General features: G+C 38.3%; 2 protein-coding genes and 1 non-coding gene across 10 annotated transcripts; 1 reads left to right on the top strand and 2 right to left on the bottom strand.

Moving 5' to 3' along the window:
* Positions 1-4,935: 4,935 nt before the first annotated feature.
* Positions 4,936-55,826, top strand: DHX36 (DEAH-box helicase 36). Of its 4 annotated transcripts, none has more exons than XM_005546154.4 (25): positions 4,936-5,249; positions 13,473-13,597; positions 14,334-14,568; positions 17,942-17,980; positions 19,737-19,907; positions 22,556-22,635; positions 23,728-23,802; positions 23,924-24,090; positions 25,492-25,573; positions 30,269-30,409; positions 30,703-30,805; positions 31,489-31,576; positions 35,913-35,968; positions 37,437-37,501; positions 38,853-38,996; positions 41,397-41,514; positions 42,215-42,313; positions 46,178-46,351; positions 46,496-46,582; positions 47,840-47,923; positions 50,264-50,363; positions 50,459-50,549; positions 53,777-53,897; positions 54,575-54,727; positions 55,112-55,826. In XM_005546154.4, exons 1-25 carry the CDS (start codon positions 5,007-5,009, stop codon positions 55,295-55,297), a joined length of 3,027 nt encoding a protein of 1,008 aa, XP_005546211.2. In that variant the 5' UTR covers positions 4,936-5,006; the 3' UTR covers positions 55,298-55,826. The 4 variants fall into 4 exon arrangements, 3 of the variants coding, with proteins under 3 accessions (XP_005546211.2, XP_045242687.2, XP_005546213.2); XM_045386752.3 differs by having other exon boundaries at positions 13,473-13,635; XR_012430807.1 differs by lacking the exon at positions 50,459-50,549.
* LOC123571957 (U6 spliceosomal RNA) lies at positions 34,928-35,031 on the bottom strand. Its single transcript, XR_006696315.2, has one exon. It is a non-coding gene; the product is annotated as a U6 spliceosomal RNA (small nuclear RNA).
* An 18,631-nt stretch (positions 55,827-74,457) lies between the features above and the next one.
* On the bottom strand, positions 74,458-211,556 carry ARHGEF26 (Rho guanine nucleotide exchange factor 26). 5 transcript variants are annotated; one of them, XR_012430809.1, is made up of 16 exons: positions 211,475-211,556; positions 209,925-211,052; positions 208,460-208,499; positions 203,099-203,244; positions 183,022-183,078; positions 179,551-179,711; positions 142,087-142,239; positions 138,514-138,643; positions 135,201-135,275; positions 117,586-117,655; positions 114,230-114,319; positions 106,472-106,626; positions 91,841-92,050; positions 79,025-79,092; positions 77,678-77,782; positions 76,464-76,927 (listed from the first exon to the last, which is right to left on the bottom strand). XR_012430809.1 is itself a non-coding variant. In XM_005546153.4 (15 exons), exons 2-15 carry the CDS (start codon positions 210,999-211,001, stop codon positions 76,785-76,787), a joined length of 2,610 nt encoding a protein of 869 aa, XP_005546210.3. In that variant the 5' UTR covers positions 211,002-211,052; positions 211,475-211,556; the 3' UTR covers positions 74,458-76,784. The 5 variants fall into 5 exon arrangements, 3 of the variants coding, with proteins under 3 accessions (XP_005546210.3, XP_073887395.1, XP_073887394.1); XR_012430808.1 differs by lacking the exon at positions 117,586-117,655 and adding an exon at positions 107,884-107,958; XM_005546153.4 differs by lacking the exon at positions 117,586-117,655 and having other exon boundaries at positions 74,458-76,927.
* Positions 211,557-242,720: the final 31,164 nt, after the last annotated feature.

Raw genomic sequence — 242,720 nt, 5'->3', positions numbered from 1 at the left:
GGTTTCCCAGAGAAACAAAACTAATAGGATAGCTATAGATACACAGAAACTGAGCTATATCATGAGATTGGATCACAGGATTATGGAGACTGAGAAGTCCCACAATATGCTTTCTATAAGCTGGAGACCTGGGAAAGCTGGTGGTATAGTTCTAATCCAAGCCTAAAGGCTTGAGAACAGAGTGCTGATGTCCAAGAACAGGAGATGGATATCGTAGCTCAAGAAGAGAGAATGAATTAGCCTTCCACCTTTTCGTTCCACTTGAGCCCTCAATGGATTGGATCAAGCACACTTACATTGATGAGGGTGATCTTCTTTACTTAGTCTATGAATTCAAACGCTAATCCCTTCCAGAAACACCCTCACAGACCCACCTAGAAATAATGTTTTACCGGCTCTCTGAGCATCCCTTAGCCCAATTAAGTTGACACATGAAATTAATTATCACATTAGCTGATTAGCAACCTTACTTTCCCCTGGCCGTGTAATATATTCACAGTTTCCAGGGAGTTTCCATGAACATCTCGGCCAGGCACAGTGGCTCACATCTGTAATCTCAGCACTTTGGGAGGTTGAGGTGGGAGGATCACTTGATCCCAGGAGTTCAAGACCAACCTGGGCAACAGCAACACCTCATCTCTACAGATAAAAAAAAAAAAAATAGCCAGGCATGGTGGTGTACACCTGCAGTCCTAGCTACTTGGAAGGCTGAGGTGAGAGGATTGCTTGAGTCTGGGAGGTCAAGGCTATAACGAGCCATGGTCATGCCACTGCCCTCCATCCTGGGCAACAGAGTGAGAGCCCCCCCCCAAAAAAAAAACACACAAGGACATCTTTGGGGCCATTATTCTGCCACAAATGCCTGTCACCTAGTCTAATACCTAGCAAATGCTAAGTGACAAATAAACACTAATTCTCTTCCAACCTTACTCTCTGTATTAGTCTGTTTGTGTTGTCATAACAAAATACCACAGCCTGGGCAGCTGAAACAACAGAAATGTGTTTCTTAAAGTCTGGAAACTAAGAAGTCCAAGATCAAGGTGCCAGCTAATACAATTCCTAATGAGAGCTGTCAACGAAGAGTGAAACTCTCAAACATTTGAAGAGATTTATTCTGTGCCAGATGCCAATGACCATGGCCCGTGACACAGTCCCAGGAGATACTGAGAACATGTGTCCAAGGTGGTCAGGCTACAGCTTTGTTCTATATATTTAGGGAGACACGAAACATCAATCAATACATGTAAGATGTACATTGATTCCATCTGAAAAGGTTGGACAACTCAAAGGAGGAGGGAGTTTTCCAGGTCATAGGTGAATTCAGAGATTTTCTGACTGATTGAAAGAGTTTATCTAAAGACCTGGAATCAACAGAAGGGACTGTCTGGGTTAAGATAAGTTAACCCAGTTGTGAGTTGTGGAGACCAAGGTTCTTATTATGCTGATAAGGCCTCCAAGGTAGCAGACTTCAGAAAGAAGAGATTGTAACTATTTCTTATTCAACTTAAAAAGGTTCCAGACTCTTAGTTAATCCTCTCCTGGATCATGGAGAAGATCTGGAAAGGGAAGGAGATTCTCTACAGAATGTAATTTTCCCCATGAGAGACAGCTTTGAAGGGCTGTTTCAAAATATGTCAAAGAAATATATTTTGGGGTAAAATGCTTTCTTTCAGGACCTACTGCTATGTTGACATCATATTGCTAGAAAGAGTCCGTTCTGTCAATCTTAAGGTCTCTACTTCAACGTTAATACAGGTCAGCCATACCTGATTCCAAAGGAAGGAAGGTATAACGAGGCATGTCCAACCTCCCATTCCCATCATGGCCTGAACAAATATTTCAGGTTTACTTTAGAATGCTCTTGGCTGAGAGAATGGATCCATTCAGTTGGTTGGGGGGGCTTCCAATTTTATTCTGGGGCAAGGTGTAGTGGCTCACATCTGTAATCCCAGCACTTTGGGAGGCCAAGGCACGAGGATTGCTTAAGCCCAGGAGTTCAAGGCCAGACCAGGCAACATAGGAAGACCTCATCTCTACCAATGTTTTTAATTAGGTGGGTGTGGCAGTACACGTCTATTGTCCCAGCTACTCTAGGGGGCTAAGATGGGAGGATAGCTTGAACCAGGGATTTCAGGGCTGCAGTGAGCCATGATCGTGCCACTGCAACAGAGTGAGGCTCCATCTCAAAAAATAAAATAAAATAAAATAAAATAGGAAGAATTTTAGTTTTGGTTTACGGAGCTATTCCTGGAGCATAGATGGCTGTTTTGTCCTCACATGTCCTTTCCTCTGAGAGGGAGGAACTAGCTCTCTGATGCCTCTTTTTGAAGGGCAGTAAACCTTTTATCAGGATCTCACCTTTACGACCTCATTTTGATTTAATTACATTTTTTTAGAGGCCTCTTCTACAGCCACACTGGGAGTTAGGGCTTCATGGTGAATTTTGCATGAACACAAAGATTTAGCCCATAGCACTCTCACCATTTTCTTCCCACTTGGCCCCTATCATCTTCAATATGCCTACTCAATCTCATCTCTTAGACAATTGACATACTTTTCATATTAGGAGTGTCCAATTGGGATGCTTTTGTAGAAATTATTTATTCCTATGACCTTAATCACATGTGCCAAGGACTCTCAAAACATATAATTTCAGTCTACTCTCTTTGTGCTTTTCACTTTTCTTTTTTTTTTTTTTTTGAGACGGAGTCTCACGCTGTTGCCCAGGCTGGAGTGCAGTGCCTCCACCTCCTGGGTTCAAGTGATTCTCCTGCCTCAGCCTCCCGAGTAGCTGGGATTGCAGGCATGCACCACCATGCACAGCTAATTTTTGTATTTTTGGTAGAGACAAGGCTTCACCATGTTGGCCAGGCTGGTCTCAAACTCCTGGCCTCAAGTGATCTGCCCACTTTGGCCTCCGAAAGTATTGGGATACAGGCATGAGCCACCACACCCGGCCTCTGTGCTTTTAACTCTTATAGCCAACTGCTTTCCAGATACTCTGTTTGTATGTTTCATAAGTTCCTCAAAGTTGAAATGTACAAATAAAACACATTAACTCACTCTGCCCCCCACCCCCAAAATGTTCCTTGTCCTATATTTCTCGTCTCAGGATATGTGTCTCCTCATGTGTTAATAATTCAAATCTTAAACTTGGAGTCATTTAACTCTTCTAATTCTCCACATTCAATGAATCATCAAATTAATTTTATCTTCTAATGTCCCCTGATTCCAATTATTTCCATATGTAATGCCCTGTCATCCCATTTTGCCTCCCCTACATCATAGCACATTAACTAGTTTCCCTGTATCCACTCTTGTCTCCGCTATTTATTTCTAATTGAAGCAGTCAAAATAACCACTCCTCTGCTTATAACATACCACTGTTCCTGAAGTGGCACATAAGGTTGTCCATAATCAGACCCCTATCTACCTCTTTGGCCTTCCCTATCAGTCTTTAAGATTCAGGGTAGTTGTCTAAGCTCTCCGATGTTTCACATCATCATCTGTCTTTACATATTGTTCTCTACACCTGTCATACTTTTCTTCTGCCCATTAGTCTGGCAAAAATCTACTTATGTCAAAAGTTGTTGCATAACTCACCTAACTCCAAAATTAAATTCTTTTGCTGTAATATCTCATGCCTCTTAGGGAGGAAAACTTTTTGTCTATCCTCTTAGATTCAGTGTTTGCAGGTCCCAGAGTTAAAGTGACAAAACAGATTAGCAAGAGAAAAGGCAGACTTAACCACATACATAATAGAGTTCACAGAAAAAGGTGATTCAGGGAGGCAGAATTCCGGCTTATCTACCATCTTAAAAGGGAAAGGGAAGGGGAAAACAGCACTTATGGAAAAAACAAATGACTTTTAGAAAAAATAAATGACACCTTAAAACAGATGCCAGATATGATAGCTTTGCGACAATGTCTATTCAAGCGTGTTGCCAGCTTCTAGCATCCAGTGATAAGAGTCAGTCTTCCCTGGTTTCCCTCCCAGGGAGGAGATTGATTTGAATTTTTCCGCGTGGTTCTGCGTTTAGACAGGTAGATTTCAGAAACTCAAATGTCTTTGCTCAAAATAATTTTTAAGTCACAGTGGTGTATCGTAGACCCCTTCCTGGCATACATTTCCCTTTCTTAATTCACTGCACAAAGATAGCCTTTGTCTTTCCCTTAAGACTGTAGGCAAATGAAAGTTAATGCCATACTTGCTTTGTTCAGTGAGTATTCCCAGCACCTTTACATCAGTTAACCATAACATGAGCTATATATCTCCTGGTGAACATCCAAGCCTGTGTGGCCCAATTACTTGATTATTCAAGAACAGCTTGCACAAAACACTCAAGTGTTCTGGTTAATAAACAGTATATGGTTTCAAATGAACATATGAATCTTCAAAGTAGTTTATTTACATTGCCTAAGAGCTCTGCACTGAATTTGGCTAGACACGCTCATCTTACACTATTGGATAAATGTAGTAAATAGTGACAATACTTTCAAGGAGGTTAAGGGTGTTTTAAATTATATGTTTGAAAGATTGTCAGGCTGTTTTCAAGACTTAAGAAGAACTCATTTTTTAGAGAGTTTTAGAAGACGGCGAACTGATACACGGGTTCTTTCGTTTCAATCAACGTTTACTACCCTAGGACCTAAGTGCAAGAAAATTGCGGATTTTACCAGGAGTAAGAAAGTAAAAACCAAAAGCCATTGGCTCACTTGCTGGGCCCAGCGAAAGAAAATCTACGGGCCTTTGGCTGGCTGTTGCTCCAGAGGTACAAAGGTAAACAACTCAGGGGTATCAGACAAAACCAGACCCCCGCCACCGTCCAGATCACCGGGGTCGTCACGCGGTGACGTCACCAGAAACCGCTGCTTGTGATGCTAAATGGCCCGCCCTCTTGCGCTGCGCTACGGAAGCAAAACGGAAGTGGGCGCACACTGCCTTCCGGGACCGGACGCCATTTCCAGCGGTTGCTGGTTCTGACGGGTTGCAGTCCGCCAGGACAATGAGTTATGACTACCATCAGAACTGGGGCCGTGATGGGGGGCCCCGCAGCTCCGGTGGGGGCTATGGAGGGGGGCCGGCAGGGGGTCATGGAGGGAACCGAGGCTCCGGAGGAGGCGGCGGCGGCGGAGGGGGTGGTCGAGGCGGCAGGGGCCGGCACCCTGGGCACCTGAAAGGCCGCGAAATCGGCATGTGGTACGCGAAAAAACAGGGACAGAAGAACAAGGAAGCGGAGAGACAAGAGGTAATCTCGGATTCGATAGTGGAGGGGATGAGGCAGCACAGGTTTTCTTCTCTCTCCCGCTGCCCCCTTTTTCCTGGTTTTGTGTCTTAAGTGATGCACGTGCTTTGTGAAATGCAAACGAGGCGCAAATGTATCGTGTGGGCGCTCCCAGTAGCGGGCGTACTGCTTAACATTAGCCATGCGCATCTGACGAAAAACAGGCAGGATTTATGCAGGCTGAATATATACTTTGCTTAGAGGACTTGAGAACTGTGACAAAGCAAATGTTAAGTTCACGTTCTAACCGAAATTAACTTTATTAGGAGTGTCGTTGTCGTATCTCTGGCTATCCTTTCACTTAGAATAATAATTGTCACTTTAAGGTCTTTGCCTGGTGGAGAAGCAAATAGCGATCTTTCTACATTTGAGATAGGTTTGCGCGGAACAAAAGCAGGCAGACACTACTTTGGCTGTGGATCGTTCAGGAAAATAGTCCATCTTTTATTATTAGTGTTAAAATTATCCGCAAACCTAGGTTTTGTTTTGTTTTGTTTTTTGTGTTGGGGTGGAGAAATTTCTATTGATTAGCAGATTCTCTTTGAAAAGGAAAATGAAAGGAATCTCCAGAGATGATTTGGCTTACTCTCCTCTCTTCAGGTGATTGTCAGGTTGATTTGTATCTTAAAGATCTGCAGTAAAGGAAACAAAGTTGTCGGAGTGACTAATAAATAAAATTCTAATAAAAATAATTTTTATCATTAAGCAGGAACTTAGTATATGCCTTTGGTGACTTCCTTTTAAAAACCACCTTATAAAATGTATTATAGAGTGTAATTAGATCATCATTTAGGCTACTTTTTTTTTTTTTTTTTTTAGACAGGATTTCACTCTGTCGCCCAGGCTGGAGTGCAGTGGCGATCTCAGCTCACTGCAACTTTGACTCCCAAGTTCAAGCGATTCTCCTGCGTCAGCCTCCCGAGTAGCTGGGATTACAGGCGTCCGCCACCCCTCCGGCTAATTTTTGTATTTTTAGTAGAGAGGGGTTTCACCATGTTGGCCAGGTTGGTCTCTAACTCCTGACCTCAGGTGATCCACCCGCCTCGGCCTCCCAAAGTGCTGGGATTACAGGCATGAGCCACCGCGCCCGGCCTAGACTACTATTTTAAAACCATTCTATTTCTTTTTATTTCTTTAACCATGTCATGTTCATTCAGGTGTTTCCGGGGGCCTTATCCATTTATCTTCATAACTTAAACTTCTTTAAAAAACAAACCCACTTCTTTTACAGCCCCAAATTAACTTTTTCGTTGGGCTAACTGGCTTTTGAAAATCAGGATAGGGACGTCTAAGTAACTTTACAACTTTTGTTTATTAAGGCTCTGTTTCAAACAAGGTTTTATGCATGTTGCTCCAGGTACTTGAAGAAATGTGGTATTCAAGGAGCTTACAGTCTAGCTGGGAAAATAATACCTAAACAGATGAAAAGTTAAATAAGTCAGGAAAAAATGTTCATTATTGTTTCCACATGAAGGATATAGCCAGTTGTGCAGTGGATGTTATGAATGGAACTTTTGATTTCTACTTGCGTTCCTATCCTCCTTTTAGTGGTGACCTAACCATTTATTCACTTGCCAAGGCCAAATGAGATTTATCTTTGCTTCTTCCCCTTCATTTCAGCAAATCTCTGCCTTCTTAATATATCCCAATCTAACTGTTCTTACCTTCTAACTAGTCATCTAGCTTCCATTCCTGCTCTGCATTGTCTGTGCTTTGCAGAGCCGCCTATGGTGATCTTTTAAAAGGAAAAATTAGATCATTTCATTCCCTAATTCACAACTTGAATTTGGAAGTCGGGTCACTTCTGTCTCAGTCTAATACATTTCAGTTGCATCTTGACATGTTTTCTGGAAATCTTGGTAATGTGGCTTCAACATAACAGGTTTACCACTTTGCACATTTCTCCGAGCCCATGTCCCCAGTCTGATATAATTATAGCTTTTGTAAACATAATTTATTTTTACTTTTTATTACAGTGTCATACTGTTCTCCTGTCTAAAATGTACCTTTCCGTCTTGTTTTAATGTGAGTATTTTTCAATGGGCTCATCCCAGTTCTTCTTTGACCACTTTTAGCTGATGTCATTGCTTCCCAGTCAGAATTTCGGTAACTTTTACTTTTAAAGTCATGTCATGTGTTTTCAAAATGAATAGTTTTTTTTTTTTTTGAGTCGGACTCTCAGTGTGTCACCCAGCCTGGAGTGCAGTGGTGTGATCTCGGCTCACTGCACCCTCTATCTCCTGAGTAACTGGGATTAGAGGTGGGCACCACCATACTCGGCTAATTTTTGTATTTTTAGAAGAGACAGGGTTTTGTTATGTTGGCCAGGCTGGTCTTGGGCTCCTAACCTCAGGTGATCCACCAGCCCCGGCCTCCCAAAATGCTGGCATTACAGGCGTGAGTCGTGTTGCCTGGCTGAAAATGAATGCATTCTAATGATGCATTCTTGAACAAATGTTCTTTCAACAAGTATTTATTGAGGACATTATTTTTGTGATGGTATCTTAAGCACTGTATTAATATAGGCTCTACAGAGATTGTGGTTTGTTTGGAGCGATAAATATAATACAATATTAAGGTATTAGAGAATATGTGCTATCACCTAACTCAGGTCAAGGTATTTTAGAAGATTTTTTAGGGATGGTAACCCTTAACCTGAAGTTGAAAGATGGCAAAGTGAATGTACGTGTGTGTGTTTGAAGTTTGGGGTTTGGAAAAGATTCCAGGCAAAGGCAGTAGCATGTGCGACAACACCGAGATCAAGGAAGCACATGTTCAGTTCAAGAAACTAAAAGATGAGAACCTGGATGTGGAGAGTAGTGAGATGAGGTTAGGGCAGTCAGTTTCAAACTTGTTGGCCGCTTTGCACAAAAAGGAATATATTTGAATTTACAACCCAGTACACACATATGTATAACTAGATGAAAAGTTTTGTAAAATAACATTTAATTACCTGCACATTGCTTTGAAGTTTTTTTGTTTTTGAACTTCTCTGTTCTCTTTTAATGCTGTTCATGATCCTTTAATATAATTTCAGAAACAGCAATTTGAAAATCTCTGGGCTAGAAAAATAAGCACGGCCTTGAGATACATTGAGTCTTTCTAAGGACTGTAGCAAGCTGGTAAAACATTGGGAGGCCGAGACGGGCAGATCACGAGGTCAGGAGATCGAGACCATCCTGGCTAACACGGTGAAACCCCGTCTCTACTAAAAAATACAAAAAACTAGCCGGGCGAGGTGGCGGGCGCCTGTAGTCCCAGCTACTCGGGAGGCTGAGGCAGGAGAATGGCGGAAACCCGGGAGGCGGAGCTTGCAGTGAGCCGAGATCGCCACTGCACTCCAGCCTGGGTGACAGAGCCAGACTCCGTCTCAAAAAAAAAAAAAAAAAAAAAAAGAGTGAAATGACTGGATTTTAAATGTTTAAATTCACTCTGGTAGCAGTATAAGGAATGGATTGAAGAGAGGCAATCCTGGTTCAGGGAGACCAGTTAAGTAGCCCTTGCAGTAACTAAGATGAGAAATGACAGCTTGAATTAGCATGTTGGCAGTGGAGATGGAGGGAAGTGGACAGATTAAAGTGATTTGGGAGGTAGTCTCAAAATGATTTTGTGATCTATTTTATCTGAAGGGGTAAGTACAGTGTTAATGATGACTCTTTTATGCCTGTCTGTAAGGATCAGGCTTGTTGGAGAAAGGTGATTGGCTCGGCTATGGAGACTATGAGTTTGATATTGTTATAGGGCATACAAATGAGGATTTGCAGGAGGGAGAGGGCTGTGTAGATCTGATGCCTAGAAAAATCTAGACTGGAGATAAGTATTTGACAGTTAATGGGCTCATGGGTAGTAGTTGGAGTGTGGGAGTGAATAGTCAGAAACGGAATGGGCCCAGCCTGAATTCTGTAGACCATTGCTTCTCAGACTTGAATGTGCATAGGAATCACCTGACATCTTGTTAAAATGTAGAACACTGGTGGGATCAGAGATTCGACTTTTGTTACAGGCTCCCAGGTGATGCCAGTGTTGCTGGTCTGTAGATCACTCAGGCTGTCAAATACAGAAAATGAAAATTTAAGGGACAGGCTGAGGAAAAGAAGGTTACAAAAGAATCTAGGAAGGATCAGCTAGAGAAGAGAAAAATAAGATGTGTGTTGTTTTGAAATCTAAGAGTAGTGTTTAAAGGAGAGAAGAGTGTATCATCAACAACGGGAAGTAATTGATAGTGGCAAGCATGCACAAATGACGTAAGAGCTGAGAATGTCTATTGGATTTATCAACAAGGTCGTTGATGATCTTAATGGGAGCCCTTTCTGTGGCATTGTAGAAGTAAAAGCCAGATTGCAGTAGGGTAGCAAGTGAAACAGAGATTAAGAAGTGAAACATTTTGCAGCAGTTTTGCTGTGAAGAGGTGGAAGAAAAATAGGGCAGTAGCTGATAGGGGTAAGGGAATTCAAGAGAGGGTTTTTTGTTTTTGTTGTTTCTAAGGTGAAGAGATTTGACCATGTTCATGCCCTGATGGGAAGCGCACGGTGAAGAGGAAATCAAAGTGGGCCAAATTATACTGCAGTAATAACTGACCCCCAAATCTTTATGGTTTACAACAAGCAAGGTTTGATTTTCTACCACATTACTAAAAGAGGCAAACTAGAATATCGATTGACTGCCTAATGTCTACTGGAGAGGTTAGAAATTTAGGAAAGCAAGGTAAATTTCAATGAAGGAGGTGGCCCTGAGGACAGGAAAGGAATTGAACTGCGGAGCTCAGGTTGAGGGGTTAGCCTTTAAAACACACTTCTTTTTTAACAGGAAAGAAAAAAGGATAAATTCTGATACAGGTGGGTTTAGGTTTGGTGATAACCAACTGAGGACCTTTTCTTCTTGGGGCTTTTGTTTTGTGAAAAACTGTGTGTGCATGCTGAGGGCAAACAGAAAGGTGGTGCTGGCCTGTTACAGAGAATGGGGAGATAGTTTGAAGTAGTTGCACATGATTAGGAAGCTGATACGATAAATTTGGTGGACATCATTTAGGGTCTGTTGCCAGGAACTGAAAACTAGAAGCAGGATATTTGAGAATATCCAAGAAAGCAGGAAATAATCAAAATTCTATGACAATAGAAAATAGTCATGAAACAAAATGTGTTTCTGAGATTCTCCAGGCAAGGAGTGAAATAAAGTGAAGTGTGGTAGAACTAGAAGAAGGTTGTTGAGTGGGAGAGAGGCATCCTACAATAAGGCAAGATCCAAGTTTGGAATTAAGGTATTTTCTCTGTTATCTGGTGCATCCAGAAACTCATTGTGGGGAGAACATCATTAAAAATACGAATCTTTTTATTTAGAGTGTAAATTATGTTTTCAAGGTCTAATCATACATGTTCATTGTAAAAGATAGATTCAACTGTTCATTCCTGGGGCATATACCATGGCCAGAGTTATATCTGGCAGAGGCACTGCAAAAAGTATAGGATATGGAGAGTGAATAGCCTCTTTTTAAATTAATAGTAATAAAAACAAGATCCTACTACACTACTGACTTTTTTGATTTAATACTTTGGTCATCTTTCCTGTTTGTATACTTGCAGAAAGATCTACCCACTCTTAACCATTGGGTGTACTACAATTCAACTAATTCCTTATTGATTAGCAGATGCTTACTTGGTATATATGCATTGTGTAAGGTATCTTAAAGACTACCAACTAATGTTGACTTTTTAATTAAAACTAATTTTGTTGTGATAGTTTGGACTGAAAGATTGTGTAGATCTGTTTATTTTCTGTAGACTGTTACGTTATCCAGTAATTCACCTTTCCCAAGGGACGTGAAATCTCATAAAATTAGAATAATCTTTTGTGCTGTTATGGGCAGGAGGTGGGCAATGTGTTGTGAAATGTCAATCTAGGAAATTGTTTACTAAACAAAATACAGAGTAATGAGTTAACATGGAAAAGTGAGAACTGTAGGAATCTTAACATAACAGGAATCATAACATACAGGTTATGTTCTAACTAAACAGATACATCAAGAAACCTTAAGAGGACTTTTAGTAGACACATTTTATATCCTGACAACTGAAATTAGCCACTTATTTTCACTTCAAAAAAGGAGGTAGCGTATAGTTCATTGGCTTTGCTTCCTCAGATTTGTTTTATTACTAACTTCTTATTTTTATCACATTAGGTTATCCTCCTACTCATGTAAACTTATTTGAGCTTTCACAAAGCATGTAATACTGAATTAGAATTAGAATGTCTCATAAAACCCTGTCTCTTGTCTTAAACATGTTTATGTCTTGTTCTCCTGGGACATATACTCCCCCACCCACCCTGGGTTTTCAAACTTTATGTTAAACTTTGTTATGACCAGCTATTTTCGTGTTTGTTTAATTGGGATAGAATACAGTGAAGAGAAGATAAGAGTTGCACTGTACAGAGTAAGGAAAGTATTTTGTGAAATTACCTAGTTGTATTTGTGTGTACTGAGTCATTAGTTTTACTGCAGATTGCTATGAAAAAAATAAAAAACAATTGAAATCTGTTGCTCTAGATTTTAGAATATTTTACAGATTTGCCATCTGCTTTCATCAGTCTCCTTACCTTAGCTCCTGCTTCCCTCTTTTCTCCCCAAAAATAACCAAACCTCAAAAACTAAAAACACCTTGAAGAACATTCCCAACTGCCTAGTTGTTGGATACAGTGGTAATTTTTTCAGTTCTCTGCCTTAGTTATGTCAATTTTATACTTCTGATTCCTTTTTTTAACACCTTTCTTCACTTCATAGGGGTGGTTTGTCACTGTGTGCTCCTAGTCTTTTGCTTGTTCTCTTGATTATTCCTCTGACTTATTTTCTTGCCTTGGCTCCCTGAATGCCAGACTTGGTCGACCGTCTGTCCACATCTTTGGAGGTGGTATTACTTGTAAATTAAAAGAATCCTGTGTCTGTGTGATTTCAACTTTACAGAACACTCCAAAATTTCTATCATAACTCTAAAAACAAAACCTTTCAGAGATCCATTTCCATATATTCATCTGGCTAATCATTATTACAAGTTGGGAACTTTCATCATTGTTCTTAATTGCCTAAAATCCAAACTTAGCATCCTGTTTTGACCTCCATCACCACTACATGTACACAAAAATGTACAGTAACACAGAGCAGCCTCCTCCTAATGATTCATCTTACTGCTGTTCTCTTGTGATCCACCCTCGAATTTGAAAACAATTGTCTTTGATTCTTCCTTTTTGTCTGTCTCCAACTTCCACCAAATAGTCATTAAGTCCTATGGTTTCTTTCTTTCGAGTTTTGACTGTTTTCTTTTCGTTTATACTTTTACCTTCCTCCTCCTTTGGTTCTTTAACCTAACACACTCTAATTTTCACCACTCCTCATGTGTTTCCTTTTGCCTGTGGATTTATATGCACATTAGAACCTAAAGTTTGTAGACCCGTAGATTTTGAAGAATCTGTTTTTCAACTTTGTCTAAATATAAAAGTCTCCAAAGAATTGGGTTTTGGCAATTTTTTTTTTTTTTTTTTTTTTTTTTTTTTTTTTTTACCTTGGACATTTCTTAAATGCGTAAAGTTTCTGAAAATTTTCATGGTTCACCATGGACCTTTATCTTTGTCCAATTTGTTGTGTTTTATTCTCATTCTTTGAAGCAACTGCGTCATTTGCCACATTGGATCACCTAATGAGCACTGATCAATTTTATTTACTCCTTCTGAGCTCAGCCTTACTTACCAATATATTCTTCTGTTTAGTGTTAAGAACTTTCAAATGTTCATTGCGACCAAACTATTTCCAGTTTTCAACTTTTTTCTTAAACCATTTGAGTTTTAATAACTTCGAAATTTTAAGATAAGGTGAAATTCATAATAATTAGTATGTGAGGATTGGGAGTAAGAGAACCAGAGTTGTAGGAAGAGACATAAATGAGCTTTCTTTGACAGTCATAATAGGGCTAATTTTTTAAATGCTTGTTGGAAAAGGTCTAGAAGGATATGTACCAAAATTTTAATATTAATTAATTAGGTCTAGGAAGGGGGATTGGGCTAGAGGACAAGTGTGAATACCTTTCTTTTATATGTATTTGTTGAACGTATATTACTTAGCTTTTATTTTCTTTAGTATCAAATAATTTTTGCATATGCTTTCTTATGGTGACAAGATGCTTTTTTCTTGGCACAAACTAGAGAGCTGTAGTACACATGGATGAACGACGAGAAGAACAAATTGTGCAGCTACTGAATTCTGTTCAAGCGAAGAATGATAAAGAGTCGGAAGCACAGATATCCTGGTTTGCTCCTGAAGATCATGGGTACAACAAGAAGTATTTTTTTAAAGAATAGGCAAAGAGTAAAAAATAACATCTTTATTTTCTTCAATAAGTGAAGTTTAACCTTGATGTACTTTTTTTTCTTATGTAGATTAAACAGATTTAGAGAATGACTTTTAAAAATTTAGATGGCATGTTTCCACAGGAAAGCTAAATGGTATGAATAATAGTGTATCTGGATATGAGGTGTATTAAGTTGTTATTTATTCTTCTCTCTACCTGTCCTCTTTGTATTTATGAAATTATTCTATCTGCGAGATCTGCAAGAAGTGAAATTGCTACTGTTTTAGAAAGGTTACAAGAACTGTATCATTTAGAGGAAAAATTAGTACAAGTATTTCATGGACTGTGTATTGTAGCATCCTATTTTTAGCTCAGAAAGGGTGGCAAGATAAAAAGATGTTGTGACATGAAACAAGTTCAAGAAAACCAGAAAAAGAGAAACACTGTAACTAACTGCAGTGAAGGAATGACTATTGTGTGGATTTTTTAACTACCACAAGGAATAACTTAATCTGGCAATATCTATTTAAAGGAAGGAAAAATTTGAATTTGTTATAAGAATCTAAGTATATTTTCATAATTACTGTACTAAGAAAAGCTTTAGATTTGGATGACTGTGAAATATTTCAACAATGTTTTGTTTTGTTTTGTTTTGTTCCAGGGTTCGAGTGGCTCTTCATCTGACCTTTCTTATTTTCTTATTTTGTCAAAACAGATATGGTACTGAAGTTTCCACTAAGAACACACCATGCTCAGAGAAGAAACTTGACATCCAGGAAAAGAAGTTGATAAACCAAGAAAAAAAAATGTTTAGAATCAGGAACAAATCATATATTGACCGAGATTCTGAGTATCTCTTGCAAGAAAATGAGCCAGATGGAACTTTAGACCAAAAATTATTGGAAGATTTACAAAAGAAAAAAAATGACCTTCGGTATATTGAAATGCAGGTAGTAGAAAGATGTCAAAAAATATTTTGTCATTTTTTTTCTTATACTTTCTAAAAATGTATATATGGTTAGAGGTAGCTGCATGGCATAGATCAGTGAGATCCTCAACAAGACATCCTCGGTGGGAATTACTTTATTTTCGAATGGTAGAGAAAAGCAGTGGGAATGGAAGTTACACATAACCTACAGTATCCTATCTCATCCACAGAAGCTTATGTGGTGAGGAGAAGAAATGTTTGAGAAATGCTGGTGCAAATGGAAAAAAAAAAAATTACTCTTCAGCTTTTCTAGGCCAGTTTAGTGAGGTGCCATGTGCAGTAAAGGCAGTTAAAATTGTAAAGCTTGTTCCAGGTTACTTAATACATCTCTTTTTTTGTAGATGATAAAATTAAATATTTCAGAAGTTATGTGATGTGCTATGTTCACTAACATTGTAAATACAGGACTATCACAAGACCTGAGAGTCTCCTGAATTCTGATATTTTCTTTCTATGCTAGGCAAGATATTTTAAGGTCCCTTTCAGTTAAAACATAAAATTGTATGATTTGTGGGTGTTCTAGAGGTGTAATAAAGTGGTTGCATGTATGTGTGTATATTTTTAAAAGAAATTACTGAGGGAACTCTGAGGGCCATATCTTAATATGTAAATACACATTGCTGTTTTTGATAAAGAAAGGATATAGCACCTCCTATAGGAAAGAAAGGATCCCTCAGCTAACTGATGAAAGCTGAATTTCCTTATTAGGAAAGAATGATCCACGGACTGTTACTGATGAAAGTTGGATTTCCTTATTAGAATAGATAAGCCGAGGTTGTCCAGGGCCAAATTGTGTAGCTCTTTGATGCCTGTTGGGTAAAACTGATTTGAAAATGGAGGAAATTTCAGGGTGAATTAATTCAGAATCTTCTGGTTGAGAAGAGCTGCTTGAACAGCCTTAAGAACAAGGAGAATTAGTGTCTTTCTCTTTGCTATATATGGTAGATAGAACTCATATACTAAAGATGGGTGATTGATCTAGTTCAGAGAAAGAAAAAAATGTGTAAAACATTTGAAAAGTTGATGGTCTTCCTATTTCTCATGTGTTGTCATAAATGCTTCATATATACTACATGATTTAAGCTTCTCAACAACCTTGAATATGAGACTACATGTCTGTTGTAGATGAGGAAAAAGATTTAGGTTAAGTGACCTACCTAAGGTTGCATAGCTCATAACAGAATCAGATCTAAAATTCAGCTGTGTTTAAGAACTCAGCTTTTTAATCATTTTTAGCCATGTGCAATATTTTTTCTTGATGTTCTTTAATAAACATTAATCTTCTGCTTCCTGAATACCAGTTATTGTGCTATATGTGTGTGTGTGTATGTGTATATATATTTGAGACAGGGTCTCAGTCTGTGACCCAGGCTAGAGTGCAGTGGTGCCATCATGGCTCACTGCAACCTCGACCTCCTGGGCTCAAGTGATCCTCCCACCTTAGCCTCCTGAGTAGCTGGGACTACAGGAATGTGCCAGTATGCCTGGTTAATTTTTGTAATTTTTGTGGAGATAGGGTTTTGCTTTGTTGCCCAGGCTGGTCTTGAACTCATGGGCTTGAGCGATCCTCCCACCTCAACCTCCCCAAATTCTGGAATTATGGGTGTGAGTCACCACGCCAGCCAATTGTGCTTATTACTCTTTTTTTAAGAGTAATAAGATATTTCCTGTCCTCAGAGAGCTTACAGTTGAACTATCTCACATCTTGGTGATGGTCAAAAGCACATAGAAACTTTGGCTGCCTTGGGAAAGAATATTGGACTATACTTCTCTTTCCAGTGGCATTTACATGTGTAAATCATATATGGTTAATGCCAGTTTGAAATGCAGTGGGATACCTTGTGTATAAGTATGTGTTAAGATGGTAACATTTGACTACCTGGGGTGTTAATACTTATGTCATTAAAAAATAGTTTTTAGATAATTTAAAAATTATTACAAGAGAAGTTATTATAAGGTAAAGTAAGTGTGGTAGCTTTTGTTATTTTAAAATTGCTAGAATTCATTTCAGTCATCACAGTGATTGTTATTTTTATGGTGCTGATAAGAATTACCTGACCATGACAAACATGACAATAATATAATACTAGATTACCAAAGACAATTCTAATTTTATTAATTTTATATATATATATATTTTAATTATTTCCTTTTTTTTTTTTTTTTTTATTTTGAGATGGAGTCTTGCTCTGTCACCCAGGCTGCAGTGCAATGGCACGATCTCGGCTCACTGCAACCTCCACCTGCCAGGTTCAAGCAATTCTCCTGCCTCACCCTCCCAAGTAGCTGGGACTACAGGCGTGCGCCACCATGCCCGGCTAATTTTGTGTAGTTTTAGTAGAGACAGGGTTTCACCATGCTGGCCAGGCTGGTCTCAAACTCCTGACCTCATGATCTGCCTGCCTCGGCCTCCCAAAGTGCTGGGATTACAGGTGTCAGCCACCACACCCGGTCAGTTTTTTCCATTTTAATAAAGGGCGTTTGTTAAAGCTGACTTTATTTTTATGCCACTGAAGATTCTTTTTTTACATTATATGTACTTAGTTGAATGTAAACTACAGTACTGCTTCTTAAGTATTTATGTAATATGGGTATAAAGTTCCATAAAAGTTTTCAGAATTAGGAAGAAATTGTCACATAAATACAGGAAAGAATAGTCATTCCTTTTGTAGTATTCTAATTGTAATTTAACACATTGGAAATCTGTTGAGTAGCTTATATGGCTTATATGTGTCAGAAACTGGTATTTGCTTTTTATATAAAGGTTTTTCATTTAGACATTGTGGCAACCCTGTGAGATAAAATCTTTTAGACGTTCACACTTTATGACTTAACTGAGATCACAGCTCTAAAATGGCAGTACCACATTTTCTGACTGTGCAGATACTACTTTTCTCTTACACTCAAAGACAAGTATCCTGAAATAATTTCTGAATCTGCTCCAGTGTGGCTAATGTATTAGTAAATAGTATACTGTTGGGTGGGAAAAGATAATACAGAAATCAAATCTAAGATGAATATATAAAACATATTGAAAAATAGTGAAAGTAATTTAGCAATCATTAGAATGCTGTTAGGACAGATCCGATTTCATTTTACTGCCACTGAGTTTAAAGCATTGTCTCCATTTTGCTGGGAATGGAGTTCTGGTTTTGAATGTTTCAGACATAAAAGGAATTGATAAATTATTCTTTATAATTTTTTTACACAAGCCATAAGATAATAAAAATACTTTTGGATTCTAGCGAATTTACCCTATGATATATCCTAATTACCATGATTATAATTTAATTACATATCTTTTGTGAAAATTTAAAACTTTTTTTAAATTTCAGCATTTCAGAGAAAAGCTGCCTTCATATGGAATGCAAAAGGTAAAGTGTTTTTTTTCCACTATTTAATTTGATTTACAAATTAAATACACAATTTTTTTTTTTTTAAAGAGCTCTGTATCAAGAAAAAAATGTAAATTAATGAACTTTCTTCTACAGGATAGTATTGGAAGTTAATTTTATTCTTTTGAATTAAGGACAGAAAGAAATAAAAGGATATAAACAATTTTCCTGATGTTTTCTCCTGTTTTTGTTCATAATTGAAATCTTTGAAATTTAAAAAGTAAAATTTCCTCTTATAAGTTACTTTGGATAAATAGCTTACACTTAAGTCAAGACCAGACACTTCAGTTAAGATTAATGTACAAATTAATATATTAATTAAAATCAAGGTGCGAAATAATTTATGTACTACTAAAAATACAGTTCTTTAATTTATTACGCTATATCTTAAAATATGATTACCCTATATAGAATAATATGATCGCTCATCCTTCTCTGTTTTCTCAACCTTATTTTATTTTACTTTATTTTTTGCTTTTCATAGCACTTATTACCACCTGACATTTGTGTGTCTTCCCTTCCCAGGCCAGTGTAAGTTCTTGAGGATAGGATTTGTTTTGTTCACTCTGTGTCTCTTGACTCAGAACAGTGCCTGGCATTCTAAAGACATCCAATAAACAAATACCTATTGAATGGGTGAATCACATTTCACTTCTCGGTATTTACCAGCTATAATTTCAATGTTCAAACTTAAAACTTTTTTCTGATATATATACATCTATATATATGTATAATGTGTTAGAATAAGTGGGGAATTTTTTTTCTTTTTTTTTTTTTGAAAGGGAGTCTTGCTCTGTCACCAGGTTGGAGTGCAGTGGCATGATCTCGGCTTACTGCAACCTCTGACTCCTGGATTCTAGCGATTCTCCTACCTCAGCTTCCTGAGTAGCTGAGGTTACAGGTGCCCACCACCATGCCCAGCTAATTTTTGTAGTTTTAGTAGAGATGGGGTTTCACCATGTTGGCCAGGATGGTCTCGATCTCCTGACCTCGAGATCCACCTGCCACTGCCTCCCAAAGTGCTGGGATTATAGGCGTGAGCCACTATGCCTGGCCTAAGTGGGGAATTTTTAAAAGGTAGGTTTTCAAATTAAATTGTTTTGTACATGAAAATAACCCCTAACATCCCTTTGAGATAGTAAGATGACTTTGTTTATACAGTGAATATTATTAAAAATACTAATACATACAATTTTGTAGAAGAACATCTTCCCCAAGTGTGAGGTTTTCTAGATAGCTTTGGTTTAGATATTTAATGACTTTATTTTAATTATTTGAAAGGAAGTCATTTTAAACTACAGTATTTTCTTCCTTGTTCCTAAAATGGCATACAAAACTTGTTCTGCAGACAAAGCCATATTTATGAATTATGATATAAATTCGTAATGTCATCAGTAGTTGTTTAGGCCGGGAGTTTGCTTCTGTAGTCAGTAGCCCCACATGTCAACATTATTTTAATTCTTCTGCGTGGAACTTATAAGCTATCTCTTCTTGTTTATGTCAGTATGTTTTTCTTTAACAGTGCTTTGGCTTTGTTCTTTATAGTTTGGTGTACTTATCTCTTGCAGATTGGTAGATCCAGATATCCAAACTGCCAGTATTGGATATGACAAAATTTAGAAAACATTAATATATTTTTTAAAAATAATTATCTTCAGTTTGGTCGAATTTTGATTAATATCTTTTTTCAAACTTAGACAACATGTGATTTTCTTTATTTTCCCTTTTGAAATAGGAATTGGTAAATTTAATTGATAAACATCAAGTAACAGTAATAAGTGGTGAAACTGGTTGTGGCAAAACCACTCAAGTTACTCAGTTCATTTTGGATAACTACATTGAAAGAGGAAAAGGATCTGCTTGTAGGATCGTTTGTACTCAGCCAAGAAGAATTAGTGCCATTTCAGTAAGTAATCTCTTAACTTATTACAAATGTCTTTTTTAAAGTAATCTTGCTAGAACCTACTGATTCTGAAGGTGTGGAGTGATTCCTAATTAGGCTTAGGATTTGTGACTGTGAAAGCAAATATTTGCTTAACATGTTTAATAATAAAGGCCAAAAAATTGAGTAACCACTGTCTTAACAGATAATAGATATTTATGAATTCAAGATAAACTTTATATCCAGGCAAATTTCAGTGTGTATTCACAAGAATGAAATAGATAAAATGTTTCCGGAATTGATTACAAGCTTCAAATAATCTCCATCATTTGATTCCTTTACATTTTACTACTTGGATTATTTAATTTTTTTTTTTTACTTCTGTCATTTTTTCAGTATATGAATGGTGGTGAAAGTGGGAAACCTTTTAAGCTGTATTTCTATAATCAGTGTTTTATTTAATTATTTTTTGAGATAGGGTCTTACTTTGTCACTTAAGGTGGAATGCAGTGGTGATAACACGGCCTCAGTGCAGCCTCAACCTCTAGAGTTCAAGTGATCCTCCTGCCTCAGCCCCCCAAGTAGGTGGTACTATAGGCATGTGCCACCATACCTGGCTAATATTTGTATTTTTTGTAGAGATGGGGTTTTGCCGTGTTGCCCATGCTGGTCTTGAATACTGGGCTCAAATGATCTGCCCACTTAAGCCTACTATAAAGAAAGAGCAGTAGACTTCACTGCTTTTAAAAAAAAATTGTGTAAATTTATGGGATACAAGTGCAATTTTGTTACATGCATAGATTCTGTAGTGGTTAAGTGAGGGCTTCTAGGGTATCCATCACCCACATCATATACATTGTACCCATTAAGTAATTTCTCATCATCTGTCCCCCTCCTACCTTCTCTTCTGAGTCTCCATTGTTTGTCATTCCATACTTTATGTCAACATATACCTGGTTTTTAGCACCCACTTATGTGAGATATGATATTTGTCTTTCTGTGTCTATTTCGACATGATTTCACTCTCACAGCTGAATAGTATTATTCCATTCCTTATCCAGTCATCCATTGATGGGCACTTAGATTGATTCCATATCTTGACTATTGTGAATGGTACTGTGATAAACATGCAAGGCAGGTGTTTTTTTGTTTGTTTGGTTGGTTGGTTGGTTTTTTTTGATACATTGATTTCTTTTCCTTTGGGTACAAACCCAGTAGTGGGATTGCTGGATCAAATGATAGCGCTATTCTTAGTTCTATCCATATTGTTATCTATAGAGGCTGTACTAATTTACATTCCCACTAACAGTATGTAAGAGTTCTCTTTTATCCATGTCCTGGCCAAGATCTATTATTTTTTGACTCTTTCATAGTAGCCATTTTGACTGGAGTAAGATGATTTCTCATTGTGGTTTTAATTTGCATTTCTCTGATGATGATGTTGTGCATTTTTCATATACCTGTTGGCCATTTGTATATCTTCTTTTGAAAAATGTCTGTTCCTGTCTTTTGCCCTCCTTCTAATGGGATGATTTGTCTTTTGTTGTTGTTGTTTGAGTTTCTTGTGTATACTGGATATTTGTCCGCTGCTGAATGAATAGTTTGTACATATTTTCTTCCATTCTGGAGATTATCTGTTTACTCTGTTGATTATTTCTTTTGTTGTGTAGAAATTTCTCAGTTGATTCCCATTTGTCTATTTTTATTTTTGTCGTCTGTGCTTTTGAGGTCTTAGTCATAAATTCTTGGCCTAGACCAATGTCTGAAAGAGTTTTTCCCTAGGTTTTCTTCTAGTAGTTTTAGTTTCAGGTGGTCTTCACCCTTTTATGGGGATGATATTCCAGGAAATAGCATAAAATTACGGAATGGTGAAAAATAAACCACTTTTGTTATAACACAGTTTTGTAGCTAGACTTAAATATTTTCACTAATATATAGCCGTTATTGTATATGCAGATAGTAGGAATAAATGCTAAGTAGGTAATTTTTTTCTTCTTTTTTCACCATCTGTTGGAATTTGAGTAGACAGGTTAATGTGGTCTGTCAGTGTGTACTAGGTATACTTTGGAAAGTTTTACTTCCAAAATATTATTTCTTAGAAATTATGCCATTTTCTATTTCTGATCCCTTATTATCACTGTTCTGTCATGAAATAACTGTCAGTTACTTTTAGTTGTACAAATCAGTATTAGATTATAACATTTCATCTTTCCAAAGCTTATTTTTGGCAGTTGTAACTTTCAAAGCATGACCAAGAACTAGAAATTCAACACCAGTCCCTACCACAAACAAAAACACAAGGGAAGAGTATCAATATGTAATTACTTTCGAATTACACATAACTTCTGCAAGTTTAGATCTTGATTTGCAGCTCTTAGAAAAGACCAAAAATGTATAAATTAATGAGAGGATGCTATAGAAAGGCGCTTTGAAACTAGTGATGAGAGAACTTGGCCTTACAAGATTTTATAAGAGGAAATGAAAAATAAGCATGAACAGCTCTTGAGAGAGGCACACACTGTATTAGATACCTCAGATTTTAATATCTGTTTTTTTTTAACTCATTGAGAAATCTGAAGAGCAATTTTTCAACTGTCCGAGATTTTCATGGATATTCAGGATATTTGTTCTAAAGGAAATTATATTCTCTTTATATTTTATTTGAATTAAAGGTTGCGGAAAGAGTGGCTGCAGAAAGGGCAGAATCTTGTGGCAATGGTAATAGTACTGGATATCAAATTCGTCTCCAGAGGTAAGAAATGTTCACTTCTTATATGCAAGCAGATTTTATGAAACTTTGAAGCTGGAGATTCAAAAGAAAGGATATTTTCCCCATTTTTATGATGGTTATTACTATTACAATTACCATTTAAAATAATTGCAGCATAGATGGCTTGCTGCCACAAATTTATCTTTTAACCCAATCGGACTTCGATTGCCTTTTTAAAATGGTGCTTTTATATTTGGAATGATTAGAAAAATAAACATTTTTCCTGGACATAGATTAGTAGACCATTACTCTCTCTGAAAAGATTGTGTTCTATACCTTTCAGTACCACCTCCACACACTTCTGACTAACTTTTTAAATTGATTTTGGTATCTTAACCCCCTATCCAACTCCACTGTGCAGTACATATCTGGTCCTTTTCTGGAGCTTCGGACTCCATTTGCCTTTTTATGTTTTAATTTACTTAACGTTTTTTAGAGATAGGTTCTCATTCTGTCGCTCTGGCCAGAGATAGGTTCTCATTCTGTCGCTCTGGCCGAAGTGCAGTGGTGCAGTCAGCTCACTGCAGCCTAAGACTCCTGTGTTCAAGCAATCCTCCCACCTCAACCTCTCAAGTAGGTGGGGCTATCAGTGCACACCACTATGACTGGCTAATTTTTTTTACTTTTCAAGACTGAATCTCCCTATGTTGTCCGGGTTGATCTTGAACTCCTAGGCTCAAGCAACCCTCCCATCTCAGCCTCAAAGTGTTGGGATTACAGGCGTGAGCCACCATGCCTGACACGCTTGCCTTTTCAAATGAGTGAACTTTCCAATTATGAACCAAATATTTAGGCCCTGTAAGTAAGTCAGTTGTTATCTCAATGTCAATGGTCTTATCTTTTAAAAGAAATTAACATTGTATCAATGACAACAATGATAATGTATAATGAATTTGAATGAAGTATTTCCCATTACCCTATTGTGGTGGGTGTTCTTATAACTAAAAAAAAAAAATGAAGATTTTCATTAAAACTGAAAGCATTTCTAAAATTGAAGATATAAACCTTTGTGGTAGTTAGCTAATTACTAGGAAAGAAAACCAAGAATTATTAGTTCATGTCTTTCATTCACAGTCGGTTGCCAAGGAAACAGGGTTCTATCTTATACTGTACAACAGGAATCATCCTTCAGTGGCTCCAGTCAGACCCGTGAGTATGTTTCAATTAAGGAAATATAAGTATTATGAAAAGATGTAATTATTAAATTGGATTTTACTAGTCATTAAAGAAAAATGGTTTTAAAATTTTGTACTTCACACTTCTGCCTTAGGTGTTTGTCCAGCGTTAGTCATATCGTACTTGATGAAATCCATGAAAGAAACCTGCAGTCAGATGTTTTAATGACTGTTGTTAAAGATCTTCTCAATTTTCGATCTGACTTGAAAGTAATACTGATGAGTGCAACATTGAATGCAGAAAAGTTTTCAGAATATTTTGGTGAGTAAAATGTGTAGTTACTACATTAGAAAAGGTACTAGAAAACCACTTAATTAAAAAAAAATTAATATGGTACTAGGTAAAGAGTAGTCAAAATGAATGTTTAGCTATTAATTTTATTTTAATATTATTCTACCCTACAGTTTCATGGATTAGACAGTTGGGTCTATTTTTAAATGATGGCATCATCTCTGATAGTGAGGACAGGTAGCTTCTTGTTGCTACCGCCACACAATTAAGATGGCATCGTTGAAGTCAAACCACAGATTTGCGTTATTTTATAAACTTCTTTCTGTAATTTTTCTGTGGCTTTTATCTACTATCACAGGTTAGGGTGGCAGTTTTCTGCTAATACTGCTAGTGACCACTTAACGAAACACCTTCAGTGTTCCAGGTAGTATATTTACCACTTTGTCTTCCTTAGTCTTTATAATACTTTATGAGGTACGTACTATTATTCACATTTTTACAGATGAGAAAGCAGACTCAGAGCAGTTAAGTAGCTTTCCCAAGCTGAACGTAGATTGGACCAGCTGCAAAGCACATTCTTTTAAAATCAGTCCTAACTGTCTTTCCTGCTTATACTTGTGAAGGAAAGAAGGGGAAAGGGAGGGAATTACAATGTAATATAGTTATGTTTAATAAATGTTCTTGTCATCAGCATTATAAAAGTCCTTTAAAATACATCCCAGTTAAACTGAAAACCGTGTAAGGTTAGTTGGGGTAGGTGTTATTGTTGTTTTTTTAAAATGAGGCTTCTAGAACTAACATTGAGTACCTTGCTCAAATGTATGCACGTCATATGTAGAGCAGTGATACCTGCTCAGATATTTTGACCTCCCATGTGATGTTTGATTTTTCAGTGTGTACTGCTTGTTTTCCTTGTTATGAAATGTAAAGAGCATTTAAATAACAATGCTGAAGTGATTTTTTTATTAGTAATTTTGAAATTGTAGCAATTTATTTGTTTAGGTCTTGTTTTGATTACTTTTCTCCACTAATTCTGGGTGCTACAAGTAGTAATGCTTATCTGGAATTCAGTAAAACTTCGATATTCTGGATATTCTGTTATGATACCATCTGGGTTAATGATGAAGAGAAAATAGACTTCTAACTAATGGATTTTGAGTTCAACTTAAAACTCTATTCTTTGGTATTCTGTGTTATTTTGTAGAACTGAGATGTGTGTACAGTTTGGTAGCAGTAAAGTGGTATTGAGTGAAGACTAGACTGCTGCTTTTTATTAAAGTAGATATGGAAAAATAGGGTAGAACTGTAAAAGCTACAGGACCATTTTCTGGAATTAATAGTAAGTAATAGAGTCATTGTCCTATTTACAGTATATTAATTTTTTTAACATTTGAGTACAAATTTATGCTTATATTTTGTCTGCCGTGATAGGTAACTGTCCAATGATACATATACCTGGTTTTACCTTTCCGGTTGTGGAATATCTTTTGGAAGATATAATTGAAAAAATAAGGTAAGTAAACATTAGAAAATAAAAAACATTAAAAAGTACTAATATATCACTTTTCTTATGTCAAACTTTAGTCTCAGAAACCCACCATTGACTACCGCCTTGTAAAAAATTTGCTGGGAATTAGCTATACTTGGCTGCACATTAAAATTACCTGGAGCTTTTTAAACTCCAGATGCCTAATTTATACTCCTACCTAAATTACATTACAATGTCTGAGGTAGTAGCCAGGCATCAGTGGGTTTTTTTTTTTTTTTTTTTTTTTTTTTGAGACAGAGTCTCTCTCTGTCACCCAGCCTATAGTGCAGTGTAGCCATCTCCACTCACGGCGACCTCCGCCTTCCAGGTTGAAGTGATTCTCGCACCTCAGCCTCCCAAGTAACTGGGATTACAGGCACACACCACTGTGCACAGCTAATTTTTGTATTTTTAGTAGAAACACAGTTTCACCTTGTTGGCCAGGCTGGTCTCAAACTCCTGACCTCACGTGATCTGCCCGCTTCAGCATCCCAAAGTAGTGGGATTACAGGCATGAGCTACCACGCCTGGCTGGCATCAGTGTTTTTTGAAGATCCCGGGCAGCAAAGTTTGGGAACCTTTGTCTTAAGTGTTTGAGCCGTTTTGATGGTTCTGTTACCTGATTTTTACTTTCCTTTGTTGGCTTCCATTGCCTAACATTTAAATATAATTTCCCCCAGGCTTCTCAATCATTTATGTTTTCACTGTGCAAACCTGTTTATATCCCTGACTGTAGTTGTATATTTTCACAGCTTTCAGTAGTATAGCTTCAGAACTGAAGCTTCTCCTGATCTTTGAACTGGCTTTCTACTCAGTAGTAGTCTAGCACCACAGATGCCTTGAACCTAACATTTCTCAAGCCTAAATTGTTATCTTATATTCTCCCACCAAAAAAATAAAACAATGTTTTATATTTTATACTTTACTATATAATGGTTAATGATTATCCTCCACTCAGTTTTCTAACCTATAAATCAAAAGCTAGTGTGTATCAGGCAGTTATATACCAGGGTATGGCAACTGTTTTACACGCTGAGTAACCAAGTTAATCCAAGTCATTTTGTATTTGCCTTCAAACAGACACAAACCGTGGGAACTTTCTTCTTGAACATGCCTTTTCATTTTTATTTGTTTGCCAAGGTCCTTATTGTCTCTCCTGTGCTATATAATAGTTACTCTTTTGGTACTATATTCTTCACTCTTAGGATTGCTGCCATGTATTTTCCTAAAAACAATTTGTTCATGTGAGCTTTCTTCTCCTGGGCAAGCTCCTTGCATATGTGATATCTCTTTAAGAAACTGTTAAGAGCCTTTTTTGGTTTGCCATGGCTATAATAGAACACATCAGCTGGTATGCCTAAGTTACTGATTCCCTCAGCATTCTGACCACTGGCCTTTTGCTGCTAGCAGACTTCTCCAGGAGCTTGTGTAGAATTGTATTTGTATTATTTGATGGGAAAAAGACTGAGAAGCACAGCCCCATAGGATCAGGTTCAAATTCCTTAGCTGGTCATTCCAAGGCCCTTTACAGTGTGTCCCCATCCTCTTTTCTAGCCTCATTTCCCAGTCACGTGTCCTATGGCCTGCTTGTGCTAAGTATACCATTCCATAATGGTATATTTAGCATGCCACGCCCTCTCATTCATGAATTTGTGCTGTTATGTTTTCCTTCCTCTTAGACCTTTATATGCCATCTTCTCCATCCTTTCATTTGTAAGCTATTGATTATATAAGAAAAATCCCAGCTTCATTGCTTGTTAAGCCTTCCGTAATACCTCTCACAGACTTGAATTCTTCTTTTTTTTTTTTTTTTTTGGAGACAGAGTTTCACTCCATCGCCAGGCTGGAGTGCAGTGGTGTGATCTCCACTCACTGCAACCTCCACCTCCCAGGTTCAAGCAATTCTTCTGCCTCAGCCTCCTGAGTACCTGGGACTATAGGTGCACGCCACCATGCCCAGCTGATTTTTGCATTTTTAGTAGAGATGGGGTTTCACCATGTTTGCCAGGATGGTCTCAATCTCTTGACCTTGTGATCTGCCCCCCTCGGCCTCCCAAACTGCTGGGATTACAGATGTGAGCCACCACACCCGGGCGGCCTTTAATTCTTTCTCATCTGTATTCCTGCAACATTTGTATCATATCTCTTATAACACTTATGTTATTTGTTGTATAGTGTATCTCTTTGTATTTGCCTCTTGCACTAGATTTCAGACTTTTTGGGGTTCAGGATTTGTCTTGTTTATTTTAGTAACTAGTACATAGCACAGTGCCTAACCTATGGTAAATCTGAATGAAAAAAAGGACAGCCAGGCATGGTGGCTCATGTCTGTAATCCCAATGCTTTGGTAGGCAGAGGTGGGGCAGATCGCTTGAGCCCAGCAGTTCAAGACCAGTCTGGGCAACGTGGTGAAACCCCGTCTCTACAAAAAATACAAAAGTAAGCTGCATGAGGTGCCATGCGCTTATAGACCCAGCTACTCAGGACGCTGAGGTGGGAGGATTTCTTGAGCCTGGGAGGCGGAGATTGCAGTGAATAGAGATCACACCACTGCACTGCAGCCCAGGTGACAAAGGGAGACCGTGTTTCAAAAAGGGATTGGGGACTAGATGTAGAAACACTTGGGATGAGATTTTTCAAGACTCTAAAGTTATCTTAAGAAAACCAGGAAGTGAGAGTGGAAGGTGAGAGCAAAGTTCCTAGAACCATTTTTATATGAAGAAAAATCTGCTGAGTTTTGACCATTTATTTCACAAGTATTTACTCAATGCTTTGCACTGTGCTAGGGTCTGAACATTAAGCAAGGGGAGACTTGGTATATTCTCTCAGAATTTATTTGTAGACAGGGAGACACATAAGCTGTTATATATGAAGTCTGAGGGAAGTGAAGAGTATATTAGAAATTAGATTTGATATGTTAGGTAGAGACTGGTCAAGTTAGGAAAGCAGTTGAAGTCAAAGTAGGAAAGAGGGAAATGTATATGTCAGAGAAGATAGAACATACTAAAAGCCTCAGAGAGACAGCATGTAATGGTCTTCCATGTCCTGATTTTATCATCAGCGGCCATAAATTTTCTGTATCCTCCCTCTTCGTTTCCACTTTTTACCATGTGTCCCACATCCTATCATGGCACATTTAGCAATTGCTTGCCAGGAAAATAATAGGCAACTGCTTGGCAACAATGAAAACAAAGTTTTGAGGATCAATAATCTGAAGGCACCTGATGGAAACTTGCTTTCTGAAGCTCCCTGGATGTTAGGGAATGCATATGGAATTGTAGCCAAGCAGTCTCTTGAAACGAAAAGATGGTATCTGTGCTTTTGTCATCTGCTGATCAACTCTAAGAGGAGAGTTGAATGAGGGTGTTCCTTGATTAGAGATTTTCATCAGAAGCTCCTGGCTGTCCCCTTCCCAGAAGAGCTGCACAGCAGGGAGGTAGCAAAGAAAATACAATGACCAGAACAAGAGCAGGGCAAGATGATATGGAGGGTTGTGATTGGAGGTGGGAGGATTGAAGGTTACCTCTGTTTTGCAATTTCTGGAAAGGGAGCCGACTGTGGGTCCATCCTGCTGACTAGAACCAATCTGTCTCAGTTTGCCCTACCTCAAGTTGGTGCCTCTGTATGTATCTAAGACTTAGGGGAATTCTGGGTCACAGGTACTGAATAGGGAAGGGGATTAACATTTTCTGGGTATCTGCTATACATGAGGCTTTATCACTTTTTTTTTTAACTTTATCACATTTTTAAAAATCTCATGCCAGTACTGTTATAAACATATTAATCTCTCAAATAATATAACTAAAGACCAGATATTTAATGCCTTATATAAGGTCACGCAGCTAGTCAGTAGCTGAGCAAGGACATCAATTCTGACTTGGGAGTCCATGCTCCAACCCCTCCCCCATTCCATCTAGAGGCTGTCCTCTAGTTGAACTCAGAGACGCCTTGGGGTTAAAGTGTGGGTTCATTTTTATCTTTTCCCACCCCATGCCTCGCAGGACTGACAGTGATAGGTAGAATTATTGTCCAGATGTGCCCTCTGTGGTTTTAGCAGTCACTATAGGATGGTAGTGGAATCATAGTACAGCACTCGATTGACATATGAGAGACTTGAATGCTGATTCTGGATCTGCCATTAGCTACAACTGTGTGACTGAGCAGAATTAAATAGTTCTCTAGCATGGGTCTCTAGATCTGGATATACTATCTGAATCTCCTGCGGGCACTAATTAAAATCCTTAGATTAATAGACCCAAGGCATACCTACCAAATCCAAATCATCAGGGATGGGATTTAGGAGTCTGTATTTTACAAACTCTCTGAGGGATTCAGTTCTTATGTGCAGTCAGGTTTGGACTTACATTAATGTTAACTATTGTTCTAAAGCAAACTTAAAATTTAAGGTAAAAGTTACTCTAGTGTTTTTTAAGAATTTTAAGTACTAAAAATGGTCTATAGGTTTCTATACTTCAATAGAGAAGAATGATTTTTATCTAAAATATCAGGTTTTATAAGTTAGTGAACACAAACTGATATTTTAGCTAGCATTCACTCGAAAGCATAATGAAAATATTCTGTAGAATTCTTTTTGAAAATCCTAAATATAAAATATCACAGATTTTAGCTAAAACTAGAGTTTCAAAAAAGTGAAGATACTCAAGAATGTTTTTATTTTAGGTATGTTCCAGAACAAAAAGAACACAGATCCCAGTTTAAGAGGGGTTTCATGCAAGGGCATGTAAACAGACAAGAAAAAGAAGAAAAAGAAGCAATATATAAAGAACGTTGGCCAGATTATGTAAGGGAACTGCGAAGAAGGTGAGTTTATTTTGTTTGAAGGTGAGAAATCAGTGGCTCAATAACTAAAACAGAAAGCCAGGGACTGGGAGCATCTTCTTGAATCTGTACATACTTAAAGGAGAGGACTGTGAATCTCTTACTCCAGCTAAATATTGTGCTGATTTGACTTTTAAGCATTATTAGCCCAGTAATTCTCTGCGATGTGTAGATTATGTTCCTCCATTTGCAGATTGAGTTAATTTTAAACTTTTATAGCAAGTTACTAGAAAACTTGATTAAGTATTTTGTAACTTTGTGTTTAACTTTGATAGGTATTCTGCAAGTACTGTAGATGTTATAGAAATGATGGATGATGATAAAGTTGATCTCAATTTGATTGTTGCCCTTATCCGATACATTGTTTTGGAAGAAGAGGTTAGTTTTGTTTATTTTTCTTTCTTCAGTTAACATAATTTTAATTTTATTAATGTATCAAGGCCATGAAAAATACAATTTTCTTAAATGTTTATAAAATAGCTTGGAAAAATTACTTTTGATACTAGAAATCATCTCATAGTAGCAGAAGATTTAGGCATTTGACCTGTTTGAAGAAAAAACTAAACAAATATCTGGATTATAAATCTCATTTTTTAATAGTGAGCTTAGCCGGGTGCAGTGGCTCACGCCTGTAATCCCAGCACTCTGGGAGGCCAAAGCAGGTGGATCACTAGAGGCCAGGAGTTTGAGGCCAGCCTGGCCAACATGGCAAAACCCTGTCTCTACTAAAAATACAAAAATTAGCTGAGCGTGATGGCGCAGGCCTGTAATCCCAGCTACTTGGGAGGCTGAGCATGAGAATCGCTTGAACCCAGGAGGCAGATGTTGCAGTGATCCGAGATCATGCCGTTGTACTCCAGCCTGGGTGACAGAGCAAGACTCTGGCTCAAAACCAATAATTAAAAAAAAAAAAACAAAGTGGGCTTATATACTTTTAATTATTAATGAAAATTATCCTGAGCTAGTGTAATTTTAATGGAGACTTAAGTGTGCACACAATTTTACTGTTACTGCATTTTGTTGATACGATCCTTTGTAATGGTTATTTCCCCTTCATATAGGATGGTGCGATACTGGTCTTTCTACCAGGCTGGGACAATATCAGCACTTTACATGATCTCTTGATGTCACAAGTAATGTTTAAATCAGGTATTATGTAAATATATTTTACTATAATTCAAAGAGTGGTATTTGAATTATATGTGGGATGTGTATATTTTTCTTTTATTTGAAGAAGTGTTGCTTCTACTAGGTCACAGATGAAGGGAAAGCTTTTTATTTAGTATTTTGAAGAGAATATTTTCTTTCTTTTTCGCAATTTGCCTAATAAAATTGGCTCTTAAAGCATAGGTATGTGGGGTTTTTCATTTTTTCACTCACTGCTGCAAAAAAGAAATCCCTTAGCCCAGTATTTCTGAATTCTGACTATGCAACAGAGTCACCCATGGAGCTTCTTTAAGGTTCAGATACGTAGACCCCATCATCACCCCAAATCTAAGAATGTGATCTGAACATCTGAAGTTTTAAAAATTCCTCAAGTGATTTTGATCCTGTATGAGCAGCATATTTTGAAACATATAAACGTCAGAGGAATGAATGAGAACATTTTTTTCTATAAAATTTAGAGTATTTTCAGCAATCATTAACTTCAAATATAAAAACAACAAAACAAATTCTATTTAATTTTTACGGTTCTGAATATAATTTTTTTATTTTGAGATGAAGTCTCACTCTGTTGGCAGTCTGGAGTGTGTTGGTGCCATCTCGGCTCACTGCAACCTCTGCCTCCTGGGTTCAAGCAGTTCTCCTGCCTCAGCCTCTGGGGTAGCTGGGATTACAGGCATGTGCCACCATGCCAGCCGACTTTTTGCATTTTTAGTAGAGATGGGGTTTCACTATGTTGGCCAGGCTGGTCTCGAACTCCAGACCTGAAGTGATCCTCCCACCTCAGCCTTCCAGAGTGCTGGGATTACAGGCTTGAGCCACCACGCGTGGCCTCCAAATATAATTTCTAACCTCACTCTGTTGAAGTGCTTTTGACAAAATTTATTTATTTATTTATTTTTGAGGCAGTCTAACTCTGTTGCCCAGGCTGGAGCGCAGTGGTGCGATCTCGACTCACTGCAATCTCTGCCTTCCAGGTTCATGAGATTCTCCTGCCTCAGCCTCCTGAGTAGCTGGGACTACAGGCATCCACCACCACGCCCGGCTAATTTTTTTGTATTTTTAGTAGAGACGGGGTTTCACCGTGTTAGCCAGGATGGTCTCGAACTCCTGACCTCGTGATCCGCTTGCCTCAGCCTCCCAAAGTGCTGGGATTACAGGCATGAGCCACCGCGCCCAGCCAGACAAAATTTACAGGCACCAGAAAATATTTTGATCTAATTGTATTGACTAAAATAATAAATGCGTATTTTTATTATTTGTTAAATCCCGTTGTCATGCTCTGAAAGCATTCTCTGTAATTAAAATTATTTACTATCTAGCTGGTGAAGTATTTTGATCTAATTGACTTCTCTATAAAGAAACACTGTTTTCTGTTTTCTTTTTGTGTGACAACTTTTCTCTGTAGAAAAGTTTGTCATGATTAGACAGCTGAATTTTTTTTTTTCAAACAACTAAAATTTTTTATTGGCTAAATCTTCTAACTCTGTCCTTTCCTTCCCCCATTATAAACATTATTGCATAGTGTACTTATAATTTTTAAAAATATATGCATATATTTACCAATAAAGATAAGATATATACCAAAATATTATCATTTAGTGTATGTGGTGGGGAGTGGGAAAAGGGTGTGATATTACAGATTATTATAATTGACTTCATTAACTTTCTAGTTTGAATTAATTATTCTAAAGGAAAGAGTTACTGATGTATATACTTCCACTACCAGCTCAATTCCTTTTAAAGGAAATCTTTCCAGAACTTGAGTGTTTTTTCTCAAATTATGTTGAAAAAAGCTTAGCCTTGATAATCAGTTGTATAGTCAGTCACTGTCATGGGGAAAAAATTGGCCTAACTCTGTGCCGAGAAGTTAAGTTTTGAAACTCAGTTTATTAAATGCTTATCAATTTCTTGTTTCTTTCTTTTCATAAGAGTGTAGATTTTGTTCTCATTAACTCTGTTAGTTGTATGGTATCAGCAATATAAATTTTTTTTCCCCGATTATGTAGTCTTCAACAAAATTGTTTTTACTTTTATTATGCCTGGCTTTGAACTTTTTGTAAAGAAACATTTTAAACATACAAAAAACTAGAGAATCTTTTTTTTTTTTTTTTGAGCTGGAGTCTCTGTCTCTGTCAGACTGGAGTGCAGTGGTGCGATCTCAGCTCACTGCAATCTCTGCCTCCCAGGTTCAAGCAGTTCCCTGTTTCAGCCTTCTGAGTAGCTGGGATTATAGGTGCCCACCACCATGCCTGGGTAATTTTTGTATTTTTAGTAGAGACAGGGTTTCACCATCTTAGCTAGGCTGGTCTTGAACTCCTGACCTTGTGATCCATCTGCCTTGGCCTCTGAAAGTGCTGGGATTACATGTGTGAGCTACTGCACCCAGCCAAAACTAGAGAATTTTAATGAATACCATATATATATCCACGACTTCAGTGCCAACAATTATTTTTTCAGTCCTAGTTTTTTCCTAAAGTCAATTGCAGCTGTCACATTTTATTTCTAAATGTATAAGCAAGAATCTCTAAAGGCAATTTTCTATATAACCATCATGTCTTTATCATACCTAATCCTTAATACCATCTAATAATCCAGTCTGTAATCAGATTTTCCCATTTTTTTGAAGTGTCTTTCACAGCTAGTCTGTTCAAACTATAGAAAATGTCAAACTAAATACATCTTTTGATCTGGCTGTAGAACATTGCTCCCCTCCACTCCCTGCTTTTTTCCTCATGGTAATAAAGTCATGGAAAAGACCAGGCCAGTTGTTCTCTAATAAGTCCAACTGTCTGAATTTTTCTGACTCTTTATGCTATCATTTCATTTGATTCTCTCTTACCTGTATTTCCTGTAACTTGGAAGTTATATCTGAAGGCTTGATTCAATTCAAGTATTTTTGGCTCGAACATTATAGTTGAAATACTTCATACTGTCACGGAGACAAGTAATTCAGAGCATTCTTTTTAGCGACGTCAGTTGCTCGACAGCTGTTTACTACTTTTTATTTTTTAGGATTCGTAAAATCTTTTCACAGAATCCATGGGGATCATCATATCTCCTTTAGATAACAACAGTTCTTTTCCGGGGAAATATAGCTGACTTAAATCATTTGGGCATTTAAGTCAGATTGTATTTTTGTAAGCATACTTAAATGTGAAATTAACCCTTGTTTTCTTAATACTCTCCCTTTCACCCATCACTGTATTATATCAGGCTTTCTGTGTTCGCTAATAATCGTGAATGGGCTTGAGCTATTTTATTTGGAAACTTAAAAAGTAGGAATTTCTTATATTTTTAACAAAATGTGTTTATTTTTTATTTTTTTCTTTTTTTAAAAATATGGAACGCTTCAGAAATTTGCGTGTCATCCTTGCGCAGGGGCCATACTAATCTCTGTATTGTTCCAATTTTAGTATATGTGCTGCCGAAGCGAGCACCAAAATAGGTTTAAAATGTGGGTCACTCTTGGAATGTATTATTTTTAACAAGGACTATTTCATTATTTTCTAAGTAGGACATGGGTATTTAATAAGTAATTTGCTCTAAAATTTTAGATATTATTGTTATGATTAGAATAGTGAGGATTGCCAGGCGCCGGGCTCATGCCTGTAATCTGTAATCCCAGTACTTTGGAAGGCTGAGGCGGGTGGATTGCCTGAGCTCAGGAGTTCAAGACCAGCCTAGGCAACATGGCAAATCCCCATCTCTACAAAAAATACAAAAATTAGCTGGACGTGGTGGTGCATGCCTGTGGTCTCAGCTACTTGGGAGGCTGAGGTGGGAGGATCACTCGAGCCCAGGAGGCAGAGGTTGCAGTGAGCAGAGATCATACCACTGCACTCTCCTGGGCAACAGAATGAGACCCTGTCTCAACAACAAAAAAATAGGAGCACTCAAAGTGTACAAACATATTCATGTTAAACAGAATTTTCGGCTATTCAACTTTTATTGGTGTAATTTGAAAAAGTTACTCCCAACTTTTGAGCATTCTTTAAGAATTTGGGGAAAATACTTATCGATATGAAATAACAGAACAAAGTGTTAGCTTGAACTTGGAGCACTCAGAAAACAAGACTATAAAGAAATTAAGTTGGTCTGTTTGTATGTAGAAATATAAATTAAGAATTGTGTGGTTCTCTTAAACACATGGGCAATTTGTCAATAACTTAGATGGTTTAGCTCTTTTCATTAAACAATGTTCAATGTCTTATCAAAAAAAAGAATTATGTGGCTCAGCATCTGAATTCATTGTCTCATGTGTTTGATGGAGCTTTTCTGCAGCTCTTTATCTTAAAATTTAATTCTCTTTAATTTTCAGATAAATTTTTAATTATACCTTTACATTCATTGATGCCTACAGTTAACCAGACACAGGTATGTTAAATGGATACATTTGTTAAATGTATTTCAAACTGAGGCAAGCTTTAAGGACTGCTTGTTACATGTTTTCCTTTATTTTTTTTAAGGAGCATTTTCAAATAGTAATTCATGTAAAAAACACTTATTTGAGAACCTTTGCAAATGAGTCTTCAGGGAATGATTGCTCAGAAACTTGAATATTAGAGGATAACCCACAAATTAGATTAGTTGTGTCTACATTAGGGAAAAGTTTAAAGAATTGGTTTCACCAGTAACTTGGTTGGGTTTCCTGAATAAGAGAAAGAGGTATGTCAGTACTACCAACAGTAACCAAACGTGGAAATTAGTGATCTATGACGTACTACAGTTTGATGATGATTTGAGATTTAATTTCACAAAATTAGTATATTCACAGGTATAAAATTTCTTGTTTTAATAATGTATTATGAATGTTTTGACTCCATCAGATACAGGCACTTTCCTAATTAGAGTGAACACTGCATTCTCAGAGGCAGGATAATGTTATGATCTATAGTATTCGCAGGCTCTTGCAAAATGAAATTGATTAGAAAACCTGCTCCTTTCCCCGTTTCTAGTTTCTCCTTTTCTCTTTTTGTAAGAAAATATCACCATATTTTTCTCTGAGACCCTTTTAATATTTTTGTTGCTGTACCTCAGTCCCGAATTAGAGTACATACCTGAGAGAAGAGAAGGGGCAAGAAAGAAAACTCTTGATGTCAAAGACTGAAAGAGTTACCCAGCGTGAAAGTATTCATCTTCCACATCATAACCTAGTAAATTATGTATTCCTTTGCTGGAGAGTATGTGTGTAGCCTGGGAAGCATTTTCTCTATTGATTACCAGTTTTATAAATGAAAGGATAAGTTTATGCTTTTTTTTATTTGTTTGCATTATCGCCAGTGGTACTTAATTACCTATCTTCTTTCTACTTTAGTGACTTTGTCGGGGTTGTGGGCAGTATTTGTAGAATTCCCCATTTGAAGAGGATTTTTTTTTCACTCCAGTCTGATCTCAAGCTAGTAGACGGTGGTTGGTACAGCTGCACAGTTGACATTTATTCTGCTGGGTTGGGCATCTGCCTGATTGTTTATTGTTCTTACCCATGGAGATTTGACTTCATTATTCTTGTCCTTAACATAAATATCCCTCCCTCTACTTTATAACCTCCAGCTTTTGTTAAAAAACTGCTGTATATTTAAATAATGATACCTCATTGGAAATCTTGTTTGTGATAAGATTGTGACATCTGTGGGAGATTTAGTTTGGTTTACCAAAAGATAATTTTGTAATATTGAAAATGATCTATACTTTATAAATACGTCAATAAATATTAGATGTATATGTCAGTGACTGAACATAGAATGCTAAAAATGAACAGTATCTGAAGAAATTCCTCTAATTACAAAAATAATGTATTAGAAATTAGTGTTCTTTTGTGATTCTGATGTATTTATTTTTACAGGTGTTTAAAAGAACCCCTCCTGGTGTTCGGAAAATAGTAATTGCTACCAACATTGCGGAGACTAGGTAAAAGTTGTTTTAAATATAAAATACTGATTAAACACCATAAAGTATTTACATACGTTAATCTTTTTTCTCTACCACATGCCTTGTTATTTATTAAAAATAAAACCTTTTTTTTTTTTTTTTTTTTTTTTTTTTTTTTGAGACGGAGTCTCGCTGTGTCGCCCAGGCTGGAGTACAGTGGCCGGATCTCAGCTCACCGCAAGCCCCACCTCCTGGGTTTACGCCATTCTCCTGCCTCAGCCTCCCGAGTAGCTGGGACTACAGGCGCCCGCCACCTCGCCCGGCTAGTTTTTTGTATTTTTTAGTAGAGACGGGGTTTCACCGTGTTAGCCAGGATGGTCTCGATCTCCTGACCTCGTGATCCGCCCGTCTCGGCCTCCCAAAGTGCTGGGATTACAGGCTTGAGCCACCGCGCCCGGCCAAAAATAAAACCTTTTTTATGGCAGTGAGCATAGTTTTATTTTTTGTGGGCTTTTTCGAGACAAGGTCTCATTTTGTCACCCATGCTGGAGTGCAGTGGTACGATCATGACTCACTGCAGCCTTGACCTCCTCAGCTCAAGTGATCTTTCCACCTCAGCCTCCCAAGTAGCTTGTACCACAGGCATGTGCCACCACACCTGTCTGATTTTTAACATTTTTTGTAGAGATAGAGTCTCACTGTGTTGCCCAGGCTGATCTCTAACTCCTGGGCTCAAAACGATCCTATTGCCTCAGCCTCCCAAAGTGCTGGGATAACAGGCCTGAGCCACCATGCATGGCCAATTTTGTGGGGTTTTTTTAACCTATAATAATGCTTTAGCGCAGAAATAGCATTTTAGGTGTTAGATTTTGTTTTGTTTACCTAAAGAAGCATGGGAGCTGAGGTAAATTTTGTCCTTTCGCCTGTTTCTGGTTGGGGGTAGTATTTGGTAATTAGTTATATCCAGCCTTTAAATTTTCTTGTATTCTCTTGGGGTACTAAGACATAGTTTAGTCACTGAAACAGATTCCTTTATGGAAGCTGATATTAAACCATGCTGTTGGGGTTCCCATGGAGCTAGGTATGAGGCAACCTGTGATATTTGGCTGTAGGCAAGTAAGAATTTAGTATATGATCTGAAGAACTAATACTGTGTTGTCACTTACAGTGCCTGACACTGCCTACTATTAGGTACTCGATCCCTATAATATTGGTAAATGTGGGTGTGAAGAGTAGTGAACATCCTGAATGGCTAAAATCATGTGATCCAATAAAAAAAAATGCTCTGAAATCCCTGTCTATAGGTCTTTTATAGGTTAATAGTGCTTTTGATGTGTGTGTGTATGTGTTTTTTTTTTTTTAACATTTTATATATCTGTTTTCCAAACAGCATTACCATAGACGATGTCGTTTATGTGATAGATGGAGGAAAAATCAAAGAGACACATTTTGATACTCAGAACAATATCAGTACAATGTCCGCTGAGTGGGTTAGTAAAGCTAATGCCAAACAGAGAAAAGGTCGAGCTGGAAGGTAAGATGGGAACTCTGTCCAAAGCTTTTAGAACACACCAAAATTTTGTGTAACAAAATGTGAAGCTGGCATTTAAATATATTTATTAGAAGAGTTACCTTTCTTATTATTTTGAGCTTACTGCAAAACATTTTTAAATAGAAAGTTATTTTAATCATAGTTTGGAAAAGTATCTGCCAAGTTTTCTATTTTATGAAACCTTTGCCTTAAACTTCTGAGTTTGATTAATAAGTTATGTTATTTATAATAGTTGGTTTTCATTTCTTTTTTTAAAGCATATAATATGTGTAATAATAATAGCAACTAATACTTTTTGAGTGTCAGATCATCTCCTAAACACTTGATTCATATTAACTTTCTTAATCCTCACTACAGTACTATGAGGTAGGTTATTATATCCATTTTATGGATAAGGAAATTAAGGTACAAGGAAGTTAAATGACTTGTCCAAAGTGCCATAACTTTCGAAATTACAGACGCAGGATTTGAATCCAGGCATTCTGACTCTACAGTCTAGGCTCGTAATCACTGGATTTTATAGCAGTACTGATTTTTCACCAGTACTTTTCAATGAAAGCACAAGGAAAGTACTTTTCCTCATAATGGTACAATAACTTAAGAAGTAAAAATATCTCTGTCTTAATGGTAGGAAAAATGATTTGTCTTGAACTTTTACAAAAAATTGGACTTTAATACATATGTCACAGTATTTCTACACTTACATGAGTGATAGAATTATATCTGGACTTTCAGAAGAGGGTTTTTCTTTTACCTTTTATAGATAGAATAAGAGATTTCCATTAATCTTTCGATACAGACTTAAGAAAAGGAGAGTTGAAAGAAAGCTTTACAGACCATCTGTCAACCCCTTGTTTTAAGTTTGTACAATATCTATAAAGCTCTGACTTACTTGCTGTAATCTTTGCACATTATCCCAGTATAACTTGATTTCGAGACAGTTTATTAGAGAGTTGATGCTGTTGAACCAAAATCGTGGGTTAGTCAAAGAAGTATACCCTCCTGATAATCAGTTATTAGGGAATAACTTGATAAGGGACCCAGAAAGACTGAGGTTTTCCCATGTAGACCCATCACCACTAAATATTGATTCAAAAAGTATTCACCATAGTGAACAGGTTTTGGCACACCTTTATATATGAATAGTAAACACACTAAGCCTTAGATTTGTTCCATGAAACAATAATGGAACTAAACTTAATAGAGTATTGCATTTTAACTAATCCTGAAATTGGTGTTTTAATTTAAAAGGAAAATAGTCGTTTGTAGAGTCTATAGATTAAAATTCTTTTAGCAAAGCCTTATTTTGGAGATCAGAAAAAGCTATATACTATGTGGCTCTCAATGGAGGTACTCTTTATTTTAGTTTCTACTGGAGAGATATTCAGGTATATTATATAATAGACAATGGATCTATGTAGACTCATGGCAGAAATAGCTAAGATTTTTAGAATTCATTTTTGTTCCTATAGCAGCAAGAGCCTATAGAAATATTTATTCTGCTTGAAAATACTTGAATATGGTCACCACTTCACATCTAGTCTTTTTTTTTTTTTTTTTTTTTGAGACAGAGTCTCGTTCTGTCGCCAGGCTGGAGTACAGTGGCATGATCTCGGCTCACTGCAACCTCCGCCTCCTGGGTTCAAGTGATCCTCCTGCCTCAGCCTCCCAAGTAGCTGAGACTACAGGAGCATACCACCACAGCCAGCTAATTTTTTGTATTTTTTTTTAGTAGAGATGGGGTTTCACCATGTTGGCCAGGCTGATCTTGAACTCCTGACCTTATGTGATACACCCACCTTGGCCTCCCAGAGTGCTGGGATTACAGGTATGAGCCATCATGCCCAGTCTACATCTAGTCTTATCATTGTCCAAAAAATGGTATCATTTAAGGCTCTAGTTATAAATATAAAACAAAAACTTTTAATATCCCTCTGAAAACTCACTAAATAAAATATACAGTACTTAAAATATTTTTCAGTAATATAGACAGGTTAGCATAATGCCAGGATTCATTACATAATATAATTGATCACAAGGCATACTTGAGGTTACTATTCTTAGCCTTAACCTGAGTAGACTGCTGTTACTGAGCACAGTAATCTGGAATCTGTCAGAAATAGGGAAGCAAATTATTGGCGTGGGGAGGAATTATTGTGTATCTTTCTTAAAACTGTGACAAGAGTAGAGGGTGTAGGGTTTTTCTAAACAGAACAAATACATGATTCATAAAAAGGGAAAAATAACTATGTACATTAGCTATTATGTGGCTTATAAGAAATAGATATTGGCTACTTCCCTGCCTACTGTTTTCTCTGGAGTTCTAAAAAGTCATTGATGACTGTCCCTCTTTGTTTTGTTTTGTTTTGTTTTGTTTTTAAGAGTTCAACCTGGTCATTGCTATCATCTGTATAATGGTCTTAGAGCAAGTCTTCTAGATGACTATCAACTGCCAGAAATTTTGAGAACTCCTTTGGAAGAACTTTGTTTACAAATAAAGGTAAATTAGGTGGGAGAATGAAGAAACTAAATGGAAGTGATCTCATTTTCAACATCTTTTATAGAACAAATTACTGTATTAATCTCCAGGAAAGAATTATTAACTCACAATTTATTTTGTGTGTGTGTTAGTGAATTGTGTATTTAAACTTCCTTCAAATGTATATTAAGCAATTTTAAATTACATACTGCTCTAGAGGAGGCAGACTGCCTGTGTTTGAATCCTGCTTCCACCCCGGAAAAGCTAGTTCTGTTATATTGGGCAGGTTGTTTAAATTAACCTCCTAAAATTCTTAGAACAGTGCCTGGCAAATAGTAAGTGCTCAGTGAACATTCTACTGTTATTACATGTTAACATGTTATCCTTCATTATAAACTACTTATTTTTTCAGTGTCTTGTATCTTTTGATATAGTTAGCCTTATTTTGAAGATAGTGGATAATCAACTTGTTCATTAAGATTTTAGCCAACTACTTTTCCTATTAATAGAGTTGATGTTCGAAAGTAGTAATATATATATATGGGCCTTTAAACATGTTTTTATAGAAATACAAATATAATTTTAATTCATTTTGGTAAAATAGCTTGAAAATCATGTATAAATTTGATGCTTTGAGTCATCAGCCCAGGTAGGGCTAAGTTGTAATGCTAGTATATTAATATTGTATGTGTTTAATTATATTTGTCTTCCCCACCCCCAGATTTTAAGGCTAGGTGGAATTGCTTATTTTCTGAGTAGGTTAATGGATCCACCATCAACTGAGGCAGTGTTGCTCTCCATAAGACACCTGATGGAGCTGGTAAATTTGTTTACTTGTTTTTTTAATTCTAACTTACAATACTAGAGCATGTAAGCCAATTAATTATAATGTTTACTCTCATTACTGCAAGGAAGACCAGTGATGTCCAATGCCAAATTTGATTTGCTATTTGACTATCAATTTAGAACTATCAGGTTATGAGATAGGCATTAGAAAGTTATAAAGTGATATCTTTGTAATAATTCTTAAAAGACTAGGATCTTTCTGCACTTTTTTTTCTCATTGGAGGCCTGATTTAAGATTACATAAAATTTGAAATTTTAAAGTTACTGGTCTTTAATTACTGGCGAGTAAAACAAATGTGCAGCTAAATGATTCATCACAAAGGAAGGACTATGTAGTAATTACTTACGTCAAGAAGAACATTCTCAGTATGCTGAAAGCCCCCTTCCTTCCCTCTCCCAATCACTCCACTGTCCCTTTGTCCCAATCATGATAGATATCATCTATCATGACTTTAACTATAATGGCTTGCTTTTTTTTTTTTTTTTGATGGTTTTACCATACAGGTATGCATCTTCATAAAGAGTTCAGTTTTGCGTATTTCGTGAACTTTACCCATACAGAATGTGTGTGGGTTTTTTTGTTCTTTGAGGGAGCAGAGCTCTGGATTATTTCACTTAATATTATGAGATCCAAATGTATTGTTGCTTTTAGCTGTGGTTTTCTTGTGTTTTGTTTTTTTTTTTTTGTCTTTTTCCTTTTTTTTTTTTTTTTTGAGACAGACTCTCACTTTGTCACCCAAGCTGGAGTGCACTGGTGTGATCTCAGATCACTGCAACCTCCACCTCCTGGGTTATAAGGTACATGTATTATCAAGTTCGGTAGATAACGCCCAACAGTTTTCCATAGCTGCAAACCACTTAAACTCCTACCAGTGATGGGTGAGGGTTCCTGTTGCTTTGTAGCTTCCTTGGTATTAATCGGCCTTTTATTCTAAAGGTATGTAGTGGTTTTAATTTGCATTTCTATGACTATCATTGAATTTTTCAGCAGCTTTTATGTTTATTATCCATTTATGTAGTCTCTTTGATAAATTGCTAGTGTCTGTTTTTCTGTTAGATTGTAGATCATCATAACAGTTCTTGTGTACTCTTCATCTGCACCTTTTATTGGTTGTATATTGCATTATTGCATATCTGTTTTCAACTTACCTGTTTTTAATACCTTGATAAACAAATTCCCTTTTTTTTTTTTTTTTTTTTTTTTGAGAGAGTCTCACTCTGTCACGCAGGCTGGAGTGCAGTGGCGTGATCTTGGCTCACTGCAACCTGCAACCTCTGCCTCCAAGGTTCAAGCAATTCTCCTTCCTCAGCCTCCTGCTGGTATTACCGGCACGTGCCACCACGCCTGGCTAATTTTTGTATTTTTAGTAGAGATGGGGTTTCACCATGTTGGCCAGGCTGGTGTGGAACTCCTGTATGATCCGCACACCTTGGCCTCCCAAAGTGCTGGGATTACAGGCATGAGTCGCCACTCCCAGCCTAAATTCCTAATTTTAATGCTGCCAAATATATAATTCTCAAAGGTTATTGCTTTTTAGCCTTTAATAAGTCTTTTCCTGAGGTCATAAAGATACATTTAAAAAATTTTTATTGTTTTTGTTTATAATGCATCTGCAGTTGATACGTGTTGGGATTGAGGTAGAAATAAAAGGTTTTACATATGTAGAGCATTGACTGAGCACCATTTATAGAAAAGTTCATCTCTTTTTGTCCTTGTTCTGTGGTCTTTGATAGGTCAAGGTCTGTGGATTTGTTTGTCAGTTTCTAGGCTTATTTCTCGTCTGTTGGCCTGTATTTCTCTCCTGAGCTGGTATCACATTGCCTTAATTACTCTAGCTTTATGATAAGTCTTGCTTTCTAGTAGAACAGATCACTCCCTTTCATTCTTCTTCAAGAATGTCTTGACTCCAGAGACTGAGGTGGGAGGATTGCTTGAGCCCAGGAGTTTGAGGGTTGCAGTGAGCTGTGCTTGTGCCACTGCACTCCAAACCAGATGACAGAAAAAGACCTATCTCTAAAAAATAATAATAATAATAATAATAGTGAATTGTTTTAAAACAGGCGAGTGTCTTGGCCCTTCTTGGTGCTTTGTTTTTCCAGATACATTTGAGAATCTTGGGAGTTTGATTTTGATTGAATTCTGTCTATAAATCATTTTGGGGAGAACTGGTATCTTTACAGAATTGAGTTTCAGCAAAAAGATCATCATCTACTACTCTGTTTATTTGGGTATTCAGTCTCAGTGTTTTAGAGTTATCTTTGGGGTTTTATATGTCTTTATTTAGATTTTTAAAAATTTAGATTTTAAATATTTAAAAGCAGAATCCAAAATACCACTAACCTAGAAGATAAGTGGTATTTCATCATCTTTTGAGTGTGATAGTTTACAGAAATAAAGTTGCTTGAATGATTGACTTTGTATTCATTAATGCTGTAAAGTCCCCTAATTCAAATCACTTTACGTAGATTTTTGCTGCATATATAATCACATCTCTACATAATTACAATTTTGTTTATTCTTGTTCAAGTTTCTGGGACCCTTAATACAGTGTTGAGCAGAAGTGATGTGGTAGTGTAAAGGAACAGCCATCAGCAAGTCATTGAGAGTATAATGTTTGTTGATTTTTTTGTTTTGTTTTGTTTTGTTTGGTGTGTGGAAGCTCTTACTACGTTAAGTTTACTAAGACATTTTTATCCTGTATGAATAATCAGTTTTATCAAGTATCTTCTGCTTCTGATGAGATTATGGTATGACTTCTTTAGTTGGTTCATGTATTCAGATACACTGATATTTCAAATATTAAACAAATTTTTATTCTTAGAGTAAACCTAACTTGCCAGCATTCCATTTGCCATTATTTTGTTTTGTGATTTTTGTATGTGAGTTTATTCACTTTTCTTCAGATGTCCTTGTAAAATTTAGATATCAAGCTATTCTAGATTCAGAAAACAGGTTGAGGGTTTTTCTTTTTTTTTTTTCTTTCATTTGAAAGAGGTCTTAAAAAAAAAAATTAAGGGTATTTTCTCCAAAACTGTTGAGTAAAAATCTGTGTCTGATGGGATGCTTATGAGTTCTTTTATTATTATTTCTTGTTTACATCTGTATGCCTAGTTATTTTAATTGTGCACTGGAAATTCTGTTTACAAAATTCTTAATAGGTAAAAATTTGAAGCTTGGGATGAGGGTAGCTTTTTTTCAGCAAGGATATGTTCCTTTTCTGCCAGGAAAAGAGGCCCCAACCTCTACACTCACCTCCCTTAGATGTCTGTCATTCCCTAACCTCTTGACTTGTAATTCTTTGTTAACTCCTTGGTATCTTCAGGCTACTTTTCTAGCTGTCCACAGTGGGGTGGTTGGACCAGATGACCTAGGGAATCAGAGCAGAAGTCACTCCTATTTTTCTAAGGTTTTAGATAGTTCCTTTTTCTTTTGCTTTTCTGTCTCATGTCACCTAAACTACTAGAACCTAGAGAGTATGCATTATGCATTCCAAATGTATGATAGTGTATCTTTTGTTTTTGTTATTTGTTTCTACAACTTTTATACTTTATTAGGTGATTTTCTTTATTTAACAGAAAGTTTGTCATTTCTGGTATTTCTTCTTAACACAGAAAAGCCAAGATGCGCGTTAATTTTGGTTTCGTTTAAATAAGTTTGTAACCTTTGCTGACCTCACGAAACTTATGTTTTGGTAGGGAAAACTAAAGCTGAACAATTTTCGGGCATTTGGACTAGAAGAGAGAGTAGTGGCTTGTTACTCTTTTTAAAGCAACCTAAAATCATTTTAAATGTAATGCTTTACAGGATTGATTTTAAACACACACTCTTCCTTTACAGAACGCTTTGGATAAACAAGAAGAATTGACACCTCTTGGAGTCCACTTGGCACGATTACCCGTTGAGCCACATATTGGAAAAATGATTCTTTTTGGAGCTCTGTTCTGCTGCTTAGACCCAGTACTCACTATTGCTGCTAGTCTCAGTTTCAAAGATCCATTTGTCATTCCATTGGTAAGAAAAATTGAAACAAAATCAATTTATTTTAGATATGAACAGGAGTTGCTTAGATGTATTTTTCATTAGCATTTTATTAGAATGCTGTTCTCTGTTATAGCATCAGAGCAATTTAAATTGCCTATATCTGCTCTTTTTAAGGGAAAAGAAAAGATTGCAGATGCAAGAAGAAAGGAATTGGCAAAAGATACTAGAAGTGATCACTTAACAGTTGTGAATGCATTTGAGGTAAAAAAAAAAATCTTGTTCTGGATTATGACAGTTTATTCAAATGAAATGCTGATAATAGAATAAGGATCATATTTAACCTTTTGAAATCTGTGTTGTTATAAGGCCGGGCATGGTAGCTCATGCTTGTATTTATAGCACTTTGGAAGGCTGAGGCAGGCGGATCACCTGAGGTCAGGAGTTTGAAACCAGGCTGGCCAACATGGCAAAACCCTGTCTCTACTACAAATACAAAAATTAGCTGGGTGTGGTGGCGGGCACCTGTAATCCCAGCTACTCAGGAGGTTGAGGCAGGAGAATTGCTTGAACCCGGGGGCGCAGAGGTTGCAGTGGGCCGAAATCGTGCCACTGTACTTCAACCTGGGCGACAGAGTGACACTCCATCTCAATGAAAACAAAAAACCAAAATCTATATTATATAATCATAAATATCAGGAATAAATTGCTGAGAATGTTGAAATTTAGCTGAACATTTGAAAAAAGTTATAATTCATAGTAGTTTTTGGTAAGAATGAACAAGTGAATCGTTTATTTTAAAATTTTGTATTTAATAATTTCTTTGTATCTTTGGCTTATTAACATTCATGACAATCTCTTTCTATTCATTAATAAACTACCCTGTATTCAGATTTAACATGTAATAGAGAATCATAATCATGTGCATAATTCAGATTGGGAGACACCTCCCAAAAGCCAGGTGTATCTGAGGGTAAACATTTATCACCTATCTTGGTAAAATTTAAATGTAATTTGGTTTTTAGAGGCAGTATCTTTTTTCTGTAGCTCTACATTCTGTTTCGTATGGCATATTATGGGGAAATTCAAGTTTTTTTGTCTTTGAGCTTATTCAACTTGTCTTTCCTTTTTCCCCCATTTCCCTCCTCTAAAAAAAAGCAAGCCATAAAGAAAAGTTGTGAATTTGAAAATATGTAATAGCATTTAGGTCGGTTTAATAGTGTGCTCTGTTTGATTAGTGTATTATGTACAGTTTGGATGTCATTTTGTGTAAAATACATAATATATTACTGTATACTTAATTGTATAAAGGTCTGGAACTTCAGTGTTGGTTATCTCAAGGACTAGGATCATGGGGAGCGTATGTGTTTTTAGTTTGTCAGTTATAAAGTTCTTCGAATTTTTTACAAAGAAAATTAAATATTAGTAGAATATTAAAGTTTTACTAAAATAAAGAGGGAAATGAGTAGTAATCTTCGTTTGCAGGAAGAATATATATTTCTTCATTTCTTTGCCCCACAGGGTTGGGAAGAGGCTAGACGACGTGGTTTCAGATACGAAAAGGACTATTGCTGGGAATACTTTCTGTCTTCAAACACACTGCAGGTAATGGTGAATGTTTTGGAATAATTATCGTGTATGCTAGATTACAGAATATGTGTATCCATTTTGTACAATTAGATCTATAGCAAAAACGTCAAATATATGGAAATTGAGTATATTTGTATATATACCCAAAATAATGGGGGATCTTTCTTAAATCAACTGCAACAAAACAAGGAAAAGAAACACAGTTCCAGAGGATAAGAGCAAAGCACAGTAAGGTTCAATTTCTGTTCCTGTCCCCACACTCTAGTTGCCGTTTTGATGATTCAGACTGAGAATTTTTGCTAACACTTATAAAATCTGTTGAAAAGTATCAAATAGGATAGATACCTGTATGTTTTCTGGTTTAATACAGTGAAACACCGCAGACAAGCATTTGTAAAACAGAAGAAAACAGTAAAGAGTGCATATACCATTATATTTCAGACTACACTGAACTGGGGATTCGAAGCCAGTGGGAATAGAAATATCCTCATCTCTCAGTACACATACACCCCAGCTATGTGACGTGAGGCCTTATACTGGACGTTTAACAGATGTACAAAGTAGTAAACAAAAAAATCTAACGTACCGAGTCAGAAGTGCCCAGTCATTAGCAAAATGGAAAAAAAGGTTCACCACAAATCGAAAAGAAAGGAAAAGAAAAGACAAAAAAAAAGAATGGAATGCCATGTTTCAATAGAAAACACCTTACAGCTGTTTCATGATATGGAATAGCTAATAAGAATATGAATCCAGCAAAACAAAGGTTAGAAAATAAACAATAGAGTGAATGAAAAGACTCTTGAGCTGAGAAAACAAATTGAAGAACAAAAGAAATCACAAGGAATAGAATGGACACCCCTTAAAAACAAGTTATTGCCATAGGAAAAAAGCTTGAACTAATCACAGTTTATGGAGGTACCTGAAAAAGACAAAAATTAAAGCAATAAGTAAAATCTTAAAGACAGGAAGACAGAACTGATCCATCATGAGAACAGTAGATATTAGTATCTGCATAGAAATCCTGTGTAATTGAATATTTATTTTGAGCCACATATAAGAACATTTTTTTTGAAATGGAAAAAATGAACAGAAGTATGAAAAAATAACTGAATCCAAGTGTTTGAGAATGTCATGTCGTCAGGATACGAATTCAGGTGTAAAGAAAAACAACAGGTATTCAAGAAAATACTCAAGAAATACTATAACCCTGATCTCTTCTTGAAAAGCCCATTGACGGTGAAGTGCTGTCAATTAAAAGGGGAATCACAGTGGAGATTTCAGGATTGGAGAGTGCATGCTTTATCAGCTGGTAGTATACATTAGAAGTATTTAAATATAGAGCTAATAATAAAATGGTGTTAGGAATTATACATGAAAAATAGAATGTAAAGGTTATTATCCTGAATAGTATAAAATAATGGCAGTAAAAACCAGCAGGTGTCTAAGAAAGTCAGGTGTAAGGAAATTAGGTGGGGAAGTCACACCTTTCATAAAAGGGATATATACTTAAATATAACCAACTTTATATTTCATAATCTCTAAAAGGAATTCCTTAGGAAATACTTCTGTGCTTATGAAAATTTAAGATTCACTGGTCATTCACTTTCATTTCTATTTAACTTTTCTTTAAATTGAACTAAAGTTAATTGTTTAAAGAATTTCTATACTATGATTCTGTCATTAGGATACATTTCTTCTATCAATATATATGCTTAATAGGTGTCTGCAATCTTGTTTATTTAGAAAGACTGAGTATTGAGGCATGGGAAGTACTTTTCTATATTACTTGAATGCTTTATAATTACTTGAATGCTTTATAATAAGCCATGTATCGTTTTTTTCCAAAAAAAAAAAAAAAAACCTTAAGTTTACGTGCCATTGTTAATCATATTTAATTCTCAGTCATAGAAATGTGGATGTTGATTATTTTCTTTATGCTTTTCTATATTGTTTTTAAAATGGGGATGGAAAGTAATTTTAAAAATTCTATTAGTCTTTCACAAAATGGAGTAATCCTTAAACATCGGTGGCTGTTCCTTACAACATGCAAACTTTTTCAATGAAAAGTCAGGTAATATTTTAGGTTTACAGGTCATAAGCTCAGTTATAAGCATTGACCTCTACTATTGTAGTGCAAAAGCAACCAAATGTAGATGAATGGGTGTGGCTGTGTTCCAATAAAATTTTATTGACAAAAACAGCTTTTGTAGTTTGCCAGCCTTTGCTTTAAAACATGTTTGCAAAAGTTTTCATAAAGCAGAGAGAGCTTACAACTCAATTTATCTATTAGTGTATATTTTATAGTCTCAATGTGTGAAAGGTATTCTAGTTCTATTTGTTACCATTGCTCCCTAGATGCTGCATAACATGAAAGGACAGTTTGCTGAGCATCTTCTTGGAGCCGGATTTGTAAGCAGTAGAAATCCTAAAGATCCAGAATCTAATATAAATTCAGGTACAGCAGAAAACACAGTGTAAATAAGTATCTTTTTTCTATTGTATCAGTATTTTACTTGTTTTTCCCTCTACCTTCTCACCCCCCCCCCATAGATAATGAGAAGATAATTAAAGCTGTCATCTGTGCTGGTTTATATCCCAAAGTTGCTAAAATTCGACTAAATTTGGGTAAAAAAAGAAAAATGTAAGCATTGAAGATTATTATGAATTACTTGTAATTCTCTTCTTAAACTTTTGAAATCTCATGTAACAAGGCTTATATTATAAATTTGTTCTTACTCATATGTGGGTTATGTTCTTGTTCTTTTAATCATTTCAGAGAAGGTGAACTGTTTAGCATTGGTATCACTTTCCCTCACAACATATCCTGGAATCACCTCTCTGATAACCCATTATTCACAAAGAATGCTACCACGTGATGCCAGTGTAAATATTAGAAAAGCCAGCCTGCCAGTAAATACCAGTGCCTGGATTGAAATTGCTTAGAGTAGATTTTATTTCAGAAAATTTTTTTCCTCTTGTCTTATAAAATGGATAACTTAGCTCTTTGAATAAAATTGTTATATCACTATTTTGAGAAATAAAGTATAATAACATATGTGTAGATAGCCTCAGTAGTAATTGGAGATAGCAGTGAAGCATGAGCTAGAATGAGCTCATTCTAGCTAAAGGATACAGAGAAACTAAGAGTCACAGATGGCCAGTAGTGTGGTTGCTACTATTTTGGAAGGTACTCTGGGTTAGAATTATGTATTGAGTCATTAAAATAGTCACTGACCCAGTGCATGGATGAGTGAGTTTTTAATTTGATAGACATGTCTTAAGGAAGTAATTTCAAATGTTTTCTAATGGCTATATTGTAAATAATACAGATTTCTAGTAGCAAATGGAAAATTGTGGTTTTATAATACTATATAATGCATCTCCATAGGTGGGCATTAAAACAGTCATTGTGTAGTAACATGTAAAATATTTAAACTGATGTTAAATGAAAGTTGGATATTCTAGAATTACAAACATGAAAAAATATAGACTTTATAGATAGGCCAAAGTGCAGGCATTGTTCTTGGGCAATGGTTCTCAACCGGGGTGATTTTGCCCCCAAAGGGAACATTGGACAGTGTCTAGAGATACTTCTGGTTGTTGTAACATTGTGTCAGTAGTACTAAAGTCAAGAAACCTTATTCCAAGGTATGAAGGAATGGGTAACTGATGAATTTTAATCATTATGGTTGGATTATTTACATTTTACGTGATCTAAGTACTTTTTCAAAATCAATACTTGGACAATTTTTTTTTTTTTTTTTTTTTTAAATGTGTACCTAACTTTACAGGTAGCTTAACAGAGAGTTACTTTGAAATTCATTTTATTTTCCTCTCTGCCATCCTGGGAGGGCTTTATGAACAAACATAGTTTTTTCCTTGGACTGGTGCATTAGTTTTGTCCAGACTAGGGGTCAGCAAATTTTGACCTATAAGCCAAAAATTTGGTTTTGTACATTTTTTGTTGGAACACAGCCAGGCCCATTTGTTTTCATGTTATCTATTCTACACTAGCAGAGTTAAGTGGTTGTGACAGAAATTATAGACCCCCAAATATAGATCCTAAAATATTTACTATCTGGTCCTGTATAGAAATTTGCTGGACCAGGCACAGTGGCTCACACCTATAATCCTAGCACTTTGGTTGGCTGAGGCAGGCAGATTGCTTGAGCCCAGGAGGTGGAGGTTGCAGTGAGTCAAGATTACACCATTGCACAGTGAAAGGAGATCATGCTACTGCAGTCCAGCCTGGGTGACAGAACAAGACCCTGTCTCAAAAAAAAAAAAAAAAGAAATTTTCCAACTTCTACTGCTCTAGTTATGCAGGGTTGCAGGGTGGCATTGGTAAATTGACTTAAGTGAGAAAAAATACTTTTTGGTTTTATTCTCAGTATTTAGAGCTATGAATTCATGACTATGATTCATGATTTTGACTACAAGTATTATGAATTCTTAGAACTTCAGAAGTGGCTGGGTGCGGTGGCTCATACCTGTAATCCTAGCACTTTGGGAGGCCGAGGTGGGTGGACCACCTGAGGTCAGGAGTTTGAGACCGGCCTGGCCAACGTGGTGAAACCCCATCTCTACTAAGAATGCAAAAACTAGCTGGGCGTGGTGGTGGTACATGCCTGTAATCCCCGCTACCGGGGAGGCTGAGGCAGGAGAATCACCGAAACCCGGGAGGCGGAGGCTGCAGTGAGCTGAGATTGGGCCCCTCCACTCCAGTCTGAGTGACAGAGCAAGGCTCCGTCTCAAAAAAAAAAAAAAAAACTTCAGAAGAGACACTCGTAAAAACAAATAGGAAAGATTAGTGGATTATTAGCTTTTATGCTGTTAATTTAATACAGGTAATTAACATTAACTATTTAAAAATTATTAAACATCTCCCTGTTGAATAACATTAAAGATGTTTACAAATTGAGATAAAATGTATATGACTATAAAAAAAGTATATGACTATCAAATGTATATGACTGTGTATATGACTATCAAAAAAAAAGATTGAATTAGAATTGTCAACAGGAATTTAAATAGAATTCTTAACTTTTCATTTTTTGTTCATCTGGGTCATACTCTAAAATTTTTAAATTAATTTTACAGTTATTTTGTAAGTCAAGGGCTATTTATCAATACAATTGTCATAGTAAAATGTATAGACTCTTCTCTTGATACGAATCACTTAATTATTTTAGATATTTATTTTGTTCTTTATTCTTCAGTGGGATAGTGTGCATTAACATTAAGGAAAAGAATATTCTGTCATTTTTCTAAAATATTGAGTAATTATACCTGCAAGAAGATTAGTTACATGATTTAAATTATTCATACTGATAGCATTTTTTCATATATTGTTAAGGAAATTGTGCTCTGTCCTCAAATATAAATATATTTTTTGCAAAAATAAACTGAATTATTTTCTGGAGTGGTTTTTTTTTTTTTTGAGGCGGAGTCTCGCTCTGTCACCCAGGCTGGATTGCAATGGTGCGATCTCAGCTCACTGCAAGCTCCGCCTCCTGGGTTCAGGTCTTTCTCCTGCTTCAGTCTCTGGAGAAGCTGCAACTACAGGTTCCCGTCACCATGCCTGGCTAATTTTTTTGTATTTTTAGTAGAGACGGGGTTTTACCATGTTAGCCAGGATGGTCTTGATCACCTTGACCTCGTGATCCACCTGCCTCGGCCTCCCAAAGTGCTGGGATTACAGGCGTGAGCTACCGCACCCGGCCATTCTCTGGAGTTTTTTTAGATTCCGGAATTTGTTTGGTTTTTACCAAGCTCTTCTATCAGTTTTTCAAGTAGTGTTAAAGCAAACAAACATAAATCCTCTAGAAGACTTCTTTTTAACAAACTGCATTTTAACTTTTTTTAAAGGGTGAAAGTTTACACAAAAACTGATGGCCTGGTTGCTATTCATCCTAAATCTGTTAATGTGGAGCAAACAGACTTTCACTACAACTGGCTTATCTATCACCTGAAGATGAGAACAAGCAGTGTAAGTGAACACTTACAATAATTAAGGATCTGATTATCTGTCTCATTATATTTTTATGACAGTTTTAATAATTATATACAAACTTTTTTGTTGTTTCTTACTCCTGTGACATGAGTAACTTTGTCCCTCAAACAACCTATTCTTTTAATTTTCAGGTCTGTAATGATAGATCTTTGTAGTTTAGTTAGGACAGTTACTGGATTGCATAATTTTCTTTCAGAACTTGCTTTCAAGAAATATTGGCATATTTTATGGTATACAGGAGCTTACATTGTATAGAGAATTTTGTTAGCATGTCAATATATCTTATAAGTATCATTCAGCATATTAAATGAGATTCTGTTTATATTTTCTCTTTAGAACAGTAATTTGAGATGATTTATTAAAAAACTGGATAAAAATAACTTCAGCTATATTCGTGTTTTGGTTTCGTCACTCAAAATATTTTGTTCAAACAGTAGTGCTTAGTTTAAACTAAAAAATATTCCTGTGTTCTCTGAATAATGAAGATGGCTCATTTAAAATGGTATCTTACAAATTAATCTCTGTAATTACAATAGCAGGTTAATATTTTAGAAGGAAGGTACTCATTAATTAATACTGGTAATATTGTTGAATTTATGTAGTAATCTTTTCAGACTCCTGAATGTATTAATTCACTTTAATTTTCATTACAGATATATTTGTATGACTGCACAGAGGTTTCCCCATACTGTCTCTTGTTTTTTGGAGGTGATATTTCCATCCAGAAGGATAACGATCAGGAAACTATTGCTGTAGATGAGTGGATTGTATTTCAGTCTCCAGCAAGAATTGCCCATCTTGTTAAGGTAACTGACTTTATGTGATTATCTTTAATCTACATGTAAGTCAGCATGTGGTCAAGTGGTTTTGTTCAAAATGTTACATATATTAACATTTCTTGCTGTATTTCAGCAGAGCAAGTAATTTTGAAAAAATGGTTCCTGGTTTTTCTGAATTGTTTTTTGAGATGGTAGCAGACCAGCCATTCTAAATGGCTCAATGTGATTGCATGTGAATTTTAACTTTAGTTATTCGCTCATAACCACACTTTAGTTGATTGCTCACTAAATATTTTAGCTTTTGAGCCATCGCTTTTGTAACTCCTTGTATCAGGTAAATCAGTTTCATTTATTATGTTATTTGGCAATATATCTGCCTTTGTTGAATATGTATAATTTTTTCAACCTTAGGAATTAAGAAAGGAGCTAGATATTCTTCTGCAAGAGAAGATTGAAAGTCCTCATCCTGTAGACTGGAATGACACTAAATCCAGAGACTGTGCAGTGCTGTCAGCTATTATAGACTTGATCAAAACACAGGAAAAGGCAACTCCCAGGAACTTTCCGCCACGATTCCAGGATGGATATTACAGCTGACAGCTTTGCAGGGGTGGTCTGAAAAGTCTGTTTGACAGCCATTCTTCATCATTGTTTAAATTTTGGCTGGATGCCAAATCCTGGGACGTGACCAATTTTCATGTGTAAGGTAGAAACTTTCAGTAGGTAGTAAAGACTTAATGTGCATGACATGATGTTATATGGAACTATTTCATACATACATACACACACACACACACACACACACACACACACACACCCCGTAAAAACAATATGTTCTCTGATCATATACTCTGCTATGGTCATGCCCACTCTTTGGGAGTATATTCCCTTTATTTATATTGAGTATTGTCCACTTGAGAAATTCCTTTGTCCTGTTATACAAAATTAATCTTTCTTATAATGATTGATGATACCACCAGTAAAAATAGGATGTTTACCCAAAAAAACAGTGTCAATTAAGAATTTGAACACAACCACATTTTTGAAAATGAAACTTCTATCGGAAGTAAATTAATTTGTTGTAATAAAGTCCAGTATTTAATAAAATGTACAATGTTAAATCTCAGCCAACTTCTTGGATTGGTTTCTACATTTCCACCTATGGCTTGGTTCATTTGCTGTGTTTACTATTTTTAAAACATGTGCCTTTTTTACATCACCCTGTAGCAGCATAATATAGCAATTGAGAGCATGGTCTGAAGCCTGATTACCTTGGTTCCAGTCTCAGCTCTGTCACTTAGTCTTGGCTTCTCTCTCTTTTACCTTGTCTGTAAGATACAGTTGGCCCTCCATATCCATGTGTTCCACATCTGTGGATTCAAACAACTGTGGATAGAAGATATTTGAAAAAAGAAAAGGATGGTTGTGTCTGTACTGAACATGTGCAGACTTTTTTTCCTTGTCATTCCCTAAACAATACAGTTTAATAGCTATTTATATAGTATTTACATTGTATTAGGTATTGTAAATAATCTAGTGATGACTTAAAGTATATGGGAGGTTGTGCCTAGGTAACATGCAAATACATAGTATGCCATTTTATATAAAAGACTTGAGCATCCATGGATTTTGGTATTTGAGGGGTTGAGGTTGGAAACCAGTCCCCCACAGATACTGAGGGATGACTGTAAAGGTAACAGTTGTGAGGATGAAATACATTAATACATGTAAAGCACATAGGCTAGTGCCTGGCACATAGCCTAGTGCCTGTACTCTCTGAATCTTAGTTGTTAGTTGTCCCTGAAGTATTTTCGTAAATGTCTAACGATCTATTTTATTACACTTTTTATTTTATTGCTACTTACCTTCTTAGCCAAGGAATAGTGTAACAACACATGCTGTACATTTTCAGCCCTATCAGATAGTGATAAATACTGTTGGTTGCTGGCCAGCAACTATTTTGTCCCTCCCTTCTTTTTGCTTATTTGGGTTCCCCTCTGTGCAGCTTTGTGCCCAGGTATGTTGGACCCTTTCCCCAAGAGTGAATCTTGCTGTTCTAAATGAATCACATGTGGTCTTATCCCCCTTAGAAATAATTGATAAGGTGTGAGTACATAAACATGTCCCAGTGAATGGCAACTGAGAAGTGATCTTCAAGAGGGTGTCTGAAAAATGTTTTACTCACTAATAGAGGAGGAAATCCTGCGCTCTCTGGATGTTGTCTTGTCTGACTCTGATAGTTGGAACTGCTGCAGCCAACTAATGATCACAAGAGGACACAGACTCATAGACTGAGGCTGGCTTAGTGGAAAGATAGAACTCAGCAGAGCCTTTGATAATGCTGGTAAGCTACAGAATTAATCCATTCTAGAACTGTTCTACATGTGAACTTATTTTGATATGATAAAAACCCTTCAATTGTTTAAGCCACTTTTCATAGGATATTGTTAGTTTTTTGTTTGTTTTTTGGAGACAGTGTCTTGCCCTGTCACCCAGGCTGGAGTGCAGTGGTATGATCTCAGTTCACTGCAGCCTCGACTTCCTGGGTTCAAGTGATCCTCCTGCCTCAGCCTCCCAAGTAGCTGGGACTACAGGCTTACACCACCACACCTAGCTAATTTATGTATTTTTTGGTAGAGACACTGTTTCACCATGTTGCCCAGGCTGGTCTCAAACTCCTGTGCTCAAGTAATTTGCCCACCTTGGCTTCCAAAAGTGCTGGCATTACAGGTATCAGCCACTCCACCTGGTCCCTAGTAGGGTATTTTTAACTTGGCAAAAAGGATGTTAATCGGAAACATACACTATCCATCACTGAGTATTATTATTGATTTTGCAATATAAGAATTTCAACGTATTTGTCTGACAGAAGGTGTAAAAGTGCTGGACATGCTGCAGAGAGAAACAGGAAAAGTATCTTTCTGCACTCTAAAAAATGGAAATTTTAATGTGCCTTCCAACAAATACAAGGAAACCAAGAGAGTAAGGTATCATACAATGACTGGGATGTATTGATAATGCTACAATGATCCATTAACAGCTCTTGTTCAGGTACTGCTCGCAATCCTGGGAATGTGTGTTACCTGTTATGTCTTGAGTCCATTATCTTGGCTGTTCTTCTAAAAGTGATCCGTGTCTCATTGAATTCTGGCATTAGAGTCGTGTCACAATATTAGAGCATACTGGTTTTGCCTCTAAAGTCGAGGTGACCATCTGGTCTTTCTTGCTCTGTAAGAGTTTATGTCTGTGCTTTTTTTTTTTTTCCTTGCTTTTATTATCCAGTTTAAATCCAGTCAGTTGGCCAAAATGGTCTTGGAAGAAAGGATTTAGAGATTCTGTAAAAAAGATTGTTAGTTGGTTCTGTGTTTGCAAACCAATATTTAATTCCCATATGAATGGGAAAAATGTTCCTGAGGAATTATTTAATTGATGAGGTATTCGCAGAGATTAAAGCAGTTATTGTTACCTCCAATTTATGTCTTCTGTACAGCTGATCAGAATGGACGATTTGATCCAAGGTGCTACTTATGTTCTGTTTCTTTTCTTTACAAAATAGGGCATTACTGAGTAGAAAATACATTCCAGGTCTAAGAACTGTTTGTTCTTTAGGGATTTTTAAAGAATAAGACATTAAATTAAGAAGCAAAATCTGTTTGATTCATCATTTTGAGTAATGCAGAGAATAACTCTTGAAAAAAAAAAAATACCTGAAACAGAGACTTACCGGAAAAAACAAAAAGAAATTAAACTACTGAATAATCTTTCAAAAGCATCTTTGAAAAGTGAGCACATGTGATGCCTTCCCAATTAATTTGGGCAAAAGCTCTGGATAAACTTATACCAATTATTGCAGGGCATTCTCTATTACTGCATTTTTAAAACAAAGTTGTCCCCTAAAAGTTATGAATTATACAAAAGCTTTAGGAGGAATTTTAGTACTCCTTTACCCAAAGTAAATAGTGGTAAATTTCCTTCTATTCTTAGCTCTGAGTTTTTATTTATTTATAAGTCGTTGTGATCATGTATACTCATATATTTGTAATATGCTAATTGTTCTTAAATGGGATTTTTGTTCTTATTTTAAAATAATACATCCTCACGGGAAAAATTTGGAAATGTAGCAAAGTAAATCATGTTACCATTGTTCCATTTTGATACATATAAACTTTAGGTATTATTTTATATATAATAAATTTTAAGGTATGATATATAATAAAATTAACCAATTTAAGTATATAATTCAGTGAATTTTGTCAAATACGTAGTCATGTAATTACCACCACCACAGTCTTGATATAGAACATTTCTTTTTTCCCCCCCGAGACGGAGTTTCTCTCTGTCACCCAGGCTGGAATGCAATGGCACGATCCCAGCTCACTGCAACCTTCGCCTGCCTGGGTTCAAGCGATTCTCCGGCCTCAGCCTCCTGAGTAGCTGGGATTACAGGCACGTGCCACCACACCCGGCTAACTATTGTATTTTTAGTAGAGATGGGATTTCACCATGTTGACCAGGCTGGGTTCGAACTCCTGACCTCATGATCCGCCTGCCTCGGCCTCCCAAAGTGCTAGGAATACAGGCATGAACCACTGTGCCTGGCTGATATAGAACATTTCTGTCACCTAAAAGTTTCCCTTTTATTTTTTGTAGTCAATCCCTTGCCCCCACTTCTACCCCCTGGCAACCCATTGATCTGCTGTTTGTCACTTTTGTTTTGCCTTTTCTAGAATTTCAAATAACCAGAATCAGATACAGTCTTTTGTGTCCAGCTTCTTTCACTGAACATAATACTTTTGAGATACTGACACTGTTATATGTATTAGTAGTTAGTTCCTGTTTTATCTTCTATCATTCAGTAGTATTTGCATTGTATAGTCATACTAGTTTGTTAATTCATTTACCAGTTGATGGACATTTGAGTTATTTTCAGGTTTTTTTTTGCTGTTATGAATAAAGCTGCTATGAACATAAGTATATAAGTCTGTGTGTGGTTACATATTTTCATTTCTGTTGGGTAAATACCCAAGATTAAGGTTGTTGTATTTATAGTAAGTGTGTTTGTATAAGAAACTGCTAACTTTTCAGCATTTGCTGAAATTTTACATTCCCAACAGCAATATATGTTGGGAGGTTCAGAGTATTTATTCCACGTCCTTGCCAGTACTTGGTATTTTTAGCTGTCGTTTTAATTTTAACCTTTAGTGAATGAGGAGTCCTGTCTCATAGTGGGTTTAATTTGTGTTTCTAAAATGATTAATGATGAGCACCTTTTCACGTGGTGTTTGCTGTTTTCCTTAGTAATCTTATGTATTTCTGTTTGGGTTTTGATATTTCATCTCATGTCAAATGATTGGGGTTTTAAGGATATATCTGACCAGGGAGAAGGAGGATTACTAGTTAGTTTTAGAGATACAGAAAGTTATTATTTACATTCCTTGACATTTATAATGGCCAGATGTGCTACTCTTGACTTAGTTGGTAAAGTGTAAAGAGTTAAGCTGGTGTTATTAAGTGCCAGGAGAGACTAGCACCAGTTTTATATAGTTATGAAGGCAAGCGGTGTATTCATCATGAGGTGAAGAATGGGACATAAGAAAAAATATTTGAATTCCTGGGGGGCGGAGCAAGATGGCCAAATAGGAACAGCTCCAGTCTCCAACTCCCAGCGCGAGCGACACAGAAGACCTGTGATTTCTGCATTTTCAACTGAGGTACTGGGTTCATCTCACTAAGGAGTGCCAGACAATCGGTGCTGGTCAGCTGCTGCAGCCCGACCAGCGAGAGCTGAAGCAGGGCGAGGCATCGCCTCACCTGGGAAGCACAAGGGGAAAGGGAATCCTTTTTCCTAGCCAGGGGAACTGAGACACACAACACCTGGAAAATCGGGTAACTCCCACCCCAACTGTGCTTTAAGCAAACAGGCACACCAGGAGATTGTGCCACACCAGGAGATTGTGCCACACCTGGCCAGGAGGGTCCCCCCCACGGAGCCTCCCTCATTGCTAGCACAGCAGTCTGTGATCTCGCAGCAAGGCAGCAGCGAGGCTGGGGGAGGGGCGCCCGCCATTGCTGAGGCTTAAGTAGGTAAACAAAGCCTCTGGGAAGCTCGAACTGGGTGGAGCTCACAGCAGCTCAAGGAAACCTGCCTGTCTCTGTAGACTCCACCTCTGGGGACAGGGCACAGTAAACAACAAAAGCAGCAGAAACCTCTGCAGACGCAAACGACTCTGTCTGACAGCTTTGAAGAGAGCAGTGGATCTCCCAACACGGAGGTTGAGATCTGAGAAGGGACAAACTGCCTGTTCAAGTGGGTCCCTGACCCCTGAGTAGCCTAACTGGGAGACATCCCCCACTAGGGGCAGTCTGACACCCCACACCTAACAGGGTGGAGTACACCCCGGAGAGGAAGCCTCCAAAGCAAGAATCAGACAGGTACACTCGCTGTTCAGCAATATTCTATCTTCTGCAGCCTCTGCTGCTGACACCCAGGCAAACAGGGTCTGGAGTGGACCTCAAGTAATCTCCAACAGACCTACAGCTGAGGGTCCTGACAGTTAAAAGGAAAACTATCAAACAGGAAGGACACCTACACCAAAACCCCATCAGTACGTCACCATCATCATCAAAGACCAGAGGCAGATAAAACCACAAAGATGGGGAAAAAGCAGGGGAGAAAAGCTGGAAATTCAAAAAATAAGAGCGCATCTCCCCCGGCAAAGGAGCGCAGCTCATCGCCAGCAACGGATCAAAGCTGGATGGAGAATGACTTTGACAAGATGAGAGAAGAAGGCTTCAGTCCATCAAACTTCTCAGAGCTAAAGGAGGAATTACGTACCCAGCGCAAAGAAACCAAAAATCTTGAAAAAAAAATGGAAGAATTGGTGGCTAGAGTAATTAATGCAGAGAAGGTCATAAACGAAATGAAAGAGATGAAAACCATGACACGAGAAATACGTGACAAATGCACAAGCTTCAGTAACCAACTCGATCAACTGGAAGAAAGAGTATCAGCAATTGAGGATCAAATGAACGAAATGAAACGAGAAGAGAAACCAAAAGAAAAAAGAAGAAAAAGAAATGAACAAAGCCTGCAAGAAGTATGGGATTATGTAAAAAGACCAAATCTACGTCTGATTGGGGTGCCTGAAAGTGAGGGGGAAAATGGAACCAAGTTGGAAAACACTCTGAAGGATATCATCCAGGAGAACTTCCCCAACCTAGTAGGGCAGGCCAACATTCAAATCCAGGAAATACAGAGAAAGCCACAAAGGTACTCCTCGAGAAGAGCAACTCCAAGACACATAATTGCCAGATTCACCAAAGTTGAAATGAAGGAAAAAATCTTAAGGGCAGCCAGAGAGAAAGGTCGGGTTACCCACCAAGGGAAGCCCATCAGACTAACAGCAGATCTCTCGGCAGAAACTCTACAAGCCAGAAGAGAGTGGGGGTCAATATTCAACATTCTTAAAGAAAAGAATTTTAAACCCAGAATTTCATATCCAGCCAAACTAAGTTTCATAAGTGAAGGAGAAATAAAATCCTTTACAGATAAGCAAATGCTTAGAGATTTTGTCACCACTAGGCCTGCCTTACAAGAGACCCTGAAGGAAGCACTCAACATGGAAAGGAACAAGCGGTACCAGCCATTGCAAAAACATGCCAAAATGTAAAGACCATCGAGGCTAGGAAGAAACTGCATCAACTAACGAGCAAAATAACCAGTTAATATCAAAATGGCAGGATCAGGTTCACACATAACAATATTAACCTTAAATGTAAATGGACTAAATGCTCCAATTAAAAGACACAGACTGGCAAACTGGATAAAGAGTCAAGACCCATCAGTCTGCTGTATTCAGGAGACCCATCTCACATGCAGAGACATACATAGGCTCAAAATAAAGGGATGGAGGAAGATTTACCAAGCAAATGGAGAACAAAAAAAAGCAGGGGTTGCAATACTAGTCTCTGATAAAACAGACTTTAAACCATCAAAGATCAAAAGAGACAAAGAAGGCCATTACATAATGGTAAAAGGATCAATTCAACAGGAAGAGCTAACTATCCTAAATATATATGCACCCAATACAGGAGCACCCAGATTCATAAAGCAAGTCCTTAGAGACTTACAAAGAGACTTAGACTCCCATACAATAATAATGGGAGACTTCAACACTCCACTGTCAACATTAGACAGATCAATGAGACAGAAAGTTAACAAGGATATCCAGGAATTGAACTCATCTCTGCAGCAAGCAGACCTAATAGACATCTATAGAACTCTCCACCCCAAATCAACAGAATATACATTTGTCTCAGGACCACATCACACTTATTCCAAAATTGACCACATAGTTGGAAGTAAAGCATTCCTCAGCAAATGTACAAGAACAGAAATTATAACAAACTGTTTATCAGACCACAGTGCAATCAAACTAGAACTCAGGACTAAGAAACTCAATCAAAACCACTCAACTACATGGAAACTGAACAACCTGCTCCTGAATGACTACTGGGTACATAACGAAATGAAGGCAGAAATAAAGATGTTCTTTGAAACCAATGAGAACAAAGATACAACATACCAGAATCTCTGGGACACATTTAAAGCAATGTGTAAAGGGAAATTTATAGCACTAAATGCCCACAAGAGAAAGCAGGAAAGATCTAAAATTGACACTCTAACATCACAATTAAAAGAACGAGAGAAGCAAGAGCAAACGCATTCAAAAGCTAGCAGAAGGCAAGAAATAACTAAGATCAGAGCAGAACTGAAGGAGATAGAGACACAAAAAACCCTCCAAAAAAATCAATGAATCCAGGAGTTGGTTTTTTGAAAAGATCAACAAAATTGACAGACCGCTAGCAAGACTAATAAAGAAGAAAAGAGAGAAGAATCAAATAGATGCAATAAAAAATGATAAAGGGGTTATCACCACCAACCCCACAGAAATACAAACTACCATCAGAGAATACTATAAACACCTCTACACAAATAAACTAGAAAATCTAGAAGAAATGGATAATTTCCTGGACACTTACACTCTTCCAAGACTAAACTAGGAAGAAGTTGAATCCCTGAATACACCAATAACAGGCTCTGAAATTGAGGGCAATAATTAATAGCCTACCAACCAAAAAAAGTCCAGGACCAGATGGATTCACAGCTGAATTCTACCAGAGGTACAAGGAGGAGTGGTACCATTCCTTCTGAAACTATTCCAATCAATACAAAAAGAGGGAATCCTCCCTAACTCATTTTATGAGGCCAACATCATCCTGATACCAAAGCCTGGCAGAGACACAACAAAAAAATAGAATTTCAGACCAATATCCCTGATGAACATCAATGCAAAAATCTTCAATAAAATACTGGCAAACCGGATTCAGCAGCACATCAAAAAGCTTATCCACCATGATCAAGTGGGCTTCATCCCTGGGATGCAAGTCTGGTTCAACATTGGCAAATCAATAAACATAATCCAGCATATAAACAGAACCAAAGACAAGAACCACATGATTATCTCAATAGATGCAGAAAAGGCTTTTGACAAAATTCAACAGCCCTTCATGCTAAAAACGCTCAATAAATTTGGTATTGATGGAACGTACCTCAAAAAGAGCTATTTACGACAAACCCACAGCCAATATCATACTGAATGGGCAAAAACTGGAAAAATTCCCTTTGAAAACTGGCACAAGACAGGGATGCCCTCTCTCACCACTCCTATTCAACATAGTGTTGGAAGTTCTGGCTAGGGCAATCAGGCAAGAGAAAGAAATCAAGGGTATTCAGTTAGGAAAAGAAGAAGTCAAATGGTCCCTCTTTGCAGATGACATGATTGTATATTTAGAAAACCCCATTGTCTCAGCCCAAAATCTCCTTAAGCTGATAAGCAACTTCAGCAAAGTCTCAGGATACAAAATTAATGTGCAAAAATCACAAGCATTCTTATACACCAGTAACAGACAAACAGAGAGCCAAATCATGAATGAACTTCCATTCACAATTGCTTCAAAGAGAATAAAATATCTAGGAATCCAACTTACAAGGGATGTAAAGGACCTCTTCAAGGACAACTACAAACCACTGCTCAGTGAAATAAAAGAGGACACAAACAAATGGAAGAACATACCATGCTCATGGATAGGAAGAATCAATATGGTGAAAATGGCCATACTGCCCAAGGTAATTTATAGATTCAATGCCATCCCCATCAAGCTACCAATGAGTTTCTTCACAGAATTGGAAAAAACTGCTTTAAAGTTCATATGGAACCAAAAAAGAGCCTGCATCTCCAAGACAATCCTAAGTCAAAAGAACAAAGCTGGAGGCATCACGCTACCTGACTTCAAACTACACTACAAGGCTACAGTAACCAAAACAGCATGGTACTGGTACCAAAACAGAGATATAGACCAATGGAACAGAACAGAGTCCTCAGAAATAATACCACACATCTACAGCCATCTGATCTTTGACAAACCTGAGAGAAACAAGAAATGGGGAAAGGATTCCCTATTTAATAAATGGTGCTGGGAAAATTGCCTAGCCATAAGTAGAAAGCTGAAACTGGATCCTTTCCTTACTCCTTATACGAAAATTAATTCAAGATGGATTAGAGACTTAAATGTTAGGCCTAATATCAAAAACCCTAGAGGAAAACCTAGGTAGTACCATTCAGGACATAGGCATGGGCAAAGACTTCATGTCTAAAACACCAAAAGCAACGGCAGCAAAAGCCAAAATTGACAAATGGGATCTCATTAAACTAAAGAGCTTCTGCACAGCAAAAGAAACTACCATCAGAGTGAACAGGCAACCTACAGAATGGGAGAAAATTTTTGCAATCTACTCATCTGACAAAGGGCTAATATCCAGAACCTACAAAGAACTCAAACAAATTTACAAGAAAAAAACAACCCCATCAAAAAGTGGGCAAAGGATATGAACAGACATTTCTCAAAAGAAGACATTCATACAGCCAACAGACACATGAAAAAATGCTCATCATCACTGGCCATCAGAGAAATGCAAATCAAAACCACAATGAGATACCATCTCACACCAGTTAGAATGGCGATCATTAAAAAGTCAGGAAACAACAGGTGCTGGAGAGGATGTGGAGAAATAGGAACACTTTTACACTGTTGGTGGGATTGTAAACTAGTTCAACCATTATGGAAAAAAGTATGGCGATTCCTCAAGGATCTAGAACTAGATGTACCATATGACCCAGCCATCCCATTACTGAGTATATACCCAAAGGATTATAAATCATGCTGCTATAAAGACACATGCACACGTATGTTTATTGTGGCACTATTTACAATAGCAAAGACTTGGAATCAACCCAAATGTCCATCAGTGACAGACTGGATTAAGAAAATGTGGCACATATACACCATGGAATACTATGCAGCCATAAAAAAGGATGAGTTTGTGTCCTTTGTAGGGACATGGATGCAGCTGGAAACCATCATTCTTAGCAAACTATCACAAGAACAGAAAACCAAACACCACATGTTCTCACTCATAGGTGGGAACTGAACAATGAGATCACTTGGACTCGGGAAGGGGGACATCACACACTGGGGCCTATCATGGGGAGGGGGTAGGGGGGAGGGATTGCATTGGGAGTTATACCTGATGTAAATGACGAGTTGATGGGTGCTGACGAGTTGATGGGTGCAGCACAGCAACGTGGCACAAGTATACATATGTAACAAACCTGCACGTTATGCACATGTACCCTAGAACTTAAAGTATAATAATAATAAAAAATAAATTAAAAAAAAAAGAAAAAATATTTATTGGTATTGGGAAAGTCATGGGAAATAAGGAAAACAGCTGATGTGGAAGCACTGTAGAGGCAAGAATGACAGAGAACTTTTAAATTGTGACTACTTTTTTTTCTAGTTCTTAAATTTGATTCATATCTTAATGGCCTGGTATAAATTTTTGAGTTGTATTTTTCTATTGCTGAGTCCTTATATAGTATATTATGTTACCTTTATACAGTGAACATCATGGTTGGGAATAAAATTAATTTTAGCAAAGCTTTAATTTAATGAAAAAGGGATTCCTTGGTGACTTATCTTTTAGGCCCTTCTAGCTGTATATTTTAAATATTTCAATACTTAATAGTTTTCATTCACCTCACTTTCTCTTAATGGCTGTTTCTCTTGTTAAATGAGAGAGTTGATTATTTTTACTTGTTCTGGAAGCCAAATTTTTTTTCTTGTTTTTTTCAAGCAAAGGCAAAACAGACCTCTCTCTAACATTTTTGTGGTGTCTGAAGTAAGAATACAAATGGAAGCCAACATAGTAGATCTCTAAATATTTTAAAATTTTAAATTAGTTTAACAAACTTAAATAAAACGTCCTCTTGGCCAGGTGTGGTAGCTCATGCCTGTAATCCCAGTCCTTTGGAAGGTCATGGTGGGTGGATCATTTGAGCCCAGGAATTCAAGACCAGCCTGAGCAACATGGTGAAACCCTGTCTTTACAAAAGTTACAAAAATGAGCCAGGCATGCTGGCATGTGCCTATAGTCCCAGCTACCCAGGAAGCTGAGATAGAAGGATTGCTTGAGCCTGAGAGGTCAGGGCTGCAGTGAGCCACTGCACTCCAGTCTGGGCAATAGAGCAAGACCTGTCTACCATTTGCTTGGTAGATCTTCCTCCATCCCTTTATTTCGAGCCTATGTGTGTCTCTGCATGTGAGATGGGTCTCCTGAATACAGCACACTGATGGCTCTTGACTCTTTCTCCAATTTGCCAGTCTTTGTCTTTTAATTGGGGCATTTAGCCCATTTACATTTAAGGCTAATATTGTTATTGTGAATTTGATCCTATCATTATGATGTTAGCTAGTTATTTTGCTCATTAGTTGATGCAGTTTCATCCTAACATCAATGATCTTTACAATTTGGCATGTTTTTGCAGTGACTGGTACCAGCTGTTTCTATCCATGTTTAGTGCTTCCTTTAGGAGCTCTTTTAAGGCAGGCCTGGTGGCAACAAAATCTCTCAGCATTTGCTTGTCTCTAAAGAATTTTATTTCTCCTTCACTTATGAAGCTTAGTTTGGCTGGATATGAAATTCTGGGTTGAAACTTCTTTTCCTTAAGAATGTTGAATATTGACCCCCACTCTCTTCTGGCTTCTAGAGTTTCTGCTCAGAGATCTGCTGTTAATCTGTTGGGCTTCCCTTTGTGGGTAACCCGACCTTTCTCTCTGGCTGCTCTTAACATTTTTTCCTTCATTTCAACTTGGTGAATCTGACAATTATGTGTCTCGGGGTTGCTCTTATCGAGGAATTCTTTGTGGCTTTCTCTGTATTTCCTGAATTTGAATGTTGGCCTTCCCTGCTAGGTTGGGGAAGTTCTCCTGGATAATATCCTTCAGAGTGTTTTCCAACTTGGTTCCATTCTCCCTGTCACTTTCAGGTACACCAATCAAATGTAGATTTGGTCTTTTCACATAGTCCCATATTTCTCGGAGGCTTTGTTCATTTCTTTTTACTCTTTTTTTTCTCTAAACTTCTCTTCTTGCTTCATTTTATTCATTTGATCTTCAATCACTGATACTGTTTCTTCCACTTGATCAAATCAGCTACTGAAGCTTGTGTATGCATCATGTAGTTCTCGTGCCATGGTTTTTGGCTCTATCACGCCATTTAAGGTCTTCTCTATGCTGTTTATTGTAGTTAGCCATTCGTCTAATCTTTTTTAAGGTTTTTAGCTTCTTTTCGATGTGTTCAAACATCCTCCTTTAGCTCGGAGATGTTTGTTATTACTGATCTTCTGAAGCCTACTTCTGTCAACTCATCAAAGTCATTTTCCATCCAGGTTTGATACATTGCTGGTGAGGAGCTGTGATCCTTTGGAGGTGAAGAGGCACTCTGATTTTTAGAATTTTCAGCTTTTCTGCTCCGGTTTCTCCCCATCCTTGTGGTTTTATCTACCTTTGGTCTTTGAGGATGGTGACCTACAGGTGGGGTTTTGGCATGGATGTCCTTTTTGTTGATGTTGATGCTATTCCTTTCTCTTTGTTAGTTTTCCTTCTAACAGTTAGAACTCTCAGCTGCAGGTCTGTGGGAATTTGCTGAAGGTCCACTCCAGACCCTGTTTGCCTGGGTGTCAACAGCAGAGGCTGCAGAACAGCAAATATTGCAGAACAGAAAATGTTGCTGGCTGATCCTTCCTCTGGAAGCTTTGTCTCAGAGGGGCACCTGGCTGTATATGGTGTCAGTAGGCCCCTAGTGGGAGGTGTCACCCAGTTAGGCTACTCAGGGGTCAGGGACCCACTTGAGGAGGCAGTCTGTCCATTCTCAGATATCAAACTCTGTGCTGGTAGAACCACTACTCTCTTGAAAGCTATCAGACAAGGACCTTTAAGTCTGCAGAAGTTTCTACTGCCTTTTGTTCAGCTATGCCCTGCCCCCAGAGGTGGAGTCTACAGAGGCAGGCAGGCCTTGTTGAGCTGTGGTGGGCTCCACCCAGTTCAAGCTTCCTGGCCACTTTGTTTACCTAGTCAAGCCTCAGGAATGGTGGATGCCCCTCCCCCAGCCTTGCTGCCACCTCGCAGTTTGATTTCGGACTGCTGTGCTAGCAGTGAGCAAGGCTCCATGGGCATGGGACCTTCTGAGCCAGGCATGGGATATAATCTCCTGGTGTGCCATTTGCTAAGACTGTTGGAAAAGTGCAGTATTTGGGTGGGAGTGTCCCGATTGTCCAGGTACTGTCCAGTCACAGCTTCTCTTGGCTAGGAAATGGGATTCCCCGACCCCTTGTGCTTCCCCAGTACACCAATGCCCCACCCTGCTTTGGCTCACACTCCTTGGGCTGTACCCACTGTCCAACAAATCCCAATGAGATGAACCTGGTACCTCAGTTGGACGTGCAGAAATCACCCATCTTCTGCATTGTTCACGCTGGGAGCTGTAGACTGGAGCTGTTCCTATTTGGCCATCTTTGAAATCGTGTTCTATACTCTTAATGCTATATTATCATTTGTCTATGTTTTCCTTTTAGTTCTGTTTTGTACTTCATATATTTTAGTTCATGTATTCTGTCCTAGTTTGTACTTCATGTATTTTAAAGCTCTATTACTTGCTGCATACACATTTAAGATTTTTATGTCTTCTTGGCATACTGACCCTTGTATCATTATATAGTGTCCCCCTTTGTGCCTGATAATTCTCTTTGCTCTGAAGTCTTTGTCTGATATTAGTATAGCCATTCCAGCTTTTTTTTTTTGAATTGGTATTTGCTTGACATGTTTTTCCATTCATTTATTCTAAACCTACCTATATTAATTGTATTTGAAATGTGTTTTGAGTGGATAGCATATGGTCAGGTAATTTTTAAAGTTTCTGTGAATATCTGTCTTCTAATTACAATTGAGACACTTAAATTTTATATATTCATTCATATGTTAGGAGTGAAGTCTGCTGTTCTGTTTTTGCTTCCTTTATGTAGTTTTTTCATTCCTGTTTCCCTTTTCCTGCCTTCTTGTGGGTACCTGATTTTTTTTAACTTCTGTTTGCCTTGTCTATTGTGTTTTTAAATATATCACTTTGTATATACTTTTTGTTGCTCAATGGATTACAGTATACATATATAACTTATCAGTTGCCTAGTATCAACAGTTTGACACTTCTAGTGAAATATAAGAACTTTGCAACCACTTAGGTATTTAGCTTACTGCTTTATAATTTGTTTTCTTAAAGATTTCCTTTACATACATTGACAACCATGTCAGATAATACAATTTTGCTTTCAGCTATCTCACATTTTTAAAACTCCAGGATAGCCTATTATATTTACCCAAATGTTTACCCATTCTGTTCTTCATTCCTCGTCTTCCAAGTTTCATTCTGTTATTTCCTTTCTTTGAAATACTTTCTTCAGCAATTCTTTTTAAAAAATTAATACTTTACTTTTTAGAGCAGTTTTAGGTTTACAGAAAAATTGAGCAAAAGGTACAGAGGTCCCATAAACACCTTTACCCCCTCCCACCAGTTTTTTAAATTAACATCTTGTATTATGGATTATATTTGTTATAATTAATGAGCCAATTTTGATACTTCATTATCAAAGTCCGTAGTTTACATAGGGTTCACTCTTGGTGTTGTACATTTTGACACATGTATAATATGTATCCACTATCACCATATCAGAGAACACTTTCACTGCCCTAAAAAATCCTCTGTGCTCTACCTATTTTTCCCTCCCTACCCCCGACTCCCAGGCAACCACTCTACGTGGTTTGTCTTTCCAGAATGTCATATATTTGGAGTCATAAAGTGTGTAGGCTTTTCAGATTGGCTTCTTTCACCTGGCAGGTGCATTTAAGGTTACTTCATGTCTTTTTATGGCTTGATAACATTGATTTTATTGCTCATTAATATCCCATTGTATAGATGTAACAGTTTATCCATTCATCTATTGAAGGATATCTTAGTTGCTTTCAAGTTTTGACAATGATGAGTAAAGCTGCTATGAACAGGTTTTCCTGTAGGCATATTTTCAACTCATTTGGATAAATACCAAGGAGTCTAATTGCTGGATCATATGGTAGGTGTGTATTTCTGTAAGAAACTGCCCAACTGTCTTCCTAAGTTGTTTTTGCATTTCCATCAGCAGTGAATAAGAGTTCTGCTGCTCCACATTCTCATCAGTATCTAGTATTTTCAGGGTTTTAGACTTCAGCTATTCTAATGAGTATAGTAGTATCTCCTTTAGATTTATAATTCCCTAATGTATGATCTCAGATATCTTTTCATATATTTATATACTAATTGTGTATCTTTGGTGAGTTGCCTAGTGCCCCCACCCCCCAACCCCCGAATTTGAACACTGGGTTGTTTTCTGTTGAGTTTTAAGTTTTCTGTATGTTTTTGATTGCCAATCCTTTATCATTTATGTTTTGCAAATATTTCCTGTCTGTGGCTTTTTATTCTAACAATGCCTTTCACAGAACTGAGGTTTTACTGTAAAAGCTTAACTACCAATTTTTTTTCTTCATGGACTGTGCTCTTCATGTTGTAGATAAAAAGTCAGTACCAAACTCAAGGTCGCCTAGATTGTCTCCTATGTCATCTTCAAGGAATTTTATACTTTTGCATTTTATATTTAGGCCTAACTTTCCAAATAAATTGATAATTCTTCATTTTTATTGTTTTCTAACCTACTTATGTTGCAGTCAAAGAACTCACTCCACATAACTTCAGTTCTTTAAAATTTGTTGGAATTTGTCTTATGCCCCAGGGAATAGCCAAATGTTGTAAATATTTTATGTGCTTGAAAAGTATGCATATGCTGAAATTGTTTGCAGAGTGTCCTATATATGCCTGTTATGTTTAACTATTTCATTAAAATTTTCTATACTTTTCCTGATTTGTATCTGTTCTTCCTATCAAATTCTGAGAGATGTGTTGAAGTCTCATGCTATGATTTTTAAATTATTTTTTCTTATATTTCTGCCAACTTTAGTTTGAGGCCATATAATTTAAGGCCAGGTTATTGCTAGAATATATATTTAAATTACTCCATCTTCCTGATTAGATGAAACATTCATCACTATGTAGGCACTCACTTTATCCCTAGTGATACCTTTTACCCTAAAGACCATTTTATGTAACATTGATATAGCTCCATGTAGTGAATGTTGTGATGTTCTGCCCTGATCCCCCATCAGGACTGAAGGACTTTTTGACTTAGGTGCTGGGAGTACAACCAGATGACAGCCTTCACCCATCAGCCCTCTATGGGAATTGTCCTCAGCTGAAGGGAGCCACCTTACCCGAGACCACTCTCTTTTCCTGGGGACAGTCTGCCTCCTCTATCTGTTCAGAACAGGGTTATAAAGGTCCAGTCCCCTTGCCAATGCTGCTTTCTCTCTCCGCTCTCCTCTGGGATTCTGATTAAATCCCTACATTCTCCAGGTCTCCTCTCTCCATGCTTCCTTAGGGATAGAATCTTCTAGCCTCTCTTCCCATTCCCCAATATCTCTTTTAACTCTTACCTAATCTGGCATTAAACCCAGTTCCATAATTTCTAGGTTTTTTCCTTCTGTTATGCAACTTTATATAGTTCAGTTCTGGCTTTATCTCTGTAAACAGCAATGCTAAGTACTTTAATGTCTATATCTGATGATTCTATAGACATCATATATCTGATGATATAGAGTCCCTGTGTTTTTTTCTGGATCACAATGCCATGTCTCAGTGTTTACTGAAACTTTGACGATTTGCTTTTAGAAATAACAGAAGTCTTAGTTCTGACAATGCTGGTTTCTTTCAGAGACAGGATGTGTTTTCTTCTACCAGGACTTTAATATACTAGAAACCCAGAAAGCAAAGTTTTAGATCTTTCAGATTCATACTCCCACATCAGAATAAGCCCTTTAGGGACCGAATCCATGAGAAGTGTTATTAATGGTACTGAACACTGACCTGGATTATTTTTTAGCACTGCAAGACCACCAAGTAGCTCTGTCTCTCTGGTGCTTGCCAAAGCCTAGGAAAAATGCAGCAGTAATTTGGGATAGGGGATGGAGCGAAGAGGAGGATGCATCCTGCTACTTCCAGGGTTGTACTATCTCTTTCCTCTTCCATCACTAGCTCGAGTGAAAATCTAGGAAAGAAGCCTTTGATTGGTGTATTCTAAGATAGAGGTAGTTGATTGCTGTTTCCTATCACATAGCTAGCTGTATCTTAGCTGCAAGAGATGCTGGAAACTCTAAACCTCAAGCATCTTAAGGTTTTATAGGTGTTACAGGCAGAAATCTAAGATGTCCCCCAATCTCCCTCCCTGATACTACATCCGTGATTCTTTCATATTGCATGGCAAAGGAATTTAGCAGATGTAATTAAGGCCCCAAATCATTTGATTTTGAGTTAGTCATAAGGCACTTATGAGTCTAACCTAATTATGTAAGTTATTTAAAAGCAGAGTAGTTTTCTCCCACTGGTAGCCTAAGAGGGAGTCAAACAGATTCCAAGTGAGAAAAGGAGTTAACATGCCACTGCTGCCTTGAAGATGGAAGGAGCCTGTGGTGAGGATATGAAGGTCCTCTAGAAGCTGTGAGCAGCCCCTAGCTGTCAGCCAGCAAGCAAACAAGGACCTCAGCTCAGCAACAGCAAGGACGTAAATCCTGCCAGTAACAGAAATGAGCTTGAAAGAAGACACCAAGCTCCAGATGAGAAAGCAGCCAGTCAACACTTACAGCCTTGTGAAATTCTTAAGCAGAGAACCCACCCATGCTATTCTAGACTTCTGACCACAGAACTGTGAGATATTAAATGGGTATTGTTTTAGGCCACTAAGTGTGTGGTAATTTGCTGTTATGCAGCAATAAAAAACTAATGTCAAAGAGGTCATTTTTTCACTTCTACCAAGGCTCACAAGGTGGCAGAATTTCACAAACACAAAGGTTCAGATACGAGGTGACCAAAATGGTAGGATATGCTCCAGGGGATCAGGGAACTGTGCACTATGTAAGATAAGCGATTTAGTCCTGCAGGTTTATGCCAACTACGAGAAGAAACAGCATGACCCATCTCTTAAAAATGTTCTGGTCTTCTAGGGCAGCTGATGCCAGCACGCACCCAAAGAGAAAACCTTAGTCCCCTGAAATGTTAGCTACAGATACCTTTTAAATAGAGCTCTGACTTGGCCAAAAATCCAGGAAACTGTATACTTAACTGAAAACAACCTAGAGTAAAATAAATCACACCAGCACAAAAGGACAAGTATCTACAAAATCTTTATAAATTCACATTTTTTCTGAAAGTATACAAGCAGTCTCAATTTACTGGGACAAAAATGAACATTTTTGTTCTTTAGTAATGAAGTCAATGTACAATTCAGAGCAGGTGTTCATAGAAACAACTAGGTTTGTAAAAACTGTGTTAAGACAATTCACAGCTGAAATCAAACACTGAATGTGTTAAATACTTGCCATAAAACAACACTTTAATACACAGCATTGATCTTGCTAAATAAGGCTATGATTCATAAGATGCACGTATTTCCAAAGCTGTTTAACATTCTTATAAATTAACTCACAGGATTCATATAATTGCTTTTTAGCTTCAACTGGGTATTAGCAAAAATAATACAAAATGATCCCCATGCAAGCACAAATTTACCTTCCTTCCTAAATAAAACATGAGATTATATTACAACTTGTTAGCCTCTCCTTTAAAATGTCTGTGACATTATGAAAGAGGAGACGGAATTCTTGTTTTGAAAACCCCAACACATCTTTCACTGTGGCCCATTGCTGTTACTTCACTAACACAGTTGCTCAGATCTCAAGGTACTCACGGTCTAAAATTTTACAATTAGAATGTATGCACAGGTCAAAAAGAGCAATTCAAGGGTTAGAAGTCCCCAGTGCCCCACACTGGCTCATTGCCGAGGTGGCAGGGTGCAGGCTGTGTGAGTCAGGCACACTTATCCCTCAACTGGGTTTCTGTAGCTTTACAATTTGGATAACTAGTTAGCAGACAGTAGCTGGGACATGTCACATACAGATTTGAGTCCTCCAATAATGTATACTTTGCCAAGTTTTATCCCTTTGTTAAAGAAAATAGGGAATATATAGCTGCCAGTAAAAATCATTTCCCCAATCTTAGTCTCCCATTCTTCATCATCTCCATGAAACCGACTATTAAAATAACCTCTCTCTCTGCACTAGTGGACAAAGTTCTACAGAAACTCAACAGTTAAGAGCGACTCTGGATACTGCAAGTTAAGGCTTTTAGTGCAAATAGAATGAATTCTCACTAAGGTCAAAAGGTTTCAATTGGGTACCATGCTGACTTCTTGGTATCTTTTAAGGCCTAATTTTCCCTTCCTTGTACTATAGTGTGTTCCAGCTAATTTCTATTTGGAAACGAGTTGGAAAAGCTGAAAACCAGGTATTATTGAAGGCAAAGCAGCCTCACGTCAGTTTTTTTATCAGCTCATTCGGGAAGAATTTTTTTTTTTTTTTTTTTTTTTTTTAGAAAGTGGGTTGGGCACAGTGGCTCACGCCTGTAATCCCAGCACTTTGGGAGGCAGAGGCAGGTGGATCACTTCAGGGCAGGAGTTAGAGACCATCCTGGCCCACATGGTGAAACCCTGTCTCTACTAAAAATACAAAAATTAGCTGGGCGTGGTGGCATACTCTTACAATCCCAGCTACTTGGGAGGCTGAGGCAGGAGAATCACTTGAACCCAGAAAGCAGAGGTTGCAGTGGGCCAAGATCACACCACTACACTCTAGCCAGGGTGGCAGAGGTGGGGGAAAAAAAGCAGGACCCCTGTCCTATATTCAGGATTTTCTCACATATGTGAAACCATCTAAATTCTACATTGTTAAAGGTAGCTTAGGTTAATTAGTCTATACTTATTTAAGACTAACATGGGGTGAGATGGATTTTTTTAAAAAAATCCTAAAGTGAGGCTTTCTACTTTCCTTCTAGTGAGGAAAAAGGTGACAAAAATTCAAGTGTCAATGTCCCTTTCCTGGGAAGAGGTTTAGAAAAACAGAACAGCTCATCTTCTGAACTCTACCAGTTCCTTTTGAAGTTAACAAAGCATTAGAATCAGATGTAAAAAAAGAAAAAAAAAAAAAAAAGCAGGGAAATATTTACAAAACTGGACATTCTTTACAGATATAAAATCTTGCTAATACGGGGAGAACCATACAAGGATGTTTAAAGAGAGACAGTAACCTTAGTAAAGCAAGGACGGAGAAAACCAGGATATAATATGTGCTTTTTATTGCCAGAACATGGTGAAACCAGGAGGAGGAGAGATGACCTGATCCCTGAAGTGAACTGCTCAGCTAGTCTGTGTACCTCAGGAGGTCTGCAGGTGTGTGGTTAGGTAAAAACTGAGCTGTGCAAACTCACTGTATCCAAGTTCTTCTCATGAGAGAGCGGAACAACCTGGCCAGCTTAAAGGCAAGTGTTTTCATTCTTTTAATTAAATAGGCTGTGATAAAATTAACAATAAAACTAGCCCAGAATCAATCAGCCCGGTAAGTGTCGTGCAAATCTTGCAGTAACAAAAGACGATCTGAGAGACTACACGTTGGTCTCCAGTCCTAGCAAGCGTCCCATTCTCTCCACATTCTTATCAATTGTAGCTTGACACGTTATCTCCTTGGCACATTCCATAGGAAACCAGCCTCTTTCTCCATCTCGCAGTCGTTCCCCCTCATACCAGCCTGTCAGAAAGAACAGAGTTCACATCAAACAACAAGTATTTGGAGTGTGCCAGGCTCCAAGGAGGATATGAAAAAGCTGAGAGGCAGCATCCCTCCCCAGGCTAGATGCTATGGTGAGAAGAGAAAGTGGGACAGGGACAGGCTTCAAGGCGGAATGAATGACATGGCAGGGAAAGGACATGAGCAGAGGCCCTTATTAAGTGAGAAGGCTGGGAGTATTTGAACCTGGGCTGAGCTAGGAAACGAGAGGCTTTGGGTAAGGATAGCAGGAAGAACAATATTTTTGAAAGGATGAATATTTGGATATGAGAACTAGGTCACTGGGGGACTGGGGAAAAAAAAAAAAACCTCATGGTTTCCTTTTGAATAACAAACCATATGACTGCATCTACATTCAAAACCAAATTAGATCAATCGTGGAGTGTAGATAGCTGAGGCAGATGCACATGAGAAAGCTGAAGGGAAAGCACATAAGGGAAGAGACAAATGTTTCAAAGTCCCCAAAACACTTCTCCAAGTCATCTTTATGCCTCTGATTTAGGAAATAAAGTCTTGGGGAAGAGGAAAGGAGTAAGAACAGAGAAGCAGCAAAATTAGCCTTAGAGATGAGAAGACAGTACATGTATGCGATCTCAAACATTAACATGTCAAGATTTGGAATATGGGCAATGATGACAAAATGACACTCCTCGGGTCTATAGCACTCTGCATCCTGGACCACGAGTGCCCAGTAAGAATGCTCCCACTCACCATCGCTGACACGTTGGTAGATGAGGACGACGTCAGCCACCTGCAGGGAGAGTTCATCTGGCTGCTTGGCAGTAAATGACCTAATGATTTCCACCTGCGTCAGTGCTGCGGCACAAAGAGGACATAGTTTCAGTAGCAGAGAAAAAACGTGCAATCTAATGGCGTACACTTACTCATTTTTCTCTGCAATTCAGGCCCAGCATTGAGAGAAACAAGTTGGGCTTCAAACAAAAAGCAGAACGTCTTTTCTAGCAGCTCCCCTGCTTGGCTATATGCTTTAGAATTTTAGAAGCTCAGATTTGCGAGGCCTTTTATGATGCATGAATCCCCTCAATAACAGGTTGATCAGGAGTCATTAGTCATGTCACACAATGGAGAAGAAAACAGCCATTTTGCATTAGGGAAACTGAGGCATGAAAGAGCTGCTGATGTGCCAAGGCCATGCAAAATCTGCAACAGACACAGTTCTCCTGGCTGTCATCAGAGTGTCTCCCCATCTCAACAGCAGCACATGAAAGCTTCCACAAAAAAGTTTAGAAATAAAATGAGCTCCAACCAAAAGCTGAGAAGACATGTTAGAGCTCCTCAGAAATGCTGACATGTGACTTCTTAATTTGCTTTTTCATACAAAGCTTGATTTTAGGGAACTTTCAAACCAGTCATTTTGGCTTTTAATCTAAGCTTAAAGCTATAATTTTTGAGTGTTCCAAGATAGTGACGTTTTGCCCTAATTCTGTGGATTTGACCTTGCAACTGTAACAATCTAAGGAACCACAGCATCAGTTAGGAAGCTAATAGGCACACACCACCACCCTTTACTGCACCTCGGAAATTCTCTAAATAATGAAACACACTTTCTTAGAAGGTCGAAAATAATTGTTAAGTAATTTTCTTTTAGATTAAAAATACTTTCCAGCTTAAATCCAGACTGTCAGTATGGAGAAGGCTTAAACATTATCAACTATTGCCCATTTGATAACAGCTAAAGATTTAAGAGCTTTATAGTTCAAGTAGGGCTTTTAACATAGATTATTTAACTTAATCTTCATAATAACCCCATGTTTTATATAATGGTGTAACTGACTTGCAGATGGTGTTAAATAGGCTCTGTAATGCTAAGCAATGATTTGCCATGTTAACACAACAAAGAAATGCACCTCGGATTTGACTTCAGACCCCCTGACTTCCAAAACAAGGACCACACACTTCCGGTGTAAAGCAGAAGGAAGGAAGCCTTGGAAGAAACTTAGGCCTGAGTATTGAGTGTAACTCATTAGCAACCCAGCGTCCAGCAGGGGGCAGAGCCTGTCCATGTTCCCAAGTGGGCTTCCCCTTGAGAGAACTTACAGGTTCGGTCTGCAGGCGGCTTCCCGCTGCTGTGTCCCAGGGCAGTTATCCAGCGGGCTCGCTCGCTCCTAAAACAGAGGACAGATCCAACTGAGATTCAAGGTGTAAAAACACAGAATGGAGTGTGTTCTAGACAGTCAATGCAAAGCCATTCCCAGAACACGAGAGATTCTTCAGAGAGGTACGGTAAAACAGGGTGAGAGCTTAAAAGAGATAATCTGGAAAGTCTAAAATAAGTCGGAGACTAGTAATCATTGTCAAAAGAGTCTGAATGAACTTGGCTCATTATTGATTAAAAGGAACTTCTCCTGTGACAGTTTCAAAGTTAATAAGGAGCTGATTACACTAACACATTATAACCCCAAAAGGTATTTATCATACCTATAATTTGATGTTTAATGTTTCAAAAGCATTAATTTCATTTTTTAAAAATCCTACTAATTTCTCTGCTTGCTTCTCACTTCCCTTCCCACACACTCAAACCTTTCAGAAAAGATGAGAAACTTGACATACTTAGTTGTCTCATCCCTCATACAACTTTTGCCAAATATGAGCCTGACTAAAAGAGAAATTCTTTGGCTATTTTTACACTGTTCCCAAATGCTTACAATGGTTTAATGAGTACAGGAAAAATGATCAATACTTTTAATATAATATTAAGCTATAATTACATAAAAATCATTATTCAACTGAAGGATCAAAAGTTTCAGATAAGCAAGCACTTTTCTACATATTGAAGTCACCCTAGTTTTTTATTTTGAGCAAGTATTAAAATTACAATTAATAAAATACTGCCCCCACCACACACATACTTTTAACTCTGTTATGTATTTATTAAACACAGGTACAGGTCAGACACTGCACTCGACATCCACTATTCCACGTAATCCTCCCAAAAGCCCATCTGAAGGATGCTAAGATCAGACAGAAGTTCAGAGGCAAGCAATTCAAACCAAAGTCAGTTTCTACTGTGCCACTCTACATTCTTAAGAAAAAATGCTTCATGACCAACACCTGGGGAAAAAAAGTCTCTTCTCTCACAGCAGCCTGAATCTACAGACGCTTGTCGCTGTCACCCCACCTTCATCCCCATGTGCATCCTTCCAACCCAGCAGAGAGGACGACTTACCACACAGGAACACAGCACCCTTGCCCCAGCCTTTCCTATTCCTTCCCTCTGTTTTTACCTAGATAAGCCCATTCATTATTGCCATTAAAATTTCTTAACATACGTAACATAAACTGAGTTAATCATAAGCGAGTACAGCTGTGTTTACTTACCAAGACATAGATGCACCAGGCATTTCCATTCTGACTCTTTCCAATCAACAACCTCTGTCCAAAGGTAACTGCTCTTCTGTTTTTCATTACCATGGAATTTCTATCACCATGCTTCTTTTGTACTTTTTGCAAATGAAATCCTTTAGTATACATGCTTTTGTATTGGGCTCCTTTGGCTCAACATATATCCACTCAGTGTTGAAAACACAAGGCTCACTTCCTCCAGCGGGGGCTCCTCTGATACATAAATCAATCCTTCCATCCCCATCCCAGTCTGATAATCCTGTTTCCAGGGCACGTCTCTGCACAATTCTATTATACTGCTGGTCAACAGTAAGCCTCATAAAAGCAGGCAGCTTATCCATTTGGTTCACTGCATTATCTCTACAACACTGCCCGCCACATACCAGGGGCTCAGTATACGTCTGCTAATGAATGAATTATATAACTCATCACATATTGAGCCCAATCATTTACTGACTCATCTGCTTCTCTTACCAGGCTATAAACTCCAAAATGGCAGGAACTGGGCCTTGTTCTAAATAATATTCTGAAGCACGTATGTTTCAGGTATGGTACTAAACAATTCCAAGTATCATCTAACCTAATTTTTATAACAATCTTGAAAAGAAAACAGTACCAAAATTATTTCTATTTTTTCAGAGGACAAAGCAAGTCTGGTATGTTAAACACCTAACCCAGGCAGTCGGAAATCAAAGAGGTGGTGTTACCTAGCAAGTGTTTACAAAATAATGATGGAAGGCAGGAAGGGCGGAAACTGTGGGATCTTGAAAGACAGGCATTTTCAAAGATTAAGATGAGGCTAGGCCTTGGTCAAGATAGTGTGTCAAGTAGTAATATGCACAATTTATATAGAAGCCAAGGCTCCTGTCTTGCTTTTAAAACCTCTCTCTCTAATACAAGACAAAGGGCTGTAGCATAGTTCTATAAGAAATAAGCAAAGCACAACTTCATGTAAAATAATTCCCAGGCAAACATTTCTATCTTTGCTATCATGTCTTTATTGGGAATAAGATCATTTTTTACGCAGGCTTCAGTGGAATTTCCAAAGTACAAAGCCAATCGAAAACAAAATACCTTATGAAAGGAAGAGTTGCTCACCAAGAGAAATCGAAAATGATCCATTTGTGTCTCTCTATGCCATACCCAAACAAGTTATACACAGCCTATACTGCTGTCTTCCGGAGCAATTTAGAGCAACTTAGAGCCAGTGAGGCAGATCTTCCTGTACACAGACACCGTCTCTGGCACTGAGTGGCCAGGATCAGCAGTGGCTTTGCCCTGCTGCCAGTTTCCAGAAGTCCAGATGAAATCTTTCACTTCTGTGGCATGCTGCCTGGATGCTAATAGCATCTCTGAGACATGGCCGCCCCTCGCAGGGACTCCAGAGGATACAACAAGACACTCATTGTTGCTATCACTGAAAGCAGCAGCTTCTTGAAACTGCTTCAATTGAGTCAGTCTCACCCCCATCTCAGATGCTGTCAAATCCACAGGACTTTCCCTGGGGCTTCCAAAAGCCTGCCAAGAGACCAGGCACTGCGGCTCACGCTTGTAATCCCAGCACTCTGGGAGGCCGAAGTGGGCGGATCACCTGAGGTCGGGAGTTCAAGACCAGCCTGGCCAACATGGAGAAACCCCATCTCTGCTAAAAATACAAAATTAGCTGGGCGTGGTGGTGCATGCCTGTAATCCCAGCTACTCAGGAGGCTGAGGCAAGAGAATTGCTTGAACCTGGGAGGCGGAAGTTGCGGTGAGCTGAGAGTGCGCCATTATACTCCAGCCTGGGTGACAAGAGTGAAACTCTGTCTCAGGAAGAAAAAAAAAAAAAAAAAAAAAAAGCTCCCCAGCTATGAAGCAGAGAGCACTACATCTCTAAAGCAGGAACTAAGCTGTTGTAAGATGGATTTTAGGGACAGGAAAAACCAGGGCATAGACTTACCTACTATTTTTTTTTTTTTTTTTTTTGAGACGGAGTCTCGCTCTGCCGCCCAGGCTGGAGTGCAGTGGCCGGATCTCAGCTCACTGCAAGCTCCGCCTCCCGGGTTCACGCCATTCTCCTGCCTCAGCCTCCCGAGTAGCTGGGACTACAGGCGCCCGCCACCTCGCCCGGCTAGTTTTTTGTATTTCTTAGTAGAGACGGGGTTTCACCGTGTTAGCCAGGATGGTCTCGATCTCCTGACCTCGTGATCCGCCCATCTCGGCCTCCCAAAGTGCTGGGATTACAGGCTTGAGCCACCGCGCCCGGCCGACTTACCTACTATTAAATTTAGCTCTGAAGTCTAGGGCTCACTCACAGACATCTATTTTCTCCAGGGACATATTGATACAAAACAATCGAGATGAATTCACAATCTACCACACAGCCAGTTCACAGACTTTTCCCTTTGCCCAAAGGGACAGAGTAAGCAATGCTGCACTGAAGCCCATCTGCAGCATATCAACTTTCAAGACTCACCCGACCGCTCCTTCCTCCACCCACATTCACTTTGCACAGGCCCTGAGCTGGGCAGGGGTGCAGAGTGAATACGCTGGACTCCCTGGCTTTTCACCGCCCGCAATATGAAGGAACACACAGAGCAGAAAACACTCAACAAAACCCAACACAGCGTGCAGTGTGCTGAAATGGAACACTCTGCCAAAACGTTTGCCCTAGGCAGAGAGAGAAGACTAAATGGAGAAGAGACTCTTTGAACTTAAATATCTATAAATGCAGTCCTTTCATAACCTCAATCTCCATGCATGGCATGAAATGATGTTTCTACAGTTTTCTATCAGCTGTGGTAGCACCTTGTTCTCTCTCTCATATAATTAATTATGCACAGCAGGTTTAGAGTTAATTGCATGAAGGTCAAAGATACAGCAAAGTCTCACTTCTTATGGAATACCAGGCATCAGCTACAAAAGACAGATACATACTGAGAAAGTAGGAAGCAGGCTTTGAAATCACAGAGGCAGGGCTGCAGGTGAGGCTGCACAGAACAGAACACAGGCTGAGGACTCCATCACTTAACAGGGTTTTCCTGATTTCTCAATAGAAAAAAAGAACCCTCAGTTGCTCTTTAACCTTCCTCTTATCCCTCCCAAAATGGCATTTGACCAGTTACCTTTTGTGTTTCTTCTCACAGCCTACACATTTACCTTTGGTTCCTTTTGAATTTTCTATATCCGTGGCCTTTGAAAAAAGTCCTTCGAACCTTTGTAAAGAATAGCATTGTGAAGATAGCTGTTTTTGTTCATTCCCTTGCACATTCAATTCAACCAGATTAGTTCAGAAAACTGATCCATGAAAGAAAGCCCACAGCGTGAAAAAAAGTCATTAAAAATGCCTTAAACAACTAGATTATCAGCTCAATTTGCCAAATTTAAAAAAATCCAACTGAAGCAAAATAATATCCCTAGCCCACTAATTAAGAGTTCTAAAATTCTGATTTTTGTCACATGCTATATAGTTAAATCAATTATTTCTTGTTTATCATATTACGTTAGTTCAGACCTAAAAAATCTGGTCCAGAATCCTTCAGTTAACCTGAAGCAGGTCAATAATGTTTCCTTGTTGATAAAAGACCTGTCCTGTTGGGGTTGGTGATGAGGATTACATAAGATCAGATCCTTTGACAGGCACTAGATAAATGTAAGATTACGATTGGACTTAGAATTTAGATTTGACAAGGAAAAAATGCTGTACCCTGCAACAAATACAATGTTTCCATGTGTACTGTCTTTATGTTGTGATTTTTCTAAAAGGATGAAGTATATAACATGTCAGAGATACTATTTACAATTTTATTCCATTCCATGTACTTCCTGTTGTTAATTAAATCATTAACAGAAGCAGGAAAAGCTCAAAGACTGCCTGCAAACAATGCCCCTTTATCAGGAGGCCCAGGAATTGGTGTCTGGATGGTTGACAGCACCGACCACATTCATTATGCTTCTAGCTCTGTGAGGGAGAAATTTTGAGAAGGATATTTGATTATGGGCTAAGGTCATCATATCCTATAACTGTCATATAATGAGTGAAGAAAGTTTATGTTCATCACTGAACATGTCCTAGATGTTTCATGACGGTATACACTACACCCAAATGACATCTAAATTTTACTGCAAATGCAGGAAGCCAAGGATTCCACTTGCCACAGCCTGTTGTGTGTGCCAGCTGCAGCTGTCTGTGCTTCATTTTAATGAAGGCAGACAAAGGGGGCTCTCTGGCTCCCACATTCCTCTTGAAAGACCCAGAGGGAAAAAGGAATGACAGTGGTAAAACATTCTTCTTTTGTCCTTTTATAAAGGGTAGGCTTTTGTATTTTTCGCAGACTATTGTCTCATTAACAATACCATGACTTAGGGCCTGTCATGGACAAACAGATATAACACAGTATACATGACTTAGATGTACATCCCAAAAAACACTGACTGAATCCTTAATAGCAAACATTGAAAAACAAGTAAAATTTGGGAAAAACTTGCTCCAGCAGTAACAACAAGGGCAGTAAATAGAGACAGATAGGAAGCAGTTTTTCTCCACACCCGGTTACTCTTCTACCTTGTCTTGGATAGAGAAAAGCTAGTTATAATATTTACGAATCCCAAAAATATTTACTGGGAACTCACTCGCTATGTACAAAGCAAGGAAAGGAGAAGATTAGAGCTGAGCTGAGGGATTGGTGATAAAACAGTACTGTATTGATGGGAGAGGAGAATGGCTAGGAGGTCATCGGGGTAGTTCAAAAGTGATCTGGTTGACCTAGGAAGGAGGCAGTGGAATGGAAAGATGTGGAAAGATGAAATAGACTTTTACACAGGAAGAACTGGCAGATGATGGATCTGTTCTGACACAGAAGCATCAAAAACAGCACCAAGTCTCCAGACTGGATAACACAAAACAGTGTCAATGGTACCATTTACAGAAATGTGTGTGTCGGGGAAAGCCACGGGCAGTGTTGATGTTTGGTTCTGGACAGGCTGCATTTTTGAAGAGACAGAGAAGAGGAATGGCCATAGGTGTGAGAGGCAAACTAAGAGCATAGATAAGAGGCTGAGAAAAACATAATCTCAAAAAAAAGGGTTAGCGTGAAAGAGCTGGATGGTCAATAAAACTAAATACGAGAGGTAAAGAAAGAGGAAGATTGAACTGCTGAGTGTGAAACCAGGAAGCCTGTTAATCTGATGGAGAGGCCTCAACAGGGTGCCAGAGGAAGAAGCCACGCCAAGGTTGATTAGGAAACAACTCAACATATGGTGCTAGCAGCTCACGCCAAAAATCTTAGTATCATCGATTCCTCTCTTCAAGTTACTGCCACCTCAACTCATCCAATCCATCGGTTGGTCCTGTTGTTTTTGTCTCCAAAATACAACTTTTCTATCTCCTCTTATATATCATGGTCCAAGCCAACACTGGGACTCCCTCGACTACTCCAACAGGATTAGGGTTAGGGTTCTCATTGTTTGCCCCACTGAAACTTCTGTCCCTCACCCCAGGGCCCCTGCTGTTCCTGAAACTTCCTGCTATGACTTACGTGGCTCTAAATCAGTACTTCTCAAAATACCTCTGGTAGAGAACCAGTCTCCTCTCCTTGAATCCATTGCGGACCAAGCGTTTTTAGAAATACAATAAAAATCAATTGTTAAAATCATCACAAGTTTTGATGCCTCAGAAATGTCAAACTGCTTCCTACATACCAGGCTGGTAACTACCTGAGGACTGACGGCCCACAGAGAGCACTGGAGTAGCTCTGCTCTTACACAAACTGGCCTTTGCTGCCCACTGACCACCACCCTCTCCCTGGTTTATTCTGCTCCAGCCACATTCTCCAGGTTCAGGCCAAGTTTGAGAACACTAAACTCATTTCCTTAGAGGTTTTGCACTTGCTGTTCTCTTTGGGTGAAACATTCTGACTCTGCATTTTCCTAAGGGTTGACTCCCCCTTTTCACTCAAGGCTCAAATATCACCTCTTAAGAGAACTTTTTCTGCACCACCTAAGTTAGAGTACATATCCCTACCACCCCCCAATTAGCACTCACTCCAGATCATATCACCAGCTTTAGGTACTTACCACTACCTGAAATGATCCTATATTTTTAACTGGATCAAGAAGAAATGCTTTCCCAACATCCCAGTTCATTGCAGGCCATTTGCCCACGCAGACTGGCAAAAGCTTCCATCCATCCAGTCATCTTCCTAAAAGCAGGAAGCCCAAGGGGATCGGTTCTTCACTTGGATATAAGCCTAAGAGCAGAGATCTGATCTCTGTATGCTTCACTGCTACATCCCAGCACTGAGAATAGCACTTGACGGGAAGTAGGTGCCTGACAAAAATCCACTGAATTAATTAATCCGGAGAAACGAAGGCCACTCTCTTGAGAAGTTCTGTAAAGGGAAGGAAGGATGTAGGAGTAGGCTGGGGGTTTGGAGTCATACACTGGAGGGTGGGTGAGACAGAAAACATGAGGGGAAAGTGAACTGACAAGAGTGTCACACACAGCGAGCACTGGGCATTCTCAGGATGAGACTGCAGTGTGCGGTACTGAGAGGTTCCTCAGCAGAGGAAAGGCTTGACATGGGCCCTAATAGGACCTACCTGGCCACCTGAGGAGGCCTGAAGAGGGCACTCCAGGAAGTATGAAAAACACAGGCAAAGGAACAAAAAAGGAAGTTTAACATGGAAAATAATTTTGGGGATGCAATATCTATTTTGCATTTTATTATAAAATATTCCAACCCATATGATACCCTAAATTTAACATCTAGGTTTCCACAACCTTTTTCCTTTTTAAAGCCTATGTATTTTGGCCAGGCACAGTGGCTCATGCCTGTAATCCCAGCACGTTTGGAAGCTGAGGCGGGCTGATCAATTGAGGTCAGGAGTTTGAGACCAGCCTAGCCAACACGGTGAACCCCGTCTCTACTAACAATAAAAAAATTAGCCAAGCGTGGTGATAAGCACCTATAATCTCAGCTCTTTGGGATGCTGAGGCAGGAGAATCACTTGAACTCGTGAGGGGGAGGTTGCAGTGAGCTGAGATCATGCCACTGCACTCCAGCCCCGGTGACAGAGTGAACCTCTATCTTAATAAAATAAAAAATAACAAAGTCTTTGGGCTTAAAATATTATGTATTTTAGTAGTTTCTCACAGTTAATGGCAACTGACTTCCTGGAGTTTTCCTTCCAAATCCAGAACAAGCCAAACTGAGCAGCGAAGTGGGGGTGGAACAGCCTACTGGTTGGCAGCTTCTCCATAAAAAGATTAAAATTTGTTACTAGAGAGTGTGCTAGACTGTCAGGAAGGCCAGATTCTAGTTCCAGCTTTGGCAATAACTCACTTCCTGTATGGCCTTTGTGAGTCTCACTTCACATGGGGGAAGAAAATGAGGGAGCTGGACCATGTATATAATTATAAATATGTGTATATATTTATAATTTGTTATTGATAATATTTTATTTTATATACTATTATAATTATACATAATTAGGGTCATTATATATTTCATTGTGTAAACAAGGACCTTTTGAGAGTCAAAAAGAGAATCATTCATAATTTCACCAGGACAACAGACCTAAACTTGAATCACTGATTCTGGGAAAACCAAGATGTCTGATCACCTTACGTATATGCTTTCTTCAGCTCAAAATTCTATCCTCCTCTAGAAACACCCATGGGTCCCTTCATCATGCTCTACAGCTGGCTCAGTGCCTGGCACATCCCAGATGCTCACTATTTGCCTCATCTCCTTTCGGTGAGCATTTCTGCATTCTTTATGTAATCAAAGCCATTGATTTTTCTTCCACAATTTCATTGTCTTCTGAAGTCAAACTGTCCTTGTGCCAAACAGCTGCACCCCTCCTACTGCTGATTTTACATGTGGTATATCCTCTGGTGGCCTTTAGTGACAACAGGTTTTCAAAGAAGATAAATATTTAGGTGTAAAATTCATTATTTTTCAGGTCAAAGAGTAAGTAGTGAAAAGATATACCTGACTGGTCTGAAGTTCTTCAATTACTTAAGGCTAGAGCGGTGGTCAAAACCTTGTTTCTTCAGCTAGATTGACAATGAACCATATTAACCACACAGACATAAAAGAAAGAAAACCTAAACAATATATACTTACTGATGCATTTCACAAATTTTGGAACACATTCTATGCACGTCAAAGCTCTAATTGCTCAAAACTAGGTATCCAGAGCTAACCTGCATATTTGCAAACATGGCATGTAACAATTTGCCAGGTTTTTTAATAGTCTTTTTTTTTTTTTTAAAGAAAGTGAGTCTTTAGTTGTTAAATATATTTTTCAACACCAATACTATTCTATGTCTTAAAAGCATGTCCATTTATTTACTTCTCAACTGTAATTGAGGGTGGGGGCAGGGAGAGCAAAGAGAACGAGAGAGTCACTCCTTCTGTACCCAAGGAGACCTCTGTCCCATGCCCCTTCTGGAATGTCCTCTTGCTATTAATTAAAGAACTACAAATATGAGTCAGACCCATGGGTTTCCAAGTGACATGACTAAATATTCTGAGAACATGTCTGATTGAGGAAACGAACAACCATTCAGTCTTTGGCAAGATTAAAAGGCAAAAGGATGGAACAAATGCTACAGAATGTCCCAGGAAAGGATTTAGCCTTGGCGTGAAAATAAACTGGACGTGTCAGTTCACCTCCTACTCTCTTGGAATCATCTCAGAAACGAGTGGTGGAGATTACATAAATTATGAATGAGACAGTCAGGAAAATCTCTGTTGAGATGTTGGCAAAGTCTGAATAAAGAACAAACAAGCCTTGTAAACTGAAAGAAAAGGAAAACACAAGGCAAAACCAGCAACACTTTCACCATTACTAACTATATGGGGAAAGGGAAGTCACTAGTTTCTGAGAATTCTCTAGAACACTGGAAAAGTACTAATTTCCAAAGTGTTTAAGTCGTTCTCATCCTTAAAGTCATATAAAATTGAAAGCACAGGCATACTAAAAATTCTGTTTTGAGGAAAAGTTTCCCCAGACAAAGGAAGTCTAGGTTTGTCCTCACTGGCGAAGGGGTTTAAACCACTTTTGGAATTCAAGTAATGCCTCCCCTTGGCCCTGGTCTTGGGTATGTCACTTGCTGGTTACCTCACAGACAAGCAAGCACACGCCCACCCAAGCTCACCTCCCCAGAGCTGCAAGCTTGAAATGCCATCAGCGCTTTCCAGCACCTTTAGGGGAAGAACTCTGAGACCTCAGAGAAAGGCATTTGTTTGTTTTGTAAACAAACACATGAAGATGAAGTTCCTTTTCTTTTTTTTTTATGGTTGCTACCTAGGGTGATTGTTGCTGAAGGTTTGTGTGGCTGTGGCCATTTCTTAAATTAAGACCACAATGAAATTTGTTGCATCAATTGACTCTTTCACTCATGAAAGATTTCTGTATAGCATGCAATGCTGTTTGATAGTATTTTATCCTCTGTAGAACTTCTTGCAAAATTGGAGTCAATCCTCTCAAACTTTGCTACTGCTTTATCAATTCAGTTTACACAATATTCTAAATCCTCTGTTGTCATTTCAACAATGCTCGCAGCAACTTCACTTTCTTTGCTCATCCTGAAGAAGCAACTCCTCATTTGTTCAAGTTGTATTATAAGATTGCAGCAATTCAGTTGCATCTTCAGTCTCCATTTCTAAATCTAGTTCTCTCACTGTTTCCATTGCATCTGCAGTTGCTTCCTCCACTGAAGTCTTGAACCCCTCATAAGTCATCCATGAGAGTTGCAATCAACTTTTCCCAACTCCTGTTCATGTTGACATGCTGATCTCCTCCCATGAATTATGAATGTTTTTAATGACATTTACGACGGTGAATCTTTTCCAGAAGACTTTGCCCAGATCCATCAGAGGAATCACTCTCTACGGTTAGCCGTAGCCTTATGAAATACATTGCTTTTTTCATTACCTCGGTGAACTCTCCAGTTCATTTGGAATATTCTATAGCTTTCACCAACCTGTCTTTGTTTTTCTCCAGCCTGTGAAATGTTACTTCTAGTGCCAAAAGATATGCAATAACTTGACATTTTATGCGGATGCCTTGTAATTTTCACATTTTTCTTATGTCTCTTGACAAAGATTCTTTGCTTGGCCAAACTTTAGTTAGATTTCTGTACCTTCTCCTAGGCTCATCTGTACACTTCTTCATAAAATCCAGTTTCAGCAAAGAACCCTACTAAGTCAGCTTGGCAAGAATATCCCCTACTCCATCCTCAATATCTGATAATCAGATTCATTATTCTCCATCATCCCAGAGGTTATGATGTCTAATTACTCTGGCCTGTCTTCAGCAAGAATCCTGTTTGGTTAGTTTAGCCAGAATCGCCCTTATCCCTGATATTTCCTCTTAGTGAGTTTCCATCCACTGACCTCCATCCTGCTCCATGGCTGTAAATTCCCACTGGCCCATGCTGGATTCGAAGTTGAGCCCAATCTGTCTCCCCCACTGAAGACCTTGCTGCAATGGTCCTTCCACCTATTAAGATGATCTTGAATAAAGCCAGCCTTACTGTGCTTTAGCAAGTGTCCTTGAATAATTTTTCTTTAATATTTTCTTTAATCATCTAGGAACACTGATAAAATCTGTCTTAAGGCGAAGATACCTCTCTGGGATCACTTTCTCTAAGATCTTCCTACAGTTTTAGGGTTGTTACTCATTAGGTGCCGATCCATTTGAACCACATCATTTAGGAACTTTGGCAGACATGGAGTGGGAGGCAGGAATCTGACAGGACAAAGAATTAGGGAACTTCTCCTTTCCCTCCACTGCTCCACTCTCTGACCCAATATAACATCTGCCCATGATGATTATTGCAAGAGTAAGTTTCCAGTTTCTAAACAAATAAATTGGTCAGTTAGCTTTAAAATCACCACCAAAAAATCACGAAGGTGAACTTGAAAGTTAACCCTCACTGCTACTCATCCAATGCGAGAACTAACTGCACACTAACTGCTGGCGAAACTGCAGGCACAAACAGGATGCCTGTTTTGGTCTTGCATAAGCTCTAGATTAGAAAGAGGATTTATCAGTATATTTCCATAAACTGGGTAGCTCTTTTGACAGAAATCATTGGGCTTTCTGCTCTCTGGTTGAAGGTAGGTGACTGAGAAATGACCTCAATTCCATTACCTAAGAGGGCTTATGGCCTAGACTCAAACTACCAGTTGAGTCATATTCCCTAAGGATAGTGTATCATATTCTTTGTCAATAAAAAAAGTAAAATGATTTTTAAATCACTCTATAAAAACACCTAAAGCACAGTGCATCTATCAGGACTTATAGGGACAAAAATAACAACATCCATCTCCTATAAGACGATTACAATGAAAAGAAGAACATCTGTAAAAAGCACCCAGTCGTAGCGCTTAGCGAACAGTCGGTGCTCAACAAAAACATGAATAGTAGCTGCTGTTTTTTAGGGAGTCTGTAAACCAAAGGAAATCAGGTCAGGGAGATACCATCAGATATTCCGATCCTTTCCCCACATATACTTACTGCGTCTCAGCTCCTAGCAGCATTTCCACTTTCTCATTCGCATGGTTACTAAGGACTGTCAGAGTAAAGAGGTGACTGGCAGAGCTCTGTCTTGAATAGAGCATTGTGGAACTGTTCTTCCCTGGAGAAGAATTAAGCTCTTCATTGTCACAAGATTCCACCAAGAGCTGATCTCTTAAGGAATAATCATTGACGTTATAACTTTCTTCACTATAAAGGAAAGGGAAAAGAACATGTCAATTATTCAGCCAGATAAGACTGTGACATTGTCAGTTTTCAAGGCACATTTTGGTGGAAACAGCAAGGAGTAGGCAGGAAGGAGAGGGAGAGAATGACTTATTTTAAACTATGAATTGGAATTCAAATTCTATCTACTGATTATGAATCAATGTAACCCCCTCCAATTAAACCTAATTACTATTTTTATGTATGTAACATACTAAATTGCATCTCAAGTATAAAAGTAATACAAAAAAAAAAAAAAAATGAAACCCTCTAGGTTTCATTTGACCTCATCCTGGAACTGTTATAATAAGTGGTCCTTGCATCCTTGCATGCATCTTGGTAATGCTCCAGCAGGTATACCTCCCCAGCTTCCACATCTCTATTTGTAGAATGAAGGAGGAGCCCCAAATCTACTCATGCTCTGGGAAACAAGACCTCACCCCCCAAACTCCCCATCTCCAAATGACCATGCATTGGAGAGAAGAGTCCCAGAGGTCTGCTTGTTTCTGGCAAGACACCCAACCCATCCTTTTGTCCCACACTCAGAGCCTCACCACCTGTTTCAGAAACCACTAGGACTAATCTCATTATGCCCTCTACTCCTGATTAGGCTCAGGACCCCCAATATCCTTCTTTCTCCTGCACTCCCATTCCCATCGCACTGTGAACATGCCCAGTCTGGCCCCAACTTTTTCCACTCCTCAGCTGGTTCCTGAACCCTTTCCACTGTACCCTCTGGGAATGCAATTCCTTCATTTAGGGAATCTAGTAAAGTCTTCTAAATACTTGGCCTCATCTCTGAACCCTCCCTTCACGTTCTTGCTTTAAAAGAAACATGTCTCTCCCTAGAGAACAAGGCATCTCCTGAGAGCTCTCTGCCTGCTTGCTTTTTATTCTTGCTTCTAGACAATGATCGCTTCCTCCTCCTGAAACATCATCAGCTTTGAAGCTCATGCCATCAGTCTCTAACTCACAACCACAGTCATTATAGACCCCTGGATCATTCCCGATCCTCTCCCTTGAGTTTCACTGCTGGCTCTCTGTCTTTCTCCAATTATACTTCACACACACACACACACACACACACACACACACTCTCTCTCTCTCTCTCTCTCTCTCTCTCTCTCTCCTTCTCTCTCTCTCGGTCATTTACATCAAGTCCCCAACACGACTTCTTTCTTGAACTCTCCTGTAAAGGATCTTTCCACTACCCCGTACCCTCAATTCCCTGACTTTACTCTCCTTCAATGATCTTGTTCTCTGCCCTACTTCAGCCACAAATCCATGGTTACACCTTAGTCCTTGTCATTACCATCAACTACAATCTCTCTGTAATCGCAGTGTCAAACGTACCTCTCTCTAACCAGCACAGCCTTTCTTTCCAACTCTCCTCCTCTAATCCTCAACACCAACCATTATTTAACCCACCAGTTCTTACAACCCATTGACTCTACAACTTTTCCCCCTGTCCTTAATTCCCTCGTGTCCTCTTGTTCATGCATATTAAATTACCTAGCTTGGATTTCTTGGTACCTAGTTAAATCACGTCTTGCATACATGTTCATCTCCTTGACTGTACTTGCCTGGCAAATCCTGAACTTGGTTACACACAGCTTTTCCTCTATTCTGCACCCGCACCCTTGCGGGTAAACAAGAGAGTGCTCAATAAATAATTGTCACAAAAGTGGATGAATATGCAATAAATTCTAATATACGCTAGGAATATCGAATAATTGCCTTATTTAATAATAAATGCAAATGAATGATGTCCGGGGAGCTTAGAGAAAAGAAAAATCCTTGTGCAAAGTCAAGTACACTAGGAATTTCAGAACAGGTCACTTTGCTCAAGATTTCTTGGAATTTATTTTCCTCAGAATGGACATCTACCTGTCAACCACTCCCTTGTAATGCTCCTTGAAAAACTTCATTTTTTTTTTCTAAAATTTAGTTTGATAGATTCTCCCCTCAAAAAACAGCAAATGCAGTTATCTATAAAAGCAAAATATTGCCTTCTGATCAAGCCTAATTGTTCCCAAGATAGCAATCTGTATTAATTAAAAGATTGTGTAGCACGATTATCTCCAACGCTCTCCTGAGACTGCCTGCAGACCAGCACACCCACACCTGGATATGTCAAATATTTCTCACATCCAGAATGAGACTTATCAAAGTAGACATGATGTTTATAAAAAGAGAAAGGTGAATAACACGCTTTACAAACAAATATGGTTATTTTTTAAAAGACTATGTTTACTAGAAACAAAGCAGTCAATTTTTAGCAGCATAGAACAAGTTTATCATGTTGTATAGATACTATATCAGATATGCATTTAACAGCATAGGACTCAAGATAAAAACCAAAAACCAGGATAAAACATAACAAAACCTCAACAACAGCAGCATCAAAACAAAGAGAAAAAGAGGATGAACTGAGGCTTTCTTGTTACTATTTTCTCTCTGACCCTTTTGATTACTCTTTTGGTCCAATTTACAAGTTAAAAAACACAACCTGTTAGTCAAAGGCACCTGTTTCTGCTTAAAAAGTTCTGCTTCAGAAAGATAAATGGAAGCAACCTAATATTGTGAATGTGGGGTAAGGCCCTAAACAATGACATGTGCGTAGGTATCGTAGGTATTTCCCAAGAAATGAAAGCCAAAGAAATGGATATGCTATAAAGTCATCATTTGAGATGACTCAAATTCTAAAAAGTTGTCAACATAAAGTGGTTTCACCTATCAAGTTATCCCAATAGAATTCAAGACCAAGCATTCATAGAAAATGAATATAAGTTAATATGAATAAACCAGTTAAGTGTGTGTGTGTGTGTGTGTGTGTGTGAGAGTGAGTGAGAGAGAGAGAGATAGAGAGAGAGAATGACGGAGTCTCGCTCTGTTGCCCAGGCTGGAATGCAATGGTGCACTCTCAGCTCACTGCAACCTCCGCCTCCCGGGTTTAAGTGATTCTCCTGCCTCAGCCTCCTGTGTAGCTGAGATTACAGGCGTGCGCCACCATGCCTGGCTATTTTTGTATTTTTAGTAGAGACAGGGTTTCACCATGTTGGCCATGCTGGTCTGGAACTCCTGATCTCAAGTAATCGGCCTCCCGAAGTACTGGGATTACAGGCCCGATTCACCACACCCAGCCAGCTTTTTTCCCTTTCAATTTTCAGAGTCATCAATGCTTTATTTTTTTGTCTTTGGGAGATAAAGACACAAGTAGATACTTTTAAAAAATGTTTATTAATTGTTCTCTCAAGCAATGACAACTACAATGCCACTGATTAAGACCCAGGATGGCTGCTGGGCTCAGACTATGCCTGTAGTCCTCTCAAATGTCCAGTTTGAATGATAAACTGTGGCTGCCCTAATCATAGCTATATGATTTCACCTCAATTATTTATTTCCACACATCTGCACAGGTGTGCCATTGAATATGCCTGAACAAGGAACTTGGCCCACTGGACTTCCGGGTCCAAAATAAAATGCAGGAAACATGTTGGCCTTTTTGTTTGTTTGTTTTTAAAGTGATTTACTATCATCCAATATCCAACATCATTATTTAGTCTAGGCTAGTAAACTTCTGCATTATGTAATAAATAATGTAGGTGTTTATACCTTCTTTACTGCTCTCCTAGGGAATCTAATATAAAAAGAAATGATTCCATTTAATAGTAGTGAAGTAAACAGATTATTTATCCTTGTTGGCTACCTAATTCAAACCCAGTGAGACAAAAACTGAAAGAAAAAAAGGACTGAAAAAAAAAGAACAAAAACTGAAAAGCAGCTCACTCTTGCTTGTTAGCTCTTGAGTGTTCTCACACACGCACATACGCATTCACACACTTGATCTCATGAAGGTTTGAATGAATACTGAAACACTGAATGAAATTCATTCTCTTACTGTCAGCCAGCACCTACTATCTCTCCTCTTAATAGAGAGTAACTATTAAAACATGTGCTTCAGTAGAAAGAGGAGTGGCAACTCTACAGCCAGGTGCAGCTGTTTAAAGCCCATTTCCCATGCCTGCTTACTTATCCCATGTCCAATAAGTATGGAGCAGGCTAAACAGGGTTGGGAAAGAAACTCCCTTCCTGAGGGAAGCTGACGCTAATCAGACTTCCCCATGTTTGTCTCTATCACTTCACAAACATATGGTTTACATAGTCTCTGAAACAATTTGGAACATATAATGAGGAAGTTAAAGTGCTCAGAAAAGGGCAAATGGAAAAACCATCTTTCCTTGCATGGAGAAGTTTATATGGAGACTTCCTTTGATTGTCTTATATGTGCTCCAAGTTTACCAGCTGCTCATCAAGGCGTCTGCTTTGTGCAAGCAGCAGCTCCTATCAGGTGCTTCAACTGAATCAAATCTATAGAAGTCTGTTGCTTGGAGTGTAAACAGTGATGGGTTTCTCTGTTGAAATCCACTTAAGGTCCTAGTAACCTTTGTTGAGATTTCTTTCTTTTCTTGTTTTTAACAACATAAAGAACTACTAGCAGATAACAGGATATGATGGTAAACACATATTCTAATTATTTTTTTCTCTGGAGGGCATTCTTTGTTAAGCAAGTCAGACAGTGTTTGGTTCTACTATACGCAACGCAACATCAAAGGCAGAAAAATGATACACCTTATTGTAAACACTGGCTTTCTTAAGGAGATTATTATGAAGCCCTTTAAGTTTCTGTCCCATAATTTCTATAAAGGTTAGAATTTTCAGACTGAGCATATATTTATTACTTTGAAATCAGGAAAACATTTAAAACTTTGCGTACAACTTGCATACATTTTTAAAATACCAAAGCTACACATATGTATATGCAGTAGTTAGCACAGGAATAAGAGACGCCAACTTCAGCCAAGTAGGTGCCCTGGGGAAGAGGAGGAAGAAAGGCTGAGGGTGGAAGGACTTTGGGTAATCTCAAGTGTTTTATATAGTTTTTTTGTTTAAAAGGAGGGATCTGACACTAATATGGCAAAAAGTATCTGTTAAATATGGATGATAGGTATATTCATGTTTGATAATTTTCTGCAAGGTTGAACCATTTTACAAGTAAAAGTAAAAATCAAGAATTTAATCAAAAATACATAGAGTGATGGCTATCATCACTCTAGGTGTCTGTGGCTGCTTAAGGATGCAACTGAAGTGACTACCTGATAATGGAATGTCTTTTCTGCCCTCTAACAACTAACTCTTTGCAGACGACACCATTGACTGAAAATATACTACCAAGTGACAGTGAATTCAGTAAAGCAATTAGGTGTTAAAAAAAAATGGCTTTTCTATATATGAGTAACACCCAGTTAGAATACAAAATGAAGATGTCATTTTATTTATGATTGCCACAAAACACATAATATATTTAGGATTAAACTTAACAGGTTTCTTCTATATGTGGATAACCTTAAACAATTTTAGAAGAAGGCTCAAAGTAATAAATAGAAAAGCTTGATATTATCAAGATATCAATTCTTCCTCAGTTAATATATAATTTAAACACAACCCAGTGAAAACACAAGCAAGAGTTTTTTGAGAGATGGCGGGGAGTGGAAATAGTTGAGCTGACTGTAAAACACAGAAAAAATAAACATGCAGAAATATCCAGAAAGACTGAAAAAAAAAAGAATAAACTAGCCTTATGATGTATCAAAACATACTGTAAAGCTGCAGAAATTCAAAGACTGGGACAAGGGCATGAGTTGACTGATGGATTGTGAAGCAGAATAGTGGGTTCACGAGTTGACACAGACATGTCTGGGGATACAGAGGTGACATTTCAAATCTCTAAAAAATTAATGAGTTAATCAATAAATAATACTGGGACATTTGGGGAAACATCAAATATTTTTTAAAATGTGGATCCCAATCTCACTCCTTAAACCAGGATACTTCCTTGGACCCAAGCTCTGGGTACATAAGAGTTGTGAAGAAAAAGCAAGTGACAAGGCAGGTCTTTCTGCAGGATACAGACCTATAAGGGCTTGCCTTGTGGTCAGAGAGGTGCTGTTAAACATGTACATACCTTAGGGCGAGTTCTTATCTTAACCCTTATTAGCAAGCATTTTAGGTACTTAATACGGATGAACAGGAATGGAAAATAGGCTAGTTTACCAAGATGCACCCAGGAGAGTGAAAGGAAGGATGGTGATGGGGAGGCAAGGGAAAGGGTTAGACTGCACAAGCCAGCTTTCCCACAATCCACATCTCTCAGCCCCAGCTGTGGGTATAACTCTCACATACCCGCTTACATTGTTTTAGAACTCTCTTTTATAGCCCAAATCCAACAGAAGGAAACCCAAGCAGCATTTCCAGTTCTTCCTTTTGTAAAAAGGTTTAATTAAAAGAAAAGATGCTATTGAGACTTATCACAGCATTGATAGTCATATGATTTTTGGCATGTATTCTCAAGATAGAGACATTTATTTTTTTACTTATTCAGTAGTTCCCTTTCCATAGGCTTTAAAACATTCACACAGCTTCTCTGTCCTGAAAAAAATATTTACTAGAATATGCTGGTGCCACGACAATATGTTTCCTGAGTTAGCAGCTGCCTGCGGTTTTTCAGACCTTTGTGCTTACAGGCCAGTGAAATGGCTTCCAAAGGCCACCATAGCCCATCACCCCACAAAATTAAACACCTGGATTTTGCCATTATTTCTCTTTGCATGTATACAGAATCTAGTGACACTGAGCAACTGTGAATCCTGAAACTCCCTGTCTTCTAACGCCTTTTGTGACATTTCTAAGTCATCCTTCTTTGGGGACACTCTCCAAGATCCTCTTCTAGACTGTCATGCATTAAATCCCTCTGAGGAATTTAATGGTTCTAACATTCCGCCCAGTAGCACTGATACACAGGAGTTAATGGGGTTTATGAGATCAAAGGAAATTCTTCCTACTTTCCTCCAATATATGTATGAGAAAAAGTGTTCTGTAGATTTCAACTTGTTTCCCTTCTCCTTCTAAAAAACATGATTCCTAAACCCTCACACTTAATCGTGTGCTTAAATGGAATAGAAACACTCTAGTCAAACTTTGCTGGGATGAAGGACATTGAATTTATGCTAAAATTTATTTTCAGTCAAGGAGTTAAAAATTTTTTTCACTTGATTGAGGTTGATTTCCATTTCAAAGCTTGGTTTTAGAATTATACTACTAACATGTTGTTAGTGGAACAATATACAATTTTAAAGGAATGAAGTACGGCACAGCAGGTAAGAGTTAAGCCACGATTTGGAATGTCTGGTAAGAAACCCAATTTTAGGCCGGGCACAGTGGCTTACACCCGTAATCCTAGCACTTCGGGAGGCCAAGGCAGGTGGATCACAAGGTTAGGAGATCCAGACCATCCTGGCTAACTCGGTAAAACCCCGTCTTTACTAACAGTAGAAAAAATAAAAATTAGCCAGGCGTGGTGGCAAGCACCTGTAGTCCCAACTAGTCGGGAGGCTGAGGCAGGAGAATTGCTTGAACCCAGGAGGTGAAGGTTGCAGTGAGCCGAGATTGTGCCACTGCACTCCAGCCTGGGCGACTCCGTCTCAAAAAATACAAAAACAAAAACAAAAAGAAACCCAATTACTCACTGGCTTTGTGAACCCAAGCAAGTTACTGATCCTCTCTGTGTTTCAGTTTTCTCATCTGTAAAGTGGGAGTAACAGTACCAACTTCACTGGATTGTTGAGAGGATTAAATGAGGTAACACATGTATTACCTCATTGTGTGTAAGGCTCTTACAATCATGCCTAACTTACAGTAAATGTCAGCTATTATTTTTTTTACTCTCCTAACAGAACGCCATCCATTAAACTGCCTGACGTTTTGTTAAAAGCCTGATAATTATATGTTTTGCAAATGTGCAAGTGGACCAAGCATAATTAGAGCTAAATGCCCATGTCAAGAAATCCACAATTTGGCAAGTGCTCAGACCAGCAAAACAAGGCACAATATTTATCCAGAAACTGATTTCAAATAGCCTTACTTGCTCAGTTCCTCAAGATAATTCTGAAGTCTAACAAACATGCCACATACATCCTATTTCATTGTTAATAACATAGCCAATAGTAGAGATGAGGATCCCCGTTCATTAGTATGATAAGCATCTGCTATGATTCACTGCCACAAAAAAGATGGCCAGTGACCCAGAAAAGGGCCGGGAAGCCCCATCCCTGTCACCAAGGACTACCAGATGCCACAGCCCAGCACTTTTGCGGTTGCCCATGGGATGCTCTGAACCCATAGTCCTTGAAAAAGAGGAGATGCACAGTTCTGAGAGGCTGTCAGTACCTTTCTGAAGCTCTCTCCCTGGGATAAGCTGAAATAAGCAAGCCCTGAAGGGCAGGCAGGCAGCTTCTTAAGTGGGTAACAAGGTTATCCAAATTATACAGCCACCCCACTCCAAGTCAGGAGTACCATACCACTGACTTACATCAATATAAAGGATAAATATACTATTTATTGCACATTTTTCAGCAGCAATGTTACAGTGTCTCCTAATCACTGAGGAACAGTGCAAAAAATAAAAACAAAACTGCTACTACAACGTGTACACATGATTTACACCAATTTATAAAAGAATAAAAATAGACCAATAGTTTTTCCTCACTCACTTGCCGCCTGACATGGGTTTCCTGAGGAGGCAAAGGCACAGAGTTAAAGTCATTTATCCCTAAACTGCTCGTGCTCTGGAGGCCATACATTCAGGTCTGGTCCTAGAGTGAGCCATAACTTCAGCTATGTAGCAATTACATAAAGGTTGAAAATCATTTTTTAAAACAATAAAATATTCTAGAAGTAGAAGAGCAATAATTTGATTTATGGCAAAATCTTTAGAGAGAGAAACATAATACCAAAAATAATCTTAATGATAGTATGTATCAGTTACTTAGCAGGACTATTCATATCCACTCTAGTAAGAGCTTTATGTGCATTATCTCATTAATTCTCACAGAAACTCCATGATGAAGATGTTATTATCCCCATATTACAGATGGAACACTGAGGCTCTGACAGATGAGAAGTAATTTACCCAGGATTTGAGCTCAGTTCTTTCTGACCCCAGACATCGATATTGTGCTTCTCAGTAGTGGCAGATTTCAACACTTAACAGCAATGCCAACTCTCCTTATAGACGCAGAGGAAACAACACCTCGTAACATCAGAGGAATCAAGGGTGCATAGGACAGTGGAAGAAAAAAGAAAAGCAAAAAGGAAACAGGGCCCTCATTTCTTTTCCACCCCATCTTGCTATCTTGAATTTAGAACTCAATTCCAAAATGGTCAGAAATAACCAAGCTTCATGTGTTCCAGGAACAAAGGAGCTTTCAATCATTCTTACTGCCCGTCCTTTAGCCAAGATACTCTTAACTTCCCCAGAAGAAGACAGGTATCAGGTGGTTTCCAGCTTTCTATAATAGGAAAGAGCATTCTCATGGAAAAAGCAAAAAAAAAAAAAAGGAACCAAACCAGGCCATGAACCTTTCAAGGGAGCCTGCACAGTTTTAAGCCACTGGGTGTTCAAACTATTTGGGAAAATCCAAGTTTGAACTTAAGTCCTTGCCCTTATGATAATGACCTAGTAGTTTGCTATTACAGAAAATTTTATAAAACCTGAAAAATAATTTAAAATTTTGAAAACCTTTTTATAAAACTTAGAAAGTTGTAACATGGGGCTCACACTATGTCAATATACACAGTATTTATGGAACCAGAAATCAGGAAGTAGAAATCTCCTGTCTTAAATGTCTGCAGGAAGGAAATGTTATCAAAGGGAAACTCTTCCCCAGATTCTGATGCTAGATTAGCTAATAATGGTAGAGGAAAACTCACAAATATGATTTGGTACTGGTTCTAGTTTTCTCCTACAACCAATAGAACTATAAAAATACTCAAAAGCTTACTTTGGAAAAGATGTTTCTCCAAAAAACAAAAAAAGATGTAAGTTTCTATGCTTTTTTTTTCCCCCAATAACTTTATAGGATGAGGGAAAAAGTGAAATATTCTAGAAAAATAAAATGAAGAAGTAATGAACATAAAGAAATTGAGCCCATGGAAACAAAGACTCAGATTAGAATCCTGGCTCTGCTGAAAGACCTTGAAAAGACATTTCATCTCTCTTTTCCTCAGCATCTTCATCTGTGAAATGGAAATAATCCTGGCCTCCAGAACTGTGAGACAATAAATTCTGACTGTTTTAAGCCACTCGCTTTGCTTGTGGCACTTTGATGCAGCAGCTGTAGGAAACTAACACAGCAAGGAAACTAATAAAGGAAGGAAAATGTTGCTTTTAGCTTCAGGTGAAATTGGTAGAGAAGACCTAAGCCATATAGAAGGGACTATATCTTACAAAATAAACCTTTTAGGAGTTTGAACCTAGTTAGGTCTTGGATTCAGTTTTGTATTTCAAAACTAGGGACAACAGTACTTAGACCATAAGGTTATACATGAAGGTATAGTCTGTAATTAGTCTTTATTATAATAAGTTATTATTAGGTACATATTGGATATTATAATGTTATTTGTTAATCTATAAGTATAACTTGACAATAAATTACTTTTATAATACAATATTACTATTCTTGCTGTGCCAGTCTGATAGATTTACACAGCTTCACTACTCCAAAGGCAAAGCTAGTTTTGTTTACTACGATGCTAGTATAGTGGTTGTCAACTAGCAGGGATTTGCCCCATGGGGACATTAGGCAAAAACGTCCAGAGACATTTTTGATTGTCGCAACTAGGGTGCAAGGGGGCTGCTACTAGCAAACAGTGGATAGAGACGAGGAATGCTGCTAAAACATCCTACATTGCACAGGACAGCCCTCTACAACAAAGAAACATCAGGCCCCAAAATGTCAATCGTGCTGAGGTTGAGAAGTCTGCTTTTGCTGTACCCAGATAACTTCCAGTCAAAGCTTCAAATACCAAAGTGTTCATGTTCTCATCCCTCATCCAGAGTAGTCGATCATGTATCCTTTTGAAATTTGGTAGAACCAGGCTATTAGTAGAGTGACTCACTAGCAGCCAGTGCTAATGAAAACTTTAAACTTACTTTTAAAGACCAAGGCATGTGTCCACAGCCCCAGCTACTCAGGAGGCTGAGGTGGAAGGACTGCTTGAGTCCAGGAGTGTGAGGCTGCAGTGCACTATGATCTTGCCTGTGAATAGCCACTGAACTGTAGCCTGGACAACATACCAACGTCCTGTCTCTAAAAAAAATAATAAAAATAAAAATAAACTATCTTTTCTAAAAAAGTGAAAATTCCTGTTAACGAAGACAACGTCATGGCCACTCATCAAGCCAGCTTTACAAGCACTAGCAGTGATACATGCACTGTGAAGCTGAGGGGGCCACACACCTCAGCAATCTATGGAATGCGCTCAGCATAAAACTTCTGCCAGTCTGGATCGGAGGAGGACGAGTAACTGTCCTCCCGAGCAGCCTTTCCCAGTAGCTGAAAAACCTCCCTGAAGAGGAAAACCACTGGAACCCCAGCGGCTAAGTTCCTTGACTGAAACCTGGAATTAGAATTAGGCAGTGGGTGGATAGATCAGTCCTCAAGCACTGGCACAGGTGATTTTCCTTATCTGTAACTTGTGGCCGAGCCTAAATTGTTGCCTGGTTCAGGGTTGTTGTATCTCCTTTACTGTTGCCTCTGGCATGCAGAGCATTTGCAGTCACCTCCTTGACGCTATAATGTAAATACGGTCAGGCATACTGTACATTTTTAACCAAGTCTGTTAATCAAGCTTCTGTGGTCTGCATGTCACCTCACCATATATTCAGGTCATAAACAATTAGGTCTCCAATATTATTACCTAAGAACACCCTAGAAATACAATGAACTAATTGGTAAGGCAAGAAAATTCTAGTTTTGGTAAAGGTCAAGTTAGGTACTCAGGTTGTCCTCTCCACTGGAGCTGTATATCTTGCTCTTAAAAAAAAAAAAAAAAAAAAAAAGAAAGAAAGAAAAGAAAAGAAAAGAAAAAGGCCAGGTGAGGTGGCTCACGTCTCTAATCCCAGCACTTTGGGAGGCCAAAGCGGGCGGATCACCTGAGGTCAGGAGTTCTAGACCAGCCTGACCAACATGAAGAAACCCCGTCTCTACTAAAAATACAAAATTAGCCAGGCGTAGTCACATGCCTGTAAACCCAGCTACTCAGGAGGCTGAGACAGGAGAATCACTTGAACCTGGGAGACAGAGGTTACAGTGAGCCAGAGATCACGCCATTGCACCCCAGCCTGGGCAACAACAGCGAAACTCTGTCTCCAAAAAAAAAAAAAAAAATTCTCAAAGACTCCCAGTGGCATTGCTCTATGTTTGACTAATAATGCAAGTTCAAATTTACCTGAGAAAATAAATATGGAATAGCTAGGAGAGCAATGTTAAATACAATGGCAAAACCATCTGTGAAGGGCAAAGTATACTGCTAAGTAGAAGAGCATCTACCATAATTCTGACTTTCAACAGTCTATATTTACCGAGTAGTTCTGTGCAAATTCAAGAACAAAAGTTGCACTGTACTGGTTTAAATACCTTTAATATTTTCATTAAGTCGCCAAAGTCATCATAATCGAAATTACATTTATGTTTAAACTTGGCTTGGTACTGTCAGTGTACATTTTATCATTTAAATCAAAAGTTTAGTTAAAGCTCTAGGTCCACTGAGACAGAACAAATATTTCAACAGCTGGAAGATGTTAAAAGTCAAGAGTTCTGGCATTTGAAGAGACATATATAATTACTCTCCTCTACAAACAAAACATCCTGGAGAAAGCCAAGGAAAAATGCTATCTCATAGGAAACCAACAAAACACAGAAACATAAAAATTGTAATTCTTCTCCCATCTTTATAAAATTTACAGCTGGGCGCGGTGGCTCATGCCTGTAATCAAAACACTTTGGGAGGCTGAGGCAGGCAGATCACGAGGTCAGGACATCGAGACCATCCTGGCTGACATGGTGAAACCCCATCTGCACTAAAAATACAAAAAAATTAGCTGGCCGTGGTGGCGGGCGCCTGTAGTCCCAGCTACTCCAGGAGGCTGAGGCAGGAGAATGGCTTGAACTTGGGAGGCGGAGCTTGCAGTGAGCGGAGATCATGCCACTGCACTCCAGCCCAGGTGACAGAGCAAGACTCCGTCTCAAAAAAAAGAAAAAAACAATTACTTAGCTACTAGAAGTATTTAGACTACTCCAGGTAAGAGAAATAATTTCTCCTTGGAGATATGGAAACAGTATTTTCCTAAGTATGAAAAATAATTATCAGAATTTTAATGTATGTATCATTGTCATATTATGGTTTTTCAGGGAAGAACATACTAACATCTCATTTCAGCTGGACAGCCACTCAACTGAAATAATTCATAATATGGTCTGGAGCAAAAAGAAAAACTCAATCTGTTTTAATTTAGTTTGAATTTTCAAGCTACAAAGTCAGCAGCTCAGAACTAGCATTTAATTATTTCTGATACATCTGGACATTTATTTTGTATTTTCATAGGAATGTGTTTCTATAATTCTCTTCACCTTGCCTAAATTGCACTCCAGGACCACCCCTGCTCCCACCACGTGACATCAATTCAGCCCACCATCGTTTCCCTCATATGTGGAAATCACAGCCCACAGATTTATGTTTTCACTCTAAGTTCATATTCTAGAAAAGACGGAATATTTACGTAGGACTTTACATGTATTCAGTGCATTTAATAAAGTATGTTCCCTAGAGAAAGGCAGAGCTGACGGGGGGTGTGTGTGTAGAACAGGAACAGTTTGACAGAAGAAATACTGGAAAGAAAAGGTTTCTACAATATTCTTCATGGACATCTCACTAGAGCTGGACACAAACACACAACTAGAAGCCTGGAGTAAGAAGAACAAACACTCTGCCAATCAAATGATTTACTTTATTCCCTTCAGAAGGGAGTATGGCTAACACCTTCCCAGTCACAGGGGAATATTTTAGAATAAGAATCATGAAAAGCAGTGCATTTTAAATTAAGTTAAAAGGAGCACTAGAGTTGCTCCCCAGCCTGTTCTCAACTGGACCAACTTTTCTGTTTTACACAAAAATTTTATGGTAGAAGGAATCTGAAAAACACTGAATGAGAATAAAAACAGTGCTACCTTCTCAGAGATATCATAAGAATTATGTGATGTAAATGTGTAAAATGCTTAGAACAGTGGCTCAGTAGAGGTTGGCAAGAATTATGATGCAGATAATGATTCAAGTCTGAACTATATAAGCAATTCAAAGAAAATGAAGCACAGATGCAATACGATTCAGTATGTAGAAACTATACTTTCAACATCTCTAGCTTTTAAAGAATGATCACCCTAACAGGCATCTGAATTACAGAACTTTAAAACTGGAGTGTCTAGTCAGCAACACCAGATAAAGACTTACCTCTTCTTCTTGGTGATAATGAGCACGTCATTAAAGAGAAAGAAGTAGACTTGCTGTTTGGATGTCCTTCTTGAGAAAAGCACAGTGTCTTCTACATAGGCTGTCAATTCACCTCTTTTTACCAACCACCGGGAAGAGGAGACTAAAGGAAAAGGCTACAAAAGGAGAAAAACTCAGTGACCAAAGCCAAATTGAAATCCTTTTAAGATTACTGAAAGGAAAATCTAAAACGTGCATTCAAACAAATGATACTTATCATAGTATGCATCATTGTTTCATAGGCATATAAAACTGAACTATAAATATAGAAGTACAGAAAATTCAAGAAAAAATGAAAAAGAACAATATATCTTCTACTATAAAAAACTACTAACTTCCCAATATGAAACTAAAACTCAATGAGAAAATGTTACTGGATCAATAAAAAACCATGACTCTTCTATTAACTCTCAACTGAAAAAGAAAGTAAGGAGTTACTTAAAATTGAAAAGCCTAGTAATAAAATCTATCAGAATCAACTGGTTATTTTAAATATCTCAAATCAGAATCTAAACATACAGAAAAACACAACTGTAGGTTAATGAGACAAATATAAAAGTCTACATTTACTTTATGAACTAAAAAGGTTTCTTTCAAGAGAAAAACCTACATGCTTTTTTGTCTACAAATTATCTATTTAGCCATATTCTTGAGAACACCTATTCTTAAGATCATGGTAGCTTTCTTCATGGAAGTCTGTCCCTGAAAGCATCATACTACTTTCTGGCTGTGAAAATGAGGTTCTTCCAAAATAATCCATCATAATCATTATATCATAGAAAAGGCTGTATCCAAACAATTAGCATACTGCTTTTTTATTTTCTTTATTGTCTTGTACAAGCCAACTGGAAAACTCTCAAAACTACAGAACAATCCTTACCCTTGAAAGCTTTTTTTTTTTTTTTTTTAAGTTACCAGAAATGTTTACTGCCAAAAATCTGATTTAAAAGACTACATCCATAAAATAAGCAAAAGTTCTTGGACACAAAATATAATGCAGAAATGTGGTGCAATCAAACATCACCCTTTTCAGGAAATAATAATTATAAATAGCTAAAGGAAATTGAGGATATTAGAGAGGAAATGAGAAGTCTAAGAAAGGATTTCAAATTTATTTTAAACTTTATAAAGAGCTTTTAAAAGAAGATTGCTTATCATTTATATACTATTTTCCTGAAGGTCCAAAAAATGAAGATAAAAGATCATGGCTAACCCCAAACTTTTCAAAACTGGCTGCTAAGGGAATTCATGAAGTTCCCAACCCCCAAAATCTCGAAAACAGACAATTACCCTACAGAGACAGCTGAGACCTTAAAGGTCAACAGATTGCTTAGATAACTCCGGCAGACTAGGCAGCACATACAAGAGGTCACCTTGTGTCAGGGTAGGTCCGGCTGAAGGGCCGTAATTACAGGAAACACAGGACTATCTTGCTATTGCGTGTAACCCTACAAGATGAACCAAGGACAGTATTATGGTTAAGTTTCAGTGTACATGCTGCCCTGTGACTGTTCTGATTTAGGGGGTGGAGAAACAGAGATTTTTCAATTGTTTTATTGTTTTTAAAACAGATTAGTTTTTATGGAGTCCTCATACTCCACTAGGGGCAAAACTGAATTTCTATCTATAAACACCTAAAATTGACAATAGTTTTCAATACATCTATATTTCTTTTGAAACCAAAAATCCAATATTATATATAGTTTATGTTTCAAATTTATTGTTAGAAGACTGAACTCATTCAGATAGGTTTAATTAAAGAAGAGACATTAAAATGATCAAAATAAAGGAAATCAGAACAGCCCAAAGTGAGCATGAGTGAATTCCCCTAGTACAGAAGTGCTGAGACTAGAATCAAGGTGTGAACCAGAAACTAGAAAAGAAATTCATGAACAAAGATATATCCTAAACAGTACTGATGCAATGCCTACAGAGCACAGACTTTTCATTCTTTTTTTCTATTACCTAGCATCCTAGAAAACGAGCCTTGGCATAAAATGTAATTAATTTTATGGGGCAGCAAGAAAAGAAAGAGCTGCTGAACAGCAAATTTTTTTTTTATGTTGAGATAAAATTTACATAACATGAAATTGACATATTGATCATTTCACCACTTCAGAGGGTATAGAATACAGTGGTTTCCAGTATGTTCACAGTGTTGTTCAATAATCACCATTATTCCAGAACATTTTCATTACCTCAAAAGGAAACCCCATATTCACTGAGCAGTCATCCCCCACTCTTCCTCCCCCAAGCATCTGGCAACCACTAATCTACTTTCTAACTCTATGGATTTGTCTATACTTGATGTGTCATATAAATGGAATTATACAACATGTGATCTTTGAATTTGGTTTCTCTCACCTAGCATAATATTTCCAAGGTTCATCCACATAGTAAATATCAGAACTTTATTCCTTTCTGTGCCTAAATATTTTACTATATACCTATATCACATTTTGTTTATCAATTCTTCCACTGATTTGAGCTATTTCCACTTTATTGGCTATTATGAATAATGCTGCCATGAAGATTCGTGTATATGCTTTTGAACATCTCTTTTCAGTTCTCTTGGGTATATACCTAGGAGTGGAACTGCTGGGTCATATAGTAGTAACTCTTATGTTTAGATTTTTGGGAAATCACCAAACTGTCCGCTATTACACAAAGATTTTTCTTGTATTTCCACTGGGGGGCCATCAGCAAGGCCCCCAAATGGCAACTAGCAAAGCCTTCTGTCAACTAACATCCCACCACTCCACTCAACCACACTGAATGTATGTCTCCTAATGCAGCCTGAGAACCCTCAACTTCTCCATGTGCTTATTCATAAGGTCAAACCCATCGCAGGACAAAAAAAAAAAAAAAAAAAAAAAATTCTTCCCAACTCTGTAGAAGCAACTTTTAAAGAAAGCTGTTCTCTAGTGGAGAAAAAACACTGGATTTGAGACACAAACTAATCTCTGGTTTTTGATCTTGGTTGAGCAACCAGCTTTTTCTCTACAACCATCATTTTCTTTCCTCCCATCTCAGAGGATAAGCTCTACTGTCTTCAACACCCTGCTTTCAGCTCTAAGGCCTTATTCCCTTGATTTATTCCCCTCTCATTAGTATTCTCTCCCTCCTGGCTCCCTTTCTGCAAACTATCCTGAACACTATCACTAAAATGGTCCCTTGACTTTGTGTATCCTCTAGTTATCATCACTACCCTATCCTCTTGATAGTCAAGCTTCTGGAATGAAAAGTCTAACCTGCTTCAAATGCTTCACATCCCATTCACTCTTCAATGCATCCACATCTATTTAAATATTCTGATAAAACATCTCAATAATGTTTTCTGCTTGTTTGCTACAAATCAGGTCTGTTTCAATCCTTTATATCTCTTAAAGAATTTAATTTTCAAAATCATTCCATGAGGAAAAGTACTGTCATCAGCTTTATTTTAGGGTTCAGAAAACCAAGACATGAAAAGGTAAGTGATGCCCAAGGTTATACAGCTAGTATACTACAGCAACTCAGGCAGGCCAGCTCTGGAGCCTGTGCTCTAACTTTATACTAGCTTCCAAAGTGCCAATCCAGCGATGCTTTCTACCTCCTCTCATATTACTGCAGTTAAGCACTTGACAGTCTTCCAGGAAATCACAAGCAAAATTAAAAATGAAAAACGTGTGAAATGAAAATGAAACACACACACACACACACACGCTCTACAAAATTTACTTTCCTCCAAATTAGAAAAATATCCATATTATTATACAGTCATTGTTAAGAATGTGGACTCCAGAGTCAAAGATTTGAATCTAGACTTTATAACGTCTTCGTGTATAACCTTGAGCAAAGTATTTAATCTCTCTAGCTTCAGGTTCTTCATCTATAAAATGAAGTTAATAATAGGGTACTTTACAGGGTTCTTGTGAGAATTAAATCAGATAAATATGAAAATGGCACTACTTAGTAAATTTGCAACCAATATTCTCATAGTAGTAGCACCTATAGCCATACCATAAAACAAATATGGCCAAAATAGAACTCATTACCTTCCCCTGAAACTTGTTCCTCCTCCTGAATTTCCTATCTGAGTGAGTGGGTGGCTCTCCACCCAGTCAACCCGACAAGACCCACTCCCTGACCACCGCCCCTCACAGGTAATGACCAATAACTAGTTTCGTCTGCATCTGTCCAAAGATTTCATCTGCAAAAGCAAATTGTATTTTTTTATATCTAAACCTTACTTTTTTCATTTAATAATGTATAAGAAAGATTTCCATATAGGTATCTAAAATTCTCCTTTATTCTTTTGAGTGGTATCACATTATTTGGGTATACTATAATTTATTTAATCAGTCCTCTTTGATAGATATTTAGATGTTTTTCCTCATCTTTCACTATTACAAACAATGCTCAGTGTGTGTATAATTTTATACATTGATGAGTACATCTGTAGAATAAATTCTTAGAAGTAAAATTGCTGAGTTGTAGTCACTTGCATTTGTAGTTTTGATAGTTATTGCCAAATTGCACACCATTGGAGTGGAACAATCTTTCCCACCGGCAACATATAAAAATGTCTTTCTCTCCAATTCCATCAATAAAATGTGTTATCAAACTTTTGAATTATTTATAAATCCAAAAGATGAGGTTCATTATCTTTATTTGCTAGTCTTCAAATAGCAATTTTCTTCTGAGTGAAATAAAGCATCTTCAAAACTTTAATCATCATTTGGGTTTCCTTTTCTGGTAGCAGTTTTCTAATTTGCAACTTTCTAGTGGTATTTTTTTTTCTTTGTTTTACACAACAGGAATTTATGTCTCACAGTTTTGGAAGACAGCCTAAGATGAAAGTGTCAGCAAGGCCAGGCTCTCAGAAGGTGCTAGAGAATAATCTGTTCCAGGTCTCTCCCCCAGCTTCTGGTAGTTTGCCGGCAATCTTTGGTGCTCCTTGGCTTGTAGACTAGTGGGTCTTCTCTTATCACTTTGATTTTATACATTGGGGATATTTACCCTTTGTCTATATGTGAGTTGCAACTATTTTTGTCTCCAGTTTGCTATTTGCCTTTGCACTTTTTTCATGGTCTTTTTCCCCCTATAGAGAAAATTTTTAAAAAGTTATATAGATAAATTGGACTTTTTTCTTTTAATGACTTCTGGCTTTGGAGTAAGTTGGAAAAGCCTTTCCCCACTGCTGAAGTTGTCTTTACTAAACACACATCTGATTGTGTCACTTCCCTAATGAGAACTTTTTAGTGGCTCCCAAATGACCTCACTCAGCTCCTCCTCTTGGTGCACAGGGATGTCCATATGAGCGTTTGCCTGCTACCGCAGCTCCGCCCTGCTCCTCTTGCACCCCAAGTCTACCCACAGTTCCTGAATTGCTTACAATTCCTGGGCCACAGCAGTGGAAACTGTGCGTTTGTTTCTGCTCTGAGACCCTTCCTAACTCACCTTTCAAGATTCAGGTCAAACACACCTCTGGCATGAAGCCTTGCCAGACTGCTCCAAGACCCACAGCCTGTCTCTTGCTCTTAGAGCTGTCCATCTCCTTTCCATTTCCAGTACTTTCCATAGTCTTCTAGCTACTGTGATAGCTGTAGACTTTGCTGACTCCTTTGATTTTCAGCAGTCTTCTACTAGACTATGAGGGGAGGGATGACCATGTTTTTGTTTATCTACTGCCTTCCACATGGAAGATGCTCAGTAAATCTGTTGTATTCTTACAATACTTGCCATTGTATACTTGGATAAATCATTTAACCTCACTGAACCTCTATTTTATCATCATTAAAATAAATTAAATAGGAACGTCCACTGTTATTCATATAGTGTTATAAGGTCCTAAGATTTTACGTGTATTTCCAATTAGTACTAATTAGTAATTCTAAGTGTTCTAAATTAAGTGCTCCACTGTAAATCTATACTTTAGGCTTGCAAATATTTTAATCATTGAATGAAAAAGAAAACAACCAACCGAAATTCATGAACTCAATTGATGTTAATCACTTACTTTTAATGATCCTTGGGGTTAGTATTTTTCAGTTACAAATTAATTTTGGGTTCTGGACCGAGTTTTTTTTTTTTTTTTTTTTTTTTTTTGAGTCTTGCTCTGTTGCCCAGGCTGGAGTGCAGTGGTGAGATATCGACACATTGCAACCTCTGCCTCCAGAGTTCAAGCGATTCTCCTGCCTCAGCTTCCCAAATAGCTGGGATTACAGGTGCCCGCCACTACATCCAGCTAATTTTTGTATTTTTAGTAGAGACAGGGTTTCATCATGTTGGTCAGGCTGGTCTCAAACTCCTGACCCCAGGTGATCCCTACCTCGGCCTCCCAAAGTGCTGGGATTACAGGCATGAGCCACCTTGCCCGGCCTGGACAGAGTTTCTTAATGTAATCTTATACCAACTGAGTTTCAGTGAAGAAGGGAAAAGAAAAATGGTTAGGGATTTTTTTCATCTTTCAAAAGGAGGAAATTAAAAAACAAAAAACAAACTTGTCAGATATATTTTCCAAAATATTTAGAAACAAATTAGAGAGAACGAGATATTGAGAACTAGGAGAAAGATGGGTTTTTTAATTGCTGTAAACTTCTGTACAAGAATATTAAAACTATTTAAAGTGTGCGTGCATGCATGTGTGTGCGTGTGTGTCTGGTTTTTGGCAAATACCCATCTTCTTCCCTTTTACAGTTTGTGTTTCTGCATCTAAACCCTTACCGTCAGAATGTTACAGTAGAAGAGTTTACACTGACCTGCAAGTCAGGACGTCTGGACCTTAGTCCTGATTTTATCACCACTAGCCAAGTGACTCTGCAGACAATTATTCTCTGGGTTTCTTTTCCTTATTCTTAAAACAAAAGGGTGTAGCTGTACTGTATCAGTGATCCTCAATTTTAGTATATATGCTGCCAAAGCAAGCATGCAATAATCCTCAAACTACATGACACGGCAGAGAATCTGCTCTTCACAGAATACCATGAAATGCTGATCACTATAATTTGACTGCACGAAATAGAAACACTTTTACTAGGGAAAAACATGACCAGTCATTTAAAATGGTTTAATGACATTTACAAGTTATAAAACTAAATAGAGTCACAATTGTGAGCACTCACTTCCCATTAAAAACTCAGCCGGTGAGCCAACAAAAGAATGGCCATGACCTAGATTTGCCATTAACTGTCATTTTCTTCCTCTTTGTTCATCTTGTCATCTGCTCCAGAGCAGTATCAGACAAGGAATAACAAGCAGCACATATTCAAAAAAATTATGGGAGAAAAACAATCTTGAAAAAAATTACCTATTAACGATCTGTTTTGCAAACAAGAAAAGGAGTGTCCTTATTTAATTTAGGAGAACACTGGTCCAGGGCATGGAATATTACTGTTTTTCAGAACATTTTGAGAATAATGAAGGAATCTCCTTTCAATTCTAAAATTCTATTATTTTAACTACACTATTCTATTATTTTGTTTATTCCCCTAAGCTTGGTGTCTTCCTGGAAAAAAACAAAAAAGTCTTCTTAGATAATGCCTGGCTTCAGGGCCTGGAGAAAGGTCACTCTGGTACAAGCAAAACCAAATTGCCTGAAGCATCTGCTACTCCTTCTTATCAATTTATGACCCTTCTTTGAAAAGCAAATTCCCATCTACTTTGTTGCCCTCAACTGTCTCTCTCTATTTAGAGAAAACTTAGGCAAGAACAGTAATGAACAAGGTACGAGAATACCTTAATTTTAAATTCCAGCTGGGAGTTAATTGTGTACATCATCTCAGTCCTTTCCATCTTCCGGGCGCCCTCATTGCACAGTCGAACCAACTGGGAACACAGAAGAGTAATGAGGGTTAAAGGTCAAGGAGAGAAACCTCACTTTCAAATCAGAACTCTAACAGGAAATAATTAACACTTGGGAAGCCCTAGAGACTTATTTCTGGCAGAGAACTCGCAGTTTTTCACAGTTAAGATATTCACATCCAGTTAGAAGTAGTGTGATTAGGATGTGAAGACAGAAGGGAAAAAAAGGTCGCCCTATCTCAGGGAAAGCTGCACTCCTTGCCCCTCTTCCAAATCAGAGCAGCTGAAGGGAGATGGCCATCCTCAAAGGCAAAATCTAAGCAGAGTGCTATGTAAAGCATGTGGCCAGTAAACGGAGTGCTGAAGAGGGAAGTCTTACAGGGGAGCCTGACAGTCAAGGATTCTTCAAAAATAGCCAAGCTAAGGCCATCAGTTACATTTCAGTTTCACTGGAAGCACTAAATTATCTATAAAGCAAAATTATCTACAAAGAACTTTCACAGTTGTTTAATGAGTACCTAATCTTCATTCACTGGTCTAAATCAAAAAGAATTTTGCATCTCAAATTTCTCATTAACTGGAAAACCTGAAAAAAAAAATGCCCATGTAAGAGTCATTGGCCATAAAAACAAACGTGATTGTTAAAAGGAGTGGAAATTTTAATTGGATTTATTTTTAATATTTCTGCTTTGTTAGGTAATGCCCACTATAAAAATATAGTTACAAAAATATAAACATGCCCACTATAGAAATAAATAAATGATTATTATAATATAGAAGTAAATAAAATAGGCCATAAAAGGTCCTGACCGACTCCCACTGAACAGATGTAGTTGGAAACAGACTGGGCCACATACTTTCTCTTTTTTTCCTATGTTTATATGAACATATAAACACACACATATATGTATAGAAATTTTTCTTTCATTTTTGGAAATGATTATTCTATGCTGTGTGTCTTTTTTTTTCACTTATCAATTATTACAAACTAAATGTTTGTGCCTCCCCCAAATTCATGTTCACAACCTTCAATGTGATAATATTAGGAGGCAGAGCCTTTGGAGGTAATTAGGTCACGAGAGTAGAGTCCTCATGAATGGCATTAGTGCCCTTATAAGAAGAGACAGAATAGCTTTCTTCTTCTCTCCACTCTCTCCCCACCATGTGAGGATACAGGGAGAAAGTAGCCATCTGCAAACCAGGAAACCAGCCTTTGGCAAGCACTGGATCTGCCTATACCTTGATCTTGGACTGCCCAGCCTCCAGAACTGTGAGCAATAAATACTTGTTCCTTAAACCACCCAGTTTATGGTACTCTGTTACAGCAGCTTGAATTAAGACAAAAATATTTCCCCTGCTAAAATATCATTCATTGAAAAAAAAAAAGTTTATTTAGTACCTACTATGTTTCAGGTACTAGTGTTATAATATTCACAATCCCTAACCTTACGGAAGGGCAGACAAAAGGCAAAAAAAAAAAAGAAAAAAAATCATAGACTGAGACCACAATGTAAAAACACAGAGGAGTAGGGGAGTGGCAAGTGGGGAGGGATCCAAGGGACCCTCTCCTGAGAGGTAATTTAAGCTGCAAGCTGAAGGACAAGTAGTTACTACTAAATGATAAGATGGTTCACAGAGAGGGGACACCATGAGCAAAGGATGAGATGAGAAAGTGTGTGACTGTTTGAGTGAGTCAAAGAAGATCCTGGCATGAAGGAAGGTGGCATGGGATGAAGCCAAAACAGGCCAAGGTCAGATCACGCAAGGTCTTAAACTGTCTGGATTGTATTCTAGGTGCAAAAAAAAGTCACTAGCAGGCTTTCAGTGGGGGAAATGATATGATCCAATTTATGTTATAATAATTATATGGACTTTCCACAATATATTTATTCTATTTCCTATTGATGGGCACTTAAACAATTTCTAATTGCTCACTTGGTATTTAGTTTTGGAGGACAAACCTGTCTTCAATGACAGCATATCTTTAGCTATGGCCTATGAGTTCACTGATGCAGGAATTGATAGCCATATCAGATCAAAGCTGAGAGCCAAAATATCTAGGTGTGAGACAGGGGCAACCTGAAAATGCAATACCCTGAAAGGAACAGGGCATATCAGAGTGAAACGCAAGCACCGTATCAGGCTCCTGCTGCTTGGCACATTTTTGTGACTTCTCTTGGGGAATGTGTTCATAGCTCCCAAATCTATGTTCCCAGACTTTGTCTACATCCTAGGCTCTGGATCCAACTATTTACATGACATCTCTTCTTAAAAGTCCCAGAGCCATTTCAAATTCAGCACGACCAAACCTAAGCATATCCTTCATCACACTCTTGCCCCTGGCTCCACATTGTCTATCTTCGTGACTCACCTCAGCATCATCCACTTTCCCCCAAAATTTGGCCACGACCACTCAGACCTCTCCCTCTGCTTTGCCCTCCACATATAATCCAAGTCTCCTTAATGATGCTGTCCTGCTGTCCACTTCTCTCTACCTGCCCTGGCCACTGAACTCAGGCTCAGACCACTTGCTGCCTGGATTACTGGTCTCTCAATTATTTTCCTCACTTCTGCCCTACCCTTATGCATCCTCCAAAAATAAGATGTCAGTTTTTCTAAGTTCAGATCTGATCATGAAACAACTCCACTAGAAATCCTTAAAAGGCTTCCTGAAGCTTTCAGAATAAAGTCTTAGCAAGACCCTTCATGATCCGGTGCCTACTTCCTTGATCCCTAACCTCTCACTGCTCCCATGTGGGGCCTCACCCTACCAAATGTTGGATGCATATGCTGTGTCCTGCCTTCCCTCTTTTGCATGTGTGTTTCCCTGTCTGAACATCCTTCACCACACTCCATCCGACTGACTCCTTCTTATCTGGATTTATATCCCCCTACTTGTCTTTCAGTGCTCAACGTGGGCATTACCTCTCCAAAAAGACCGGAGAGTGGAGAGTATAAAATTTCCGTAATTGTAAGCCCAGAGCCCAACATAGCATCTAACACCCAATGGGATATTCTGCAAATGTTTCTGCATAAACAAACCACCTTCAGAGCCAGTTTATAAGTCATTTTTTAAAAAAGAAATAATTTATTTATAGTTACCCTCCCTTTTATGTGGAGATGGGGTCTCATTACATTGCCCAGGCTGGTCTTGAACTCCTGACATCAAGTGATCACCCCACCTTAGCATCCCAAACTGCTAGGATTACATACATGGGCCAGCACACCAGGCCAATAGTTATCCCTTCATAAAATGAAAGGAAAAAGTGGCATTATTAAGTTTGGGTTACCTTATTTCTTAAACTTCCAAATTCTGAGCCCATTGGCAAAAGTTGGAGTCATGCCACCACTAGGGAAATCCTAAAGAAACCAAAAGTGCTTCAGAAGTCAGACCAAAACCAAGATCCTAAAATGTCTTCAGCAAAGGTGTCATCAATGGAGTTTATTTTAATCAGTATTTTGAAGGGACAAGCATTAATTTGGATATATGTGTTCTGCTGTTTTTATTGAAAGCAGCCTCAGTATATTACTGGACCTTCCTTCAATTTATGCCCAAGCTTTATTAAGTTTGGTTCACTACAATTTTTGTCCCAGGCCTAATAAATATATATTAGGCTTGGAACAGAAGCATATATATATGTATATGTATATACATATACACACACACATATATACACACACACTCTCTCTCAATGTTACTAGTAAAGAAACATAAATTAAATACAAATAAAGTCTTTTTGATCTGTCAAATTCACAAAGATTAATAGAATATCTGATCCTGGCAGTATGCAGTGAGAGAGACACTTTGAAATACTACTGGCAGATGTGGACAGGAACTTTTCTGGAAGGCACTTTGGCATTATATACCTTTAAATATTCTTTAAAATATTCTTGTATTTTTCTTCCCATAAACCCACTTCTGAAAATTTATCTTTAGAAATGGTTAGATGTGCACAATCATTTACGTAAGACAATGTTCAACGGAGCACAACTTAGAATGCCAAATGAAACAGGTACCATATATACCATGGATCCCCCACCCCAGGGCCATGGATTGGTTACAAGAACCCAGCGCACAGCAGGAGGTGAGCAGTGGGCAAGTGAGCATTACTGCCTGAGCTCTGCCTCCTCCTCTTGTCAGATTAGTCAAAGCATTAGATTCTCATAGGAATGTGAACCTTATTGTAAACTGCGCATGTGAAGGATCTAGGTTGTGCGCTCCTTATGAGAATCTAATGCCTGATGATCTGAGGTGAAATGGTTTCATCCCGAAACCACCTACCACCTACCCCCCACACCCCACCCATGTCTGTGGAAAAATCGTCTTCCATGAAACCAGTCTGGGGTGCCAAAAAGGTTGGGGGACCTGTTTTAAGTGTTCCTTTATAGCCATACACTAATATTGGAATAAATTGAAAGCCAACCAGAAGGATACAAAATAGAATGACAACAGTTATCTTTAAGTGATAAAATTACTGCTACATTTTCCTTTCTGTCTCCTAAGTTTTCCAAATACTCTGCAATATACATTTATTATTGTACTCAATTTTCCTTTTTTTTTTTTTTTTTTTTTTGGAGACAGGGTCTTGCTCTGTCACCCAGCTTGCAGTGCAGTGGTGTGATCATGGTCACATGGTCTATCATGGCATGATCAACATCCTGGGCTCAAGCAATCCTCCCACCTCAGCCTCCCGAGTAGCTGGAATGATAGCTGTGTGCCAGGCTAATTTTTTGATTTACTGTAGAAAAGAGGTCTCACTATGTTGCCCAGGCTGGTCTCGAACTCCTGGGCTCAAGCAATACACCTACCTCAGTCTTCCAAAATGCTGGGATTATAGGTGTGAGCCACTGCACTTGGCCACTTTATCCACTGTTAAAATATACCAATGTCAACTTAAATACATTCTTACGGAGCTGTACTTAGCCTTAGTACTTCCTCCCCTCCAAACTCTTCTCCCTTTACCATAGCTAACAATAGTTGAAAGTGTGATGTGGATGATTCTGGGACTACTTCTGCATATCAATAAAATATATACATATATAAAAAAACACACTTTATTATCTAGGTGTCATTAAACTATTTATATTGTTCTGCAACTTAGTTTTCTGCACTGAACAACACAGTTTAGACACGTTTGTATGTTTTTATATAAATATATATTTATATATTGGCCCAAAGCCAACTAAGATAATGGAATAGAAGGCTCCACCGATCATCCTCCCTGCTACCCTCTTCAAGGACACCAATTTAACAACTATCTACACAGAAAAAACACTTTCATGAGAACCAAAAATTAGGTGAGCTCTCAATACCTGGTTTTATCTTCATATTGCTGAAAGAGGCACTAAAGAGATAGAAAAAACAGTTTTGAACCCCCGATGCCACCCCCCACCGCCCCCACCTCCTACAGCAGCAGCATGTTGCAGAGAGCATCTCTGGGCATTGCAGGAGAGAGAACACAGCAGCTGTGACGCACTAAACTCAGTGCTGCCCTGTTAGAGCAGAAAGAAAAATCCGACCAAACTCAGCTGATGCCCATCTACACAGATGGAGTATTTATATCAGCCCTACTCAGAAGGGAATCACCTATCCCAGCAGTTTGAACTTGAGCTTGGACCTCGCCACCAAGGCCTACAGCACTCTGTCTCTCTCAGAGAACTTGAAAGGCAGTTTAGGCCATAAGGACTGTGACACTTAAGACAAGTCCTAGTGCTGAACTAGGCCCAGAGACAATGGAATGGGGCTCACATGACATACTGAGACACCAGTTGTGGCAGCCAAGTGAGTGCTGAAATCACCCCTCCCCTAACCCCAGGCTACACAGCTGGAGCTCCAAAAGAAACCCCTTCCTTCTGCTTAAGAAGAGGAGAGGGAAAAATGGGCAGGGCTTTGTCTTACATCTTAGATACCAGCTCAGCCACAACAGGACAGGGTAATGTTCAGAGTTGTTAGGCCCCCGTTCCAGGCCCTACCTCCCAGACAACATTTCTTTGTTTTTTTTTTTTGTTTTGTTTTGTTGTTTTTATTTGTGGGCGGGGGGCAGGGGGCAGGGACAGAGTCTTGCTCTGTCGCCCAGGCTAGAGTGCAATGGTGCAATCTTGGCTCACTGCAACCTCCACCTCTCGGGTTCAAGTAATTCTCCTGCCTCAGTCTCCCAAGTAGCTGAGATTACAGTTGCCCGCCACCACGCCCAGCTAATTTTTTGTATTTTCAGTAGAGACAGGGTTTCGCCATATTGGCCAGGCTGGTCTCAAACTCCTGCCCTCAGGTGATCCACTTACCTCGGCCTCCCAAAGTGCTGGGATTAAAGGCGTGAGCCACTGTGCCCGGCCCCAGACAACATTTCTACACACACCCTGGGCCAGAAGGGAACCTGCTGCCTTGAAGAAAAGAATCCAGTCCTGGCAGTATTCATCACCGGCTAACTGAAGAGCCCTTGGGCCCTGAATAAACAGCATGGATACCCAGGTACTATGCTGAGGGCCTTGAGTCAGCCTCTGAGACTTCCTGGATTCAGGTACCAGCACGGCCACAGGAAGGCAGAGCACCAAGCAGGCTTCTGGGGTCCCCTACTCCAGGACTTGACTTTTGGATGCCATTTCTGGACCTGCCCTGGGTCAGAGGGGAGCCCACTGCCCTGAAGGGTGAGTCCCAGGCCAGGCAGCATTCACCACAAGCTGACTTAAGAACCCTCGGACCTTAAGGGAACATCAACAGTAGTCTGGCAGTACTCCCTGTGGCCTGGGGTGGTGGCGGCTAAAAAGTGAGGTTCCCCTGTCTTTGGAAAAGGAAGAAATGCATCTTGTGGTTTGAGTGGCAGCTCAGCCTCAGACAGAACACCAGCTAGACTTCTAAGGTTTTTGACTCTAGTCCCTGACTCACAAACAGTACCCCTAGACCCACCTGGGACCTGGGGGACCTCCCTGGCCTGAAGGGAAGGACACAGGCCTGGCTGGCGTTGCCATCACCTGACTGTAGAGCCTAAGGGCCTTGAATAAACAGACGGTAGCTAGGGAGTGGTTAGAGCAGACCTTGAGCAAGATCCAGCACTGTGCTGGCTTCAGGTCTGACCCGGCACAATCAGAGTGAGGGTGGCCACAGGGGTGCTTGTGTCACTCCACCCCCATCTTTAGGTGACTCTGAACAAAGACAGAGGCTATGTATCTGGGAGAAAGTAAGGGAAGAGAACAAGAGTCTCTACCTGGTAATCCAGAGAATTCTTCTAGATCTTAGACCATCAAGGTGGTACCTATATGAATCTGCCTGGGGTGCCCCTAATGCAGATACAGCTTAGATCACAACACCCAAGTTCTTTCACATGTCTGGAAAGCCTTCCCAAGAAGGATGGGTAAAAATAAGCCCAGACAGTGAAGACAACAATAAATATCTAACTCTTCCATGCCCAGATACCAAAGGACATCTCACTAGCATCAACACCATCCAGGAAAACATGATTTCACCAAATGAACTAAATAAGGCACCAGGGACCAATCCTGGAGAAACACACATATGTGACGTTTCAGGCAAAGAGTTCAAAATAGCTGTGTTGATGAAACTCAAGAAATTCAAGATAATACAGAGAAGGAATTCAGAATTATATCAGCTAAATTTAATAAAGAGACTGAAATAATTAAAAGCAATCAAGCAGAAATTCTGGAGCCAAAAAATGCAATTGGCGGCCAGGCATAGTGGCTCATGCCTGTAATCCCAGCATTTTGGGAGGCCAAGGTGGGCGGATCACTTGAGGCCAGGAGTTTGAGACCAGCCTGGCCAGCATGGTGAAACCCTGTCTCTACTAAAAATACAAAAAATTAGCCGGGCATGGTGGTGCGTGCCTGTAATCCCAGCTACTTGGGAGACTGAGGCATGAGAATCGCTTGAACCCAGTAGGTGGAAGTTCCAGTGAGCCAAGATTGCACCAATGCACTCCAGTCTGGGTGATGGAGTGAGACTCCATCTCGAAAAACAAAAAACAAAAAACAAAAAAAGGCAATTGGCATACTGAATACTGCACCAGAGTCCTTTAATAGCAGAAATGATCAAGCAGAAGAAAAAAACAGTGAGCTTGAAGCTTGAAGACAGGCTATTTGAAAATACACAGTCAGAGGAGATAACAGAAAAAAGAATATAAAATGATTAAGCATGGCTACAGGATCTAGAAAACAGCCTCAAAAGGACAAATCTAAGAGTTATTGGGCTTAAAGAAGATGTAGAGAAAGACAGGGTAGAAATTTTATTCAAAAGGATATAACAGGGAACTTCCCAAACCTAGAGAAAGATATCAATATCCAAGTACAAGAAGGTTACAGAACACCAAGCAAATTTAACCCAAAAAGGACTACCTCAAGGCATTTAATAATTAAATACCCAAAGGTCACAGATAAAGAAAGGCTCCTAAAAGCAGCAAGAGGCTGAGGATGGTGGTTCACACCTGTAATCCCAGCACTTTGAGGGACCAAGGCAAGAGCATCACTTGAGCCCAGGAGTTTTTGTTTGTTTCCAACTTTTATTTTAGCTTCAGGGGTACATATGCCCAATATGCAGGTTTGTTACATAGGTAAACATGTGACGTGGTGGTTTGCTGCACAGTTCATCCCATCACCCAAGTATTGCCCAGAATCCACTAACTATTCTCCCTAATTCTCTCCCTCCTCCCACCCACTATCCTCCACTAGGCCCCAGTGTATGATGTTCCCCCCTTGTGTCCATGTATTCTTATCATTTAGCTCTCACTTATAAGTGAGAACACGTGGTATTTGTTTTTCTGTTCCTGCATTACTTTGCTAAGGATAATGGCCTCTAGTTCCATCCATGTCCCTGCAAGGACATGATCTTATTCTCTTTTATGGATACATAGTTATACCATGATGTATATGTACCACATTTTGTTTATCCAGTCTATCACTGATAGGTATCTAACTGGATTCCATGTCTTTGTTATTGTAAATAGTGCTGCAATGAACATACATGTGCATGTGTCTTTATAACAGAACAATTTCTATTCCTTTGGGTACATACCCAGTAATGGGATTGCTGCATCAAATGGCATTTCTGTTTCTAGGTCTTTGAGGAATCACCACATTCTCTTCAATAATGGTTGAACTAATATATACTCCCACCAATACTGTAAAAGCATTCTTTTTTCTCCACAACCTCACCAGCATCTGTTATTTTTTGAATTTTTAATAATAGCAATTCTGACTGGTGTGCGATGCTATCTCCTAGTGGTTTTGATTTGCATTTCTCTAATCAGTGATGTTGAGTTTTTTTAAAATATGTTTGTTGGCTGCATGTATGCCTTCTTTTGAGAAGTGTCTGTTCATGTCCTTTGCCCACTTTTTAAGAGTTTTTTTTTTTCCTTGTAAATTTGTTTAAGTTTCTTATAGATGCTGGATATTAGAACTTTGTCAGATGCATAGATTACAGAAATTTTCTCCCATTCTGTATGATGTCTGTTTACTCTGTTGATAGTTCCCTTGGCTGTGCAGAAGCTCTTCAGTTTAATTAGATCTCACTTGTCAATTTTTGCTTTTGTCACGACTGTTTTTGGCATCTTCATCATGAAATCTTTGCCCATGCCTATGTACTGAATGGTACTGACCAGGTTTCCTTTCAGGGTTTTACAGTTTTAGGGTTTACGTTTAAGTCTTTAATCTATCTTGATTTTTGTATATGGTATAAGAAAGGAATCCAGTTTCAATTTTCTGCATACAGTTAGCCAGTTCTTCCAGTACCATTTATTAAATGGGAAATCCTTTCTCCACAGTCTGTTTTGGTCAGATTTGTTGAAGATCAGATGATTGTAGGTGTACGGTCTTATTTCTGGGTTCTCTATTCTATTCCATTGGTCTATGTGTCTGTTTTTGTACCAGTACCATGCTGTTTTGGATACTATAGCCCTGTAGTATAGTTTGAAGTCACGCAGTGTGACGCCTCCAGCTTTGTTCTTTTTGCTTAGGATTACCTTGGCTATTTAGGCTCGTGTGCTCCATATGAATTTTAAAATACTTTTTTTATAATTCTGTGAAGAATGTCAATGGTAGTTTAATAATAATAGCATTGAGTCTATAAATTCCTTTGGGCAGTATTGCCATTTTAATGATACTAATTCTTCCTATCCATGAGCACGGAATGTTTCTCCATCTGTTTACATCATCTCTGATTTCTCTGGGCAGTGGTTTGTAGTTCTCCTTGAAAAGGTCCTTACTTCCCTTATTAGCTGTATTCTTAGGTATTTTATTCTTTTTGTGTTAATTGTGAATGGAAGTTCACTCATGATTTAGCTCTTGGATCATCCATTGTTGGTGTATAGGAATGCTGGCGATTTCTGCAAATTAATTTTGTATACTGAGACTCTGCTGAAGTTGTTAATCAGTTTAAGAAGCTTTTGGAGCCCAGGAGTTTGAGAACAAGCTGGATAATATAGTGAGACCCCATCTCTACAAAAAATAAATAAACAAAAGCAGCAAGAGAAAAGAAACAAATAACATAAAATGGAGCTGCAATATATCTGGCAACAGACTTTTCAGTGGAAACCTTACAGGCCATGAGAGAGAGGCATGACATATTTCAAGTGCTGAAGGCAAAAAACTTTTACCCTAAAATAGTATATCCAGGGAAAATATCCTTCAAACATGAAGGAGAAATAAAGACATTCCCAGACAAACAAAAGCTGAGGCATTTCATCAACACTAGACCTTTCCTGCAAGAAATGCTAAAGGAAGTACTGTAATCAGAAAGAAAACGATGTTAATCAACAATAAGTAATCACCTGAGGGTACAAAACTCCCTGGTAATAGTAAGTACATAGAAAAACACAGAATATTATAACACTGTAACTATGGTGTGTAAACTACCCCTACCCTAAATAGAAGAGTAAATGATTAACCAATCAAAAATAGTAACTACAACAACTTTTCAAGACATAGTCAGTACAATAAGATAAAAACAGAAACAACAAAATGATTAAAAGTGGGGGTATGAAGTTAAGACATAGAGTTCTTATTAGTTTTCTATTTGCTTGTTTCCTTGCTTATGCAAATAGTGCTGTTATTGTGTTAAAATAATGGATTATAATATTTGCAAGCCTCATGATAACCTTAAACCAAAAAATATACAATGGACACATGCAAAATAAAATGCAAAAAACTAAACCATATCATCAGAGAAAATAACCTTTGCTAGAGGAAAATGAAAAAGAAAGAAAGAAGGAATAGAAGACCACAAAACAACTAGAAAACAAATAATAAAAGGGCAGAAGTATTACCACTGAATGTAAATGGACTAAACTCTCCAATCAAAAGACAAAGACTGGCTGAATGGATTAAAAAAAAAAAAAAAAGACTGATTGATCTGTTGCCTACAAGAAACACTTTACCTATAAAGACACACATAGGCTAAAAACAAAGGGATGGAGAAAGATACTACATGTCAATGGAAACCCACCTCCCCCCCTCCAAAAAAAAACAAGAGATACTATATTTGTATCAAACACAATGGATTTCAAAAAAAAACTATAAGAAGACACAAAGAAAGTCAGTATATAATGATAATAGGGTCAATTCAGCAAGAGAATATAATAATTTTAAATATATATGAACTCAACACTGGAGCGCGTAGATATATAAAGCAAATATTATTATAGATAAGGAGATAGACCACAGTACAATAAGAGCTAGAGACTTCAACACCCCACATTCAGGACTCGACAGTTCTTCCAGACAGAAAATCAACAAAGAAACACCAGACATAATCTGCACTATAGACCAAATGGATCTAATAGATATTTACAGAACATTTCATCCAGGAGCTACAGAATACACATTCTTTTCCTCAGCACATGGATCATTCTCAAGAATAGTCCATATTTAGGTCACAAAACAAGTCATAAAACATGCAAAAGTTCTGAAGTAATATCAAGTATATTCTTTGACCATAATGAAGTAAAACCAAAAATTAATAAGAGGAATTTTGGAATCTGTACAAATACATAGAAATTAAATAATATGCTCCTGAATGACCAGTAGGTTAAAGAAGAAATTAAGAAGGAAATTGAAAAATTTCTTGAAACAAATGATAATGGAAACACAACATATCAAAACCTATGTGATACCCTAAAAGCAGTACTAAGAGGGAATTTTACAGCTGGAAGTGCCTACATCAAAGAAGAGGAAAAGGCCGGGTGCAGTGGCTCACGTCTGTAATCCCAGCACTTTGGGAGGCCGAGGTGGGTGGATCACTTGAGACCAGGAGTTCAAGATCAGCTTGCCAACATGGTGAAAGAAACCCCATCTCTACTAAAAAATAATACATGGGCATATACCCAAAGGACTATAAATCATGCTGCTATAAAGACACATGCACGCGTATGTTTACTGCAGCACAATTCACAATAGCAAAGACTTGGAACCAACCCAGTGTCCATCAATGATAGACTGGATTAAGAAAATGTGGCACATATACACTATACACCATGGAATACTATGCAGCCATAAAAAAGGATGAGTTCATGCCCTTTGTAGGGACATGGATGAAGCTGGAAACCATCATTCTGAACAAACTCTCGCAAGGACAGAAAACCAAACACTGCATGTTCTCACTCATAGGTGGGAATTGAACAATGAGAACACTTGGACACAGGGTGGGGAACATCACACACCGGGGCCTGTCGTGGCGTGTGGGGAAAGGGGGATAGCATCAGGAGATATACCTAAGGTAAATAATGAGTTAACGGGTACAGCACACCAATATGGCACATGTATACATATGTAACAAACCTGCACATTGTGTACATGTACCATAGAACTTAAAGTATAATAATAAAAAAGCATAATAATAATAATAATAATATAAAAATTAGCCAGGCATGTGCCTGTAGTCCCAGTTACTTGGGAGGCTGAAGCATGAGAATTGCTTGAACTCAGAAGGTGGAGGCTGGTAGTGAACCAAGATCACGCCACTGCATGCCAGCCTGGGAGAAACAGCAAAACTCTGTTTAAAAAAAAAAAAAAAGGAAAAAGGAAAAATTTCAAATAAACTAACAATAAAACTCAAAGAACTAGAAAAGTAAGTGCAAACCAAACCCAAAATTGGTAGAAAATAAATAATTTTAAAAATCTAGAGGAAATGGACAAATACTTAGACACATATCACCTACCAAGATTGAACCAAGAAGAAATCCAAAAGCTGAATAGACCAATAACAAGTAATGAGATAGAAGCTGTAATAAAAAGTCTCCAGTAAAGGAAAACCTGAGACTCAATGGTTTTACTGCTGAATTCTACCAATCAGTTAAAGAAGAAGTAATGCCAACCCTACCCAACCTATTCCAGGAAATAGAGGAGGAGGGAATACTTCTAAACTAATTCTACAAGGCTAGTATTTCCGTGATACCAAAACCAGACAAAGACACATCAAAAATAAAACTACAGGACAATATCTCTGATTAATATTAATGCAAAAATCCTCAACAAAATACTAGCAAACTGAATTCAACAATGCATTAGAAAGATTATTTATCATGACCAAACGGGATTTATCCCTGGGATGCAAGGATGGTTCAACATAGGCAAATCAATCAGTGTAATACATTATATCAACCAAATGAAGGACAAAAATCATATGATCATTTCAATTGTGCAGAAAAAGCATTTGATAAAATTCAACATCCCTTCATGATAAAAACCCTCAAAAACTAGGTATAGAAGGAATATACCCCAACATGATAAAAAATCATGTATGACAGACCCATAGCTAGTATCATATTGAATGGGGAAAAATGGAGAGCCTTTCTTCTAATATCTGGAACATAACAAGGATATCCATTTTCACCACCGTTATTTAACATACTGGAAGTCCTAGCTAGCGCAATCAAACAAGAGAATGATATAAAGACCATCCAGATTTGGAAGGAAGAAATCAAATTATCCTGTTTGCAGATTATAAGATCTTATATTTGGAAAAACCTAAAGGCTCCACAAAATAAAAACTATCAGAACTGATAAACAAATTCAGTAAAGTTGCAGGATACAAAATCAACATACAAAAATCAGTAGCATTTCTATATGCCAACAGTGAACAATGTGTAAAAGAAATTAAAAAGTAATCTCATTTACAATAGCCACACATAAAATCAAATACTTAGGAATTAACCAAAGAAGTGAAAGATCTCCATAATAAAAACTATAAAACACTGATTAAAGAAATGGAAGAAGACACCAAAAAATTGAAAAATATTCCATGTTCATGGATTGGAAAAATCAATATTATTAAAATGTCCACACTACACAAAGAAATCTACAGATTAAATGTAAACCCTATCAAAGTACCAATGACATTCTTTACAAAAATATAAAAAATCCTAAAATTTATATGAAACCACAAAAGATCCACAACGGCCACAGCCATCCTAAGCAAAAAGAACAACATTGGAAGAATCACGTTACCTGACTTCAAATTATACTACAGAGTTATAATAACCAAGACAGCATGGCACTGGCATAAAAACAGACACATACGCCAGAAAAGCAGAAAAAAATAACTTAAAAACAAATCCACATACCTACAGTGAACTCATTTATGACATGAATGCCAAGAACATACACTGAGGAAAAGACAGTCTAATAAACGGTGCTGGGAAAACTGAAAATCCATACGTAGAAGAATAAAACTATACCCCTATCTCTTACCATATACAAAAATCAAATCAAAATGGAGTAAATACTTAAATCTAAGACCTCAAACTATGAAACTACTACAAGAAAATGTTGGGGAGAATCTATAGGACATTGGACTGGGCAAAAATTCCTTGAAAAATACCCTACAACCACAGGCAACCAAAGTAAAAATGGACAAAAGGGATGACATCAAGTTAAAAGTCTTCTGCAAAGTATAGAGTCAACAAAGTGAAGAGACAACCCCCAGAATATAAGGGAAATATGTGCAAGCTACCCATCTGACAAGGGATTAATAACCAGAACATATAAGGAGTTCAAACAACTCTATAGGAAAAAATCTAATAATCCAATCAAAAATGTGCAAAGATTTGAATAGACATTTTTCAAAAGAAGACACACAAATGGCAAACAGGCATATGAAAAGGTCCTCAACATCACTGATCATTAGCGAAATGCAAATCAAAACTACAATGAGATGTCATCTTATTCCAGTTAAAATGGCTTATATCCAAAAGACAGGCAATAACAAATGCTGGCAAGGATGTGGAGAAAAGGCAACCCTCATACACTGAGCGTGAGCATGTAAATTAGTACAACCACAATGGAGTACAGTTTGGAGGTTCCTTTAAAAACTAAAAATTGATTACTATATGATTCAGAAATCCTACTGCTGGGTATATACCCAAAAGAAAGGAAATCAGTATATCAAAGAGATATCTGGACTTCTATGTTTGCTGCAGCACTGTTTACAATAGCTAAGATCTTGAAGCAAACTAAGTGTCCATCAATAGATGAATGAATAAAGAAAATGTAGTACATATACACAACGGAGTATCATGCAACCATGAAAAAGAATGATGTCCAGTCATTTGCAACAACATGGCTATAACAGGAGATCATTATGTTAAATGAAGTAAGCCAGACACAGAAAGGCAAACATTACATGTTCTCATTTGTGGGATTAAAAAAACTTTTTAAATGAACTCATAGACACAGAGAGTAGAATGATGCTTACTGGAGGCTAGGAAGGGTAGTCGGGGGCTGGGGAGGAGGTGGGGATGGTTAATGGGTACAAAAAAAAATAGAATGAATAAGACCTACTATATGATCTATAAGATAGCACAACAGGGTGACAATAGTCACTAATAACTCCCTACATTTTAAAATAAAGAGTTTAATTGAATTATTTTTAATTCAAAAAATAAATGCTTGAGGGGATGGATACCCCATTCTCCATAATGTGTTTATTTTTTATTTTTCAAATACTTTAAGTTCTAGGGTGCATGTGCACAACGTGCAGATTTGTTACATATGTATACATGTGCCATGTTGGTGTGCTGCACCCATTAACTCGTCATTTACATTAGGTATATCTCCTGATGTTATCCCTCCCCCTTCCCCCCAACCCCACAACAGGCCCTGGTGTGTGATGTTCCCCACCCTGTGTCTAAGTGTTCTCGTTGTTCAATTCCCACCTATGAGTGAGAACATGCGGTGTTTGGTTTTCTGTCCTTGCGAAAGTTTGCTCAGAATGATGGTTTCCAGCTTCATCCATGTCCCTACAAAGGACATGAACTCATGATTTTTTATGGCTGCATAGTATTCCATGGTGTATATGTGCCACATTTTCTTAATCCAGTCTATCATTGATGGACATTTGGGTTGGTTCCAAGTCTTTGCTATTGTGAATTGTGCCGGAGTAAACATATGCGTGCATGTGTCTTTATAGCAGCATGATTTATAATCCTTTGGGTATATACCCAGTAATGGGATGGTGGGGTCAAATGGTATTTCTAGTTCCAGATCCTTGAGGAATTGCCACACTGTCTTCCCATGATGTACTTATTTCACACTGTATGCCTATATCAAAATATCTCATGTACCTCATAAATACATGTACCTACTATGTACCCACAAAATTAAATAATAAAATAATAAAAATACTTTCACATCTACTTATCTATAAAAAACTATTTCATTACTTTTCAGGGGACAGGTGGTTTTTGATTACATGAGAATTTCTTTAGTGGTGATTTATGAGATTTTGGTGTACCCTTCACCTAAGCAGTGTACACTATGCCCAATGTGTACTCTTTTATCCCATCCCCCTCTCCCCCCTTTCCCCCAAATCCCCAAAGTCCATTATATCATTCTTATGGCTTTGCATCTTCATAGTTTACCTCCCACTTATAAGTGAGAACACAAGATATTTGGTTTTCCATTCCTGAGTTACTTCACTTAGAATAATGGTCTTCAACTCCATCCAAGTTGCTGTAAATGTCATTATTTTGTTTCTTTTCACAGCTGAGTAGTATTCCATGGTGTATATATACCACATTTCCTTTACCCACTCATTGGTTGATGGACATTTGGATTAGTTCCATATTTTTGCAACTGCAAATTTTGCTACTATAAACATGAGTGTGCAAGTGTCTTTTTCATGTAATGACTTCTTTTCCTTTGGGTAGATACCCAGTAGTGGGACTGCTGGATTGAATGGTAGTTCTACTTTTAGTTCTTTAAGGAATCTCCATACTGTTTTCCATATTGGTTGTACTAGTTTACATTCCCACCATCAGGGTAAAGGTATTTCCTTTTCACCACATCCATGCCAACATCTATTATTTTTTTTATTTTTAAATTATGGCCATCTTTGCAGGAGTAAGGTGGTACCTCATTGTGGTTTTAATTTGCATTTATAGTTAGTGACATTGAACATTTTTTCACATGTTTGTTGGCCATTTGTCATACACATGTACTTCTTTGTAAATGTATGAAGCAATATGTTACAGTAAAAAATTAAATAGAGCTTGACTATTTTGCCTCTGGGACAAAAGCTCATAATGTAACACTATCACCAACTCCAAATAGAATTTTGATGAGGTCAGAGTTAAAGCAGACATTCTCTTTCCATGGGAGAGTAAACAGAAGGAAATAACAGGGATGATTCATTTGGCATAAGACCATCTCTCGATCACTATTCCTTACACAGTACATATCACTCTGGATGACATGAATTATCAGATTCCTATGGAAATTATCAGATTCCCTAAAATTTCTCCCCACCCCCCGCATGTTAACCAACAATCAGGAGGTAAGCACATTTTTCATTTTACAGAAATGTTGTTCTTGTTTTTAAGTTGTTTGATTAGGTCAGTAACTCTTTCCAAGGCCCTAAATTAAAGAAATTGTCACAGTTTTTTCAGCAACATGCATGAGCAATTTCAGCGAAGTATTATTTGCATCTTGTGAATAAACTGCATTATTTTAATTACCAAAAAGGTATGACTCTTTTTTTCCAAGAATGAGTAACTACTTAGAGATACTTACCCAAGAGATTAAGGCAGCATCTAGTTCTAAAAACTTGGGCCTCAACATACCAAATTTAACTCTTTAAAATAAAATATTGGGAACTCCCAATTTCTCTGATTTTAGATAAAGCAAACAAATGTAGTTCTACATTTTCATTCTGAACCATAAATGCTCTCTACGCATACTCTTTCTGCTGAAAGTATTCAATTGTTTTCCCAGAATCTATAAAACCTCATCAGTAACCTTTACAAATAAAAAAGAAGATTAATTCTTCAGCTGACTATATTGATTTCAGCCTCCCTATAACACTGGGAGACTGAAGGAATAATTCTAATATTCATGACTCATGTTCAATAGAGAGAAAGGTATGATTTGAGCTTCCCTATAACACTGGGAGACTGAAGGAATAATTGTAATATTCATGACTCATGCTCAATAGAGAGAAAGGTATGATGCCCTTCAGAGAAAGCACGTCACTGGAGTGACATCTCTTCACATGATAGCCTTTTGTATACTTATAGTATCAAGGTAAAGCAATTCACTGGTCTATTACATTTTTGCCAGCCTTTCCTGAAAGTATCAGTATGAAATCAAGTGAACAAGAGATGCCTGAAGGAATGTAGTCATCTACTGAAACTAAGATGTAAAATTCTTGAAAAAAAGTAAGTAACATTTCAGGTTTAATTCAATAACCAATTACAAGTACCTTCCTATTTTTTTCTCTGTGCAAATTCTTTTTTTTCGGTTTCTTAGTAACAATCAGGCAAAATTTGTCAAAATATCATTTATGTCCAAGACTAGAACTTCTCTAGTAGTTTCTCCTAAAAACCTTCCCCCGTTTCCCTCCCTCACTCCTCCCCTAGGAAGACAGCATAGGGCTTGAGGTCTTGCAGGAAGCGCCACTGGCAGTAATACCTTATGTAACTTCTCACTTGTCAGGCTTTCTTTACTTAGTGTTCCCAAAATAGGTGTGCAGACCACTGATGGGATGAAAAGCTTAATTTAAGCTCACAGATACACTTACTTTTAATACAAAAGTATATGTTAGAAAAATAAACAACTAGCTAATAAAACCAATGATTTTGTAATTATTATTGGCAAGGATAAGGATAAGTAAAATGGTGACTCGATGTAAAGTTGACTAAAAGAAACAGTACTTCATAGTTAAGTGGTACAAAGCCATACCCAATTCATATAGGGCTATGTAACTGGAAACATTTAGGAAGCTTCTGATGCTACCAGTATCTTTGCTCCTCTGTGCCAACCTCAGACAGCATCCTCAGTGATACTTATACCTTCTATTGCTTCCTCTCAGCTAGATATTTCTATGAGTAGCTAACCCTACCTACATTTTTCTAATCTTTAAACAAATACACTAACAAAGACCCTCTCTCACTTCCCTTTCAGCCACAGCTCTTTCTCTTCCCACTCCCCAAATCTTAGACAGTCAGCTACCACTGCTGGCTGACTGCACATTCACACCTCCCTCTCATTTCTCCACACACTCAGCTCAGGTTCCCTGCCCCCGTCCCCCAGCCCCAGTATATAACCGACCTGACGATAAACCCAAGTATAACTTCAATCATTATCTCACTTTATCTTTCAGCAGCATTCAACAGAGTTAACCACCAAATCATCTGCCATTTGCCAAGCTATTACGGTTTCCCTTCTTCTCTGGTAGGTTTTACTTTGTTTTGATCTTTTTCTTTTTTTAGTTTCCTCCGCTGGCTTCTTTTCCCTTTAAGACTGTGAACGGTAGCATTTCTCATGGTCATTCCTCAGGCTCACTACCCTTCTCATTCCATATAGGCTCCCTAAGTAACCTCATCCACTCTCCCAGCTTCAACTATTGTCCATATGCTGATGATTCCCAAATCCATGTCTCCAGTTCAGGTCTCCACTCTGAGCTTCTGACTTGTTTATTTGGCCAACTTGGATGTTCTATAGGAATCTCAATGACAATGCGACCCAAATGGAACTTATCCACTCTCTCTATGTTTCTACTGTAGATGAAGAAGAGCATTCACCTTGCCACCCAAGCCAGCGACCATAGTCCTTGACTTCTGTCCTGAAATGTGCTCATCCAATCAGTCCCCAAGCCTGCCTCCCCAGTATACAGGCAGACCTCTCACCACCTTACCATCATGTCAACAGAGGCCACTGCCATCCCTTGCCTCATCAACTACTACTGGCCTCGGAACTGGTCCCATCCTCACTATCATCTTCATAATACATGAATTTAGCCTCTACATCATCTTAGGATCAGGCCCCCAACAGCCTAGCATGTATAACAAGGCCCCACACAGCTGGTTCCCCAGTGCTGTCTCTCAGATTGCGTTCTAGCTACATGGAGAACATTCCAGCTCTTCAAAATCTCCAATATCTTCTTGCCTTTGGATCTCTACACATACCTGAACACTCTCTTCCCACAGTCCTGGGCTCACAGCCACTCCTGGGTTAGGTCTCAGCTTAGACACCACTGTGGACTTCCCTATCACGTCACCCACCACCCTTCATTGTAACTCTATTTTAATGTCTGCCTTCCTCTTTCCACTGCACATTGCACGAGCGCAGTGAGCACACGTGTCTCACTCATCACTGCATTTCCAAGAAGTGGCATCATTCTTGGCACAGTGGTTGATACTCAACAACCACTTACTGAACGAGAAATACAGCTATTCAGCCACCAAAAGAAAATGAGGTATCTGTAGGTCCTTAAAGCAAAACTGTCTGAAACAGCAAAAATACCAATTTCACTGAGTATAGTAAACATTATTTTGTTTTGCAACTACCTAAAGAATGCTGTGCAAATGGCCATGAGACTCTACCAGTTTTCAGCATCAAGCCAAGACACACTTTGTTCTGAGATAACTGAATGGTTTCCTGTCTCACAAATAAACTGTCACCCAACAGTTACCTTGCTTACTTCCTTCAAGGCTCTTTTGCAGACTTCATACTTCGGAGAGTCCTTAGGTGTTTTTTGACAGATAGTCTGTAATGAAATAAAGGTGAACAAAATTTATTGATTTATTTTATTCAGTAAAATAAAACCAATGTCCAGCCATATCCTCTTACTCATAGCAAACAATGCCAAACATGGTATTATGGATGAGTATGAGGATAATATTAAAACCCAATTTAAAAACCAGGAAATAATCTTTAAACACAGGATCCAAGTCCATCCAGGGAATGGTTAAGTAAGAAGATAGGTGGGCACCCTGGTTTCAAATCCCAGCTCTGCCCCTTACTAGTTATGCAACCTTGGGCAAGTCACGGACTCTGTCTTTATAAGCCTCTCTTTCCTCATCTGTAAAACTGGGGTGATGCCAAATACATCACAAGGTTGTTACAAGTGTTAATGATAATTTATGTAAAGTTCTTTATGAGTGCCTGGCATACGGTATGCCCTCAATAAATAAGAGTTACTTTGATTATCACCATTGTAATCATTGTTATTAGAGGCAATTATATTTGTAGATGATACATTTTGAATAAAAAGAACAGCCGGGCACAGTGGCAGCACTTTGGGAGGCCAAGACGGGCAGAATGCTTGAGTCCAGGAGTTCAAGACCAGCCAGGGCAATATGGAGAAACCCCATCTCTAGAAAAATACCAAAGAAAAGATTATCCAGGCATGGTGGTATGCACCTGTGGTCCCAGCTACTCAGGCGGCTAAGGTGGGAGGGTCACTTGAGCCCAGGAGGTGAAGGTCGGAGTGAGCCGAGATCGCACCATTGCACTCCTGGGTGACAGAGTCTCAAAGAAATAACAACCAACCAACCAAAAAAAAAAAAAAAAAAAAAAAAAAAGGAGCAAGGGAAAAAGAGCCTGCTAGATTTTCTGTGATATATTTATACTGAGAAATTTCATTTGTGAATTTCATTTGTGATAGTAAAATCAAGGTCAAACAGGGTCAATTCCCGGTAAATTTAATTACTTATAACTTTAAAGCTATACACACACATTCAAAGTCCAAGGAACCAATTTAATTATTGAAACTGTTTATTTCAATTAACAAGCTTAACTGAATTTTCAAATGAGGTAAAATTGAAGAGACACTACTTTAAGTACATTTATATTCTGTCTAACTGGCCAGATTTCCACACATGAGAAACAGTTTAGAGCAACAGGCATCAGGCAGAGGTAGAAAGTAGCTGGGGACTAGCAAGTCACTGGTCCCTTAAATATACAGAAGCACCAAGCCAAGCCATCTGAAAGTCAGGCATCAAGATTTTTAACTATGTGCTATGTGAGAAACACAGAACGCACCATCTGTGGAGGTTCTTATAGTTTTTGACTACGACCTACTGTAAGAAATACTTTTACACTGCAACCAGCACACATGCACACATAAATGAACCAGGATTTTATGAAACAGTATTTAACCACTTTATGAGCAATGTACATACGCTCATAATTCAAAAATCAGTTTTATGACCCACTAATGGGTATGAAAGCAGCATGAAAAATACTGGTTTATGTCTCTGAGAGCAGGCATTCGAAGCTGGACTCCATATATTGATATTTTATGTAAAATTCTGTGCATACACAAACTCTCTGGGAAGAAAAGCTATAGCTTTACTCAGAATCTTAATGGGGTCTGTGGCTTAAAAAAAGTTTAAAGCCTACTGAGCAATCAGCATGAATCTCCAACACTGTATAACATAATGTGTTAGATTTTGGAGTCCCATTCTATACAAGTAAATTTCTCAAATTTAAAAAGGCTATAAAAGGCTTGGCGATCATAGCATATATAAAATCTGGAAAACATGTTTAAAATGCATTTCATTTATTTTTATTCTTTTATTTCAATTCTCAAAGAGGAATAAAATGCATTTTCAGAAGAAGAAAAATAATCTGAAAATTCCAAAGTCTAACATTACAAGAAATGTTATATTTACAAAGCACTCACTTCTTGTTTAAAAAAAAATAGTCACATTTGAAATAGTATTTCCTTATATGGACCAAAGTTTCCTTCTTAAGCCAAAATTTGATTTTGATAACTTAGCAGCATTCTATCTTTAAACATGATAAATACTGATTTCAAAAAAAAAAAATCAGAAAGTGAAATGTTCAAAACTGCAAGCTTCCCAAAATGCACACAGGAGGGAAGTTCCCGAATTATAGGAGATGGGTGGAGAAGGTGTAAAGGCAGTAGAACGAGGTGAACTTGAGGAGCACAAGGTGCTGTGAATCCTGAAATATCTGACAAAACCTCTCCAAAACTGCAGCAGTCAGCTAAATGCTCATGATCCCAAGCTTTTACACATTTCAAAATTTCAGCATTTTTAAAGAATATATTTTAGAATTTACAATGGGAAACAGAAGGTGAAATTTACTTTGTAACCTTCATCATAATTTTTAATATATATTTTACTTTAATTAGTAAAAATCAGGTATGTAAAAAGTTGACCTTATATCAACATTATGATCCAATTTTAAAGTAGGATTGTAACAAAATATTTTCTAATTAGATCAAAAAGACACTCTGTGGTCCACTGCTGGGGTGGCCCCTATGTCGAGCCACCCTGTTTTCTCTTCTGCTGCTCTAGCAGCTCCAGTGCAGCCAGTGGCAGACTCTCCTGCCCATAGCCTACCTGTCTTTCCAGCTGCACGTACTACTAGGCAGATTCCACTCACTCTTCCCAGTCATGTCTTGCCATTATTCAAAGTCAAACACTTGCTTTCTTCATGAATGCTGCCTAACACAAGAAGGATGCTGGGCTTTTTCCTCATTCACTTTGCACAATGATAATACAGGCAATACTAAGCCTTGTCATGCTGAAGAGACACTCATTCCTGTATGAAATGGAAGCCCCAGGGCACCTTGGAACATTATAGATGAAGCGATCTCAGTGATCAGTCTGAGGAATCTTAGGCCCAAAGAGACTGAGTTGCTCAAGGTCACATGCCTAATGGCTTAGCTAGAATTGGAATCCAGGCCTCCTGACATAAAGAAGCCACAACTCTTCCTATTTCAAAAACTGCTGAGTAAGTGGGTGATGAGATCCAATTTCTTCAGAATGACCACAGACGCCTACATGAAAGATAATTTCCAGAGATACCAGACACAGGTGACACTTTCCGAACAAACAACACCTTCTCGCTTAATTGGGGGATTTTTAGACCTTTAAATATGCATCAATTTAAGTGGAAGAAGAATAATTTTCTTAATCAGATTTAGAGAAGCACAGCTCTCCACAGAGGAAAAAGCCACCATCATGTCTTACATCCATCAGCAGGGGAAGGCGGGTCACCCTCTGCATGGGGAGAATGAGAAAAGAGATCATGGGTAAGTTCCTACAGTCTTCATGGGACTCAATCCTTGACAATACTTCCTTAAAGGATGGATTGGTAGCTCTGAGGGAAAACAAAGAAAAGAGAAACTTCAAAATATGTCCTCCTCAAATTAAGCAGTAAGTAAAAATGTATTACACGATACTGTGATAAATCCATATAGCACCAACTATTTTAAACTATATGAAAACATCAAAAGCACATAATTACACAGGCAAATATGAATGGCTTGTCTGCCTTTTATATTCGAGGCTGAATATAATAAGATGTGGATTTTACGTAACAGTATTAACAACAAGGCAAAACATGTATGAGCTAGAAATTTATACAAGTGGAAGATAAGCAAATGAAGAACCCATGGTAACATAATGGTGAATATATGGGTCATAAATCAGTATACAGACTAGGTCTTATATCTGATCATATATAAACACATAAAATTAATAAGATCATAAATAATATGTTTTAAGCCACTTCTCCAGCCCTAGACAATGATATAAGAAATTAACAGTTAGACTGGACTTCAGAGGCTTTAGGCCACAAAGATCCTGTTTCTGAGACAGAAAATCTTTTGATCACATCAGTCAAAATATTCCTCTTTTTCTTCTGTTAATGTAAGAAAAGTATTCATGCTGCTATAACATTTTAATGAAACTTAGCAAGATACTGTGACATACATTCTTTCATGTGGAACCACCTACATAACTTTTAAGGAAGGCCAGATAGGGATTCCAGTAAGAAAATGGAATGCAGAAAGGTCCCTACCTCACCAAGTAAATATGACTTAGTAACTGGCAAAGACAGAAGTCAAACCCAGGTTTGTTTGGTTTTTTTTGAGATGGAGTCTTGCTCCGTCACCCAGGCTGGAGTGCAGTGGCACGATCTCGGCTCACTGCAGCCTCCCAGGTTCAAGCGATTCTATGCCTCAGCCTCACGAGTAGCTGGGATTACAGGTGTGCGCCATGACGCCCAGCTAATTTTTGTACCTTTAGTAGAGACAGGGTTTCGTCATGTTGGCCAGGGTAGTCTCGAACTCCTGGTTTCAAGTAATCCACCTGCATCGGCCTCTCAAAGTGGTGACATTACAGGCATGAGCCACTGTGCCCGGCCTCAAACCTAAGTTTTCTAATGTTAAATCTGACACTCTTGTCCCCCCCATCTCTCACTCTCTTACCTCACTTCATCCCATGAGGAGCTCTGTAGAGCGCCACTGCCACTTTCCAAGGCAGGGAGGGTAGGAGGTAGATGGATACTGTACTCCCATGAGGGGAGAAGGAAGCAGCATAGTGGCAATAGAGTCATTTTTTTAAAAATGTTATTTTGAAAATGAAATAATTTTGTTCAAGGCTGCTACTAAAAGCAGGGAGGGGGAGAATGCCAGAATAGCAAAAGAAATGATACATAACATTTCATTTCCATTTTCTCTAATTGAGAAGTTTTAAGTTTCCTTTTACTGACAGCTTTGACAAGATTTTTAGAAAGTTAAAAAAATATATTAAAAAAACTCTAAATTAGTTGTATATTTAAATAACTCAGGTCCCAGTCCCCTCCCTCACCTTCCAAAGGTTCTGATTAAATGGTCTGGGATGGACTCTGGACACTGTATATTTGCTCATTTCCAGGTCCCAAAGTATTTCTAACATACAGCTAGAATTGAAAGCCACTGTTCTAACCTTAAATTCACATCAACTGTGGGCCAGGCACGGTGGCTGATGCCTGTAATCCCAGAACTTTGGGAGGCAGAGACAGGTGGATCATGAGGTCAGGAGATCAAGATCATCCTGGCTAACACGATGAAACCTGGCCTCTACTAAAAATACAAAAAATTAGCCAGGTGTGGTGGCACGCACTTGTAGTCCCAGCTACTCGGGAGGCTGAGACAAGAGAATTGCTTGAACCTAGGATGTGGAAGTTGCAGTGACCCGAGATTGTGCCACTGCACTCCAGCCTGGGCGACAGAGAGAGACTCCATCTGGGTGGGGGGTGGGGCAGGGGGTTGGAATCACATCAACTCATCAACTACAACAAAGCCCCTGAAAACACAACTACTAATTGCCATGTGAAAGTGCAGATGATGTTATCATTAAGCTAATTTAGACAAAATCTTTAAGAGTCACGCGATGCATAGCAGTACCTAGTGACATTTTTTAAATTCTGCAAAACAAAATGAAACCCAAATTTATCTATAATTCAAGGCCTTGTTTTCAGACATGAACTTGCATTCTCTAACAGTTACAGAGCAACCTCTGTCCCTATAGCATCCGTTCCCACCAGGGGGTGGTGGAGTGAGGAAGTGATGGGTGTGGTTTTACCCTCAGGGGACCTTCTGCAATGTCTGGGGAGATTTTTGGCATCTAGCAGATGGAAGCCAGGGATGCCCTTAAGCATCTTACCATGCATAGGACAGCCCACCACAAAGACTTATCCAGTCCAAAATGTCAATTGTGCGAACAAACGCTGCTTTATATTAAAAACCTCATTTGGGGTTGGCAGAGTGTGTTTTCCACTCTGGCTATATGAAAATGTCATGAAGATGTGAAGCAAGGGAGCCATCATCAGCCCTTCTCACCAGCTTGGAGGCTTTGACTATTTCTCCAAGCAGCCATAAGTTAGTCATCCTCAACCCCTACTCCTCCATAGGGGTCTCACAGATTGCACAGAAGTTGACCAAAGCTCCATGCTATGGTCATAAATGCCACAGCTCACAGGAGGGGGTGAGAAGGATAACAGCCATTAAGCTCCCAAACTGGGTCTACAGCAGTGCACAACTGTGCTGGAAAACAGCTACTTGTGATAAACAGGACTCTTTAAAATACACATAGGCATTACTGAACAATTGGTGACTCTTTTAAGGATGCAGATGGCATTATGTATCACATCAAAACTCTCAGTAACCTAAAAAGGACAAAAAGAAGTGTCAGGAAATCTAATACTTGAGACTTCTGCTGCATAACTGAAATCTTCAAGAACATTATTTTTTTCTATTGCCTTCCTTCAGAACTTCTCTCCTCTCCTCAATCCTAACTACCCAAGGGGAGGAATAATCAGCAATTTTTGTAAACAATTCATTATCATTGTCAATTGAACGGAGGGAGATTAGAATAGTAGAGAAAACCCTGAATTTTAGCTTCTAGCTCAATCTACTCAAGAATCCCCTCTAGGCCTCAGGGAAACCACTTAATTGCCAGTTAAAAGCTCAGAAAACCGCAGGTTTGGAGTGAGGACCACCTCTGTGTCTTGCAGCAATTAAAAACAAAGAAACAACCAACAAGGACAACATCAAGAACAAACTAAAATTTCGTAAGACAGAAAATTCTCTACCCACTAGATTTTTCTACTTAAACACCCTCGCCCTAAAAGTAATGCTCTTAAACATTTCTCCTCAGGGAAATAGACTATCAGAAGGCATTCCTAAATACAATTCAAAAGATCAATTAATTTCAGTCAATGTAGACTAATTAAAACTAGGTTAGACTATTAAAACTGTAGCATTCAACATTGCTTACAACAATTTTTGTAGTGTTCGTTGTTGGTAGACTTCATTTGTGCAGTATTTCACATATGGGTCAAATGTGGATGCTGTGTGTTTTTCCACGATGTCACTTATATCATCTATGAAGATATTATTCTGATGTCTTGCTTCCAACTCTATAAAGAACCTGAAAAACCAAAGGGAAAAAAGTTTACACATCTTTCATACACTCTAACAGATAACAGGTTATCCTCATGTAATGTTATTACATGGGGTTTGAAAATTCAACAGTACACAGCACCAACTAAAAAATATTTTTAAAAACTACAAAAATTTTATCTAAGTTTAAATCTATCATATCAACACCTCCTTGAGGATGGGCATTGTGGCTCATGCCTATAATCTCAGCACTTTTGGAGGCTGAGGCAGGAAGATCACTTGAGGCCAGGAGTTCAAGACAAGACAAAACCAAAAAAAAAACCTTCTTATTGCTTCAAGTGTTTGGCTTCAAACACCGATAATCCGAGGCATTGCTCTGCCTTCAGGTACTTTAGGCTAAACGTATTTCACTATTTTTCAAGAATTCTTTATGGGAAGGGGAATGAATGCTTATATATTTTATTTATTGAAAAGTACATGAACAAAACACCTAAATAAATGCTTAAAAAATAAGTCTGAGGCCAGGCATGGTGGCCCACACCTGTAATCCCAGCACTTTCGGAGGCCGAGGCGGGTAGATCACGAGTTGGAGCGATCGAGACCATCCTGGCCAACATGGTGAAATGCCGTCTCCACTAAAAATACAAAAATTAGCCAGGTGTGGTGGCACGTGGCTGTAGTCCCAGCTACTCGGGAGGCTGAAGCAAGAGAATCGCTTGAACCCAGGAGGTGGAGGTTGCAGTGAGCCAAGATCGCGCTACTGCACTCCAGCCTGGCGACAGACTCCGTCTCAATAAAAATTAAAAAACAAAAAACAAAACAACAGTCTGAAATAAATCTAACACTATATGTTAGTCAAAATAAAAATAATCATATTATTTTAAACCTGATAATATACACGGTATTTAAATCCCTCCCTTCCTCCCTCCAATCCCTTCCTTTCTCCCTTCCTCCCTTCATCTCTCTTTCCTTTCTTCCTTTCTTCCTTCCTTCCTTCCTTCCTTCCTTCCTTCCTTCCTTCCTTCCTTCCTCTCTCCCTCCCTCCCTCTCTCTCTCTCTTTCTTGCTTTCCTTTCTTTCTTTTCTTTCTTTCTTTCTTCTGAGAAAGGGCCTCACTCTGTCACCGAGGCTGGAGTGCACTGGCATTATCTCTCACCTCACTGCAATCTTTGCTTTCCAGGATCAAGTGATTCTCCTGCCTCAGCCTCCTGAGTAGTTGGGATTACAGGCATGTGCCACCATGCCTGGCTAATTTTTGTATTTTTTAGTAGAGATGGGGTTTCACCATATTGACCGGGCTGGTCTCAAACTCCTGACCTCAACTGATCTACCCACCTTGGCCTCCCAAAGTGTTGGGATTACAGGTGGGAGCCACCACACCCGGCCAGTGTTACCAGATTTAGTGTATAAATAGATAGCAATTTAGGGTCACCTAAATATATACATACAAACAAATGTATGTATCTATAATATACATATATATGGTATATATAATTATATATGTCATATAGATAGCCATTGTTTATCCATTCATCTGCTGATGGGGACTTGGGTAGTTTCTAGTTTTTGGCTACCTGGAATAATGCTGCTATGAACATTTGCATACGAATATCTATTTGTGTGTCTGTTTTCAAGTCTCTGGGGTATATATCTATCGGTGGAATTTTAACCACACTGTGCAGTAGTATGTGTATGGGTGTGGGGGTGTGGGTATCTGTGTGTGTGTGTGTGTTTGAGAGTGTGTAGAGAAATGATAGCATAATACCTGAACCAAAACAGAAGAAGCTGAATTATATACCAAGGAGAGGTTAGTTCACTAAACAAAATTGAGTAAGAAATGATCCTTTCCCTCCCAACACTCGCAGTGGAGTGGTTGATGGGAGGCATGCAGCCAATTACAATAGAGGATCTATAACACGGGTGTGGCATAATAAAATAATAAGTATTTGGTCTTCATCCCTGGTTCTTGGAACACAGCTCCCAAAATACCTGGAATCTCCAGAGTGATAGCAGTGACTTTCGTATGCCAGCGAGATGACTGGTAGCTGGGGGCCCTTAGATAGCTTCGGCATGGCTCTCTGCATGCCAGAAAGACCAAGCAAGGATTGCAGGGTTGGAACTTTTAGCCATGCCTGCCTACCTCCAGTCATAAGAGTTTGAGTTCAATTGTCAAGGAACGATGATTTAATCAATTATGGCTACGTAATAGAGCCTCCATCATAACCCTTAACTGATGGGGTTAGGGAGGGACGATGAACACCTTGAGGTGCTGGGAGGGTAGCAGGCCCTGAGAGGGACTAGGTGGTCTGCAGTACCTACACCCCCTCCAGCCTTGCCCTGTAACAATCTTTGTATTTGGCTGTTCTTGAGTTGTACCCTATATAATAAACCAGAAATTGTAGAGTACCTTCCTGAGTTCTGTGAATCATTTTAGCAAAGCATCAGGGCCTGAAAGAGTGGTGGATTGTGGAAATCCCCCTGCAACTCCGTAGCCAAGTAGGAGAGAAGTGTGGGTAACCTGGGGACCCAATGTTTGCATCTGCCATCTTAAATGAGGGCAGTTTTGTGGGCTGAAACCTTAAACCTGTGGAGTCTGATGCAAACTCAGGGTGGTTAATGTCGGAACTGAAACTGTAGGACTGGAAATGTAGGACACACAATTGGAGTCTCGAGGGTTAGAGAATTGGTTGATATAAGAAAAAAAATCACACATTTGGTGTCAGAAGTATGGTGAGTAAAAATAAAGAGGCCTACAAAGAAAACTCCAGAGGGCAGAGTAACCACCCTCGCGGTAAGCACAGGTGAGGACACCTGTAAGCTGGATCATCACTGCCAAGGATGACATGACGGGAGCAGGGGAGAAGCACAATGGGCAGACGAAGCAACGTGGGTCTGGTTGGGGAAACTGGGAAGTTCAGTGGAGCTGAGGTATAGACTCTAGGAGGAACAAGGGCATAGAAAGAAGACTGCAGAGCAGGCTTGAGCTCAATTGCAAAGGTTAGACTGCGTGCTGGAAAGTTTGGGATTAATCTGCAGACTATAAGAAACCAGTGGAAGCCAATAAATCACTCAATCCGAGAAAACTGGAGCAGAGCAAGGATGGATTACTAGCAGGGAGGGACAGATGGCAAGCAGGCTGGTTAGGTGGCTAATCTGGGCAAGTCGACAATACAGCCTAGTAGTGGAAAATCAAGAGAGGACACAGCGTGGGGTAACAATCTGGAGATAAAATTAATAGACTCAAGAAATTCGTTAGATGGGAAGTCAAGGAAGATGCTGAGATTTCTGGTCAAGGTTTCCACCTGGGCAATAAAGTGGGTTCTTAAACTATTAATGAAGACAGAGATTCAGGAAGAGGGGGAAGAAGCAGGAAGAGCTCCATTTAATTTTGCCTTGGAGATGTCTAATGGACAGCTAAAAATACACATCTGTGAGAATTCAGAGCAACGTGAATTCTAGGTACTGTATAGTTGAGACTACTTGATTTCTAGCTGGTTTTCACATAAATATGAAATATTTGTACAATTGTTTTGTAATGCAAATGTATAGAAAATTGTTCAAAGAAAATTGAAAAAAGAAGAAACCATAAAGCCATTATCATGTAATTCTAGGATATAAATATCTTGAGGCAAGTATCTCTTACAATTTGTCTTTAGCTTACACTGTTACCAGCCTGAAGGAATGCAACTATATAACCAAAAACAACAGTAACTTGGCTTTTCTCAATTAAAAGGAAAATTTCATTTATCACTGTAAAAGTTTTGCCAAAGCACAATATTAAAAATAAGGTACTAATTAAATATCTGTTTATGCTACTTACTTCAATATAAACCAAACCACCCATCTTGTATTTTTACAATGACATAATTAAGACATATTTTAAAGCTTTCTATGTTAAATGATCTACTGGTTATTCTGGGAAATTTGCATACTTTACTAAGTGACCTAGCTACAAAAAGACGAAGAAAGTATTTCTAAAACATGAGGTATGATTTCGGGAACCAAGACTGCTGGTGAATCAAATCAAATCTGAAGCAAAAGTAAAAGTATTCTGGTTCCCCGGATGAAACTTGAATGAAATAATTTGGGCCTACTGGGAGGACAACTTTTTAATGGAAATACGTATTTAAGTTCTATGAATTTTTTTCTGGGGTAATACTTTCATTATTTCCTCTTTGTAGTATTACCAAGATGTTCATGTTTTATAACCAATCATGTTATACAACCTTTATCTTTTTTTCCCCCCTAAAGCATTTCCAGTCTCACCCCTAAAGAGAAACCTTCTGTGGACCAGGAAAAGCTGCCTAGAAACATTCTCTCCTAACCAGAAACACAAGTTAGCCCTGTTGACTGTCAACTCACCATCACAAGGAAACTCACACCCATACTTCAAATAAGTGCTTTAAATGATTGCAGTCTGCCCAGGTGAGCTCCTCAGCTGTGCAGACAATGGTCCTATCAAACATACAAGGCCAACCTCCCAGGAGGTTCAAGATTCAGCTAAAACCCATGTTTGAAAAAAGAGCCTGATGTGGAGCTTGCTTATGGTCTAGTAAGCTTTCTTCTAACATTTTTTAAAACTGCAGGGATTTTTTTTAGGCCTTTTGTGGTTGCTTTATTATGTGATGATCTTAAATGTGGCACTACATTTTTGAGGAAAAAACAAAACCAACAGCGAGCCTGCTTTATGATATGGTCATTATACCCATTTTACAGATAAGAAAACCAAGGCAAAGAGTGCTTAAGTCACAACTTAAGTTTGAAACCAGAGCCAGACCCTGTGCTTGAACCAAAACACCTGCTGTCTCAGCTCTCAGCAGGGGGCTGATCTTGCCCACCTGTTACTATTGGCCAGCCCTCAACGAAGACATCCAGCAAGAAGAGTAGCAGCTGGAACTGAAAGGAAAGAGCTCATTCTCCAAGAAGATTAATGTTGAATGGTCTCAGCAAATAAATTACAGAAATCAACAGAGTGCAGACGTTCACAGTAAGATCCACGCCACGACAAGATGTGAAGACAACAGACAGGTCTGCAACCATATTAGGTTCAGCCTCCAAGAAAGATAATCAGGAGAACCACAGCCAGCAATGTGCTCTGGTCCTGGCTGACACAGTGTGATCAAATACTGGTTTACGGGTGCCCTGTGAAGCCCTCTGGGGGTTATTCATTTTGGCCCTCCGATTCTCGCTCCCCTTTTTGCCTCATGAATCCCACTCATCCTTCATGTATCAGATTAAATTTCATCTCTTCCAGGAAGCCTTCCCTGACCCTACTGGGATAGGCTAAGCTCTCTGGTTCTATGACTTCATAAACCCCCATACTTTTTCTTCAGTGTACCTGTATGATGGCAATTAATTCTTTTATAATTTTTGTTTACTTTTGTCTCTCTTGGCAAGGTCTAGAAGATGGGGCCATGTCTGTTGTGTTCACTACTATACATATATACACACACATATATATAGTGTGTGTATATATATATAGTGTGTGTACATACATATAGTGTGTGTGTATGTATATATAGTATGTGTATACACAAACACACACACACACACACACACCCAGACCTGGCCACAGTACCTGGAATATAGGAGACAGTCAAATATTTGATAAGTGAATATATAAACAAATGAAATTTATTGTTTTAAATAGAAAATGATAAAGGTGAAACATGTAAAAGAATTTTGTTCTATTATTTTACGAAGAGAGTAATACCCACAAATTGGGTCAGTCTCTGTCTTGCTTTTAAAGTGGTCAGTCTCTACCTTGCTTTTATCACTGATAAGTCAACATATATTTAATTGACCACAAGTTGGTTTCCCAGAACTGCAGTAGGTACAGGAAGGGCCATCTATGAAGACACAAACTCCCAGCACAAGTCTTTACACTTCTTCAATTAGGATTACTAACGTGAGACCAAGTCCAATCTGAGTTTCTTCAACGCCAGCTGCATTTTCTGAAAAACCTGCCAGACCAGCCCCTCCCCTATCCAATTCAGGAGGATGCCAGGGAGGCTAAGCAGCTCAACACTCAGCGTTCTAGCTCTGGAAACACAGGAAAAAAGGAGCTCTGGTTATAATCAATGCCGCTGTCCCGTGCCCTCCTCAGAATGGCATCCTTACAAGGTACTTTTTCTTCATTAATATCCATCTGCCTAAAGCAAACTGAAATCATTCCTGGACGACTCCCTCCCTTAAATGAGCTGTCAATCTAAATGGCTGCATTATCCTACCAGAGAAGGTCATATTCACTTAGGCTGGAGACTTGCAACATACCAGGCAGGTTTCACATGTCTAAGTTGCTGTTATATAATAAAATATCTTCACTAAACAAAGAAATATTCCAGATAAGTGGCAGCAAAGTATGTGCTGCTGGAAATACTTTCCTAATACAGAACGTTCTGTACTCTACCAAAATGAATTTATATCTGCTGCCAGTAAGTGAGATTTGGGGCTTCTTTATTTGGAATTTTTTTGGTGGTCACATTGACACTGAAGGTCGACGTCAGTTTCTTTTGACATACTGGATCAGAGAGAGTAAAAGCATGGCAAGCGCACCGCCATTAACCCATGGCAGGCATCAGTAACTGTCTGGCACTCTGCCTACATGCAGAGTTTACACTCCAGGCAGCCATTAACAACACATCAAAATCAATGCTGAAGAAGACGAAGCTCATCAACGAATCCTTCACCAGAGACTAACAGTGATAGGAAATGTGTTGATTTGACAAAAGTATAGGACAGTTGCTTCTCAATCAGAAAATATCCTACCTACATCCTGATCTGGTAAAGGTCTCAAGAGATTTCCTTTTCAGCAGACTATATGTCTTCTCACATTCTATTTTAGCCTTTTCTTCTGAAATTTTCTCTCTGGATTGATAATAAGAGGATAAGAAATTAAAAGTGGTTTGGGACATGAGGGAAAAAAAAAAGCTCTAAACAAAAATGCTCTGGTAGTTCTCGTTCCCATTCTTATAGCTACTGTTTGATCCTTAAAATCTCTAGGATAATTTTTGTTAAACAATTCTTGTCATCCTGTTAAACCTTAAAGATCAGCCTGGATAAATGGCAGAAGAGACTGAGGTAAAAGACACACGCTAAGGGTATTTTCAGGACTTTGAATCAAAGGGTTTTCTTAGCCTTAATACCACACAACACAGAGCCTGCTTAGGTTTAAATCCAGCTCTGCACAGACACCTTTAGTTCAAGGCACCTGGCAAATCCCAAAGAAGGAGAAGGAGAGTGGAGTGGGAGCCCGGGGAGGGAGAGGCAGAGAGACTACAAAACCAAGTGTCCCTCAACTCTTCCGTATCAGTTAAGGCTCCGACGTACTTAGTCCTTCCTCTTACTGATAATGTATTTGCTAGAAGGAATATATACAAGACCATAAAAATATAGGAAAACAGTATAAAAAAAGACCTTGCAATTCTAATACTATTAAGACTGAGTTTTTGCCTAAAAATGACCATTTAAAGTATTTATCATTTGAACTTGCTTCACAGAAATAAAGTGGAGAAAAAGGAACTTGTTCCCATGGTAACCTGCAGACTTGATTCTTTTGTTTCTGTGCTACTCAAATGCATTCACCCATATTTTAATTTCTCCCAGAAAGGAGGATAACACTCCTCAGATATAGGGATAATGAATGACAGAAAACATATGCCAGCACTCTTACCACAACATCCTTAGAAGAGAAAAGAGTCTGTGAATGCTTGGGCCTGAGATGCTCTGGGTTATTATGGAGAGCTTTTCAATTTATAATTACATTTTTCATGTGGATATAACCATTAATTTCCATCTAATGAAAACTGCCCCCTAATTTTATATATGACCATGGAGACACAGACAAGTATGCCTGTTCACCCCGGGATCTCCAGTGCCTAACAAAGAGTAAACACTCAATAGATACACTGAATGAATCAATACTAGGTCCCTATTATTCTTCCTTTCCCCACTATTAAAGTGCATTCTTCCAAGGAGAACAATGAGAAAAAAACACAAAGCAAGTATCTACCAGGATGATTTAGTAACCACATTAAACTATCACTTCTGATGGGGGTGAGCTCCGCGGGGAGGCCAGCTTTCCCAGCTGTCAGAATCAGGTTGGCAAATATCACGTGTGGAAGTTTACACTCCGTACACAGCATCCTCCATGCAGGGTGTGCATCTGCAAGAACAGTTTTGCTAATCCATTGCCTGGCAAAAATTCTTGAAAATTCAAATCCTAGGAAAGGTTTGACTTCTAAGGAACATTTGCTTTCAGGATACGATTGCTATAAAACCAATTATGTGACCTTTCCATTTTAGCTGCCCAGAAGGGTATTGCTGTTTAATCCTCACTCACAGAAACTCGAACAGAAGTGGCTAGGCATGCTTGCTCTCTTCAACTCTGCCTTGTTTGCCTTGTTTTGTTTCCCACTTAAACAGCCTCATTGAGTACACGTATTTTATTGTAAGTTTCCTTGAGCCTTTTATGGATGCAGTTGGGGTATAAATAATAAATTATAAACAAACTGGGAGAATGTGGATTCTTAGTTGCTGCTTGGAAACTGCACGAAGAATGAATTTACAGAATATTGGAATGAAGTCAAGTAAAATGAAAAAGCTTTTGCATGCCAAAGCCCCCTTTCCTATTGTGGACTGGTCATTCTGGGATAAAAATCAGTACAGGAAAGAACACATTTCTCTTTGGGCACTATTTCCAGTTCCTTTTCAGGGAGCGCCCATGATACTTCACATCCAAATTCAGCCAATGGTAAAAATAACATTTAAGGTGGGCCCCAAATCCTTGAATCTCAGGTTTTCTTTATTAAATATGCCCCCCGAAAGCTGTCTTCCTAAAAAAAAGAAATGCTTTCTATAGCTTCCATCAGTTTCATTAAAACAAAACAAAACAAACAAACAAACCAAAAAATGGAACCAGAGTACAGGATTTTGAAAAACTCTAGAGGTCAGTTTCTTAAGCCACAGTATCCTAAGGAAAATGATGCTTGTCTACATGAGGGAAATAGAATTTCACTTCCTTTCTGATATTTTCCAATCCTGCTCCAGCTCATATGAAGCAGCTGATTCCAGCTTACCCCTTTCACACAACCCTCCCCTTCAACTTTAATCAAAGGCTTTAAAATACTTTCTTTTTAAATATTATTAGCATGGATTAGCAAAGCATCAGAAGAATAAGATGTATGGGGTAAACAAGTCCTTGCCCTGATTTTAAGTAGATTTGGAAATGATAAATTTCCATTATTCATTTATGAAAACAAAACAAACAACTCAGTGGAGAAGACAGGGCCAACAGTCCTGCTATAGACAGTGATCAGCCCAAGAAAGACCACTGGCAACCAAGAGAAAAAGGAAGCATGCCAGGAAGAAAAGGTCTTGTAAATCAAAGGTAGTGAGAATAAAAGAATGAAAAGAGGGAAAGTATGCTTATTAGGTTTCCAAATCACCTCCTCAAAACCAAAGACCAGACTTTCCACTTTCTCTTTTTCCCAAACTTTATGCTTTCCTTTTCCTTCGATATTGGTGAGATGGGATCTGTTACCTCATGAGTAAACTCTATAATAATATCTATAAGTGAATACACTTGCAGACAAAGTCCATTTCACAGATTGCCACACTGTACATACTGTAGCACTAGCTAGGCTAATTGTGTACCATGCACATCACCTCTTTGGGAAATGTCAGCAGGGTACTGGTTACAAGTGAAAACTCTGGAGCCAAACCACGTGGGTTCAAATCCCAGCTCCCTCTTTTATTAGCCATATACCCGTAGGCAATTTTACATCCCCACATCATGCCTTTATTTCCTTATTTGCAAAATGGGAATATAATGGTATGATCTCATTAGGTTCTCACGCTGACTGAGCTAAAACATGTTAAGTGCCTAGAACATGATCTGGCACATGGTACATGCTCATTAACATTAATCGTCATTTAAAGTGCAATAAAATGCCTTTCCCTCCTATATGAATTCATAGAATTCACATGTCTTTTAAATAAAACCAGTAGGCTTCTTCATTTTCTAGTTCATGCAGTTCAAGGACAGCAAGCCTCATTCCTATCCTGTATTTCCATTAAGTCTGGGTGGGCAGGTGTAACATAATCCTGTCATATACCAGATCTGCTCAGAATCACAGGTAAACACTTTCTTATCAACTTTTTAAAAATTTAGTAGGTACTTACCAATGACAAAATTAGAGGAGGATGCAGCACAGAACTTTTTAAATCCTTTGTGTTGGTACCTCCCCAGTGAGTTACATGTGGGAGAGAAATGAACCAAGGAAAACTAACAGTTCTCAGCAACTGATAAGTGGTGGAACATTTCTTTACATGCAAATACTGTCCTTGGCCTTAGTGTAATCATTGTGAGGAGAAGTCATGTCACAATTAAGAAGCCCTGAGCAAGGCACAGACACACTTGGCAAAAACACAAAGGGCGTCATGTTTATTTTTAGAGCCCCCTGTGGCAGGTTAAGTTATGGTCATGTACACGTCTATTACTTATGTCCATCATCTCAAAAATGTCCATGTCCTGTGAGTATGTTATCTAACATGGTAAAAGTGATTTTACAGACATGATTAAATGAGACTGAGATGGGAAAATCATCCTGGATTATCCAGGTGGGCTTAAAGTAATCATAGAGGTCCTTAAAAGAGAGGGGCAGGAGGATAAGAGTCAGAAGAGAAGTAGAAATCAGAGAGAAGATGGTAAGCAGTAGGTTTCGAAGACAGAAAAATTCATAAGCCAAGATACAAAGGTGACTTCTAGAAGCTGGAAAAAGCAAGAAAACGGATTCTCCCCTTAGAGCCTCCAGAGGAAACAGCCTAGTGACACCGTGACTTTAGCCCAGTGAAATTGATTTCAGACTTCCCACCTTCAGAATTGCAAAAGAATAAATTTGTGTTGTTTTAAACCACTAAGTTTGTGGTAATTTGTTACAGCAGCAATAGAAAACTAATACATCCTCTTAATCTGTTTTAAAAACTCTCTTCTAACCTCTTGTTCCATTCCCAGTAACCAACATCCAGTATCTGCATATGGGTCCCTTGTTACTCCTAGGCCCTACTATATAGCTTCATCCATCCCAGAAAGCTGATGGTTCCAGACCCAATTCCCTTCCCTACCCATTCTTTCAGTGACTACTTAGTGAACGCCTATTATATGCCAGGCTCTATTCTAGCCTTATAAAATACACAGCCCAAGACAATTCCAACAAAAGTCTCTGTCTTCACGGCACTCACCATCTAGTTCTCAGAGAGGCTAGCCTTCTCTGTTCAATTCCCTCAGGGCCCTGCTGCAGGACTGCATAAACAATTGCGGAGCAGCAATGGTGGAAAAAGGAGCCAAACCACTTTCCTTTCCAGTAGATTCTCTGAAAGATACTCTAAAAAGCAAGAAAGCTTCTCATCAGGCAATCGGCAGGAAGGAGGAAGGCAGGAGAAAAGGGAGGAGAGAGGTGAGAGAGTAGTTTGAACAAAGACAGAATACTCAGATTATGCCCAGGCAATGTGTTGGTGAACTTCACGGTTTGCTAATGGTGTCAGAGCAATCACAAGCTCTCCGAAGTTACATGCCAAGTTTGTTGTGTCAGTATAATTATACATGCATATATATATACATATATATATATTTTTTTTTGAGGAAGCAAGAAACATATGGCTATTGGAAGATTTTCAAAGGGGTCCATAACAAAAAGAAGTTTAATAATCACTGACTTGTATAATGAAACATCTACAAAAGAACTTGGAAATTACTATTAAATGAAATTATAAACATAGTCTGGGCCTAGACTGTGCAGAACTTGAAATGCCCTGTTAGGGAGTTTCAATTCGTTTCGAAGTAACAAGAGAACCACTAGGGTTTCTGGTATTTTAGGAAAGTAACCCTGGAGGGAGCAGGGTGAAGGGCAGGATGCAGGGCTGGAAAAGACTGAACTGAGGTGCAAAGGTGGTAAAGAGGCCAGCTGCAAGTCTACACATATCATCCACTTAAGAAGAGGCTGGCAGTTCCTCAAAATGTTAAACATAGTTTCCATATGACCCTTCAATTCCACTCCTAAGTATATACCGGGGGGAAATAAAAATCTAAAGCACAAAAACTTGAACACAAATGTTCTTGACAGCATAATTTAAAATAAAAAATAGAACCCAATATCCACTAATTACTGAGTAGATAAATAAAATGTGACACATCCATACAATAACGTATTATTCAGCAATGAAAAGTACTTACTTACACATTACAATATGGATAAACCTTGAAAAACCTTATGCTAGATAAAAGAAAGCAGTCATAAAAGACCACATTTATATATTCTATTAATATGAAATATCCAGAACAGTCAAATCCATAGAAACAGAAAGTAGATTGTGGCAGCCTAGAGCAGGGGAAGTGTGGTGGGAAATGGCGAGTGCTAATGGGTAGGGCATTTCTTTTGGAGGTGATGAAATCGTGAAACTGTGGTGATGGTTGCATGATCTGTGACTATACTAAAAATCACTAAATTATACAATTTAAATGGGTTATTTGTATGGCATATGAATTGTGATCTCAATAAAGCTTGTTTGTTTGTTTGTTTATTTTGAGATGGCGTCTCGCTCTGTCGACCAGGCTAGAGTGCAATGGCATGGTCTTGGCTCACCGCAACCTCCACCTCCCGGGTTCAAGTAATTCTCTTGCCTCAGCCTCCTGAGTAGCTGGGATTACGATTACAGGTGCCTGCCACCATGCTAGGCTAATTTTTGTATTTTCAGTAGAGATGGGGTTTCACCATGTTGGCCAGGCTGGTCTCGAACTCCTCACTTCGTGATCTGCCTGCCTTGGCCTCCCGAAGTGCTGGGATTATTACAGGTGTGAGCCACCACCACGCCTGGCCAATAAAGTCCTTTTAATAGGAAGTGCAGCAGCTAGAGAAATGGATGGAAGGCCGGGGCTTGTATCAGCTAGTTCTGTTCACATACAGAGTGCTCTCTTTTCCTGCTTCCCCAGATAGCGGATTTTGTATGTGTTTCATCCCTTTTCAAGTGAATCTTACAAAAAGTCCCAAGACTTCCACAATAACAGAGAGCTGTTCTGCTTGTAGTAGGGTCAGGAGGCCCAGGGCCCAGTTATTTGGCTTCCCTGACACCCAAATTGGCAGACCCTAAAGTGCCTTCAGGGAATTCCAGGCCTGATGGAATGCAATCGAAACCACTCTATAGATCCAAATGGCTGAGAGATGTGGAATGTTAAGCATCTTTGTAAGGTCAGTGAGAGGGAATTTAGCCAGAATGCCCCCCACCCCAGTCACACCAGGGAATTAGAGACAGTTATGTCCACACTAAAGCCAGTCCTGCACAGTCTTTAACACATCCCAACTGTTATCCTTCTGCTTAATCACCACGCAAGGTACCCTGGTAAGAGGAAATAATGGTTTCACTTATAGGAAGCTAAGGAAAGTTTGCTTCTATACCCTCTTCTAAGGCTTTTGGAGAGGTCCAATGCATGTCAATTTAGTCCACAAGGGTCAAATGTTTCATATCCCAAAATCTTACCTGGCATTTGACCATAACCAAGGTGCTGGCAGCCTCTAACTTTAATAACAGTAAATTTAGAATTATAAAATATGTTATTTCTTTAGGGAAATTTCTATATCATGTGTATTCTTAAATCTATGCTTCCTGCTGCCAGTCATAATTTGTAAACCATAAACACTCACATTTCACCAATGTTCTGTTTCATACATGCACCCCTTACTTGTCTTATTTCTCTACCTGGGCTCTGAAACACACATATTCTGCAATGGACTTTTTATGGTATTTACTCTTCTCCCTTTTATTCTTGCATCAGTCCCCTTTTAGAGAAACGACCAAGCCAGACACAGAGGTGTATGGCTATAATTTTAGCTACTCAGGAGGCTGAAGCAACAGGATTGTTTGAGCCCAGGAGTTCGAGACTAGCCTGGGCAATACAGGAAAACCTCATCTCATAAAAAGATATATATATATATTTAAAAAGGTAAAAGGAATCTACCAAAATCTGCTTCTAAAAATGTCTCTGGTCTCATTACCCTTTTTCTCTGAAACATCAGACCCGGCTTTTCAAACCGAATTTCTAACTACTGGCTTCGAACCATACAACACCCTCTATGTAAAGCACACAGAGCCACCTCTTCTTAGTTCTTTCCAACCACCTCTCAGCTACCCTATGCCTTTCAGCCAGCCTAAATGCCTGGACCCACCTACATCCTGTGAGGTAGCGTCACTGCGAAATCTTCTTTCATTGCTTGTGAAGGATGTTGACACTGATAACCAGGACTATGTCACTCACCAGGACCCAGAGCAGTTGACTGGGAAGTAATCATTACGCCTTCTGGGAGTTTGTCATTTTCTAACGTTACATCTTTTTTTTAATTGCCTCTTCATAGTTACAGTGAAAACTACCAAAAAAAGTTCATCTTAACTTTGGTCCATATACATATACCCTTGCATTTTGTCACTTCCCTACCCAAGACTGGCTCCCAAACATTCTCTCCATCCTCACTTTCTGCCACAAAAGCAGAGCTGGCTCCCAGCCAGATGCAGGAATGTGAAAAATACTAAAGAAACTGCCTATTTGTCATTTACTCAGGGGAAGGCTGCACTGTGATTCTTTCACAGGGTGATAGTCTCCAGTTTTAAAAGAGATGGAGAAAGATACACCTGCAGAACAGAAGGTAGGCACCACTGGATAGCTAGACTGTGGGATCCAGGCCCTGCCAGGGTAACATGACTGTTTGAGTTGTCAGCAGCTACTCTGGTTTCTATAAAATGTCAGAGCCCCAAAATGAGTTGGCACCTGGGCTAATAACAAAGCCAGCACAGAATGATTACCTGTTATTATATGCAATAGCTAAACTATACCCTGCATCATGCTTTACAGTTCCCAAGTGGGTTTATACATCTTTCCATTAAACATTAGTACCATTTCCAAGTGCTTTCCTTAGAACTTATTACAGCTATGCAAAATAAATACCATCTGGCTTCTTTGTAAAACAAAACAAAACATACAGTGCCAATACTTTCCTTTGAAGGGGGTACTAAAACACCCTCCTTCAGTTATTGAGAATTGTTCCCTGGGAAGTGGTCTTTGAAACAAAAATCATTTGTAGGCTCTAATTTGTAAATGAGTATTTCTCAGGAGATACATACCAGAGGCAATTAGCTTCCTGAAAAAGTAAGTGTGATTTATCTTTACTAAATTATCTATAGGAATGTTAAAAGGACTCAAGATTTTTGAAAAGACAATTTTAAAGATTTTTCTTTTACAAATCTCCAGGGTTTGGTACATTAATTCCTTGCACTTTTTTAACACTAGCTTGAAGTGTAACAGTAGAAAAAGAAGAGGAAAGTATTTCATTTCCTTGGAAAGTTAATGAACATATGAAAAGGTAAAAAGAGTTACCAGGATGCCTGCCCTCCCTCTCCAACAGTAGAAACAGCCTACAATATGCAGCTTCCACGCTGAGTTCCATGTGCAGCCCGAGTCAGGCTTCAACATTTTGATTTAGGACTAGGTACAGGTGTAGGAACAGAGGTCAAAGATCTAACCATTATGGTTTATAGAACCTTTAATACAAGATGAATGGGATGCCATCACATTTTCTTAGACTTTCAAAATCTGAACTTTACCCTCTAGTCTTATGACACAGAATGGTAAATTCAATTTTTTTAAAAAAACATAGAGGCTAAAAGCATTATATATAGGAGACCCACTCATAGTAAATCATGACTTGCATGCTGAGGGCACTTACACTATGTCAAGGACAGTTAGAGATTGAACATAAAAATAGTCTCCTTCATCATTTTTCTTTGCAATGCTTATAAAAAGTATATTTATCTATATATTGTCTAATTTTAAGCATTTTCTCATTTTCTTTGCCAAGCCAACTCAAATTTCTTAACTATTTTTTAATTCAGAAAAAAAGAGTGTGTATATATATGTAAATATTTCCTCATTCTTTTAAAGAAAGGCTACTTTGTTTTTATTTCTGTATTAATACAATAAAAAAGAAATCTACCTGATCCTTTAAGTGCTCTAACATAAAAAATCTGACAAAGGCATATTATTTAACTGATTGCCCAATTAATTTTAACAGGAATGAAAATGAAGGAAAGATCAGCATGCTTTATCACTGAAAGTTATATAATTGTATTTCCTCAATGCCTCAAATTACATAATATTAGTATTTGTTAATATAATTAAGATATATTTTCCCTTCTTCCCTCCAACCCCTGCTGAATCTGTAGAGAGGCTCTCTGAGGAACTTCAAGACTGCCACCTGATGCACAGGCACAAGCCCCAGTCATTGTATCAAGCCAACACAGAGTGCTTCAGAGCTCTCAAATGGATGGCTGGTGGATTGAAACTGCCCTACACGTGTATTTTAAAAACCTAAATTAGCTCCAAACATTTAAACATTAAGGAACTGCAACCACACATCTAGATTTCCCACTTTTTCTGAAACATCAGTAGATCTGGCAACACTGAACTCATTCCACCATGGCTGGAACGACTGGCGCTGTACTCATAGCCCAGTTTATGGTGATCCCACTACTCAGACCCATCTCACACCCATCCTACTTTATTCAGCTACATGGCCTGGCTGCCAGGGCAGGTATTTGAACTTGTCTCCCTGTAGAGAGAGCTCTGAAGTCAGATCTTGTCTGAATTCTGGCCTCTACTTAGTTATCTGAGTACTTACTTACTTGGATACAACTTATTTAATCTCTGTTTCTCATCTGCTAAAAAAGATAATACTATATCCTTCATAGGTTGCGGCAAGGATTAAATAACATAAAGTACTAAAAGAACTTACCACAGTACTCAGCACACTGGGCTGAATAAATGGTGGTAGATACTATTATCATCTTCAAATGACAAGGCATTTAAGAAATACTTGAGAAGATGCTGATTTTCATCCAAGCCAAAAAGGTTTCTGAAATCACTCATTTCAACCCTCCAAATTTATGTTTTATTTAGAAACAAATTGAGCTTTTAGGGACTCATCAAACTTCTGCTCTTGTTTGTCAGGAACCTGCAGGCCTCCACTCTACATATGCAGAGAAAAGAATAAGCAAAACTCTGCAAAGTCTGGTTTTCATTTAGTTGCTAAGACAAGCAATAGATTGCAAAAATAGTTTTATGCATGTATCAATCTGTTCCCTACCCCTGAAAAGTTTCTCATATTAACATAAAGCAGGAAGAGAATGCCAGCTTTCATTAACCTATAAAACATTAAGCATTAAAGAACGAATTAATTGCTGCAATTAGCAGCAAACGTTGACAAATGTATGGTTGTAAAATGTTTATCTTTCATTATAAAGGCTTCGGAGTTTGCAAATTGCAATAATTGATATCTCTGTAAGAACTGTAATTAATTGAGAACTTTTACAGTTCAAATACAGAAGGAGTAAAGGGAAGAAAAATTACATTCAATCATCTCTTCATAATTTTAATGTAATCTTGGTAAATTAAAATTGGCAGAAAATCTTACCAACTTATATTCATAATCTGAGACAGACGAAACTATAACAGAAGCTAAATCCAATTACTTATACTATATTGGCAAAAGTCCAAGGCAGTAACATAATGAATTTTTAGGTGGATGGCTGCAGATGGGGTGGGGGGGGGGTGGCAGGAGTGGAGGGTAATGCAAAGAAGAATCCATGGAAACCTTGCTAATAAATTTCCTTGAAATGGCATAATTAAGAGTATGAGAAGGTATTAATAGTACTTGACTGAATATACTATACTCTGACAATAAAGCAAACGTTGCTGTAAAACCTTAACCATTTCTCAAATGTTGATTTTGGCTACGACACATGTGAAAATTGGTACTTATGATCCTTAATAAGCATTTTACTTCAAAGTCAACAATTGTACAGCACAGCCCGTCCCTTATATAATGACAACTTTAAGTTACAAAATGGAGGCATTATTTATGCAATTTATGTTTATAAAGCTAATTATTTTTATAAACCAAATCACTATAAATGATCCAAAAAAACCCCTTGGATATTTATTTTGTAAGAAGAAACATACTGGGGATGAACACGTTCCCCTTAGAATGAATGTATCTGTTCTATATGGCTGGCTCTTCCTTTTTTTTTTTTTTTTAGACAGAGTCTTGCTCTGTTGCCCAGGCTAGAGTGCGGTCGTGTGATCTCAGCTCACTGCAACCTCTGCCTCCTGGGTTCAACCGATTCTCATGTCTCGATCTACAGAGTAGCTGGGACTACAGGCGCACACCACCACGCCCGGCTAATTTTTGTATTTTTAGTAGAGATGGGGTTTGCCATGTTGGCCAGGCTGGTCTTGAACCACTGGACTCAAGCTATCCACCCACCTTGTCCTCCCAAAGTGCTAGGATTACAGGTGTGCATCACGGTGCCTGGCCATGGCTGGCTCTTCCTAGACTGGCCTACGAAGAGACACAAAGCCCGTGCTTTCCACACACAACCTGTGCTTTCTACATTCTGAAAACAAACCAGAGCAGAAGACTCATCCACTTTCCACAGTTACTGTGAAACTTCAACAGCATCTACTGCCATTTAGAGTGAAGTGCTCGACCTCCTCTTCACTTTTCACTTATTTGGAAGTGATGCTGATTACTCTGATAATCTTCTGGAAGGCACAGAGGCATGCTACGACTCCAGGATTCCAAAAGGGTATTCTTTTTACATTGATGACACCTCAAATGAGTCCGTTGCACCTGCTTCTTGTGCAGAGCCTTTCCTGTCTACAACTCTGTATCTCACTGACAAGGCGCAAAATATTGATCTTCAAAAGAGCGCGACAAGAGACTGAAACCATTCTTAAGGCATGTGGATTTCTTCCTTTATAAATGTGGAAGAAGAAGAAAAAAACTTACATCTTGCTTGCCTTCTAGAGCACACCATACTCCCGGGTTTCCTTCTACTCCCACTGGCTTCTCCTTCTCGGCATTCTTGGCCAGTCCTCCCCCATCCCGATCTTCTCAATATCTTAGTGTTGGAAGGCCCCAGGGCTTGGTGATCAGCTTTTTCTTCTCTATCTCTAGTCTTTCTCCAGCAATCTCATTCAGCACCATTGCTTGAAATTCCATCTATGTGCTAACCACTCCCAAATATGTCTCCAGTCTTCAAATGGCCCAAATCCAAACCTATTTATCTGCCTATTCAATAGGGCCTTTTATGTCTCATAGCCATCTCAAAAGGCTATGTGGGACAAGGGACAAATAACACTGCAAAACTCAATAGTATTAGAAAAGGTGAAGCCATAGACATAATTAAAAAGATCACTGGCTGCCAGGGGCTTAAAGGGAGGGAAAGAGGGATGAATAGGTAGAACACAGAGGATATTTAGAGCAGTGACACTATTCTGTATGATACTATAATGGAGAATACATGCTAGTATACATTTACCCATCCCACAGAGTGTAGAACATCAAGAGCAAACCATAATGTAAACTATGCACTTTAGGTAATAGTGATGTGTCAATGTAGCTTCATCAATTACAACAAATGTACCATTCTGGTGTAGGCTGTTGATAGTAGGGTAGAAGCTGTGTCGGGTGGAAGAGCAGTATCAGGGGGTACATGAGAACTCTGTACTTTCTGCTCAATTTTCCTATAACCTAAAACTGTTCTAAAATATAAAGTATATTTCCCACAAGTCTTTCCTGGCTACTAGCGAAAGAGCTGACTAGTGGGAAAGATATAATCTCTCTATGCCAGAACCAGATTCTAGACCACTTTCTTTCACTGAGCAAAAACACAAAATAAGGAAACAATACACAATTATGCCATATGTGAATACTCAACCTGTTCCTCTTCCATTTCTCTTCTCCAAGCAGCCCTCCAAAACCAGGAGGAGGGAGTTTTTCAACTTACTTCTTGAAGAAGAAAAAGAAATCAATCATCCCAACAGGTATTTACAGAAATAGCCCATAATTCAGTATTAGCTGATAATTATGACTCATCCTTACATTAGAGGGTGACCATACAATTTATCCTCCAAATTGGGATATCTTTTGAGAATGAAAGAGGCAACTAATAATTATACCGAAACAACTAAAATTATCCTGGGCAAATGAGGAGATGCAATGACTCTAATCATTTAAAAAGCACTAACTGTACACCAGGAGCTAGTCTAGTGGCTTTCCATAGACTGACTGACTGACTCATTTAACTTCCATAACAACCGAAAGAAGTAGTTAGTCGTATCGTCTCCATTTTACGCCCATGACTACTAAAGCACAAAGATGTTAGGTATTTTGCTCAAGGTCACACAGGACAAATGGTAGAGAAGGGAATGGAACCCAGGTGGACTGATGACACTCTTAGTCACCATGCTATATACTATCAGTAGCACCACTGAAAGCAACTTTCAAAAAGTCTCAATGTTTACAATGTTTTATAATAAGCAATTAAAACATCGTATTTCACAGTCCTGAGTTATCTCATTAATGGGAAGTCATTCTTTTTTTTTTTTTTTTTTGGAGACACAGTCTCACTCTGTCACCCAGGCTGGAGTGCAGTGGTACAATCATAGCTCACTGCAGCCTAGACCTCTCCCGGGCTCAGGCAGTCCTCCCACCTCAGCTCCTGAGTAGCGGGGACTATAGGAACGCACCACCACACCAGGTTAATTTTTGTATTTTTTGTAGAGATGGGGTTTCACCGTTGCCCAGGCTGGTCTTGAACTCCCGGGCTCAAGTAATTCTCCCACCTTGGCCTCATAAAGTGCTGAGATTACAGGCATGAGCCACCACACCTAGCCAGTTGTGTTTTTTTTTTCCTTATATCTAAACTAAATTATTCCTCCTGTACCTTAGGGTAGAATGAGAAGAAATAAAATACGCCTAGAACTAGCAGGAAGCTGACTACTTCTGGCATTGCATTTACTATCTATTCTCACTATTCCCAGAAGTTATGTTCCATGAAGTTGCTGTGGACATTGAATTACTGAATACTGAACTAGTAGAAACACAGCGTGGGTTCCCACAAGCCTCTGGTCACAGTATTTTCATCAACTGATCAATACATAACTTGGTTTTCTGTGTTTCTGTTTAAAGACACCTTATTTAATGTATATGGTGTTGATTCACTAACAATGAACTCACACCAATGGCACTATCACTGCAGATACATAACTATGACATATTGTTGATTTGTTAATATTGAACTCACGCCAACAGCAGTACAGCACTAGACCTCTAACTTACAATAGCACTGTGAGCTTACCTTAAACACACGTTTTCTCTGTAAGACACCACAGCCTTCTTGTAAGCACTAAACAGTTTAGCACTATGCTTTGGGATCATTTTAAACAGCAAAATGATCAACAAAAACCACAAAAATACAAAAACCTGTGGTACTTAATGGATCATCAGGACACTTGTTTACAGTATAAGAAAAAGCAGAGCACTGCCTTGTTCAACCTCAGCTGGAAACACGTGTGTCAGGAAACACATTTTTTTTTTTTTTTTTTTTTTTTTTTTGCTGCTTTGCTTGCATGACTGTGAATGACCATAAAACCACAAGTATTGACTTTGGGTTACAAATAAATTTTAGCAAATAGGTAAATTTGCAAATATGGAATCCGCAAATAATGAGTATCAACTGTACTTGTCACTCACAAATTTATCAGGCTCCTGTAGCAGATGGAGAATTGAGACTTCAATACTGGCAGGCTAATTCAAGTGAAGGCCCCCATTGAGTCTCCGAGTGCTTGGGTGACTGTGGGTAAGGCACTTTACCTCCATCTGAGTCTCCCCTTTTCTCATCTATAAAGTAATAATGCCCAAACCTTTTCTTCTTTGGGTTAAATAATAGCAATTTCATTAATTTCCCACCTTTTACTTTCCATTTCTAATCTTTTTTTTTTTTTCACTACAGTCTTCATAGAACTATCTCACATTTCTCATAAGCTAAATATAGCAACCTAGTTCTGATCTAAGTGGACAAAATGAAGCGGCATCTGCAGGCACACTGACTTTTTTCAGGAGCTTAAATGTAAACTTAAGTTGAGAGGGAAAAAAAAGAGGCAGAATAGCATATACAGTCAGCATGCTGTTTTTAAAGAAAAGTGGGACAATAAGAAACCATTTTTATTTGCCTGCATCTGCATAAGGAAATGCTAGAAGGATAAACAAGACACCTAACATAATACATTAACAAAAGGTGAAGGGTAACAGAGTCAATGTGGCTGGGCTTCTCAGTATATAAATAGATGCTATTTGATAATCTTTGGACATTTTTGGGTTTTTTGCTTGTGTTTTTTTGTTTGTTTTTTGAGACAGTCTCTGTCACCTAGGATGGAGTGCAGGGGAGTTATCTCGGTTCACTGCAACTTCTGCCTCCTGGGCTCAAGTGATCCTCCTACCTCAGTTTCCCAAGTAGCTGGGACTACAGGCATGTGCCACCACGCCTGGCTAATTTTTGTATATTTTGTAGAGACAGGGTTTTGCCATGTTGCCCAGGCTGGTCTCAAACTCCAGAGCTCAAGCAATTCACCCACCCCCACCTTCCAAAATGCTGGGATTATAGACGTGAGCCAACGCACACAGCCTCTTTGGACTTTTAAGCCACGTAAATATATAACATATTAAAAACACAGTGAACCATCCTTTCCTATAAAATGGGCCAGAAGTCCTGGGTTCTAGCCTTAGCTCTAATTCTAATTAGCTGTGAGATCTGGGGTACTATCTGTAAATTACAGAATGGGATATATGGCCTCTAAACTCAATCCAAAATTCCAGGAAAGTAGTTTATTAATCACAAAACAAAGTAAATGAGTAAAATAAGCTCAAGCACATGGCTTACTAAGATAAATAAATTAACAGCAGGTGAGCTATATCTTAGTCAGCTAATGATCTCACAGTTGATAGGTTTTACAATTTCTATTTCTTATTTTTAAATAAATTACCTGGAGATTGTAAAAGCAAAACTGCAATTATGAGTTACAGAAATTTTCATAAAACTAAATGTTACCTAAGGACGTGATGTAAAAGGAGTTTCTAGTGAACCCGAAGTATAGATCGGATGACTTTTCCGTAAGCTAAATAAATCCACAGGAACCAAATCTTCCAGATTTAGAAATCATTCAGAGGCAAGGAAATCCAAGAATTATGCATTCAAACTAGAAGTATGTTTCATATTTTGAACTGTGACATAATCCAGGCTCTGTTTTTCTTTAAATAAAAATTTTCATATTGTAGCTAAAGGATCAATTTAACTACAGTGCAAAAATGTTGGTTTATTAAACTGTTCCATACATCCCAGGTGCCCATTTAATGAAGTTACTTGCAAATATAAAATGATTAACATGTGACTAGTATGGCATTTCTACATATAGAGACTAGATTGAATTATATTTGAATTAAAGCATCTGATAAAGACTATTAATTTCATGAGATTAATTTGATGAGGGAGGAAAGGAAAGAAGATTGAGAGGTAAGGAAAGGTCACTTCCTCAGTTCCCCCATCCAGGCCAAGGTCCTACTGTGAGGAATACTCTGTTTCTCAAGCACCTGTTCTGTTTGTGTTTATCCCACCAGGTCTCAAGGACAAGGACTTTGCTTGTCAAGCTTACTGTTATATTTCCAATGCCTAGCACAGTGCCTGGTATACAGCAGGGGCTTTCACTCTAAAACATTTTATCAAGGAATAAGATGTAATGCTCAAGAAGAATCCCATATTCACAGCAATGACTATTTTCACAATAAAATAAAGTCCATAACTCATGTGGACCTATTCATTTAAAGTTCCTAAATAGAAGAAACTACATAAAGAGAGCTTGGGCTTATTTGGGGAGCACATAAAGATTTTAAAAAATGACACTCAGTGTTATTCTTCATTTAAGACTCTGGCTATTTGATGGACTAAAAGTAAATTGGTACTGGTGCATACAGTGCGTATCGCAGGCAATCACTGTATTAAAAAATTGTACTTGAATGTGCAGAGAATATCTCTGGAAGCTACGGCCCAAACCAGCCACACAGGGGGACTTGTTTCTCACTGCATACTTTTTGGCAGTATTTGAGTTTTACACCATGTACATTTATTACTTAGAGTGGTTGTAGGCGGACCCTCTCAACCACTGTTTCCTTAATTAAAGCTGAGTAGCCTCCTCCAGATGGATAAGCATTGAGGCAGCCCTTGATGAGGATACACACTGCTCACAAGAAAAGACACAGGCATTGCAAACGGATCAAAAGCAGCGCTGGAGAATTCAAACTTTTACCATGCCAAACAGCCTACAATTCAATCCCAGCCTTGCTCAAATACATACGCTCACTAAAATTATCAAAATATTATGTCATGTTTTCCTCAAAGATGTTGTACAACAATTCCAGAGGAAAGGAAAAAGCAGCTCCTTTATAAAGCCCTCGGCTCCATGTTTTTCAGAGCGTGGACATTCACTCTCAGAAAACTATGTTCATACATTATCTTCCTATCCTCAGGTTATGTATATGTTTGCTATCTCTAGCAACCCTTTCCCACATTAAAAATAAATACTGGCCAGGCACGGAGGCTCATGCCTGTAATCCCAACATTTTGGGAGGCTGAGGTGGGTGGATCACGAGGTCAGGAGATCGAGACCATCCTGGCTAACATGGTGAAACCCCATCTCTACTGAAAATACAAAAAATTAGCCAGGCATGGTGGCGGGCGCCTGTAGTCCCAGCCACTCGGGAGGCTGAGGCAGGAGAATTGCTTGAACACGGAAGGTGGAGGCTGCAGTCAGCCGAGATCGCGCCACTGTACTCCAGCCTGGGCAACAGAGCGAACCTCTGTCTCAAAAGTAATAATAATAATAATAATAAAAATAGATGAATACTGTAGCAACATGTACAGCTAGATTTTTTCAAACCATCCTCAGTAGGCTTTCACTACATCCAGGCCCTGATGTAAGTCAGACTTCTGAGCTTAAGGTAATGTTTGCAAAGCTAACTCTCTAAAAGACTGACTTCCAAATCCACATACCATGGATAGCATTTATTGTTTAGAAAAAGCAATAGCAGGAAAAAGAATTCTCCAGTGTGAGCTGGTGATAACAGACTCACAGCAAGTGAAACCTTAGGGCCCTGGTTTTAGGTTAGTTATTCCGATAAACATTGGTTCCATGCTGATGGAAAGCTCGCTTAGCAGCTGACATGCGGAGGGACAAAGCGATCTGCCTAAGGATGAGATTAACATTCCTTATGCAGGTCTCAGGAAAAAGAAATGTGATCAATAAAAACCAGTATTCAAAGTTGGGAATTAGTTCATGCCAGGATAGTCTGAAATAAAATAGATAAAGGTAAGCAAGTTTCTCCAGTTTGAATATCTGAGTTTCCAAATATAGAGGTCTTCAAAGAGTCCAGAAAAATATGCTTTATCCAACAGTATGCAGAGAAAACGTGTCTTAATTCTAAATAATTATACTCTTTTCCCCATTCGAAGTTGGATAAGGTACTTCATGAGTAACAGAAATATCGCTTAGTGTGTCTCTCTCTGAAATATTAATAAAATGATATCCTGATCTCTAAATTTATTAAAATAATGTTAAAATAACATTCTGAACAAATAAAATTATGTTACAATCACAAAAGCAGCTTTGTGAAAGTAAACTGGGTATTGGCCAGGAAGACTGAAAAAAGAAAAAGGGTTAAAAAATAAGTCAAGGTTCAAAACAGGAGGTATACATGATCCCTAGGAATGGCATAAGCATAAGTGAGGTAAACCAAACTCCTCCCATATTTAGTATTTTTAAAACCTGAAAAACACAGATTCTCAAACAGGTATATTAGATCCTCCAAAAATCAAAGATAAAATAATTAAATCTCTACCTGCGGTATACATTTTTTAAACCAGTCTTCCTAAAAATCCTTAATGCTACTTAGATAAATCCAAGAGAATAATTTCATAACTTAATCACTCCAGCTCTGTTTTCAACTGAATGCCTCAAGTAAAATCTCAACTTGTGAGAATGCTTGCTGAGGATTTCTTGGAAAGCATCTTATTCACAGCAGATTTCTTCAGAGCTATCTAAAAACATTCACAAATGTACACCTAAATATTTATAACTAAGTAGTGTGTATCAAATATATACAAGACGCAAGAGAATAAGAAGTAGGAGCCACATCACAGGACAACCTCAGTAGACGAACACAAACATTCCTATTGTGTCCTGTTCTGGTTATTCATATTACTCTTCTCTGCTAGAAAAGAAATTCCAATGAACTCCCGATACAGAGACAGTTTTCCTTGTTACAAAGGGAACTTTGTTTGAATCCCCCACAAGTGACAAGGTCAATCTTAGCCAATCTTGACATTTCTATGGAACCTTTCCACCAAATTTTTTTCAAAGTCCAAGTCATTTCCCGAAACCTTTTTGAAATCCAAAAAAAACACTGTATAGATAAAGTATCTATTAAGTTCTTTAACAAATACCATTCATCATATGTTCCTCAGGATATTTTTTTATAAATATATTTTTAAACTTATAAAACAAGGCTTACATTATTTAATCCACATCCTTAAAACAATTAGAGAATGGTAATAATATATTGAATTAATATTAAAACAGTATTCACCTTCTTCTTAGCATATAAAAGGTGATTTCACAATTTTTTAAAAAAATCATATTTTCACAGCTTTTTACATAAAGTTGACACTCTAAAAAATTAAAATATTTTGCTGTGAGGTTGCTCAGTATTTATATCAGCACCTAAGAGATAAGAAATTCTTTAAGTCCTAAAAAGAGACTTGCAAAATCATTTTCTACAAACGTTTATTCTGAAAACAGATTTTTTTAGAGCAAAAAGCAGAAAATTATAACCTGAATTAAGTTAGCACTTTCCAAACATACATTTTCTTTTCTTCCTAAAATCACTGTAAAGTAGTTTAAGGAGTTTAGTGTAAGTTATTTGGGTATTTTTTTAATCTGAGGAAAACATATAAAGACAGTACATATGCAAAAGTTAGTAAGTACAAACTCCAGAGACTTCAGATTATGAGATACTTTTATAATCAATTAGGTTATTTCTAGAGAATACTGCAACGCCACAACCATTGGGACACATTCACAGACTGCTTATGCTAAAGATAAGAACAATATTCCTCACTTCGGGAACAATGTCCATGAGAAAACGATAAGACAGTGACCTTTATGATGTGCCACAGAGCTGCGCCACAGAAAACAAGATGCTCTTTGCTCTTAAGTCTCCATATTCTAAGAGGTCAAAGACATTCAAACATGAGATAAAAATCGAATCACTCCCTCTGAACTAGCTCCATGGGCGATGTACACCAACAGGAGCAAGTTCAAATAATTTTCCAGATGTGTAACCCCTGGCAGATTAAAATTTAAATTAAAATTTAGTTCTGTAGACTGAACTCTTAACTGCACTTAACAATATATATGAATTTTTGAAGAAACAGTCTATGCCAACACATTGTGAAGAATAAAAAAACTCACTAGGTACAATTCCAGTTAGGTGAATGACTTCAAACAAATCCACATAACTAATTTAGGCCTCAGTCTCCTTACCCACAAAAGGGAAATGATAGTACAGTAAGTCATCACGATGTTGTTGACAGGTTTTAGAGGCTGCAACTGTAAGCAAAATGATATAAAACTAAACTAATTTTGCCACAGGCTAATGGATATAAACAAAAGTTAAGTTCTTACAGGATATTTCTGGTCAAAAAAAAAAAAAATCCCTAAACTTCTAAATAAACACTCAAAACACTTCTAATATTAAACATTGAAATAAGTGTAAGCTATCCATACATTTAAGAAAGAGAAGTAAAAACAAGTAAGATAATTATTTATCCAATTTCTGGTGAATCAGTGAGTGACAGCAGTGGGTTAAATCAAGGTATAAATGTTTGCAAAGTGAAAATTGGAAGGAGCACCCCCTAGTACCATGCAGTTCGAAAACAATCACAAATACGGTGGCTCAATGAGCGCTTTCGAAAAGCATCGTTTATTGTAGTGCATTTGTATGATTATCATATATTATACAAATTTGTATTTCATAATCATTTGCACTCATTCATTCATTCCTTTCCCAAGCATCTTATTCCAGTTCAGGGTCACACCTGGCCAGAGCCTATCTCGGCAGCTCAGGGGGCGAGGTAAGAGCCAAGCCTGGACAGGACACCCCTTCCATCACAGTGCACTCTCACACACCCACATTCATTGAGACTGGGACCACAGACACACCAATTCACCTAATGTGCACATCTTCGGGAGGTGGAAGGAAACCTGAGTACCTGGAGAAAACCCACGCAGACACCAGGAGAACATGCAAACTCCACACATGCAATGGCCCTGGCTGGGAATCCATTCCCCCCCCCCCCCCATCAACGTTATAGCAAAACAACATTACTCAAGGATTTGGCATACTTCACAGCATGCTATTAAGGATTAAATCAGATGAAATAAGAAAAGTGTTTGGAGAAACACAGAATTGATGCCCAGATGCTAATAATTAATGCATAGCAATCAGAGGCAATATCCTATGATAAGCAATTAGAAGGCTTTAAAAAGTCTGCTTTTGAAACTTAATTCATCAACCATCTCCCTTCTACTTAAATCAAGTGCTAGCTTTAACTTGGCTAGAACACAAAGTTTAAATTAAAATCTTTTCCATCAGCCAGAAAAACTGTGTGGTCCTGCTTATTTTACTCACAACTGGCAGAGTCAAAATCCATGTAATGGTTCAAAATCCACAGCTATAAATGCAATGCAGATGAAACACCGCAACCAAACCCTAGTCATTGTTTCTTTTTCCATAAATTTCTACCCTAGTTTAAGATTGATAACAGCTAATGACTAAGTTGGTAACACTTTAGTCTGTCCCAACCAGGCTCATTATCCAAGTTTAAATCTCCATGTGACAACTCAGAATCCACAGACTTAGAACTTGTAAAGGCAATGCAAAAAGAACATAATGGGTTCAAATGCCTGCAAAAAGTGACCAGGAGAATGGTCTAATTGGCAGCTGAAGCATGCCAGGGCCTGCTCTGAAGCACTGATCCAAGGAATCTACCACTCACAAAGAAAACACCAGGCTGGTTGGAAGAAATAGCTCAGGTTTTAGTCCTAATCTAGGTCACAATTAATTCTGTATAATTATGGAAGAATCTATTTACTTTGATTCACTCAATGTCAAAATAAAGATGATTGCTAAAATGTAATATTGTGCAACAACTATCTTTAAAAATAAACTCACGCAAACTGTTGCACTAGATGCGCATAAAACAAGACCTGTTCTTTAACTTAATCCTAGACCAATGCTGGCAGAGGCATATACATTCAAAAGTCAACAAATACAAAATCCAGAGACATTTCAGAATACCAGACACAGATGATAAAAATGATTGTAATAACATCAACAAAATAATTGCTGCTAAAGAACTTGCCTAGTGTTACGCTAAGCATTTTATGTGTATCATTTAATCCTCAAAACAACCTTATAGGTTAAGTATACTATCATCCTTATTAAATAGAGAAACTAAGATTTAAAGTCAACAAGGACTTGCCTAATATGATACTAAAATGGATATTTCTTAAGGCTTGAGGCTTTTTATATTTCTGCTGTAATCCTCAACTTATTGTTTCCTGCAAAACTTAATAATGCTATTAATAATAATGTATTTGAACATAAATTCACTGACAAAAATGGTAAAATGTTACTTAAACTATACTATGCCAATCACTATTTGACAAAAAGGGAGCAAAGTGTACACACACACACACACACACACACACACACACCTGGCTACCAGCATTCCAAAAGGAAAGTAGGGCAGAAGGCTGTGGGAGCCAACTGCCACTATACCTTTGTTTCCTGTACAACAGTCCCCTTCTTATGTGGTCCTGGGCCTCCTGGCCCAGTGTTCACCAATGCTGCCCTGCTGCTGGGGTAAAGAGGGTCATCATCTTGCTGCGTACAGCCAAAGAGAGGATCTAGGGTCTGACTACTTCTCAAACAGATTTGCATGAAACTTGCAGTTTTAGTCACACCTTTACCCAACTTCATCATCTATTCCTGCACCTAGGAATTACCTTTAACTTAGTCCTAGACCAAATTAATGTAAGTTAATCACATTCATAGGTCTTTTTCCATTAATACAGCAATTATCTATAAATTATTCCAAGTAACCATAGATTTGTGAAGGAAGAACTAATCAATCAAACAATGTACCACCTTTCAGAGGTTCTGGGATTTAAGTCTGGTTGATTCTTGGTTTTCCTCACTACCAGTCTAGATTTAAACTTTCCTGAATTACTGGGCAACCATCTCAGGTTTTTCTGGCTCCAAAATATTTCAGACTCCAAAATACAGTAGCTATTGTCTCTATTCTTGTTTTCTTTTTCCTTGCATGTTGACCTTTCCATCTTTTTTTTTTTTTTTTTTTTGAGACGGAGTCTCGCTCTGTTGCCCAGGCTGGAGTACCGGGATTTTAGAAGAGAACGAATACGGCGCATGTCTCTAATCAGTCATCTTTAACTGGCCTCCTGTTCAATTGTACAAAGACTTCAGATCCCACACTGCTTTTCTGCAGCCTTACCCAAAAGGACTGCATCTATTAAAACATCACTAGTATTTCTTTCTTTATTGAAATAATACTTAAACAACTACCTATTTCTTTTACTATTACTGTAGACACTGGTTGTTGATAAGAGCTGAACAACATGGACTAGAATACTCACATAGACTTACTTTGAAGTACTGTGAAAATACTTTGGGTGAATTTCAAATGAACTTCTTTGTCATTCATCTCAGAGAAAAAGTCAAAAAGTGTCATAAAGAGTAGCTTCTGAATGTCACTGCCTTTCAACTGTCAGTTGAAGAAATTGATTTTAGAAAGAATAAAGTTTCTCTGTTATAGTCAGGAAAATAAGGTAATGGCTTTATTTACCAAAGACTCTGTGGTAAGTTTATATTGAGTATATATGGAATAAGAAAATAACATTTGCTAAAACAAACAGCAACAGCCATTACTTCAGGGCAAAAATTAAACAGGTTCTATAACTTAATATGTTCCATATTTTCTGGCCTAGTTAAATTTCATGTGTTTTTCCTTCAAAATTTAGCTTTAAGAATTAGGGAGGTTGAAATTTTAATATTCATACTATAAAAGACTTTTGAAGGTTTACTGTTATTTGCTTATGCATTAAAGTTTAGAATTTTAATTACCAAATAGAAACAGATTTCATAAGGTAAATATGCTATACTATTATTTACATAAATTGTCATTTTCTGGTAATATGAACTCATTTCATAAAATAATATTAAAGCATGTGCATGTAAAGTAGTTTTTAATGTCATATGGCATTTCAATTTTAATACAGTTTGATTAAAATTAGGGAAAAAACTTTTGGAGAAGCAAGTGCGGGGTAAGTACTATTTTGTATGTTTACTACTATTGTAATTTACTCTGCTACACAAAGCAGAAAGCTGAGAATTTGGCATTCACTGCTCATTATATGTTGGGAACAAATTCAGTTCCTTAGGACACAAAAGCATATTGATGGATATTTTTACTTTACTCTGCAGAAACCGAAGACAAGCATAGTTTTAGCTTTAAATGGTTTTCCAAAGAATACCAATGTTTTAACTTTGTAATTGGAAAAAGAGAAACAAGTACCTTGCAAAGGTCTTCAGTAGCATATTTTTATAGGGTATTAATAACAGCACACTCTGTTATTGAAAAAAATTAAATGAAAGACTGTTAACATAACCTAGATATTTAGAATGAAAACTCAGAATTGAGAGTAAAAACACATCTTTTTATGAGACATCAAAGCAAAGACTCATCTAATTTTCATTTTGCAGAAAACTTTTTAACACAAAAGACCTTACTTAGACCTTAAGAGTTTCTAAATAGGGGAAAAGGATTAACATTCAGTCTTCCACAAAAGATAATTTTCTTTCCTAATAGTATCAGTCTTTTAATAGGGATGTATCTTAAATTTAAAAACAATTGGTATTAGATCATATTCTGTTGCAAATTAATGTAAGTTAATCATATTTATAGGTCTTTTTCTATTAACACAGCAATTATCTATAAATTATCCTAAGTAACCATAGATTTGTGGGGGAAGAACCCCCCAAAAAAATCAAAGGAAATATGAAAATAAGCAAAGTATATACTATGTGTGACGTTTAGTTACGAATTAAGCCTATTCATTTCTAATTGAAAGATGATATCTAATACTCCATTTTTCATGAGATGACCAGGCTTTTAAGATAGCTGAGGTCCTTAAAAGACAGGGAGACCATGAAACCAGGAAGAGCTCATGAATTTGAGTCAGAGGGAAGAAGTTGGTACAGTTAAAGCAGAAAGAAGTAGAGTTGGAAGTCAAAGGCTTTTTCCCTGACATTGACCCAAAGCCATCTAGGCACTACCTAAATTTAAAGAATTTAGCTCTAATCATTCCATGCAAAAGGAAAGTGTATCACCCTTCTTAGGCAGGGTAAAAACAATCAGTAGTATTCTAACTTCCCACACACTCCTTTTAAGGAGGGTTAGACAACAAACAATTGTTAGGCCATGGCACCGACAGAGAGTAACAGGAAGGTGTTAATAAGAGAGGCAAACACTTTATAGCCAAAGAACATCAGAAAGATCCATGCACACTGTGCAGTTCCTCTTATCCTATTTACTTCATTTCTGTCCCAACCCACAGGCTCCTTAAATGTTTCTTTGTCAAAGTTCTGACATTTGTCTTCTTTTTACTCCATCCATGCATCTCAAAAAAGGCTTTAGTGGCATTTGGGTGGAACAATTCATGCTTATCTGGGACTGCCCTACTAAGTGTAGGATGCCTGGCACCCTGGCCCACACCTACTAATGTCAACAGCCCTCCATGTCTACTGGGGCAACCAAAAATGCATTCCCAAGTATCTTTAGGGGGTAAATACCACCCAAACCTTTCCATTTCAAGGAAAGTGCCCTAAAACGCCTCTACAAATACATTGGAGGGTGTTCGCCAACCGCCATGGGTCCCAAGAACCAACAGCCCCTGGGCAGATGCCGCCAGTTGAAATGCTTTGGAATTTAGGAGCCTTGTAGAATAGGAGGCCCTAAGTGTTAACTGAAATGAAAATTTTTTAAAAGAAGAAAAGAATTTTGCAGAGACATACTACTGATACATACACACACACACACACACAGTCAAAATGATTGTTGTCCCTGCTGTTTTCAAACAGTGTCAACTTACATAAATCTTAGTGTTATTTATTGGCAGTCAACAACCTAAGTCACAACGAAGGGGACTAGACACCACACTGTTAATTTGGATGTCAAGGATGTTCTGACCACAACCTATATTGAATATGTCATCACCTATAGCTATAATTTTTCATTAGGTGAAAGTAAAACAATGAAGAGAGCCCTGGTTATGACATACTTAACAATACCATTCTTACTCTGTAATATCTAATTCAGACACTGATCATTTATTTTATTCAAGATTTTATTTCACATTTTCTTGGGACTGTAAACTCTTTCATGAGTAATACATAAGTAGTTGTCAACACTTCGGTGTCACTCTTGAAGTTCAACAAGCAAGTCTTACATCAAGAAATGGCCTTTGCAAATCTTCTGAGTACTTTGAATTTCAAAAGGGCTGTATCTGAAATGAGTGTTTCAAACGAAATCAAAAACACTTTTGTAATGTTAGTTATTATGATATAGACATAAGGTTATCATGTAAAAGCTGAACATTCCTAGTTGAAATATAACAGAGATCAAATTATCACAAAGGCAGATATCCATATTAAAGTATTGCATTAGAAGTGAAAACAAAATAAAAATGTAAAGAATACAGATATTTCTTTGTTTTTCTTTTAATGGAGGCTGAAAAGTATTTCAGTTTTCTTTTTTAAATAAAAAAGACAAAAATGTTCAAAATAGCCCACAAACTATGACAGAAATAAAAATTTTTAATAAAATCTTAAATGATTTAAATTTTGTGAATGATTGAAATTAAAGTAAAATTTTAGTCTATACTTTAAATAAAATGACTTATTTCAAGGTTAGCCAATTATGAATTTGTCAGCCATATCCAGTGACTTCCCCTGTATTATTTCGGGCTCACATTTCTTACTGCTTGTTTCTCCTTTCCTTGTGTTTCCTTTTCTAACTACATTATGTTTATTGTAGAAGCTGAAACTACAGAAAAGTACAAAGACAGAAATTAAAATAGCTCATAATTCATTAAAGATAATTATCCTTTATGTTTTGATAAATTACCTTTCAAATAATTAAAATCTAAAACAATATGAAATCCCACTCTTTAGATCTGCTTTAAAAATCTAAATGTATTAGAAAAAAAGTCCATATTATTAAATATTCCTTTCAAGCATTTTATTGGTTATATAATTGTACACTACATAGGTATACATAGTTTACTAAACTAAACCCATATTACTATTACAGTTATTTTAGAATTTTCTTTCAGTTTTCCTGACCTCTTAGAGTGATGATCTTTACATGCCTACTAGCCATGAACTACATTAATACTTTTGTTATTTATCCTAAGACTTTGTTCATTGAGGGCAGTCTACTTAGGGGTACATACATACTCTACTGAAAAGGCTATAACATAATGCTTGGTATGAATGATAAGTATTCCATAAAAGATAACTAAAATAATAACTAAATAAATGAACATACACGTCCTTCAAGCTTCAGGGAATACCCTGGATTCTAATATTTTGGTATTTGATAAACTCAGTTATGTTCATCATTTCTACTTGTATTAACTTTTTCAGATAAGATGCCTCTAACAGCTTCTATCTTTCTCAGAGCAGGAAAAAAAAAAATGCTAATACTTTTTCCCTCTCCTTATCAAGCAGATAATTCTCTTTGATTAGCTAAGCCAAACTTACATGTTAACACTGCTGATCTAGTCAAAGAAAATATTCTTCTGTTTCAGTGAGCATTAGAAAACCTCTTTCCTTCCTTCACTTTTGTTGATGTAATGTTAGTGCTTATCTCAAATTTTAAATCGTTTCAATATCATAGAGGAATATTACTAGTTTAATAGTATTTTCCTGACACATACTATGTTCCAGATGGCTCTTATTCATATGGAAAAGCTTATAAGAGAAATGCTAACTAAAACTATGCTCAGATAATCCTTCTTACCTATCAGATTGACAAAAATCTAAAGGTTTGTTGATATATTCTGCTAGAAAGACTTTGGGGAAGCAAGCATTCATCTATTCTTGGTGGTATTGCAAAACGGTACAATTTCTTTGAAGAAGAATTTGGCAGTATCTTACAAAATAGTATACGCATTTACCCTTTGATCTAGCAATCTTATTTCTAGAAAATCTCAAAGATAGAATGGCTAAAATATAGCAGGGTGTAAGCACAAAGAAAGACTCTCTGTAACAGTAAGACTGAAAATAATCCTAATGCTCATATAGATAGGGGGCTGGATGAATAAATTACTGCACAGTCACTTGCTGGAGAAAGGAGTAAAACATCTCTATAAACTACTATGGAGTAACCTCTAACGTATGTTGTTACGTGAATAAAGAGGTTGAGAAAAATAAGTAGAATATGCTTTCATTTATCTAACAAAGGGAGGGGAATACATATACATAAACATATGCATATGCTTATTATAAAAAACAAAGAAAAACAACTTATATAAGAGTATCTATACGGGAAGGGAATAGGATAGAGGTGACGGAAATAGAAATTAGACTTCCTTTTTCATGTTTTAAGCTTAATTGAGGTATAATTGATATATGTAAAAGAACCTATTAATATGTACACTTTGATAAATTTGGACTGTCTATGGGCTTTGAATATATCTAGTTTTACAGAGAAAAGCTTGGATTTTTTTTTCTGGCTATCTACTGAAACAGCCTAAAACCACTTAGCAATGAGCACCCCTGGTACTCACTGAAGTTTTAAAATACCACTTCATCTCAAAAGACACCAGAGCTCTTTGGGGAAATGGCTGATTCCAGGCCTGGAGCAGGAATTGTAAAACATAATCCTTTAACATCTTAAAATGTCATATAGCAAGAATATAACCAAAAAATATTAAGATCAAAGATGAAACAATTTGAGCATTAATAAATAGAATAAGGTGAACTTTACCACTTGAGTATATGAACAGATGGATGTACCTTTCCCTTTATAGAAATATTTCGGCTAATAAATGAATAAAGAACGATAAATTAGAGTAACACTGTTTTGCAATCCTTAATGAATTAATGGATCTGGTACTGATTACCACCCATACATTATGTGCTTCGTGGGAAATTCTACAGAACAAATGACCTGATTTCTTCAACAAATAATTCCAAGGAAAAAAAACATAAAAATGAATGAGGAAAGTTTTTTAATGTGCAGACATGCTAAAATCTCTAGGATAGAGGTAAAAAAAAAAAAAAGTAAGGGGCAGAGCAGTGTTTATAGTATGGTAAGATTTAAGTAAAAACAAGAAAAGAATATATATATATACACATATTTTTTCTTACATAATCATAAAGTATTACTAAAAAGATATACAAGAAAGCAAATGTTGACTGTGGTTGTGTTTCAGGTGGCCAGGGAACAGTATATGAATGACATTTTACTATAGGATCTTTTGTATTTTTGGAATTTTAAAACATGTGAATCTATTACTTGCACACACAAAAATTAAATAGAATAAAATCATAAAAGCATCATCATAAGTATGACCACAATGGTGTAGTTATGTAAGAAAATAAACTTATTCATAAGAGCTGAATAGTGAAGCATTTATAAGTAAAACATCCTATGTATATAGTTGGAAAAATTTAAGCAAAGATCATTGATAAGTAAATATGGAAAATTTTAACAACTGCTAAACATAAGTTTTGAATGAATAAAAGTTTATTATATGATTTTATCTACTTTTCATGACGAAAAGTAAAGCAAAAAATCTTAAATATAATGAAAATATATATTATTAAATTGTAGCCGGATACTGCCTATAGAAGACTTAAGCCTGAGGCTTACTCTTTCTTTACTGAAATGGATGAATATCACAGACTAGTACCAAACCAAGGCCCTCTCCTTGATGCAATCAGAAATAAAGAGCAAGTGAAGTGGGGAAAGAGAAGGAATAAAGTGACTTCGGACAGCTGTCTGCTGTCACAATTCATTACACACTGAGCATCTGTCTATCCACCAAACTTGAAACATATCTAAAATTTATTTCAAGGAATCAAGACAAAAGCCAATTAAATGAGACTTTATGACCTGAAATGCCTTCCTTTAGAGATAACAAAGTGTCTATTAGTATGCAACTTCTTGGCACAACCAAAGGCAGAGTGCAGCGCACTTACTTTTTGCTTGCCTCACAGACGTCTGTAATATTGGAGAAAAGATGGTGCCTCTCGGTTTTAGTCATTGTATCACTCAGTTCTTTAGAATTTTTAAACATTCGTATCAAGATCTCCAAGCTGAGTAGATATGAATGTTCAGAGGATATGACTTCAAAGATAGCCTGGTAAGAAGGACAAATAATTGTATTATTAATTATTTTAATTAAAGAACTAAATATAGCTGTCATAATTTTGCTATAAGAATAACAAGATATTCCACTTTTCAAGCATAATATCTTGGAAAGTACAAAAAGAGAAGCATTAAAGAAACAACATCAACAAACTACTCTCTTTACATAATACACATTTACCCAAATCTTAAAAAATAATCACTATCTGTAAATATGAAAAAAATGAAAGCATGTGGATGACTTGACATCACATCCTGAGGTCATGCCTTTGCCAAGGGGTAGAATCTACAGAAGGAAGCTAGAGCATGTCATAAAATCTCAGTGTGACATTCATTAACCTTTGGGGTCATCTCCTCCAATCCTGCTTTCAAAGCATGCTGCTTTAGGGAAAGTAAGGATTTATGGTCCTCTCTTGAGACTCGGAGAAAATTTCTCACACCTTCCTTCCCTTCCCTCTTGTGTGTCATGCTCTTCCTCTCTCTACGCTTAATCTAATTTCAGTCAATAACAGCAAATATTCTGGTAGGACTGTGTCTACCCTCAAAAGGTTCTTATCAGCCACAGGAATTCTTTTATATAAACTCATACAATTGAAAGTAATTCCATCTGTTCAACAAGTCACACTCTCCACTCTCATCAGTGTCTCAAGAAGGAGCAAAGGACTCTCTGCAGAGACTCTCAGAGGCAGGCACACAGTGGTTTTCCTGATAAGTACTAACGATGAAATACCAACCCACATATGTGGATAAGACTCCAACGCCCTGTGTAAGGAATTCATCTAGATCCTTAACAAAATCAAATTCAGATCCTCTAAAAAGGGACATAGGGAAAATGCAGGCCTAAGATTCACAGACTTCCTGGAAAGCTCCCTGGTAATGCCGCCTTCATCACCCTGATCTCCAGGGCTCCACCCCTTCAAGTCCTTGCCCCAAAGAGCAGAGGATACTGTGCTGGGTGGGAGCAGGAAAGGCACAAGCAGGTGCTAATGGGTGCTCCATATTTTAGAAATCAGGTTAGAAGTGCTAATCTCAGTGTTCACCTCCACTTTTAACTTCTGTAAAGTTTAGGGACTTGGGTCTTATTTAAATGTGCTAATCTAGCCTCAGCTGTGTTTCATGAAATTAAGTGATTTAACTATCTGAAGAGTAAAGAGTTAAAAAATGTTAAGAGTCTCATTTAACCTGTATGTTGTGTAATTTTTTCAATCAATACAATAACCCCCAAAAACTATACACAAAGCAAATTAAAGAAAAAATTACCTTCTGGACCATAAATAATGGATTTCAGGTGTTGATGTATATGATGCCTTGGAATGACTTAAAATATTTGCAACAGCAAAGACATTTTTCACTTCTTCAATGCTGAACTATGCTAATTTATTAATGTGATTAAGTGTTGAGGGTTTTGAGAACCAAAAATTAATACTGCTGAATTCAACATTTTATATAATTTATTTTAATTTGTTTTTGAAGGGCATAAACTAATTAATAAAACCTTTGTTATCTCCAAAGGAAAACATTTAGGGTTATAAACTCTCATTCATTTGGCTTTTGTCTTGATTCCTTGAAATAAATTTTGAGGTATGTTTCAAGTTTGGTGGACAGACAGATGTTCAGTGTATTATGAATTGTGACAGGAGACAGCTGTCTGAAGTCATTTATTTCATTCCTTCTTTTCCCCCACTCTGCTCAGTCTTTACTTCTGATTACATCAAGGAGAGAGTGTGTAATCTAATCCAAATATCCAAACTGGGCAAAAAGACATAATGAACTATTTATAACAGATCACAGGAAAAGGTAAATAATTGGTAGTTTATTATAATACATTTAATAAAATAATTGCTAAAATATACTGCAATAATACTATCAACTCTTTAAAAGCAAATTAGGTTAGATCTGTTATATATAGCAGGTAGAAATAGCTAAATAGGAATAGAAAGTCTGAATAAATATTTTCAGAATATGATAGAAATAGGCAAGGTTTAAATATATAAGGTTTAAAAGAACAGAAGAGTTCAAATGGGATTAATACCTTGGAGGAGCTTTTAAATTTAGCCACAAGGAGAGGGAAACGTTTTTACGTCACAATGTTAACAGTGAAGGAAAAAGTCCCATCTACTGTCCAGCATTGGAAAAATAGATAAAAAATCTTTAAAGGTGGTGTTCATAGAAGAGAATACTATATGATGATTGAAATGAATGATCTAGATTCATCTGCGTTAACATGAATAATCTCAAAAATAATGTTGAGTGTAAAAAACAAATAATCAAAAAATATGCACAGAATAATATCATACCTATTTTCACACACATGCACAAAAAATATGTGTGTGTAGGTTATACATAATTTTAAAACACAGGCTGGAAGTATACGTACCAGTTGTTGTCTCTGGGGAGGAAAGGAAAGAAATGGGACTAAGGAAGAGAATGCAGGCCTTCTACACTATCAGTTTTATGTTCTTTTTTAAAAAGGAGAAAAATTACAATTGTTATACATTTGTTCATTCTCAGTGGATAGGTACATCAAAGTTCTATATTACTACTTTTTTAAAACTTGGAAAAATGGCACTATACTGCACCCTTAAATTTTGCTTTATTCTTAATGTCAACCAAAGAAAAAAAAGGGAATCCTTGTGTCCTTTGTGGAATCAATTTATATGCATGCATATGCATTGACATACACACACGCACACACACTAATATGCATGAAGCAAGAGGAAAACACTTTGAGAGCTTCACAATATTATTACAATATGCAGTTTTCTCAAATTGCATTGATTTAAACTTCAAATTGTAAAACTCCATTATTAATTTGTTTTTACTAAATAAACTTTTTATTTTGGTAAAATTTTAAATTTATAGAAAACTTGCAAAGAGTGTTCACAGCCCCCTGTATGCTTCATCCAGCTTTCCCTAACCTAGGGTATCTTACATAAATAGGCTCCATTTGTCTACAGACTAATGTGACCATCAGTTTTTCCATAAACATCCTTTTTCAGTTCTAGGATCCAACGTTGGTTTCATTCTTTATCATATTTCTCTCAGTTTAAATACCTGAACTAGGGACTTTGTTGTTTAAAATCAAATGATGTTGAGTGATATTGAGATATTTAAAATTTTTTTCTTTTCTGGGGGCTTATGTGTAGCTTTACTTTAAAATGATCACTTACTGCTTGTGTTAAACAAATACAATTTTCAAAGGACAACACTGAACAAGTGCACACAAAAAGTGAAAACACAAAAGAGCAGAGACTGACACGCACACTCCAGAGCTCTAAAGCAGCTGCGCGATAGAAACATACCTCTTGTCTCTTTCTTTCCTCTTGGCTTACTGTCTGAGATAATCCATTTCTTTTCACCTAGGAGAAAAAGCAAAGTAGAGTTGACTCATTTATCAATACTTTAAAATTTCCTTATTATTCAAGGCATAACTCTACGCCCTTCAAAAATGAATTAAGATAAACTATACAAAATGTTGAATTCATCAAATTATTATTAATCAGCAATTATTTACTAAATATTTATAGTGTGCCAAAAAATATACTAAGCATTTTACACCCTTTTTCCCATTGAATCCTCATACAAACTCTAGAAAGCCGATACTGTTCTTTTCCCCATTTCACAGATGGGGGTAACAACTGAGGCTTAGGATCCAAGAGCACGTAGCTAATAGGTAACAAGGCCAGGATCTGCATCGATGCCGGTCCAATTCCAGGGCTAATGCTTTTAGTCAACATGATTGGTTAGGGACCCCCTACTTTATATGAAAGGCACCCCATTTTAAGGGTTGGGCTAGCATCACTAAGACCCCTTCTAATACCAAGTCTGTACCAGTTTTCATGTGTTTTTTTTGTCCACATATGTCTTGGAATGTTCTTAGCTTTACCCACCATCCTGACCCTGGGTCAGCCTGTCAGCAAGAATTCATGGTTAAAAAGGATTCTTTACACATTTTAATAAGGGAGGAGACTGGCCAGAAGAATGTAACCCTTCAGAGCTGCTCCCTTTGGTTAACCCTGACGAGGAATTTCACAGGATTTCCTGCATGACCTAAAGCCCGGCAGATAGATATACAGGTGTCATGCCCACAATCTCTGCAGGTGAGGTCACCAGCAAGACTTTCCATGCCAGTGGCATCTCCGCCCAAATGGGGTTCAGACCCAAAAAATCTTGAGAAGAGAATGAAAAACCTGGGCTTAAAGACCTACACAGATGACAGCTAGTTTACTGTGGAATTAAGAGTACTTTGTCTGATCAACAGAGAGGGTAAACCCACAACTAAAGTACTTGCTCCTTTGAAGGGAAAGAGAAGGTAGTTTTGACAAAGATAAAGCATTAATATACAGAATTATAATCTTTCACTAATACTAACATGACAGATAGTAAAATATTCCTTTAATAAAAAAGCCATCAGTAAGGAACTAGCAAAACTATGGTGCTAGAAAAAGACATTCCGGGCAGCATTCTTGTATTCTGATTAAGAAAACTGAAGGGTCGCACATTTGGGGAGCCTGAAAGTTCCCTCTAAGTTATGACCAAGCAGCTCCTCATTGCTGGCTGCCAGGCTGCTGCTCCCGGGCCTGTGCTCCCGTCTCCATCCTTCTATGCCCTGTAACAGAACAGGCTCTCCAGATTCTTCCTCCGAGGCCCAGAAGAGTCATTTTGTCCACCTGAGGCATCATTCCACAGTCAACTCCAAATTAAGTAGCACCATACAGCAGGTGTCTGGAGTAGAAGGTCATGAACAGGCAAGAAGATTTCAGAGACTGATCAAGGTGGAGAGATGAAGCCCAGGAGGGGAGAGAATGATCTGAAAAGAGGAAGAATGATTTGAAAAGGGGACCCCAAGAAGACTGAGAGAGAGCAGAGAAGAGACAGTCAGGGGAGAATGAGAATGTAGGTGAATAACATCAAATGGAAGTAAGGAAGAAAGAAAAGCAGAGAGGAAAGGAGGGAGGAAGAATGGAAAAGGAAGAAAAGAAGGGGAAAGAATGTGTACAAAGTTTTTAATAGGAAATACCTCTGAAAATTCTCAAATTCAGAAACAGTGACCTTATCTGTAAACTTAAGTAAAAATCACTTGACGTTCCAGGCTTTTTTAGCATGAAAAACATACGTTTATACCTACAGTCTTAACATATACATCCTTTTTGAAGTTTACCAATTTTTGCTAAGAGAATCTAAAGTATTGTCAAATTTATCACATTTCTTCAAGTGTTTCTATTGTCTCCATTTGTGGGCAAGAAAATATAATATACCAGCTTTTAAAACCTACGAGTCTTACTTGATATATAAGGTGAAGGAAATTAAAATTGTACAGGCTCCTTTTTCTTATTTATTTATCGAGACAGAATCTCACTCTGTTGCTCAGGCTGGAGTGCAGTGGCGCTATGTCAGCTCACTGCAACCTCCACCTTCCAGGTTCAAGCAATTCTCCTGCCTCAGCCTCCTGAGGATGAGGAGCTGAGATTACAGGTGTGCACCACGGTGCCTGGCTAATATTTGTATTTTTAGTGGAGAGGGGGTTTCACCATATTGACCAGGCTGGTCTGGAACTCCTGACCTCAGGTGATCCGCTCACCTCGGCCTTCCAAAGTGCTGGGATTAGAGACGTGAGCCACCGCGTCTGGCTTCATTTTTAAAATATACATTTCATACCAGCTTCAGCTAGGTACAAATGGGAAGACGTAGACAGCCAAAGCAATACTCCTTTAAACACACAGACAGCCAAAGCAACCTCATTTGAACTTTCTTATTCCTCACTGGTTTAAATTTCTTATTTAAATATATCATCGACAAGTAGAACTGCAAAAGTAGTTTTTAACAAAGCAGTAAGAACTGGATTTAATGTGAGGTTCTTGATTTTGTATAATCCAGCCAATTCATAAAACTGTTCAAATCTGTGGATTCTGAATTTTAAAGAGAATATATGAACATATGTCAATACCTTCAACATTTTAAGTAGATAGAAAATAATTCAAATAAAATGACAGTGAACAATACTACAGTTTTGACATGTTAAAAATATGAGCATATATCTGTGCCTTATTAAGACAGTGAATGCACAGAACTCGCTAATGTTATAATAGTTTTAAATTCATAATTACAAATTTACTGTATAATGGATGCTGAAATTCTTGACCTGTGATCTTTATAACTGAAAAATTTTACATGTCAAAATGAGATAGAAATTAATAATTCACTAAACCTAATAAAGAACACTAAAAGATATTTCTTCTATGGATATGATACTGTCTAGTTAGACCCAAAACATAGGTTATGAAATTTGTAAACGGGTAAGCTCCCAAAGTATAGATCCAAAAGGTAATTATTAGACACTCCATCTAAAATCATGCCGGTTTCCCTTTTGATACCTTGTGCTATGGTCTGAATGTTTGTAGTCTCCCAAATTCATATATTGGAATCCTAACCCCTAAGGTGATGGTATTAGGAGGTGGAGCCTTTCAGGAAGTGATTAAGCTTTGCCCCATGAATGGGATTAATACCCTTTAAAATAGGCCCCAGAGAAACCCCTAACCCTTCTACCATGTGAAGAGGTAGCAAGAAGGCACTAAGTGCCAGAAAGCAGCCCCTTGCCAAACACCAAATCTGCCCTGATTTGGGGCTTTCCAGCCTCCAATACTGTGAGAAATAAATTTCTGTTGTTTATAAGCTACCCAATTTATGCTATTTTGTTATGGCAGCCCAAACTAAAGTACCTTGCAGGTCTGAGCTTCTCAGATAAATACCCTAAGAAGGAACAGACAAGCTTTAGACTGTGAGTCCATTATTACACTCGTTCCAGTTACGCTAAGCATCTCCACCTTGCAGCGAAATGTGTAAAAGAACTATAAACTCTGTGTAATATTTATTGGTCTTTGACTCCACTAACTGGAATAGGTTATGAGCCAAGTTCTCTAAGCCCCAAATAGATCCTCAAATTGTCATTTACACAGAACTTATCTATGGATCTAGCCAGTCCTACAGCTGTGGAGAGAACCAAGATTAGCACCAGTCCCTTAACTGATCAGATAATCATTTTCTGTGAAGTAAAGAGGGATATTTACGTTCTGACACCCTCTTTGTTCTCAGACCCTCCATGACTTGACACTGTTTCTAGATGAATGTGCATTCCTTCTATTTTTGACCACCAGCTAGGGAAAACAGATGGGAAGACTCCAAAAGCCTCACCAACCAAAAAGACTCAAAAATGTAGCCAGTTAAAAATTACATTAGATTTACAATCCAAGATCACTCTGTCTCCATAAAGCACTAATTTATACTGAACACCCATTTGAGCTAAGACTCAATGGACTTTACTCATTTGCTGAAAATAAGTTTGTTTTTCATGTCCATTGGTGATTCTCTATTTACAGACTTCCTTTCTCAAGAGCTCAAATGGGAAGGGATTTCAAAGTGAAATTATACCACAGGACACAATCACTTTCAGGTCCTTTCTACAGACTTAATGCAACCTGAGTAGTCCCTGAATTATAAATGAGCTAGAGTTCTTTCACTGTAAATAACATGGGAACAGCAGCAGTTTGAGAGTATGCTTGAAATCCCTAAAATGAAAAATCTGCCAGAGTCCAGAAAGAGTGTCCTCTGTAACCAGACCCAACAGGCTCTCTTTAACCCCACTACATCCACAAGGAAAGGTTCTAAGACATCACTCTACCTAACTAGGTGCTGCCACAGAACACAAATTTCAAAGGGCCAGAGATTTGCATAACCAAACACTACATATGAGGTCAAGATGGGTCATCTTTTTGGGAAGTGGTGGGTTATCAGAAAGGGAGAATGCTTTTTTTAAGAAAAGAAAAAGTAGAAGGATAATAGCACATATCATAAAATCATATGCTTAATTTAAAAATGCATCAGGTAATATGCCAATGACCTCCAAATTTATTTGTTCAGAAAGCTGATCTCTCTGATGTCCTGTTGTTAAGCTTAATTCTGCAATCCTCAAAAAAGTGTTTGGATCTCAAGAAATAGCAAGTACTCAGCCTCAAGCAGACAACATCGAGTTTGATAAAATAATGGAAAACTCAGATAAAGCAGGCCAGGACATTTGCTCCTCTATGGCCTGCATCACCATCTACAGACAGAGCCAGGATTCCTGAATGAACCCAAATTATTTCAATACAGACATGAAGCTGAGAATACAAACTACAGATAAGTAATTAAATGCACAAGAATGAACTGTTGTGCTTCGTACATTTAGGAGATAAACACGCATTACTTCATTTGCAGCCAGCACTCACTAGCTTGCTACCCACGTCAATTCCTGATTCAGAGTTCTGGTTGGTTCTTAATTTATTTCTCAAACTACCATTATATCAAATGTTTACCATGAACCAGGTACTGTTCCTTCCATGCATCTAAACCCTATAACAATTCTGTGAGGAAGGCATTACTATCCCTAGTTTACAAATAAAGAACGGAGACACAGAAAAGTTAAGTCATTCACCCTAATAAGTGGAAAGCTGAGATTCAAACTTGGGTCTGCTTGTCCACCCCCAAAGCCTGAGCTCTTCATCGTTGTAGCACACTGCCTTCTAAAACTTCAGAGTTTTTAAAGAGCTGTCCAAGCTACTCTTCTCCTAAATTAAGTTCCTCCCCCTGAATGCCCCAGAAACAACATCTCTCATTGGCTTCCTGGCTTCTGCTGCAGTGAAAGCTAAGCTGTCAGCAGGGCTCCCTGGTCATTTAACTTGTTGATTAATCCTGACATTTCTACCACCAAACAAATTCCTCTCTTTTACTTGTGGCTCTCTCTAACTTGCATTCCCTGCTGTGGGTTACTGAGCCTGGACCAAAATGTATTCTCTATCCCCCAAATGAACAAGAGATCCAGTTCTCATGTATCTATCAGCTAAATTAAGAAGAGAAAATGAGGTTAACAAACACATGAAAAGCTAATGACACAGAATTAGCAAGGACGCAAGGGAATAAATTCAGGGTAAAGGGCAATTCTATAATTTAACCAAAGATTATCAATTTTTAAACGTGCACTATTTAATAAAATACTGGGGAATAGACCAGACTTATAGCAGTGGTTAACAGCTGAGGAGTTGGGAATGGTGGTAAAGTCAAGCAGCTTTCAATCTTAACTCTTAAGTTTATTTTTTTTAATAAGGAGAATATAATTCTTTTACTTCAGTAGTTCAAAAATAATTATTCTTAAAAACTTAATCAGCTTTAAATTTTGAATTTTAAATTGAAAAATTAGAAACAAACACATATAGATTAACAACAGGAAATTGGTTAAAAGAGCTAAACATCCACTTATTTGAGGAACTAGTATGCGGGCTTTAAAAAGGTTGTTGTAGAAGAATATTTAATGACATGGAAGGTCATTCATAACACTGTTAAAAAAAAAAAAGGTGATAAAACAGCAGGCTTAATAACATGAAAAGATATTTACAACATTAAGAGAAAAAAGTGACAAAACTATTACTACATTATTGATTTTTGCATAAAAGACAACCCCTCTCTATATATATTTTTAAAACTGAAAAGTTATACACAAAAATGTTAATAGTGATTGAATAGAAAGAGATAGTTCGATTTTTTTTATTTTTATTTATTGGTACTTTCTGATTTTTCTGTACAAATACGTCTTGGCTTTGCAATTAAAGCAACACTTTGAATAACAAAAACTAAAATACTACTTCAACATCCTCTCCCAAAAAAGAAAGAAAACTAGAGTAGGGCAGACAAGTAGAACTGTTCAAGGGTGCCAATAAATACCTCTATTTCTTTGTTGCTGCCCCAAAGAGAAACTAGAGAAAGGAGAGATGACCACCTGTAGATAAAAGAAATGAGAAGCTAAGGTAAAGGGAGGCAGTAAGAAAGAAAGATTTTAATCAAGTCCAAACTGAGCAATGGCTTATGAGACAGTGCTGAAAATGAGTGATGACAGGCCGATCTGCAAGCATGAGAGATAAAGGAGGAAAGGCCTGTTAAGAGTCTGTGTAACTGAGAATGACGCCACTTACACATAGTGAAGGTATGAGTCAAGGGGTTAAGGAAAGTAGAACAGATCTGAGGTTCCTCTCTTGCAGAAGAAAAGAATACCTGTTTCTAAAGATGATGCCAACATATTAGTTGCTATTTTATTTTTGTTTGCTAATTTTGTAAAATGACAAGTGGATAGGAATGACAAACTCCAAAATAATAAGCTACTTAGAACAACAGCGACAGTGAATTTCTGAGGTTTTGCAATAAAAATCTAACCTGAGCAAAATCTGTTTCTGAAAAATGGATAATAGAGTAAACTGATGCTTTGCATTAGATGTACAAAGCAGAGTGGTTTCTTTGGACAGGAATTATCTTGTTGTACGGAATTCTGAGAAACAGACACAGAATTCCTATCTCTCTTCTTCCCTTTGCTACGATCAAGCTTTATTGGCCAGGCACAATGACTCACGCCTGTAATCCCAGCACTTTGGGAGGCCGAGGCAAGTGGATCACGGGAGGCCAGGAGTTCGAGACCAGCCCGGCCAACATGGTGAAATCCTGTTTCCTGTGTCTACCAAAAAGAAAAAAAAAAAGAAAAAAGAAAAAGCTTTGTTCAAGTGATTTATACCTTCATTACTTTTATTTTCTACTCTTCTGCCAAATTAGCCCTACTAGTTTAAGTCACATCCTATAGACAAAACTTTTCTCACCTTCACTTCACTGCTTTCTGTGATTCCAACTGTGTCTTTCACTTTGGCATTCTGTCCTACATCCTTTCAAAATATCATTTAGACATTTCATTTGTATTGTCTTCTGCTCTAGGTTCTAAGCACCTAGAGGGTAGGCTGGGTTTTAGCCTTGTTTTGTTTGCCTCATTCACTACAATGCAGTGGAAAACAATTAATTTTGGAGTCAGATATTAGCACTGTTCAAATTATAAGTTATAAACTGTCAGTGAATGCAAAATAAAGTCTTATGGTAAAGTGATCGTTATCTATTTAAATGTAACAAACAGAAAAAAAATTAAAATACTATAGTACACTGCAAGCAGAAGTATAAAGTAACTCCTGCCTTGTAAAATTTCTTTGAGATATATACACACATACACATGTACAAACATATATGTTCAGACACACATACTGGTTTACAAGGCAGAACCTATTTCTTATCATGTTAAGTGGCTGATAAAGACCATGGTTACAATGTCCACTCTATGATGTATAAATTCACACTAGACAAAAGTCAGTCAGTCATGTTGTTTAACACTCCCATGGACCTCTACAAGAAAAACCATTCTACTTGTAGCCTCTGCAAAAGAAGCGGCCCCAAGGGACCACATTTTGTGCCGCAGTACATCATGGAAGCCAACCAAAGCTGACTGGAGCAGAGTTCGTTAAGCACCTGGCTAAATGACAATACATGTTCTAGTGACCTATTAAGTGGGGACAAAGTAGCTGAGCCAATATAATCCCCTCTCTCTCAAGGAACTAAACTGGGCAACTAAACTGTGTCACTCACTTTGGCATTCTGGCCTACATCCTTTCAAAAATACATTGGAAGCTGAAAGAGTGACTTGAGGGCAGGACGGGGCTGTTAACACAGCCTCAAGTGTAAGTTACAAGAACTCAGAGGCCTGGCATTGTGACTCATGCCTGTAATCCCAGCACTTTGGGAGGTCAAGGCGAGCACATAACCTGGGCTTAGGAGTTCGAGACCAGCCTGACCAACATGACAAAACCCTGTCGCTATTAAAAAAACAAAAATTAGCCCGGCGTGGTGGCGGGCACCTGTAATCCTAGCTCCTCAGGAGGCTGAGGCAGGAGAATCACTTACAGGAGGTGGAGGTTGTAGTGAACTGACATCGTGCCACTGCACTCAAGCCTGGGCAACTGTCTCAAAAAAAAAAAAAGAACTCAGAAACTGAGTATGCTGGAGCTTTCAGGAAAAAGACAAGCATAGTAAAAAGGGAAAATAAGCCAATTCATGAGAAGAGAAAAGAGTCCACAGGCAGAGTTGCAGTCACATTATTGGCTGAGCACCTGGGAGAAATATAGTTCCTGCTCTTGCAGAGCCCAAGGTACATGTATCCATTTTTTGAGGTCACTGCAGAGGCTGTTCCAAGTAATCTCAAGACCTTAACCAGCAGCAGCATTTAACATCCTAGCCTCTCAGCTGACTTGTTACAATGTAAAGAATTTGTACTTACCCTCGTGGCATTGTCCTGGGGACTACATAAACTGTATCTGAAATTACCTAACACAATCCTGGTACACAATAAGTCTCCTGCAAATATTTGGTCAGTAATTTAACTGCATGTAAATAAATCAATACTGTGATGATCCCAGAGCTAACAGCTATTCTGCAACTCAGTCTGCTCATTCAGAGACTTTGGACCCGTGTGGATATAAGGGCTCCCCGTGGCCCAGGTGGGCACACAACAATCAGACTCCTTTGCACTCCACTACCAGAAGCAGGGTTTCTAACCATGCAAAGTACAAATTGCTCCATTTTTGTATTATTACATTTGGATAGGCTTATTCTCTACAAAGAGGGAAATAATCTGCGATTTTATTTTAGTGTCAATAATACTTCCTGCTGCAGAAGTTGTCCACTGACTGTATAGTTCTCATCTCCTCAAAATAATAGAAATATAGATAATAAACATCCTAATATTAAGATATTAGAGTACAGGCTAATAATCTAGAGAATCAACAGGCTATATGTGCTCCAGATAAATCCACAAAATTTGAGTAACAAATTTTTAAGGATTTATTCCATATTTAAAGATTCACTAGTAATTTTGAAGGTGACAATATTCTCCAGTCATCATGGAGACCAGCCACTGTGTGGATGTGGCCCTGAGAAATAGCCCTGTCTTTGGACTGAGGAAGGAGACCCCACAAGAGGATACATTAAGCACAACAGGGCAAATACAAGAATCCCACAGATAAGTCTGCAATCCAAAGTCAGTATGAGAAAGCCTTTCTACGCAGTTATTCAGAACTCCTCAACATCCCTGAGTCTTCTCTTCTATCTAATTATGCTGTATTGCTACAGACTGCTATTATTCTTGAATGTATCCCTTCCACCTCCCCAAAAGAAACAGCTAGTTGAGAATAAGTCCACAATTTAATTTGATTTCACAGTAAGCAATAACTTGGAAGTCATCAGAGTACATGATATACTTAAAAGTACAAGATTGATAAAACCATCACATGAGTGCAGGTAAGAGAAGAGGCCCAAGGATGAGCTCAGGGACCCTTCAACATTTAGAGAACAGAGGAATGAGGAAAAATCCACAAAGGTGATCAAGACGTTCCAGCTGCACTGGTCTTATCCCAACTCCTCTTACCCACCATCACCCCAAAGGGTCTGTGCACATGACATTTTATCTACCTGGGACTCTTCTATCCTGCCACTCCCCAACTGTGCCCCACCAGCTATCATCCTGGACCCTCCAGACGACAGCTCATGTCACCTCCTCTGACACCTGCTCTCCACTGGCTGCACCTTACCCAGACAGGTGCTCTTCTCTTGCAGCAGCACCAGTAAGTCCTTCACAGCGTTACCACAATAGTAATTATGCATTTATCTATGGGATGGTTTGATTGCTGACGTCTGTCTTGCCATTCAGGGTGTTTATAAGGACATGAATGCAAGGTGGAGTCTGTTCTTGCTCTATCTCCAAGGCCTGCCATAGAGAGAACTTCATGTGGGGCAGGACTTTGATGAAGACAATGAATTCATCAACCTCTCTCATTGATTTTCTACTCAATGAAATAAGAAGACTCTCTCTATTTGGACCCTGTTGTAGGTTTGCAGTTGCAACATCTGCTTTTGTAGTTATGCCCTTAAGAATTAACTAACCGTGTTTTCATCTCCTCCTACTTTCTTGGAGCACCTGTCATTTCTGATCTCTGCCTACCCTAGGGCAACTGGCGCATACACCGACATATTCCAACACTTCATTGTTCTCTCAGATGAATCAATTTCATAAATATTGGCAGATCTATCACTCAGTTGTCCTTTAATTACTCAGCTCCAACCAGAGTAGTTTTTTCCTCAATCTCTGCCTATATTATTAGGAGTTATATGAAGTTCCAACACTGCAACAATTCAGATACAGAAAAACTTTTTAAAGTGATATTAACAACATGGAAACTATACTCAATACATATAAAGCTACACTAAGGTGCTCCTAGTACTTGGAAATAAAGTCAAGAAAAAGATAGTCTCCAACTAAAACTGAAAAAACAAAACAAAAATTATAAAAAAAATTTACATGTATACATGTATGTATTTTTCTACAGAGAAAGCCTGACTCACAATTTTTATTAGATTCTTAAAGCATGTATGATACTCCCCCAGTAAAGATGACTAAATGCATATCCATCCTATGTATTAATGCAGAGTTATAACACTGTAAATCATGTGTCGATATGAAACGATTTATAAGACACATAGTTCAGAAGAGAAGCAAGCTGTGTAGTATAAATAATCTGTGTATTTACATAAATATGGGTAATCTATATTGTTTCCTTAAATGTATATATGTGGGTTTTCAGAAGAGTATTACCAAATTGAGAGCAGCATATCTATGGAGAAGGGGATAGAGACTGGGGTTGCACAAATGACCAAAACAGCCTTTAGTCTTATCTGAAATGGTCCAATTCTTCTTCCTGTTCTTTTTTTTTTTTTTTTGAGATGGGGGGTCTCACTATGTTGCCCAGGCTGATCTCAAACTCCTGGGCTCAAGAGATCCTCCTGCCTCAGCCTTCCAAAGTTCTGGGATTACAGACGGGACCCACTGCACCTGGTCCAAACTGTCTGAATTATTCTCTACATGAAGGACATATTATATATGTCTTACATAAGTCAAGTTAATTTCTAGAAACTTTAAGAGGATACCATAATCTAATTATGCATAAAAAGTAAGACTACACACAGAGCCCAGTCCCTGGCTCAAGCTAAGTAGTCCCCACCTTTATCTCTCTTAGCTAGAGTAGTAATTCTAATTAGGGTGTGTCTTAGTCCATTTTGGGGTGCTTAAAACAGAATACCTGAACTTGAGTAATTTATGAAGCAAAGGAATTTATTTCCTACAGTTATAGAGGCTAAGAAGTTCAGGGCTGAGGGGCTACATTTGGTGAGAGCCTTCCTGCCGGTGGGGACACTGAAGAGCCTCGAAGTGGTGCAGGGTATCATATGGCAAGGAAGCTGAGCACGCTAACGAGATAGCTCAGGTCTCTCTTCCTCTTCCTATAAAGCCACCTGTTCCCCTCCCATGATAACTCATTAATCCATTAGCCCAGTAATCTGTGGCTGTTAATCTATTCATGCAGGCAGAGCCCTCATGATCCAATCACTTCTTAAAGGCTCCACCTCTCAATACTGCTATATTAGGAATTAAATTTTCATGTGAGTTTTAGAGGCGACAAATATCCAAACCATGGGTCTCAGGTCTAGGCACATGGGCCTCTATTTCTGTTTACAAGGACACAAGGATTTCAGAAGACCCACAGGCCAACTTAAAAGTGTGGACTAGTATGTGCCTGCAGTTCTAACTGTTTAAACTATAATGTGAGCTAAATGGGAGCCAGCCATAAAAAGTGAAAATAATTTTCCATATCTTACACACACAAAAAATGGTAAAAGGTTTTAGTCACCATCTAAAGTAAAAAAAAACAGTATTTTGAGACTGCTGCATTGCCAAACTGTAAATGAAAAATCATAAAACTGCAAAAATTACTATTTTAAGCAACAAGTCACAAACAACTGAAAATTCAGACAAATGTAAAAATTTAGGGAAAAGAATAAGTTTAAATCCATTCAGCATTTCTGCAAACAGAATGACTTTCAGGTATATTACATTTGTTGAGCTCTGATTTGTACTAGAAAATAGTATGTCTTTCACAATAAGCACAGTGTAAATTCTAAAATAAGAAGTCCCATCACATCAAACTACTAAGATGCCAAAGTGTCTGCTCTATTTTCAATGGAATAAAATGATATTTATAATAACATTCCTGCTTTTCAAATCTTCCTTTCTCATCCTGCAATTCCAGAAAGTCTCCCACAGGTACACTATGCATGCCTTAAGAGCTGAGCCCAGAACCAAAGACTGAGGTCTGAATTCTAGATCTCCCATTGCACTGTTAGCCACACTAAGCACAGAGCTGAAAAATACTTTAATTAAAATACTTTAGTTAAAACACTTTCATTAAAATTAAAATACTTTAGTTAAAATACTTCAATTAAAATTAGAATACTTTAAGGAGTCAAACCATTTCTGACTACAGAGTTCAAAATTTTTAAGCAAACTGAAGAAACATTCCAATGACAAGATTACTGATAAAGCCACATGTCAGCAAATACAAAAGACGAGCGCAGTAGAGGATGACTCTATTAGGTGCTGAACAGAGAACACCCTTTCCAAAGGTATCTGGCATTTCAAGGTGATGGAAATTACACAAACACACCCCATGGCAAATAAATGGGGTCAGGGCACAGCTGGCAAGTATGGCTTTGGTTCCATCACTGAACCTGACATAACAAACACTGGTGTTGCAATAGTCATTTCTCAGTACATGCACAGTACATGATCTTGGAGATGTGGAGGGGGTATGGAAAAGCAAAAACTCCAGTCAAAATATATCTAAAAGGAAAGACAATAAATACTTCCGGGGTCCTACTAATGAATGAACCCTTGGGAAAACCTGCAGTTCAGCTGACTACACACCTGGCATTAACTGTAACAAGTACACAGTGTTCCATCCCTGACTAATACAATCAATATTTTTCTTCAAACCCACATGCTTTTCCCAGAGATCCAAGAACTGCTGGCTTAATGTTTGTGCTGCTGTTTTGAGTGAGGCACTGGGCGATTTACCTGCATGCAGCAGGGTTTTTGTCTCTGAGCAGAGTTCCAGATAATCTCCAGAGGTCAAAACTTACTTTTCAAAGTCATTGAGGTTTCAAAACCTCAAATCCCTTTCACATATGATCAACCCAAACTGGGAACTACAACCATTAACATTATTTCAGGACAAGGGGGATATTACCACTGACCCCACAGAAATTCAAACAACCATCAGAAAACATTGTAAATACTTCTATGCACATAAACTAGAAAATCTAGAAGAAATGGATAAATTCCTGAACACATATACCCTCCCAAGACTGAACTAAGAAGAAATCATATCCCTGAAGAGATCAATCAGGATTTCCGAAATTGAGGCAGGAATAAACAGCGTACCAGCCAAAAAAAGCCCAGGACCAGGCAGATTCATAGCTAAATTTTACCAGATGTAAAAAGAAGAGCTGGTATCATTCCTACTGAAACTGTTCCAAAAAAAAAAAAAAAAAATGGAGAAGAGGAACTCCTCTCTAACTCATTCTATGAGGCCAGCATCATCCTGATACCCAAACCTGGCAGAGATACAACAACAAAAGAAAAAAAAACTTCAAGCCAATATCCGTAATGAACATCATGCAAAAATCCTCAACAAAATACGGCAAACCAAATCCAGCAGCACATCAAAAAGCTTATCCACCATGATCAAGTAGGCTTTATCCATGGGATGCAAGGTTGGTTCAACATAAGTGATTTGCACACATAAACAGAACTAAAGACAAAAACCACATGATTATCTCAACAGATACAGAGAAGGCATTTGATAAAATTCAACATTGATTCATGTTAAAAAAAAAAAAGCCCTCAATAAACTAGGTATTAAAGGGAAATACCTCAAAATAATAAAAGCGATATATTACAAACCCATCACGACATCATCATACTAAATGTACAAAAGCTGGAAGCATTCCCCTTGAAAACCAGCACAAGACAAGGATGCCATCTCTCACCACTCCTATTCAACACAGTTGATATGGTGTGTCTGTGTCCCCACCCAAATCTCATATTGAATTCCCACATGCTGTCGGGGGGACCAGGTGGGAGGTAAGTGAACTAAGGGGGCTGGTCTTTCCTGTGCTGTTCTCATGATAGTGAATAAGTCTCACCAGATCTGATGGTTTTAAAAATGGGAGCTTCCCTGTACAAGCTCTCTCTTTGCCTACTGCCATCCACATAAGACGTGACTTGCTCCTCTTTGTCTTCCACCATGATTGTGAAGCCTCTCCAGACACATGGGACTGTAAGTCCATTGAACCCTTTTTCCTGTATAAATTACCCAGTCTTAGGAATGTCTTTATCAGCAACATGACAACGGACTAATACAATATTACTGGAAGTCCTAGCCAGGGTAATCTAGGAAGAGAAAGAAAAAGAAAGAAAAAGGGAAGAAAGGAAGGAATGAAAGGAGGAAGGGAGGAAGAGAGGAAGGCAGGAAGGAAGGAAGGAAGGGAGGGAGGGAGGGAGGGAGGCAGGGAGGAAGGGAGGGAGGGTTCAAATAGTAAGAGAGAAAGTCAAACTATCCCTGTCTGCAGATGACATGATCCTATATATGGAAAACTCCATAGTCTCAGCCCAAAAACTTCTTAAGCTGATAAAAAAAAAACTTTAGCAAAATCTCAGGATACAAAATTGATGTGCAAATATCACTAGCATTCCTACACACCAACAACAGTCAAGCCAAGAGCCAAATCAGGAACAAACTGCCATTCACAATTGCCACAAAAAAATAAGATACCTAGGAATACAGCTAATTAGGGAGGTGAAAGATTTCTACAAGAAGAAGTACAAAATACTGCTCAAAGAAATCAGAGATGACATAAACAAATACACAAATATTACATGTTCATGGATAGGAAGAATTAATATCATTAAAATGGCCATACTGCCCAAAGCAATTTACAGATTCAATGCTATTCTAAACTACCACTGAGATTCTTCACAAACTGGAAAAAACCCATTCTAAAATCCATATGGAACCAAAAAAGAGCCCAAATAACCAAAACAATCCTAAGCGAAAGAATAAAGCCGGAGGCATCACACTACCCAACTTCAAACTGTACTGCAGGGCTACAGTAACCAAACAGCATGATACTGGTACAAAAACAGACACACAGACCAATAGAACAGAAAAAAGGGCCCAGAAATACGGCTGCACACCTAAAACTATCTGATCTTCTACAAACCTGACAGATCATAGTTGTAGGTGTGCAGCCTTATTTCTTTAGTCCTAATACTCTGATGAGTCTGTGGCTCATTATTCCATTGAGGCTCAGTTAAACAAATGACTATCATTTATTATTCTACTGAGGCCCAACTAAATAAATGCCTCTTACAGTTATAATTCTCCTTTATTCCTAAATGACAACACTACAGTTAAACCTCTCCCAACACCATAAATGGGGAACCGCCCATCACCTGTAGAGTTGAACACTGTCTTACCCGGCATGGTCCAATGAAACCAAAGGAAACATAAACAAACACGCTCAGACAAATTACACCACAGACTGAAGGCTTAAAGATCTTATGTAACAACCATAAATTACTGCAAATTGCTGCACTTCTAAAGTATGGCATCATGGATGCTTCTTACAGTCAACTGATAAGGACAGTTTCACCATCCCAGGAGGCAGGCAGGTGTTTGCAATAAAGAGATTTTTTAGAAAATAAAACAATCAACACTAGCTACTGCACATGTGCACTCACTCCCTACCCTCCTTAGCAGGAAGTGAAGGTATATGCCAAACTGAGACCTAACCCACTGCCAGAAAACCCCTTGTCCTATTCTTTCTAGGATTAAGACTTGACTTTAAGAAGTGTTTTGCGTTAAAATGTTACACGCAAAATTAGACCAGGGCTACCTTATGATTTTGATTATTAAAAGTTAAGGATGGAAGAATAATTTTATATATATATATGTATGAATGATGCTAGGTTTAATATGTATATAAAATACTAGGTTTAATACTAAGTATTATGTATTTAATACTATTAGTATTTTATATATTTTATATATATTTTATATTTTTATAAATTTTATTTTATTTTATATATTTTATATTTTATTTTATATATTTATATACAAATTTTATATATATAAATATATTTTATATTTTATATACTAAGTATTAAACCTATAGTAATATTACTAATACTAATACTTAGTATTAAGTACTAAGTACTAAGTATTAATACTAAGTATTAAACCTAGTATTTTATATACATATAAAACACTATATATATATAAACGCTAAGTATATACATATAAAACACTAGGTGTATACATAAACACACTAGGTTTAAACCTAGTACTTTATACATATGTATATATAAAACCTAGTATTTAATATACAGATAATACTAGGTTTAATACATATATTATACTAGGTATTTATATAGACCTCCAACTTTATATATATACACCCACATATATATTTATATATCAAAGCTGAATATATATATTAAAGTTGAAAGTCTTCTGAGACCTGCCCTAAACACTGCAGCTTCACTATCAGGAGGGGTCAGATAGAGAAACGGAGGTGCCGATCACTTATGAGAAACATTCTGACATTGTTAATGATTCACGAAGCCTCCTCTCTTTAGGGTCCTAAATACCACTTGAAAATTTAGTAGTGGATGAGCTTCTAAAAAGGTCATGACTGCTTTCTGGTGTTAAAATATCTACCTTCCTAAAAGCCAGAACTGGTTATATCCTTTTGGTGGACAGAAAACCCTCATGAGAAGGGCAAAAGAGAATGTCAGGGATAGTGATAAAGTTATCTCTGGGGAGGTAGGAAGGAGAAAAGAACTGGAAAGGAAGGAGGGGTTCGCTGTAATAGTCTAAAAAAATAGAAAATGAAGCAAATATGTTAAAATATTAACATTTATTCAATCTGAGTGATAGGTACACAGAAATTGATTACCTTTATTTATCTTTTAATTTCTCTACAGGTTTAAAGCACTTTATAACAAAAAAAAATTAAAGTAAAATTTAAGTGAAAAGAAGACACAAAAGGCACAAAGAAATGCAGACTGGTGCCTAAGAAATGCTAAGTGGCAAAGTTCAATCATGCTGCTTTCATTAAATGTAATTGCCAAGCAACACAATAAATACACACAAGCCTCCCGGGAACACTAAACTCCAAGATAACATACACTAAAGTCAGAACTCACTTTATAGTTTTACATTTTATTACAAGATAGTTCTATGATATCCGTATCGTTTACATATCATTTACAAAAGACACAACATTCATTTTTTTGCCAAACAAAATGCAAGTCCATAAACAAAGTTGAACTGAAGGATATGCACTATTATTTAATTGTATGTACATGTGCTCATCTATATGAAAGCCAAACTCCAGGAGGCACAAATATGGCAGCCTGTTTCTTGGGCTAAAGCTAAGTGGGATCAGGGTGTAACTGACATAAAAATCCACATTTCTTTTTAGCATTCTTTCGGAGACCAACAGCAGGATTTAGGCCTATGCTAACAAACACAGCTGCTGCCACAAAGAGGAAACAAAAAATCCACAGCCTTCTTTCTTCTCCTGAATCGTCTACCAAATGGTCCATACCAACAACTGAATGAACTGAATGACAGCCATTTAGAGCCGACAAGGCCTCAATGGACCTTGTCACCAGTTTTTCCACATATCTGTTTTGGGATACACATATCATGAGATCATTAGATTAGGGTATAAGGCTGCTAATTAATACACCAATTCTGTGGTTCGCTTTGACCACCTAACCACATGCAAAATTTTTAAAAATATCACAGAATTTACAAACTGTTAGCATAGACGTCAAATCTGAATACTTTATTGGACACACAACATTTCTTTAAAATTTGAGTTGGGAAAATACTCATAAAAGTCTGGATTTGTATATTCTCTTTTCTAATTATCAGAACATCTGGTCACAGTGAGCCCCTGCACTCACCTGGTTTGAACTAAGTAGTAGCTGCTCAATTTATATAAGGCCTGTTCACCACAGCTCCCACCACTCCCTATCACCTACATAAACCAACATCATGTATTCATTCTACTTGCCCTGCCACTGTGGGTATTTTAATTTGGGGCATAATCATAAGGGTGCTATACCTCAGAGGCCCTGGAAATGAACAGATTCTCCTGAGAACAAAATCAGGAGGTGGGAACAAGACAGGGAGAAAGCGCTTGGTGTACTGAATTTTGAATTCCAATACAGGTGAGAAGAGGGAAGGTAAAGCTTGAAGCAGAAGTTGTCTCCCACCATTTACCTATGCACATTCCCACGGCCCTGGCTATACAGCACCAACATTAACAACTCCTTTTCTTACACTGGTGTTTTCCCTAAATGCACAAGATTCCTGATTCTGAACACTTCTGTCACCTCTGCTCTGATATTGCCTAAGGACTCATGGAGGTGTACTGGCTTGTTTTTGATGCAAAGCTCCCCCGAACCAAGCCAGTCACGGGAATTCCTTTCTACTTGCTAATTCACCAGATATTCACAAATGCTGTGCCCAAACTCTTATCAAGTAAACTAAGCATCAAACTGTGACATTTTGTAAGCCACGAAGAAAAAAATATACACTTAAAAAGCAAAAGGTGTCTGATGCAGAGAGGAGAAATTACTCAGCAACACAAAATTAAGTGTCAGAGACAAGCACACAAAAAAGGCACAGAGGGAGATGGAACAGAATACCATTCATTAATCAGCTTTAAGAATATATAAATATTTCTATATCAAATTAAATTTCCAAGGAAGGGCTAGATGCAGTGGCTCATGCCTGCAATCCCAGCACTTTGGGAGGCTGAGGCTGGCGGATCACTTGAGGGCAGGAGTTCAAGACCAGCCTGGCCAACACGGTGAAACCCCATCTCTACTAAAAATACAAAAAGTAGCTGGGTGTGGTGGAACACGCCTGTAGTCCCAGCTACTCAGGAGGAGGCTGAGGCAGGAGAATCACATGAACCTAGGAGACTGCAGTGAGCCGAGATCGTGCCACTGTACTCTAGCCTGGGCGACAGAGCAAGATACCGTTTCAAAAAAAAAAAAAAAATTCCAAGGAAGAACTGCAACTAGCTCTCTATTGTGCAGAGATACATATACAGGTACATACATACATGTACATATCAATGCATACATACACAAATAAACACACACGCATATATATGTACACAGCCATAATAATGACAAAGTGCAGGTTATGTTAGTACTATGCTTACACTACACTATATTTAACAAAAAGAGAGACCTCGTAGAAAGAGTTTCCAGAGTTCACAGTACATCAATCTCATAGCACTTTATTTTATCAAACCTAATTTTCCTGATCAGAAGTGTCAAAGTTCACGTTCTCATTAGTGCCGGCAGAGTTCCGAGAAACATTTCACAATCTAAAAGGAGTCTTTCTCTTTAGAGTTACAGTATCACTGGCAGAAAAGAACAAAAGCCAAATCCACACATAATTTCCACAACTTGTTTTTTTCCTACCACAGATAGAAAAGAAGGTAAACACTCACTGCAGAGAGCTGGCTCCATGTGGATCTCAATGGCTTATGGTGAATCACAATTTTTTCATCTGACTTCTGTTCTTTGGGCTCCGACTCTTCATCAGAATCAATGTCAAGGGCCTTTTCCTTGTAGTTTTGATACAGGACAGCATTTTCTGCAAGAAAACAAGGCCTATGTGTCACTAATTGTTCTCAATCATTATGTTACTTGTTCTAAATAAACATCATATGTACCCAATGTTTGGCCTCCAATTTTATAAACAACAGAGAGACAAACAGATTTAGTCCCTGTAGAATAATTACAGAAAAGTGATTTTCTCATTCACATAGCTCTATCTCAAACTCAAGTGCAGGGGAGGAGGAGGAGTCCATATAGAGAATGTCAACGGAAGCAAAGTTTCCATGTTTCTGTCCACTACTCATGAAAGACAGTCAGGCCTATTAAATCACTGTAATTTAGGTTAAATTACATCCTACCTTTTATTTCAGGTCCGTCACCATTCATTTATCTATTTAATAAACACTTATTGTATATCTATGATGTGCCAAGGGCTGAAAGTAAAATGGAAAACAAAAGAAAGACACCCCTCATGCCTTATGAATAAGTTTATTCATAAGTTTAATAAGAAAAACTGTCAAATTCACTCATGCATTTATTCATTCAACTGTTACTTAGAAAACACCTACACCTACTAAGAACCTAGTAGGTTGTCCCACAAGAAGCAACAGCTTAGCACCTGTTATTCTACAGTAATAGAAACAAAATAAAAATCTCAATCTTCAGGAGCTGATACTAAAGCATGAGAGAACTGCAATAAATAAGCAAGTAACTTTGATAGTATTTTGATGCTGATAAGTGTCATGAAGAAACATGAAACAGGGAAGGGGGGTAGAAAGTGCTGGGAGGAGGGCATGTAGATTTTAAGTAGGGTAGTTTAGGAAGGCCTCACTGGGGTGACAATTAAGTAGAGACATAGAAGAGGTGAGAAAGTGAGCCACCTGTATCAAAACTACAACGAAAAGGCCCTTGATGTTGACTCTGATGAAGAACTGGTGACCAAACAGCATCTCACTGGGGCACAGCAAGTATAAAGCCCTGGGGCATGAGTCTACTTGGTATGTCTGTATTTACCAAGAGCAGCAAGGACGACAGCGTGGCTGGAGTACGAAGAAAATGGGCGGAAAGTACAGAAGACGGGAGTTGAAGCCGGGCATCGTGGCTCACACCTGGAATCTCAGCACTTTGGGAGGCTGAGGTGGGCAGATCACTTGAGGTCAGGAGTTCGAGACCAGCCTGGGCAACATAAAGAGACCCTGCCTCTATCAAAAATACAACAAATTAGCTGAGTATGGTGGTGTGCCCCTGTTGTCCCAGGTACTCGGGAGGTTGAGGCAGGAGAATAGCCTGAACCTGGGAAGCAGAGGTTGCAATGAACCGAGATCATGCCACTGCACTCCAGACTGGACCCCATTTCAAAAAAAAAAAAAAAAAAAAAAAGAAGAAGAAGAAGAAGAAGATGGGGGAGGGTGACCAGAGGGCTTTTAGAAATTTTTTTAAAAAAATTTCTAGGTCATTATATTTGAGAAGAAATGAGAGGATACACAGAAACAGCTCCTTATAAAAGGAAATAACATAAAACTAGTTATAATGAAGTAGGGCCTTGCCTCAGCCATTAAAGGACTTTGATTTTTACTCAAAATGTGATGGGAAGTCACTATAAGTTTGAGGACATAATGATCTTACACAAATACATGCTTACGAACTGAAGGATTTATATACAGGTACGAACAGACTGTCAGTAGGGTGTGATGTAGTCTGGCAGTCAGGTATTTGGTCAATGAGGAAAGACTAAGGTCTGAAAGCTGAGAAGCCACAAAGCTAAAGGAAAAGCACACACAAAAGCTATAATGGGAACATAAGAGGAAACATAATACAGTCATGCATTGCATAACATTGTTTTGATCAATGACAAACCACATTTACAACGGTGGTCCCATATGTTATAAAGGAGCTAAAAAATTCCTATCACCTAGTCATCTTAATGTTGTAGTGTACCACATTACTCACACGTCTATGGTAATGCTGGTGTAAACAAACTGACTGCACTGCCAAAAATATAAAAGTACAGCACATACAATTATGTACAGTTCATGATACTTGATAATGATAATAAACTATGTTACTGGTTTATGTATTTACTATACCATACTTTTTATCATTATTTTAGAGTGTACTCCTACTTACCAAAAAAAAAAAAAAGTTAACTGTGAACCAGCGTCAGGCAGGTCCTTCAGGAGGTATTCCAGAAGAAGACATTGTTATCATGGAAGATGAAAGCCCCATGCATGTTATTGCCCCTGAAGACCTTCTTGTGGGACATGATATTGAGATGGAGGACAGTGATATTGATGATTCTGACCCTCTGCAGGCCTAGGCTAATCCATGTGTTTAGTTTCAACAAAAGAATTTCAAAAATAAAAATGAAAATTTTTTACAATAAGAAAATGCTTACAAAATAGGTATGTAAAGAAATAAAAATATTTCTGTACAGCTGTACAGTGCGTTTGTGTTTTAAGCTGTGTTAAAACTAGAGTTTAAAAGTTTCAAAAAATTTTAAATTTTACAAAATAAGTTACAGTAAGCTAAAGTTAATTTATTATTGAAGAAAAAAGTTTTTTAATAAATTTGATGTAGCTTAAGTATACACTATTTATGAAGTCTACAATAGTGTACGGTAATGTTCTAGGCCTTCCCATTCACTCACTACTCATTCACTGACTCACCCAGAGCCACTTTCAGTACTGCTAGCTCCATTCACGGTAAGAGTCCTATAGAAGAGTACCATTTTTAATTTTTTACATCGTATTTTTACTGTACTTTTTCTGTTTAGATACACACATATCATTGTGTTACAACTACCTACAGTATTCAGTACAGTAACATGCTGTACAGGTTTGGCTGTACCATATGTCCTAGGCTATACCATCTGGTTTGTGTAAGTACGCTCTGTGATGTCTGCACAACAACAAAATTGCCCAAGGATGTATTTCTCAGAACGTATCCTCATCATTAAGTGATACACCGCTATATCTTAAAAGAACTAGGGAGAGTCAATGTGGTTAAAGCTTGGGTATGTCTAGTGGCCACATTGTACAAGGTGAGTTTAGAGAAATAAGCCAGACAGTCCAAATCAACAAAATACTTGTAGGCAATGCTAAAAACTGGATTTTACCCTGAGTACAAAAGGATTGAGTTTCTTTCATACTGTCATGATAGCATCTCTTTCCTGAACACAATGGGACTCCATGAAAAGGGAAGACTTGCTTAGAGTAGAGAACAAAACATTGACTACCTAGGAGACTAAGAAGCTATTGGGGTAGTCAATGAAAGAGGATGGAGGTTTGAGCTATATAACATAGAACAGACTGGTGAAAGACTAGATATGGGGGCAGAGAGAAGGAGGTGTTAAGGATGTTTCCTAGGTCTGCAGGCCTCACAACCAGAAAGTAGGAGATGGGAACACCAGAAGAGATTCAGGTTTAGTGGGGAAGATTATGAGTTTGGTTTGGGGCATTTTGAGTTTGAACTGCCTTTCCCATCTACCAAAACAAGCAAGCATCTGCCCCTTTTCTCATCAACTATAGATTATTCTGTATGCACTATGACTATGCAAGATTTTACTGGTCTCTGATTGTCATGCTATGTAAAGTAGATTACGAGGGTAAAGACTGAGTCTCCCCTAGTCTTTAAAGCACTAAGTAGTTGGCACAAAGTATATGCATAACATTGCTGATAGATTTCTCATTTTCACGACAACATAGGCAACATTATTATTAATCTCATTTCACACATGAGGTGGCTCAGTGAGGGCCCAGTTATATAAAGGGTTTTTCTCAGTATCACTCAACTGATGAATAGGAGCAGGTCTGCCTGGCTCTATCTAATATCACAGATTCTCACCATTTGGCCACACTGCTTCCCTAGTTACATTCTTGTTAATCATTAACTGTAAGAATCCTGCATTCCTCGTGTACATATATATATGTGAAAAAAATTTCTAGGTCATTATATTTGAGAAGAAATGAGAGGATACACAGAAACAACTTCTTATAAAAGGAAATAACGTAAAACTAGTTACAATGAAGTCTAGTCTCTGACTTCAAAAAAAATCTTAAAATTTTAAACTCTCTTAGGCAAAGGTCACAAAATAAATACCAAATTCCAGGGAATGTAAAGCATCTCCTTAGGTAAATATTAGGTAGATGCTGTTCACTTCATAGAGTGCTATAAGAAGCAGCAAATGGGACTAAGAACTAGATCTGTGTCCTACTATTGGCTGTGTAACTAGGTGTGACAGTAGACAAGGTGCCAAACCTCTCAGATCTTCTGGTTTCTTCAATTATAAAATTAGGGAGATGAACTTATTCCAACCAGCTAAATACTATATCGGGATTTCCTAAGATTGGTGCGGTGAATGAATTTTTATAGATGAGTCATTTTTAAATGTTCCAATGGGAAACTCATCTTTATAAAAATTATACAGGGAATTATTTGATAATCACCTAAGGCTACGTATTTTATAACTCTGGGTGGTTGCACATTTGCTTGACTTATAGAGGGGCATCCCCTTCTTCATTATTCTTCGAAGGTTGGAAAATCTTCACACTTCAAAACATGACAAAAAGTAACTACCCTCACTACCACCATGACCCTCCAGCCCAAGTGCTACAGCTGGGACTGCTCCCTTCATGCTCTTCCAGTTGGCTGACACTTGAGCCATCTATTTACAGAAAGTCCATTAATCTGATTAGGGTTTGAACACCTGGTTGAAGCTGCTTTTGTTTTTGAGATCTTTAATAAAAATACTACATGGGTTGCAAAGTCTTGAGAGTATGTTTTTGTCAGTCAGGAGAGTTAGATTTCCTCCAAAGTTGAAACTTAATAAGGAAACAGGAAATCAGAAATGATAATAAAATGTGGAAATATGGGCAGAATACTAAGTCAAAGGAAATGTGACCTAAAGAAATATGACTTCAAATCTAAATGCCAAAATCAGAATTTTTAACTAAAAAGCTAGAGCTTGGTCTTACTCTTTCTCTGTTTCCTGAGGGACATGGAGATGGAGCCAAGGTAGAGAAGAATTAAAAATCCCAGGACATTGACTGAAAAAGTTATCAGCCTATAAAAAATGCCATTAACTATATTCACCATTAGCATTACTGGGTAAAAATTTAGCTTAATGAGAAGCTTTGGACTGTATAATTTGGGAAGAAGTTGAACATATTTCTCAAAGATGTAGTTGGATTTCAACTTATAATTGGCATTCCACATTGAAACAGCAATAAAAGTTTTGAAAATTAAATGCTTACCTTCCCCATCAAACGTTCCTTGTCCTTTCAGCATTTTTTTCTAAGAGACAAAAAAAAAAAGCAAAAAAAAAAAAAAAAAAAAAAAAAAGGAGAAGCAAACTATGTATGAATGAGCCAAATACAAAATATGGCTATTTTAAGTACTTTTTTTTTTTTTTTTGTCATTACATTAATTAGATTTCCAAGAGCACAGAGAAGCTGAGCCCCGGAGGAGTTCACCCATTTGATAACTACAATTCACTGAAACAATGAAATAAAATGTACAAGATCTCCCATACCCTGTCAAAACAGACTGAGAATCCTCAAATAACTAGCAGGTCAGCTCATTTTACTACTCGTGATTCACCATCACTGTTAAATTGAACTTTGCTATACTTGCAGAGTTGGAAAAAACACATAAAATGTTATGTAATTTCTTTAAGACCATGGGCTCCAAAATAAAACAGGCTTGCTTGTGTTTTGCATATGTGACATTTATATAGACTGGTTCCAGTGCTCTGATTAACCAAGAAAAAATGCGGCTGCCAAAAAGAATCTCCGCCCTATTGCTGAGATCTGTCTTGTTTCTGCGGAAGGCAGCATACACTCCAAAATATCCCTCTTCAGTTTTCCCTGTTTCTTTATGTCATATTTGGCAATATTTTAATAAGTGCAGCTAATGGGACAATACAGGGGAGCAATACCACAACAGTGTCACCCTAACCTGAAGTTTTCAGCTGCCAATTTGTTAAATGCACTCAAGGATGAATGGGCATACAACGGGAATAAAACACAACCATAGGCCATGGTGACAAAAACAAGCAACAAAAAAGATGACAAAAGATTTGTGTCTTTTGTGATCCTGGCAGTTGATTTTCAAATTCACATTCTACCTGAATGACATCAAGTGTGTAGTAACCACTCAAAAAACAATTCAGTAAGTAAAAGCAAAAAAATAATCAACAGGCTCAAACAGGAATCAGCATTTTTCTGAATCAGCTGTGATAACAGCTACCATTGACGGAAACCTCTGAGCAAACTCCACACAACCAGGAATCAGCATTTTTCTGAATCAGCTGTGATAACAGCTACCATTGACGGAAACCTCTGAGCAAACTCCACACAACTTGACTGCAGAGTGCGGGTCTGAGCATGCTCCTCCCCCTTTCAGCTATCTCTTTTAAAAGTGGTCAAGACTCATTCAGCCAATAATCTGCCATATTTCACTCTTGTCCCCCCAATTCTGCCTGAGCTTAGAAATTTAAAGGTGATGAATTTCACTTCTTCCAACAAAGCTGCACTAAACTCGGCTGTGCCGGCCAGCATCAAAGTGGCCAAGAGCTGGATGTACACTAGTAATCAACAGCAAAACACAGAATTAAAAGGGAATGACTTCTTCGGGTTTTCTCTATGCTCCTCCTCCCCACCCCCAACACATTTACTTTTGGCTTAGTGAATGGCGTGTCACACTCCTGCCCACTTTTACCTTTATCCTTCCCAGACTGGAAAACTTCTCCTTGTCTTCCATCACTGCTTTCAGAACAGGCTGGGACATTCTGTTCTTCTTCTTCGAACTGGTAGGACTGTCAAAATCAAAGCCACTGACCACTGCCCTGCGATAAGACGTGGACCGCAAGCCTCTCCGCAGAGACCCTGGGCTATCCACGTCGTTATCGAACTCACTCTCCTCCCCTGCGTGACCCAGAGGTCCTCCTAGGCCCTCCACCATGCTGCGCACCTTGAGGAGTCTCTTGTGGGGCTCCACATTCTGATTGTTGGATTTACTTATTTTAATTTCCGAGGCCAGACTCTTCGGAATGATCTGCTGCTTCCCCACTTTGAGGGCGGCGGGGCTGTTTGTACTCAAAACCACGGAAGGATTCTCGAGGAGCTCGTTCTCCTGGGAGGGGAGCCTTTGGAGGGGAAGTTTTTGTTCTGAAGAACTTTTCTGGGGCGCAGAAGAGAGCCCCCGTTCGGGCTCCTTAGCCTTCTGGCTGGACTGTGAACCCGACCCAGGAGAATCGTTATTAGCGGCAAGGCCATTTGCAGTGGGCGAAGGCACCGGGCTGGCATTCAACCCAGTCGGGTCCTCTTCGGGGGTGCAGGGGGCGGGCGCGTTAGGAGTCCGCGGAGAGCGCAGAACCGGCGGCGGCGGCGCAGGCAAGGTCACCGGGCCATTTGCTGGGGATTTCGGGGAGCCTCCCGGCACCGCTTTGGGGAGCTTGGGTGACTTGGGCCGTCGAAGTCGAGGAGAGGCAGCCCTGTACTCCGGGGATGCCGTCCCACCATTGGCCACCGCTCTCCGCTGGGCTCCCAGAAGCAGGGGGCTCCTATGTACCGTCCCGCTGTCCGAGTCGGTGGGCACCTGGGCGACAGTCTGCGCTGCAGGGAGCGTCCCTCGGTCCTCCACCGGAAAATCTGTAATTAGCAACCCGTTGGGGCTCTGGTAGGACTGGGGCCTCGGCTTGCTCCGGCCCAGCAGCTGGGGCTGAGGAATCGACCGCCTCCGCCACAAAGGGGTTATGCTGTTGCTAGAAAAATCCACTTCGCTCTCGCCGTCCATAGCCGGGCCTCGAAGTCAGCCCCGGTAGGAGCAACACCGGGTCAGTCTTGCCTAAAGAGGAAAGAAGTTAGGAAACTGTGCCTGCGGATAGGCGGGGACGCCTGGCCGACTCGCGTGCTCCGAGTCCGGCGGTCCCCCTGCTGCTGCGCAGGACACGACTGCACCGCACTTACCCGCCCTTTCTCGGGCAAAAACTGCACCACTGCGGTGCGCGGTCCCAGGCAGAAATCTGGGGTGCCGCCCAAATGGATTAATCCAATCAACTCCGCGTCCCTCCCACGCCAAAAGACCACCCGCACCAAACGAGCCCGCCACCAATTCACTGAGTGCAAGCCGAGGCACAAGAAACTTGGGACGAGTTCAGCTTTCTTGGGAAACTCGCCGCGGGACGCTCCCTTCTGTTGCCATCCAGCCGCCCGCCCTCATCATGGGTACCCTCGTGCTCCAGATGCGCGGCTCCCAGGCAAATTTACCTTCTGGGACTTGCAATGTCCGGGGCCAAGGAGCACCCACTGCCCCGTGGGTGGCCCGGGTCCGGGACCGAAGCGCCGCCGCGAGAGCTTAAGAGAACGCTGCCGCCGACCGCGGCACCGGCCCCGCCCCCACGCTTGACTACGCCCACACACTTGGCCCCGCCCCCGTTTCGGCCCCGCCCAGATCCGCCTCCGTTGCAGCCAGAAGCAAGAAGCCGTCTTCCCGCCCCCGCGCGCCTGCAATCAGCCCCAGTCTGCCTGGGAAACAGAGGAGCGCACCTGAGGTGGGTTCTGAGCTCCAGCGTTTGGGCTGGAAGTTGCGGACTAGTAGCTGCGGCGGCACTGGAGTGTAGGCGCGCGGGGTTGTTGCCAGGGGCATAGCGTGAGAACAAGCAAGGGAGTCCTGCTGAATTGCAGCTTAGGAAGCCCTGAATCCCGGAGGTGTGTTGAAACAGAACGCGCGGCGGAGTAGACTTTGTGAGACGCGTGGGTAGTAGCGCAGCATTCTAACGCAGAGTCATGCCCACTCAGCATTCAGGTGGTCTTAATCAGATGGGCTTGTTTCACTGCTGAGCATGCATTATATTATAAACAGATAGATGTGCTTGTTTGTGCCTAGAGTCTTTCTGTAGGAAAGACTGGCAGCTCTGAAGTGGGAAACTGGGTGACTAGGAAACCGGAGGGAGGGAGAGTTTTCATATAATTATTTTTGGTCCTTGTATGCTTTGAATCTTGAAATCTATCTATGAAAAATAAGCTCAATTTACACTACAAAAATAGTATTGGTTTCTAACAGTACATAGACTACAACTCAAAATCCTTACCATGGCTTACAAGAAGACACTGCACTACTGCCGTAACTCTTCAGCCTAGTCTTTCCATCATCACTTTCTCCTTCATTATTTTTTTGGCCACACTCAAAGTTTGCTAGCCTCAGAACCTTCCCTTTCGTTCCTTCTTGACCTGACTTGACACTGCATGAGAAAGGCAGTGTCCACTCCTTAATTATACCATTGCCCCGTTTATTTTCCCAGTCACTTGTTCTCTTCTATTTCTGCACTTGTCAAATTTTGTATATTATATATATGTATTTATGTGTTTATGTTTATTGTCTGTTTTGTCTTTACAAGGTAATTTCAATGAGGGCAGGGGTCATGTTTTTGTTTTTTTTTTTCTCCGTATTTCAGGCACATGGTAGGCACTTAATATTTATTTAATGAATGAGTGAATGAATGACAGGAATGAAGTGAAAACAGTGACCATTTCTTCCAAAGTGCTTGGTTGCCAAATAGTAGAAAGATGGCTGTGTCTTGGCCAGTCTCCTGCTGTGTGACAATAATCAGGCAAACTTGAGAAGACAAATAATTTTAGACCATAAGAGCTGTGTAATTGATTCTATTAGCAAGACATATGGGCCCTTCTCCAAGTTCTCTTTCAGCATTCATGCATTCAGCAGGGATGCAGTGAGCATCCACTGTGTGCAAGTTACGCTGCCTGTTTTTGCCCTAAATTGAATGCAATGGCCAAAAATATTAACATGTGATCTCTGGGTGGTGAGATGAAGGATAATATGTTTCATGCTTCTTTATATTTTTCTGTACTTACAAAATATACTATGCAATGAAGATATATTACTTTGATCTGAGACATTTTCATAAACAAAGAAAAGAATAAATGGCATCGAAAAATGTATAAGAAACCTTTTTTTTTTTTTTGAGACGGAGTTTAGCTCTTGTTGCCCAGGCTGGAGTGCAATGACGCGAGCTTGGCGCACCACAACCTCCAGACCTCCCAGGTTCAAGCGGTTCTCCTGCCTCAGCCTCCCGAGTAGCTGGGATTACAGGCATGTGCCACCACGTCCGGCTAATTTTGTATTTTTAGTAGTGAAAGGGTTCTCCATGTTGGTCAGGCTGGGCTGGAACTCCCGACCTCAGGTGATCCGCCCACCTTGGCCTCCCAAAGTTCTGGGAATTACAGGTGTGAGCCACCGCTCCTGGCCTAAGAAAATTTTTAAAAAAGAAATTTTCCAAATTGGGCGGAAGACATATGGCTGATTACATACTCAGGCGTAGATACACAGACTATTTTTTTTTAAATATAAGGTGTTTTCTATACCAACATGTACTGCTGTTATGTTGGAAAAATATAATAAATTAATTTCAAAAGTGGTTACCTAATGAGAAATGGAGTATTCACCTAATTCAAAACACAACCTGTGACCTATATTAAGAAGCTATAAAAGGTGATGTGAGAAGGTGGCTTTTCTTGAAATTATGTTGCCTCTACAAACAAGTGTAACCGATATTTGTGAAGACTTCATACGATCTTCTTACCTCATTTCCAACAAACAACAAAATACCTACCAAAACAACAACAAAACACCAAGCTGTGGTCCTTCACTGAGGGAAGTTTACAAACTCACAGGCCTGGTGCCTATTCAATGTATTGGTATCTATTCAAATCTAAGATATCTTCAATTATATGTTCCACCAAGAAAGGAAAAGAGCTGCTAATTAAACTAAGACAAAATGTTATGTCATATCGAATTCTTACTTTATACTTACTGGGTACTTTTAGACACTTATACATAGATTTGTTTAGTACTGTGTATGTGTGGGAAAGAAAATATAAGCAAAATAAATTTACTGAAGTCCCGAACATTGAGCCTGATTCTTCTGAATACCTTTTCATGAAAAGCATTCCTATGTGAGTTTTTCCACACAGTGCCGTTGATAGTGCACCGTTTCTTAAAAGGATGTTCCAGTCTTGTTTCTGGGATTTGCTTCCTAGACAATGACACTCATTCTGCAAATGTGATACTGGCACTATCCCATTTGACTAAACACATAGTTTTCTTGTTCAACTGAATTGTATATCAATACAAGCTATGCAGCTTCTCTATTAATGTCCAGGAGAAAGCTTCTCACAAATTGTAGTTTCATGCCTCAACCATAGTCCTGCATGAAACATGAATTGGTTATATCAACCTCTCTTTGCTTTGAAATTTCTTTCACCTAATCTGTCATATCTGGTAATTTCTCCTGCCTTCAACTGTGTTTCTTGGCATGTGGCTTTGACACAGTAGGACTAAATTTCATAGAATTTACTAGAAATGATGACAATTCATTTATGCCCATGTTCAAATATAGGCAATGCCAACTATATCATCACTGTCACCTGACCACTGGCTGTTTATTTGATAGTAAGATACATCCCATTTTCAGAGAAATTAGCATGTGGTACCAAATTGTTCTTAAAATTGAAGAAATACAGTATGTCGAATATTTGTAATGATATTTTCCGCTGGCGTATTCCAATGGTATATAGAACTATTAGAATATTCAATGGTATAATGCAAGATATATATGGCTACATTTACTAAATGAATTCACATTGGTCACAAATTTTGTGTCCCAAACACAATAATTAGGCTAATTTTTAAACACAAATTGTTAGCTTGTCTTATTACAATATATGTCCAGTTTTCCAATATATCCCATCCCATGCACCTTTTGTTTATACATTGAACAAATATTTATCGGGTGCATTCAAGTGCCAAGCATTATTAGGACAGACATTCCTGAACCTTACAGTTTGGCTCATGGAAACATGACTGAAACATTAAAATAGTAATGTAAGACACCCACACTGTGTAAGATGCATAGTAAGCTCTCTGTTCTATGGAAACCTTTGTGAAGGAGTCTGGATAAAACTGGCCCAGATGGGTAGGTAAAGTATCACAAGGTGGAGAAGAGGAGAATGATGTCACAGAAAGATGTCCCAGGATAAGCAAAAACATGGAGAGATGGCTGGAGAACTGATATTCATTAAGTGCCAACTGTATGTTAAGCTGTGTTGTTTGTTACACGTAAGTTAATCACACATTAGTCTTAAGCCTACTTAAATGTGAAGCTGAAGCCCAAAAAGCTCTTCTCATACTGTTGATAAGTGGTTGAATCAGAATCCTAAACTTTTTCTTTATAATACTCCAGAGCCCAGGCATCAAAACATGCAAGAAACTAAGCTCACCAAAACACAGTTTGCATTTAGAAGTTATGGGATATTAATTTGGCTGAATTTGGTGAGAATAGAATGTGGTATGCAACAGAGACTGAGGGATTGAGATTTTACCTGAATGACAACTAACTACTCTGATACGATTTGGCAGTTTGGCTCTGTGTCCCCATCCAAATCTCATCTCAAATTGTAATCCCCATGTGTTTATGGAGGGAGGTGATTGGATCATGGGGCAGTTTCCTCCATGCTGTTCTCATGATAGTGAGTGAGTTCTCAAGAGATCTTTTGGTTTTATAAGCATCTAACACTTCCCCTGCTTGCACTTCTCTCTTTTGCCACCCTGTGAAGAAGGTTCTTGCTTTCTCTTCACCTTCTGCCATGAGCGTAAGTTTCCTGACGCTTCCCTGGCCATATGGAACTGTGAGTCCATTGAGCCTCTTTCCTTTACAAATTACCTAATCTCAGGTAGTATCTTTTTAGCAGTATGAAAATGGACTAATACATACTCTTTGAAGATACTTAAACTTTGTCATCTTCTAAAAAATGAATATGATGACACCAGTGTCAGAAATAAAAAACAAAACATTGACAGACTTGACAATTTAAACATTTTAGCCTTTGTGCATTGAGAAATGCCACATAAACCCATAAATTTTGAGGGAAATCTTCTGTTAGAAGGAAATTAGAGAAAAATGTTTAAATACGTATAAAATATAAATATAAATATAAAATATAAATATAAATATAAATAGTCATATATTTAAATATTTATATATTATATATTAAAAATACATATTATATATTAAAATATATAAATAAATATATATGACAAAGTGTTAAATGGCTATATCATACAATTAATAAGAATAAGATAACAAAAGTTGTAAAATGAACAGAGTAAGAATAAGCATTTTGGAGAAGGGTGTCCACTGTACATCAAAATATACTCAATCCCAATAATAAAAACAAAATTTAAGAAGTAATGAGGTAATTTTTCATTTATTAGATTAGCAAAGATTGTCCTTTTTTTTTTTTTTGAGATGGGGTCTCACTCTGTTGCCCAGGCTGGAGTGCAGTGGCACGATCCTGGCTCACTGCAACCTCCACCTCCTGGGTACAAGCAGTTCTCTGCCTCAGCCTCCCAGGTAGCTGGGATTACAGGTGTCCACCACCATACTCAGCTAATTTTTGTATTTTTAGTAGAGATGGGGTTTCACCATCTTGGCCAGACTGGTCTTGAACTCCTGACCTCATGATCCACCAGCCTCGGCCTCCCAAAGTGCTGGGATTACAGGCGTGAGCCACAGCGCCCATACAAGATTGTCTTTTAAAAAGGCAATACTCACTGTTGGTAAAAGCACAGACAAAAGAGAATTCTGAATCATTCATGGTAAGAATGTAAATTGGTACATCTTTCTGAAGAGCAATTAGATGATACTTAACCAAAATACTGATTAACTTAAATAAACCTTTTGTTATGGTGGCCAAAAGTTAGCAACAGGCTAAATATCTATCAGCAAGGGACTGGCTAATAAACCATGATGTGCAATGCAACCACCAAAAATAATTATACGCAATTATAATTATACAAAAATTCAAAATATATGATTAAATTTTTTTAGAAAGCTGTTTTAATACACACTATGCAAACTATCCTACTTTGAGTTTTACAAAGTGCAAATAGCTGTATGTAAAACTACTTCTAAATATATAAAACATATTTGTGTATATGTATAATGCCTAGATTTTGAATATTCACCAAAATGTTATGTTTACTCTGCATGGCTGGATTAATAGTGATATTTAGATTATGTTTTGCTGTGAAACAAGCCACTCCAACACTTAGTGACATAAAATAGCAACTTCTATTATTTGTTATTTTTCACCATTTTGTGGGCTGGCTTGGCAATTCTTCAGTAGGTCTCACCTAGGTTTTCTCATGTGGCAGCAGGGAGCCAGCTGTGGGGTTGTCTGGGTCAGGAGGACAAAGCCCCCCTCTCATGCCTCACAGCTGGTTGATGCTGGCTGTTATTTGAGGCTCCTGTTCTCCGTTTCTCAAATCTTCAATGTCCTAAACAGGGTAATATCCCCGTGATTCCTGAGACAATGGAGTGGTAAGTCAAAATGATAAAGAAAAATCTGGAGAGGATACTTGAAAAACAGGTTTTGAAAATTGACTAGATCTCTTTGGGAAAAAAGTTCTTAAAAGGAGACTTTCTACAACACTTACTAATGATTTATATATTATCTTACATGTTAACATTTTGTGAGCACTTACAGTATACAGACCCTCTTTGAAGTGCTTCAACTGTATTATATAATTTAATCCTCACAACAACCTTATGAAGTAAGAACTACTACCATAATCCATTTATACACAAGAAAATTAAGTATAGCACAGAGAGTTAAAAAGCCATGCAGCCTGGCTCATGATTATTACGCTATATTGTTATATTGTTTGTGATTCCATTATGTATTTATGTTTTTTACAAATAATATAAACACCCCAACGTCAGACTGGTTCTTTATCTCCAGTATTGCTTCAGTAATGGACAGATTGATCAATTGGTGAAAATGCCCGAAGTTATAAGGAAAAGGAGGTGGAGGAAGGGATGTCATCCAAGTAGGAAGAAAGCCACAAAAGCCTGAGAAAGGAAGTTTCCGAAAGGAAAGTCATATCAGCAGCCCTGTCAGTCACCTAATATTTATTCAACTCGTGGTTGGTACCTCGCCCTCAGCTGGCTATGGGTGCAGTGATAAAGTAAATAGGCAGATGATTCTTGCCATGGTATATCAGGAAAGACCAACCTTAGATAGCATTGAATGCTAAAGATGCTGCTCACTTAGTGCCCTTGCAACTGGCACCTTCAGTCTTGGTGGGCACTGAACCCAGCTGGCAGGGCTTATGGAGAAGACAAGTAGAAAACAGTCTAGGAACTTAACTGCAATGGTGGGAATTGTGACAGTAAAAGGAAGGAGAAAAATAGGGCAGTAGATGGACGATAAGGGAGAAATAAACAGTTTTAGTTTCAAGACTGAGGACACTTGATTAGACATCAGGAAGCTGGGTTTGAGTTTGTGTTTACCACTTTTGAACTGTTGGAATGAAGACAAGTCATTTAATCTCTAAGACCACAGTTTCTTGAACTGCAACATGAAGTATTTCCTCCTCTCAAGCACAGTTTGGGAAGCACTGGTATAGATTAGAATAATTTGGATGTGGCCGGTCTAATGGTTGTAGGAAAGTAGGAAATGGGGATGGGGGCAAAGAGTAGGGGAGACCTAACCAGATAAGTGCGCAAAAAACTGAATTCTAATTTATTTTCCCCCTCTTGAACAGCAAATAATTAGAATAAAATTCTATTATTTTTAACTCCATGATAAAGAGTAAAGATCATAATGAGAAAAGGGTTAGGACTTGTTGAAAATGACTCCGAGGACTCTCCATGGCCAGATGGAAGGCAAATGGCTAGAAGACTTCACCAGGTGGAGAAGGGCTTCTTTCTTGCTCCCAGCGCTTGCCTGCAGCATGCAATCTGTTCACCCACAACCGCAGTGAGAATGATTGAAAGGTAATGCATTGAACCTCCAGTGACACCATGTTTTGAGGGGGAAGGTCCCCATTTAACTAGAGTAATTAAGATCCCAGGTAAACCGTGAGGTCAGAGTATAGAGTGGCTCCCACAACTGGCAGCCACCAAGAGCTGTTCGCTTTTGTTCTTTGAATTGTAGGAATGAGGTAAGCAATTGAGCAGCCACTTTGTTCAACGTGTTCTAGTATGAGCTCACAGTATGGTTTGTACAGACGCTTTACCTCTCTAAACAGTGATTTCCTTGTTGCTTTGTTTTTTGTTTTGTGTTTGCTGTAAAATATTTAATACATGCATGTAGTAAAAATTAGGACTGCGTAAAAGTAAAAATATCTCTGTCACTCTTGTCTCTAGTTTCCAAGTTGGCCCGCTAGAGGCGTCCACTGTTAACAGTTTCTTGTACTTTATAAATTCAGATGTATGGTAGACATTAGTAAGCATATATATCCCTACACATGCTACACACTGGCACCCTGTAACACTCCTCTGTTCCTTACAATTTACCTTAAATACAATTCATTTAATGCCAATACTTATAGAACTACCATATATTTTTAATAACTGCAGAGCGTTAGGTAGATCAAATAAAATTGCCATTTTTGTAAGTCAAAAACAGTCAAATATCAGGAATTTCATATGGTTTCACCTAATAGTACATGATTCATTAGCAAATTTCCTATTAATAGACATTTAAATTATTTCTTTGCAAAATCTGAGCACCGGTGAAAAAACTGTAAAATTCCTTCCAGCTCTTAATTTCTGTAATTCTTTGCTTTGTTCCCATCCCTGAATGCCTGGAAGATGTAAGACAGTTAAAGAGAATGCTTTATTGAACAAAGATGCAGGTATTATTTAATTTTGTTATGTTTAATTTAGAGTCTGCTCTTAATGCTATCTTAATGGTGAAATCATGATGCATCAACATGCTCTAAGGGTTCTGGTACTTTTTGAGGAAATTGGGTTGAGGTGCTATAATCACTATTACTATTATTTTTATTATTTCTCTTCTTTTTTGTCCTTTCCTGGATCCTGCTCTTTCGCTGTTTAACAAGACAGCATGTAGAATCACAATTCTTGTTTCATGAAGTTTGTTAAGTAATTTGAACAAAGGTATGTCACACTGTTCCTTTTGTACAACCAGTTTAATGTTTGCAAAAAACTCAAGATTTAAAAGAACAAATCTGTTGTGTCCACTCTGTTTTCCAGGTAAATTTATATCAAGAATCATGTGAGGATACTTAAGACCGGCCGGTACTTTCAAGTTTTCTCCTGCCCAGATCTGTTTGGAAGAAATCTAGTCTTATCTGCCTCAAAAGTCCAGCAGAGAAAAATAGCTGAAATAAATGAAGCCTGTGATTACTTGGTTCTGTGTTTACCTAGACATTCTGGCATTTGGCTCAAAAGACAAAGCTTTTTAGATGTGCTATTTGAACCTGGTTTTGCTATTGATTTTAAATTGGAAGAAAAAATGGTAACAAAGTAAAGCTCTCTAAATCATACACATTTGGGCTGACTACCAAGCTAGTCTCACCCAGCAGTACTAATAGAATGTGAAAAATGCTTTCCAGGGTTGAGGTCTGCCACCTAGCAACCGCTTTGAAATACCTCCTGCACTGACCCAAGGCTACTCAAAATGCCCAGTTTTGAAATTGGTGGGACATTTTGCTGTGTATGGGCCACAGTCATTGAAAGGAGGATTAGAACTTTGTTTTTCAGGCCAAAGACATGCAGATTAGAAGGACTGTTTAATTTAACTGCTCAACTGGTTTGGAAATAGAACTGGCAGATTAAATACAGATGAAAGATAATTGCATCAGATATATGCTTAAAAAATCACTTGTTTATCTGAAATTGAAATTGAACTAAGCATCCCATTTTTTTAAAGTTAAAACTGGCAATCCTATTTTGGAGAGACTTTTTTAGTACAGGGGAGAGGGATATTTGTAAAATATGCACTGTATATATTAACTTGATCCCCCAAGGCTGATGACGTTATAGACCTAGACACCTTTCTCAGAGCACTGGCTGTTGGGCCTGTGAAGAAGCCTGAAGCATAGGAGACCAAAGGTGTGGGTAGGGCAGGAACTAACAGAAGACAAGAAATTGCTTCAAGTTTGCACTCAGGAAAGCTATGCTGAATGTAGGACAGGCAAAGGAAGGGGTTGAGCACAGAAGGGCAGTGACATCCCACAGGCAAAATGGTGGGTGGCGAGGAGAGGGAAGTGCCCAGAAATCAAGAAGGAAGTGGATATGGCATGACATCAGCAGTCATTTTATTTTTGAGGACAGAAGGGGTGAAGTGAAGCCATCGACATCAATATTCACTCCGAAGCCTGGGCTGAGGTGGGAGGGGTGTAGCCTGGGATCCACTGGAGGGCATTGCCACCTTCATGCGGCATCCCAGCAATTCTCAGGCTGCTTGCACCAGCAAGGGTGCCAGCCTGGGAGTGCAGAGGCTTTTTCAGGGACCCCCTTTCAGCTTCACCTGGCCCAGTTCTGAACTTGTGATTTTGATATCACAAGCTCCTATCCCCCAAATCTGTAGCCTCTGCTCACAGAATTAACCTGGCAGTACAGAACAGTTAAAACATAGAACTACATACATAATCCCTATGTGTCTGTACATAATTCAACACCTTCTGAAGAACACACAAGAAGCTGCTAACTGTGGCTGTGGTGGTGGAGGGCGAGTGGGTTGGAGGAGGTGGATCCTGAATGAAAGCGAGATATATTTATTCCATATATCGTACGTGCTCATCTATTTATTTTTCCTTGTGTATGTATCACTGACTCAAAATGAAATTTAAATATCATTACTATAGACAAAGCCAGCCCAGAATCTGACTCACATTTAAACTACCTGCATCATTGATTTAAGATGGCTTATTACACTAAGGTGTTTTAAAATAAACATTTTATATGGTTTTGTATTATATGTTTGAGAGGCCTGGGGTCTGACATTTTAGTGTGCTTTCTGGAAAATTTGCTGCTGAAATAAGGGAAAAATCAATAGCAACTCTTGACCAAAAGCTTTTGCTTATCTTTTCAAGTATTTACTCTGAGTTCTGTGCCATGTTGTTTTTATATATAGATATTTGAAAGTGCAAAATGAAAGTGTGATAGAAACCAGAGTCTTTTGTAGCTTTTTTTTCTAAATAAAAGCAATATAGAGTCCTCTTTTGTAAATTCCATTAGGCCAGGAGTCTTTGTCTCTTTTGTTCAGTAATGGATCTCTAAGACCTAGAGCCTTTCTTGGCATACATTAGGTGCTCAGTAAATATTTGTTGAATGAAGGAATACATAATCATGATAAAACTCCAAGCATTACAGAAGAATATGCCATGGAATATGTAATCTTTTCTAATGCCTTTCCTCCAAATAATCATTACCCTAGTCTCTTAAAATGAAAGAACAAATCATTTTCTGAGGTGTAAAATTTCATTATAAACATATTTTTGAAAAATAATTATCAGCAATTTGAGACCAGCCTGGCCAATATGGTGAAACCCCGTCTCTACTAAAAAATACAAAAATTAGCTAGGCATGGTGGCATGCGCCTGTAAGTCCCAGCTACTCGGGAGGCTCAGGCAGGAGAATCGCTTGAACCCGGCAGGCAGAGGTTGCAGTGAGCCAAGATCATGCCACTTCACTCCAGCCTGGGCAACAGCGTGAGACTCCGTCTCAAAAAATAATAATAATAATAATTCAATGGCACCATAAAGAATAAAACGACAAGCAACAGAATGGGAGAAAATGTTTGCGAAAGACTAGTATTTAAAATACATGAAGAACTCATTACAATCAATTAGAAAAATGGACAAAACACTTGAGTACACTCTTCAGGTAAGAGTAAATCCTAATGGTCCAAAAGCATATGAAAAGTGCTTCATCTCATTAGTCATGAGAGAAATGAAAAAAAAAAGAAAACACACACACACAATCAGCAGTTTAACAAAAATGTAAAGTCTCTGGCCGGGTGCAGTGGCTCACACCTGTAATCCCAGCACTTTGGGAGGTCGAGGCAGGTGGATCATGAGAAAAAGATTGAGACTATCCTGGCTAACATGGTGAAACCCCATATCCACTAAAAATACAAAAAAAAAAGTCAAGTCTCACAATACTAATTGTTGGTGAGGATCCTGAGCAACAGGAACTCTCCTGTAGGAGAGTAACTTGGTAGTCTACTTTACATAACTCTTTGGCATTATCTTCTAAACCTGATTATACAACAATTTCATGTATATGAAATAAAAATTCATTATTAGCATAAAAGCAATATTTATTACATGCCAAAATTGGAAACTACTCAATTATCTACCATCAGAAGAAGGGATTTAAAAGTATAGTATAGATCCACTTTGGAATTCTGCAAAGCAATTAAAATGAACAAACAGCAACTTCAGGCAAAAACATGGATAAACTCATTAACATATAGTTGTCATAAGGTTCTATAATGGCTTCCCTAGGGGATCAGCAAATTGTTTCAGTGGACAGACTCTTTTAGCAATTCAGAAATGTCCCAGTGCTGAGATGGTTTCTATCCCGAAAGCCAGCTCCATCTAGGGACATGGTGTTATAGGGTTCTAGGGGAAGAGATACATATAGAGGTCACTAAAGGGGTATGTAGATGCAAGGTGGACTGTGGGGCCAGGGAAACACTCAGACACTGGCATAAAGTCCCCAGCATAAGGAGCAGAGAGCAAGTCTGTAGCTGGGGCTACCAGAATCTCTCCTGAGGTCTTTATGCTGGGATTCACAGGCCTGGCCGTGGATCAAGAGCAAATTCTGCTGCAGTGGGATTCTCGAGCATCTGGGAAGAAAGGGCTACAGAAATATGTGAGTCCTCCAACTACAGAATCCATGGAGGCAGAGGCTCTGGGTGACATGCTTGGCTTCTTGTCTCTGGCCTGGGGTCATTGTCACTGATACTGCTCTTGCTGCTTCTGCTGCTGAGTGTCTTTGGCTCAGTTATTCTTGAACCACACCAGAACTTGTGCTCAGCTCAGGGTGAGTGTTTTAGCCCGTGCCTCCATTTTTTCTTTGTGGGTTGAACCATCTCATCTTCTCATAGTTTTTCTTTAATTCCTATCACTGTCTCCTATTATAGATATGTTCCTGACCCTTCCTTCTTGAAGGGACAGCCATGTAACCATTCAACCATCTGGCCATCAGTTTCCACATCTGTGAGATCAACTTCTGCCTCATGGAGCCATGAGTTCCCAAGGTACTTGCAATCCTTTACTACTGCTGTTTCTACCTGTTGTTGTCACTTTGTTCTGAAGAACCACTGTGAGTTGGTTCTGCAAATGTGAAGAAATGTGAGTTTTAGGGGGTTTGTATGAGCTCTACATATGGATAAAGACAGAACTTGTGGTCATGAAAATATAATGAAATCTGAGCTCTACCATTTTCTAGGTGAATCTTTGAATAAGTCCCTAAATCTCTCTGACTTTAATTTCCTTATTTTGAAAGTGGAGCTAATACTCCTAGCCCAGACAGCCACCCAGACTGGATGTGAGCATGAAATTTTAAAATGCTTGTGAAAAACACCTTATACAATCTATAAAAACAAAGGTAGACATTTATTATTGATTCGCAGGGGCTGAATTCTCACAGTCAAATGAACATATGAATTGCCTGAGAAGCATTTTCTTTTTTTTTTTTTTTTTTTTTTTGAGAGAGTCTCGCTCTGTTGCACAGGCTGGAGTGCAGTGATGCCATCTTTTCTCACTGCAAGCTCCACCTCCCGGGTTCACGCCATTCTCTTGCCTCAGCCTCCCGAGTAGCCGGGACTACAGGCGCCCGCCACCATGCCCAGCTAATTTTTTTGTATTTTTAGTAGAGATGGGGTTTCACCGTATTAGGCAGGATGGTCTCGATCTCCTGACCTCATGATCCGCCCACTTCGGCCTCCCAAATGCTGGGATTACAGGCGTGAGCCACCGTGCCCGGTTGAGAAGCATTTTCAAAGCACTCAAGGTCGACTCCTGCTGGTCTTGTGGTCTTGAGATGATTTTTATTCTGTGGGCTACAGCAGAGCCCGTGAATCTGCATTTTATAAATCATCCAGGTGATGTTGATATAGATGACTTTTAGATCTCACTTTTAGAAAATTTTGGTTTCACTTTGGGTAATATTAACTTTTTCACATGCAGATGTTATTTGTTTAAAGAAACCCTTAATATTTCCCTTTGAATAGAGGGGATATTAACACTGAGCATTCAAATTAGGGATGCTAAAGGAGCTCTCTAGAACCTTTCTTGAGGGTATGATAAGTAGAATTCTGATAAGCAAAAGGAAATTTTCCAAGCCAAAGCTTTGATGTGTGTATGTGTGTATATACTACTTACATATATTTTTTCATGCATCAATGTTCATACCCCTTGTTCATACCCTTTGTGCATTTTTATGTTGGGCAGTTGATCCTTTCCTTATTCAATGTGAACACCTTGAGTACGTAGGAAAATAGGCTTTTGCTGGCTATATGGCTTGCAAATGTTTTCCTAGCTTGTTGTCTTTTGACTATGTTAATGCGCTCCTTGCTATACAGATTTACAGCAAATGTTTCAGTAAGTATTTTCTTGAACCACACCAGAACTTGTGCTCAACTCAGAGTGAGTGTTTTAGCCTGTCCCTCCCTTCCTTTGTGGATTGGCCATATCATCTTCTCATAGCTTTTCTTTAACTCCTATTACTGTCCCCTAATATAGATATTATAGAGAGGCCTATTTCACTCTGTGATTATTTTTAAAAAAGTAACCAAACTAGGAGAATCACCTGAACCTGGGAAGCAGAAATTGCAGTGAGCCAAGATCACGCCACCACACTCCAGACTGGTGACAGAGCAAGGCTCCGTCTCAAAAAAAAAAGTAACCAAACTTTCTTTGGGGGCACTTTTGCCCAGACGGCATGTCTTACAGTAGTATTTTGGCACTAGTAATAGGCACCTCAACAACAGTGTTTCTTTCCCTCCTTTTCTCTTAGTGTACACATCACTGAATCAGTTGCTTTATTCATGTTTACTCTTAATCTTAGTGCCTCACAGATATTACTGTCTGTACTTTACTATGAGATCTACAGAAGTGTTACAATGAGGATACTCTTTTCTTCATTCCATACCCTCTGAAACAGTTTAAAGAGCCTAAGACTGACTCACTTGCTTTTTGAAAACTGGAAAACTTCACAGTGAAACTGCCTGAACCAGGCTTTTTTTGGTGCGATGGCCCTTTAATATTTCTCTCAGGGTTATTTATGTATTTGGATTTTATAGCTTTTCTTGAATCAATTTTTGTTTTTGCATTTTCTCAGATGTATTGAATTCTTCTCTTAACTGCCTTAATCACCTCTGTTTCTAAGATTTGTTATATTTTCTGTCCCATTTTTAATATTCTGCATTTGTGTACTCTTATTACTATTATTATTATTATTTTGACATGGCATATCACTCTGTCACCCAGGATGGAGTGCAGTAGTTCAATCTCGACTCACTGCAACCTCTGCCTCTCGGGTTCAAGTGATTCTGCTGCCTCGGCCTCCTGAGTAGCTGGGATTACAGGTGTATTTTTAGTAGAGACAGAATTTCGCCATGTTGGCCAGGCTAGTCTTGAACACCTGATCTCAAGTGATCCGACTGCTTCACCCTCCCAAAGTGCTGAGATTACAGGCCTGAGCCACCGCACCCAGCCCCCCCCCTTTTTTTTTTTTTTTTTTTTGAGACAGAGTCTCGCTCTGTCGCCCAGGCTGGAGTGCAGTGGCCAGATCTCAGCTCACTGCAAGCTCCGCCTCCCGGGTTTACGCCATTCTCCTGCCTCAGCCTCCCGAGTAGCTGGGACTACAGGCGCCCACCACCTCGCCCAGCTAGTTTTTTTTGTTTTGTTTTGTTTTTTTTAAGTAGAGACGGGGTTTCACTGGGTTAGCCAGGATGGTCTCGATTTCCTGACCTCGTGATCCGCCCATCTCGGCCTCCCAAAGTGCTGGGATTACAGGCTTGAGCCACCGCGCCCGGCCGCCACTTTTATTTATTTGATTAATATTGCCATACAAGCTTGCCTATTTAAATTTGGCAACTTTTTTAAAGGTTTCTTATATGTATTTATCAATTCTGCTGACTCTTTTTTCTACGTTACTTATTTCTTTTTTATCACTAGTAATGTCTTCTGTTTTTCTTTTGTTTTATTCTTTTTCTAATTTCTTGAATTGAATAGTTTGTATCAGTCTGGATCCAATTAGAAGAGGGAGATAAGTCACATAATTTGAACAGGGAAGGTTTAGTATAAAGAATTATTAACCACATTAAGGCATTGAAGTAATTAGGGATTGACTGGTAAGAAGTAAAAAGAACACTAAACACAGGAAGAGCACATATAAGGAACAGCCACTACTCTCTGGGTTGAGATAGAGCACCCAAGCAAGAAGCTTCCACTCTCTGCCCCGCCCCATCCCTGCGACTGACACCTGACCTTGTTGGAGAGAATGCCCTCTTGGCTCACTGGATGGTAAAGAAGTCTCTGTGATACTACATCAGTGGAACTTGCTGGAAATCTGCTCTCTGAAACTTGCCAAAAATCTGCCCTTGAGGATGCTAGGAAAAATTGTTCACAGGAAGATGTCTCACTCTGCTACAAAAGCACCCAAAGGGGATGTTGGGGCATGGAGTGGGAGAATTTCTGGCCCCTGAGTGCTGCTGTCCACTGCAGTGTAAGAGCTTGGCATTGGAGAAACTGCAAGCACTGCAGTTGGCAGGCTGCTAACCTCTAGGTGCTGTGGCTGCCATGCACTGCAACAGTTGAGCCCTCAAGAAGCTATGAGTGCTTCAGGAGCGTGGTGCTGGAGAAAGCCACCCACTCACTCTCTTAGGAACCTGCCTTGTAAGCACACCAGAACCAGGAAGCAAGATCCTTTTCCTATTGCAGTGTCTCTCCAACACTCTTTACTGATAAATATTCAGTGCCAGCCAGCAAGCAAAAAATATTTGAAAGACCAACCCAGATTCATTTTACAGAGCAATCACAAAGGGTAAATTTGGAGCCGAGAGGCAATGAATAGATAATTGACACATATTTTTTATTAATTCTTTTTTTTTTTTTTTTTCAGATGGAGTGTCACTCTCGTTGCCCAGACTGGAGTGCAATGGCGCGATCTCAGCTCACCGCGACCTCCCCATCCCGGGTTCAAGCGATTCTGATGCCCCAGACTCCCGAGTAGCTGGGATTACAGGCATGCACCACCACACCTGGCTAATTTTGTATTTTTAGTAGAGACAGGGTTTCTCCATGTTGGTCAGGCTGGTCTCGAACTGCTGACCTCAGGTGATCCGCCTGCCTTGGCCTCTCAAAGTGCTGGGATTACAGATGTGAGCCACTGTACCTGGCCTTATTTTTATTAATTCTTATTGGATAATGAAAGTATTTAAAAGTATGCATTTTATTCTGAGTAAAGTGTAAGTACTTCTCATAAATTTAAAGGTTGTGTTGTCATGCTTACAGGTCACTGGTGCTTTCTAATTAGTCTGCTATTGATGCTGTGACTTTCTGTGACTCAGTAGTGTACATTTTATTTCTAGTTAATAAGTGGACTTTTATTTATTATTTGTGTTTTGTTGCCATACAAATATTTACTTTTATTATATTGTAGTCAAAGAACGTGCCTTTATTACTTGTATTATTTGGAATATATTAAGAAACCCTTTTATAAAATGCATCATGAATTTTGAAAAGAATATGCATTGTCCACGTGTAAAAAGCTCAATATATATAATGCTAAATTATATAATGTATATTATATTTGTTAGTTTGTTCTGTAGAAGACTGAGAGACATAGATTGTCTGATTTTTTTTCAATCTATTAGTATAATTTCTCACAAATTTTATTATGTATATTTTTAAACTGTGTTATTTAGCACATAAACACTCACTGATTTAGCTTGAAAAGTTATATTAAATTCTTATCATTGTATGTTTGCCTAGATGTCTGGCATACAGTAGACATTTAACAAACAGAAATTTAATTATGGCCTTAAATTTTTTAAAAATAATTTTGAATGCCACTTATTTATTAGCATCAATATCATATCATTTATATTGGTTGGAATGTGCTTTAAAATATGTTAGCCAGAAAAAAGTATATGGAAGAGATGACAGAAGATTGACCAAAAAAAAAAAAAATGTTGATAATCACCAGTGCTGGATGGGGATACACGAGGGTTAATAACAATATTCTCTTTTATTGTTTATGCTTGAACTTTTTCACAATAAAAGATTAAAAATTATGTATATACCATCATTTATTAATTCTCCCCTTGTAGGATAAAAAAGTTAATTCTTCTAATAGTTTCAGGTTATTATTATTTGTGATTACAATAAATTATTTTAATTTTACATCTCTTTAAAAAATACTTTCATAATTTTTACAATATTTGCAGATTATTTCAATAGCTAATTAGACATTAATTCTAAATAATGTTGTAGAGGGTATCTAGAGTTCAGAACTGGCTGAGTTGGCAGCGCGGGAGGAGATGCGCAGTATTCAGCGACTGCTGCAGTGGTTTCCACCCTGTGAGTCCATGTGGCAGAGGACTATGGGAGGCTACTAATGGCTCATGAGAAATTGAGGCCTGAGGTCCCGTGACCCACAATGAACTGAATCCTGCCAACAACCACCTGAATGAGCTTGGAAATAGATTCATACCTAATTGAACCTTAAGGTGATTGCAGCCCCAGCTGACATCTTGATGGCAGACATACAAGAGATCCAAAGACACAGGACCTGCGAGGCTGTGCTTCCATATAAACTGTGAGACAATAAACGATGTTTTAAATCACCAGGAATGTGTTGTACAGCAATAGATAAATAATATAGTACCCAGTATACTCCCAATAGGTTATTTTTCTGTTCAAATTTACCTTAGTTAAATTAACTTAAATTAATTTCTGCAAACTAGAACCTTGACTGATTATAGTCACTATAGTTTGCTTAGTGACATTTCAGCTCCATATTTTTTATATTACTGAGTCAACTGTAATATTCACTTGAGTATTTTCTCAGAAATGGTGTGTGTGTGATAGATTCTGTAACTCTCTTCTTCTTGAGTGTTTTCAAATGCAAACTACATTAAGAAATGCACCACCAAGAAATGAAATAAAATACATTTCTTATTGTGCGGTGGGATTGGAATCAGTTCCACCCAAGCCACATGGTTATTACACATTAGAGGAGGGGTTAGTGAGGACACAATTACAATACCACACAGTGATTTTAGAAGGCATCTGTGTTTGTCCCAAAATACCCACTTTAATGGATGATGAAGTCATTGAGCATTTCATAAAATTAATATAGGTTATGAATGACCTTGACTTACCACCATTCCTTCTGAATGTTTGACCCCTTCTAGAACAATTATTAGAGCAGAGGTCACAATCTGGTAGACCACAGATGGGTTTTGTTAGGACCACACATTGTTGGTCTGCATAATAATTTTAAAATTTTGAATAAGTTGCCAATATTTTAAAAATCAGGAGATTTTGCATTAAAAAGTACAGATTTCTGGCTTCCCTTGAATCAGACATTCTCTCTGGCAGTGCTGAGCACACACTCCCTCGTGGCAACAATAAACTAGAGCTGAGTAGCAGCTGCCTACTTCAGACAAGGCATGCATTTTCCAGGTTTCTACAGACCTCTTTGGACCATTTTGCATGCATAGGTACCCTTTGGCCTCTAGACTAGTTAGTCTGCAATCATTGTCTAAGGCCCTGCTTATGAACTTGCCCACCCACTGTGCACATGCACTCAATATGGTAACAATTGAGCTTACCCAGTACTGACCCTGGACTCCATATGGCAAATATGCTGTAAATTGTGGCTAAGAAATAGCTGCTTGTTCAAGAGCTACTTTTCAGAAATTCCTCTGCAGAGTCCATATGCACATAAAACTACAAAAAATGGAAAATTATTCTTTTGTCTTCATTAAGGACTAAAAGATCTAATAAGATGATAGTTTTAATTGGCAGATTTGAATCCTGGACTTGTTAAGTGTGAGTAGAAAAATATCATTAGTAAAATAAAGCAAATGTAATATGCTTCATTACACCTCCACGTGCAGTGTAATATCACCCTTGCTGCCTTCAACAGACAGTAACCTAGGCCTAAGCCAATCAGAAAATAGCATTTCCTAGAAACACAGGTTATAGCACAATAACTTTACTGGGCTGTTAACTTAGATTTTCGAGGTAAACGAGATTCTAGAATTAAACTATTCAGTGTACTTATTTTTAGATGAGGAAATGAAGTCCCTAAGAGGTGATGTGAATTGGCCAAGGACATGTAGCTGTCTAGAGGTAGATTGAAACCATAGCTGAGTCTCCACGCTCTGTCTCTTTTATTTAAATTCATTATGTTGCCTTTAAAAATGAATATCTTTCTTAGAGTTATTTTGCATTCATCATTCTCTTACAACTACTATTATTTATATTATTTTACAACCCAACTCCATTCCTGCCCTATTTACCATATAATATTTCCGGATTGTATGCCTCCCTAATCCAAACTCAAGATATATATTGTTAATTTTGCTCATTTTATGACTATGCCAGTCAGGACTCTCCTAATCACTAGAAGCAGAAAACCAATGAAACTGTCCTTGGCCAACAAGTTTTCGTTTTTTGTGTTTTTTTTTTTTTTCACTCAGACGTCTGTTGGTGTTGACTTCAAGCACTGCTAAATGCAGGGCCGATGATGTCATCAGATTTCTTGATCTGCTCATCTCTGTCCTCTGGGTGTATTGGACTACTTCTGGAGCAGACAACTTTCTCTAGACATCTGGGGAAGATAGGTGCCAGCAGTACCACAGGTCATAATCATAGTTTAGTAGCCACGTGGAGAGAAGTTTCTTCACTCAAAATTTGTACATTGAGCTCAGAGAGAGACTCTGATTGGCCCTTCATGTGTCCTGTGTCTGTCCCTTATACCAATTTCTCTGTTCAGAAGAATATGCTACTGTTATAGGTTCAGATTGGATCTTTATTTCACTCATTAGGAGAGAGAATGAGTTACTATGATGAAGGGCCCTCGCTAGTATCACATGGAACTGGAGGGTAGGGGGCTGTTCCTTAAAACAAAGGTCTGGAAAACGACAGGGATGCTGCTAAAAGAAGGGATATGGAAAAGAGTATTGGGTGTTTACAAATAATACCTGTCAGAGTCTGCTAAAGCAGTCAAGCAGACAGTGTCGTTGCACTCAGTATGATTGTGTTTAGGAAACAGAGTAAGATCCTGCTCAATTCCTATAGAGTCAGGAGATAGATGTTGTCGGGTTCCAGAGAGTGTATCCAATGATGGCAGCAATAGTTACTTACGTGAGGAAACTAAGAGTGCTCTAAGAGAGATGTAAAGCTGAGTGAGTCAAGGGTGGGGAGGAGATGAGGGTAAGGAAGTTGAAGATCAAGCACGGGGATGCTTTAATGAGATTTGCACAAAGCCAGCTTTGTTGTTTGTTGGTCTTACTGTGACAGCAGTAACTTACCCTACAAATAGATTCTTAAGTTGTTTCAAAACTCTTGACAAATAACACCCCATATTTATAGATGCCAGACTTAGAGCAATTGCTGGGGCAAAGTGTAAATTGGTTTAAACTTTCTAAAGTTTACAACATGTATGCCCTTGGACTTAGCTATTCCCCTTCTCAGAATTTATCCTGTGAAATATTTATACAGAAGATGTTGCCATAAGCTATTAGTTTTTTTTTAATTATTATTTTATTTTTATTTTTATTTTAGACGGAGTCTCACTCTGTCACCCAGGCTGGAGTGCAATGGCATGATCTCGGCTCACTGCAAGCTCCGCCTCCATGGTTCACACCATTCTCCTGCCTCAGTCTCCAGAGTAGCTGGGACTACAGGCGCCCACCGTCACGCCTGGCTAATTTTTTTGTGTTTTTCAGTAGAAACGGGGTTTCACCACGTTAGCCAGGATGGTCTCGATCTCCTGACCTCATGATCCACCTGCCTTGGCCTCCCAAATTACTGGGATTACAGGTGTGAGCCACCATGCCCGGCCGCTGTTAGTTTTTATTGCAAGTAGTTAAAAGATGAAAACAACCTAAATGTCTCATGGTATCAGATCGAATAAGCAAAGAACTGCAAATACAAAGGAATACATTGCAGGCATTTAAAATGCTGTTGTAAAAGACTAAAGAAATCGAAATTTGTTAATATATTGTTACATGAAAAAACTTCTGAAATGGTATAATATTAACTTTCATTATGCTCAGTTATGTATCAGACAATTATATTATCTGACTTAATCCTTACAATTCTATATGGTAGGTATTATCACTTTCCCCCTATGACTTGATTTCTCCAAGCGTAATTTCCTTATCCATAAGTGGCATATGGTTTTGAAAGTCAGCTGGCAGTCTACGCCTGGAGTCAGAGCTGGCTCTCTTACTTCCTATTTTTGTGACTTTGGACAAATGACCTTCATCACAACCTACATTTAGAAAATATGTTCATGTTGCAAATCGTTACATATATGCACACATAGACACACGATATAAATGAAAATAAAAATTTGCAAACCAATACTTAAATTCTTGCCTTTTTTTTTTTTTTTTTTTTTTTTTTTTGACAGAGTTGGTGGCTCTGTTGCCCAGACTGGATTGCAGTGGTATGATCTCGGTTTACTGCAACCTTGACCTCCCAGGCTCAGGTCATTCTCCCAACTCAGCCTCCCGAATACTTCGGACTAAAGACATGTGCCACCACACCTGGGAAATTTTTGCATTTTTGCAGAGACTGGGTTTTGCCATGTTGCCCAAGCTGGCCTAGAACTCCTGAGCTCAAGCTATCTGCCTGCCTCAGCATTCCAAGGTGCTGAGATTGCAGGCGTGAGCCTCCATGCCCAGCCTATTGGATGCAATCTGATATTTTCTTTTTCATTCCATTTCATTATAATCTACTTGATTCTATTCCATCCTACTCCATTTTTAAAAAATAATAATTGCAGCCCACAAAACACAACCCATTAATTGTGTAGTGCTGGTTACTCAGCAGATGTTGGATAAATTTCAGCTATTATTCTTACAGTTATTATTAGTAGTAGTAGTAGCATTAAGATTGTATGAGGCGGTAGAGTCTGTGCCCTTCAAAAATAGAGAATTGACGGATTGAACTTATTTTGATTTTACCATAAGCTTCAGAGTGTAGAAGTAATCCATAAGCACAGTGTAGATTGACACAATTAGTATAGATGTAACAGATCTGAGAAAGCAGGTGGGTTTGTTCTGTACTTTGTAATAAATTCAGTTGTCGATGATGGCAGTAAGCTGGAACTTTAGTTTAGAGAGGCAGAGGCAGCCAATATTAAATGAAGTCAGTTAGAAGACTGCATTGGCCAACACACTTCAGAGGTATTAGGACTCTTTCAGTTGCAGGTGATAGAAGCCCAAAACCAGGCTTAATGGAAAAAGAATTACGGGTTTATATGCTGAAAAATCTAGCACATCTACTGGCTTCAGGTATTGGTGGATCCAGGCCCTTAAAAAAGTCCTCAGGAAGCTAATTTTTTTTTTTTTTTAATTACTGTCTTTTGATTATACTTTACTCCACTGGCTTCACTCTCAGTCAGGTGCTGTCTTAATGATTTCCTCTGGCAACTTCAGCTCCAAATCTAGAAGAAGGAGAAAGTGTGCCCTGCTAAGTTCCAATAAGTGTCTTGGGCCTGGCTCTCTTTGACTTGCATTGTACTCCATTCTGGACCCAATTTCTCTAGCGGGGAAGATACATTTTTGTGATTGGCTAGAGTCCCAGAGCCTTACAGACTGAATGAAAAATAGATGGGTTGCCAAGGGAAATGAGAGTGCTGCTACCAGAAGCAGGGAGAAGCAAGATTAGGAAAACATGGGAGTACAAAAACCAAGAAACGTTTATAGTCAGTAGCAACAGTTCAGGGCTCGACAGAAGATCAGAAGTCCATGTAGGTAAGCAGCAGGTTTCAGAAACCCAGGTAAAGTGAATGGTTATGAGGGGCTAAAATCCAGGTATTAACCACAAACAACTTTGGAGCAGCAATAACAGAAGAATTCAAAACTCCAGTTACCCTTCAGTGCTTTGCTGGCTTGGCATGTGCAGAGACATCTAGTTAGGAGCATCCTCCTTAGACAACAAGGGGAAAAGAGACCTACAGCAAGAGAACTGCACTGAACTAATGAATATTATCGTAATGTCTTTTTTAAAAAGATCCTCAGGCAGCCCTGGGGTGGGTAGTAGTAGTGTTTCCACACACACACACACACACACACACACACACTGAGGTCACACAGCTAGAAAGTGTTAGAGTCAGTATTTCAGCACAGCTTTTTCTTACCCAAAGCCCATGCTTACTACATCTGCTGGAAATTTTGTTCTTGTATTTTCCTGAATGATGAATTCTGAGCTACACTTTAGAGTGTCCAGATGTATCTTGCGTCTGGGCTCCCATAACACTTAATTCATACCATGACAGCAGAATATTTTAACACAGTACAATAATCAGTTGTTAATATACCTGTCAATGGTCTAAATTTGTTGCTCATGCACCCCAATGGTAAAAAAAAAAAAAAAAATCTGAGAATAGCCTCCTGGGTATGTATTTTTATGTTTATATACATTTATGACATAAATATACTCTTCCATATTTATAATACTAATGCTAGTATTAGATGGTAAGCTCATTGAAGGCAATAACTGTATGATTCATCTTTATCTAGAGTTTTGCATGGTACCTGATATGTAGCCACAATAATACGATTTTCCAATAAAAGGTTTTGAACATATACTTTGACATATCACAATGATGTAATTGTCCATTATCGCTAACTACTTGCTGTACGTTATCCCAGAAAATATAATCTTCCTATTAACTCTAAGTGATAGGCACTACTTTTCACATTTTACAGATGAGAAATATGAATTTACATAATAGTTGACAAAACTTGTATTCTAATCCAGTTATTCAGAGCCCCTAAAGATACTGAAGTTAAATACTATGCTAAATTTTTTTAACACATGAAGTGACAATGAGTCAGAATATTGACATTGTTCTGGAAATTTAGAATATAGACTGTTAAAACATTTTTCTTTTCAGACAGGGTTTCGCTCTTTCTCCCAGGCTGGATTGCAGTGGCACTGTCACGACTCACTGCAGACACTCGTCCTCCCTGGCTCAATGGATCTGCTGGTCTCAGCCTTCCGAGTAGCTGGGACCACAGGTGCACACGAGTACACCCGGCTAATTTTTGTATTTTTTTGTAGAGATATGTTTTTGCCATGTTGCCCAGGCTGGTCTCCAACTTCTGGGCTTACCATTCTCCCAACTTGGCCTCCCAAAGTGCTGGGATTACAGGGTTGAACCACTGCATCCCTTAAACACATAATTTCAGTTGTTCCTTAAGTAATCATGTGTTTGAAACATTTTTGTAGTTTTAGGCTTTGCCTTTCTAACTAGATTATAAGGCTCTTAATGTGTGCATAAATTTTTACCATTTTCTACTCCACCTTGCATTGCTCAGATGCTTAACCAGTGTTTTGGGGTGAGTTATTTTTGAGAAAGACCAGGGAAAGGTATATGTGAGAAAGTGGGCAAGTGTGAGTAGAGAGGTGTCAGGTGGGTGGACGTGGGGTACGTAGCAATGACAGCGGAACGGCTTTCAGCCCACTTTCCACACATCACACACCACAGGCTGCTAAATATCCTAGAAAATTCTTGTTCATCATTGCTTCATTGAAGAGGAGACCTAACTGAAGAGAAAAAATTCTACAGAATATTAGGCACTAAGATTTCACAACTTCACTATCCAACAGTAAGAGTGGCATAGAAGTGATCACTCTGAGTTACTGATGATGTTATTTAAAAGAAGAAAATTTCAAATTTAATTCTCAGTAGAAAGCCAAAGGTTTAAATAAATGGAAAGCTGCCAGTAAGGGAATGGTGTCTGCAGTGCTGGCTAACAGTTACACAAAGCAAAAAGTCTTCTTCTTAATGAGATTCAACTTAAACATGGGGAGACACATTGTCCTATTTTAAATGCTACAAAATAATAGATATGACCTGAGAACCAGAAAAAAATATAAATGACATTGCAGTCCAGAAATGAGAGTGTCTTAATTTTCCGACAGCGTTTTTAATTCCCCTCCGCCACTAAATCACCTGTATCAGGCAAAGGCTTGCACCCACATTGTTGGAAATGAACTCACTTACCTACTGTATTTCAAAGGTGTAATGATGGTATAAATTCATTTAGATATAAAATTGAAGAAATTTCCTTATATATATATGCCTCAGAGCAACACAGCTGTGCCCTCTAGTGATCGTTTTCTTCTGTTGTTTTATGAGGAGTCTTGAAAATCATTGTAACAAATTTACTCCGGGTTCCTCTTCTATTTTAGAAATTAGTTTTCTGTGGGGGATGATTGATACTTTGGAAAATAAATGCTACTTTGGCACTGGGTATAGTGGGTGTAAAACAAAGGGTTCTTTATTTTTGTTCCCTGGAGCTCCATTTTCTTCACTTACAAATTCCTTTATAAATTTACTTTACAAAATTGGGCCATGCCTTCAATTTCACCCTAGTCAGTTACCAGGGGTTGGATTGAAGTATAAAGAATACATATATTCAGTATTGCAAATCAGTTGGATCAAGTCAGGGGCAATTTTGTTAAGGAATATTAACCTTCCTTAATACATGTTGTGAAATGTGGTATGGCAAGAACTCTGTTAAAATTTTTCAGTCAAATTTGATCCTTGGCTCAATTTGATTTACCAGGTATACAGGTGTGCATGTCTCAATCCTTTGCTGGGTTGTAAATTCCTTGTGTATAGGTCTTGTATCTTCTAGAGTCTGGCATTTTGCACTGTACTATGTTTTGAAGTGTTCTTCAAATGCAAAAAAAAAAATAAAAAATAAAACATAAAAGAATCAACAGTCTTTAAGTTGCAAGTGCAAAGAAGTTTTTTTTTCTGGGCCATTTAAGAGAAGGTTATCAATATAATGCCCTGTGTTCCCTGGATATTTTAACATGTGTTTTATAACATTAATATGTTACTCTCACCTAAACCTCAGACTTTATTTCAGTTTTATCAATTGTCCCACTAATGTTCTTTTTCACCAAAGGATTAATTTCAGGATCATGTGTTGCTTTTATTGTTATTTCTCTCAAGGTTCTTCCACTCTAGAAACATTTTTCGGTTTTTTTCCCCACTTTCATGACCTTGATACTTTCAAAGATACCAGCCAGTTATTTTGAAGAACAATCTTCAGCATGGATGTGTCTGAAGTCTTCTCATGATTATATTGAGGTGACACATCATTGGCAGGAATATCACAGAAGTGATGCTGTGTTCTCAATACATCCTGTCAGGTGCACATGATTTTAACGACCCCCATTGCTAATATTTTTCACTTTTATTACTTGATCAGGGTGGTGTCTGCCAGGTTTCTTCACTGTAAAGTTACTCTTTTTCACTGTATAATTTTAGAAGTATTTTGTTGGGAGTCCTTTAAGACTATGTAAATATCCTGCTTTTCATTAAACTTTCAGTTTATTCATTTACTTATATCTCTTAGGGTTCATAGTTTCTATTTTATTCAATAAACTATAATTTCTTAATATCATTATTGATTTTAATGTTCGAAGTTCCCCCAGTTTGGCCAATGAGAACCCCTGCAAGTTGATGTCTTGTGCTTTTGACACGTTCTATTACTTTTTCAGCACAAAAGTCAATCATTTTGTACTTTTTCTCCTCCAGCCCTGGAATCTGCCATTTTTTCCAAGAAGTTTCTGCTTCCTTTTAGTAGCGAATAATATTTAGAAATCAGATCTCGGTACTAGGTACTCCTGCTGTTTCTCAGAAAACTAAGCTAAGGAATAGATGTATGCATATGTACACACACACACACACACACACACACACACAACTGTGTTTATTTCTATATCTATCTATATTTATTGAAATGCGTAAGTTTATTGTCAATAGCTCCAATTTCTGTTCATCACAGAGTTAATTCTAGTTGTCTTTTTTTTTTTTTTTTTTTTTTTGAGACGGAGTCTCGCTCTGTCACCCAGGCTGGAGCGCAGTGGCCGGATCTCAGCTCACTGCAAGCTCCGCCTCCCGAGTTGACGCCATTCTCCTGCCTCAGCCTCCCGAGTAGCTGGGACTACAGGCGCCCGCCTCCTCGCCCGGCTAGTTTTTTTTTTGTATTTTTTAGTAGAGACGGGGTTTCACCGTGTAGGCCAGGATGGTCTCGATCTCCTGAGCTCGTGATCCGCCCGTCTCGGCCTCCCAAATGCTGGGATTACAGGCTTGAGCCACCGCGCCCGGCCTCTAGTTGTCTTTTTTCCTTTGTTTTAATTCCCCTTTCTGCGAGTGAGAAACTTGGCTCTTATATTCCTTAATATATTCACTTAATCAACTTGCCTAAATGTTGCCAATGAACATTTTTCCTGCCACTCCAAACGGGCATCGACACTCTGTGTCTGGTGGCTTGTATGCCTGTTCACTCTCTTGCTCCAACTCTGAGAGCCTATGCAGGATTTCTCCTATGAATGGATATTCTTTTCACTCAGTTGGCGCTCTGACTTCCCACTGAAGCTGCCACCTCAAGTGGCAGTGTCCTTTCTCTTTTTTGAGACAGAGTCTTGCTCTGTCGCCCAGTTTGGAGTGCAGTGGCATGATCTCGGCTCACTGTAACCTCTGCCTGCTAGGGTTAGAATGATTCTCCTGCCTCAGCCTCCTGAGTAGCTGGGATTACAGGTTGGCGCTGCCACACCCAGCTGATTTTTGTATTTTAGTAGAGTCAGGGTTTTACTGTATTGGTCAGACTGGTCTCGAACTCCTGACCTCAAGTGATCGGCCTGCCTCAACCTTTCAAAGTGCTAGCAAACAGGTGTGAGCCACTGCACCTGGCCCTTTTTCTTCTTATAAGAGTATGTCAGATTGGATTAAGGGCCCACCCTACTTATTAACTAATCATATCTAATAAATTAATGAACAAATGGCATTTAGAAACTAAGATCTGGATGCTAGGTTCTCCTGCGGCTTGGCCATTTTTAAGAAAAATCACCTTTTCCTGATTTGTAGATTCTCAAGTCTTTTAGGGCTCTGTCCTAAGCCCTGCCCTTTTTTTCTCTTTATGACTCTCTTACCCATTGTTATGGTTCATCTAACATTTATGTAACAACTTCCAATGCTGTACCACTTCCAATCTAGACCTTGCTCTTAAGCTTAAGATTTTATATTGCATGCTGCCTAAATCACTTCACTTGGTCGCTTCTCATATTCAAAACCAAATCCTCCCTACTCACTTTTCTGTACCAAAATTGTACCTTCTCCCATCTTTCCTGTCACAGGTAACACAAACCAGATACCTGGCAGTCATACTTGATACTTAATCCTCCTTCAGATATTTTTCCCAAACCATTGTCATGAATTCCCAGATCTTTTGCTCACTTTTTTGTCTTCTTTTCCTCTAGCTGCCACCATCCTAGTCAAAACGACCATTATATCTTGTGGGTTTACTGAAGTTGCCTCTGGCTGGTATCCCCAATTCTTAGATTGCCCCTTCCAATCTTTTCTTCATAATATCACGAGAATGATTTTTAAATTAACAAAACTTTTTATTATAACAATTTTTAGCCATACCCAAAAGTAGAGAAAATAGTATAATGACTTCCATTTAGCTATCAGCCAGATTCAACAGTTACCAGCATCTTGGCACACTTGCTTGCTTCTTGCTTGTTATATCTGTCTTCTCTCCCTTTTTTCATTCTTCTATCTTTCCTTTTTATTTTTGAGACAGAGTCTTGCTTTGACCTACGCTAGAGTGCACTGGTGCCCTTATAGCTCACTGCTGCCTGGAACTCCTGGCAGTGGGATTCTCCCACTTCAGCCTCCCAAGTAACTGGGACTACAGGCGTGTGCCACCATTCCCAGCTAATTTTTAAGTTTTTATTTTTGTAGCTCCATCCTGCCCAGGCTTGTCTCAAACTTTTGGGCTTACATGATCCTACCACCACAGCCTGCCAAAGTGCTGGGATTACAGGCATGAGCCGCTGCGCTTGGCCTCTTTTTTTTCTTTTTTCCTCTTTCTCCTGTTCTAATTTTTAGAAAAAATTTGCAGATATAGTTTATAGGAATTCCTGATGTCAAATAATTTCACCTAAAATACTTCAGGAAACATCTCCAAAGAATAAAGAAAAATGATTTTTAAAAATCTGTATTTGAAGGCATTATATAATCACAATACAATTATCACACCAAACCAAATCAAGTTAAAAACAATTCCTCTATCATCTTATCCTCCGTTGATACTCAAATTCCTTTAATTATCTCAAATGTGTTCTTTTAAAATTACTTTGTTACACTTATTTAAAAATATGGATCATGTTCCAGCCAACATGGGGTAGCCCCATTCTTTCCAGGTTCTCCATCCTAGAACCAAAAAACCCTAGAGACAATACAACAAACAGGCACAGGAAGATTCAAAAATGTAGAAAGAATAAGGCAGATGGTCTAGGGACCTTGAGAGTTGAAAGATGACATGATGGTGAGCTTCTTAGGTTTCTTTATTGCCTTTCACATCGTCTTGAGACGTTGTTGTCTCCAAACTGGAGCTGCCAGTAGGCATGAGACAAAAAGCTCCAAGAAAGCCTATTCCCATTGCAGGAAGATTGGGAAAAGAATAACCTAACAGCAGAAAAGCCTTTTGGCAATATCTGCCCTACTCCAGCCAAACACCAATGGAAAAACTGCCTCCCTTCCTGCGGTTTCAGTGGGACCAGACAGGAAGTAAATCTTCCATTCCTTCTTCCCCACCCCCCTCCCACGGAAGAAGCAGTTGTCTGTGCTGATTCTCGTGCATATGCCTTGTGCACTTTTACTTAAGGAGCATCAAGCTTATTTCAATTCAGTACCTTTTTGTAACCCTGAGCCATAAATTTCCTTTCTTTCTCATTTAAACACACTGACGTACTGTCTAAGTATGTAAGAATTGTGAAAGGAGCACAGCCATCACAACACCTAAGTCCTTAACGCTTTGCTCATCCAAGTTGTAGTGCACTAATAATGTGATTTTTCACATAATAACGGCAAAAATAAGTAAAAAGTAGCTTAGGAGGTGCAGAGAAACTTATAAAAGTAAGTATAACCACCTATGGCACCAAATATCAAGCAGATAACATAAAAACCATTTTCCTTATAATCCGTGTCTTTTTTTCTGGGTTTTTTCTCTTGCTCTGGTTTAGTGGACTGACTTTAAGCTGACCTCCAGTCCTTGTGCCCTTCCATAATTCTCTTGTGTTGAGTGTGGGCTGGCCTAGTTCTAACCAATAGAACATACCAAAGGTTATAGATTGTCATTTTCATGACTAGGTTGCACGAGACGGTAACTTCTGGTTAGCTAGTAGACTCTCTTGCTGGCTTTTATGAACGATGCTGCTATGTTGTGAGCAACCCTACGGAGAAGTCCATGTGATAAGGGACTGAGGGTAGTTTATGGCTGGCAGCCAACAAGGAACTAAGATTCTCAGTTCAAAACAGAAAAACCAAATCCTGCCAACACCTGTGTGACCTCACTTCCCTGTTAAGCCTTTGGATGATATGCACCTTGCCCA

Source organism: Macaca fascicularis, chromosome 2 (assembly GCF_037993035.2).
Source record: "Macaca fascicularis isolate 582-1 chromosome 2, T2T-MFA8v1.1".
NCBI lineage: Eukaryota > Metazoa > Chordata > Mammalia > Primates > Cercopithecidae > Macaca > Macaca fascicularis.
This window is presented reverse-complemented; position numbering and strand designations above follow the sequence as displayed.

What these genes read in the sequence shown, in the direction of transcription:
- DHX36 (XM_005546154.4), top strand. Translation starts at nt 5,007, where the DNA reads ATGAGTTATGACTACCATCAGAACTGGGGCCGTGATGGGGGGCCCCGC. An exon ending in GAAGAATTAGTGCCATTTCA is followed by an intron (nt 19,908 to 22,555) that starts GTAAGTAATCTC and finishes TTTGAATTAAAG; the next exon opens with GTTGCGGAAAGAGTGGCTGC. An exon ending in TGAAGATGAGAACAAGCAGT is followed by an intron (nt 53,898 to 54,574) that starts GTAAGTGAACAC and finishes TTTTCATTACAG; the next exon opens with ATATATTTGTATGACTGCAC.
- ARHGEF26 (XM_005546153.4), bottom strand. Translation starts at nt 211,001, where the DNA reads ATGGACGGCGAGAGCGAAGTGGATTTTTCTAGCAACAGCATAACCCCT. An exon ending in CCTTGAAGGAAGTAAGCAAG is followed by an intron (nt 114,320 to 135,200) that starts GTAACTGTTGGG and finishes CTGTGTTCCCAG; the next exon opens with TTGGTTCGACTGTGCAATGA. An exon ending in GCCGCCTGCAGACCGAACCT is followed by an intron (nt 77,783 to 79,024) that starts GTAAGTTCTCTC and finishes TTTGTGCCGCAG; the next exon opens with CACTGACGCAGGTGGAAATC.